The 288,358-nt window shown below is 39.7% G+C and overlaps 11 protein-coding genes, 1 long non-coding RNA gene and 2 pseudogenes across 25 annotated transcripts in view; 8 read left to right on the forward strand and 6 right to left on the reverse strand.

The window, feature by feature from the left end:
* Window positions 1-1,000, forward strand: part of onecut1 (one cut homeobox 1) — a 13,042-nt gene extending 12,042 nt beyond the window's left edge. For both annotated transcript variants that reach the window (XM_005810524.2, XM_005810525.2), the window contains exon 2: window positions 1-1,000. This exon is cut by the window's left edge and continues 3,354 nt beyond it. The gene's annotated coding sequence lies outside the window, so the exon portion shown is untranslated.
* A 7,892-nt stretch (window positions 1,001-8,892) lies between these two features.
* Window positions 8,893-56,103, forward strand: fam214a (family with sequence similarity 214 member A). The gene is made up of 12 exons (XM_023332699.1): window positions 8,893-10,156; window positions 40,558-40,742; window positions 42,169-42,365; window positions 43,918-44,043; window positions 44,683-46,483; window positions 47,433-47,558; window positions 49,338-49,426; window positions 51,633-51,729; window positions 52,819-52,977; window positions 53,177-53,245; window positions 54,272-54,471; window positions 54,875-56,103. The coding sequence occupies exons 1-12, from the start codon at window positions 10,126-10,128 to the stop codon at window positions 55,026-55,028; spliced, it is 3,234 nt and encodes a 1,077-aa protein (XP_023188467.1). The 5' UTR covers window positions 8,893-10,125; the 3' UTR covers window positions 55,029-56,103.
* A 1,586-nt stretch (window positions 56,104-57,689) lies between these two features.
* arpp19 (cAMP regulated phosphoprotein 19) lies at window positions 57,690-63,019 on the forward strand. Its single transcript, XM_023332703.1, has 3 exons — window positions 57,690-57,940; window positions 60,996-61,118; window positions 62,205-63,019. The coding sequence occupies exons 1-3, from the start codon at window positions 57,881-57,883 to the stop codon at window positions 62,373-62,375; spliced, it is 354 nt and encodes a 117-aa protein (XP_023188471.1). The 5' UTR covers window positions 57,690-57,880; the 3' UTR covers window positions 62,376-63,019.
* A 3,016-nt stretch (window positions 63,020-66,035) lies between these two features.
* myo5a (myosin VA) lies at window positions 66,036-134,962 on the forward strand. 7 transcript variants are annotated; one of them, XM_023332692.1, is made up of 42 exons: window positions 66,036-66,318; window positions 81,323-81,433; window positions 83,636-83,807; window positions 84,125-84,269; window positions 86,616-86,772; window positions 89,603-89,746; window positions 91,219-91,300; window positions 92,898-93,005; window positions 93,132-93,238; window positions 93,751-94,016; window positions 95,148-95,229; window positions 95,345-95,485; window positions 96,536-96,661; window positions 97,199-97,282; window positions 99,869-99,871; window positions 100,651-100,806; window positions 101,266-101,363; window positions 101,532-101,618; window positions 102,517-102,625; window positions 108,329-108,540; window positions 110,017-110,173; window positions 110,948-111,187; window positions 111,284-111,532; window positions 112,282-112,375; window positions 113,235-113,383; window positions 114,239-114,352; window positions 114,478-114,612; window positions 118,239-118,295; window positions 118,393-118,620; window positions 119,644-119,652; window positions 120,193-120,293; window positions 124,809-125,007; window positions 126,373-126,438; window positions 126,748-126,841; window positions 127,120-127,269; window positions 127,461-127,615; window positions 127,728-127,817; window positions 128,843-128,993; window positions 130,030-130,312; window positions 130,399-130,573; window positions 130,663-130,743; window positions 131,468-134,962. In XM_023332692.1, exons 1-42 carry the CDS (start codon window positions 66,292-66,294, stop codon window positions 131,618-131,620), a joined length of 5,547 nt encoding a protein of 1,848 aa, XP_023188460.1. In that variant the 5' UTR covers window positions 66,036-66,291; the 3' UTR covers window positions 131,621-134,962. The 7 variants fall into 7 exon arrangements, with proteins under 7 accessions (XP_023188460.1, XP_023188464.1, XP_023188458.1 ...); XM_023332696.1 differs by lacking the exons at window positions 66,036-66,318; window positions 99,869-99,871; window positions 126,373-126,438 and adding exons at window positions 71,114-71,333; window positions 120,934-120,990; window positions 123,369-123,449; XM_023332690.1 differs by lacking the exon at window positions 66,036-66,318 and adding an exon at window positions 71,115-71,333.
* Window positions 134,963-136,059: 1,097 nt separating this feature from the next.
* Window positions 136,060-150,046, forward strand: LOC102225297 (guanine nucleotide-binding protein subunit beta-5b-like). Of its 2 annotated transcripts, none has more exons than XM_023331786.1 (13): window positions 136,060-136,251; window positions 136,865-137,017; window positions 138,779-138,890; window positions 139,806-139,942; window positions 140,812-140,853; window positions 141,730-141,806; window positions 141,916-142,048; window positions 146,142-146,285; window positions 146,396-146,487; window positions 147,592-147,640; window positions 147,890-147,986; window positions 148,191-148,357; window positions 148,993-150,046. In XM_023331786.1, the coding sequence occupies exons 2-13, from the start codon at window positions 136,892-136,894 to the stop codon at window positions 149,002-149,004; spliced, it is 1,188 nt and encodes a 395-aa protein (XP_023187554.1). In that variant the 5' UTR covers window positions 136,060-136,251; window positions 136,865-136,891; the 3' UTR covers window positions 149,005-150,046. The 2 variants fall into 2 exon arrangements, with proteins under 2 accessions (XP_023187554.1, XP_005808595.1); XM_005808538.2 differs by having other exon boundaries at window positions 136,061-136,251; window positions 136,868-137,017.
* A 4,033-nt stretch (window positions 150,047-154,079) lies between these two features.
* Window positions 154,080-158,057, forward strand: LOC102223228 (anti-apoptotic protein NR13-like). Its single transcript, XM_005808531.3, has 3 exons — window positions 154,080-154,187; window positions 155,668-156,132; window positions 157,227-158,057. Exons 1-3 carry the CDS (start codon window positions 154,125-154,127, stop codon window positions 157,347-157,349), a joined length of 651 nt encoding a protein of 216 aa, XP_005808588.2. The 5' UTR covers window positions 154,080-154,124; the 3' UTR covers window positions 157,350-158,057.
* Window positions 158,058-166,002: 7,945 nt separating this feature from the next.
* LOC111608434 lies at window positions 166,003-168,036 on the reverse strand. Its single transcript, XR_002752657.1, has 5 exons — window positions 168,022-168,036; window positions 166,868-167,110; window positions 166,550-166,644; window positions 166,347-166,423; window positions 166,003-166,118 (listed from the first exon to the last, which is right to left on the reverse strand). It is a non-coding gene; the product is annotated as an uncharacterized LOC111608434 (long non-coding RNA).
* Window positions 168,037-169,957: 1,921 nt separating this feature from the next.
* trpm7 (transient receptor potential cation channel subfamily M member 7) lies at window positions 169,958-213,932 on the reverse strand. The gene is made up of 40 exons (XM_023332561.1): window positions 213,745-213,932; window positions 204,114-204,193; window positions 201,552-201,590; window positions 200,253-200,454; window positions 199,809-200,022; window positions 198,305-198,429; window positions 198,019-198,190; window positions 196,678-196,852; window positions 194,739-194,862; window positions 193,299-193,371; window positions 190,943-191,043; window positions 190,444-190,578; window positions 190,297-190,350; window positions 190,073-190,213; window positions 188,595-188,729; window positions 188,195-188,472; window positions 187,892-188,120; window positions 186,564-186,719; window positions 186,282-186,425; window positions 184,264-184,392; window positions 183,842-184,093; window positions 183,445-183,619; window positions 183,201-183,333; window positions 181,735-181,913; window positions 181,507-181,639; window positions 179,755-180,533; window positions 178,902-178,990; window positions 177,337-177,427; window positions 177,167-177,228; window positions 177,035-177,072; window positions 176,847-176,875; window positions 176,161-176,214; window positions 175,703-175,747; window positions 175,512-175,577; window positions 173,415-173,698; window positions 173,134-173,216; window positions 172,025-172,230; window positions 171,894-171,945; window positions 171,691-171,797; window positions 169,958-171,014 (listed from the first exon to the last, which is right to left on the reverse strand). Exons 1-40 carry the CDS (start codon window positions 213,745-213,747, stop codon window positions 170,902-170,904), a joined length of 5,679 nt encoding a protein of 1,892 aa, XP_023188329.1. The 5' UTR covers window positions 213,748-213,932; the 3' UTR covers window positions 169,958-170,901.
* Window positions 213,933-215,028: 1,096 nt separating this feature from the next.
* Window positions 215,029-230,205, reverse strand: LOC102222796 (signal peptide peptidase-like 2A). 4 transcript variants are annotated; one of them, XM_005808530.3, is made up of 17 exons: window positions 229,925-230,205; window positions 227,712-227,822; window positions 227,428-227,610; window positions 226,250-226,339; window positions 225,523-225,656; window positions 224,731-224,885; window positions 224,524-224,620; window positions 223,573-223,674; window positions 222,297-222,378; window positions 221,929-222,003; window positions 221,544-221,600; window positions 220,093-220,146; window positions 219,077-219,176; window positions 218,904-218,984; window positions 218,654-218,814; window positions 216,176-216,209; window positions 215,029-215,515 (listed from the first exon to the last, which is right to left on the reverse strand). In XM_005808530.3, exons 1-17 carry the CDS (start codon window positions 229,982-229,984, stop codon window positions 215,478-215,480), a joined length of 1,614 nt encoding a protein of 537 aa, XP_005808587.1. In that variant the 5' UTR covers window positions 229,985-230,205; the 3' UTR covers window positions 215,029-215,477. The 4 variants fall into 4 exon arrangements, with proteins under 4 accessions (XP_005808587.1, XP_023188330.1, XP_023188332.1 ...); XM_023332562.1 differs by having other exon boundaries at window positions 216,176-216,212; XM_023332564.1 differs by lacking the exon at window positions 220,093-220,146 and having other exon boundaries at window positions 216,176-216,212.
* Window positions 230,206-235,552: 5,347 nt separating this feature from the next.
* Window positions 235,553-257,828, forward strand: LOC102222539 (gonadotropin-releasing hormone II receptor-like). 3 transcript variants are annotated; one of them, XM_023332558.1, is made up of 5 exons: window positions 235,553-235,727; window positions 235,840-236,832; window positions 237,063-237,633; window positions 255,727-255,931; window positions 257,248-257,828. In XM_023332558.1, exons 3-5 carry the CDS (start codon window positions 237,103-237,105, stop codon window positions 257,760-257,762), a joined length of 1,251 nt encoding a protein of 416 aa, XP_023188326.1. In that variant the 5' UTR covers window positions 235,553-235,727; window positions 235,840-236,832; window positions 237,063-237,102; the 3' UTR covers window positions 257,763-257,828. The 3 variants fall into 3 exon arrangements, with proteins under 3 accessions (XP_023188326.1, XP_023188327.1, XP_023188325.1); XM_023332559.1 differs by having other exon boundaries at window positions 235,840-235,935; XM_023332557.1 differs by lacking the exon at window positions 235,840-236,832.
* Window positions 244,786-245,831, reverse strand: LOC111608344 (annotated as a pseudogene).
* Window positions 245,886-246,936, forward strand: LOC111608385 (annotated as a pseudogene).
* Window positions 257,829-257,966: 138 nt separating the features above from the next.
* wdr93 (WD repeat domain 93) lies at window positions 257,967-266,056 on the reverse strand. Its single transcript, XM_023332556.1, has 15 exons — window positions 266,000-266,056; window positions 265,700-265,789; window positions 265,277-265,478; window positions 264,677-264,741; window positions 264,478-264,556; window positions 264,314-264,399; window positions 263,531-263,615; window positions 263,261-263,387; window positions 263,003-263,064; window positions 261,840-262,160; window positions 260,728-260,935; window positions 260,577-260,637; window positions 260,313-260,469; window positions 260,074-260,242; window positions 257,967-258,896 (listed from the first exon to the last, which is right to left on the reverse strand). Exons 1-15 carry the CDS (start codon window positions 266,015-266,017, stop codon window positions 258,773-258,775), a joined length of 1,854 nt encoding a protein of 617 aa, XP_023188324.1. The 5' UTR covers window positions 266,018-266,056; the 3' UTR covers window positions 257,967-258,772.
* An 849-nt stretch (window positions 266,057-266,905) lies between these two features.
* Window positions 266,906-288,358, reverse strand: part of LOC102224258 (RNA polymerase II elongation factor ELL2-like) — a 31,549-nt gene continuing 10,096 nt past the window's right edge. The window contains exons 3-12 of the mRNA XM_005808535.3: window positions 283,005-283,132; window positions 280,767-280,930; window positions 276,664-276,908; window positions 274,410-274,534; window positions 273,930-274,032; window positions 272,599-273,073; window positions 271,222-271,273; window positions 270,094-270,265; window positions 269,911-269,955; window positions 266,906-269,326 (exon numbers count right to left, since the gene is read on the reverse strand). Of these exons, the coding sequence (XP_005808592.2) occupies window positions 269,216-269,326; window positions 269,911-269,955; window positions 270,094-270,265; window positions 271,222-271,273; window positions 272,599-273,073; window positions 273,930-274,032; window positions 274,410-274,534; window positions 276,664-276,908; window positions 280,767-280,930; window positions 283,005-283,132 (1,620 nt within the window). The 3' untranslated portion in view covers window positions 266,906-269,215. The remainder of the gene's footprint in view (window positions 269,327-269,910; window positions 269,956-270,093; window positions 270,266-271,221; window positions 271,274-272,598; window positions 273,074-273,929; window positions 274,033-274,409; window positions 274,535-276,663; window positions 276,909-280,766; window positions 280,931-283,004; window positions 283,133-288,358) is intronic.

The following is a 288,358-nucleotide window of genomic DNA, read 5'->3' on the forward strand; positions in this document are numbered from 1 at the left end:
TTTTCAAAAGTTAGAACGCTATCCACAGTGACCTGGCCCTTTGTGGAGATAGACTGCATCTTAACCGTAGTAACTGATTATTCTGAACGCGTAAATAGAAGAAAAATCTTCACCTTCTCTTGTTTCCCCTGTGAGAACTTGGGATTTCCATGTACTGGACGTCTTGTGGTTACGGGCAACGAGTGTTTTGCGTCGTCACAGAGGACATTCGACCCACTTTTCCTTGCAGAATTTCTAAAACCTCCATGGAGGACTTTATATCACAAACCGCTTGTTTTTGTCAGCATTGCAACGGGATGTGAGTCCAAACTTTGACTAGTCCACTCCAAAAAAATTAAATTCTTTTGGAGCCATTCAGAAGTTCACTCGCTGATGTATTTCAGACCATGTTTCTGCTGCATAACCAATGCATGATTGGCTCATCTGTTGGGTTTTTGTTTTTTTTTTGTTTTTTGTGAATTAGTCTTACACCAGCTGTCGCAGGACACGCACTTCCAAAACGTTTCAGTCTCGTCTCGTCCGTTCACCGAATACCCAGAAGTCTCGAGGATCATAAAGATGTTCTCATCTGAAATGTGTGCACTGGAGTCCCAAACCACCAGGAATGACTCTGGATCCCTTTCCATACCTATAGATGTCAGTGATTTTTTTCTTTCTTGTGGCTCAGATTGGGGCATTACGCATCTTTTTACACATTCTATTGATCCTATAGATCTGGTAGCCTGGACTGAAGTTAATGGAATTGAACCATATTTTGTTTGGTTTGGAAAGCTTTTGTTTCTCACTGAATAAAATCATCCTTTCGTCACTTTCCTAAAATAATAGCCCAAGTCATTTTTTGCCAAAATTTTATTTTATTTTATTTTTTGCCTTTTGGTAAGAAAGAGGTTCTGTTTTGTTTTGTGTCAAAAAAAAAATAACCTTAGGCTATTACTTTAGGAAGGTGACTATTTGTAAACTCCATTTTATGTAAAAAAAAAAAAAAAAAAAAACTTTGATTGATAGGACAATTTCTTTGATTATCTGAAACATATAAGTGTGATAAAAAGAAAATCAAAAAACAGCAGTAAGACGGTGAATAATTGATCACAGCACTATTCGTAACCCTGCTGTGTATATATATATATATATATATATATATATATATATATATATATATATATATATATATATATATATATATATATATATTTTTTTTTTTTTTTTTTTTTTTCCTGCTGGCCCTGCCCCTTTGTGTTGCATATTATTGATCCAACGAACAAGTCAGAGACATCTTCACATGACAGCAGGCAGACAGCCTGACATAGCCATGGGCAGAATCATTGATTCAACTATAGGCAGACATGTTCCTGAAAGTAGAAGCAGATGTGTTGCAATCTTTCTTTTTAAAAATAAAAAATACAAAAAAAAAAATACAAAAACTGGAAGAGAAAAAAATAATAATAATAATAACACAACCTCCCAGGACGAGTGCCTTGCTTGAACCAAAGTGTTAAACCGCTGTTGACCTCTCACTTTTAACTCTGTGAATACCTCAGCCTGTAGAAAGGCCACAACTGAAGAGACAAGGATTTTTTTTTATTATTATTTTAGTTTTCCTTTTTCTTCCTTTGTACCTTTCGTTTTGTGAATCACACCGTGGTGCTTTTGCCAGCGCAACCATGCAATGAAGACATACCAAAGGATTTTCTGTTGTCCACTTCTACAGATCAAACCAAAGGTCTATGTTTCTCGTCCTCTATCCCCCCCTCCAGACACACACACACACACACACACTCCCTCCCCTCTTCCCTTCCTTCTCTCTCTGCTGTGTGTAGGAGGGTCCAGCACTCTGGCCGTGCATGTCTTTTATCAGTGTCTCTGAATACCTCATAGTAATAATTCCTTTGAGTTCTGCATCGAGATGTCTTATCTGTGACTAATGGAGAACTCCACCTGTGTGGTATTTGATATTGTTACGTCAAAAAAGCTGTACGATTATCTATTTTGGAGCTGTTGTTTGTTGTTTATTTTACTTCTTCTGTTTTTGTTTTTTGTTTTTTTACTTCTTTTTTGGGGGGGCGGGGGGGCAGAAGTGCTCTGTTTCAAGACATGGAGGACAAAGTTTCAGGGTTGACGCGAAACCTGAGGAGGAGAAGATTATTTTTTATCAGACGATGGGGGTTATGCCAATGTTATGACGTAGACGATTACTTTTACAGGGTAAAACCAACTGCTGTGATGTTGTGCTCCTACTTTCTCTTCTACCTACTACTGTGTTGTGATTTTAATTTAATTGCCTTTTCTTTTTTTGTATAGGTTCTTTAATTTATGCATTTGTAGAAGCTCTAGATTTGTACATAGTATAGGGGATTTTTTTGTAGAAGGGGGGGGGAAATTAAACAAAAAAATACATTTTATGCTTTACGTTACAGCCTTATTTTTGATGTTTAGATCTAACAGAAGAGTAGTCGTTTTTTTTATTTGTAGTTTTTTGGTTTTTTTTTTTTTTTAACTGCATCCTACCCGACATTTCAACGTGTGTGTTTTGAACACTGCCAAAAATCCAGACGGTCCTTTTTTTTTTATTATTTTTTAGCCAGTGCCTACAAAGTTAAACAGGCTTACTTTATTGGCTACCTGGCAAATAACAAGCAGTGTGTATGCGTGTGTGTGTGTGCGTGTGTGGATTTTTTTTGTTTGTTTGTTTTTTCTTTAAGTTTCCTTTGAATTTTTGGAAGAAGAAAAAAAAACTGTTACTCTATGGGTAATACTGCACATCCAAAGATTTTTAAAACAAACCAAAAAAAAAAAATAAAAAATAAAAATAAAAAATTGGAGAAAAAATATGTATATTGAAGAGGGGTGGGGGGTGGAGGGACAGAGGGGGGGAAAGCACTGGCATTTGTGTGGTAGATTTGTTGAGTTTTTCTTCGCCATTCGCACGGGTATAGAATGTAGAAGGCGTAGGGCTATGTAGGCAAGCTTACTCCTACCGGGGGAATCTCCTGTTCAACGTACAATCCGAAAGCATTTTGAAAGCGGGGGTGGGGGGCTGGAAGCCTCTGCTCACTTTGCTGTCTTGTGCACGGGGTGGTGAGGTGGAGCGCGGGCTGGGGGGCAGCCGGTCTGCCAGGGGCCATGCCACGGAGCTGGGTCTGTTTTTATTTGCCGTGGCTCGCCGCCTCGCTCCACCAAGTATCTGTTCTTTTTGGTACGTACTCGTGTAACGACTATGTGCAAAGTCTAATAAAACTGCAAAGAAAACCTTACCAGAGGGATTTCTGTGTGAGTGTGTGTGACGGCTGATGCCTACCTATAGCTGCGTTTCCATGACAAATGTACAAGAGGAAGAAAAAAACAAAAAAAACTCTGCCGACGTCGGAAGAAATTCGCGATTTCGCAAATGTGGCATTTTCTTTCAATCGGAATTAAAATGTGAATATGTTTGTTCATGTGATGACTCGTTAAAGAAAAAACATGCTGCGTCATGATCCTCCAACTACTTCCTGTCTTCTTAGTCGTTTCCGCCCGGTTATTGGTCGCTCACACTATTCGATAACGTCACCCGTGTGTCCATTCGAAATGTGCGCACATTTTTGTCAATGTTCCGCTAATGTTGGAAAGAAGAAGAAAAACAAACACACAATTTCACAATTGTGGTACGTCCATCGCACAGGAAACACAATTAAATTCACGAAATGAGTTATTTAAAAACACCCCGCGCCATCCGCCTCCTACCACTTCCTGCCGTCTTCTTCGTCTTCTCTGCCAGCAGAGGCATCCAGTTGTCGCTGCATTTCCATTACAAATGTGTGCAAAACTTTGTTGATGTTCCGCCGATGTTGGAATGAGCACAATTTTGGCATTGTGGCGTTTAAATTAAATAAGAAACGCAATTAAAATGGCAAATGCATATGGTTGTTCACCGACAAGTCATTGTTCCTTGTCATGATCCTCCAGCTACTTCCCTTCATCTTCTTCTTCGTGGTTCACGCCATTGGCGATCATGTGACTTGTGTTATGTATGCGAAATAGCTCATTCTAACACTTCATTGAAACCATAAGGGCATTTTTTGGAGTTGCCATTTTTCCATTGAGCAAATGCATTTTTTTTTCGTTATCCCAATTCGCGCAACTACACGGTCAATGGAAACGCAGCTAGTAGGCAACTGACATTACTGCAGAGGTGTGCATCTCAGAGCAGAGGACCCACTCCTAGGGATGTTTCCTCTCTTCACACCCAGACAGTCTACAGAGTCTAATAAAAGCGCTGACTGTCAGAACAGGTGGAATCAGCATGCGCTGCAGTCCTTACATCACAGGATGGGAGACGTTGCATCAGCAGAGCGCACGTGGTTAGATTATACCCTTAAAGGAGTGTATTTGTAGTGAAACCATTTGTTACAATGTGGACCTACCCCCCACTTCCTTTATACTTGTATTCATTTTTGTCACCAAAGGAGTTCCCATATGATGGGGTAGCTTGACTACAAGACTCATAACAATACTGCAGCGCCTAAGACAATCATCTGGATCTCTTTACGCTGGGGAACTAGTTTCTCACCCGCAGCGCGGTGCCCTCGAGCTATTCATACGCAAAGATGCTTGACGGGTTTTGATAAAAAATAAATAAATAAATAAATAAAAACAAGCATATTTGTTCTTACATCCTATTACTGTCACAGTTCATTTCTGCACTTCCATTTCAAAGTGAAATCCCAACAAACTGCTCGACCCCGTTTCTCTTTTTGGTTCGAACCCACCCCACGCCCCCGAGGCCTCTTGACACACAGCGGTAACTTTTATTTTATTTTATTTTATTTTATTTATTTTTTCTTCCGTCGCTGAATGGTTGCGCGTGAGTGTGCGCGCGCGCGTGCCAGAGAGGCAATACCGTCGGTGTTGCCTCTCAGATGTACAACAACTCCGTGTCTCGTCACTTGATTTGTCATTGCCGTTTTCTCCCTCCGAGCTTTGCTACTGCTTTCTCAGTGCCGTGCAATATCATCTGTTGTGATTGCTAAGCAAAAAAAAAAAAAAAATCATTTAAAACAAACAAAAAAAAGAAAGAAAGAAAAATGAGAAGCAAGCGATGATGTCATCCAGCTTTTTTCAGTGTTCAAATGTTTCAGCATTTCTTGTAGTCACGAAAAAAAGGTAGAAAATAAACTGTTGGTATTTCCAACGTATGAGGTCTCGGCTCTTTTATTACTTTTTCTTCCTTATTTGATTTCTGGGAAGAGTGTGTTTTGGTCCTTTTTTTTATTTTTTAGTACCCAGACAGATAAATTGAATCCATAAACCTCCAAATCGGATAAGAAAAAAAAAAACAGAAGATAAGGCATGCAAGCATATGAGTCTGTCTTGGATCTGAATCAGATAACTTTTTTTTTCCATCCAGTGCCTTGCAAAAGTTTTAATATCCATTGGGGGGGAAAAATGTTTCACATTTTGTCAAATGTGAAGTGGAAGGGAAATGACCACATGGCTTTCAATACGTGGCAAGAAGAAGTGAAGAGCTGGACAAAAGATGCAGAGGTTCGCCTTCCAGAGGGACAGTGACCCCAAGCACAGGACCGCAACGCAGATTAGAACGGCCCAGTCAAAGTTCTGGTCTAAAAATGAGACAGAATCCCTGGCAAGACTTTAAAACCAATGTTCACAGATGTCCTCCAGAGCCACTTTCCAAAGATGAATTGTCAAAAGTTGATGCTTTTGTGTCCCTTTCCACTGTAACTGCAGGTGAAGGTGAATTTTTATTTGCAGAAAATGAAATACATGTATCGTATTTCTCTCATGTCAGAGTTATGCACTGCATTGAGTTGCTCCTCATATCCCACTACAAATACAATAATGTTTGCAGTTATGACGTGACAAAAAATCAGCCGTTGGCGCATCTTGCTAACCTGCGTCCATTCAGGTAATTCAAACTAAAATCTACTATGCTCTTTGGTGCATTCACATTTCTGCAACTGTTTCATGTAAGAACTTGAAAATCCTTGTCTTCCTGAACTCTATTTGCCTCCTTACTTACTGCTGAGTCATTACAGTGACCAACTTTAAGCCTCAAAGTGCAATGAAAGCATCCACCAGCCTATAAAATATGGAAAGCGTCCAGGGGCGTGCAACCACAAATTTATTACCTTAGAGTAGTTAATGTTCCAGCAAAAGGCGGTCCAGCCAGAACATGACAAAAATCAAAAATTCAGCCAAAGTTCTTGGATCAGCTATTTAGCCTTGGCACGTGTGCCGTTCAGCTAATTGAACTGTCTTGCTTATAAGAGTATCATACACGAAGTAGTGTAAAGAGGCAAATTGCAAAAGTAAACCTTTGAAGCTATGCTATGCCAAGATATGAAAAATAGATTCTGCGAGGGAAAAAAAAATTGCCCAAGAAATAACTTCAATTCAGACATATAATTTAACTCGTGCATGCTTATAGTTAGTATATTTTTAAGATCAGCCCAGTGCAATGACCTTTATTCTGCTACTACTCCTTAGTTGTACCAATGCTTCTATCCTGCCACTAGATGGGGCTGTGACATTTCGTTTCCCAACCTAAATTCTTATGTGGCATTTGCTGAAGGAATGTTTTTCCTCTCCCGGTGCGTTTAGATGAGCTGAATGGATCATGTAATAAAACTGATTTGTAATTCATTTATGTGCGGTTATTAAATGTAATCACAAATTAGAAATAACCATTTTTGAGTAGGTGAATCACGTTTCGTTTTTAATAGAAATATGAGGAGCGACCTGGAATATATTTCAAAACTGGGATTTTTCACCAATCCTCAGGAGAGCCTTTTTTAATATCTTAAGACAAACAACGTTCTCATTTTAACACCTAATTTAATAAGCACGCATGACATTTTTGAAGTGTTGGCTTTCAAACGCAGTCTGGCTCAAGCAGCTACTGATCACTAAATACAGCAGCAAGTCTTTTGGAAGTGTCTCTACCAGCTTTGCACGTCTTGCAACTAGAATGCTTCCGTATTGCTTGCAAAATATCCCGAGGTCTGTCAGACTGCATGGCCAGCATCTGTGAAGAAGCAATTTCCAAAGTCTTGCCACAGACGTTCTGTTGAATTTAGGTCCGGACTTTGACGAGGCTATTGCAAAACGCGATTATTGTTTGATTTAAACCCTTCCATCGTAGGTGAGGTTGTTTTCCTGCGGCGAGGTGAACCTTGACCCCAGTCTTTTTAAAGCCTCTAACAAGTTTTCCCTCAGCATTGCTATATAATTACAGTAGTGATTTTATTTTTAAAAAATAAATTTAAAAAAACTCACCAGTTTTCCAGTTGCTACTTCAGGAAAGCATTTCCATAGCATAATGCTGCCACCACCATGCTTCATTTTGGAGAGGGTGATTTAGTCTCCTAATTTTGTGGTAGAAATTGCACTGTTTACACATCTAGCCAAGTAATAATAAAGTGTTAGACAATGGATATTAACAGTATTGCACTGTGAGAGGGTCTAGCATTTAGGCAATGTGTTTTCTGTGAATCAGCTGAGGTTGTTGTTTAGAGCTGGCATGAGTTGTAGATGAGTGAACCTTTGCTGAACCTGTTTCAATCAATATTCAGTTTTACCTGTACACGTCTTCCTTAAACTTCGCCCTTCGGTCAGACACACAGTTTGCATTGTTGTGGACTTTATGACCCAAATTTACAGGTCTTTGTTTTTGTTTTGTTTTTTGCTGGAACAGTAATGCACATGTGAGTCAATTTGCAAAATCAATACACTGACTTGCTCAATAAAAGTTAACGCATCTCAAAACACGATGCAACAGTCCATGCAGTTTGTGCTTTTTATGTGAGCAGCTGGTATTTGTGTCCTCGGCCTTTGTTCTGAGAAATTTAATCAGAAAAGAGATTAAATCAAATTTTATCTGGTTTTTTCCCCCCCCCCAAGTTCTATTAAAATTGTCACTGCGTGTTCAGGGAAAGAACAAGGCATTGTTTCTAATACAAACTTATGTCAAGGTGAGTTTGAAATAAAGATGCACCATTTTCGTCTTAGTCAATACTGATTTTTGTTTAGGCCTTCAAATTTTAACCAGCTTTATTATCAGTATTTTATGAGCTAAAAGTGATCCTCTGATAAATTAAGCTGTTTTAAGTTCAACAGAAGATGAAAGAATGACCAGAATATAAATGAAACATGACAGAAGTTTAATTCATACTTTAAAATTTGTTCTTAGAAGCCACTCTTAATATTTTAAGACTAATGTTGCTTTAAGATGGTAAAAGACTCCTTTATATTTACCGTGACTTTGTTTACTCTATCTATTCTGTTCAGATAGGAAATAAAATCACCAAGTGCAATCTGCCACAGGTAAGATATCAACAGCTTGTTACTTTTCAACAGAACTCAGTTTCAAAAATTCAACTATGATTTTAAAGAATCAACCACTGGTTTACAGGTAGGTCTAAAACAAGTTGTGATAAAAGCAAAATCCACAAAAAAAAAAAAGATCAAGCTAAAACAACATAAAATAGGCACCAAATTTAACTTGAATTGGGGCCCTGAAGAGAAATTCTACCCGGGGCCCTGGAAAACGTTTGATCGTCTCTGAAATATTCAGCCCTCAACGTAATTTCAATGGATTTCAAAGTCTCGCGGCCCAATGAGACACGTTTACTGTTTAATAGTTTGACCTTAGACATATGCGCCTGTTGGACACCTCAGCCTAAGAATCCAGAACAAAATGTTCACAATGGAAAAAGATGAACCTTCACGTGAGTACGTGAACGCGCACCGAATTGGACTGACCAATCAGCTTACAGAGAGTAGCCCATCTGTTTTTATGAGTTGCAGCAAGGAGACTCCAACTGTCACTGATGTCACGGACGTTTAAAAAAAAACCCACTCGCTTCGCGGCATTTATTCGTGAATATCTGCTCACATCAAACGCCGTGGGTCTTCCCGGAGAAGTTTCGGTACCAGCACTAAGTTGGCGGTTGCCATGACTGCAAGTTCAGGCTGGGCCCCGGAGGGAAGTGACGAGCGGGGCTGTTGTTGGGACACGTGACTGGAGCTGCGCTGATCTGTTTTGACAAGCAGCAGGGAGGGAAGTGAGGCGGCGGAGGCAGACAGTAGCATCACGACTAGCAGGACTGACTGTTCCTTTAATCCGCATTTCGCCTGAACATTATCAGATAGTTGTCTCGCGCAGGAGCCTGGTGACCCAGCTCGCTCGCGCTGAAGTACGGAGAGCTGCTCGGTGCGGGCTCGCGGCAGACGTTGCCGTCGTCAGTGAAGCGTTCGGTCGGAGTCGGTGTTGTTTGTTGTTGTCGGTTTGCAAAAGTTTTAATGAAGACCACAAAGGAAGTCAGCGCAGGCGGCGTTTCCAGCGAGAAGTAAATGGCGAAGGGTCGACCTCGAAAGCGGACCAAATTCGTTTGACAACATTTAGTCATTTTGTGACTATAATGATAGGCTAAAATTTGTATTGCTGTAGCTCCCCCTCCGAATGGAAATAAAAAACCCATACAGAGACCGTTTGTAGCTGGGCTGAGCTACGTTACAGGAGCTGAGATGTTTGGACGGTGAACCAACATTAACGAAAGGGTTAGTTGGTCGAGTTTTTTTTTTCTTCTGTGTTGCTAGCTGCACTGCTGAGTTAGCAAGCCTCCGAAGCGGTGGTATCAACATTACACAAGCTGTGGGGGGCACTGCGAAATGAATCTCGACTTAACTATGATTCAGGTGGCGGAATCCGAGACGAGCTGAGGAAGGAGCCAGCTTGCTAGTTGGATTACTAGTTCACAGATTGGTTACTCGCTAGCAAGCAGCTTGACAACTCGTTTGTCCGACGCTCCGAGTATCAGCTGTCTTTGTGTGAGTTGGAGAACACAGTGCGACTCGATGGAAGCGTACCGGAGCATGCTAACAAAGCAAGGCTTTGTTGTTGGATAGGGGTTGGGGGGGCAGTTGGCACTGACACGCAGGCTTTACAGCTGATATCGTCGCTTAGCTAATACAGCAGGTCGCTGGGGCCAGAGGGGCTCTTTTTTTTCCTTTTTCTTTTTTTTTTTTTTTTTTATTTAAGGGGAGCCGTTTGGGGGGTTCCAGGCACCGTCGTGTTGCTGTCAAAGCAAGCTGCGCGTGACACAGAAAGACGACCCTGAAGTCAACCAGATGACACTGGACAACATGAAGCCCGAGCGAGGTATGTGAGCAAGCTGAAACACACACACACACACACCCCTACATACACATCTCTCTGGGGGCAAACTGTGTGTAGAACCAGCTTTACATGACTGACTGTACCCCCCCCCCCCCCCCCAAAGAGAGAGGACAAAAATTATGTAACAGCTGGTCTGGCTGGTTAAATGAATTTACAAAACCTGACCTGAGTAGATGAGGATGAGCATACACTCCAGTGTCAGCTGTTTCCCTTTCCCTATTTTTTTTATTTTTTTTTACTTCATCCACATATAACCTTCTCTGCTGCTCTCCTGCCACATAATACACTGTGCCTTCCAGTAGCTCGTGGTTGACAGTATGCCTGCTGCAAAATGTTCCTGACACCCACCCTGTTGTGGAAATAAGGCTCCTGCCTTATGCTCTGCAACCTGTTTATAGCTTTGCTGTGTCTGCACCAAGACTTAAACAGGAACAGAGGAGACAGCCTTGTTTGTTTCAGTGTAATTGCACTAATTATGTCAGGGCATGAATATGCAAAGGGATCCCGGTGCCAAAATCTTTGCTCTGACACAATTACTGATATTTAATTTTATTTTTTTGTGGAACTTGTTGGGGTTTAACGACCTAAGCTATTTATTAACTGTTGGTGCTGTTTGGTTGTGTGTCGTCACATGTTCTGGCGACTTGGGTTAGTCCACAACAGAGTTGCACCATATTCGAAAGCCAGTGAAGGACCAGTGTTGTGTGGTCATGATCAGATTAACTGCAGTCAATAAACAATCGACAGTGTGTTTACGTGTGTTATGAAACTGCTGCTAGGCTGCTCTTCCTTTGCTGATAATGAGACTCCAAAACACACAGTAATATTATCCCCCGTCACCCTCCGCTCACCCTCAGGTGGGCTCTGGATTTTTTAACCCTTGGCTTTTTCTTTGGCCAGCTTTATGGTATCCTTTATATGGAAACACTGACTCAGACAGGTGGCGGTGGGATGAGACAGCCCAAGGTTGGTGGCTCAGGGAGAGCCATGATATAGTTTAATTATAGCCTAGCAATGCAGCAAAGCAATACTCCCATCAAAAACAACCTTGCTGTTAATTCACAGGTCATGTGAACATTCCTACCTTGCACTAAAGAGGAGATCGAACTGGGGATCTGAGACTGGAGAGCACAGACGAATCGTCACCAAAGGTTTTCAGCTTGACTGGTTGGAAACTACATACAATAAAGCAACTCTTATTTATTTTTTTTTTTTCCATAAGTGAATACAATATGCTGCCCAGTCTAGTTTTAGCTGCAGGGAAAACTCACAAACTCACTCGCTAAATTCAGTATCAGTGAGGTGTTTAAAATAAAATCAGAGTTATTTTTTAAAATTCAGTCCCCAGAATTAAAAAAAATAAATAAATTCTGGGGACATGTTTGCTGTGCTTACAACAGAATGAGATTTTTTTTTTTGCTTAATTAGTCATGGAACATTCTGGATTTGGATTTTATGGCAGCAGGCCGGTCATAATAATAAATGTTATTAGACGATAAATTGTCAATATAATTATCGCGATAAATGGTTATAGTGTAGTTTTTAAGCCATTTTCAAACGACATATTGATAATGGCATAATGATACAAGTTCGCCCTCTTGAAGACCAATACATTTTTATTTTTTAATGAGCTATATGCGTGGAACTGGAACATTTTTCAAATTATCCGAAATAAAACATGACAACCAGACACAATAAATAAAACAGAAATTGAAAAAAAAACAAACACACACACACACACACAACCAAAACCATAAATAAAATAGATTATGATGCCTTTCAAAAATATTAATCATCAGAATAGAAATGATCTGGAGCTCATTTTGATTTATCATGCCTGCCTGCCGCAATTGCATATTGCGGCAGGCTTCAAATTTTGAGTTAAAGTAAGTAACCCTGTTCCTCAGAAAGCACACCCTGTTTGCAATACATTTAATAATGCTAACCACATTATCATTGCTAATGTAAGATGCTACCCCTCTTTAAGATGCCAATTTTCTTTTCTTTTTTTGAATGAGTAAAACACAGTTTTCCAGTGGCTGCCAAGACTCATTACCTGCCTTTTATCTTTTCGTCGCCCTTCAAGGTTTATTAACTAGCTGGCTCTCGCTGCCATTCGCAAATCTTCTAAACCTGTTTCTGCAGATTCTGCTTCACACGTATGAGTCCTTGTTGGACAGGGAGTCACTGTTGTCCTATTGTTCCTTTGAACGTGCTGTACTATTTCTCTGGTGCTGATAAGCACATTGCCTATTGCCCAGATATTTAACGTCTTCTGTTTTCCCTGCATCCTGAGAGAGGGACTACAGGGGTCTTTGTTCAGTAGCCTGGAAGGTCGAGCTGAACACCCAGCAGCCAGGTTAGCAGGCCTGAGCTGGGTAAACTCTGACGGAGAAAGCTGGACAAGTCCAGACATGCAAACCCAGCATGTAAATGTGAGAAAGGGGCTGAACACTTGATGAACTAGGTGTGAAAAGCCATGAGGAGGATGACAAGGTCATCAATAAAGTAGTATGTCAACTTTTGCGTTTCAGTTCTCCTTTACTCAGTAAAATACTGGAAGGCACCAGAGTCTAATATAAAGAAGTAAATTTTTTTTTGCTGATTTGCTCTTTTTCACTACTATTGCTGTACTGTGGGAAGAATAAATATGTGCTATTTTGGTGGTGACCTAAATAAGCTAGCCCCATGACAGCTTGGTAAAGCCACTCTGAATTTCTGCTTGTTTGTGATTTTTTTTTCTCTAATAAGAAAATAAAAAAAAAACACACATTTTCAAAAGTTTAATTATTGTTTTAGAAGACATCAGCAACATAAACCAAATTGTTTACTGTAACATTAAAAAGGGTACTAATCATAATTTGGACCTCAAAGTCTTAATAATGACAGCTTTTGCTACAGGAAGTTGTATAGGGGAGTTTATATAGCGTCACTTCAGAGCATCTGGTGAACCATTCTTTTGTTGTAAAGGGAGTAAAAACGGCACTTATGTTCTGCTCAGGGGCCTAACCAGAGTCATCTGATCCCCTTGTTTTTCTGTGAGTTTAGTTATGAGTCAGGACGGTGTGTGTGTGTGTGTGTGTGTGGAGAAAGTGAGTCTGGCACAGAGTAAGTGTGCAACAGATCGCTGCTGTACTGCTGAACCATCCACTGGCAGCTTTTACAAGTCTCATAAAGAGCAGCTATAGAAGACTTCTGGTACTGTTTTCCACCAGTTGGAGAAAACATGCCTCGTGGTATTTTGTTTTGACACATTTTATTTGTTCGTTTTAGCTAAAGTGAGTCTAAATTGGGCTTTACTTGCATCCACAAAAAGATATTTTCGGTGCGCTGTTTCCACTCGTAGGACGATTCAAAACCACTCCGGAACAGTTTACAACATAAAACAGGCTGTTTGTACTTGGCTGTGGCCCTTCACCAACACAGACATTCATGGCTGGGAAATGTGCCGGTAACAACTGATGTTTTATCATCTACATTAAACGTGACTTGTTTCTGTTGTGTTATTATGTCATGCTTTAAACCTATACACAGAGGAGATCTCATCATGAGTCACGTTGGAGAATCAGTCAGCTGGCATGCTTCAGTGTTCTGTTTCTGCTCTCTGTAACTTTATTTGTATAGCAGTGCTTCCTGTTGTAAAGTCCTCAAATCCACCCGCCTTCCCTAACCGAGATGCATACGTCTCAACTGCTCATGTGTAAAATTGTTATACTTTGATGAGAAGTACACACAGTGACTAACAAAAGTATTCCCACCTTTTGAACTTGTCCACATTTTGTCACATTACCTCAAATTCTCCCTGTTGTATTTTTGTGATGGATGACCATAAATAATTTTCATAATTGTGGGTGGGACTTGTAGTTGAGCTTAGGATTCAGGAGGATCAGTGTTGCTTTGTCCTGTCTGTGGAAAAAAGTGGCCCAGATCTGGATCATGACCAGAAGAACAGGGCCCTGGATACAAGCGGTTGAAATGATCTTCGTCTGCTGCACTGAAAGGAGTTAGCTTAGGTGGTTCCAGTATCTAATGAGGATGTCTCCTGTGGGATTAAATAGGAACGCTCCACACACTTTTCAAAGTATCCCATCGTTTCCCCTTACTATTACACACTGCTTTATTTTGATCTTCCGCGTAAAAATCCAAATAAAAATATCTTGACGAGTGCCGAAATGCTGACATGATTGAAGGGTATGAATACTTTGAAAGGTGCTGTATAACACAGAGCAGATGGCCGATTTTATTTTAGCTCTTTTCCACCTGACCAGTCTCCTTCCATTGTGTTTGCCTCTTCTCGGCCACAACAGGTGTTCCCCTCTGCTCCACTCCGATCACAGTTGGATCCCATCTGCATGTTATAACCGTCATCGACCCCTCTGTTCACGCTGTCCCTTTTAGTTCTAATCACAGCAATTACACGGGCAGAATCAGACCTGCCTCTCGCGATGAAAAGAACAGCCGACTAAGCAATCCTGCGAGGCTTGACTTTAAGTAGGTCCCTTTTCCAGCTGGATGTGGTTTGGCACCCAGTCGTCCTGGTACAGCGATGCCAGAGCGGTTTCTTAAAGGTCACTGAAATTATGATGGGAGCACTGCAGCTATTTATTATTACCGCTCACTGTTATGGATGCGGAAATAGTACGGCCCAGACTTGGTCCCGGACTGTTGGGTCGTATTTCTTCTGCCAAAAGTGCACCGAGTGATGTAATCGCCTTTTTACATCCTCCCCAACCCCCCGTGGCTCCTCCCAACCAACCAGCAGCGAGCCCCGCAGGAACAGGAAGAGCCATCTGTGCATGGGGATTTTTATTGGTGGGGATCATGTCTGCTTTTCAGTTTTTTTGTGTGTCTTTATTTTTGACCAGGTTTGGCATCTTTTGATAGCCACCTGTTTTTGTTGTTTTTTTCATTGAGCATAAAAAAAATTTAAATAGATGAGGTAAAATGTAGCTTTTCTTGAAGCTTTAAGAGTTAGCAAGCTATGCATTTCGTATGTAGGTTCTACATCTCCATGAATGATCAGGTGCAGGTATCCTCTGAGCTCGATCCATCCTCCCACTCGTACTTTTAATCCCTGATGTGACATAACAAGATTGCCGTTAAGCTGTAAATTCTGGAGGCCTGGTACAGTTTGATCTGAAAGCACACTGTAGATAGGAATACAGGCGCTCAAGCTTGTAAATTGTTTGGACATTTGGACTGTTTTTTCTTAGTTATGTTCAGGGATATAGATGCATATTTAGCAAATAAGACAGTTTGCTCCACAAACTATTGATGATTTCCTGGTTTTACCGTTTCCACCTCAGTCCCCTCCCCTTTCGTTTTGCATCTCCTCTGTGTCACATCAAAGAGGCCTCAGCTGCTGTTACAGCTCAGCACTTCACACCTCCACCACAGATAATATCTATACAACAGCTGTAAGAACCACAGCTCAGCTGGATTAACTTTCCGTATCCAAAACAAGAGGATCAAAATTGCTACGTGACAAATTTGTCCAGCATCGATTTCTCTAGGCCGACTTTTCATTAAGGCCGCACCCACATACGTGATTTGGTGCACACCCCCAAAAAAAGTGATTTATAGCAATGGAGAAGACTGGAGGAGCTTTGCTGGGATTGATTTGTAGTTGCATATATTGAGACCTAAGGGTGAATTCCCACTTTGTGTAAGAGAGGAGTTGGTTATTGACAACTCTGCAGTTAAACTAGGATTCAGGATTATTTTTAGAAGAAACAAAAATGAGTAGCTGCTATACTTTCATAGAAAACTGTCTTTTTTTCTGTCTTCTTTTTTTTACATGGCTCATGCCAGTGTTTGTTCTTCCCTTTGACTGTATTTCTAAACATCTCATTAATCCTGAAGATGGATTTCTTTACTTAATAGAATTAGATTTCACTCAGGAACAATTTCCACCTAGGCCTGTCACAATAACAAATATGCTGGACATAAATTGTCCCAGAAGTCATTGCCATTTTGAGACCATTTTCTAGTATGATGGTGATGTCATATTTATACAGGAACACATTCTCAAACCTCAATAAACTTTAAATTCTAATGAACAGTTAATACTGGAACTGTGAGACATTTTAAATATCCAAAATATATCAACAAAACAACAGAAACAACAAATAAAATCAATTATGAAGTCTATAAACAAAATTGTTAAAAAGGAGCTAGTTGAGACCAAATTACCAGACTGAATTAATTTTTGGCAAAAAGAGAAATTATAAATTATTGAGCTTGTTTTAATTTATCATGCAACTAATTGACTTATTGCTTATTGTGACATGCCTAATATCAACCCTGTTTGACAAGTGTGTTTTACATCTTTTAATTATTTGGACTTTGAGTTCAGGTCAACTTACAAAAGGAATTATTGAAGTAAAAGCCTGTTTTTGAAAACATTTTCAGTAATTTGTAATGTCTTTTAAAGAAAAGAAAGCAAGAAGAAAATAGATTAAAATCAGAAATCAAATTTGGTGTGAATAAAGTTGTAATTTTACTTTTAAGCCATATTGCCCAACCCTACACAGCAATGACATTGCCTCTCTACTGCAGTTAAACATCCCTAAATGCTGCGTTGCATCACTGTTACGGTCACATGATCAAACTGATACCAACCCCATTCCAAAACACAAACAGCAATAGCATGGAATTAAATAATGGCTATTAATACAAGCACATTTTTATATTTTATCTTTTTCTTTTACAGGCTTTCAACAGTGTTTTGCATGAATAATAATTTTAAAACATCCATTGCAGGTATTTCACTACAAGCTATTAATCTTAAAATAGACACGACAGAAGATCAACTATGAAAACGGTTTAATTCTTTCAGGTTTGAAGGTCTTCTACCAGACACGCCACACATCTTTCAGCATACAGGCTGTTACACAAGCGGCTTTTTAATCAGGCTCACACAAATCTCTCATCTGTGCCTATGCTCCATATTGGTAGAGGGACATAGAGGTTTTGTGCTAACTCATTCTTCAAATGTGAAAATAAAATTCAAATGTTCCTGTAAAGGAAATTGTGGTGGAAGGAAAAATCAATTGACTAAAGCAGTTCATCTGTGGTGCAAACTATTGTTGGTGGTGATTAACCACAAACGCACACACACACACACACTCTGAGTTAACAGGGAGCTCCTTCGGGGCACATTGTAGAAACGTTAAGCACATTGCTTATTAACAGCAATGTGGGGTTAAGTTAATTTCACACTCATCACATCTATCCCTTTCCTTCTCTCCATTGTCTCGTTTTATCCCGTTTGTTCCAACAGCTAGTCCTAATAGTGAATCGGGTAGTTTAATAACCTCACCTCTAGAATGTGTCAATGTTTGATCCGATGAATTGATTTAGAATAATTAATTACTGAAATAATCATTAGTTGCAGCCCTAGTGTAGATTAGCTTTTGTTCGGTTTAGACAAGCATGGATTGAGTGTTTTGATTATGTGGCCAAAGTCCAGTCTGTAATTATTGCAAAGCTCTGGCCTGCTCATAGTGTACATAACATAAACGTCTTTTGGATAAATAACTGAAAACCACAACATCTTTTTAGTAAAACAAAATGACTATTTCCTTAAAAGACAACCTAAAGTATTAGTTGTTTTCATCTGTAGCTCTGAAAATCTACAGATGCAGTCGAACCCACTAGCATATGGAAAAGGAGACTTTTTAAATACCACATTTCAGACATAGACCTTGTACAACTTTATGCGAAGACAGGTTGAGTGACAGAAAGAATTGACTAATTTAAGGGGATGAAATAGAGCAATGTTGACGCAATATGTTCAGCTTCCTGTTATCTGCTGATGCCTGACTCCCTGTGATAGCAGCCTGAATGAACAGATGACACGAAGATGGTTTCCTTTCTAGGAGATTCTGGTGCCTTTGGTACTTCCTGTGACCACACTGATGCTGAAAATCCCTTAGTTTTCTTTCCTTGGCAACAACTAATGCAGTTATCTATGCAACTTATTGGTCCTTATGCATTGTCAGAGTTTTAATTTCGGGATAAAATTGTAAGATTGAGTTATTGATTTTGTATGTCATAGCAAACTAACATTTGGATACAGTTGCTTATTTTAAAAGGAACAAGTAAGCCGTAAAGGCTAGGTTTCATCTGTAGTCCCTACAGACAAGTTGACAAGCTTCTTACATCAAAAAAGAGAATAATGATAATAAATTATAGCATTTTTCGCTTAAAACATATTGGGTTACATTTCTGTTTGTTTTTTTAAGTTCTATAAAAGCACCCAAAAAGACTAAAAAGGGGATTTTAAGTATAGAAACCAGTGCTCTGATTCTCAACGTCTTGCTGCATTAAATCCATCTTGAATCTGACACAGCTGACACTTTTTCACGCAGCGTTTGGAGCCGGTGCTGCTCAGGTTGCTCAAGTCCGACTCCCCTTGCAAGAAATTGGCAGCTGTGGATGGGTCAAAGGCACTCGCATGAGAGGGTGGCTCTGATTACAGAGAGGGGTTGTCCTACTGCCCCACTGTCCTGCAGTCACCAGCACTCAGCTGCTTTTAATATAGCCTCTCCGCTTCCTATTGACAAATGTGTGCTGGTTTACATGTTTCAATACTAATATTTACCTTTTTTTGTTTTCTTTTTTTAATAATCTGGGGCTCAACGATTCCCATGTGACCCATCTTGTGGAGTTCTCCCTTCCTTACTCCACTCTCAGGTGTGGTTTCTGTTATATAACTTGCATTAGTCTGACTTTGCAAAGGACTGCTCTCAGTTGAATAACAAGGGGTTTTTTTATGGATGGGGGGGTTGAAATGTATATGAAAAGAGAGAAAAGGAAGCAAAGTGGAAGGCATACCAATGCTTTGAAGATAATGTTACCAGTATTTCAGGATAGATGAGAGGGGAGGACAGGCGAACCTCGCTAGTCAGTGTTGTACGTTGTAGCCCCCACTCCCACCCCTCTTATCATACCGGCCCTTGCTCCAGGGCTAGGCCTGTCTCTCGTTTTGGGAACATTTTTATCAAACATAGTCCTTATCTTCTGAACATTCCTTTGCTTTATGTTGCACCTGGAAGCCGATCACCGAAACCAGTCTGGAGTGTTTAGCCTCGGAGCGACTCATTTGAATAATCAGGGATTTAAGTACCCTACTCAAGGACTACAGTTGCTATGGTTGTTGAAGATGAAGAGAGGAAACCGAATCTCACTCCTTAAGCCAGAGTTGTACAGCAGGACCGGGGGGGTTTCAGTAGCTAGTCGACACGTTGTCGCTTGCCATTGGATCAGAAAGTCCGTTTCAGCCGAGTTTATCGGACTTTGTGTTCACCTGCCTGCTAATGCCTGAAATCTGCTGTTGTGTTGAGAGGGGTGGGGGGGAAATCCTGCAGTCTGGTATGACGCTGTTGCCTAACCCTGACAAACTGCCATTGTTACTGTTGCTTTCATCATGTGGAGCTTGAATAATACGGTGAGAAAGCATTGTGAATTTTATGCAATGAGTGCAAGTTTCAAATTGAGTACGTTTGAAATGTAAACCCTGAGCGACGTTGTGAAATGTTAGATAAAGCAAAGGCTGTAGATGGTGTGAATAATTTCTGTATTTAAATGAAAACTTTAGCAGCAGTTTTAGTGTAAAGCATTACTGTGAGAGAGATCTGCTGACATTTTACCACAACTGCATCATGATTGAAAGTTCACATCCTGGTTATTATATAAAATATTTCAGCTAATCGCAGCAGAGACAAGCCAAGAACATCAAATTGTGAGATTTGATGTTCAGAGCATGTTTTATGGCTTATTGTGAAAGTTTGAATGACATTGTCTTATGGGGGAAAACAAACTGAGGATTGTTTGCTAAACTCCAACATCAGTTCGCTTTATTCCCGAATGCACCATCTATAGACGGTGTCTTTGGTATCTGTAGAAAAAGCTGGTATTAGCAGTTTTGCTGTCTAAGCAAATAAATCAATAAATTGATATAGTATTGGAATAGAACAGAAGCTTAAGAAATTACAACAAAATTTATTTATCATAACATAACTACAGTATGTTACGACTTTACAACTTTTCATTGTAATGAAGAGTTTCATTACAATGATTTCTGTTGATTTAGGGATTTGTAATCTGGCAAAATAGCGGGAGTGGCCTTATTTAAAAACTTGAAAAACAAATGGATTCATTGCTCAGGATTTGACCTGTGGATCATCGACCACAGTAGTTTAGGGAATAATTGTCTGATTCCAGTATTTGATTAATTCAGCTGTGACTCTATAAGAACAATACTTCTGTCTTTGAGCAAAAAAGACATGCAAACTGCTAGCTGCACTAGTGCAACTGAGCAAAAGAAGAAAATAAAACTGTCGCACTTCACAGATTTTTGATCACAAATTAGTCACACTCTGCAGCCCTGAATTGTATTCACAAACAGTTGTAATGGGATGCATAGACATGGGGTCAGGAAACATGACTCAACTAAGAGGCTCTACTTCATAAATAGGTTTTGAGAATGTGTTGTGAAATCCAAAATTCAAGCTCCCCTAGGATTCCTTTTTTTTTTTTTTAACAATTCTCTTAAAAGCTTTAGAGCTTTTTTGACTTCAGTAAATGTGAGCTTCTCAGCTGGTAAACTACTGTTCAGTTTTTCACTTAAGATAATAGGAGTGCAAGAAGGGTCAGGGTGGTGTTACAGTATGGGTCGAGTGTTTTTCTGCTTCTACCGGGAGTTTAATGAAAGCTGAAACAGAAGAGGGGTTCTCCTCAGCTGGAAATGTATCACCCCCTCATCCAATCAGGGCTTGTTGCTATGTGTGCTGTGAATCTGCTCCCTTTGTATTTTAAAAATGGGGGTGTGGGACACACGCACACCCCCACACACGCGTGTCACAGAGTTCAGAGTTTTGACATAGCATTTCACTACCCATGAGAAGGGAAATAAAAATTTTATGTGGATGTTTTAAACACTTGTTGAGTCGTTGTTGACGCACTAAGTTTATTGGCAATCTATTGCTCATTACCAACCCTTACGGTCTCTGGCAGAAACTGTTTTCCTGGCAAACTTTACCATCATTTCCAGTAGAAGTCCCATAACAACAAGGCAGACAATAACAGGAAAGGTGACCGAAAACCCCAGCCGGCCTTCTCCTCATGTTTTAAAGTTACAAGCAAACTTCTCCCCTGCTCTACCCGAGACTGAGAACAAAAGCAGTGTTGTAACAAAGAGTGCCATGAACACACAGATGCCACTCAAGACACACACGACGGGCATGGTTGCGTAAACAGATGAACAGACCAGTAATTGTGCACAGAGTGAAGACATGGTATGGAACAGACTGGTGTAGCGACGGCGTACACATTACTGCCCACTCGCATCCACAAGCAGGAGCTTCAATTGTCTTGGAAGAACATCAAGTTGAAACTCTTGTCACATCCACAAGCAAATTCTAGAAAGGAGAGCTCGTTCCCACACGCAGACACACTTCAATCATCTTGACGGGAATGTTTGAACACATCGTCCCTGTTGCCGTGGTAACATTCGTTCTTCCGCCCCTTCTTCCCTGGTCAGCCGTCCGTCGTTGATCCATCAGAAGGAGAGAGTGAATAGTGATGTCATGTATCTGTTTCACCATTCCTAGCAACTTTTTAAGAACTGGAAGGGAATATGCTGCTGTTTGTTGATATTGCATTGCTCAAGATTAATTGTAATTGGGCATGGACCACAATAGTAGCATGATTATATAATAAATATACTGTAACTCAACATATACCAGTTCCAACATGATCTTATTACCTCTGATCAAAACAGACAATATCATTACAGTTATAATAACGGCTATGAATGGTACTTGTGCTGCACAATATATTGCAAATACTGTATATCCTCAATGCATTATCGTTCCGATCAATTTTAATAGAGCAAAGAACTGTTCGGAGTGCAGGGTTTTCAATAGGATTTTTTTAAACCTGGGGAGGCCAGTGGTGACGATGCTAATTAAATACTATAATCAGCCTTCAGAACGTGTTTGAAAAACTACGCTTGAAGGCCAAACTATATTAACTGCTGTTCAAATGCAACACACGTTAACAATTTATTCAACCTAACCTGCCTTTAGTACTTTTCTTTGGCTTTTTCTCTCCCTCTATTTTGGACTGTCGTCTCTAGTTGTTCTTCACTCCTGAGGCCAGCGCAGCGCACGGTAGCCTGTTTTGCAGCTAGACAGGCAGGAGCCGGCAGTGTTGGTTTTTCAAAATAAAGTACACTGCTCAAAAAAATAAAGGGAACACTTAAACAGGTGTTTAACACTTAAAGTGTTCCCTTTATTTTTTTGAGCAGTATACATTTGAACATTTTATGATATTTAAATTAATTTCAAACTCTGATTATGGTTAGTATAAGTGCACAAATATAAATTCTGAAGGTGTGGCGGCTTTTATTTTGCTGTGGCAGTGTGCCACTATCAATTAAAGAAAACCTTAGAGTGCAATAATCGTTGGCTGATATCTTCTAAATGACATAAACATTTTGTATGTCAATAACATACTCTGTGTCACTGACAATAATTTTCCACATCTGAGTTGTCCAAAATGCTATGGATGGACTCGAGAAAAACCCTTCATGACAACTGCAATTTCTTTTGTAATATTGTTTAGCCCCAACACATATTCATAAGTAAATGTAAGAAATAAAGCCTGTTAAAGTTTAAAGACATTTTCAAATCCTAACTCTAATTCCAAACAGGCAAATTTGTGTTGTTTAACAAAGGAAAAAATGTAGCATGTGTTGTTAAGCCAGCTGATGGGCAGTGTGTAGCAATATATCATGGAATGTGCTTCATACAACTGAAGAAAACTCACTCTAGCATTTTTTTCTGGCATCTTCTTGAACTGTAGGAACATCATGCCTTTGTACCAGTAACTAGCTCAAGTCTTATTCGCTGATGACCATCTGCTTAATGTATAAAAAGGATCAGATCTACCTAATTAACATAAATCCAGTTATCCAATCTAGAGGGGATTGCTTGCCTGTCTGAACACATTTTCCAACACATTAAGTTCAGAACACAGAGGTCTCGTAGTCGTAGGACTGTAGCTGATAACAAAAGCTAAAGCTTTCTAAAGGACATGTTTGTGGTCTTGTCAGATTCTTGACAGATTAGATCTGTCAGCTTCTCATCATCAGATGGGGAACAAGCTAATCTTTGACATCTAAAATCATTAAACTCTAAAAGTTGTTAACAATCAGGTCAGACTTGGATCATATGTAATGGAGACAAATACTAAACAGAAAATAATAATTTTGCCCCTTTTTATTAAATTCACCAAAACTAGGAACAACTGCCTATTTTGGTCTATAAACATATCAACCAGCACATTATTTTTGAGTTTTACGGTTAAAAAGAAACTTAGACAATTGTTAGTGACAAAAGAGTTTGCCATATAAATTACATAATAATAGCAATTCCTTCATTTTTTTTTTTGTTTGATTCAAAACTACTAACTTTATCAAATAACCTGTCACACATTGACTTACTTACGTGGGGGAAAAAGTTAATCAGTTAAAATTGAAATTGGCAGGTCAAGGCTAAAAAGGAATCTCAAGTATTAGTCATTGGTGCATTTCTTAATATTCCACACAGAATAACTTACTGTGGAAAAAAAATTGCGAATTCTATTTTCGAGAGTTAGTCTGTAGTTGATAAACATCCTCGAGACTGGTGTTGCCTAACCATTGCAAGTTTGGAATGCTGGCGTTATGATTGTGGATCGTTGATTTCAGAGCAACATATGTTGCAGGAGTGAGCATGTTGGTGTGCTGAGTACCTGCATTTGTACAAAGAATGGACATTTGTCTCTGTACTTGTTTTTTTTGTTGTTTTTTTTGTCCATATGGAGTTGTTATGCATTCTGAGATGACATCATTTGAGTCCAGTTGGCCCTGAAAACCATCTGGGGTCTGAAAATCCTCTTGTCTTGCTGCAGAGCTGACCACAGAGCAAAAAAGACATGGTGGCAGAAACGCTTACTCATCATGCTTACACCTGCTTGACCGTTAAGTGCATTTGAATACCTTTAAAGGTGCTTTCATGGTCTTATGAGGGAAAGTTTAGTTTAATATTTCATAAATAACCAAATATGACTAATAGATGATATAAAAATTTGTCACAGCTATAATAAAATAAGAACTGAACAAAAATAATCACAATACAAAGTAAAAAGACAAGGATTAGTAGGCCTGTCGCGATAAATGGTAAATCAATTAATCGTACGATAAATTAAAACTATCCACGTCATTTTAATTATCGGCATTATCGTCTCTTCCGGCCTTTTCCTCTTTCTGTTGATGACACCGAATGAAAAAAGGCTCAACTCCGGTGCTCTCCACTGACTCCTCCCTTCCTCGTTTCCTTAGTGTAAAGCCCAGCGCACAGGACACGATCTTAGAGCTGTCGGCCGATTGTTGGCCCATTTTCAAAACCTGACAGACCACACATTAGCCGACAGAAATCCTAGGTATAACGGTTCGATCGGGTTCGTTCCTGCGGTGTGGTGTCCAACAATGGGCACAAAATAATGGCTACAAGTCCAGTGAACTAATTTTAAAACCAGGCATTAATCAATGCTTTACTAAAATCTACCTGCAGTGCATGTGGCTAGTGTCAGCGTAAAGTCCTGACTGAATGAAAATCATCAGAACCTATTTACGTCACGTTAATGAAGAACAGCTGAAAAGTTACCGGGTTTATCATCTGCGGTAGCAGATCCCAGTCGGAGAAAACCCCTGATTTAGATCAGAGCGGCAACGATGATCTACCGTAACACACCACACAATCTTAGGAAGACCAACGTGCTAAGATTGTTGTAAGGGGAAAAATAGGAGCAAAAAATCATGTAGTGTGAATTATTGCATCAGGAAGTCGATGTGCCCATCTTCTCTATTTAAATCTAATTATTACTGAAGGGCAACATAATATACAGACTTCATAATCTGCACTCTTTTGGTTGAATGCAGTATTTATTTACATTTTGGCTTTATGTTGTTTAGTTTTTATTCCAGTTAATTTTTTATTAATGAGACTGAGAATCCATTTTATTTTTGTTTTTGGTTGTTTTGTTTATTTTGTTTACCAGTTCCAGTGTTTAGTGTTCTTTTGAAAATAAAGTGTATCTAACTTTGGCAAGAAATCACATACATTATTACATCATTTTCAGTGTAAAAAGGTCTTCAAACAATATTATCGTTTATCGCAATAATTTTTGAGACAATTAATCGTTCAGCAAAATTTGCTATCGTGACAGGCCTACTTATTATTAACACTGGATTCATATTGCAGGCTTTTGTATAGTTTTGAGATCATGCCTTTTGTTGATTCACCTTTTGCTATTGATAATAAAATTTCTTCAGTCTTGGTCATATCTGTTGAGATTTTTTGCCATTCACTATGATTCTGGAGATAATGTCTAAGTTGCAAGTATCTGTAAAAATCAGTTTTTTGTGGATTAAATTCCCTTTGGATTTGTTCAAAAGATTTCATTATTGATCCATTAAAAAGCTGTGCTATAAATACCAGTCCCCCTTTTGTCCATCTCTCAAACCCTGTATCCATAGTAGCTGGGGTAAAATCTGGAATCTTCACTATTTTTACAATTTTTGATATAGAGTCAGGGAAATTAAATTTCTTTTTTATTCTTGACCAAATGTTAATCGTTTCCTTAATCCAGCAATTTTGAATTTTGAGATTTCTTTGAACCCTCCTTGTTGTAAAGGGCAGTGACTCTAGGGACAGATTTGGGCAGGCTCTTTGCTCCATATCTACCCATATTGTCTCTTGATCCTTTGCTAACCATAGAGCTATGGCTCTCAGTTGAGCAGCTAAATAATAATTCTTTAATTCCGGTAAACCTAACCCTCCATTACTCTTTGAGGACTGAAGTATTTTAAATTTGATTCTTGCCTTTTTATTTGCCATACAAACCTTGATATTCTTTTATCCATCTCTTTAAGAAAGGAGTTAGGAATGGAAACTGGGAGTGATTGGAATACAAACAGTAGTCTTGGTAATATATTCATTCTGACTGTTTCTACCCTCCCCCCGAGGGTCAGTGGTAGGATCTCCCATCTTTCTAGGTCTTTTATAATTTCCTTCTTCAGTTTCTCATAATTTGCTTTGAATAATTGTGAAGTTCGAGGTGTGATAATTATGCCCAAGTATCTAAATCCTTTATCGGTCCATTTGAACTTTACTTTATCTTTTAGCTGTGCTGAGCATTCCCCTGATACCATCATTGCTACTGATTTACTTTCGTTACTCGCATACCCAGAGATACTCCCATATTCTTTAAGGCTTTCTAGTAGAGCTGGTACTGACCGGAGTGGTTCTGTTAGGGGTACTAATAGATCGTCGGCAAACAGTGATATTTTATGTTCCACCCCTCCCTCGTCTCTTATTCCCTGGATTTGTTTATTCTGTCTTATTTCTTCTGCCATCGGTTCAATATTAACCGCGAATAGTAGAGGGCTTAGACAGTCCCCCTGTCTAACTCCTCTCTTGAGATCAAAAAATTCTGAACAGTACCCATTAATTCGAATTCGGGATTTTGGATTTTTATAGATTACTTTCACCCATTCAACAAATTGCTGTGAAAATCCAAATCTCAATAATGTCTGGTATAGAAAACTCCATTTTACCCTGTCAAAAGCCTTTTGGGCATCTAAACTAATTAAAAGGGAGGATAATGATTTAAATTTTGTATATGACATTATATTTAATATTCTTCTAATATTGTTTGCTCCCTGCCTCCCCAGAATAAATCGCATTTGGTCTGGTTTAATCAATTTAGCTATATATTTTTGCATTCTTTTTGCCATTATACTTGTTAGTATTTTTAAATCGTTGCATAATAAGCTCACGGGTCTGTAGCCTTCACACATAGTTGGGTCTTTACCTTCTTTATAGATTACCGATATAATGGCTTCAGACCGTGATTTAGGGGGGTCCCCCTCTGTTAGTGCATAGTTGAATACCTTACATATTGCTGGCGTTAGTTCTTGGCTAAATGTTTTGTAGAATTGCCCTGGCAGTCCATCTGTCCCCGGAGGTTTGTTGTTTTTGAGGTTTTTAATAACATTCATAATTTCCTGTGAAGTTATAGGTCGGGTCATTTCCAGCGGCTCTTCTTCTGACAAAGTTGGGAGATTAATCTTTTTGAAAAAAGAGGATGTTACATCTTCCTGAGTGTTTTTGTCCATATTATCATATAGTTTTTTATAGTATTCTGCGAATGCTTCAGCTATTTCTTTGGGTTGTGTTTTAGTCTGCATTGTTGAGGGGGGTTTTATTTTGGGGACATGTCTATTTATTTGGGCTTTCCTAACTTGAAATGCAAAAAGGCGACTCGCCCTATTGCCCGACTCAGAGGTCAGTCCTGACTCGGAGGCCGGTCCCAACTCGGCCCCGAGTCAGAGGCCGGCCCCGAGTCAGAGGCCGGCCCCGAGTTAGAGGCCGGCCCCGAGTCAGAGGCCGGTCCCGACTCAGAGGCCGGTCCCGACTCAGGGGCCGGTCCCGACTCAGAGGCCGGACCCGAGTCAGAGGCCGGATCCGAGTCAGGGGCCGGACCGGACTCAGAGGCAGGTCCTGAGCCAGGAGCCGGTCCCGACTCAGAGGCCGGCCCCGAGTCAGAGGCCGGTCCCGAGTCAGGGGCCGGACCCGAGTCAGGGGCCGGTCCCGAGTCAGACGCAGGTCCCGACTCCGAGGCCGGCCCCAAGTCAGAGGCCGGTCCCGAGTCAGGAGCCGGACCCGAGTCAGGGGCCGGACCGGACTCAGAGGCCAACCCCAAGTCAGAGGCCGGTCCCGACTCAGAGGCCGGCCCCGTGTCAGAGGCCGGCCCCGAGTCAGAGGCCGGTCCCGAGTCAGGGGCCGGTCCCGAGTCAGGGGCCGGTCCCGACTCAGAGGCCGGACCCGAGTCAGAGGCCGGATCCGAGTCAGAGGCCGGATCCGAGTCAGGGGCCGGACCGGACTCAGAGGCAGGTCCTGAGCCAGGAGCCGGTCCCGACTCAGAGGCCGGCCCCGAGTCAGAGGCCGGACCCGAGTCAGAGGCCGGTCCCGAGTCAGGGGCCGGACCCGAGTAAGGGGCCGGTCCCGAGTCAGGGGCCGGACCCGAGTCAGGGGCCGGTCCCGAGTCAGACGCAGGTCCCGACTCCGAGGCCGGCCCCGAGTCAGAGGCCGGTCCCGAATCAGGAGCCGGACCCGAGTCAGGGGCCGGACCGGACTCAGAGGCCGGTCCCGACTCAGAGGCCGGCCCCGAGTCAGAGGCCGGTCCCGAGTCAGAGGCCGGTCCCGAGTCAGAGGCCGGTCCCGACTCAGGGGCCGGACCCGACTCAGAGGCCGGACCCGAGTCAGAGGCCGGATCCGAGTCAGGGGCCGGACCGGACTCAGAGGCAGGTCCTGAGCCAGGAGCCGGTCCCGACTCAGAGGCCGGCCCCGAGTCAGAGGCCGGACCCGAGTCAGGGGCCGGACCCGACTCAGGGGCCGGTCCCGATTCAGGGGCCGGTCCCGAGTCAGGGGCCGGACCCGAGTCAGGGGCCGGACCCGAGTCAGGGGCCGGACCCGAGTCAGAGGCCGGACCCGAGTCAGAGGCCGGACCCGAGTCAGAGGCCGGTCCCGACTCAGAGGCCGGTCCCAAGTCAGAGGCTGGACCGGACTCAGAGGCCGGTCCCGAGTCAGAAGCCGATACCGAGTCAGAGGCAGGGCGACGCTCAACAGTTGGTCCATTGTTAAAAATGTCTTGACTTTCTTCTAAATCTTCTCCACAGCAGATTGCCTGTTCAAACCACTTCCACAACTTTCTAATATAATTTTTCTTCAAATGAATTTTTCTTGGACGTGCCAGGGTTCTTCGGAAGCATTCGGTTAGTTTATAAATGACCAGCGGGTTTTCACTTTTTATCATTTTAAACAATAACTCTTGTACTACGTCATCATTTCCGCTCAGAAGTTGAAAGATATCCTGGCCGAGTTTAGTCTCCATGTCCTCAAAAAATATAAAATCTATGTCTTTTACCGCTTCCCACAGTTTTGGACCAAGCTTCTTGTGGACGGGGTCGGTGTCCTTCATTTTATAAGCTCCATAGCTGGATCTGTAACTTGAGATATAAATTAGTCTCCAAAATATTCTTTCCACCATATTTTTTCTTTGAGCTTCGGTTCCCCGTTTAAATCCCATTTCATTAGCGTCCTTTAAAAACTGATCTGGATCCATTTCTGCCTGAGTGTAAGACTCACTCAGGCAATTTTCATCACTGTACAAATCTTCATTGGGAAACAATGTCCTCCTGATCTTCATTTTTGTAGTCATAAACATTTTCTTTTTAGGAACCGGATCCTCCAAGTGACGTTTGAATTTTCTCACGATAAATGCATGTCCTTCTGGGTAGTCTAGTAGGGCAATCAAATTAAGTGCTGAAGCATAGTGGAACGCGTCCCTCGCAATACTTTGAAAAATTCGTTCGCTCAGTTCCTCTGCTACATCTGAAAGTACGTCCACGTTTATTTCACCTGTTTTCCTCACCAGTAAGGCCAAAAGTTTTTTGTGCTGTTCTACAAAGATTTCTCTGACGAGATGGATGGTGGGGCCGTCTGCCACTTTCTCTATTATTTTCCAAAGAAGCTCGCTGAGAAATTTCTTCTTCCTATAGTCTGGGGTGGTTTGCCCAGGATGAACTCTGTTAGAACACGTCTTTCTGACTTTGCTCCAAAAGGAGACCTTGGGTCTCACATAAACGTCGCTTTCGTTGCTCATCTTTATTCCGTCAGCTAAAGTGTCCAAATGAATTTTGTGTTGACTGACCGGAGACTCAACTGATCAGTTGGTGATGTCATGGACTATGACATCACAGAGGCATCCTTAGAAGGGCCTCCTGGCACTGACATCATTTGAAATCAGGCTGATGACATCATTGTCAGCAGCATGGCAACTGTTGCTGGGGTACTAATAGGTCACAGTGAGCATGCGCTATGAAAATAAATAATCTGTGGGCACTAAATACATTATTCCCACAAGTCTGAACTGGAAGTGACCTGCGCAGCTTCGCCAGAACAGGTTGGGCCAGGGAACCATTGGTCCCTCCACTTTACCCCCCTACACATTTTTATTAGTGTGAATGCTGTAGGCATTCATTCACACTATTGAGTTCCACTTTCCTGGTTGCTCCGTAAATTTCGCCACGCTTCTTCTCCTGCATACTTTGTGCTATTTTCACCATTCAACTTTTATACTACTCAGCTTGCTCTCCTAATGCCGGCTGTATCTCTTGACTCCTCCCTTCCTCATTTCCTTAGTGTGAAGCCCAGCGCACACGACACGATCTTAGAGTTGTCGGCCGATTGTCGGCCCATTTTCAAAACCTGACAGATCACACATTAGCCGACAGAAATCCTAGGTATAACGGTTCGATCGGGTTCGGTCCTGCCGTGTGGTGTCCAACAATGGGCACAAAATAATGGCTGCAAGTCCAGTGAACTAATTTTAAAACCAGGCATTAATCAATGCTTTACTACAATCTACCTGCAGTGCATGTGGCTAGTGTCAGCGTAAAGTCCTGACTGAATGAAAATCATCAGAACCTATTTACGTCACGTTAACCAAGAACAGCTGAAAAGTTACCGGTTTCGCTCCAACTCCTCCCCTTGTCATTTCTATATTCGTTGCATGTTGAATAAACATTAATGTTGTTCGTGTTGCGTCGTGTCAGCTGTTTGGGATTCCCCTCCGTAATTTCCCCTCAGAAGGCTCGGAGGAGAATCTGCGCTTTCTGATTGGCTGCCTGTCACATTCAACAGGCTGCGTTAAGATCCCAGTCGGGGAAAATCCCCGATTTAGATCGGAGCGGCAACGAGGATCTACCGTAACACACCACACAATCTTAGAAAGCTGGTCTTTAACGGGTTGTAAGGGGAAAAATAGGAGCAAAAAATAGTGTAGTGTGAACTTTTGCATCAGGTAGTCGATGTGCCCATCTTCTCTATTTAAATCTAATTATTACTGAAGGGCAACATAAAATACAGACTTCATAATCTTTACTCTTTTGGTTGAATGCAGTATGTATTTCCACTTTGGCTTTATGTTGTTTAGTTTTTTTTTTCAAGTGAGTTTTTTGTTAATGAAGACTGAGAATCCATTTTATTTTTGTTTATTTTGTTTATCAGTTCAAGTGTTAAGTGTTCTTTTGAAAATAAAGTGCATCTATCTTTGGCAAGAAATCGCATGCATTATTACGTAATTTCCATTAAATCAGTGTAAAAAGGGCTTCAAACAATATTATTGTTTATCGCTATAATTTTTGAGACAATTAATCGTTGAGCAAAATTTGCTATCGTGACAGGCCTAAGGATTAGGTATGGAAAAGAGACCACAACGACTACAGAAAACTCTTGGTAGCAAAGTGCTTAAGATGCTGAAGACAGAGTGGAGAACATGTACTTTTTTAGAAGCTGTAATGTTTCAGTGGATGGGAGACATTTAATTGATAGCAGAAGGCTGGATCAGGCTCCGGAGGCACCATTTCCCTTACAGACTAACTCAATTGAGGAACAGTCCAACGCCCTGCCTTGGGGTGAATTTTAGCATCTCTGTGGAATAGTAAATTAGTTGTCTGGGCTGTGCTAAAGAAAAAACTTTGATCCTGCATATGAAAGAGTTAGATTTTAATAACAGCAATCATGAAGAAAGCCTCTTCAGGGTCAGCACATTAGGAAATAACTTGTGTTTTCAACAATTTTTTATAGTTTTACACTGATAACATTTGCTGCATTATAGGAACAGTACTCAGCCTTGTCTTGCTGGAAGGTATTGAAATTTATTAAACATTTAATTATAACAACATATACTTTGAAATCAGGGGAACGGTACACTGCAGAAAATGGGAACCACAAACTTGTTAACGTACTTATTTCACTGGGGGCTGTAGAATGGACATTTAGCATTACCACTGAGTAGCCACAATGAGTCAATCCATGGAGGTCCCCTCTAAAAACACTTATAACGGTCTATTTGAATTGGTCAAATGCCAGATTAATATGCATTAATGTGCTCAGTGGAAACGGTCTTGGCACAACAGCAGAACCTAAAACATCCACAGTTTTTCCTATATTTGCTCTTGGTGGTAAAGCCAATCAGAGAAAATCAATGGCACTCTTGGATTGGCTGCTTTTTAGGTGCCAACCAATAGCATGTCAAGTAACATTGCACCTTAGCATTTCAACTTACTAAGCACATTTTCTTTTGACTATTTTAGATATGCTCTGTGTAAAAGTAGGTGAATTTTTTGTGAATATTTTCGAGTGAAGTTCCACAGAAGAATGTGCTAATTGGTAAATCCTGTGTACTGTAAATGATGAAATTGTGATTTTCCTATAGAGGCATGAATTGAAATCTGCCCAAAAAAGGCCACCTTTTATTTAGAGTTACATTAAGATCATCTGTCACCAGGTTTGGTCATAATGCCAGATTTGCAGCAACCTTCACAAATTTTGGTTCTGTTCAAAGACAGCCGATGTCATTGTGTGGGTATGTGTGTGTCAGGTTGACACACCTCATCGAGCCCAGCAGACTGCTGCCTGGAGATTGCTTTAATACGCAGCCTTTCAGCTCACTGGTTATCTAAAGCCTGCAGGCCACCCCAAGAAATCAAATGTACTATTCATATCAGCTTAGGACCTCAAAAAATCTTCAATACAAAGTAGACATTTTAAGTCTGTAAAGCTCTCTTTCCTAAGAAAATAAGTTGCAGCTATTTGTTCTCAGTTTAATTATTTATTCATCTCGAAAAAATTGACTAAGCCTCACCAGAGTAGTTAAAGTATTAATGTATTGCTCAAGTGGAGCTCATCTATTGATGTGGTGAGTTATTCATTATCTTGTTTCTCAGCTGGTTTGGGTACAGTACACCAAAGCACATGATTGTGTAACGCCTAAAATACTTAATATTGCTTCCCTTTTGCTGTTAAAATTGATTATACCGGTGGTGGCATAGCGGTTAGCGCGACCCACATTTGGAGGCCTTCAGTCCTCGACGCGGCCGTCGCGGGTTCGGCTCCTGGACCCGACGACATTTGCCGCATGTCTTCCCCTCTCTCCTTCTGCGTTTCCTGTCAGCCTACTATCATATAAGGGACACTAGATCCCACAAAAGACACCCTGGAGGGGTAAAAAATAAAAAAAAAAATTTATTATACCGTTAAAAATAAGTGCTTTAGGTAAAGACAGGTCGAGCTATGGTAGTAGTTCTCAAATTGATTTAAACTTATACAGGAATAAGTAGTAATAAATAGCTAAGTGGAAACATCAGATTTCCTGTCTTCCTTTTAGTAAACCCACTGGGTCTACTTCCTGTTTGCTTTTAAGGAACAAATCTGCTTATGCAACAAAGTGACAACAACAGGAAACATTAAGTTTGAACATTGACTAAGAAGAAATATAAAGAGTATGTAGTGCTAATGAGAAGTTGACATACACTTTAATTTTGAATTTTCTTAATCCCATACAGGTTCCAAATTATGCATACATGCTCAAAACAGACAAGATGCTGCCACCACCAAACTTGACAGTTGATGCAGTGGACAACCTCGCATTTGTCTCGTTTCCACCAAGCAGTGCAGCAGGGGTTGACGTGGTATGCTATTTTATAGCATTTAGCAGTGCGTTTCCATCGCCAGGTGGAATCTCATTTGGTGGGCGGGTTTAAACCTAATCACCTCACATTGTGTCATACTAGTAAGATGACAAACGTGACGCACTAGTATGTCTCGTTCTTGTCGGAAGCAGTGAATTTTTTCTGTCTGTGTCGACTGACGCCTGTAGCTCCAACCTAATTGTACCGTACTATTGTTCAGTGGATAATGGCCCGATATACACCATTCCTGATATGCTCAGGAATGGTGCGGTACGGATTGGTTGTATAGCCTACTTCTACATTGGAAACCTACAAAACAGTGTAGCGACCTATACCGTACCACTCGGTGGAAATGAATCATTTGACTTCTCTGAGCTTATTTAGTCATTGTGATCAACAGTTCACTTCTTCTTGTTTGACCAGAAACCATTTCTTCAGTAACATTAGACCATTGTAGTCCACAGTAGTATTAAAACCCATGTTCCTGGTGTTCCTGCATGTCCCAGTTCATGATGGATTTAAGCCTTGGTGGTTTCTAGATCATGAACATCCTGAACAATTTGTTCTTTCGTCAGAGGGAAGTGTTTGGGTTAGATGGTTGAAATTTGAACACAGTTGTGTTCTAAAGGGACGATTATCTCAAACATATTAAAGTTAGTCTTGTTAGATGATTTCTAACAGTTTGTAAATTCATCTGTTGTCTGGCCTCATCAAAAATGTGATGTTTGACCTATTTGCTTCTGATCTGAGGGCTTAATATTTTTAGGCCAGTCATAGGGATGAAACAAACCATTTGTAGGTCTATGTAGTCTTTGTCATTTTGACAGTTATTATCAAAGCTGATTAATACAGATTTTTCATTAAAGCAAGGATCCATTGTTGAATTTTGATAGCAAATCATTATTAAAACATAATGCTGTTCAAATAACTAAGAGCACTTGGTGCTGGCTGAACATAGGACAAAGGGAGATGGGAGTGGTAGCCATATGGATACTTATACTGCATTCAAATTAGCTGCCAGGGTGTGTATGAGTACATTTGTATGTGTGGAGAATACAGCAAGCTTTTGCCATAGAAAGAGGAGATACAGGCAGTGATTGTGTGGCCACAGTGTGGGGATTAATGGGTCATCATATCTGAATGTGTGTGACTCGATCACCTCCTTCTGTCTTTCCATCTGTCTCTCTGTTAAAGCAACAGCACTCCCTGATATTAAGTGTACAAACATATCCCAGCTACATGCATTCAGTGAAACGTAATCACTGGCGTGTTCAAGGATCTTGTCACAAGTATGTGTACAGCACACAGTTTAGTTCACTTGACTTTATTCCTACAATACCAGATCACAACAGATGTCACCACTGTGCATTTTAAATGAAAACAGACTTAGACTTAGACTGACTTTATTGTCATTTTGCATGCACAGGGTGTATACAGAACGAAATTTCGTTGCATACGGCTCAGGACAGTGTTTTGAGCTTCCAATGTTGTAAGGTTACTCCAGAATAAAATAAAATACAGTATAAAATATGAATATAAATATAAAATATAAAGTGCAGGACTGACAGTAAAATAGAAGTTATTTAGCTCTGTATATGTGCAAGGTATAAAGTGGAGACCAGTTTTTGAGTGCAGTCCAGTTAAGAGTTCAGCAGTCTGATGGCAAGTGGGAAAAAGCTGTTTCAGAACCTGGTGAACCTGCACCGGATGCTACGGAACCTCTTTCCAGAGGGCAGCAGGGAGAACAGTCCATGGTGGGGGTGTGAGGGGTCACTGATGATGTTTTGGCCTCGGGACACGCAGCGCTGGGATGAAATGTCCTGAATGGAGGGAAGGGGGGCCCCGATGATCCTCTCTGGTGTCCGCACCACTCTCCTCACGTTCTTCCAGTCGGAGGCGCTGCAGCCTCCACACCACACAGAGAGGCAGCTGGTCAGAATGCTCTCTATGGTGCTTCTGTAGAACGTCTTGAGGATGAGCGGGGGCAGGTGTGCTCTGCTCATCCTCCGCAGGAAATACAAACATTTCTGTGCCCTCTTGACACAGAAACGGCCTTAACTCAAACTCAATCAAAACTATGTTCAGACAAGTCAAATTCAGGCCAGTAAATAAAATGTTGTCTATAGAGGGAAACCAGGAAATTGGATCTAGAGGAGTTTGAGAGAACAGGAAATAACACAAACACTGATGGTGTTGGAAATGAGTACTTACCAAAAGAAAATGAAAGGCATGGTACTTAACTGTAACTTCAAGAATGAAACGAGAATCTGAAGAAAAGGCGCTTTGAACAGGCAGCCCTCCAACAGTGTTGGCTATTGACAGCGTTCCTAAAGGTATACGTTACACTTGATAAACTCTCGAAAGCTGCTGTTTCTAAGCTTTTTGTTAGTGGCATATTAGTTTGTCAAAACAAGATGGCGCTTGGTCATTTGGAACTTCAAAACTTACAAGAACATGATTAGTACATGATGTTCCTAATTTTGGAAATATTGTATTAATGACAGAAAACAATCTTTGAAAATTCTTTGTAAGATTTCAAAGATGTCCTGAAACTATTCAGAAATTACTCACAAGGTTTTTCCCCTCTGACCAATTGAATAGATGGTGTTCAGAACCAAAGACAGTAGTTCCTGTCTTGTATAATTCAGGAGTAGGAAAACTTTTATATGTTTTAAGATCTGCTTATATAGTATTTTATTGATGTAGCCTGTCATCACTCATAATAACACTGGAAATATGAAAACAGAAGTGATCCAAGCATCGTAATCTGTGGAACTCCATAACCAACTCCAGTTTTTGAGGAAGATTCATTATTAACATGAATAAACTAGAATCTGTCCATCTGTCTGATTTACAAAAGCCTATAGCTATTCTTTCCTCTGAAAAATGTTCTGTATAACCACATTATGACCCACTGTATCAAATGTGGCACTGCAATCTTACCGTACATCAACACAAGTGCATTATGTAAGACTGAGAGTATCATTAACAGCCTAAACACTAACATGTCAGACTTTTTTTATTTGCCATCTAATAGTTCTTAGAGGGGAAGAATTATGTAAACATGAATGTCGGCATGTTTACTTTGAAGAAAGAGCTTGTTTAGCTATCAAGGCTGACCTCTCTGCTCCAGCCCTGGAGGCCTTTTTTCATCCCACATGACTCTGTGCTGATCTTATAGCTCAAGGATGCAGAGGGAGGCGCATGGACGACCGTGCACATGTGTGCTCAGCTGACTGATCTTCAGAACCCTCAGATGTACTAAGTAGCAGATCAAAACTGGTCCAATAATGAGATGCCAGAGTATTAACCTGACCTGTTACCCAATGTATGACACACATTAATACCAGAGTTGTGTACCTGTGATTAGCTGGTTAATTACTTGGACTAAATCAGCAAGTCTGCTGTCAAGCCTGAGATAAATTACAAGCGTTAATCTTTATTCAACAATGCAACAGTGCAGAGAAATTACACTTCTTGGTAGTGGGTAAAGCAGAAATGCAGATGTCCTCCATCTTGGCTTTGTTGTGCTGCTCTGCATCATGATCTCCTTTAAATCTTATTGAGACAGTCCTTTTGTGTTGGGAGTATGTAGGCCATATAGGAATGCTCTGCACAGGCACAATGCCTTAATGAATGACAGCTCTGATCTGAGCGACCCGGGCCCCTTAAGTAAAACCAGCATCAGTAGGCCTTTGTCCACCACTGCATGTGTGCGTTTCATTGTATGTTTCTTTTCCTTTGATGGTATTATTTGTCACTGATGTGCTGGTAGTTGATGGGAGTACATGTGTGTGTTGTTGCCATGTGACCTATAGCAGATGTATATATTGCTTGCTAAGCAATCTGACACCCGGGGTGGACATGTGAATTGAGGCTCTGTGTATGTTTTCATCAGAGGATATGGTTTGCATGCCACCAGCCCTCAGAGGCTGTCTGTTGGTGGCAGACCTTAGCTTCCTCCAGTCTTCTTAGAGTTCATTCACACCAGTCCTGTTTAGTCCGCTTTAATCAAACTCTAGTTTGTTTGCCTAGAAAGTCTGGTTTGTTTTTGGAGGTGTAAATACACAATTGAACTCTGGCACATCTAAAAACCTAGGTTTCTTTTTGATTAAAATGAACTTTGGCGCAGTTTGTATTCATATGTGAATGCGAAACGGACCAGAGAACTCTCCAAAAGCAAGAAACGGACTATAGCGCAAAGCATGCTGGGCAAATACAACCAAAACAAAGGCAAGAACCTAAATGGCTCTGGTCTTTTCCCAAAGACAAAAGAGAAATCCTACATCTTTGTTTACATTTTAAGAAGGAGGTTGTGCTTATTTCTTCTTCTGACATTTTTGTGTTGTTTCCTTCAGTGGTTCTTGGTTCAGCGCCACCACAGGCGAGGAGGTTAAGAGGTTTTTCAGTTAGTTTGTTGCAATTTTGGTCCCCAATCAAACCCAGTCTACCTGACTATCTGGTGTCAAAACACCCTCAGACTAACTTGCTCCACCAACTTCCTGTTCCTTTTACCCAGCCTCCATCAGAATGTTGCCTTTAAACTGAATCTGTAGAGCAGGAGCTTTTTCTCTAACATGAGGGCATGAAACTGTAGTTGTTTATAGCAATGTTAGAGCACACTATATCCAGTGTGTGCGTGTAAATACGATGTATATTGTGACCTTGAATGTTGACCGTTGTCATATATCCTGCACTCCTGCTGCTGTTTTCTAGCTTCTTTTGTTCAGACCTTTATGATTTCAGAAAAAGGGTATTTTCTCAGGATATAGCCCCTCTCTCTCTCTCTTTCTTTCTTTATCCTCCTGTGTTTATTTTGCCTGCAGCTGGCTAACAGACCCCTTCACCGCCCTCTTCCTCCCCCCATCCCCTCTTTCCTTCACATTTTGTATCGGACCGTCTCTCTCCACATGCAGCAGCAGCCCAGAGCTGTGTAGGAGGAGTTCCCTTGGAGGGATGTGCGTGACTGGCTGGCTGAGAGCGATACTCACATACACTTCTGCAGAGCCAGCTGAGGGAGATTCTGGTTTAGCAAGCCCAGCTCTTATGAAGTGTGTGTATGTGTGTGTCGTCTTCACCTCTGTCCTTGTGCAGACATGGGATATTAATCACAAAAAAAAGAGTTTCCATCTGCATTTTACTTCAGGTTGACACTGAATCAAATATTTAGAAGCTTCAAGGTTACGAGCAGGAAACCTCTGCACATCAGTGTGCTGTCAAGAGAGAGAAAGCTGTGATTTTCTTCTTTTTTTTTTCTTCTGTGCTGCTGCCAATCACCTGACCTCTTCTGGGATTCAGGGAGTTTCCTCTGGAGAAGTGAAGGAAGTGACATGCAAAAACAGTCCCTATAATTGTCGAAAATACTTACCCAGGATCTATACGTCATTTATAATAGACATAACAGGGTTTTATTATATGTATACAGATAAACTGATCAGATGTTAGCGCTGACAGTTGACCTTTGGTTTAATAAGTGTTTCGCCTAGGAACACCCAATTTTAAGAAGGAATAACATGCAGGGCAGAAACAATTCATCGGATTAGTCACAATGAATCGATTAATGAAATAATCATTTAATTTCTTAATCGATCAATTGTTTTCTACAGGCTAAAAGAAAAGGCCATTTTCTGAGAGAACAAACCGAGCAATAACTAAGCCAAAATTATGCAAAAAATATACATTTTGAATTTAAGATGATACTTTTTCTTTGTCTGTAAATATGTTCTGCCCAGAACTCCATAGATTACATAGTTTTAGCTATGTCATTTGAACATAACGAGTAACTCAACATAAATAACTCAAGTTTTTTAGCTGAGCTCCGTTACAGTAGCTCAGTAATATCTGTGAGCTACTGCAGCGCCATTTTGAAACACCTTACTCGTGCTGAAAATGGCTAACTCCGAGTAATCTTCATTTGCATCTACACTGAAGAGTGTTTTTAGCCTGGTGGTGCTGAGGGTATGCTTCTTCAACTCATTAGGGAAATAATCTTTTTTTTTTTTTTTTTTTTTTGTTTATTTCTCCAACCAAACTGTCTCTGTCAGAAACAGTCATGGTACGAACTATTCCAGCCGGCATTTGATTTCTCTTTGTTTCTTTTAATGCGCACAGTTACGGCTGCAAAACGTTGCTCTAGCTGCAGTCTGTGAAAGCAAACATTTACTGACCAACAAAGTTGCGGAGGAATGGAACCTTCTTTACCACAGAAAGCTTCATTCTGTCCCACCCACGTTACAGCAGCAGGGAGGTGTAGCACACCCTACTTTATTCTGTCCTGTTGTCTCCGCTTATATGTGGTTTTGTGAATGTCATCCGATGAGCATGAATGAAGTCATTATCCGTTCTGCTTGTTCTTGTACCTTTTGTTCCCTCTCTGTGTAAGAGAAGAGCTGAAGTGTGTCTTCTCCCCACGGCTCAGCTGACACAAAGCCTCTAAATATGTTCCCTTTACGGCAGACAAACTGGAAAAGTTGTGTCATGCTCTGCCTTCCCCCACGCCCCTTCCCCAAACAGGATTCGTTCAGTCAAATGACCCCATCCATCTGAGCAAAAACAAAATACGGGTGAATGTCTGTCGTTGCTAAGGGATTTCTTTTTTTTTTTTTTGTAATGCCCCTGAATCATGCACTGAATAGGCTAACAGTTATCTGCTTTCCTCCAGCTGTTTCCCTGTTCAGTGTTTGCTTCTTTTGTGATTGTGCTTACCTTCTACCTCTTTTTTGTTCTTCTGTCTTAGATGCGACAGAGGAGTTTTTCGAGTACGATGCCGAGGAGTTCCTGGTGTTCCTGACCTTGCTGATCACAGAGGGAAGGACACCGGAGTATTCGGTGAAAGGCAGGACTGAGGGGCTGCACTGCCCCCCGGCTCAGTCAGGCATGCCTCCTCTCCACAAGCATGAATGCAGCGACAAACTGCCTCAGGTGCCAATACAACACACACGCACGCCCACGCCACACACCAGTCACACATTTGGTTGGTTATTTTACCTTTGAAAAGCCTTCCTGTTTGTTTATATATTAAGGTTTCCCACACTACTGTTTTTCAGTATTTTCTGGATCTGGATAGTATGGAGAAACGGTATTCTTTCCAAAATGTGTTCTCTATTCCATGAATACCAATCTCTTCTACTTCCATACTTCCTTATTTCTTTTATTTTTGTTTTTCTCGTGCACTTCCTTATTTCGGCCTTCCTATGTCACTACCTCCTTTCTTTGTTCCATGTGTCATGTACTTCTTTTTTTTTCTTGTATCTGCACTTTGTTTCATCTTTGCATCTTTCCTTCTGTCCACACTTTTATTTCTCCTTTTCTTCTTGTCTCCTTCCTTCTTTTGTTGTTGTGCCACAATTTTGTTTCTTTTCCCTCATTTTTTCTTTCTTTCTGTATTTCTTTTTATCTGTTTTTCTCTTTCCGTCTTTGACTTCCCTTCATTCTTTCTTTCCTTTTTTCTCTCCATCTTTTCTTTCTTAATCACTTTCTTTTGCTCTTTCTTAAACTAAAAAATCTTGCACTGTTTATTTTGTTGCAAGATGTTTTTTTTTAAAAAACATTAGTCTCCAGTGATTTTTATATTTGGTGCAGGCTAGACAAAAAAGAAGCTACTAAGTGAAAATTGTTAAATGTTTTGATGGGACAAGCAAAAATTTCTTTTATACAAGTAGAAGAAATAAGCTAAACAATGTTGCAGAGGGAAAAGTTGACAGTGTTAACTTTGATGGTTAAAAATAGAATGAAAGAGTTTCTGGGTTTTTTTTTAATGTTTTCTTTTCAATGATGAATAGCCTGACTGGATTTTTCTCTGCATTGTTTTAACAATGTTGTGTTGTCTGTGGCCAGAGGTAAGTGTTTAACTCTGTTCATGTGAATGTTTCTTAGGGTTTAAAACTCTGGTGTTGTGATGCGTAATCATTGAAAAATGTTGCTAAAATCAATCATTTTTTTTTCTGTTTTAATTTTTTTGATATATGATAAATGATATATGTTTATGGGGAATTGTACATTTTCAATATTTTTAAAATGAGCATCAACGACTGAGAACTCTGGTATGATAAGTCTGTAACATATAATATTTATGTGTAACAAAACTGTAAATGTGAACTATGGTTTTAGTAAATCTAGATAAAAGTTATCCTACATGGAACGTATAAAAAATAAAATCCAGTATCGCCACCAAACCATCATAGCCCTTATGTTGCATTACTGAGTGGAAAACTGGAAACTTTTTTTAAACTTAATGCTTTCTTTCAGATATCAGTGAATTTCCCAGAAGCCTCATCTGCTCCCCCTCCCCAAGCTTGACAAATACTAATGAGCGCTAACCTTCCTCCTCTGCCTGTGTGTCCCCCAGTGCCGACAAGCCAGGCGAACCCGTTCGGAGGTGATTCTGCTTTGGAGAAACAACATCCCTATCATGATCGAGGTCATGCTGTTGCCAGACTGTTGCTATGGTGATGAGTGTCCCCCAAGTGACCCAATCAGTGACCCAGTCATCAAACAAGATGCTTTGCTGTTGGAGAGGTGGACCCTACAGGCTGTTCCAAGACAGTAAGCCACGCAGAAGCGCGCACACACACACACACACACACACACAAAGTTGAATGGGTTAATGAACTATGCAAGAAAAGTCCCATATACTGTGCATCTGCTAACTGCATCAACACCTTGTTTTTTTCCCTGTTTCTTCAACTTTTAACCTTTTAACCACTCAGTATAACTTTAATTACAAGGTATTATTTTATAATGGTGGCAAATCTAATATATATATATGTACTGTATATATTAGGTATAGTACACAATGCCTTTTCAAAATGGGACCACCAGAGTTCTTTAGGAGAAAAAAAACAAACAAAAAGTAACTGTGATCGTTTAACCAACATCTCCAAGCCTTTAGCCTATTTATTCTTTCACCCACCAGGGGAACTGTGATAAAAATGCTGGTCTTTAGACCAGTCTGCTTTTTACATCCCTAAACTCCATAAAAACTTGATATGGAGTTACCAAATTCAGCAGAGTTGCTGGGGCTTCAGGTTGTTTGGCTCGTTTTTGTTGAGGTTTAATTTTACAGGTGGGATCTGTTTTTAGGTCCTGCTTAGTCGATTATGCCTCTTTGTTATTCGCGGAACAAAGCTCCATAGTGGAGTTTAGTTATTTTTGCTAAATTTGTGTAGAAAACTAAAAACTAAAATCCTGAAATAGAACTACTGATTCTTTTTTAGCTGATCTTTTAAGGGTCCTCAGCAATTTGTCTGAAGTGTCATTGACCCTTTTATTTATATTTATGGCTTTTTTTGACATCTTTTGAAATGCTAATCCTTGTGGTATTATTAGGCATTTTCTTTCTAGATGTAACACTTCATACTTTGTTTCTATCACACAAACTCTCAGTGGAATACATTGAGTTATTGTTATAATGTAGCAAACTGTGAAAAGGTCTCTGGGATATGAAAACTTTTGCAAGGCACTATAAATAATCGAAGCCAGCTCTGAATCTGTATTCCTTTAAAGCAGGACATAGCGGTGGGATTTGGTTTGCCGCCGCCGGGGAATCGGCAGCTCATCCTTTGGGTCATTCGTGCCGCATGGATGGGACTTATTCCTGCGCATCCCACGGATATTTGATTGGATTGGGAGCTGGGGAGTTCGGAGGCAGCGCGACAACCTTTATGTTGTGTTCAAGAGCAGATTTTGTGGCATGGCAGGGCACTTATTACTGCTGCTAGAGGTTGTTGCTGTCAAGTTGTGTTATTGGTCTGGAGTTGGAGATAACGGCCCCTAAAAATAAAAAATGATCACTTCAGCATTTTTGACTAAAAACCGAACAATCTTTTCTTTTTTTGAGTTTTTTTAGATATTAATTCTTCAGCATAAAAATCTTCAAAAGAACGATTTTTTTTTTGTTGGCACGGGTGGGAGTTGCAAAGTGGGATAATTGGCCTTTACAGATTGGCCCAGTTTCCTACTAACATACAAACGGTGGGACATTCTTGTTAAAGGGGGAAAAAAAATTATAAGACACACATCCCATGACCATTTTCTCATTAACCTGACACACTGGCACACTTCCAACCCCCCTTTTTAACTCTGTTTTTCCTAATAGAAGCGGCGATCGTTTCATTGAAGAGAAAACTCTGCTGTTGGCTGTACGATCTTACGTCTTCTTCTCCCAGCTCAGCGCCTGGCTCAGCGCCTCCCATGGCATCGTCCCCAGGAACATCCTGTACAGGTCGGACATGACTCTCTGACACTGGTGGGACCGGGCTTTTCAGTCCCACTGTCAAACCACGCTGCCAAGGCTAAAGCAAATGAGCTAGAGCTACGTTTGAAATCTGAAGTCTACGAATCAGTTTTAAATTTAGAAATTCACAACATAAGGTCCTTCTCAGTGAAGGAGAATATTATAATTTATTGAACTAATATAGCTCAAAGAGTGAATACATACATCACTTAGTGATATTTTTTTTTTAAGTATTAAATGTTCATTTTGATTTATTACAGCTGATAAAGACCCATCATTAAGTTTCTCAAAAAAATTGAGTGACGCTTAAGATAAGAAAAAAGCTGTTTTTTTCTTATCTTAAGAAAAAACAAAGGTGTTTTGTTTTATTTCAGCATTGTGTGTATTTTTGACTTGGGTATGGATATGGAAAATTACTTAAATAAATAAAGTATTGGCACATCTATTATTTTTAAGAGTTTGGGTTCTCGTGAGCTTCTTGAAAAAATCATCACAATGAACTGCAATAAATGCGTGTAACTCTGTTCTGAACCTGTACGACAAGAAGTTGAATTCCTGAGATGAATGAACGTTTCTATGATCTTCTAATTCTCTGTAGTATTAACTCTCATCCTCTCTGTTCAACAGGATCAGTGCTGCTGACGAAGATCTGGTGTGGCAGTTTTCCCAGCCACCGTCCGAGCACATATTCCCCGTCCCCAACGTCTCCCAGAGCGTCGCCCTGCAGGTCCGCGTCCAGTCGCTCCCCCGCCAGCCCACCTACCCCACCCTGGCCTGTAGCATCCACACCGGCCTGCCTCCCATCTACAGCAAGACCCCCAGCCTCAGCCCCAACCTTGGCAGCCACGGTGGCCTGCCCACTCTGAAGAAGAGACAGGAGCCTGGCAAAGACAGCCTCCATTCTAACTCCAACATGTACGGCAAGAGCTCCAACTCCACGTCTAGCCTTCTACTCAACGGACTACCCATCCCTAATCTGCCCATCAACAACATCCCGATCAACAGCCTTCCTCACGCCACCGTGTCACATCCGTACAGCAAGAAGAGCCAGGAGCCTGGAGAGAACCACACGTTTCACAACGGCGAGCTCCCGCAGGTCAACATCCCCCAGCGCCAGGGCTCGCCACTCTTCTACCGACCCGCCCGCTCCCCCACGCCTTCACGCTCCAACTCCCCCTCCCCGCTTCCCTCGGGTAAAGCAGGGAAGTGGTTGTACACGGCGCTCAACGGTTCATCCGACCCCACCCCGGTGGACGACTACACCTGTGGCACCAGCAACACCGACCAGTCCAAGGCTCCTATCCCAGAGCCTCTGAGAAGTTTCAAGAACTTGTCCCTGGCTGAGTCGTCCCGGTGCCCCTCCCCGAGGCCTTCCGGAAGCGAAACCAATCCCCTCATTGGCTCCCTGCTGCAGGAGCGACAGGAAGTCATAGCTCGAATCGCACAAAGGCTCAACTTCTGCGACCCGACGGCACCGCCACTTCCCCCAGGCCTGTTCGCCACCGACAGCCCTCACAAAGCCATGTGGGGCGGCAACCACGACGACAAAGCCGCCGGTAAGACCAAAGAACTTGAGACGCGCCCTTACGAGTCGGTGGGACACGCTAAGCCTGTGCCGTTTAGCACCCCTGTGACAGAGACATCGCGCTTTATCAAGCGGGAGAGCTCCTCCCCGAAACCCGCCGCCTGCAGGAAACTGAGGATGGCAGAGGAGTGGAACGGAGAAGTGACGGACAGAGATAAGGAGAACAATCGGGACAGCTCGCTCATTGCCCAGGCGGTGCAAGACATCACCAGGCTCATCCAGGAGAGGCTGGCCGTCCCGCCTTTGTCCCCCCGGCACAGCCGCAGCACTAGCCCACTGCACCACCACGTGCACACGACCACAATCACACACACCGTGCGCACGTATTCTCATCCCCCACCAGCCAGCAATGGCTGCGCCAACGGCCATGTACCCAGCCACGAACCTCAAAGAGACGGCATGCACAACGCCGCCTCGCACTCGCCTGTTTGCACAGAGAAGCCCCGAGGCGGACCGCGGGCCGAACGCCGCTCTGCGCGGGCCCAAAACGGTGCTCAGTTTACACTTGAAGAGACCTCACTCAACGGCCAGGCCGACACCCGGGTCCCCTGCCGTTTACATGCTTCCCCGCAGGAGAAGCTCCCAGTCAGGACACCCAGCAGCCATGACACCCCGCCTCCCTCCCCTGTCCTGGAGAACAAACCAAGAAATGCCCAGATGTTCAGCTGGAACAACCACAGCGCCACAAACTGTTACAGAATCCATGACGACGGCAAGCCTCAGACTCTGCACCAGAACGACATGCAAGCTCAGGCGTCCGCTCTGCGGGATGAGAACCAGGCGCCCTCAGAGTGCGACTCCTTCGCATCCAGTCCAGAAATGACTCCATCACCCTCAATCCTCGTAAGATCATTTTGGCTCAGCTCCTTTTTAGATATGCAAAATATTCAATGTCTAGAGATTCAATTCCAATTTTTAGGGTGGAGATTTGATTTAGAAACCATTTTCGATTCAGAAACCAATTTTTCTGTAGATTGTGTTTAAATGATGTGACTTACAAGAGGAGAAGACTTCAAACAAAAAAAACAGCATGGCTAACCTAATATTGGTATTATAACCCAATACATTAGTATTTGTGATTCTCTATAGAATCCTTTTATGAAATAATCCTGTAGCCATCCCAAACTGATCCAGATTGGTCACCTTATTGTAGGTGGATCATTCTAGAACTGTAGATATCTAGAATGATTCACTCAGTAATAGATGTAAATAGTTCATGTAAAGACTAAAAGAAGTCATGCATGAAAAGGGGCAGTAAGAAGTGAAAACATTTTTTCTGAAAATTTGCCCCTATTCACAAAATGAAAATTGACTATTCAACTCAGAAGACTATTGCAGACATATTTGAAATACATAAAACAATACATATGTACATCAATTTTAAAATATTTACTCTTGTCAATTCATAAAGTCTCAATATGTTTAACTGTAAATATTGGGTTTGTGTGATCTGTGTCCACTTCCAATAATTACCGTACTCCAATAACTGTCTTCTGTAATGGACAAATCAAATCTATATGTTTTATGAGTACTGCCCAACACATCAGTCACTGAGTTTTACTAAATATACAATTTGTGTAGTAATTCCATCACCTTATTAAAAACTGTAATAGTTTTGGATATTTAAACTTTTCCATGACAAATGTTCATCAATGAGAACACTAAAATAACATAGTTTCTTTAGTTTTTTTGTATCTCGTAATTGTGCATCAGCACTGTTTTTTCTCTACTGCTACAAAATATAACATATCACTTTCTACATCACTCTCCTCTCTTCATTGCCGTCTTGCAGCGTCCTCACAGCCCCTCCCCCTTGCGTCCCTACAACAGCTGGAAGAAACAGAATCGCCACTCTCTGGACGCCACGGCAACGAAGGCCTTCCACCCCTGCACCGGCCTGCCTCTGCTCTCCAGCCCCGTAAGAAAACACGCGGCTGCCCACTCATGTCCAGTGAACGTCGGACCATTAACACACAGCCGTGCAGAGCAGCTAGCGTGGGAGTCTATGCGGTTGCTTTTTGTTAGAACAGCACAATCGCCACTCTTTGTCATCAGCCACAGAAACCGTGACTCCCTGCACAGCCACCCATGAAAATACAATGAATGTTTGTCTTTAAGAGACTAAAGTGTTAGCAACCTCTCTCTCTTTTTCTTTTTTTTTTTGCTGCTGGGCTACCAAGTTATGAGTTAATGCACAGGCTAAGCATGGGTTAGTTATTAATTGCAAGGCAGACAAAGCGATTAAAAATTATAATTTTTGAAACTGCTAAATCTTTCCATCACACATTTTATTCAGTTTTAATGAGCAGCTTGTCTTTGTAAGCAGCCAAGAGTGGGCTGACTACCAGAGCTGATAGCCGCAAGTGGCTCTGTTGACCTTTCACACTAACTCTTAGCAACACCGGGGGGAAAAAATAAAGAACCAGCTAATATTTTTATATATAGATATAACAACAAATTCAGTTTTTTTTCATGGAATAGTTGTGTTAAATTTTCATAACAGAATGACACTAAAAAAACAGCAATATGTTTTTAGATCAAATTTTTATTATTTGGTTATAAACTGTGTTTTTATTAACATTTTTCTTAATTTGTCCCTTTGGAGAAAATATTTTAGTAAAAGCTTTATGATTTCCTTCATGCTAACACCCAACAATTTGAATGAAATGGCTATTCTTTAAGAATGTCATCACATTTCCTGTAGTAGATGTTGATCAAAATTATAAGATCTCTTTCTTTTCCAACAAATCATGTATCGTTATTAGCTCTAAACAAGTTAAAGTTTAACTGGACTGTAGGCAAGAATGGCTCTTTGGATTGTAAATGTTGCAGATGACTGGCCTACGTAATCAGGCAGGGCAAATGTATTTGTAGAGCACATTTCATGTACAAAGCAATTCAAAGTGCTTTACAGAAAAATGTAGCGAGTTTAGACATAGATTAAAAAACACATAAATAAGTGGATCAATATGAGACAAATGAAAAATCATAACCAGCTAATATCAGATTATCTCCCCATGAAGAGCAGAATAGCAAAATTATCAAATTATTAGTTTAATTTGAAACTACTCTTAAATATTTGTGCAATTATATTATTTATTTATAGCTATTTTTGAAAAAGAAAAATGAAAAAAACACAGTTGTGACAAGAATTGTAAATCCAGCGATACGATGAGATCGAAGTGTCGTGTGGTAAATGTATTTTTTATTTCAGTAACCAAATTTTATTCTGGGAACTTAGTTTTTGTTTAGACATCCAAAGACACATTTTAAATCTGTAGTTTCCATCTCTGGGTTTTTCCCTTAATGTTCGCCTATATCTCAGTATGAAAAAATAACAAATAAATGTTCTGGATATCATTATTATAACTTCACTAGTAATTGTTTTAGCAGTCGTAGGAATTATTGTTGTTTTTCTTTTGTATTTTTATTTTGTAGTTGTTGTTTTTTTTAGTTTCTCTCCAATCCAGTCACACTTCTGTGAACTCAGGGACGCACATTCACACATCCCAATTCACACTTAGTCATGTGTTAATATTATTCAAGTAGTTTAATTTTAACTGCTTTTGCTTCTTTTCAGCACACCTCCACTGTAGATCACATTCGCTTTCTTCTTGTAATGAAAATGCGATATTTAACTATCAAGAAGGAACCGTGGGCTGTTCTGGTTTAATCATGTTCTGTGTGTCTGCTGCAGGTTCCTCAGAGGAAAAATCAAACAGGTTACTTTGACCTGGACATCTCTCTGACTGGTTGTAAGGGTTTGCCTTGGGCCTCTGGGAAAAGGTACACATTTTCTCACCTGGGATCTCTCTTAATGTAGTTGCAAACATCAGTGTGTCCACCAGGCCAAGGTCGAATGAGGCTCAAGTCACTGATCCGGGGCGGGTGTAATAACAGCTGATACCTTCCTCATCTGTCAGCTTCCTGCCGGCTACAGTTACTTAGTCTTTGCATGTCGAATTTGAAACCGACTGTATTTTGATTTTTTTTCCCCAACGACAGCTCGGTTTTATGGGGGGGTTTTCCCCTGGTTTGTGCTTGAAAAATTGCTCTCAGAGCTGGACGTTGGATGTGAAATTTGCTGCCAAATGGAACAACATAGTGACATTTTCTATCAGGCCGTGTTGGGGGATCTACAGGAGAGTGGGTGGAAGAACTGAATTGTATTAATTAAGATAACAGACTTTATTATTATTAAATTATGCATTTTAGTTGAACCAGCAGTCTTCTTTTGATAACTATAAGCTTCTCCAGGGATGCAGTATAAATGCAGAGTAGAAAATATTGGAACTTGGTAAAAGGAAGTCTGGCTTACTCTTTATTTCTCTCTTTTATTTTTTAAAGGACAGTGCTTGAAGTATATCGTTATTTGTTTGTTTTTTTCCTGATGCATTTCAGGAAAAAAATGCATCAGGTGTTATGGATAGTTTTAGTTAGACTAATAATGTTTGACTAATAATATGTTTGGAAGGTGTTCAAAGTCTGAGAACATTGTACTGTAAAGCATGGTAGTGGCTGCATCATGCTGATGCTCTATTTTGCTGCATCTGGTACTAATTCCAACCTAATTCTTAATTTCATCTCAAATTGGGGCTTGACAATAAATCGCGACTGACATGTGATCAGTATCAGTAGAAAATACCTTTGCTAGATTGTTCAATAATTGTATTGAACCACGTAGTATAGTGGGAGATTTAGGCAGAAGAAAGGCTTTAACCACTTAACCTCTCACGGCCAGTTAAGTAGGTTGGGTGGCATCAACTAACTTGCTCATTATTTGGTTACCTAGCAACAACCTGAGTAACTTGCGCAGCAGCAATTTCAGGTTTCACCACTGTGCCTCATAACTGCTTAAAAATTACAAACAACCTGGAGTGAAAGGACAACATGAGTACAACACCTCGAGAGGAAACTATACAACAGAAGAGGTCACCAGTGTGGCAGCATTTTAGATATCTAAAGCAAAAAACTAATCAATATTTTATCAATAATGACTGATATGATACACTTGTATTGTGATACGCTTTGCAGCCATTTCGCTGAGTCCTTTCTCAGCAAAATACCATGTGGTCGAAACTTGGGACACTACTTGGTGTTTCAACAGTGATCCCAAACAAACTCGCATTCAAGCTGGTTTTAGAAACTATAAAACCAGATGATGAGCTCCTGGAATGATTTGGTCTGAGCTAGAAACCTCATCAAACCAGTTCTGCTATTTCTGATGGGAAAGGTTGCCAAATATCACATGTGTTTTCTCTGGAACTTTATATGGAACCATCAAGCAAATATTAGTTTGGTTGTATGATGCTTTGGAGTGTGGCCACAAATCATTCAAACTTTGCAGCCAATCCTTGTTTATAAATATTAATCTGCCACACCAGAGCAAAAAAAAGTTTGAAGTCCCAGATTAATTCATTCTTGCCGCTTCAGTGTATACTTGAAATAAGAATCTTATCTGTCCGTAACCAGCCAAAGCGCCAACACTTTCATTGGTCGGACATTGTTGTGTTTTGATGTTTTTCTGTGTCTATGGATGGAAGGGAAAGCTAATTTTTCTCTGGTGCACTGTGGCTCAAGCTACAATAGCACACATTCATCTGTAAATGGCAGTCAGAACTAAGTTGGCTTTATATACACAGGGATTCATGCCTCAGCCTACACACAGAAGCTGTGGGTGGGAGCTCAGCGGTGTTCTTTTGAAAGCAGATGTTTGAAGAGTTCAGAAATCCAGGCTGACGGTTCACTCCAACCATCACGCTTGCGTCTGATGACCTGCTTAGAAATTCATCGCTATTTAAAGATCCGAGTGGGACAAGTCTTCCTTGTTGTTCAGGTGGCTAACGCTGCTGTTTGCAAACATATAGGTGAGCCTCAGGTGGTGTTTAACGCACATACCAGGAGGCTTTTGTCACTTGGAGCACAATGAGATTGTGTTGCATCAGTGCTTCAAGAACAAGTTGATCGAGCATGTGTGGTTTTAACCCTTTAGGGTGTGTCCAAAGAGAGATGAGAACACCGATGAGTCACATCAGCTGTTCAGCGCCAGCGCTCCTCCTGCCAGTCTAAGCCTGCTAGGAAACTTTGAGGTAGGACACATCATCAGTCATCTTCTGTCAAAAATGGGGATGCAAGCTATCGGTTAATGAGTTCATCTAAATTTCATCGTTCTTATCAATCGGCTAACGATTAATTAACGATTAATTGGCCACTTTTTTAAAGACCTGCGTTTTGTCTTTCCAAAACATACATTTTATTTTCTTATTGTGAATTTGAAAAAAGAAGCGCATTATATTTGAGCTTTTTTTGTGTGTCATCTGTGTTAAATATTGACTGAATAAACTGATAATTGTGGTTTTCTCAAATATTAAGACATAGGCAACCCTCAAAATCAACAGTACTTATTGGCATCATGCCTTTTTGTATCATGTTACAATTTGCCCTCTGCTTTTCTGTCATCATCACATTTACATGGTGTGTCAACGGCATGTATGTAAAAAAGAAAAGAGAATTTCTGCCAAAAAAACTCAGCAATTTTCTAGAAAAAAAGGTGGACATTTCTGAGTTTGAAATGTCAAAAAGCTTGCTAGAAAAAACTGAGAATTTTTTTTATATTAATCTCAGAAAATTTCTACAGAAAAGCTTTAAAAAATTTTGAGTTTGAAAAGTCAAAAATTTTCCACTTCTGGAAATGTTCTGAGTTTGGAAAGTCCAACATTTTTGGAACTCATGAACCGGAACTTGAAACTCAGAAATTTCCATGTTTTTTCAAGAATATCTATGAGATTATTTTCTAGCAAAGCTCAGACATATCCTCAGAAATATATTCATTTTTTTCTTGTTTTTTGGAGTAAATTTCCTCCTTTTTTCCTTTTTCTATGAACAGTGGCCCTAACACCCTATGGTACATTCTCGCTTTCAAAGCAAAACAGTAATTTTGTTTAAGAAGTTGTCGCTGCGTATAGTTAATTGATTAGAACTAATTTTAATTTAATAAGCCATTAATCGACAATTAATTGTAAGTCGATTAATTGTTTGTGTCCCTAATCCAAACATTTTCCATACTGAACAATCTCTAGACTCTAATGTTGATTTATTTATTTTTCCCCCCTTCGGGGGGAATTCAATAATAAAAATATCTCATAATCTTTATTGTTTGATATCTAACTGTTCTCTAGGAGTGTGTGTTGAACTATCGACTTGAGCCTTTAGGGACAGTAGAAGGTTTCACAGCAGAGGTGGGAGCCAGCGGCTCTTTCTGCCCAAGTCACCTGACCCTGCCAGTAGACGTGTCATTCTACAGCGTCTCCGATGACAACGCTCCCTCCCCATACATGGTGAGCTAGATTTCCTCCTGAACCAAATTCCTTTATTTTAATTTCTTTTTCTTATTAAACCCTGCATGGCTGAGCCTGAAGATGAAACTGTCCTTTGTGTGTGTGTGTGTGTGCGGGGGTGCGTGCGCGTGCGTGCGTGTGTGAGCTCCTTTGGGATGGCTGCTGGTGACACCGTGATTGTCGTTATGTTCTCTCACAGGGTGTGATTAACCTGGAGTCCCTGGGAAAAAGGGGCTACCGTGTACCTGCATCAGGAACCATTCAAGTGGTTAGGAATTTCTTTTTCACAGTTTTAGAAATGTATATTTAAGAATATTTATGTCCATGCAGTATTTCCATTGCAGCATGAACAAAGAGCAGATTAAGCCAAGCCACTAAGCAGAAGTTGGAGTCACCTAGTGGCCAGATGGGAAACTTCATCTTATAAGATCCTGGTTCGAAAGCACTGCAAAGGCCTTGGATTTTAATTCCCATTTGGCTCCTAGATTTCTATATTTAAAATATCTGATGTACACTCAACTTACAGAAGAAAAATGAACACATTGCGTCGTCCACTGACACAGGAAAGTGTAAGCCAGGTTAGCTTCAATGCACAGTAAATCCAATGCATCCACACATACAGCCAACATGTCGCAAGTGGCAAAATCATCTTATACAACAGAAGTATGTCTTTGAACTTCAAATTTCAAAACAAAGAAATATGGAAGTTTGTAGCATTCATTTTAATAAATCATTTTTGTATTCAGCAGTGTTTATTGCAGTATTAGAAACAATCATCACTGAGAAAATCAACAAAATCTGCAAGTCAAAGTGAAACAAAACAGCCAGAAGGAAACGAATGTAAATTTACCCTAATTTACTACTAACTCAAAATATGCTGAACTACTTTAATTCTGTGTGATATAATAAAAACACTATTTTGTTTTGTCAAGAGATTATTAAAGGGTGAATAATTCAGTTTTTTATTATGTAAGGTTGTATTTTTTTTTAAAAAGGTATAAAATGCTTATTTTTTGGATAATATATTTTTATTTAATTTAAGTTTCTCAGTATCGGTATCTGATCACAGGGCTTCAACAAACACCCTCAACAAAAGCTAATTTTGTTGAGCTTTTTCGCAAATGTCTCAACAAAATGTCAGTCAATGTGACAGCAACATTTGATGTTCGATGTGGATTCAGCATCTATTCTACCTTTATGGTGTCGCCTGCTATTGTTTACATTAACATTTAATTTCATCAGATATTGGAAGGTCTGTTTAAACCGTCCTGTTGTGTCTGGTTCCGTCCCTCAGACCTTATTCAACCCTAACAAGACAGTGGTGAAGATGTTTGTTGTGATGTACGACCTAAGAGCCATGCCAGCTGGACATCAGACCTTTCTACGCCAGAGAACCTTTTCTGTTCCCGTTCGCCGCGACGCCAACAATCAGACCAACAGGAAGCCCCTCATTCCGGGCCAAGGCCGCACGCTGCGCTACCTCATCCATCTGAGGTAACATGGCTGCTTCTGTCTGGGACTGATTACATAGCTTTCTTGTTTTGTTTAGTTTTTTTCAGGGTGTCCACACATCCTTGAAAAGTCTTAAATTCATGTGTTAATTAAGAAAAATCTAGCTAGCTCAAAAAAGTATCATAGTTTAAGTGCACATTTTTTCACCAGTTTGCTGGGCGACTTTTCACCATCGGATCACTTCTGTTGCTAACCCACACGATGCTACATTCATTCAGTGCAAAAAGCTTGGCACTTTGGGAGTTATAGCTGTTTCTTTTGTACATTTCTGTCATGATACAGGTCTTAAAATTAATTTATAAAGGTCTTTAAAAGTCTTAAATTTGAGTTTGTGAAACCCTGGTTTTCCTCCTATGCTCATCTTCTCCCTTCTCATCACTACCAGGTTCCAGAGCTCAAAGTCTGGAAAGCTGTACCTTCATAGAGACATCCGTCTGTTGTTCTCCAGGAAGTCCATGGAGGTGGACAGCGGTGCTGCCTACGAGCTCCAGTCCTTCACAGAATCGCCCATAGATCCTCCATTTTCTCCTCGTTGCTGAAGCCCAACACTTCATCTCTTCATCTGACAGTCCATTACTGAAACTTCAGCCACACCTCGAAGCCAGCACTAGACTCCAACTCACTCCATCAGTCTGTTGTGTGACTTTTTTTTGTGAGAGAGAGAGATGAGGTTGACCTGTATCCGAAGACTTCACTTCCATCCTGTTCATCGCCCAATAAAATGAAAATGGGGTCGACAAGGAGCCTGAGAGACTCGTCATAGATACACCTTGTTCTCTGTGAATTGCACATCCTTGGAACAGACGGATTTAGACAGAAAATTAGCTATTGGAGGAGTTCATGATACTGTTCAAAATGTGTTTTTTTTTTTTTTTTGCCATATTAGAATCATATTGTTTCTTCTTTTCCTGGAATTTAATGCATCCCCTCTAGTATCTGGCTTTAATTTAATCAGAGAAGTTCAGGTCTTTTTTTTCTCTGCTGGCACAAATCAAAATGTTGTTTTTCCTCTCAGAATAAGTTTCATTTCTGTTTACGTTGTCTCCAATTTCCTTCTAATTCAACACAAAGCCCATTATTGCTAAGATTCTCCTTATTTTTCATATACGATTGGGTCTAAGAACATGATCTCTAATGTGTGACCCTATGATTCCTGAGCTGTTTAGGAGGAAGCAGGCGGAACCAGGCTGTGGCGCAACACTAATCTTGGACCATCAAGGAACATGCAATCACGATAATGTACCTGAAAACATCGCAGCAGAACATCATACTGTGCACTGTGGATTTTATTTTTTTTTTTTTCCCCCATTTGGTTCTTCGTTATAACTGGAAACGGAACAGAAAATAGTCATATTCTAATACTTTTGTACTGTTACAAAAACCACTTTATTGGAACTGTTGCAATAGAATGAGTAACATTAGTTTAGTGTTTACACGTTCACTTTTCAATTTACTTACCATCAGTTTATTTAATATTTAAATTAATATTTCAGTTACTATTTGTGACGTCTGTCATGCTAAGATGATGTAGTGCAAACTGTATATCATAGTGTGTATTTTTGACATTACTATTCAAATCTGAAAAAATATATATATCTATATCTTCTAAATCAATCTTGGTATTCTGTGGTCTCCTTGTTTTCAATTTTCACAGTGATTCTTCATCTTTAAATGCACCTAGGGATGGGCTAATATGAGCTTCCCAGAGGCTTTTATTTGACCTTTAGTGAAAATGCACACAACTCAACATTAGGTTGCTTTTACATTAAGCATACATTTTTTGTGTGAGGAAAAATGCACTTTCAGCCAGCTGACTGATGGTGTTCAGTAAGAGTGGGCGTTGGACTCCTTAAGATAAGCAAATACGTTGCTAATGAGCAAAATGTTTCATGCTAACGTGTTCCAAAAAAAGCAGTGTGGGAGTGTGGTGAGGTTATTTTTTTGGTTTTTTTATTTCTCCCTTTAGCAGATGGTATTTGTTTTGAACGCAGCCCAACAGTCACGCTTGGTAGAGTTGAATACAAATACTTACATTTTTCATCCACCACTAATGGATTTCAAACGATAAGTAAGTGTAAAATGTGTTATTAACTTTTTGTTCTACGGCTTTATATATTAAGACAAAAGATTTTGTTTGTTTGGTCTTAAAATTGAGTACATGTATGAACATAAGCACATAATACACTGCCTTCATTTACTAAAAAAATCGATGGAAAACGAGGGGCTTCCTCCATTATGGGGGAAAGCAATTTCTTCTGGTTAGAGGTTAACGACAATGATTCTTTAAGTCTTTATAAATGCATGTAGGGTCTATCCCTATTTATTCCAGTAGTTGGCAATTACAACTTCTATAAATAATTGTTTATTTTATACTTCAAAATCATATAAATCATAAAGAAGTTACTAAACAGATTTTAAACGTCTGGTAAAGGATTAATACAGGAGAAAATTGGGTTTGCCAAACACTTTCAAAATCTGTGATGCTTATTTGATGATGGCTGAGTCGATTAATGAGGAATAAAAATATAGAAATTATTTAGTATGCTGTAGAGCATGACCGTTAAATAACTGCTAAACTCTAAAATATATCATTTTAACAAATAAAATATTTGTAATAGTGATATCTATTGAATTGTTTCTATTTGAAATTGCATTCCAGCGGCCATTTCATCCTTCATTCGTCTATTAAATTGTGGCACTTACGGATTTCCATATCGAAGAGACCCACGCGACACCTTATGTCGTGTGTCTGTTCAGCACAGAGGTGGAAAAATGATGATTTGAGCCACAGATGCTGGACATTTTGCTAAAGTTCAGTTTTCCCATCAACTCCTCTGCATGGCGAAGTATGCTAGAGTTCAGAGCTTGCACTGCAGTTAAGGTCCGGTCGATCTGCAGTGGTAATGTCTTCAGAGCGCGAGTGTAATGATACTGAATCGTGGGAGGATGACTCATGGTGACCATAAGGAAATATCATTTACGCCACGCAGAGTCAATGCACAATATTCCTTTTTAGAAGCGAAGAAAACAAGCTGCACTGGTTAATCAGTACCGCATCCTCCGTGTCCGAGGATTAGCGACGGGCTTTAGTGACGGCACATGGCCCCAGCAGCTGATCGGGTTCACATTACGCAATGTCAATCTGGAGCCGACAGAGGCGCGCGCGAGCGTCATATGAGCAACCCGAGCGGAACGGGAGCGCGCGTGGTGTCTCCGCCGCATGTGACGTAGAATATTTTGTACGGGAGCGAGCCTTTTAGCAGCCCTGTGTTGGTGTTGGAGAGAGAGGGGGGTTAAAAAAAAATTAAAAAAAAGTCAGCGCAGCTAATTTCACGATCGTTTGTGAACCAAGTGGGCAGTTGCCTTGGTCGAGCTGAAGGCTGATTTAGACATGTCGGAGGACAACGACGAAACCCAGACCGCAGAAGAGACACCGGTGGAGGAGGAGACGGTAAGCATCGATCGGTGTTAGCAGAAAGATTTAGCCGTTGACTTTTTTTACAGCCAAAGCTGCCTTCTGACGTTTAGCTGCTTTCTACCCGCGCTTGTCATTGTTGACACTTCCTTCAAAGCTAACAGCTAACCCTCCAGGGATTCATTCACAACACCCCGCTCGCTTCCAGCTATGTTACTGCATAAGTGCTCCGTCTTTAGCAGATCTCTGGAAATGAATGTTCCCGTCTGAGTGGTGGTTGTCACGAATGTCAAGAGCATAAGCTAGCGCTGGCTGCTAGCCGTCAGAACATTCTCATACACTCAAACCAGCCGCTACCGTTAGCTTAGCTTAAACCCAGCCTAGCACCCATTTCTCTCGTAGTTACCTGTTCCGGTGTTACACACCTGTTCTACAGAACCTTGACCAGAACTGTCTCTACAGTCCGCGCGAGCAGTTTAATGGGTGGTTTATTTGTCACGAGGAAAGCGCCAGAAATTTCTGATACATCGATGTTGATTCGGTTAATCTGATTCGGTCTACATCGTGTTTTTGAACAAATAGCATCACGGGATTAATCGTTGTTTTAGCAGAGGAATCACTGCTTAAATTAATTTGTTGTTACTAAGTTATATGTCAGTAAAAAATTTAAGACTTGTCAAAACTGTCGAAAAGCCGTAAATGACCTATCAATCAAGTGATACAGAGCTAATGTATGTAGATTGAAATTTAACTTAGTATTGCAAAATCCAGAACTTTTTGATTTTAAATATCTCATTTTACACCAAAACATTTGAAATGTTCACTAAAAGCAAAACATTATTTACTAAATTTTCCCATTTTAGTTTAGACATTGCCCCGAAACTTTGGACTTTATATTAATTGTTATTCGACCGAAATGTCAAGTTTGTTACTGTCTTGTACAAGAGCAGAGTTCTTCGTGCAGCTGTATGTTTTTGCATTTTTTTATTGTTTTGGTCTTCAAGGTATCACAATAAAGTGAAAGTTTATTTCAACACTTGTAGGGTTTTACCATATATAAATTGTAATAATTGAAATGACTATTTTTGAAGATTGAATTTTTGGAAAATCTTTTTTTTCCCCCCACCAATACACTCCTTGGGTTTCTGTAGTTCAGAATAATGTCAGCTCGCCCAACGCCCAGCATCTTGTTTGACAAGCCTGTTTTGTTGAATTCAGGTCATCTCTATAACAAAATATTAGGGTCTGACTAAGATTATTGCTATTATATATTTTTTTTTAACGAAGATAAAGTTAGAATGTTCCAAGAATGCAGTTGTAATACGAAAATAAAATCATAATATTATCAGAATAGTGTTGTAATTTTATGAACTCTCCAACACAAAAATTAACAAAAGATAATTTTTTTTAATTAAAACAACATTTTCTCTTAATCTCAAGACGTTCTTCTCATAACACTTTTCTTCATTTTGCTAATATTATGACTATATTGTTGTAATTATCCAAAATTCTTGTAGACAAGCCCTAATACTTCGTCGTTCAACTCACAGAATGGATGATTGAAATAAGCACAACTTTTTGAAAATATTTTCTTATTTGTAATTTCTTTCTTTCTTTCTCTTTTTTTTTTACAAAACAAAGCAAGAAAAAACCTATTAAAATCAAATTTGATATAAAAAAAAAAAAAATCTGAGATTTTATTTTAAACCATATCACCCAGAGCGAAAACACAAACAATTTGTGTTGTGGAGGAGAAAAACCTGCTGAAATAATGTTTTTCTTCTGTCCACTGTATGTTTTTTGTTGATATTGTTTTGAAAAAAGCAAAAAATATCTTTGAAAACACATCAAAATCAATCAAAAATTGAAGTTACAGCCATTAAAAATGTGAATTTTTGGGGGGTTTAAAGTAAAATGTGAAAGTTGTGACACAAATCTGAACAGTATATTCATAATGAAAACTGGCTTCATTTCTGCTGCTGTTTTAGGTATTGGCATGAAATATTTCTTTCAATTGTTGTCTTATGATTAATTGTTGACTAATACTGAGAAATCACTAATTGACTTTTGATGTGCTGCTTTCAGCGAATAGGTCATAATACACTCTCACAATAATCATAATAATAAATAGAAAACATTGTGGCATAAAATGAACAGTCTGCTTGAATTCATTTCCAAGGCACACATAACGACTACATTCTAAAATAAACATTTAAAACATGTAAAAGTAACTTATTACTAAGGTTGCTCAATATTTTTTTAACTGGTATGTTAAAAAATACAAATATAAGTAAAACTGGACCGATATTAATAAGCTTATGTTGTATTCTGTCCTGTTGCTGTTATTTATGCGCAGCAGTTAAAATGAAAAATCCTATTCATCTTCAGATACATTAAGCCAAAGTTGTGACTTTGTGCCCTAAATATTGCTAACAGGAAGTAACTAATTTATTAAGAACTGAATACTACTGAGACAAAAACAAGAGTCTTTTTGTCTTTGACCACCTTCTCTCACTCTTTACTAGGTACGCTCTTTATTTCATAAAGTTGATTAAAAACAAGACGTAGCTCTGCATCGAGGAGCCACAACCTCTTGAATGTCTATTATGGACAATAAACAGCACCCTCTCCACCACATAGTGGACAGACAGCAGAGCACCTTCTCACATAGGCTGCTCCAGCTCCACTGTCGTAGGGACAGATACAGGAAATCCTTCCTGCCACATGCCATCTCACTGTACAATAAAAGCTAAATCATTGTTCTGCACTAATCAGTCCAATTTTGCACAACTGCACTGTGGCACACTTGCTGTACATATATTTACATATACATTTTTTTTTTATCTTTGCAAGGACTGCTCTTAAGTTGCTTTTTATATTAACAGCATTTCATATTTTTACAATTTATAGACAACTAATACCCAGTGGTAGTTGTTATTGTGTCTTGTCTCTATGCTGTAACTGCGAAGTAATTTCCCTGCTGGGATGAATGAAGTACTTCTATTCTATTCTATTCTATTCTATTCTATTCTATTCTATGAGTACCATTAATAACTTTAAAGAATTAGCTTGTGTTTCTGCTGGTTTTCAGGAGTCACAAGACAAGGTGATTAGTCCAGAGAAGGCAGAAGAAGCTAAGCTGAAGGCCAGGTACCCAAACCTGGGGCACAAACCCGGAGGTTCTGACTTGCTTCGCAAACGCTTGCAGAAGGGGGTGAGTCAGTTTTTTGGGGTTTTTTTTTTAGATATTACTTTGAAACGTCCAGGATTCACTCTGTGATGGTTCTTAATTCTCACTTTTTAAATTTGAGATTCTCAGATCAGAATTATGTGGTCGGTCGTTGATGTCAGGTTTTTGTAAAACTTTGACCAAAGATATACAATGGATTTGGAAATGATGGATCTGATTATAGTGCTTGTTGCTGCTGAAAAGAATGCTTGTTAGGAAAGATGAACTATGAGCAGTGAAATTAAAAGCTTCCTGTCAGCATGATGATGGAGGTGAAAAAGTTCATAATATCTTCCGCGTGGACTCCATTTACTAATAAGGTCTGGGTTTTATTTAGGGATGTCAATATAAATGCATGCCAAACTTTTAAGATTATTTGTGGGGGAAAAAAATATATAATATTATTTATAAATTTTTCCTTCTTCTCCTTCTTCTCCTGCTTTGGTTTGTCACATAAAATTCCAGGTAGACAGTGAGCCATTCAATAAATTACAACATTATTGAAATGTAAGTTTTATTCCAGGAACTTTATCATTAATTGAGGCACATTATATGAATTACTTACACACAGACTGGTGTTTTCCATGCTTTATCTCTGTTAATCTTGACAATTTTTCCCTTGCAGTTAATAAAAACATGGTGTTAAAAATTTGGATATTACATCAGAACAATATTTTTAAAAAAATAAGGGTTTCCCTCAACCTGGTGGTCCACCAGGCTTTACCTATGACTCCACCAGGCTAATCAGTGCTTATTTTTTAACTCTTTCTCTTAAAACATGTTTGCATTTTTTAAGGCATTATAGTTAGTGTTCAAGGACTGATCTCAAAATTTTTCAATGACACATAATTATTAAGACCAACGGGTTTTGCGAGTTTTCTGGGGTAAATGTTGAAAATTATAATTCAGGAGTGAAACGAAAAGTATGCTTAAATTTCCAAAGGTACATATAATCTTACAATGAGCAGAAAGCACGTTGTAATTTATTGGTCCCATAGGTCCTGTGGTTCTAAAATGTTTTCCATTGTTTCTTCAAAGTATTATCCACTCTTGAATTTTCTTTCTCTGCAGCAAAAATACTTTGACTCTGGCGATTACAACATGGCTAAAGCGAAGATCAAGAACAAGCAGCTGCCAACAGCTGCGCCGGAGAAGACGGAGATCACAGGGGACCACATCCCCACCCCCCAGGACCTGCCCCAAAGGAAACCCTCCCTTGTGGCCAGCAAGCTGGCCGGCTGATCCGCATGCGTCCTTACGACTCCCCACCCCCTCATTCTCCATGACCCTGCTCCACCCGAGCCTCAGAGCTGTAACATTACCCACTCATGCACCCCGACCCTCTTTCCACTCCACACCAGCCTGGACAAACCCAAACAGAACCAAACGGTCAGCAAAGTGGCCGGCTGATGGCTTCTTATCGTTTTTCATTTCAGCCTTTTCTGGTCGAGTCCCTTCTGTTTTCCCCACTTGCCCTTTTTCTTTCCCCCTTCTTATATTTTCAGTCTACTTCATGTAAGATACAGAGAGAGCGTGTTGGTTGGTCTGTGGCGTCCCTTTGGACAGTAGGACTACTGAGTTAGGACGGGCGAGCCGCAGAAGCTGCAACACGCAGCTCTAGCGTAAAGTTCAGGGTTCCTCAGATGAAGATGATTTATGCCTGTAGCTGTACGCCTGTATATATTTGTCCATGTTTGGCACAGGGACGAGACGAAATCAGCCCGTTCAGAACATTTGACATCCGATCGGCGAATCTTTCCGTCTGTATGTTTGCGGGACGAAACCCTCCGACCCGGAGGGAAATCTTTTGTTTAGACCAGGGGTCTCAAACTCTCGAGGGCCGGTGTCCTGCAACTTTTAGATGTGCCTCTGCTGCACCACACCTGAATAGAATAATTAGGTCATTAAGGCTCTGGAGAACTGATCTACACAAGGAGGAGGTCATTAATCCATTTCATTCCAGTGTTTTGTACCTGTGGCACGTCTAAAAACTGCAGGACAGCGTCCCTCGAGGACTGGAGTTTGAGACCCCTGGTTTAGACGTTTTGCTTCCTTATTCGAGAACGTGTTTGGACGAGAATCTTAACGCAAGCTTCATCGCTTTACCCACTTGATTTGATTCTAAGAACGGGCAGGTGTCGAGGCAGACGATGCGGTGGACAGACGCGCTCGGCGATTCATTCGGGACGATACAACGAGATGTGTTCGCTTCAAGACTGAAGGAAGAACTTGTTGGGGTTTGGCCCGTATTTGTCAGGTGCAGCTGTGTTCCTGCTGGAGGTTACCGTTGTCATGAATGAATCATCGTGCTTAAAAAAGGGGAGGTGGATGGGCGTGTGATGGGGAAGATGAAACCCTGTAGCTATGTGGACGACCAGTCTGTCTATAGATATATGTATAATATATAAAAAAGTGTACTGGGAATACATAATGTAATAAGTTAGGAGGAGTAACTATAGGTTGCAGTTTTATCTTCTAAATGTTCTGAGCTCTATGTTTAGCTTTATGAAGCGTGACCACTGACCAGGGATGCTAGCGTGACATCGGTTTGAGCTCTGCATGTATAATATGGCTGCCCTGCTGTCACAATGTGCCATTTTGTTTTTGTAAATAAAATAGTTTTGCACAAATGTTTCTTTGTGTTCTGTATTTTTGTATGTTGCTTGCAAAAAAAAAAAAAAGTTGCAAAGGGATGAATAGAATAAGGTGAAGGCTTAAAATTGCGACCAACTTTTTTTTTTTTTTTTCTCGTAAAGTGCAGCTAAAGCAAAGAGTTTGAAATTTTCTTTCTTGTCAAGCTTGAGTTTAGGGATGCGTCGCAGAAAAGTTATGTTTCAGCAATGCTGTTCAAAAAGTGAAATGCATTGATCAATTAGCGATATATTTCAGACTTGTTTATTTTTAATTATAATAGCTTAAAGCTAATGATAAGCCACTATTTATTTTCTCCGAAAGGTTTTGCTTTGTTTTAAAAAAAAAATTAAAAATTAATAAATATTGTTCGATGACCCATATTATCATGGGAAAGTCTGATGACGGCTGTCCAGCAGACACAAAGAGGGATAAAACAAAGAGGTATTTCCTAAATTGCCGGGTTTTCAGAGAGCTGTTTCCAAGAATATTAAAAGGAAAGTTAAAGGGTCGGTATTGTGTGTTTTCCATTAGTGCCATTTTGTACCTTAATCAAGTAACTGCTTAATCAACTTGCCTTTGCAGGTCAGGGAGGCCCCTTCACTGTCCACTTTTAAAGCTCGTCTTAAAACCCATCTATTTTATTTGGCTTTCAACTCTAGCGGGATCTAGTTTTAAATTGTATGTTTTTGTTTTTAAACTGTAAGTTTTTATTTTATGTTTTTTTTATTGTTATGTTGTGTTTTGATGTACAGCACTTTGTATCAGCTGTGGTTGTTTTAAGGTGCTTTATAAATAAAGTTGGTATGGTATGGTATGGTTATGCTGAGTTGCTATAAAAATGCTATATCAAAATTGTCTTAAAAGCAGCATTCAGCTTCTATGCACCACAAATCTGGAACAAACTTCCAGAAAATTGCAAAATAGCTGAAACAGAGTTTCTTTATTTTAAATCTAGTCTAAAGTTCAGCTGTTTCGAGCTGCTTTTGAACCAGTAAATGAAACACTGACCAACATACTGTATCTGATGTGTAGGATTTTGGTGATGGCACTCATCAAAATGGAATGTTTATTCAATTGTTGACAAAATGCAAATAACTTTATATTTTTGTGTTTTTATCATGTGAAGCACTTTGAACTGCCTTGCTGCTGAAATGTGCTGTACAAATAGACTTGATTGAAAATAAATTTTACTTCATGATATAACACCTTGGAGACATGAGGGAGGGTTACTCTGTGAGGCCGAAGCTTGGAAGCTGCAGCTGGGAGGAGGAGCTACATCTGGAAGGCGGGGCTAGGGCCAACCAGGTGCTTTTGACAGCTGAATGGTTGTCATGGAGATTAAATGATTTCTCAAACATTCATGAAAGAATCAAGGAAACACTCTAGGTATGTTTTTGATGAGGGAATAACAACATGATGTAAAGCTAAATATATATATATATTTTCATAATATTGCCCCTTTAAGTAGAAGAGGTGCAGGGAAAAAACCAACCAGCCTTAAACAACTTCAAACCCATCTGGAGAAAGATTTACCGGGGTCTCAAACTCCAGTCCTGGAGGGCCGCAGTCCTGCAACTTTTAGATGAGCCTCTGCTGCACCTGAATAGAATAATTAGGTCATTAAGGCTCTGGAGAACTGATCTACACAAGGAGGAGGTAATTAATCCATTTTATTCCAGTGTTTTGTACCTGTGGCACATCTAAAAACTGCAGGACAGCGGCCCTCGAGGCCTGGAGTTTGAGACCCATGATAGTACTTCAAGAGCCCCACCAGAACCAGGGACACTGTTGGGCTGAGAAGGACTTTATTTCAGTATGAAGTAAATTTTACGTTTAATTTTGAAAAAAATAAAAAAATCAGAGCCTAGAGGAGTGGTCTCAAACTCCCAATTCTGCAAATTCCTACGGAGCCTGGCTCCAATATTAGCTCCTTAGCGGAGCTTTAAGAACAGTGGAGCATCACAATAACAGAACATTTTAAGTTCTGCGACTTCTTTTGGGTTTGGAAACCCACCTCTCTTTAAAAAAAAATAAAAATAAAAATTAGAATGCGACCATGAAACCTACGGAAGAGGATTAGGGTCCTCTTCCGTAAAAAAAAAAAAAAAAAGAAAAGAATGCGACCATGAAACCTGCCCTTCGACATAATTAAAACTTTCGCATCTCAATTCTAAAATTAACCCTGTTTTTGTTTGTGTACTTCTAAATCTTGACCAGGGGGAGGCGCTGTTTTCTCACTCGTCAGCAGCTGCCTGCGTTTGGCTGAGTCGCTTCACCCATCATCATTCCCAGAATGCACAGTGAGACGCCGAAACACGACCAGCCTCTGGACGCGCTGCTTATCATGGCGATATAACATCTTTTCTTCCCCCTCGCCCCGAGACCTTCCCGGCAGCAACTCGAGGGTTTCTGCCTCCGCTTCATGAAAACACACGCTGCGCCCGGTGCAGAGCGGAGAGCCGCCGCCGCCGCCGCCGGAGATTCATTCCAGATTGGAGGAAGGACATAGCGACCAGCCAGCGTCATGGCAGCGTCGGAGCTGTACACAAAGGTAAAACAAGTGGATATTTCTATCCGCTGTTCCGCGTTAGCTTGTGGGTTAATACTGTTTTAATGGGCCTCCTCTCGTTTGGAGGCATTTTCACTGCAAACAAGCTGACAATACTGAGCGTCATTGTAAACATAGAGTGTCTTTGAAAATGAATGAAAACGCTCCTCAGAAGACATTTTTTTGTGTGCGTGTGTGTTTGAAGGTTGCTGACAGGGGACACTGGTAATACACAAACGCTAGTTAGTGAGTCAGTCCACACAGAAAAAGGGCACCTTTAATTCACCAACAAATCTTCGTATTTGACATTTATCTTAGTTGTTCTCATTGATTAGCTTCTAGGTATTTTCTGGCCGCTCCTAACTGGAGCTGCAATGATGCAAAGGCGGTGCCAGCCGTCATGGAGGCCCTTCACTCTTATGTCCCCCCGCTGTTAACAGATTCATATATATCACTAACTAGGGGAGAAAAAAAAGACTATTTGCTCAACCGCTGCAGTGCCAGTATTTTGTGTTGGGGTGTGAGGTGAGCCTTGGAGGGAGCTGGGTACCGCCGAGATGCTGCGTTGCCAAACCCTGCATCCATCCGGACGGTGTAGCATCCTTAGCATCCAGGATGTTTAGACCAGATGAGGCCTCGGTAGAGCCATATGCTCACTAAGACTGCTGCTGATGCTGACCAGGCCTGTTTCAGATACAAGCAAGCAAGGTCATGTGCTGCTGCTGCTGCTGATGGGGATGATGATGAGGATGAGGATTGCAAATGTAGTAGCAGAGATAAAGAAAGTGGTGTGTTTGTGAGAAGGAGGGGGGAAGATGAGTCACCCCATCCCCCTCCTCTCTTTCTTTCTCTCTCTCTCTGCTTTGACAGCTGGTGTTTCCAGCTTGGATGTTGGTTATTTGGTGAAGAGAAATCGTGACAGCGACTGCTGAGATTTCTGCCAGACATTGTCGAGTGTTGTATTTTTTGAAATGCGCTCCGGGAGTAAAACTACATGGTGATGAGAGAGTACTTATTTCTACTACTGCAGGAGTTCCCTAAAATACAAAAATATGGAAGACGAGGAACTTTTGAAATATTTTACATTATTTCAAAAATGTTGAAGTTGAGATCAGATTGTTTGTTTTCCTGAATTTTTCTTTTGTGATTGGTTTGCGTGCTTATTTTTCTGTCATATAATCGGAAAGCTTCTTTGACAGTGAAGTCTGTCCATTTGAGTCTCGCAAACCGTTTCTCTGGTTTATGTTGCCAGGTTTTCCTGAAATCCCAGCCGTATTTTCACATGGTTCTCCACGTTTTTCCTACAGCTGTACAGAACACATCCAAGCCCATTGCGATTGATTGAAAACATTCAAATAAAGAGGGGCAAATCCCCCCAAAACATGGAGCTACGTTTTCTGTATGCCCTATGTGACGCCGCCACAACTTCGTCACGTGGTCGAAGCATTCGCAGCACCTCATGGATCGAACACGATAAGGTAACACCGGATCTTTTCAGGTGTTTGGCTCCGTCTGAACTGGGGTAATCAAATACTGCAACAACAGCGAACACAGAATGGAGACCCCCGAACGCATCAAGTGATAAATTGGTCAAAGTCTGTCACAGCACATACTCAGTTTCACAGCAATAAATTCATGCCAGCAAGTGAGGATTTCATACTATGAAGGATTACATTCTTAAAGTGCAATAGAAAGCTGCTGCTAAAGATGAGCAAATCAGACGAGGAACAATAAAGATTGTTAATGTGAGAAAAGTTAGGTCTTACGCCAACACAGAAGATCTTTGGCAACAAAAAAATCTAGATGAGACCTTTTGTGATTTCTACAATTTATAGATAATTTGACTTCCTCCAGTTATTCCTGAGCAGAGACTGGATTTAAATGAGTCTGCTGTCTGGACTGATTGACCTTTATTGCAGGAAAAGGTTTAGGGGTTTTCTGGTTATGCTGCTGGTGGGAAGCCTAAACTTAGCCTCTGCCTTAAACAGCACATTGCCATTAACAAGTCCGCCACTAACCGTGACTTACCATTTCAGCTGTGGAAAACACTCTCCTCTTTGTGCTTTCTGAGGCAGGCCTGTGCAGGAGCTGATTGAGGACGATTAAAGAGCCCTTTGAAAACGCTCGCACCCACAAACGCTCATCATTAGACCCAGATCCAGTCTCGGGTTCAGGGTCTGTCTGATCTGTTAAAGGAAGGTGAGTCGAACCTGAAGGTCTTTAAACTCGACTCGGTTTCTTTTCCTGTGGAGAACGAGTCAGGATCAAAAATAGAACCAGGCGCTGAGAGTAAATGAAGCTGAGCTCTAAAATAAAAAGTAGAGATGCCCAAAGAGGGAGGATGTTTTCATGGAAGTGCCCGAGAGATGACTCGAAGAGGAAGCCGTTTTTATTTTTTTATTATTTTTATGGATTCCTAGAGCTCTGCATTGATTTATGAGCTTTAACTGTGGGAAGACGATTGCTTCAGCAGATTATTGTTTTGCTTTCTTACAAACTCAGCAGTGGAGGAGGGTTGTGAAAAAGATGCTGCGATTGTAAAACCTCCTAATTGGTTTATAGTACATTTGTCCAGTGACTCAGCATGGAGGGCTTAGATGGCTAAGTAAAGTTTTCATAAACTTTAATATTAGTTTCAGCAATTGTTAAAAAAAAAAGTATGAAAGTCTTCTTGTGCCAGTCACCAGATTTTTTGGAGATGTGGAGTATAAAGTCTGGAAGCACAAATGGTTTTTCAATTCCCTATTTTGTTTGTTTTTTTCAGACCTGGAAAACGCTTAATGCTAACTGCATGCTTTTCCAGAACTTCATTAATTGAAATAACCCTGGAATAAACATGCCTGATGAGCTCTGGGTGCTTCAGTAATTCTCATTAAAACCAGGATCAGCTGATAGACGAGAAAACACCTGCTGTTACATCACTCGTTTGGGATGATGCCAGACTCTCAGGATGTTTGACCGTTTTTGCTTACCGGTAGTTTTTTTTTCTTCTTTTAACCCATATACAGCGGTGATACTAAAACCCGCTTCGTTATTGCTCTGCACCGGAACATAAAAAGGTCATTGAGAGGTCCGGCGAGCGAATAGCACCCCTGATTCTGCGGTTTGAAGCAGCGATTGATGGATGTAATGTCGACCGAATAGCGGCGGCAGTTAAAGTAGAGGAGGGTTTGATCCTTGTGATTTACAGCCGACTTGATTTTGCGTTTTCTCTTCAGAAGTGGTGCCAGAACGGCAGCGTGTTTGACATTTTTGTTAGTTTCTTTGTTATTTTTTTTAATCGCCTAGAGAGAGGCGATTAATCTGGGCATAGTGTAAATATGACCATATACAGGATTATATAACCAAAGTGGCGTATCATTCAAAATTAATTGTATTTCAGTGACTATTTAGAAAGGGAAACTCAAACACAGATGATATTAGGACTGAGTAGATTAATCGTGATTAATCGATTATTGAAATACCCGTTAGCTAGTTTAGTAGTTGATTAATCATTGAACATAATTAAATATATCTATATTTAAGATACAAAGAAAATTTTTGTTTATAAATATGTTTTACTCAGAACTCTTAAAGTCTCATAGTTTTTAGTTGATCCAGTTTAATTCTGTTAAATTCTGTATATATATAAAATAATCTGAGATTAAGCACCTTTTGCTATGTTAGCCAAAAAAAAAATAGTCAACAGATTATCCCTACACTGTATTGAGGTTGGGTCAGGCAGAACGGACTGAGCTTTTCAGATGTTGATGTTGAAAGTATTTTATATTTTTAGCTGTGGATGTATCCTTTGCTACAAATGATCTAGTGTACACTAGTGTACACTTCCTTTAGTGTACACTTAGTGTACACTTAGTGTACACTTAGTGTACACTAAAGGAACATCATGTCATTGCATTTTAGGCAAAAAACAAACAAACAAAATGGCTATTTTCTTATTTAAAAAATTAATTGAATTATTTCTTTTGTACCTTCTAATATTATTGTATTAGGATTAAGTAGTAGGTGAAAAATCTGCAGATGTGCCATTTTTAAAAAATCCGATTAATTGTTTGAATGATCGATTAATCAATTATTATAATAATCTCAGATGCAGCCCCAGATGACATCCAGACAGGGATACACTTCAGATGTTTTTTCCTCATTTAGAGAATATTACCTACAGCTAATGAGAAACTAAATTTCACTTTGTTAGCAAATTTAGAATATTACATAACATCTGTGAAAAGTTTCCACTTAAAAAGATGACCATGTACATTATATGAGATTAGTTAGAGCTGCTTTTGCATGAATTACTGCATCAATGCAGCATGACCCGGTTGCTTTGACAACTACATTGTTTTAAATCTTGTGTAATACTGTACACATAATTACAACACTGTAAAATTACAAGAAATAAAGCTTGAAATATTTCACGCTTTGCGTGTAATTAATCAATTTAATATTTCAATGTCACTTTCTGAATTAAGCGACGAGAACAACAGAACTTTTTACAATATTGTAATTTTTCAAGATGTACCTGTGCACTTTAAAACAGCATCATAAGACTGATAAAAATCATAATTTTGTTCCACTAAAAGTTCGTAAAGTAGCTTCAGAAGAAGAAAAACACATCTAAGCCTTACGTTGGACTTCTATTTTTTATTTTGTAACGTTTTGATTCTGCAGCCATGTTCATCACATCTCTGTGAGCGCTGCTGTTGTCTCATTCGGCTCCCGGCTCATGTGATCGACGAAGGAAGCCGGGATGTTTGTTGACAGGCAGACGGGACGGCCAGTCATGTGTTGCGGGAACCGTAGGGAACGTCCGTGAACCGCTGCTTGTGTCTGCAGACACAATGGGACGCTTATGCTCCAGAGCTCAGCGCTCCATCGCTTAGAGTCTGGACTTCTTTTTTTTTCTTACCCTCCACACGTGTGGCCGAGAGCAGAAGGAAAACTAACCGGATGCAAAAGATGAGTTAGAAGTTGGCTCTGCTCACAAGATGAACCGGGAGCTGGAGTATATGTTCGTTCAAGTAAGTTTTGGCTTGTTTTTTTTTTTTTGTTTGTTTTCTTTTAATGTGTCGAGTTATGAAAATTCTCAGACTTCAGTCAGAAAAACTTTCATGCTTTGTTTTGGATGCGGTTCGATTTCACACGTAGCTATTTGTCGAGCGTTTTGGGCACGGTTCTGTTCTGGTGGTGAATTTGGTACCACCTCTGTAATGGAGTGCATGTAGTCACTTTAATTACTCCAGTCAGGAGGACCAGATTCCAGGTTTCAGCTTCGGAAAACTGAATCAATTGGTGAAATGAAATCGCTTTTTTGCGTTTCGTTTGTGCATCCTTAGGTTTAGCGGCAGGTAAACTGTACAAAATCTCTGACTTTATGCTTCCATCTCTTTCCCCTGGCCTTCCATCAGTCCATCAAAACGGACAGCGCAGCTCTGAGAGTCGAGCCAGGCCAACCTAATGTGATTAGTGGCCGGGCAGCATCACAGTTTCTCAGTGAAAGAGACCTGGCAGGTTCTGGATCTCGGCGTCCTCCTTAGGAAACTCGGGTCTCAAGACCCGTTCGTTTCATAACCGTCCACGCAATGCGAAGCCTCTGAACCCTGGCGTCATGCAGTGTCAGCCCAGCTGAGCAGAAAAACAGCAGATCCTCACATGAGGGGCATCATGTGACGAGGCCTTTGCCGTCTGGGACTCTGTTGACGGCTTTGCAGAGAGAATCCGGGCCGAACCACGGTTCATGCAGCTCCGCTTCTGTCTGGACGGCTCCCTCCGGCCCTCCTCTTTGTAACCCGTCTTAAGGTTTTAATCTTCTTCCACTTGATCCACTTTTGTCCAAATTCCTCTCATTCCGATCTGCAGAGTTGTCAGAACAACATCGCTTCAGGCTCTGAGCAGTTTTGAGCTTTAGTTTGATGAAGCATGGCCAAACTTATTGTTCTCGTGAGATTTCAGTGGTGGTTTGGATGAAGGAGCCTGTTATAGTCAAACTGGTAATCAATCGATCAATCAAATTTATTTATATAGCACATTTCAGCAGCATGGAAGTTCAAAGTGCTTCACGTCGTGAAAAGAAAAACATCAAACACATCCTATAGTCAATAGTTGTGAAAACCAAGAGCAGACATTACATTTTGTCAATTGCAATCGTTAAAATTATCAATACATTATCAAATATGTTGGTGAATGTTCCACTTATTATGGTTCAAAAGCAACTCTAAACAGGTTAGCTTTTAGTCTTGATTTAATGGAAATCAATGTTTCAGCTGTTTCGCAGTTTTCTGCAAGTTTGTTCCAGATTTGAGTTGCGTAGAAGTTGAATGCTTCTTGCCTGTCAGTTTTATTTATTTATTTATTTACATCTTTTTAAAGAGACCACCATGGCCCTTATGTTTGACATTTCCTACGCAAATGGAGGAATATTCTCATGAAATATTTTCCCTAGAAATGTTGCAAATTTTACGACGCATAAACAGAATTTAAACTGAAAACAATTTCCATGTTCAGAGTTTGTGGTCTTCATATTTTAGTGTTGGGGTTGGTGGGGGGGGGGATACAAAAATCAGTTTTCATTGATTTTTAGAAACTTAACATAATACTCCCTGTTGTGAAATCATAAATAAACTGCAATTAATCACATCATCTACGGAAAGCTGAGCTCTGTTTTACTCGGGACCGACCAAGGCCAGACTTGTGCGCGAGACACCACTTGAATAGAACCTGTCTGACAACATGAAGTAGGGTAAGAGATCTCAAAAAGTGACACTCTGTGTCCCTATCTGACCAAATCCACCTACAGATGAGAAACAATTCCATTTATCACCGTGGGAAGAGTTACGAAGCAAATCCTTTGGATCTAGGTCATTCCAACATGGAGAGAAAATCTGCAAGTCAAGGACAATGGCCGACTTCCCCCTAAGTGGCTAGGTGGCGCTCTACTGGAGATGCCGGATGAAACTCTGGAAGCTCTACAACACCACTGTTCCTCCCCTACATGTTGCTGCTTACAGTCAGGTGGCTAAATTACAAACTGTCAGAGGAAGAAAGAGGTAATATTATATCAGATAAGCACTTAAAAACATTATACGTAGCATTATTATAGCTTTAACAAGCAGTATCTTGGATTATTTTAGAAGAATGATGATGATGGTACCGATGCCGTGGAAGTGACGTGTTTGGCTCGAAGTTATTACACCGTGAGGTGACGGCGCTGCCAGAGGAGCTTCAGATCAAGAGTCAAAGCTCCAGGCTAAGTCTTTCTAATCTGCTCTTGACTCTGAGCAGATCTGCTAACGCTCCTCTGGGAAGCTCCGCCCCTTTTGGTCCCAGCAGTACACTGCCAGTACATGAAGCCACACACACACACAGAAACACACACGCACGCCCACGCACGTTTGGGTTCAGCATAGCTAATAGTGCTAACGTATACACCTGGGATCTGAATTTACACACTGTTTTATAATCCTAGATTGACATTGTGAAAGTATAATATAAACTGAAAAGTGAATTTCAAAAATGAATGATTTTACAGAGACATTTATAAAACTTAAGAAACACTGGGGATGGTATGTTTGTGTAGATTAGGATAATTTGGCATTAAGCTCTTCATAAGCCCATCCACCTGTTTGCCTTTTGTCTTTAATTGTAATTCTTCAGACGTTTGAGTTCAAGCTACTCAAAAATAAAGCTCATGTTGCTGTAAAGGAAGTACTGATCGTCTGTTTCTGCGGTTAAACTGTGCTGTAGTTGCCCGTTATGCGATTAGCTGGTGTTAAACCCTAAATTAGCTTAATCACTCTCTAGTCCTTTATCTCAGCTAAACCAGGATTAGCCATGTATCTCCGAGGGCTACCTTTAAATGCTTCATACTGACCTTTTGACCTCTACTCTACGCTGACAGCACAGACCAACTCTTTCTAAGTAACTTTAATTTGTCCAATATGGTCATTTGTGTATAAATATATTTTTAAAAAATAATCCAGTCCTATAAATAAAAAGCTGATTACAAAACAGCATTAGGAGAGTGGCAGACAGAAACTACAAGACAGTTGCTGCTACAAACTTATGAGAGGTTGTAGTGTTTTTGAGATGCAGGAATCAGGATTTTCTTGGCCAAAGCAGATTTCTGTTTCACTTTGTGTGCTGATCCATTGATTTACATTTTTATTCAAGCCATAATATTATTTTTGTTTCTTTTCCAAGGACTGTAACAGAAAAAAAGAGAAAAATGTGCTGCAGGTTCTTTGATAAAGCGTGTAGTCTTGAATCAAACACAAAACGAAGGCATGGAAGCTAAATAAGGTTCACCGTCACCTAAAGAAAGGACAGAGAAATGTCCTTTCATTAGAATAAAAAAAGCACTGTTGCTGGTGGAAGAGTTTATTGACAGTTGGAGCTCTTGGTTTTGACTTTGTGACTTTTGGAGAATCAGTCAATTCTAGTTTCTGGGTCATAGCTTCCTGTTCTAGTATACCCCAAATATTTTATATCAGCAACGTTGAATTAAGTTGTGAAACTGCAGTTCACCATCTGAAATATTCGAATGATCAAACCTGAACTCTCAATAGGAATTTTTTAAAAACCGTTTGAGAAATCTTTAGGGTTAGAGAGCCAACCATGATTAGTTAAATTCAGCACATACTTGAGAAGGCCTCTGAAAACACTGAAAAACCAAATCTACCTTACTGTACATTAATACGCAACCAGCTTAGCGCTACCGTAGAGGCCAACATCCACCGTCTTCCTGTTTTCCACTCTTTGGAGTTTAGCCAATCGGTGGCAAGGAAAACAAATAATGCTTCTGGGCTCGCTGCTTTGCAAACGACAGCCAATAGCTAGTCGAGTAGCGTATTTTGAATGTTTTAGGTACGCTCTATAAAAAAATCTGAATAGGCAAGTTTTCCATAAGTACTGAACTACGACTCGATGAGTTTCCACCATATTTCTGTCGCAGAAGCTACATTTGTTTTCATCTTTAAATACGTTTTAGTCCTTAGAGAAGAAAAATGAATCAAGGGTCAAAGGTGGAACGCGCAGATTAAACCTCAAAGACTCCTGGAAAACAGTATCGGCCAAGAAGAGGCCAATCAGTGCAAAGTTGACGGAGTTGTAAACAAACGTGTTGGAGTTATGTTTCCGGGCAGAAAATGTGTTTGAACCATTTCCTGATTACTCCACCAACAGTTTCTTTGCCACCAGTATGAAACGTTTGTGAGAACAAGTCCAAACAGCGTGCTGCGTTATGTCTCCTTAAACGTTCAAAACTTTGTTAAATCCGGTGGCAAAGACAGCAGAGGATCGCAGCTGGTTTTGAATATCATATCCAATAGCGCTGGCTCCATTCGTTTCCCATCAGAACATCTGTGACGCAAACGCAGATGGAAGTTTGTGTCGCACCGATTTCATGCCTCTTGTCCTTATTGTCATGCTGAAATTGTGCAGATCCCCCTCCTCATCCCTCCTCATAAGTGCCGCATGCAGCATAGGTGGAGAGAGGCTTTTTCGGTCACGTGATTTCTGATGTCACACATGCTCTGACGTCTTTGCTTCTTTATCGTCTGCCACCAGCGACACGCCAGCCTGAGCTTCGTTCACTCTCATCCCGCCGTCTATCAGAGTTTCTGTTCCCTCATTCGTCTCGTTTTTGTTTTCGTTCACTCTGTTTTTCCCACCTCACGTTTCCCTAAATGCGCCGCGGTGGTGCCGCTCAGGCTGACGCCCCTGAAACATAAAAACCTTTAGTTTTCGTGCTTGTGTGTGTTTGGGTGTGCAGACTCAACCTTCAGCTCTCCTTCCCTTTGAACCCAAGGGGTTTAGTTGGTGTACAAATATGATTCGCTGCCCCCTGCAGTTAAACCGTGGCACTTTGTCTTTCTTTTGTCTCCCACTCAGCTCCTGTCTGCGGATCACACAAAAAGCAGCGAAGTGAGCAACTTTTTGACATATTTCGGCGTTAACCGAAGCGACGTGTGAAGTGAGAGTGTGCGGGTGTTTTTCTGTCAGAAGGTGATTATCGGGATCAGGAAGTGTGTTCATGTAGCGCAGAGATGCCTCTGCGAGGTGCGATGCTGCTCAAAACTGCCTGCTTCTATTTTTAGCCTCCATCCTCCTCCTCTCCTTTTCTTTTGCCGTTGCTAGGAGGCTGGTTGCTGGGACAGTGTCCTGCAGGGACCAAAGAAAAGGTGAATGAATTAAAATGGTGGAAAAAGCAGCATCTATATCAGCAGCGCTAACGTCGCACATCCAGTTTTCCATTTTAATGTCTCATTAATTTGTTAAAAGGTAGTTAAAACTGATATTTTCTATCTATAGTACATCTAAAACAAACTTTGTCTAGATTTCGAAAACTTCTTAAAATATCTTTTTTTTCCTGCCAGTATGTTTGTAATTGTTGCACAATCCGTAATAACTTCAAATAGAAGTCCACTGCTAAGACCTAAATCTCTGAGTCAATCCAAGATTTCAAATACATTAGCATAAAAAACCCTCAAATTTTCAATATATAAACAGGTTTTAAGTTGAATAACTTTTCTTTATATATAGAATGATTTGGGACATAGGCTTTGCAGCAAAAAAAGGACATAATCTTATATTTCTATATTTTTGTAATTCTTTTATCAGCTGCACATGTTTCTTCTACATTTTACTATATGGTTTCTATAGGACTGTGTTACAGTCCTTATATTAAAAAACATGGCTCAGGAGTTGTGGAAAACTGGAAATTGGATTTTCCAGTTTTATTCTTAATACTGTAAAGAAGTAGATATATACATTGTGTACTTCAGGGTCATATAAAATCTTATTTCCTTCCTTTTTTAATTTAAACTTTGATAAATTCAATGTTTTACCAAGTTTTATCTCAGTTTTTATCATCGTGTTAAGAAATATAATGTCAGTCATGTCTTCCAATCTTTTGGGATTATTGTAAGTATTATACAGCACTATTAATAATAATCTTATATACTATTTATATGTATTATTTATGGACATTTTACCTGCAACAAACAGATGACAAAAAGTGTATTTGTGTGTTGAATATCTTTAAATAGAGAAGAGGAAAGTTATTCCTCTTGATTTTGATATGACTCATTGATAATTCAACTCGTAAATTAAATTCCAAGAAGTACTTGGAAGTGGTTTCTGTGAAATGTCTTAAACATTGTGTATTTTTATAGCTGCGTTCTCAACCACGTGGCTGTCGACATGAAAGAGCTCTGGCCCCTGTGAACAGGTCATATGGGCTCCCAGGCAGAGACCAACACAGCAGCTCTTTCACTGTGAACACCATGGTAAAGGCTGCACAGAGGACCTGCTTGAAAAACACGGATTTGTTCGATTACATTTACCAGACTTGAAAAAATTTTATATTTAACAATGGATTCCTTTGTGTTTGCACAGTTCTGTGTTTCTGTCCGCATTTCTACATTGTGGAAATCTTGGATACCTACACTGATGCTGGCAGGATTTCCGACCGACACTAGGAGCAACAGATTGGTTGCTCTCATTTAAAGCTCGCTTGTCATGTTACTTGCCGTTCTTGGTCCATTTCTACTTCAGGGTGTCCGTGCATCCTTAAAAAGTTTTCAATTTATCTATCTCAGACAAGGGCTTAAAATTTCCTAAACTCAGAGGAAAATGTATGTTGGCCTTAAATACGTTCAAATCACAGCTCATAAATTCTGCTGTGGCAGGACTTTCAAGTGTAGATTCTTTTTCTCAGGCAACTTTTCTGTCAGGCAAACGTTTGAGTCGCACCAAACATCTTCATTGCTTTCAGTGACTTGACGCGGTTGAGGCTACAAGTAACCAGCTGCTAATTTACCATTGCTAGCTAGCTAGCTTTTTTTGCCTCTATCAGGGGTAAGAGCAGATTTATCGGCAGTTGGCTGGATGACATTTATTTTGGCAAATGTCTGACTTCTGCTGCCAACCTATATGAGGCTGGATGCAAAAAAACGTTTAAGCTTGACGGGGCTTAACCCTGGAGAGAGCCGCTGTCCTTACAACTAACTTGTAATGCAGATAGTTCCCCCAACCATCCTTTATATCTGCAGTTTTTTCTGTCTTAAATGGCATTCAAGGTGGCATTAAAAAAAAATTCAAGTGTTAAATTAATGTAGTACCACATTCCTTTTTAAAAGAAATGTTAAACTGATGGTAGTATTTGCAGTATCCTAAGATACGGCGATCAAACTTTTTCTGGCCGATACCAATTTATGGATATTTGCTTCAGGTTTGATAGAGGTAAACACAATTGTGGGGAGATTTAGATGGTATTAAAAAAAAAAACATTTTCATGACACAGGAAAATTGGCTGTTTTTGATTTTCTTCTGATTGGTGCCTCTTTCGCCTAAAGGCAGCTGTTTCTACAGGTTGGTTGTAAAAATTCAAGGCTGTTCCCTTTTTCAAATGGCAAGCACACCAGTGGTGTTCCTGGGCGGATAAAACTGACCTTCCTCTTCATGAATTTAAATGTATTTGGCTGGTGAAGGACCCCAATTCCACCCTCTGTTTCCTGCCAGTTTTCCTGCCCGTATCAGAAGCAAGCAGCCCGGGTCGTATGACGGCGGACCGACGAGGGTTTTGTGTGACCATGAAGTCATGATTCAGATGATCGGTCGTGGAGCAGCAGACGTAATAAACCCAGTTTGTGTTCTTCTACAATGAGGCCTCTTTCTTTGGCTTCTGTGAAATTGTCATCAGCAGTTTATGCAACGAGGGCAAAGGAAGCAGTGAAATCGTTATCAGACTCGCGGCAGAAATTCTCCAAGCGCTCATCATCATGTGCCTCAGCTGCCCCGTCTCTATCCATCAAGGGTAATTTAATATTTCGGTGGTGGGAACTGTTTTTATTTAGGAGCATGTTGGATAAACAGCAAAGTGGAGAGAAGCATTTGAGATCAGACCTTGTTGTAAATGTTACAGTCACTGAAATTTGACTTCCATTCATTTAACTGTAACTGTCTTTTTTTCCTCTTACCATCTATCTGCCTGTTGAAGCAAATATTGTACCTAACAAAGAGGCAGAGCTGGACCTTCCACCTCGAATCGCCAAAATTGGCCCCATTTTGATTGCATTTATCAATGAATATGAATAAAGATTCACTCATTGGCTTATTTATGACCTGTATTGACGTCTACTTCTCTTTTTCTTTAACAATTTCTTTTTAAGGATAAGAATACATTATACAAATAGAGGTCTGCCCAATGTTGAGTATGGTGGAGGACCTGTAATGCTGTGGGTGTGTTGCCCTTCCATGCGTGGTAGCAGACTGAACTAAAATTGAGTCTTTCAGCAGAATAGTGATCAATAAGATGTGGTCAAATTGACACTGAATAATTGTAGGGTGTTATAGGACTATGTAGTGTCTTGTTGATAAAAAAAAAAAAAGTATTAAATCCCAGTGATTATGATGAGCAGATTGAACTTTAACCCTAAATATTCTAAAGCTTGGGTTTTTAAAACTTGTTCAGTGTGAGATTACACCACTGTAACCACATGAATTAATTTTATGACTTTTATTGCCTCTCCTGGTAAAGATGCATTGATGGTGACGGGGACTGTAAATGGAATAGAAGATAAATATTCTTTAATGTCTCATAGTGGGAAATGCAGATGTAACGACAAGTGATGTAGGTTCACATAAAAAAACCAAAAAGTATATATATACAGTACAGACCAAAAGTTTGGACACACCTTCTAATTGAATGGGTTTTCTTTATTTTCATGACTATTTATAAGGCAAGAAATCCCACTTATTAACCTGACAGGGCAGGTTGACCTATGAAGTGAAAACCATTTCAGGTGACGACCTCTTGAAGCTCATCAAGAAAATGCAGAGTGTGTGCAAAGCAGCAATCACAGCAAAAGGTTGCTACTTTGAAGAAACTAGAATATAAGGGCTATTTTCAGTTGTTTTACACTTTTTTGTTTAGTGCATATTTCCACATGTGTTATTCATAGTTTTGATGCCTTCAGTGTGAATCTACAATGTCAATAGTCATGAAAATAAAGGAAACTCATTGAATTAAAAGGTGTGTCCAAACTTTTGGTCTGTACTGTATATATATGTATGTATATACAGTATATATATATATATATATATATATATATATATATATATATATATATATATATATACAGTATATAAGACAGCAGTCTATTAACAATATATGACAAACAAAAAGACAAAAAAACAGATGTGCAATACCAGTAAAAATTTCATTTAAAATGAATAAAACTGTCCAAATGCCAGCAGGGATGTAAACTCTTATTGAACAGCTGATGGGAGGAAGGATCTCCGACAACGCTCCTTTGTGCACTTAGGATGCAGCAGTCTCTCACTGAATGAGCTTTCCAGTTCAGCAACAACTTTATGCATGTTAACTATGACAACCTTGGTCCTGATGCAACTTTTTCACTTCTGACACTGATATTGCAGCTTTGTCTATTGGTCAATACCGATATTGATCTGATGCGATGTGAAGATTAGTCATACACACTTTTATTACTTGTTTTGTAATGTGGAAAAAGCTCCATCAAGTCGTATCACTAAAACAAAGAACAATAGTCAACAACAAAAGGTATGAGGACGACCCATTGCTTACTGCTGGGTAGAAATGCTGGAGTGAAAGGAAGCGTATGCCGGCGTTTTCCCACACGTCTTGACGTGATCAGCTGCTCGCATTGCGTCACGCCTCTGTAAGGTCGGAACCAGTTTTATAGTAACATCTGTCTGTGTGACATTTCCACAACTGCATTCTCGGCCCATCAGGAGCCGATCCATTGACGGTTCCCACCACTTTACGTGCCGCTATGAGCCGGGCGCTCATGACTCCGGACACACAGAGCCCTCTGTTTACTCTTAAGTCACGCTGTTGGCAGAAGAAAACTCTTCCCCCCTCATCTTTCACTTATTTCCTGTTTGGATGAAACATCAGGAAGTCTGTATTTAACTAATGTGTTTTTCATCATACTTAACTTTTTTTTTGTTTTTTGCTTGTTTCTTCCAGTCTGCTCGGGTTTGGATCCCCGACGCGGAGGAGGTGTGGAAGTCTGCCGAGCTCACCAAGGACTACAAAAATGACGACGCCTCGCTTCAGCTCATGCTGGAGGATGGAACGGTGAGATCATCGACTGGAAGAGTGGTGGTCTCTCTATTTTTGTAACTCCTGCACCCCGTCTATTTCTGCTGCGTCTCATTAGTGCTTACTGGTCGAACCATTAGCACACAAATGGGACTTTCAAGCTAAGATGCCTCCAACGACCATTTTAAATGGATTAGCACATTTAATTCGTTCAGATAAAATACAGACCGCTGTGAACTATCGTTCCCTCTAGCAGTCACAAATAAGCACTTCTTTTACTGCACACGCTAGCCAAACTATTTACCGTATTGCTTCTTGCGATTTTAAATGTTAAATGTAACCACAAGCCCCACCAGCATGTGAAAGAGGTCTTGTGTTTGGCTCCGATTGCGTCGCCGTCCGTTTAATGTTTCCTGAACTTCGCCAGCAGCTCTCTGGGAAGAAAATAATCAGCTAAACGAGGATTAGATACCTTTTTCCAGATAATCTAGTTCAGATGTGGAGCCAGTTTGTCTCAGATGTTGCTGCTTTTACCTCTGCCTTTAATAAAATGCACCTACAAAGTTTTTTCAACTCTTATCTTTGTGCCTAATATATAGAATATTTTAGAGAATTATTAGCAAAATGAAACATTTTGCAGAAGAATTTGTATCCTTTAAAGTTTTCTCACATTTTGTCACCTTGCAGCCACACTCATCCATACAATCTAGCAACTTCAACATCCATCACATGACAATTCTAAATAAAAAGCAAATGGACAATTTGTGCAAAAATTACTGCTGTCAATCGATTAAAAAAATGTAATCAGATTAATCACACTCTTGCGCTGTGAAAAATGTCACCATTCCTGCTCTTGCAGGAATGGTGACATGGGAAAGCCCCTCCTTCTGCTGCAATCCAACCAATTAAAATTCAAATAATTATCAAATTTTTTTTTCAGCAGCAGAAAGCAGGTAATGTTGTCTCCCAGTGCTCAGCTGGGAACTAAGGGAAACTTACTCCACATTCATTCAAGTAGTAGCAAACTTGTTCAGAGGACAGCTTACAGATGAGACATATTTTATTTTCTAGATCTTCGGTGCCTCACCCTGTTCTGGTGCCGCCCTGGGCAACTGCCCATGTAGCACAAATCAAAAACCACCAGTGTCTGCCCATTTTCAAAACATGTTTAAGAAAATATTTGCCAACTTAGTGACTTTGTCACTATACATCGACCTTTTAGACAAAAAAAAAAAAAAATCAGTATTGACCCAAATCGGAATCGGCAGGTCAGGGTTTTAAACATCAGAAAACGGTAATCGGTGCACCCCCGGTCACATGTGAGTGACTTAACCGTCTATCTGCTTATTTTTGCTTCATCAAAAATGTTCAGCGCAGTTCAAAAAGTAAAACTCATTAATTTATCTTTCACATAAAGACACGTGTATATTTCAAAAACCTCTGTGAATTTGATTACAGCCAATGAAAACTAAAAGTTCAGGATTTTTTTTTTTTTTTAACTGCATAATATCAGTAAAACGTTTTAATCCGAACATATTTTGGTCTATAAAATCACTGGCAAAACTTCTGACTCGTCAGATGTTCAGCAGACCGTCACTGACTGGCTGCACAAGGATGATGATTCGTTCAATTCAGAGCTCCATTTTCAAACATGTTAAGGAAAAATTTAATGAAAATTGTTCAAAATAAACAGAGATTAACTCAGCCTTGACAGGATTGTCAAACAAAGTTTGGAGGGGATTCACAAAATTTTAGGGGGATTTGGGTTGATGTTCTGTATATGTGGGCATTGATTGTATTGTTCGTCATTTATCACTAAAAATTTCTTATGATACAGATTTTGGATGCCGTGGTCACAACAAAGTTAAATTAATGATAAAAATAAACCTACTAGTCTGTCTGAAATGTAACTTTTTCTTGATATATAGCAGTTAATTAAAAAAATATTATTAAATGCAGAAGATGCCTTTTTCAAATAGAAATATTTTTCAAGAATAATATCTGTGGTGCTACCAGTTCTGTGCCATTCAGTCACAACCATAAAGTTACCTAAAAGAAGAAGTGAAGTTTCTTTTTAAATCGTGATTTCCTCACTATCACAACAGTGCTGCAAAATTTCACAATAAAATTCTAAATCCGTATCTCCCACCATCTACATCTAGATGTACCTGACCTGTACTTGGTGTAGAGGCTCTGTATGTTCATTTTTAAAATCGTTTTGTCGTCTCTGATCCTCAGACCATTGATCACAAGCTGGACCCCAAGACGAAGAACCTGCCTTACCTGCGGAACCCGGACATCCTGGTGGGCGAGAACGACCTCACTGCCCTCAGCTACCTCCACGAGCCCGCCGTGCTCCACAACCTTAAAGTCCGCTTCATCGACTCAAAGCTCATCTACACCTACTGCGGTAGGTCGTCCATTTCCTGTCGCCTAACCAATGAAAACGCTGTTGATCAAAGCAGGACCAGTCATCTTTAACAAGCGGCTAACGTTTCAAAGTGTGCGATTTCACAGTTAGCCGGCCGAACATTCGGATCTTCCGCGGTTTCGGTCTTTTGTTTATTGTCTCGATGAAACTTGCTTCATACTATACGTTGCGCTTCTAAGCTGAGGAAACCGTTTATGAACGGCTGTCGCTCACTGCTGGAACGTGTTCGCTGTGTCACCATGCTGGCTGTGTGTCGTTGGCGTAAAACCAGATGAGCATTTCTCTCTCTCCCGCAGGAATCGTTCTCGTGGCCATCAACCCGTACGAGACATTGCCGATCTATGGAACAGACATAATCAACGCCTACAGCGGGCAGAACATGGGAGACATGGACCCACATATCTTTGCCGTGGCAGAGGAGGCTTACAAGCAGATGGCAAGGTGTGTGTGTGTGCGTGTGTGCGTGTGTGTGCGTGTGTTACCTGAGGAGCCTTGGTTGCAGTCTCCCTGTAGCTTAGCCCTCCCTCTTTCTCCAGGGTTTGTAGGTCAAAGCCGGACCCAAAATAACCACATGGTGGTCACACTGTCTGCCACTCACTTCTTGTTCATGTGATCTCAAAGGAGACGCCCACACATAAAGGAAGACACCAAACTCTGTTCTGCAGTCAAAACAGACGATTACTGTAGTAATTGTTGATTCTGACGATTAATTGATTAATCTTTTTTGATTTTTAAAAAAAAGCACGTCCCACTGATTTTTTATTTAACCACTTAAGCCTTTCCACAATATTAGAAATACATCAAAGAGGCAAATATACAAATAATTCATTTCCTTCTTTAAGTAAGAAAATAAACATTTTATTGCCTAAAAATGCAATAACATGGCACTCCTTTAGTAAATCTGAACCAGGTGAAGCTGAAATTGAAAAGTTTTGACTATGACCTATTTACACCGTGTTCCAAATTATTATGCAAATTAGATTTAAGTGTCATAAAGATGAAAGTTTTTGTTGTGTTATTAAATTTATAGATGGTATTGTGTGTCAGGGCTCTTTGAATCACTATAATTAATTTCAGGGAGCTGGTTGATTAGTTTGTCTGCTGAGTTCAATAAAGGAAATCTACTTAAGAAGGATGTTCCACATTATTAAGCAGGCCACAGGTTTCAAGCAATATAGGAAAGAGAAAGGATTTCTCTGCTGACGAAAATCATCAGATAGTGTAGTGCCGTATGACAAGGTATGAAAACATTAGATATTTAATGAAAACTGAAGCGTTATTGTACTGTGAAGAGATTTGTGGCTGATTCAGAACAAAGATGGGTTTGTACAGATAAAGGCAGAATGAGGAAGGTTTCTGTTAGACACATTCATCGGATTAAGAGAGCAGCTGTTAAAATGTCCTTACAAAGCAGCAAACAGTTATTTGAAGCTGCTGGAGCCTCTGGAACCTCAAGGTGGAGGATCCTCCAGAGGCTTGTGGTGCATCAACCTGCTATTGGGCCCCTAACCAGAGCTCACAAGCAGAAACGGTCTCAGTGGGCCCAGCCGTACATGAAGATTAATTTTCAAACAGATTTGTTCACTGATGACTGCTGTGCAACCCTGGATGGTCCAGATGGACGCAGTAGTGGATTGGTGGTGGATGACCACCACGTCCCAAGACGGCTGTGACGTCAGCAAGGAGGTGGTGGAGTCATGCTTTGGGCCGAAATCATGGGGAGAGAATCATTGGTCGGCCCCTTCAGAGTCCATGAAGGTGTGAAAATAACCTCAGCAAAGTATATGGACTTTCTGACTGGTCACTTTCTTTCATGGTTCAAAAAGAAGAGATGCACCTTCCGTAGCAAAATCATCTTCATCATGACAATGCAGCATCTCATGCTGCAAGGAATACCACTGTGTCATTGGCTGCTATGGGTATAAAAGGGGAGAAACTCATGGTGTGGTTACCATCCTCCTCTGACCTCTGACCTCAACTCTATTGAGAACCTTTGGAGTTTCCTCAAGCAGAAGATCTGAGGGTTTAATGCAGTTCATATCCAACCAGCAGCTCTGGGAAGGTTTTCTGACATCCTGCAAAGATTCAAGCAGAAACTTTCCACAAACTCACAAGTTCAATGGATCAAGAATTATACAGGTGATATCAAAGTAGGTCCTATGTTAACATGTAACTCGGTCTGTTGAGATGTTTTTGATTGAAATAGCTTTTGATTTTAGTTCATGTGACCATTTTAATGCTGCACATTCAAAGAATGACCGTTTGCAGTTCTTTATAATCTATAAAATGTTTAGAAAATCTGCTGTGCATAATAATTTGGAACAGTGCATTTAGAGTTTCTTATTTTTGAAAAAAATACTGTTCTCATGGGGAGCTTTGTTCAGTAAAATTTGATTTATACTGTAATAGTTCATGACTTGAAAACTATACTGACCACCATTTGCATTTAAGAAAACCTGAGAAAATATCACTTGCATAATAATTTGGAACACGGTGTATTGTACAGTCAAATGTCTTTTTATCTGAAGTGCAAAATGTATTTCTTTCTTGTACAGTTTTGGCTTAATTACTGTTTTTGTTGAGATTTGTGTGATTTACTTCTAAGTATTAATTATTCACATTTGACCATAAACACTCTAAAAGAGAAGATGATGGGATAAACTAAAACCAATAATAGATACCAACAAACATGATCCACTTTCCACATGACCTCAACTTTTATCATGTATTTGACTTTGAACTTCAGTTTTCATCTTATAATGTAACTTTATTATTATTATTTGCCAGAGATGAGAGAAACCAGTCTATTATCGTGAGTGGAGAGTCGGGAGCAGGAAAGACTGTCTCAGCCAAATATGCCATGCGGTACTTTGCTACAGTCAGTGGTTCTGCCAGCGAGGCCAACGTAGAAGAGAAGGTTTTGGCTTCCAACCCCATCATGGAGGTAAGAAAATTAGTTTTATCTCTAGAAAATTACTCGAGATGCACCGATCAATCAACCAGAGACTGGAATAGACCAATTTTTCTTTGCATCAAATTATAAAGAAAAAAAAGAAAGCAAGGACACAAAATAAGTCAGAGAAATGCCAGGATATCAGGTCCCCTGTCAGTCATCCTGAATGGATTAAATAGAAAGTTTGACATTTAGAGATTCCAGTCTTTTTGCGATAAATCAGAATTGGCCAATTTTTCCCTATTTGGCTTTAATTGGTCATCGGCTTGTCAAAAACCTAAAAATCTAAATAAATGTTTCCACTGCCTATTAAATGCATCACATTAAATAACTTCCACTGCTTTCAGTTTATAAACACATCATTCAGCAGCATGAACTGTGATGCCCTTGTTTTGACCTTGACTGAAATCTGTTTGACTCAAGTTTATTTGAATTGCACAAAGCAGTTCAACGTGCTTTATGTAATAAAAACAGAACACAATATACAAAAACATACATTACCGTGGCAAATTATGGAGAGGTAATCAAAAGTTGCAAACCAAGGAGAGGTCTGGGGGGAGGAGTTCTCAGACCGTCAGTTCCCGAAACCACACAAAGGAAAACCTTGTAAAAGCACAGACCGTGTACAGGGTGAAAACCTCAGCAGTTAATACTGCAGGAGGGTTAGAAAACAAACACTTTAGAAAACAAACACGAAAAAATAATTGGTTAAAATCAGAGTCTGCAGAAAATCAGAAATCTGTGTTGGCCAGGAAAAGAACCTGATCTCTAGAATGTGCTTTGCGACTGTCATATTGAACTCCCTGACACAGTTTTAAAAACTTTTTTAAGTCTGAATGTCTTTGCGTTCCTGTATTCATAAACGTTCTTTATTTCAATAAAGGATCCCGTCCTCTCTCCTTCATTTACATCCACTGACTCCTCCCTTCTTCCTCTCCACCTCTCTCTATGATCTCCTCACCTCGGCTCCTCTCAGCTGTGCCAGCAGAGGTCTTCCTCTCCAGTCTTTCTATTTTTCTTTAGCGTTTTTCTCTTCTCTTAGTCTCGCCATCCCTGCGCCCTGTTGGTCCCTTTTTAGCCATCGTGCTCACATCAGTCGTTAGCCACTCAAGGATGGGCTCACCGAATGAATAAACGTCTTTCTCCTCGTGTCGCAGCGGTGATGTCACCTCCGCCTGTAAACCTGGGGTTAGAGCAGATGGTTGCATCAGCCTTGCTCGCCGATTTCACAGAACCTGCCTGTGTGAATGCCCGCTTGACGGCGAGAGAGGGAGAGAGGGGTGTGTGTGCTGTTTGCTCATGCTTGGCTGATGCTGACAGAGATTGGAATACCTGCTCTGCTGAATGCTTCCTTGTCTGCAGTGAAAGACTGTGTGTGTTTGGCCTTAACTCAGCAGGAACCCGCTGCGCTCGTGTTTAATCTAATTTTGTTTAGGCTAGCTGGTATTCAGCTTTGATGTGTGTGTGTGTGTGTGTGTGTTTATGCGGCTCCACCCGTCTGCCGACGATTCCTCCAGGGCTCATTGATCAATGATCCTCAAAGGATGGGCGTCTGGCTGCTGTTGAGTCATTTGAATTCATCCAGTAGCTCAGAAGGCAGTGTTACCCTTCAAAAAGCCCGGTGTGTAGAAGAACTGGTTCCTTAAAGGAGAATATGTCTCTGTTCTCATCTGTTAAACACGCATGTTTTATAGTTTAAACTTCTAAATTGACTGAAATCTTACTTCAAATAAATTTATCAATATTTCTGCAGAAATTTGCACGAGCAGGCATCACAATTTGAAAATAATAGCTTGTGAGGCCAAACCCTAATTGCAAGAGGAGGGTGGTGCGCATCCCTTCATGACCACTTCAACGCATCAACCGTAAACCTAGTTTAATCTGTCTTTACTGTCACTGTTACTGGTGCATAAGAAACACTATTTAAAATAAACAAATGTCTGGTTGGGGAGGACAAATTCAGCCTGGTGGCCCGCCAGGTTTATAATGCACTGTAGGAAAACCCTGGTTTGACTTCACAAAGTGTCATGGTGGAAAGATGTTAGCATTTAGCTTAGAGAAGCCATTGCTACCCATCACTCTGGAAAGGGTTATAACGGCATTTCCAAACAATACGGGAGTGGACTCTCCAGCTAATTCACTCCACAGGACTTCGGCACGTCCAGAGAAACTGCAAAAAAAACACCAACAGCTACTTCTCAGACAGCTGCAATCCTTAGTTATCATGCTACATGTTAGAGTTCATGACTGGAGAGTTATAAAAAGATCAAATGAAGGTGATTTTTTAATCGGGCAGAATTGGCACTGCTACAAAAGTTTGCAAATGGGAGAATAAGGAGGGAAATAAACGTTTTAGACCTGATCTGATGCACTCTTACACTATAACCTACAAGGGCAGTGCAGAATCCCCTTTAATCCGATTTTCAAACCCCAGAGTGCGGAGGAGGTGGAGTGTGCCATCAGCCCTCCTAATGTGGCAGTTTGTAACTTTTATTTGTTTCACCACAACTATGTCTACCAAAAATAAAACCTGTTCAACACTCACATTGATTTCTGCCTCATGAAATTGTGTTTCTTTGCTCTTTTTCCATGGTTGCCATTGGTGACCATGAATGAAGTGACATGGATTAGCTGGCTCATTTAAATACACCTCAACAATCATGAGGTGCTTTGCATTGACCATTTATGACCAATACTTCGAATAGGCTTCAAATATGCTGATTTTGTTCTATTTCTTTAGGTACCTTTCTGAGCAATTTTACTGACAAATAAATTAAATTATCATAAAGTATTTGTTAGCTTAATGTGACTCCTTTTCCAGGCCATCGGAAACGCAAAGACCACCCGGAATGACAACAGCAGCCGCTTTGGCAAATACATCGAGATCGGCTTCGACAATCGATATCGCATCATCGGGGCCAACATGAGAACATATCTGCTGGAGAAATCCAGAGTGGTGTTCCAGGTGAGGGCACAAATGGACACGTGTGTGAAGCTGCACATGTGATTTATGATGCAACCTCGCCACTTCCTCTGTCTCTTTAAAAACGCCTGCTCTTTCTGAAACTCCAACTTCAGGAAGTCATAACAGCATCGCTCCTCTCTTCACCCTTTAACAACAGTTTTACCAGTGATGCACTGAGACGTAGCTGCAATAATGAGCTCAACAGAGTCACAGTCCCACCAGGTGTTTGCTAATTGTTGCTGGCCATTCTGAAGGAGTTGCCAAACCTCTCTAATTTTTATTTGTAAAAAAGGCCTTTATTTCACGGTAATGGACCACTTTGTCTATCTATCTCAAATACATTAAGGTTTGTTTTCTGAAATTAGATGTAATGTGAAAACGTTGGAGTGAGCGATTTCTGCAAGCCACTTTATAGTCTAGGAAATTAGAATGGATATTTCAGATGAAGAAATGAACCTGTCACACCTAGTGCCGACTGTACTGTGTCGCCAAACAAACCAGCTGGCCTACCTGACGGAGCCGTTTCCTTTGCTCTATGATCACATTGGAGATATTCCAAGATGGCAATCCTTGGCTTTATCTAGGTCAGATGTTTAATAGAAGAGGTTTTTTTACTCCTTCGATGAATGTCCAGAATTAAATGTGATATTACATTGTGAGAGTTTATAAGTGTCAGTGATGCCCTGGCAAATGTAAGTTTTAATCTGACGTTTTTTTATTTGCCCAGGCAGTAGCTGTCGGGCTAGCTCTGGTGTGTTTTGTGCAGACCAGGTATTCGGGAGTTTCTTCCTTGTTTATAAAGTCTACTTTCCTTTTCTTTCTGAGTGTCTGGTTTGTTCAGTGCTATTGTCCAACTACCATTTAAAAACTCACTTCCATTTGCTTTTATGTAACTTGGTTTTTATTGCATCAAGTCTTCCTGACTTATTCGTAGATCTAGGAAGGCAGCTTCTAAATTAAGAACAGATATTTGTTTTGGTGTCATAGACGGCGCTGTTGAGGAATGAGGATGTTGCAGAGTGTAAGGCCTTTACTTTTTCTTCTCACGTGTCTTCATGCCCAGCACCAGAAACTCATATATAGGTGTGTGTTTACATTCTGTGCTTGGGGGTTTTCCGTTCCGATGTGGGTCACAGATGCCAAACTGCATATTTTGAGGTTTTGATTTTAATATGCAGCACTGATTTTCAGTTAATACTGATGTACTCTGTTAGGAGTTTAATACAGGGAGGCCATGTTTTGTTTCTATTTCCTGTAAGTGTGTTTGTGTGCCCTGGAGCAAAGTGCTAATTCCAGATCTTCCAGTTTTAAAAGTGTCAAGTCATGACACTTGTAAATCAAAGTACTCCTATAATGATTTAATAAATATGGATATATATGATTTAAATTGTTCCATTTTAGGTCCATGTAGTTGTAGTTCTTGTAGCTTGTGTGTTGTCAGGTTTATGTTATTTGTTCTTCCTGCTCTTCAGGCGGACGAGGAGAGGAATTACCATATCTTCTATCAACTCTGTGCATCAGCTAATCAGCCTGAGTTCAAGAATCTGAGGCTAAGTAAGTTACATGAACCTCCTCACTTACCGTTCATTTACACAAGGAAAAAACCCATAAAACACGAATTGGACAACTGTTTTCTGGTTAAAATATCTTTGTTCGTTGACATCTTTAGTTAAAATTCCTTTTTTTTATTTTAGATTAGGGACCCATAAGTAAACAATTTACCAAAAGTTAGAAATTGAAAAGAAATGTTTTTATTGCACTGGTAGGAGTTCACCGACTGCACTTTTCTTTAAAAAGCCTGAACTGCTGATTCTAGTATTGGATGATACCATTTTTCTTTTATTTATCAGTGCACTCCTAAATACTAAACCTTTTTACCATTTTGCTCTTAATAAAGTAACAGCACAAGTATAACAATCTGATATTAACTTATTAATAAGCGGAGGTGTCTTACCAACTTTACTTTTAAAATTTACCTCAACTAGAGTGTCTGTAAGATTTCAGTCTTTTTTTGTGCTACTAAATATTTCTGGATATTTGTTGCTGTCTTTTGGCCAGGACTCCCTTGCAGAAGAGTTTTTTAATCTCAATGGGTTTTTTTAGACTGATAATAAAAGGTTAAATACAAATCAATGAAAAAATCCAAATTTGTCCTTTTTGTAAGCAGGAGTTCAGTTGTCTTATCGGTGCCAACAACATGTGGGGAACGGGGAGTGATTAAAATCTGTTTAGAAATGTATTTTGCCTTAATTCTCTCAAATATATCTCTAAGAGCTTTTACTTTCAGAGAAGTATTTAGAATATGTATAACATTGTGATTGTATTGTCTAAAAAATAGTTGGAGTATTTTCCCCCTGCTCCATGCTTAAATTGAACACTTCCTGTCTTAAAACATCACTACAATGAATCATGTTTCATGTCAACTCACATGGATCCCGTCATGTTGGACCTACTTACTCACTGAGTCAGTAGTTGATCAGGCTCCCACAGCGGACCTGCACCTGCTCATCCTGATTTTAGATGCGCGCGCACACACACACACACACACGCATACACACACGCGCACACACACAGTGACAGCTGCTGTCTTTTCCTCTCCTGCTGACTTCCTGGATCTGTTAATGGAGTGGTTGTCGCAGTCATGTTACTGCCTCTTGTTGCCAGGCAACAGGCCATACTCTAATTAAGTGTTAAATGTGTATAAAGAACGTGATTGTGTGAAAGTTTGGGTTTCATCACTCTCACACAGAAGTGCTTTTGATTTCACTTGTCTTGCAGAAACTCAGCCAATCACATGGCGGCTGATCGGAGAGGGAATGTTCTCAGGGCAACATTTAAAATAAATGTTGTCTGATTCCTAATTTCTAGATTTGTGTGTCATCTTCTTTCTGAGAAAGAAATGGTCAGTGTTGACAATTAATAGCAAAGCTCTGTGTCCGTTTTTCTTTTAGATATCACGCGTGCAGTTAAAATTTTGTGTTGTGTTGACAACATGACCGCTAAAACCAATGCTGGTCATCGTCAGGGAGCAGCAGGGAACTTGTACGTGTCTGTAGTCAGGAGAATCATTAAAGTTTGCATTTAACACATTTACCCATGTTGCACAATATAAAATCAAATACCTAGAAATAATCCACCTTCCTCCTCTCAGGCACCGCAAACGACTTCCTCTACACCAGGCAGGGCCGCAGTCCCGTCATCGAAGGTGTAGACGACGCCAAAGAGCTTCGCACCACTCGCCACGCCTTCACACTCCTGGGTAAAACACACACTTGTGTGTTTTATGTTTCTGCACGTTCTCTATTAGCACCTCCAACTGCTGAATTTATCCTGCTCCTAAAATGCAGCAGTTCAATGAATCTGTTTCTGTCTTTGTGTTTTGCAGGTATAAACGAGTCGTATCAGATCGGCCTGTTCCAGGTCTTGGCTGCTATTCTTCACCTTGGAAACGTGGAGATAAAAGACAGAGACTCAGACAGCAGCCTTATTGCTGTGAGGAGGCTGTTTTTTTGGGGGGGGTTTTATCCGCATTAGAAATGGGGTTCCTAGAACTTGTTCTGGAGATATATTTACATAGATGCATAAAACAATATTAATCAGCTACATTACATGATAAATTAAAATGGGCTTGATGATTTCCATTATGATGATTCATATTTTTTGAAGGGCGATTTTGTTTACAGAGACTTTATAATCCACTTTTATGTATGGTTTCTGCTGTGAGTGTTTTTCATTTCCTTTCTTTTTATTGTTTTTGGTTGTCATGTTTTATTTTTGATATTTAAAATGTCTTTCCAGTTGCAGCGATTGAGATTTCTCCACAAATGAAAGTTGCATTTGCACTTTCATTTTTAGGGTCCTGGGGCAATTTATAATCCAGCAAAATCTGTTTGTTGTGACAATGTTCTAGATAAACAGAAAGTAATAGTTTTATGAGGATTTTTAAAAAAAGTATTTTTTCCTGGTGTATTTAGAAGATGAACATTTTCGACTTTCTGCTTTAGCCCAACAATCGTCACCTGACGGCGTTCTGTGAGCTGGTGGGCGTGACCTATCAGGACATGTCCCAGTGGCTGTGCCACAGGAAGCTGAAGACGGCCACAGAGACCTACATCAAGCCCCTCCCCCGGCTTCAGGCCACCAACGCTCGCGACGCTCTGTCCAAACATATCTATGCCAAGCTGTTCAACTGGATCGTAGAGCATGTGAACAAGGCTCTGGTCACCAACATCAAGCAACACTCCTTCATTGGAGTCCTGGACATCTATGGGTACGTAGGAGCAGCAGCTGAGCTGTGGTTGGTGGATCGGGAGACTGAGGGCCAATGAAGAGACAGGAAGATGTAAATAATAGAAATGAGGTGCAGTCAGTGTAGCTTCGCTTTGATTTACCGTGGATTACTTCACCTACATAAGGTGTCCGCACATCCTTATAAAGACTTAAATTCATATATCTCAAATTAAGACCTTAAAATATCTTAAATTTATGTTTGAAAAATAAATCGGCCTTAAAACAGGTCTTAAATTTGTGGCAGGACAACTTAATCTTATATGTTTTTTTCTTGCGGACTTTTCTGTCCGGCAAAAGTTTGAGTCACTTGAGGCTAATGGTAGCTAACATATGCCCTAGCTAGCTGTTTTGCTTCTGTCACTGGTGAGTTCAAATTTATTGCCAGTTTGAATTGGAAGATATTCCTGCATTTCTGAGATCCCGGTCTGACATTTTATTTATAATGGTCTTAAAAAGTCTTCAGTTTCCATTGGTGAAGCCTGCAGAGACTCTGCTACAGTGCTTTCTAGCAGCATTAATACATTTTACGGGTTTTATGTCTCTTTACAATTTTGTGCATCTAAGGACAAAAATCCTTACCCATTCTAACAATTTCACTCAGATTTGATGGGGAGCTCCCATTAACATCTATTGAGACTTCCCATAGATTATAAGTTGGATTTAGCTCTGGACTTTGACTATGCCATTCCAAATTGCTGCAAGGTGGATCTTTGCACCTGTCTTGTGTCTCATGTTTAGCCTGATGCCACACATAGCATTTGCATGTTTGCAGGAAAACTTTTCGGTCCCATCTGACGAGGGCCAACATATCCTACATGGTGTGTGGGAAACTGGACTTTTTATAGCTTAGTTTTTATCAATATTTATCTTTTAATATTTGTTCCATTATGGGGGGTTTGGTGGAGGGCATGACTTACAGTTGTCCCAGTGCACCAACTTGCGTTTAGACATTCAGTGTAATGTCTCATCAAGCTATGGTAAAAATCTGACTGTACCAGAGTGATTGAAAAAGTACATAAGTGTAATTTACTGTTTTTTTACATCAGTATGTAGATGTTGTAGGTTTATAGTGCAAGACCAGTGATTTATCTGTTATCTTTTAACTGTTTAGGTTTGAAACGTTTGAAATCAACAGCTTTGAGCAGTTCTGCATCAACTACGCAAATGAAAAACTGCAGCAACAGTTCAACATGGTGAGCTGCGTCGATTTATACACTAAACTTTCCATTACACATACCACCAAACATTTTCCTGACTTTTAAACTGTCTTTTTATTGCTGTTTGTTTGCATATTTTGTATGACTACAGCACGTGTTCAAGCTAGAGCAGGAGGAGTACATGAAGGAGCAAATCCCCTGGACTTTGATCGACTTCTATGACAATCAGCCCTGCATCAACCTCATAGAAGCTAAAATGGGCATCCTGGACCTGCTGGACGAGGAGTGCAAGGTACAGAGTCAGAAGAGCAAACATGCAGCATCTTCTCATATGACGTCAGGAAAAAGTTTTCAAGGTTTTATGCATAAGCTGTAGGGGACTGGTGCTCATAAAACTCAATGTTTCCCCCAGGAAACCTGCTAAGCCCGGTAGTAGGGCGCTAACGCAATCCACAGGCAGCCCAATATATTTTTGTGTTAAAAAATGTGCAATTGATGCCTATTTAAAATAAATAAGACTGGTGGGGGGCAAGTAAAGCCTGGTGGCCCGCCAGGTTTATGGTATATTGGTGGAAACGCTGAAACAAATGTTTGCAACACAAACATAAAGCGTACAATAGGGGTGCACTGATAAATCTGCCCTGATGTCATTAATTTTGGGAGTTCGCAATTAGCTGATAATTACAGGAGAATCCGATCTTATATGTATGTGGTAAACAGTAGCCACCCCACTGCTGCCAACTTAGCAAGTTTGTCGCTGCCTTTAGCAACATTTTAGACAAAAACATTGGCATCGGCCAAAATCAGAGTTGCCAGGTACGGCTTTTTAAGGATCATGATTGGCCAGAAAACTGCAATCGGTGAACGACTAGACTACATGTCACGATTTCTGTTTATTTTTTATCTTAAATCTCTACAAAACTCTGCTTTGTTGCACCTTCTGAAATATGAAAAACCTTTTTATGCTACAGGTGGAATCAAAGTTAATGATTAATGTAAAGAAGTTGCAAAAGTAAAATTTGCTATTCAGTAGCTTTTGGACTTCAGATTCATATTTGTCTTTGGACATGTCATTACCCCTCAATCAGTTTTTTCAAATGTTCCCCTCCCACACATGTGAGAAACTGAGTTTTGTCACTGTGCTGCTCAATTTTACACCATTACCTCAAATGTTTCATCTTATGAGACTCTCAATCTTTTCAAGGTCATTTTCTAGACTGTTGAATTTTGAAGTTGGTCACATTGCTTTGTGATCCAAGCAGAAACATTTTTCTAAATCACCAGCGACATCTGCATGCTGCTTCGCTGCTTTTATCGATCGTTTTCTTTCTGGTTTCTTCAGATGCCGAAAGGTTCGGATGACTCCTGGGCTCAGAAGCTGTACAACACCCACCTGAAGACTTGTTCCCTGTTCGAGAAGCCGCGCATGTCCAACCGCGCCTTCATCATCCAACATTTTGCTGATAAGGTGAATTTCTCAATGCCCCCCCCCCCCCCCCCCCCCCCTCAATTCACAGTTTTATTAATTAAGGTAAACAAATAGTTTAAATTCAGGTTGCGTTGTCTTTACGTCACACCATAACATGTATTGGTTTAAAGTATTAGACATTAGTGAAACTTATTAGTTTATATTTTATAAAGTAGCGACAGGAAGGACGTATTACTGATCAGCATGGAAGGAAAAAAAGTTAGGGTAGTATAATTTTTTGTTTGATTTATCCAACCTTTATTATGAGCTTATTTATTAAATAATTGTTTCTAAAAATAAAAAAATTGGCGAATTAGTTCCTAGACAAAACAAATATTTTGTTATATTTATTGTAAAGTTGTTTGTATCGATAATTGTGCTGCACTGATTTTAGTACAGACCAGATCAGTCTCCTCTTATCATCTGTGGTGCCTTAATCTGTGCCTCTTGCAAACCTTAATCGGTCCTATTCTTGATGTTATATATCTAAAAACAAAATGTACGTTAGGATCTTGAGTCGCTGTTGTTGTCGAGCAGGTTGAGTATCAGTGTGAGGGTTTCCTGGAGAAGAACAAGGACACAGTGAACGAAGAGCAGATCCATGTGCTGAAGGCCAGCAAGGTGAGACGCACCGCACCGCCATCACAGTTTGTCCAGCCAGAAACGGATCAAACTAACTGTCTAGTTAAAGGATGATAAGCTTAAAAAATGTATTAAAATAAATGAAATTCGGGGGTGTGCTGTGGTGGCGCAGGGGTTAAGCATAACCCATACATAGAGGCCTTAGTCCTTGACGCGGCTGTTGCAGGTTCGATTCCCGGCCTGGCGACCTTGGCCGCATGTCTTCCCCCTTTTCTCATTGCCCTCTTTCCTGTCAATTCACTGTCAAATAAAGGCAGCTAGAGCCAATAAAATCTTTAAAAAAAATAAAATAAAATAAATGAAATTCAGGGAAATAAATAAAGGAAGGCAGCTGCTTCTTCAGGATAAACTGTGAGACGTTCTCCAACTATTGATGTCACTTGAAGGATAGGGGAAACGGCGCCCTCCACTGGCCACATCAGATTGTTCAACAACAATAGAATCAACTCAGGATTTTTTTTTACGCACATTTAGATTTTATTTGAATCTTAAACACACTCAGAGTTTAACTGGTTTGTGCAAACTGTCCAAGACAAATAAGAACAAAACGAAATGAAAGCCAACATTTGAGCAGCTTGTTACAACTATTGTCTGAATAATTTATTATCAAGCTATTTAGGATGTGTTGTCGTGTTTTTGTATTGGCATATCAAACTAAACCCCACACATACTCACATAGCGATCTTAATTAGCTTAAATGAAGCCAGTATCTCTTTTTGTTATTTGTGCCTTTTACAAAATAACTCACTGGTTGCTTTGCACACGCTAATCAACACACATGTAAACTACGACTGTTTCTCTCACACTGACCTTCAGCTGTTCTTTTATAGACCTGAACAGGAGCAGAGCTGGGTAAGAGGATGAGAAATATCAGACTTTAACAGCCCTAACAAGACCTCCTAATGTTCTCCTACACACACTGGGTACAATCAAGATCAGGGGATAATTAACTTCTAATGAGATTTAGTTTAATTTCCGTTTAAGTATTCCGCACAACTAATCTAATCATTTAGTGTGCGAGTCGACACTTTGGTCAAACAGTTTCACAGCAGAGTGAAGATTCTGTTTTTAAAATAATCATAAATGATAAACGATCAGGTATGGTTCTCAATGTGATTCGCTTCATTTCTTACACTGGAACCTCAATGATGCTCCCGATTTCTGGAGGTAAAATTCCTAATGAGCCACTAACTACTAATTCCATCATCCTTCAAAACGTTGTGAGAAAAAATACTGAATTCTCTGTTTTTAATTAAGTAGCTCTCTGCTACTTAATTAAAAACAGAAAGTTGTCTGCAATGGCTCGATAAGTGTTCATACGCTTTCATCTTTTTCACATTTTGTCACAATACAAACTCCGTGTATTTTATTGAGACTGGATGTGACCAACATAAAGTAGTGCATAGTTGTGAAGTGGAAGCAGGATTAAATAATCCATATATACAATAGTATTGCTGGATTTCACCAATTTCCCGCGATTCCTAAATACAGGAATTTCACTAAAACGGATTCTTTTATTCAACTTTTTTCAGTCCTTCCAGGATGTTGTGATATCTTTTTGTGATTGTTGCAGCATAAGACTACTAATTTTGCAGAACCTTTTTCAATATGTTGCCGTCAAAGTTGCAATTTTATTATTATTATTATTATTATTATTATTATTATTATTATTATTATTATTATTAACTTTATTTTTGGCATGTTGTTTTACAAAATGTTGAAATTGCAGCACATAAACTTCCCAAAAAAAATAGGATTTCAACTTGGTTAATATTTGAAGTGCACATAAAATATATACAAATAAAATCATGACCTGATGAGGGGTCAAAGTGCAAAAGAAGAATTTCACATTGGTCATTCAAGTTAACATAAATGGTATTCATAGTAGGAACATTATAAAATGTTTTCTGCAAAAAACAAACAAACTAAATTACAAAAGAAATTTTAGAAACATGGGTTTGGTCATGATCCAGGAAGTTAATCTAGATTAGGATAAAAGGGATTGGTCAAAATTCACCTGTGTTGCAGCGAATGGTCAGAAAAGATGGAAATACAGAAAACGTTAAACTGTTTGGTCAGATTTGCAGAAAAGTTGTGATGACTGGTGAAAATTGCAAGTCCGCACAAAATTTGCAAATGAGGGAATTTGCATTAAGAGTTGCAATCTGAACTTCCTATAGAGACTGATTGTTGTGTTTAGAAAAACACACAAACACACAGCCTGACTCTCCACAGAGCAAAGAACAACTCAACAAATAAGAGCTGACATGTTTATACATGGATGATTTTATTGACCAACTTTACATGAGCATGGTTCATTGGAAACTCTTAACGTTTTATTTTTAAAGTAATTTTTCCATCCATTTATTCTCTTTCAGTTTTATTTTCATTTTTAAGTTCTTTTTTATTTAGAGCAGAATGATAATCATATTTGAACTTCCTTTAAACTTTTTCCTTTAATGCCATGTGTTTCTTTGTAACTGTGTGTCCATCTGTTGTCTGTCTGTCCGTGTGTGTGTGGGGGTGCGTGTGTGTCCTCGTCATGACAACCTTCCCCGCCAACAGAAGGTAAACAGAAGCGTTCTGAGAGCGCCGGTGCGCCTGTAGCTCTTCATTTAGCTTTTTTTGCCTTTCTTCCTTTCTCGTCTCTCTCGTTCTCTCTTTGTGGCACCGAGTTATTTCACTCTGAGAGCACCGAGGAGTTTGACATCGTGCCTGTGTGTGTGTCTGTGTGTGCTGCATGGGGTGGGAGCAACAGTGGCACTGCAGGGGGGAGAAATCAGGACTCGTCTCTACAGTCAGGAACAAAGGAAGGAGAGTGTTTTTATTTTCCAGAGTGAAGCTGAGAGCTGAAGGCATTGTGGCGGTTAGAGAAGCAGCATGGCGCCGTGAAGCTGCTCACATAACTCCGCATCTTCATCATGTAACCTCAGCGTTATGTGGGACTGACTGACAGTGTTTACGTCCTAACTCTATGGCCGGGTTACGCCATGCGGTCATGTATGACCTTCGTTTTGTCATACATGACCAAACTTTTAACGTTTTCACCATGTTTGTTTTTTCTAATCTTTTTTTTAACTTTCAAACTAATTGATTGATCGTGTGACCTCTACTCATGTATTTGAGTCTGATTAACTATCTCGTCTAAAAGTAACAAACACTTATGTTTCGCTTCATGAAATGTAAAAACTTCTGTCAGTAGTTATAAGGTACAAAAGCACATTTGCTGTCATTGCTTTGGGCAAAGCTTAAGAAGAGCCTCATAGCATGGCTGGGAGACTCTAGCCGGCGTCTCCCTTTGTGCTTTTTTGTTTTTTTGCTAACGGTAACCGGGCTGCCGTTTCCAGTTCAACCTGCTGGTGGAGCTGTTCCAAGATGAGGAGAAGGCGACCACCCCCACCGGTCAGGTGCCCGGTACCGGGGGCCGGACCCGCCTCAGCATCAAACCGGACAAGGGCCGGGACACGAGCAGCAAGGAGCACAAGAAGACAGTGGGCTGTCAGGTGGGTGTTACTGCCCCCTACAGGCTCACATACAGACACACACCTGATAACAAATAGAAAAAAACGTTACTGTTCTTTATTGGGCTGACATGATTAATCGGCTTAATCGTGATTAATCGATTATTGAAGTAATTATCAATGATTCATTGATAAAAGGCCATTACCTGAAAAAAAAAACATATTTTAGAGCAGTGTTAGCTGCACCCAGTTCAAATTCACTAAAGTAAAGCTACATTATTGCCTTTCAGGTCATGGAATGTTTATTTTCTTATCATTTAATGTATTTCTAATATTATATTATATAATATTATATTTAAAAAATGCTGAGTGATTGAGTGAAAAATTTGCATATGTGACAATATTTTTGATCCGATTAATCGGTTAATTGTTTGAATAATCAATTACTAAAACAGTCGTTAGTTGCAGCCCTGGCTGAAGGACGCTGGTTCTCTCTTGTAGTTTCGTAACTCCCTCCAAATGTTGATGGAGACTCTGAATGCCACCACTCCACACTACGTCCGCTGCATTAAACCCAACGACTTCAAGCTGGCCTTCTCGTGAGTCTAATCTCTACTTTCTTCTCCCTGCATTGTTTTTTTTTTTCCTGCTTTGCTAAATTTCTAAATTTAAATTTACTCCCTCGTCTATAATGTAGCCCAGTCATTCGTTTTGCTCCAGTGTGCCTGCAGACCAACATGCTGACTGTGGTTACGTGTTGTTGGCAGGTTTGATCCAAAGCGAGCAGTGCAGCAGCTCAGAGCTTGTGGCGTTCTGGAAACCATCCGCATATCTGCGGCCGGCTTCCCGTCCAGGTACCCAAACATCCTTACAATAAAAAAGAAAAAAACAAAAATAGCTGCTGCTTTCTGATGGGATTTTTTAAAGATATGATCTGTCTGATCTCTTTAGAAGTGCTATAAGTAACAAAGTCCCATGTATTTATGGATAAATTGGTAATTATTACAAAATAAAACTTTATATTTACATCTGGGAATCTCATGCAGTAAAATCAAATAATGTATTTGTCTAAAAATAGCATCATTTTTACAAGCTTCAAGATGCACGAGTGCACCACAGTAGACGATGTTGCTTTTATTTCTACATTGTTCATAAGTTCATAATAAATAGCAGCTCTCAGACTTAATATTTGAGTTGAAAACTAAGATTTAACTGTCAGAAAAACTCATTTGTTGACATGTTCCAACTGCAGGAAGCTTCTTTTGATTAAATATAACTATTAGTCGATGACAAACATCTAAAAATGGAAGAGTCGTCAGTCACAGCGTCCTCACCAAAGAGGGTGGTTGTTGTCGTTTTTGACGTTTTTGTTTGTTGGTCGCGGCAATGACCAACAAACAGTTTCATTTGTTGGTTTATTACCGTTTTAGATGCTCTCTATCTCTATGCTTCGTAACAGTTTATTTTACACAGATCATTTATTCTGTCTTAAACATACTTTGTACAATTTAGAGTTTTAATATATAGATTATCTGATTATCACCGGTTTTTAAATTACTTTAATTCAAGCTAATGTGTGCTGAATCACACCATCATTATGTATGAAACAAAAGTGATGAAAAGTTGGTGAAAAGGTTCTAATAACTTCCTGAAAGTGCAGAGCTTAAAGGTGGCATACTTTCCTTTCACCATAGCTGTATATTCCATGATGATAAGAAGGAAGCGCTCAGTTTTCTGTGTGTGTTTTGCCAGATGGACGTACCAGGAGTTCTTCAGTCGCTACAGAGTGCTGATGAAGCAGAAAGATGTACTCCCTGACAAGAAGCTGACCTGCAAGAATGTTCTGGAGAAATTAGTACAGGTCAGACTGACTTTAATGTTCCACCGTACTGTTCACAATGTGCTTCTTCTTTTTTTTTTTAAACAATCCCTAGGCCTGTCACGATAGCAAATTTTGCTGAACGTTTAATTGTCTCAAAAATTATTGCGATAAACGATAATATTGTTTGAAAACCTTTTCACACTGAAAATGATGTAATAACGCATGTGATTTCTTGCCAAAGTTAGATACACTTTATTTTCAAAAGAACACTAAACACTGGAACTGGTAAACAAAATAAACAAAAACAAAAATAAAATGGATTCTCAGTCTCCATTAACAAAAAATTTACTTGAATAAAAACTAAACAACATAAAGCCAAAGTGTAAATAAATACTGCATTCAACCAAAAGAGGGCAGATTATGAAGTCTGTATATTGTGTTGCCCTTCAGTAATAATTAGATTTAAATAGAGAAGATGGGCACATCGACTACCTGATGCAATAATTCACACTACACGATTTTTTGCTCCTATTTTTCCCCTTACAACAATCTTAAAACGTTGGTCTTTCTAAGATTGTGTGGTGTGTTATGGTAGATCATCGTTGCCGCTCCGATCTAAATCAGGGTTTTTTCTCCACTGGGATCTTAATGCAGCCTGTTGAATGTGACAGGCAGCCAATCAGAAAGCGCGGATTCTCCTCCGTGTTTTCTGAGGGGAAATTACGGAGGGGAATCCCAAACAGCTGACACGGCGCAACCCGAAGTCCAGGACATTGGAGATGATATGTGGAAACAACATTAATGTTTATTCAACATGCAAAGAATATAGAAATGACAAGGGGAGGAGTTGGAGCGAAACCGGTAACTTTTCAGCTGTTCTTGGTTAACGTGACGTAAACAGGTTCTAATGATTTTCATTCAGTCAGGACTTTACGCTGACACTAGCCACATGCATTGCAGGTAGATTGTAGTAAAGCATTGATTAATGCCTGGTTTTAAAATTAGTTCACTGGACTTGTAGCCATTATTTTGTGCCCATTGTTGGACACCACACGGCAGGACCGAACCCGATCGAACCGTTATACCTAGGATTTCTGTCGGCTAATGTGTGATCTGTCAGGTTTTGAAAATGGGCCGACAATCGGCCGACAGCTCTAAGATCGTGTCGTGTGCGCTGGGCTTTACACTTAGGAAATCAGGAAGGGAGGAGTCAAGAGATACAGCCGGCATTAGGAGAGCAAGCTGAGTAGTATAAAAGTTGAATGGTGAAAATAGCACAAAGTATGCAGGAGAAGAAGCGTGGCGAAATTTACGGAGCAACCAGGAAAGTGGAACTCAATAGTGTGAATGAATGCCTGCAGCATTCACACTAATAAAAATGTGTAGGGGGGTAAAGTGGAGGGACCAATGGTTCCCTGGCCCAACCTGTTCTGGCGAAGCTGCGCAGGTCACTTCCAGTTCAGACTTGTGGGAATAATGTATTTAGTGCCCACAGATTATTTATTTTCATAGCGCATGCTCACTGTGAGCTATTAGTACCCCAGCAACAGTTGCCATGCTGCTGACAATGATGTCATCAGCCTGATTTCAAATGATGTCAGTGGCCCTTCTAAGGATGCCTCTGTGATGTCATAGTCCATGACATCACCAACTGATCAGTTGAGTCTCCGGTCAGTCAACACAAAATTCATTTGGACCCTTTAGCTGACGGAATAAAGATGAGCAACGAAAGCGACGTTTATGTGAGACCCAAGGTCTCCTTTTGGAGCAAAGTCAGAAAGACGTGTTCTAATAGAGTTCATCCTGGGCAAACCACCCCAGATTATAGGAAGAAGAAATTTCTCAGCGAGCTTCTTTGGAAAATAATAGAGAAAGTGGCAGACGGCCCCACCATCCATCTCGTCAGGGAAATCTTTGTAGAACAGCACAAAAAACTTTTGGCCTTACTGGTGAGGAAAACGGGGGAAATAAACGTGGACGTACTTTCAGATGTAGCAGAGGAACTGAGCGAACGAATTTTTCAAAGCATTGCGAGGGACGCCTTCCACTGTGCTTCAGGTCTTAATTTAATTGCACTACTAGACTACCCAGAAGGACATGCATTTATCGTGAGAAAATTCAAACGCCACTTGGAGGATCCGGTTCCCAAAAAGAAAATGTTTACATCTACGAAAATGAAGATCAGGAGGACATTGTTTCCCAATGAAGATTTGTACAGTGATGAAAATTGCCTGAGTGAGTCTTACACTCAGGCAGAAATGGATCCAGAACAGTTTTTAAAGGACGCTAATGAAATGGGATTTAAACGGGGAACCGAAGCTCAAAGAAAAAATATGGTGGAAAGAATATTTTGGAGACTAATTTATATCTCAAGTTACAGATCCAGCTATGGAGCTTATAAAATGAAGGACACCGACCCCGTCCACAAGAAGCTTGGTCCAAAACTGTGGGAAGCGGTAAAAGATATAGATTTTATATTTTTTGAGGACATGGAGACTAAACTCGGCCAGGACATCTTTCAACTTCTGAGCGGAAATGATGATGTAGTACAAGAGTTATTGTTTAAAATGATAAAAAGTGAAAACCCGCTGGTCATTTATAAACTAAGCGAATGCTTCAGAAGAACCCTGGCACGTCCAAGAAAAATTCATTTTAAGAAAAGTTATATTAGAAAGGCGTGGAAATGGTTTGAACAGGCAATGTGCTGTGGAGAAGATTTAGAAGAAAGTCAAGATGATTTTAACAATGGACCACATGTCGAGCCTCGCCCTGCCGCTGACTCGGTACCGGCCTCTGACTCGGGACCGGCCCCTGACTCGGGACCGGCCTTTGAGTCGGGACCGGCCCCTGACTCGGGACCGGCCCCTGACTCGGGTCCGGCCCCTGACTCGGGACCGGCCTCTGACTCGGGGCCGGCTTCTGAGTTGGGACCGGCCCCTGACTCGGGACCGGCCTCTGAGTCCGGTCCGGCCTCTGACTCGGGTCCGGCTTCTGAGTCGGGACCGGCCCCTGACTCGGGTCCGGCCTCTGACTCGGGTCCGGCCTCTGAGTCGGGTCCGGCCTCTGACTCGGGACCGGCCTCTGACTCGGGGCCGGCCTCTGAGTCGGGACCGGCCTCTGACTTGGGGTTGGCCTCTGAGTCCGGTCCGGCCCCTGACTCGGGTCCGGCCCCTGACTCGGGACCGGCCTCTGACTCGGGGCCGGCCTCTGAGTCGGGACCGGCTCTTGGCTCGGGACCGGCCTCTGACTCGGGTCCGGCCTCTGAGTCGGGACCGGCCTCTGACTCGGGTCCGGCCTCTGAGTCGGGTCCGGCCTCTGAGTCGGGACCGGCCTCTGAGTCGGGACCGGCCTCTGACTCGGGGCCGGCCTCTGACTCGGGGCCGGCCTCTGACTCGGGGCCGGCCTCTGACTCGGGACCGGCCTCTGAGTTGGGGCCGAGTTGGGACCGGCCTCCGAGTCAGGACTGACCTCTGAGTCGGGCAATAGGGCGAGTCGCCTTTTGGCATTTCAAGTTAGGAAAGCCCAAATAAATAGACATGTCCCCAAAATAAAACCCCCCTCAACAATGCAGACTAAAACACAACCCAAAGAAATAGCTGAAGCATTCGCAGAATACTATAAAAAACTATATGATAATACGGGCAAAAACACTCAGGAAGATGTAACATCCTCTTTTTTCAAAAAGATTAATCTCCCAACTTTGTCAGAAGAAGAGTCGCTGGAAATGACCCGACCTATAACTTCACAGGAAATTATGAATGTTATTAAAAACCTCAAAAACAACAAACCTCCGGGGACAGATGGACTGCCAGGGCAATTCTACAAAACATTTAGCCAAGAACCAACGCCAGCAATATGTAAGGTATTCAACTATGCACTAACAGAGGGGGACCCCCCTAAATCACGGTCTGAAGCCATTATATCGGTAATCTATAAAGAAGGTAAAGACCCAACTATGTGTGAAGGCTACAGACCCGTGAGCTTATTATGCAACGATTTAAAAATACTAACAAGTATAATGGCAAAAAGAATGCAAAAATATATAGCTAAATTGATTAGACCAGACCAAATGCGATTTATTCTGGGGAGGCAGGGAGCAAACAATATTAGAAGAATATTAAATATAATGTCATATACAAAATTTAAATCATTATCCTCCCTTTTAATTAGTTTAGATGCCCAAAAGGCTTTTGACAGGGTAAAATGGAGTTTTTTATACCAGATATTATTGAGATTTGGATTTTCACAGCAACTTAGACATTATCTCCAGAATCATAGTGAATGGCAAAAAATCTCAACAGATATGACCAAGACTGAAGAAATTTTATTATCAATAGCAAAAGGTGAATCAACAACAGGCATGATCTCAAAACTATACAAAAACCTGCAATATGAATCCAGTGTTAATAATAAGTAGGCCTGTCACGATAGCAAATTTTGCTGAATGATTAATTGTCTCAAAAATTATTGCGATAAACGATAATATTGTTTGAAGACCTTTTTACACTGAAAATGATGTAATAACGCATGTGATTTCTTGCCAAAGTTAGATACACTTTATTTTCAAAAGAACACTAAACACTGGAACTGGTAAACAAAATAAACAAAACAACCAAAAACAAAAATAAAATGGATTCTCAGTCTCATTAATAAAAAATGTACTTGAATAAAAACTAAACAACATAAAGCCAAAGTGTAAATAAATACTGCATTCAACCAAAAGAGTGCAGATTATGAAGTCTGTATATTATGTTGCCCTTCAGTAATAATTAGATTTAAATAGAGAAGATGGGCACATCGACTACCTGATGCAATAGTTCACACTACATGATTTTTTGCTCCTATTTTTCCCCATACAACAATCTTAAAACGTTGGTCTTTCTAAGATTGTGTGGTGTGTTATGGTAGATCATCGTTGCCGCTCCGATCTAAATCAGGGATTTTTCTCCACTGGGATCTTAACGCAGCCTGTTGAATGTGACAGGCAGCCAATCAGAAAGCGTGGATTCTCCTGTTTTCTGAGGGGAAATTACGGAGGGGAATCCCAAACAGCTGACACAGCGCAACCCGAAGTCCAGCGGACATTGGAGATGATATGTGGAAACAACATTAATGTTTATTCAACATGCAAAGAATATAGAAATGACAAGGGGAGGAGTTGGAGCGAAACCGGTAACTTTTCAGCTGTTCTTGGTTAACGTGACGTAAACAGGTTCTAATGATTTTCATTCAGTCAGGACTTTACGCTGACACTAGCCACATGCACTGCAGGTAGATTGTAGTAAAGCATTGATTAATGCCTGGTTTTAAAATTAGTTCACTGGACTTGTAGCCATTATTTTGTGCCCATTGTTGGACACCACATGGCAGGACCGAACCTGATTGAACCTTTATACCTAGGATTTCTGTCGGCTAATGTGTGATCTGTCAGGTTTTAAAAATGGGCCGACAATCGGCCGACAGCTCTAAGATCGTGATGTGCGCTGGGCTTTACACTAAGGAAATGAGGAAGGGAGGAGTCAGTGGAGAGCATCGGAGTTGAGCCTTTTTTCATTCAGTGTTATTAACAGAAAGAGGAAAAGGCCGGAAGAGACGATAATGCCGATAATTAAAATGACGTCGGTAGTTTTAATTTATCGTACGATTAATTGATTTATTGTTTATCGCAACAGGCCTAACAATCCCACAAACAGTGACTCTCCTCTTTTCTGCGCTCTCCGTTCTTCACTTCTGTCTCCTCAGGACCAGGATAAGTATCAGTTCGGTAAGACTAAGATCTTCTTCAGGGCCGGCCAGGTGGCGTACCTGGAAAAGCTGAGAGCCGACAAGCTGCGTGCCGCCTGCATCCGCATCCAGAAGACCATCCGCTGCTGGCTGGCACGCAAGAAGTACCTGCGCCAGCGCAGCGCCGCCATCACCATTCAGAGGTTCACCAGGGGATACCAGGCCCGCTGGTAGGTGGCCCGTCATGACGCTTTGCTTTCTGGCTCAGCAACAGCTCAGGTTTACGCTACAAAATGTGGAAATTGAGTTACTGCACAATGAAGTTTATTAACTCAGTTAATAAAGTCAAGCAACATATTGGCATGATGATTATTAAAAGAGGAAAATAGTGGGCGGAGTCAGAAAAATCAGAACAATGGCAAAGGGCTGTGGGTCAATTGGCCTCTCAAACAATTTTTACCCCTAATTTGTTCCTTCTATTTGTTTCCATACAAATAATACAAATAATTTCCTAGCCTTAGGATTTACAGATCAGTTTATATTTCTTTTATTTTAACTCTATTTCATGAATTATATAGAGGAATAATACTAAAATCACTCACATCTCAAATTTACTTGTACATTATTCTTTGGAAATCCTCTTTCTTTATTTCCGTTCCTGTAACCATTTGTGGAAGTTGACTCATGATGAAACATGGATTTACCTCTGATTGAGCCACAATCATTTTAAACAACCTCCTGCTTTATTTCTATGATGTATTTATTGAATGAATGCAGAGGAATTTGCTTATGGCTCTCTAGAAATATAGAAAATGACGTTAGGACCGAAATGATTAATCGTGATGAATCGATTATTGAAATAATCGTCAACTAATTTAGTAATCGATTAATCATTAACTGGAGTGTACAAACTAAAAAAAGGCCATTTTCTTAGTGAACAACATATTCAGAGCAGTAATTAGGGCAAAACTGTACAAAAAATACACATTTTGCATTTAAGATGAAAAGAAACTGTCTGTAAATATTTTCTACCCAGAACGTCTCAAATGGTATCGTTTTAGCTTCACTTGATTCAAATTGTGTAAATAAAAAAATAATCTCCTATTATCACCTTTTGCTATCCAGGTACTAATCTGGTTTTCCATAAATAATCAACAAATTAGCTATGTACTGTTTTAATAAGTCAAGCACTGAGCTTTTTACATGTTGATTATAGTTTAAGTTTTTTTTTTGCAACAAATAATCAAGAGTTAACTAAAGAAAAGCCATGTTGTTGCATTTCAAACAATAAAAATTACTTTCTTCTTTAAAAAAGGAATTAAATTTGTTTATATTCTTTTATACGATTAATCGGCTAGTCAGTTCATCCTCAACATAATGAGTGATTACTAAAATAATTATCTACAACCCTAAATGATTTTAAATTGTAAGTTCTCAATTGCAAGGGAAAAATATTGTTCTAGTTAGTCTGAAATGATGCATGATGTGAAATGGCCACTGTAAACTGCAAAACAACCCGTAGAAAAACTAAAACAAAACGATTTTATCAAAGGTCATTTAAAGAAAAAAGGACAAACTGTTTATTTTGTGCAACAGGCACACCAGTGGCAAATGTTTTCCCTATACTGGAACTAAAGAATCTAAAGAAAGAGTTGAAGTTATGTGTAGAAAGAGAAAAAAAAAACCCTCTTTGTGTTTCCGGACAGTTTGGCGAAGTTCATGCGGCGCACTCAGGCGGCCACCATCATCCAGAAGTACCAGAGGATGTGTGTGGAGCGGAAACGCTTCAGGCAGAAGCAGGCTGCTGCGCTGGCCATGCAGACCATCCTCAGAGCCTACATGGCCCGGCAGAAGTACCAGGCGGTGAGACCCGGCACATGATGACACATTAGTTCATGTTTTTACTTCATCAGGACAATCGTTCAGATGGGCCTGTTACCATAACAACATTTTGTTGGACGATAAATTGTCCCAGAAGGTATTGGGATAAATTATACTATTGTCGTTTTGAGGCGATTTTCTAGTAATATAATAGTAATGAAACAACAACACATTCGCAAAGATCAATACACTTTAAATTCAAATGCAGCGTTTCCCAATTAAAGTCCTCAGGCCCCCCTACTCTGCATGTTTTAGATGTGCCTCTATTCCAGAACAGCTGATTCAAATGATTGCATGACCATCAAGTGCTGCAGAAACCTGTTGATCACCAAAATATTCAATCCAGGTGTGTAGCAGGAGGGAAACACCTAAAACATGCAGGGCAGGGAGGCCTGAGGACCGGAATTGGGAAACGCTGGTCTAATGAATATTTAATACTTGGACTAGAAGACATTTTAAATATTTAAAGTAAACGAACAAAACAACAAATGCAATTAATTATGAAGTGTCTGTAAATATCACAAAGCACCAGATTGAAGACTTTTGTCATCCAGTTTTTGGTGTAGAGAGAGAAAAGAGAAAAACGATAAATGATGAAAATTGAATTTATTGAGCTCATTTCAGTTCGTCATGCGATTTATTGATTTATTGATTTATTGCGACAGGCCTACGTTCAAATCTGCGTAGTTCTCCACAAACTTCTTTCGGTTCTGTAATTCAAAGTCTCTCTCCCCCGCCGTCTCGGTGCGAGTGCAGCTGCTGCGGGAGCACAAGGCGGTCATCATTCAGAAGCACGTCCGCGGCTGGTTGGCCCGCTGCTGGTACAAGCACTGCCTCGAGGCCATCGTCTACCTGCAGTGCTGCATCCGCAGGATGAGAGCCAAGCGGGAGCTGAAGAAGCTGAAAATCGAGGCTCGCTCGGTGGAGCACTTCAAGAAGCTCAACAAAGGCATGGAAAACAAAATCATGCAGCTGCAGAGGAAGATCGACGAGCAGGTGACGAGCGTCCGGTCTCCGTTTTGGTTGATCCTCGTCTTTATTAGACACCCCCAACAGTTTGTCCAACGGGATTTGTCCGCCTCGTGCTTACAGAACAAGGACAACCGGGTGATCAGCGAGAGACTGGTCTCTCTGGAGAGTTCGTACGCCTCCGAGAGCGAGCGCATGCGCGGCGAGCTGGGCCGGCTGCGAGGGGTGGAGGAGGACGCCAAGAACAAAGCCAACCAGGTGTCGTCTCTGCTGGAGGAGCTGGAGAAGCTGAGGAAGGAGCTGAGCGTCACGCAGCAGGAGAAGAAGACCATCGAGGACTGGGCGCAAAAGTACAGGGACGAAATGGAAAAGGTACGGCACCTTTCCCAGATTGTTCCTCTTTGTTTTTTTGTGTGTGTGTTTTCAGTTTCACAACCGAGTGTTTATTTTTAACTTTTACGTCTCACGTCTGCCTCCTGAGACTGTTTGATAAAAATGCTTTAAATAGAAACGATAGCTGGTGTGTGACTTAGTTTCAAAGTATTATTTTCATCTGATGCTTTATGTGGGCAACAGAGGAGGAGGATTTTTTTAATCTTATTTAGGCGTCAGAAGAAATTGCACTTGGACATCAAGACGGAGCAGAATAAATGTCCAAAGCCTTCAGATTTTCCCAAAGTAGTTGAGTTTCATTTTAAGGGTGACAGATTTTAAAAAAAAAGATTACCTGGCAATTTTGATTTTTAAAATCGATTTATTTATTGTATTTGACACCATCGGATGTTTTAGTGATTTATTCAAGGCTCGGTGATTTCACGTGTCTCTAGTAACACAGAAAAATAGTTGTTTTTTTAAAAAAGTTACTAGAGAAGTCTGAAAACTCACTAAGTCGTCAACAGAAGGTCCACAGTTGTAGGACAACCGGACCTCGAGGAATGCAGGTAAAAGACCACGGCGCTGAAACATTCATCAGATTTGTATTTAATCTTTTTAGTTACATTTTTAGTGGATGTGTTTTCATGGTTTGATTGGCGCATCTTCCACTTCATCTAGAATCGCGTGACAGAGAGACACAGACTTCCTTCCTCCCAACATTTCACGAATCGTTTCTTTCTGTTCAGATGGTTTCCGAGCTGAAGGACCAGAACGGCCTGCTGAAGAAAGAGAAAGACGACCTGAACCGGATGATCCAGGAACAGAGTCAGCAGATGACAGGTGTGTTTCACCTCCTACTGATAACTTTGTCACTGCAGGAAAAATAAGGAAAGCTTCATCTGCCATTCGTCAGTCCGATTGTTTAGTTTAAAAGTTGAAAAGAAGTGAATATGAAAATACCTGTGCAAAATTAAATGAAAAATATGTCAGATACAGCAAATGTATACTGGATCAACATTTATGGTGAGAATTTGGATGGAAGAACGCAGTGCAATTTATTTTATTTTTGGTTTTGTGACACCAGCACAAAAACGACATCTGACTTGCCAGTTAAAGTTCAAATTAATTCATAACAATTAATTGGAGCATCTTTGCTTGTTTGCTGCTCTTGTAAGGTTAAAATCAGCAGCAATATGTCATACCAACATACCATCTGGTGCTGACATGTTGATATGATGGAGGGGCCCCAAATTAAAATCTGCTTAGGGCCCCAAAAAGGCTTGGCCCGGCTCTGCTCTGTTCAGCAAAAGCTAATCGCTACCATGTTTTTTTTAGTCATCAAGTTATTTAAGATTAGTGGATTAAACGTTATAAACATATCAACACTATATGTGGCTCAAATATTCCCTTTAAGAGGGCGACCATATATCTAGGTGACCTGACTCTGGATCATTGGGATGCATGTGCATATAATAAAAAAATACTTTATTGTTTTGTATGTGGCCAGTTTAAAAAAAACAAAAACAATGACCAAAAAGTGGTTAAAAACCAAAGCGCAGCATTTTATTTAATTCCTTTTGTAAAGTAAAATAAATAAAAAACTGGCAAAACGAATGATGTCATGAATGTTTTTCACTGTTTGTGTATTTTTCCAAATAAAGAGAAAAAAAAAAAGTTGTCCTCTGTGTCATCCCGCCAGAGAAAATGACTCGCGCGATCGCGCAGGAGACCCAGCAGCTGGAGACGGATCTGAACGAGGAGCGCTCCCGCTACCAGAACCTGCTGACCGAACACCTGCGCCTGGAGGAGAAATACGACGACCTGAAGGAAGAGCTGGCTCAATCCAAGGTGAGGAGCGCGCACACGCCAGCTGAGGCCGGGTCACACGGAACAGACGTTTCTGCTACGGTTCAACAGCATGCGTTAGAAAAGAAACGATTAATCGGATTGCCCGCGATTAATCGATTACTGAAACGATTGACTCATTTAGTAATCGATTAAGTGTAAACTAGACTCCAGTTTGCTAAAGGAACAACATATTCAGAGCGGTAATTGTCACAACTGTACAAATATATCTATACATTTTGCATTTAAGGTAAAAGTGTCATGGTTTTAGCTTCACCTGGTTCAGATTCTGTGAAAAAAAATCATATTAAGCAGTTCAATTATTAATCAATTAATGCAAAATATAGGCAACAGATTGATACGTCAAGCAGACAGGGCTGAGCTTTTCACATGTTGATGTTAGAAATATATGAATAATTTGCTACAAATATCAAGCTTTCACTAAATAAATGTCACATTACTGCATTTTAGCCAATAAAATATTTTCCTACCTTAATGAAGGAATTGAATTATTTGCATTTTTCATGCAGTAACAATATTTGTACAAAATAAGCTTTGATCAATTCATCTGATTAATCAATTAATCGTCACAGTAATTGATTACTAAAATAATCCTTAGTTGCTGCTTTATGTCTCATCATGTTCTTTATTTTACATTTCATTTAAACTTGCTATTAATGGGAAAAGCTTTTGAAACCTTGTTGAATGTAGGAACAAAAAAATATACTGTTACAGCCAAGAAAAGCACAAAAGAAACCTGAAGGATAAATGTTTTGTAATGTATGAGACATAAAAGGATTGTTGTTTTGTTTAGATTTTTTTTTTAAATTAAAGAATCATTTGTTCTTGTGTGGGCAGAACGTCTCCAAACCGGGCCACAGGAGAACAGACTCCACCCACAGCAGCAACGAGTCGGAGTACACGTACAACTCGGAGTACGCCGAATTAGAAGACGGTTCCCGCGTTGGCGAAGTAAGGCGCCTGACGGCAACTCGTGTTAAAAAAAAACGAGCATATGACATCTGCTTATGCTCCAAAATGTGTGGCAAACGGGGTTTTGCTGGTAAACTTGTAATTATTGTTGCTGTGTCACTCAGGACGTTACACGGGGAATGGACACCTCGCTGACCCTGAAGCTGCAGAAACGCGTTACGGAGCTGGAGCAGGAGAAGCAGTCGCTGCGCAACGAACTGGAGAACAAAGAGGAGCAGTTCCAGCGGGCTAGAGCCAGGGTAAGAAGGCCCTCACTTCACCCTGATGTTACCTGCAATTTGTTTTCTAGTGCTTCTGATGAGTTAAAAAAAAATCATTTCAAAAAGTGAAACTCGTGTAGAAATCCATTATAGACAGACTGACATCTTTTAAGTGTTTGTGATCATTTTGATGGTATTTGATATTCCCAAACTCTGTGAAAATGTTCAACATTTGAACTTTGGTGAACGAAGTTTTTATAGGAATCCATTATTAGTCGTAACAATAGACTTTATTTGGGAAATCTTTGTTCGTCCATCCATCCATCCATCCATCCATCCATCCATCTTCTTCCGCTTATCCGGGGTCGGGTCGCGGGGGTAGCAGCTTCAGAAGGGAGGCCCAGACTTCCCTCTCCCTGGCCACTTCTTCTAGCTCTTCCAGGGGAATCCCAAGGCGTTCCCAGGCCAGCCGAGAGACATAGTCCCTCCAGCGTGTCCTGGGTCTTCCCCGGGGCCTCCTCCCGGTAGGACGTGCCTGGAACATCTCACCAGGGAGGTCCTCCGACCAGGAGGCATCCTGACCAGATGCCCGAGCCACCTCAACTGGCTCCTCTCGATGGGAAGGAGCAGCGGCTCTACTCTGAGTCCCTGAGCTTCTCGCCCTATCTCTAAGGGAGAGCCCAGCCACCCTACGGAGAAAACCCATTTCGGCCGCTTGTATCCTCGATCTCGTTCTTTCGGTCATGACCCAAAGCTCATGACCATAGATGAGGGTGGGAACGTAGATCGACCGGTAAATCGAGAGCTTCGTTTTTGGCTCAGCTCTCTCTTCACCACGACGGACCGGTACAGCGCCTGCTTGATGGCAGACGCTGCGCCAATCCGCCTGTCGATCTCCCGCTCCCTTCTTCCCTCATTCATGGACAAGATCCTGAGATACTTGAACTCCTCCACTTGGGGCAGGACACCCCCCCGACCCGGAGAACGTACTCTACCCTTTTCCGGCTCAAGACCATAGCCTCGGATTTGGAGGCACTGATCCCCATCCCAGCCGCTTCACACTCGGCTGCGAACCTCTCCAGCGAGAGCTGCAGATCACGACCCGATGAAGCCAACAGAACCACATCATCTGCAAAAAGCAGAGATGAGATCCTAAGGCCACCAAAATGGATCCCCTCAACACCTTGGCTGCGCCTAGAAATTCTGTCCATGAAAGTGATGAACAGAATCGGTGACAAAGGGCAGCCCTGGCAGAGTCCAACTCTCACTGGAAACGAGCCCGACTTACTGCCGGCAATGCGGACCAGACTCTGACACCGGTCATACAGGGACCCGACAACCCGTATCAAAGGGCTCGGTACCCCATACTCCCGGAGAACCCCCCACAGGGCTCCCCGAGGGATACGGTCGAACGCCTTCTCCAAGTCCACAAAACACATGTAGACCGGTTGGGCAAACTCCCAGAACCCTCCAGGACCCTGCCGAGGGTGTAGAGCTGGTCCAGAGTTCCACGACCAGGATGAAAACCACACTGCTCTGAATCCGAGGTTCGACTATCCGACGGACTCTCCTCTCCAGGACCCCTGAATAGACCTTGCCAGAGAGGCTTAAGAGTGTGACCCCCCTATAATTGGAGCACACCCTCTGGTCCTCCTTCTTGAACAGGGGGACCACCACCCCAGTCTGCCAATCCAGGGTGTCCATGCGATATTGCGGAGTCACGTCAGCCAACATAACCCTACAACATCCAGAGCTTTAAGGAACTCCGGGTGGATCTCATCCACCCCTGGGGCCTTGCCACCGAGGAGCTTTTTAACCACCTCAGCGACCTCGCCCCCAGAGATTGGAGAGCCCAACCCAGAGTCCCCAGGCTCCGCTTCCTCAATGGAAGGCATGTTGGTGGGATTGAGGAAGTCTTCAAAGTACTCTGCCCACCGGCCCACAACGTCCCGAGTAGAGGTCAGCAGCACACCATCCCCACTATAAACAGTGTTGGTGCTGCACTGCTTCCCCCTCCTGAGACGCCGGATGGTGGACCAGAATTGCCTCGAAGCCATGTGGAAGTCTTTCTCCATGGCCTCTCCAAACTCCTCCCACACCCGAGTTTTTGCCTCAGCGATCACCTGAGCCGCATGCCGCTTCGCCCGCCGGTACCCATCAGCTGCTTCCGGAGTCCCACAGGCCAAAAAGGCCCGATAGGACTCCTTCTTCAACCCGACACCATCCCTCACCGAAGGTGTCCACCAACGAGTTTGAGGGTTGCCGCCATGACAGGCACCGACAACCTTGCGGCCACAGCTCCGATAAGCCGCCTCGACAATGGAGGGACGGAACATGGTCTACTCAGACTCCATGTCCCCCACCTCCCCCAGAACGTGTTCAAAGTTCTACTGGAGATGGGAGTTAAAGCTCCGTCTCGCAGGGGATTCCGCCTGTCTGACCGTCATCCTCCCCCACCACCGGAGCCAACTCACCACCAGGTAGTGGTCAGTGGACAGCTCCGTACCTCTCTTCATCCGAGTGTCCAAGACATACGGCCTCAGATCCGATGAAACGATGACAAAGTCGATCATCGAACTGCGGCCTAGGGTGTCCTGGTGCCAAGTGCACGTATGGACACTCTTATGCCTAAACATGGTGTTCGTTATGGACAATCTGTGATGAGCACAGAAGTCCAACAACAGAACACCGCTAGAGTTCAGATCGGGGGGCCTGTTCCTCCCAACCACGCCCCTTCAGCTCTCACTGTCATTGCCCACGTGAGCGTTGAAGTCCCCAAGAAGGGCACTCTCCAGTACCCCCTCTAAAGACTCCAAAAAGGGTGGGTAATCTGAACTGTCGTTCGGCCCGTAAGCACAAACGACAGTCAGAACCCGTCCCCCCACCCATAGGCGGAGGGAGGCTACCCTCTCGTTCACCGGGGTAAACCCCAACGTACAGGCGCCGAGATGGGGAGCAACAAGTATGCCCACTCCTGCCTGACGCCTCTCACCGTGGGCAACTCCAGAGTGGAAGTATGTCCAGCCCTTCTCAAGGAGACTGGTTCCAGAACCAGAGCCATGTGTCTAACTATTTCTAGCCGGAACCTCTCGACCTCACACACTAGCTCCGGCTCCTTCCCCACCAGAGAGGTGACATTCCACGTCCCAAGAGCCAGTTTCTGCAACCGAGGATTGGACCGCCAGGGCCCCCTCCCTCGGCCACCACCCATCACACAATGCACCCGACCCCTTTGGCCCCTCTCATAGGTGGTGGGCTCATGGGAGAGGGGGCCATGTCTCCTCTTCGGGCTGAGCCCGGCCGGGCTCCATGGGTAAAAGCCCGGCCACCAGGCGCTCAACATCGTGCCTGGCTCCAGAGTGGAGCCCCGGTGACCTGCATCCGGGCGAGGGAACACCAAGGCCAATGTTATTTCTCATCATAGGGGTCTTCGGGCTGCGCTTTGTCTGGTCCTTCACCTAGGACCTGTCTGCCTTGGGTGACCCTACCAGGGGCATGAAGCCCCAGACAGCATAGTTCCTAAGATCATTGGGGCTCTCAAACCCCTCCAACACAATAAGATTTATGCTACCTCATGTGTCTGTGTATTTATATATGTATATATAATCATGTATCTGAGTCCATTATGTCTATTTATCTCAGGTTTCTTTTGATGTGTGTTTCAGGATGATGCACAGTTCAGGAAGGCTCGCGGTGCAGAGCTGGAGTACGAGTCCCTGAAGGTAAGCAGAGGATCGGGACCATTCCTCACACACACACACACACTGGCTTGCTGCGATGTGACTCTAACCGCGGCGCTGCGATCCGCTCGCCTCTCAGCGTCAGGAGCTGGAGTCGGAGAACAAGAAGCTGAGGCACGACCTGGCCGAGATGAGGCAGAGCCTGCTGGGCGGCACGGCCGCAAGCGCCGGCGCGCCGGGCTCGCCCGCCTACAAGGTACTCCTGGATCAGCTCAACGCTTCCTGTGAGGAGCTGGAGGTCCGCAAGGAAGAGGTGCTGATCCTGCGGTCCCAGCTGGTCAGCCAGAAGGAGGCCATGCACCACAAGGTGAGGACGGAAAAATGTTTCTTCTTTTTTTTTAAATGCGGAAATTAAGCCAAGTGGCGTCCCTACTGTGATCACCTGAAAGAGAAACGGTGCCGTTGTGAAGCTGAATGTAGGTGGATGCTGCCGGGTCTGTTTTTCATCCACCAGCTATTCACCTCATCATGTTCTCTGTTCGTAGTGAGACGCACCAAAACATGTTTCTTCTTCGTTGATCTGGTGTCATTTCCATGTTTCTGTGTCAAACGGAAAGAGCACGTCTGAGCAGTTGCTGTTTGTCTTTTAGCGTGGGTTCCCAAACGTAGCGCCCCCTGGTGGCCAACACTTTGAAAAAACACCGTTTTAAAAGCCAAACGGTGGCCTGAATGTCTGCTACTGTACGGCCTGTGGCTGCGTTTTCATTACAAACGTGCGCAAAACTTTCTCAATATTCTGCTAATGCAAAAAAAACAACATAATTAATTTTTTTAAAAATGCGATCGAAGACACACCTGAATAAGTCGTTAAAATTGCTGTTGATGGATGTAAACACTTAGTGCTCGTCATCAGAAGAAGTGTTTATGGTGTTTATGAACAACACATCCCTTATACTTTGGAGCAGTTGCCTTTAAATGCTGCGTTTCAGGGAGTCTGTAGTTGGCGATTTTGCAGAACCGCTACGGATTTCACACTTTAGGATGACAAACTCAATTTTTGATGAACTTTGCGATGCTGTGACAAATGATCGCTTTGCTACTGCTGGATACAAAGTGGCGTGATGTGAAAACAAGTGTTTTCCATTAGCCAATAACCAACCTTTGAAAAAAACTAAAACTTACCTCATCAAGTTTTAGTTGAAAAACATCAGGTTTTTTTTTTCTTCAAAATTCTAGTATTTCCATTAAGCAAATTTATTTTGATGATTCCAATTTGAGCAATTTTACGGTCAATGGAAACGCAGCTTGTGTTGCTGAGATCCTCTCTGTCCCAGCCGTGTGTCTAATTCTCTGTCTCCACCTTCTCTCCTCCATTCATGCTTTTCCACAGGATGAGAAGGTACAGTTGATACATTCAGTCATCCATGACTTACTTTTGTGATTGGATTTTATTTTTCATGGTTCTACCTGATTTGTTCGTTGTGCTACGAGCCTTTAGGAGCAAACAGCCTAAACTAGAACTGCTGCAGCTGTGAACACTGGAGCCATGCGTTTGGGTCTGGTGGATTTATTTCTAAAGTGTAGCTCAGGGCTGGACGATAAATTGATTTTTTAAATTAATTGATTACTCAAATTTTTGGCTTTTGAAGACTTAATTTCTCGTAAGATCTGGACCTTTTTTTAAAGTATTTTTTTTTTACATAACTCAGAGGGATGTTAACACATCCCGGGCGGCCATCTTGTTTAACAAGAGTTAAGCTTCTCTTAACTCTTGTTTTGTTTGTTTCTTCTTCTCACCGTTGCATCGTGGATTTATCAGTGATCATTTCACAGCAGTCTCTTTTTGCGATCGGGACGTCTGAGTGTTTTCACGTGTTGTGAACACTTTAGCGTTCTTTCTCGTTTTGACGACTCCTCCTCCGTTTCGCCTCTCTACCAGGAAACCATGACGGAGCCTTCGGTGTTTGCTCAGGATGTGAACAAACTGAAAGACGCCGATGAGTTGAAGCAAGCCTACGTTGGCCTCAAAGACACCAACAGGTAAAGCAGCTAAGCTGAGCTCTGCTTCCGTTAAATCTCTCCTCTCGGTTATTAAAGGGGCAGTATTATGTAAAATCAAATTTTTTTAGCTTTTCGTCGTGTTATTATGTGCCCTCATTAAAACACACCTGGAGTGTTGCCTTGATTCTTTCATGCATGTTTTAGAAATCCTAGAATCTCCCAAGGCAACCATGCAGCTGTGCAAAACACCTGGGTGGACCAAGCCCCGCCTTCAAGACGCAGTTTCCAAACTTTCACATTATAGAGCAGCCCTCCCCCGCCCAGCTCCTTCAGACTAGCCAGCAGTAATCGTTATAGGAGCTACTTCTCAGTGCAACACTGGTAAAAACATTAATAAAGGGTTATAGAGGAGCCATGTTGTGATGACTTCCTGAAAGTTTCAGAACAAGCAGGCGCTTTTAAAGAGACACAGCCCCAATTTCAAGGCTTTACATTTCTTTTAAGTCATATTTGATGTATTTTTATAATAATTAAAGTCAACACAGTTAGGTGATTGTGCTCTAAAACTATACTATGTGCCTGGGAAATGCATGACACTGCCCCTTTAAGACGTACCTCTGTTACAAATCATTGAAAGTTGTGTGTGAGAAACCAGTGTGCGGCTGTGTGTCCTGCCCAGATCCCCCAGATCAGTGCGTCCAGCGCTGGAAGTCAGTAACCTCCTGAGTAGGCTGAGGTAACTGAGCAGAGGCGGCTCATGCATCGTGGATCTGAGCGTGCATGGCTGCTCTGTCGGGGGGGGAAGTGACAAAGTTCCCAACGACCGAGGCCGAAAGCGGCTGATTTCAGACGGCTGCCTTTTAGAGAGTCACATGGCATTTTCTGGTCCTCCGGCATGTGATCTAACACCTTGAATGAATGAATGAATGAATGAGAGCAGGAGGCTCTGACTCAGATTTTCAGTGGAGCTTTCTTGAAGATCTCCCATCACCTTTAATGCAGAGTGGACCGAAGCATGCAGGTGGTTGGGACAATGTGGAGACGACCTTTAGTTCTGACTAACACACCGACTGCAGTGTGTCTTCAACACAGAGCATGAAATTCATTATTTCCTCTCATTTTCTCTCTTTCTTATTGATTCTGCTCTGTAAAATGTTACGGAAGTTTTCAAAACAGCATATTTTGGTCTCCATCAGCTTGATTGGTTTCCTTTAAGCTGCAAAACATACAACCTGTCATTAGTTTTAAAAGAGAGTAAATATAATTATGCAGGGTAAAATTTAAAAAGTTGTAGTTCTACATATGCTAAATAATAATTTATTGACATAACAAAATCCATTGCTTTCTGTGTGAGCACCATTTCATTCTTAAATTGGAGCAAAGTTTTGCTGTGCATAGCTGCTTTGTATTAGCAGCAGCTGGACGGATGAATAGAAGCATAAAATAAAATAATTAGACTTCCAATAAGGATATTATTATATCAGAAATGTCCTTTATTGTCCCACAGGAGGGAACAATGATGGTGCATCAGTGGCCAGAAAAAAAGACTGAGGCAAAGTGACCACATAAGAAAATAAAGCTGCACTTATTACCAGTGTTTAACATTAAATAAGAGTCATCATGTCTACTGTATTGCGAAACAGGGAACTGAGTTTTTAGATTATGTTTTTTTTTAATAAGTGAGGATTGATTTCTGCAATACTCATTTATTTTTCCCTAATTAAGGAGGAAAAAATATTACCATAAAATTAATCATATTTCTTGCCCTTAACTAGAAATAAACCTATGCATTCTAATAAATGGTGTAGCGTAAATATCTTAGTCTCTGTATCAGCTAAAAAAAATTTGTTTCATAATGACCCAATATTATGATATATGGAAACTGTCTCATTTGCAGTGGAGAAAAGAGATTGTGAAAACCTCTATTTCACAAGCTTTCTTTGAACGCCTCAGTATGACATTTTATTAACTACTATTGGTATAAGAAACATCCAATATACATCCAGCTATTGTTTAAAATGACTTAAAAATGCTTTTCACATTTTTTTTCCAGTCTAGAAAAATGTCTGCATCTACACTGATTTTCTAAATGTGGTTGAAATATTTTTGCTTTTGTTGCGGATTTTCCAAGAGATGTTGAGCAGAAGACATCCAGTGATGTCTTTATGATCCAAAGATTTCATTAGAAATGATTTTGCTTTAGGTGAAACGAAGAAAATCAGCCTTTTAGCTGAAACGTTTCCAGGAAAAGTAGAGCAGAAATGCAGCGTAAAACCTCCAAAGCTTCCTCTACATTTCACTGTGCACCACTGCCTTTACCGTTCTGCTTCTCTCTTTTGTTCCTCATGGTTTTTCTCTGATCACTCTCTGTAGCTATGAAAATGTCTACAGAACAGACATGGATTTAAAGCTTTATCACGATATTTTGAGGTATTATTGTGAATATGATGATGAAAATGATGAGAACTAGTTACTACTTTCCGAGGTAACAGTGTGACGGTGTGTGTCGCAGCATTCATAGACCCACACAAACAAATAATGCTTGAGAAACATTCCCATTTGTAATTCTTTAAACGCCAGTCACACAAACAAGTGTGATTTATATCAGTAAAACTGCACACAGCAACTACATTTATTCAGATTTATTGGTATTTATTGATACGTTCATTGAGCTAAGAGTGGAGAAAATAGTAAAGCTAACACTCCCAAAAATACAGTTTTTTAAATTATCTTGAGAACAATAAATTATAATCCTCTGTCATGAGGAGAAATGTATCACGATAAAGGATAAACACTATGATAAATGCCATTCCTCACTGCAGAATGTAGAAGTTCAGATAAAAGTAGCAGACTATATATCGAAAACATTCAGGACTAATTCTGAGCAAAGTATAAATTAATTTACCTTTTAAATGCTTCATTTTTCTGTAGTCCACTCATACCAAATATTAATCTGGAACAATATTAATCCGATGCAGAAGTATTTTGGGCCCACATCTCAGGCTGGATGTCGATGTGTAATCATCCATCGCATGATGTCATCCATCGCATGATGTCATCCATGTTGTTTTGCTGTCCCTCACTGGGTTCTTCGTGTCTCTGTGTGTGGGTCAGATCTGCAGCTCCAGACCTCCACAGGCTGAATGAGGACGGGGAGCTGTGGCTGGTTAATCAGGGCTTAAAGGAGACCACCAGGTGGCGCTGAGGCTCCAACACATGGCCACTTCAGAGCGCCATGTGTTTGGCTGTAGTCCCAGAAGGAGATGTCTTCTTCTGGGTCTCTTCATCGTTTCTTCTCTGTGTTTCCTTTCATATTAAACTTAAATGCTTCACTCATCGCTGCTTCTTGGACTTCAGATGATATCTCCAATCAAAGATGTGGTGCCATGATTATTTATTAAAGACTTTGGTTGGATTTCTTTGTCTTTCTTTGCTGCTGGTTTCCAAGATCGTCCCGTTACTAATCCTTGCTGTCGTGTGTAAGCTGTAGGTCTTTAACAGGAAGTTTGAGCTTTTACACTGCAGGTGCATTTTCAAAAAATTCAATCATGGAAAATGTTATTGGGTTCATTTCAGAAACTGAAACTCATATCATGTAGATTCATTATGCAGAGTGAAATATTTCAAGCCTTTTTTTTTCTTGTAATTTTGATGATTATGATAAAAAGGCTAAAAGAAAGTGACATTTGCAGCCTGTGTGTCAGATTCATCCGTTCACAGTGCGTTACAATCCTCTCCAGGCTGCGGTTCTCTCTGTTTCTGTTGCATCTTTTCCTACCACATTTTTTCCTTCCACTCAACTTTCCATTAATGTGCTCTGATCCAGCACTTTGTGAACAACCAGCTTCTTTAGTAACAAAGACTAAGAGACCGTTTAAAGGCTCAGGAAACCTTTGTAGTTCATCAGCTGATATTGAACTTTTTCACTTTTCACAATATTTTGCTTTTCCGAGACAGCTTCAAAAGAATTTATCTGTAAGCCATAATCAATAAATTGTAAGAAATAAAGTCTCAAAATATTTCACTCTGTGTGTAATGAATTTATATAATGTGAGTTCCTGAAATAAGTGACGAGAAATGTAGAATTTTGTCGCCATATTCTAATGTTTGGAGACGTACCTGCATAACAACTTCTGGTGCAGATGCTGGACTGTGTGGAGAAGATGATATTCGAAAGAAAGTTTTTGGTTTCTAAGCTTTTCTTTTCATCTTTTCGCTGCATAAATACCGCTTTGCTGAAGAGTTGCGGTAAACAATAAGTCAGGCCTTCAGTTTAGGTTGAGATGTGCTGCTGTTTGATCCGTCCTGCTCATGCATGTTCTTTTGCACAGCAGACCTTTCAGCCTTGCAAAAAAATTTTCTCTTATCCTCCAGATCAGCTGCTTAGGAGTGTGTTCTTCAGATTACCTCTGCTGGTCTCTATAGTTCTTGAGTAAAAGTCTGAATCTCTGCACAGCATGCTGCTGCTGCCGGCCTGCATCGGCACGCTCTGATGAAACGCCCCTCGTTTGTTTTGTGTTTTTTTTTTCCTAACATGGTTTCGTTTCTCCCCAGGTTGCTGGAGCAGCAGCTGCAGACCCAGCGGAGGACGCACGACAGCGAGGTGGAGTCGCTGCGCGGCGAGCTGCAGAACGTGAAGGAGGAGAACAACCGGCAGCAGCAGCTGCTGGCCCAGAACCTGCAGCTGCCTCCCGAGGCCCGGATCGAAGCCAGCCTGCAGCACGAGATCACCCGGCTCACCAACGAGAACCTGGTACGCTCCAACACACTCCGTCACGCGCAGAGGAGTAACAGACACACATCCAGCTGAAAAGACGCTGGGAGAAAAACATGCCGAGTAAAAGACCAGTCTGCTGAGAATTAGAGTCCAGCTATCAGACGAGGCGTCGCCTTGAAACTTTACCAAACGGGCGGTTCAAGGAGGGAAGTGATCTCATCTGGAACGATTAATCAGATTGATTGTGATTAATTGATTATTGAAATAATAGTCAAATGATTTAGCCATCGATTAATAGTTAACTAGAGTACACATTCATAACTAAGTGTTATCTCAGTAAATGGGATATTGATTATTGTAATTACTTTATTAATTACAATAAAGTAATTAATCCAAAAATTTACCAACAATCGATATTTTGTACTTAATATTACAAACAATCGAACCTTTGTTAAATGTGTTCTACCCAGAACTCAAGTGGCGTAACTTTAGCTTCACCTGGTTCAAATTCGATAAAGAAAAAAACAAAACAACCCTATTAGGCACCTTTTGCTGTCCAATTATTAATCAGTTAATCCAAAAGATAATCAATAAATCAGCCCTGCACAGTATTGATAAATCAAGCAGAAAGGGCTGAGCTTTTCACATGATGGATGATGTTGATATTTATTCAGGGCGTCCCGATACATTTTCACTTCCGATACGATGCTGATATCAAAGCTTTGAGTATTGACCGATACCGATATCGGCACGAAACTTACCTGCTTTTATTACTTATTCTCTTGTGTTAAATATTAGAAAATGCTTGATCTAGTGATATTATCCAAACGGAGAACAATAGTCAACAGCAGTGGCTGTGAGAACAACTGAGCCATGTATTATTAACCAATGGGTTTGCTTACATGCGCTTCTGGATAGAAAGGCTGCGGCGACACTTGTTCTTTTGAACGATATTGAACCAATTTCTAATATCGATATCGGGACATTTTCCATTTGCAACAAATAATCAGGCGTACCCCAGGGATGTTATGTTGTTGCATTTTAGGCAATAAAATAGTTGATTTTCTTGTATTAAATCTTTTCTTAATTGCTTGCATCTATTACTGTATTTCTAATATTGTATTTAAAAAGATTAAAAGAAAAATCTATAAAATTACCTTCTTTTTTTTTTTGTCCGATTCTCAAAAAAATGAACGGATAACCAAAATAACGGTTAGTTGCAGTCTTTGTCTCATTTAGCAAATAATCTTGGAAGTGCAGATCTTGCTCTTATTTTCTTGCAGTTCCAACAACACTTTGACTTGCATTCACCGTCTGTCCCTGCAATCATGACTTTTTTCATTTTGAGCCACACATTAATGAAAGCGAAACAACGGCTGTGTGGATGTTGTCACCTGACAGGAACTCCTGGCCGACGACCCCACAGCGTCCAGAGAGGCTCGAGTCATCATATTACGGCGGATGGTTGTATGTAGAGTCTGTGTGTGTGTGTGTGTGTGTGTGTGTGTGTGTGTGTGTGCTCGCATTAACTGAGATTGGTGTGTTCTGAGCGATCACTCTACTTTAGCGCACTTCTTCTCCTCTAACGACTAGAAAGTCCCACAGCCTTTTCTTCCTCTGAAGCAATAATCAGCACCGCTGCTCTAATTCCAATCTGAAATGGCCTGCTGCACCATCTTCTGTTTGGTTTTTGTGTCTTTCTTTCTTACCCACCACTAGAGGGCAACATTTGTAGGCCTGATCATGCTCTGCTCTCATCCCCTGCGTCTGTTCTAGGATCTGATGGAGCAGCTGGAGAAGCAGGACAGAACCATCCGGAAGCTGAAGAAGCAGCTGAAGGTTTACTCCAAGAGGATCGGAGAGATGGGGGGTACGGCACGTTCATTACGCTCTCTGAAAACCGGGATAGTTTTCTGGAAATTTGTTATGCTGATGCTTAACTCCTACTGCAAAAAAAAAAAGAAGACAAACTATAACTCAAAATAATAAAAACTAATATAGAAAACTGAGCCCCCCCCCCAAAAAAAAAAACCCTAACAAGTAAAACAAATCTGAAGTCAAAACTAAATAAAATGTAAAAAGATATGGAGGTAAAAACGAAGGTGCTGTAGATATGAAGCTAAGTGTGTCCTGAACCCTGTTTCCCAGCGGGTCACACCGAGGGACAGACGTCTCCGGGACAGATGGTGGAGGAGCCCATCCACCCGGTCAACATCCCCCGCAGGGAGAAAGACTTCCAGGGAATGCTGGAGTACAAGAAGGAGGATGAGATGAAGCTGGTTAAGAATCTCATTCTGGGTAAAAACGGCCATCTTATATAAAGAAGTTCAGGTTTTTTAATGACCTTTAAGGAACAAAGTTATTCACAGGCTCTTCTTTTATGTAGCCATTTCTCAAATAAATAAATAAATAAAATAAAGCTGAGATGACCAATAATACTGGGATCTTTATGAAGTGAGAAATCTGAAGGTGTTCCTTCGACCTTCCAGAGCTGAAGCCTCGCGGCGTAGCCGTGAATCTGATCCCAGGTCTGCCGGCCTACATCCTGTTCATGTGTCTGAGACACTCGGACTACGTCAACGACGACCAGAAAGTTCGGACTCTGCTCACGTCGACCATCAACAGCATCAAGAAGATCCTCAAGGTGCGTTTACGTAATGGAAGTCCTGCAGAGAAGAATCGGGCTGAGTGACGGTGGCTGGTGAGAAAAGATCTGTTGATGCCGATACCTTTTCTTCTTCTTCTGCTCCTCTTAGAAACGAGGCGATGACTTTGAGACCGTCTCGTTCTGGTTGGCCAACACCTGCCGCTTCCTGCACTGTCTGAAACAATACAGCGGAGATGAGGTGACACCAACACACCTGCACACCAAAATAAAAAAAAAGAAAATACAATTTGCTAAATATTAGCCTCTTCATCCTTTTTCCCTGCACACATAAGGCAGAAGTGAAAAATAATTGAATGTCTGATCATTATCAGAGCTGTATAAGAGGCTAGCACTAATGCTAGCAGAACTACAGTTCAACGTTATTGAAAGTTATTCATACACCTGGCAGATTTAGATTTAACATGTGTCTAAAATTAAGGCCTTAAATTCATTGAAAAACAACAGGTTGGCCTTAAATTTGTTAATTACAAGTCTTAAATTTTGTTGGGGCAGAACTATTTAATCTCACATATTCCATGTTTCCTTTTTTCTGGCTGGACTTTTCTGCTGTGTAAAACATCTTGGTTGTGTTGTGCGACTATTTATAACCAGCTGCTAATATATCCTTGCTAGCCTTTATTATGTGTTTCCTCCAACATGAAGGGTGCTTTATAGCTCAAATTTATTGCTTGATTGACATAAAACAAAGTTTGACGTAACAAGTGGCATGTCAAAAATTATTTTTCATCAGTAATTAATGACAATTTTTTTTACTGCGGTCAAACTCTTCGCATAATAAATGCTTTTTTTCTCCACTGAATATTTATATAAAACAATTTGTGCTCCATTTTGTCTGGTTTCTCCTTCCACACTTTGGCCCGGTGCAGGTAGAAATGTTTATGGGATCATTTCTGTGGCTCATTATTTGGTTTAGATGAAAAAACAGCAAGCAGAGATATGGAGTGAAGAAAATCAATACAGCGAGACGCAAATAGCCGCCATGCTACTGTTACCCCATCGCTCATGTTAGTTGATAATTCAGACTCAGCTTTAGCGTCGTGTTTGCATACTAGAACCAAAGTTGCAAATGTTTATCAAAAGTGACTTTTCATGTTTGCAGATCTGCTGTAATTTTGCCCTCACTGCCCTGATATGGAAAAGTTGCAGCATTTGTTCTATTTTAAGGCAGATATTTCAGGGGGTTTTGTTTTGTTTTTGCCCCAGGTCTTTATGAAGCACAATACATCCAGGCAGAATGAGCACTGCCTGTCCAACTTTGACCTGGCAGAGTACAGACAGGTGATCAGTGACCTGGCCATCCAGATCTACCAGCAGCTGGTCAAATGCATGGAGAACATCCTGCAGCCAATGATAGGTGGGTGGAGGCACAACGCTTCAAAACACTGCAGTAGTTTGAGCAGCTCCACCGAACAGCAGCACAAGGCTAACTTATATTTTTCCTACACATCAAATTGAACTGATCTACTCCTCATGATTATTGCAATATGTGAAAACAAACCCAGAACATTTACACTTGTTTGTCGAAATCACAAAGCACAAACATAAAAAAAATAAAAACAATACGAAACCAAACAGATGCAGTAATAATTTAAAGTTATTTACACCTGTGATCCAGAAATAAGTGAAATATTTAAAAACAGAAAGAGTACAAGTTCCACTTGCAGATTGTTTCAATTATAATGAGACATTTTTCCAATGCAATAAGAAAAATAATCTGCCAGTAGAACCAGTCCTTTTATCAATGTTCATGAATTGATTTAAAACAAGCTCCTGATTCTTGTTGAAATGTGATGTGTGAGTTAGTTTTGTCTTATTTCAAAGGTACTAAGACATTTGCACTAGAAAATAAATTCATAAATTTTAAGTTTTTGCAATTGGAAGATTATTTCACTCATAACAAAGACATTTTTCCAACATTATAAGTGAAATAATGTGCAAGTGGAACTAATACTTTTTCTTTAAAAAAAATCCTATGTATAAAGTTACAAAGCTACATCAGATTGAAACAAAACATTAAGATACTGCCAGACAGAAAAAGAGAGAGACAAACAAAGACCACATGGACTTTGGTGTCATATTATTAAGAGACATAATAAAGCTATACATGAGCTTATGTTGTCACAATAAAGTGGATTGTATGATGATTTAACACTTGTTCAACTGGTAGATTATTTCACTCACTGGGATCAGTATGAGGAATTATTGACTTAAACTATTTCATATTTCTTGTTGAAAAGTTACTTGTAAGTTAGTTTTGTCTTATTTCAAGTGCACTAAGGTATTTGCACTAGAAACTAGACCAAAAATCCTTGATTGAGTGTTTTTGCAGAAGCTTACGTGTGTTTGGGTGCTTCAGCACGGCGCCATATCACTGTGTTTTCTCCTTGCAGTGTCTGGGATGCTGGAGCATGAGACCATCCAGGGCGTGTCCGGAGTGAAGCCCACGGGTCTCCGCAAGCGGACGTCCAGCATCGCCGACGAGGGGACCTACACCCTGGACTCCATCCTGCGGCAGCTCAGCGCCTTCCACTCCACCATGTGCCAGCACGGCACCGACCCCGAGCTCATCAAGCAGGTGGTGAAGCAGCTCTTCTACATCATTGGAGCCGTCACGCTCAACAACCTGCTGCTGCGCAAGGACATGTGCTCCTGGAGCAAAGGCATGCAGATCAGGTAGGAGGCGCCAGCTGCTGAGTTTGAGACGTTTTTTGTTTTTGTTTTCACTGTGAGAGCCTGTAGTTAACGCCGGACGTGTGCAGGTACAATGTGAGCCAGCTGGAGGAGTGGCTAAGAGACAAAGGGCTGATGAACTGTGGAGCCAAAGAGACCCTGGAGCCTCTGATCCAGGCCGCCCAGCTGCTGCAAGTGAAGAAGAAGACGGACGAAGACGCCGAGGCCATCTGCTCCATGTGCCACGCTCTCACCACCGCTCAGGTGCGAACCTCAGCAACATCTGAAAGAAAGCTCAGGCCATCATCCATCCGGTCCTTTAAACGATTTCTGGTCCGGTTCGTCTCTTTCAGATCGTAAAGGTCCTGAACCTCTACACTCCAGTCAACGAGTTCGAGGAGAGAGTTTCCGTTTCTTTCATACGAACCATACAGGTAGACGTTTAATGAAACACCAATGAAATCACTGGTAACAAAAAAGGATTTAGTTGTACGGATTTAAAGCACATTAAGGCAAAAGTAGTGGAGCTTTTGTGAAGTAGCTTGTAGAGGGTTTGTACCACCTGTATATCACCAACACACATAAAAAACAGCAACAGTCTCTTTTTAAAGCAGTAAAACTGTTTGAAAGTGTTAAATAATAAAATACGGTGATTAAAGAGTCACTGTAAGGCCACATTTAACTAAAAACAAAAACTGCATCTCTGCTGTGGAAGTTGAGATTTTGTCTTGTACTTATTATTCAAGTTTATTCCATCCATCCATCGGGGCTGGCAGGGGTTCTGGTAAAACAAGAAATAAAATTTAAGTGTGATAAAAAATTATTTTAAACAACAATAATAAAATTGGTAGCAAAATACCAATAAAATAATAAAACAAATAAAAACCAAGACATACTTAATTGCAGTTGTAACAATTTCCCAAAACCTTGAATCTGTTTCTGAAGGTCAGAGGAAATAAATGTTTTCAGACTGGACTTTTTTTTTTCTAAACTTTTTAAGACACAATCTTTCTTAATATTTTGTGTCAGTGATGCTCGTTTTCTGTTACCTGATGGGTCATCTGGTCACAGTGTCCTTCCTTGTTTTGGCTTTGATCCCAAGACTTCCTGTCTGTTCAGTGTATTCACCGTTTCTGACCCTCTCTTCTTCTTCTTCAGACCCGCTTGCGAGACCGCTGCGAGAGTCCCCAGCTGTTAATGGACACCAAAATGATCTACCCGGTCACCTTCCCGTTCAACCCGTCCTCCCTCGCCCTGGAAACGATCCAGATTCCCACCTCCCTGAACCTGAGCTTCCTCACCAGGGTCTGAGCTGAAAAATCCCCGGCCGCGACCGCCGCTGCCACCTACTGGGCCGAGACAGATTCTAAATAATAATTATAGCAAAAAGCACTTCAATAAAATGTGGATGAACACAATCTGAAGAAACATTTTCTGTCTAAACGCTGACATGCACACACATCGGTGTCACTTTCTAGCTTGTGTCGCGCGGAAACACGCGCTACTCTCCCCGTGCTCCCCATTAAACGCCTGTATATACGCCTTGACCCGTAGAGAAGCCATTGGATAAAATCAGTCATCAGCAAGAGGGTCAGTGTTACCGATCCTCCCTGGGTGTTTCCCGTCATCGTTAAGCTAGGGGCTGTTCACGTCTGAGTCACGAGGGCAAAGCAGGCAGAGATCTCATCACACAGAGCTAATTAGCAAACTATCGCAAAAACAGCCGAGCGATTAGGTTTTCTCCCCCTCTGAGCACAGTTACAACAAAACTCATTGTCTGTACTACATTATTTATACACAAAGATATCTATATAGAAATAAATAATATATATCTTGTATTTTATTTATTGAAATTATGTTGCCAGCCTGTTTAAAGAGTACTGAACAGCTTTGCTTTAGCTGCACTGACGTACAATATTTATGTCCTAATAGATCAATTACATCATAGTTAGGAGGTCTGGCGCAGATTTTGATTGGCTGTGTCTTTAACTCAGATGTTTAATGTTTATTTCAGGCAGAAGTGAGGAGAGTCTATATGAAGGGTTAAACTCTGCTGAGGGCTTTAACCTACGATGAGGTCCACTGTTTACAGCTCTGACCAGAACCGAGAAGACAAACCAGGAACATTTAAACTACGGAAGCCCCAATGTGCCACAAATTCATAAATCAAAACCTATTTACTTATGTCATTATTAGAGTTGCTGCATTTTATAAATAAGTAAATTCCCAATTATGCATCTCAATTGTGAATATATGATTCATCAAATGTGAAATTCTGTAATTAGTCATATTTGATAATATTTTAGAGTTACGTTTGTGAATGTCAGTAATCAGTTAGCACTGTGTTGCGTAAACGCTGCTCCAGTTTCCTGCGCAGTGTTGGCTCCGCCCAATAGCAAACGAGAAATTACTAACAGTGAAATAATCATTTATGCTTTTCATATAAAATGCTTATGTTTGCCATATATTTCTGAAGACATTACTTAGATTTACTTCTAATTTTGATGAATTGGAACACATTGAACTAATCGAGTGATTTATTTATTGAATTGTGTCACTTTTGGACTTCCATATTCACCATACCACCAACACTGCAGTAAAAGCACAGATCTGTACGTACAACATTACACTCAGCTTCTGTTTCTCCTTACATTCTTCTGGTCAAGGCCTTGGAAAATGTTCCCGTTTATCTTTGTGTGCGTATTTATTTCAGTATTGCCATTTGTTTAGGGTTGTTTGTGTTGTAAAGCCATATATTACTGAGCAGAATGAAGAGACATTTGTTGTTTTTGTAAGTATGTTTTGCAGAAATTGCCTGATATCTGTTCTATGTTACTTTCTCTGCTTTACACCCACTTTTGCCTTCCTGTTTTTGTGACACAACATGGGCATTTGTTACAAATAACCAACAGATTATTTTTGATCATCGCTGTCATTTTAACTGCTGGCTCAGTGCTTATCTGTTAGTCTTTTTTTTTTTATTCACTGTACAAATTGTTGATCTTCAGATATCTTTACATACTTGGTACATTAGCAAAGCATAAGGCATGAAGTGCTGCTGCTTTGTTCGTGTAACCTGCATGGTTTAGGCTTTCCAGACGTCACCAGCTTGAGAACAGGAGCCTGCATGTTAGGAAAACTAGAGACTGGAGTCAAGTTCACCAGGAAATGGGCCCATGTTGTGACAAAGACTCTTCCGTCTTCCTCTGCTCCGTCTTTTCTGCACTTTCAGCCTACTTCCTGTTGTGCCGTTAGTACTTAAAGTGAGCCGTCTTCTGCCTCTTTCCTCTTTTGATCATTATTTCACCAAAAACACTACGCTTAGTAAAATACCGTTTCTGTTTGGATAGTCCAGTTGCAAAGTTTCTGTTGGAACTGGACTTTTGAGGCAAATGAGATGGAAAAAAAGAGAGCAGAGACACAAAAAGAGGCAGAGAAATCTCAGTAACCCAGAGGAGTGACATCTTTCTGATTGGATTTAAGAGAAAGTGCTACATTTAGAGACGCACCAATCAAATTGCTTGAGATCGGAATCTGCCTACTTTTTTTTTCTTTTTTGGCAGGTTTAATACTGAAAAAAAGTTATCGAATGCATCAAACACTGTTTTCCATCATCAGCGTTTACTTTAATTTGCTTTATCTTGAAGAAAAATCAAAGACTTTTATGCTTTCATTTTTATGATATGTAGCCCTTAGAAGAAAAAACCTAAATTGGTAAAAATATATCAACCTGAAACGGCCTGACCGGACTATCGGCAGTGACGTTTTTACGTTAAAAACATCCGCCTGCTCTCACTGGGACCACATTTAATAATTCAGCCTTTTCTTTGTCTGGGTTTGTTTGTTGTGCAACATTTCTGGCTTGTGCCAAGAGGTCATATCTGCTGGTTGTGTTTTTGAAGGACAGCAACAAAGGAGTCGATCTAGCATTTGAATGTTCATGTTCTATCAAGTGTATCATGATTTTTAGCTGCACATTGTAGAAGAAGCCTTATCTGACTTTACTGGTTATGTGAATGACTTACACACACACACACACACACACACACACACACACATTGTGTTCTCCCAGTACAGGTTTTTTTTGTTCTCTCGCTGTTAAATGAGTAGAAGTTGTATAAAATGTGATCATGCCGTTCTGATGACGCCTCTTCTAGTCCTGCAGCTGGTGTTACACAGATGGTTTCAACTGTTTATTGATGAGTTTGGACTGGAAAAACTGATTTAGCAAAATAAAAAACTCCCGCACTCAGTGGGAGCCGCGACGCTCACCCATCGGTTGGTTTATTTGAGAAGAAAAACGCCGTCATCGCTTCGGTCCCCGTTTCCACACCAAGCAGAAAGCTGCTTCTAAGTTACGACCCGGACGTTATAAATGACCTTTGTTCTCATCAGCACTAGAGTTACTTGTGCCGATTAAATAAACGACAACAAAAAAATAAAAATACAAATAGTTCGGAGCCCAGCTGTGGCGGTACTGGTGCAAACATGCTGAAGCCGGTACCGGGTGTTTCCCTCTTTAAATCAGTGTGTACATTTGACGAACTGGACTGTTTGTAGTCTCTGGTAGCTGTGCTTCGTGAATGTGTTCACCGTTAGCAAACTTGGAATAAAATTTCAACTCTGTAAGTAAAATAAAAGGATTCAGCACTGCTGGATGGTCCTGGAGTTTTATTATAACTTTAAATGTTCAGTATTTGATGCTACGGCTAAGGACGTGTGATTTTTGGGGGGGGAGTTAAGTCGACCCAAAGATATGGTTCAGGGAATACCACCAGGACTTTGAACTATGGAAGCAATAACCACTTTATTTTGAAAGGTCCTGGTAAACTGTGTGCGCAGAAATACAACCGAGTTTCAGGTTCCAGCAACAGCCTGAAAAAGAAAGAGGCAACTAGAACGACTAGTATCTGAATAGCCGATGAACTGGTAGCCCATGAAAGCCAATTTATATAACTATACCAAAATGAAATACAAACAAATCTAGACTAAGATAACCTGGAACATTTTAAACATCCAACACTGAACCTGCAAGGCCCTAGTTACGTTTTGAATATACAAAGATTTCCAGATTCCTTTTCTATAGGAAAAGGGACCATTTTGTTTGTATTTTTGTTTTTTTATAGTGTTTTTTATTGTTGGGCAGGTAAAACTGCCTAAACAAATCATATTGTTTATGTAATTCTAAGATTACAAGAAAATATATCAACATTTTGTGCAAGGACTGGCTTAGTGTCAAAATATTGAACTGGAGAAACATCTGACTGGACATTTCTCAGATTACATTTATATATTAGCTAGCTGTTAAACTAAGTTGTATTTTAAGTTAAAGAATAATTTTGACTGGTTCACTAAAACCAATAAAACACTATATTGATTATTCAGAAAGGGACAAAGTAATCAAAAATGTATTTAAATAAAAAGTTATTTTTAATTACTTTTCAGCAGTTTTCTTATCTTTTGAAAGACAATTGCCTAATTTTCTCTCAAACTTATTAGTCGTCTGATAATTCTGAATCTCCCTGGCACACTAATCATTTTGAGCTGAACGCCTTATAGTGCGGAAAATACGGTAAATATTTTTCATCTTTTCAGACATTTTTAACCTCTTATTTCCTGTTTTTACTGTTTTGTCTGTTAGATTTGGAGATGGGGAGAGTTTGGGTGACGTGGAATCTGTAGCTAAATGATTTGCCATGTAGCCTAATGTGATCAAACAGAGAATAATTCATGTGAAACGTTTTTGGTCCCACCTTTAAATGGATCCTCCAGGCTCTGCAGGTGAAGCAGGCCAGTCAAAACAGAGCAGAGTCACTGCAAGACACTTTCCTAAGAGGCTTACTGCATCCTCTCTGTCCCTCGCTGATCCGTCACTGGAACGACTCCGCTCACTTCTACCGGGACAGGCACCTGCTGGGTGACGGGAAACAGTCTCTTCTGTGGTAAGATGCCTTTTATTCAGCTAGAAATATGGACAATAAACACGTGCAATATCATTGGGGAGACGATTCAGAGGGGGTTTAATTTAATCCTAAAAAGTGTTTCACTAAACGGTAACAAAAATGTAATGAAATTGCTGTTGGCAAATTTGCACTTCAAGGTGAAAATCTACAACAACATGCAGTCAGGTGGGTTTAGAATAACTTGGGAGCAAATTGTTGCTGTTTGATCAGTCTTTACACCCATTTGGTATGTAGCATAAAATGATATTAAGAGTGAAAATATAAGCAAAATTTAATTTTACTAACTGAAAAATTATTACAATAAAAGCCTTAGATCATTTATAATGAGAACCCTTATATAAAGTAAGAGTTGTTTAACTGTGTGAGGAATCGAGATGTGAGCGTTTACCAGAATAGCTGCTCTCCTCTGAGAAGGATCAGACTGCAGTAGATTACCAGCTGCTTATCTCCTGTACAGCACACACACGCACACACACACACACACACACACACACACACACACACACACACATGCACACACAGAGAGGCTTGATTAAATAAAAACCTAATCAGTGCGTGGTCTGCTTGATGGAGTGCATCGCCCTGTGTCCAGCAGGCGTGTCGCTGATCCTCTGCAGCCATGTGTGACCAGACGTTCATGGCGGCCACCTTCGGCCCATGTGACAGCTGCAGCAAGGCCAGTCCGCTGATGAACATCTATGTCAAGAGCGAGGCCATCAACTACTGCTCCTTCTGCGTGGAAATGGTAAAGCAGCATCTCTGAGCTTCTCTGTAAAACCTCACAACGTTGTGTACATCCAGACTCCATAAAACTGTTTTGGCTGCAAGTTTTCCCTCCCCTTGAAGCCTTTTCACAGTCAAACTCCAAACGTACTGTTTAAATCAGATATTTATATACAGAATAAAAAGGTTTTTTTCCCCCCACAATTTGTTTCAGCTTAGTTATAATTACCCAAATTATTTGTATTTACTAAAGGCCAGAAAACTTTGTGAGAACAATTTTTTAGACATTTTTTTCTAACTATCTTCAAATTGTTTGCAGTTAACTTCTCAGAGGTTTCCGAAGTCACAACATCGTCATCTGGGCTTCCCTCTCTTTGCTTAAAGAGATAGTAATCATTCTTCATGTAAACTTCTGATTTTGAAGACGTTGATAAATTAATCTGATGTTTTTTTTTCTCTCATTAATGGAGAAAAGACTTAATTGACTCAAGGGAACAGAATACAAATGCTCAAAATTGAATTTTAGTTGATTAAAAAAAACGACAGTGGGCAAAAACAATACATTTATTATAGCGGCACGTGCTATTTTTGTATAGGACTCTGCGTATATTTAGCTATGAGCATAGGGACTGTGATTGTGCTGAAGTAGAAGGTGGGAACATCTGATCAGTTTTCTGGGTTTCCTCCAGAAAAGTTGCTAAGCTAAGGTTTCTGAGTTAAAAATGTCTAAAACTGACAGGAAATTTGAAATATCACTAGGTATTAAAATGCATTATTAACAATACTTAAACTATAACATCTTAAAAAAGGCTAGCATAAAACAAGTTTTTGCTCTTCAGTTGCTTCATGTTTTGGTCTGAAGTGACCAAAATGTTTTGATAATTTATCTGTGACTTGTAACTATTTGCTGAAGTTGTTAGCGGGTAGACCACTAGAGACAGGCAGTGGTTATGAAGTTCTGGTTTATAAAAATACCCTATAATAATAAAAATAGCAACACTTTACTTGAAGGGTTGTGCATAAGACTGACATGACACTGTCACAAACACGATGTATGAACTATCAGGAAAATGAATCATGAATGTTTAATGACTTCAAGTGTCATTCGGTAAATAATGACACTTTTAGTGCAACGTTGACTTTTATAATGGACTTTGAATGCAAGTTTACATTAAAAGTGTCATTATTTCCCAATTGTGAGTCTTATGCACCCATTCAAATAAGGTGTTACCAAATAAATAAGCAATGCTTAGCCTGGTGGGGGGACAGGTAAAGTCTGGTGGCCCGCCAGGCTTATAATACACTGAGTGTATGCAAGAGCTAAATGCTTACATATTTATTAGCCTGACAAATCAGACATTTTTGAGTGCAGCTTAACTTTTTTTCTACTCCTCTTTTCATCAACTTTATAATAAATGTTTATTTCTCAATAGGTTCATGCGAGCAGACTGGGACTGACAGTCCATGACGGATTTCTGCGACAGTCGAGTTTAAAAACAAGAACCAGAGGAGAGTGAAGCTGCGTTTGCAATGCGGGGCTGGCTTTTAAAAGCCTTCAGTGTCTTTGAATAGCAGGACAGATAGAGGATGGGGGGAGGCAGAGCAGAGAGCGACTGCTTCGCCGCTGCTCTCCAGGGTTATTTTAATGGACCTCTAACCACCAGCCAAACTGCGCTGCTTCTCCACATTTTCCCTTCTGCTCTCTTCCCTCCTCTTTTCTAATCCTCTCTCTTTCTCTCTCTGTGTGTCTAACTTTGTTTCGGTGGTGTCTTTCTCGATGAAGATGGCGTGCCAGGGGCTCCAGAAAGGGGAGACCCTGTCATCACTGAAGAAGGAGAGCGAGAACCTGAAGAAGAAGCTGGAGGAGGAGCGCGGCAAGCTGAACGATGTGGAGCGTGAGTGGCTGTGGAAGCTAAAGCTGCTGGAAACCGGCTCTTGAATGCTTATTGTTGGTGCAGAGCACTGATATCAGGCCGTTTACAGTTTGCTTCTGTTTTTTTAGTCTTGTTCATACCAGCAATGGTGTGGATTTTATGCACAACTTTGTGTTCATCTAATTGTGAAAAATACAGATTTCTTTTAGGTTGCAGATGTTTAGTTTCTCTATTTTACAGTTTCCTATTTGAGTGAATTAACATTTTTGATCTGTTCTGCAATCTAGGAAATTACAAATTCTGTGTTTGTAGATTTGAAATAAATAAAAAATAATAAAGCATCCATCTTAATTTTAGCCAGTGTAATTCTGTTGTCTTAGATCAAGAACAGAGCCAGACATTAAAAAGAGTCTTAAAGGGACAGTATCCCAATTTTTGGGCAGCCCCTTAAATATTTATGAAACTTAAAGGCCCAACTTAAAGGTGAATTGGATTACTATTTTGAGATTTTTATAAGTACTTGAGTATTTGAAAATTATGAAGTTATAGTAATTTTTCTTTTTGGGGAGGGACCAACATGGAGCTACTCAGGTACTACAATGTTCATCTTGTCATTTATGTTGCTACTGGGTTCAGATGATGACCCAATCAGAACCACACCAATCAGCATAATATGCAAATGTTGGAACCCAAACGCCTGCTATACATGTGTACATGCTGATTCAGAAAGATTTTAGAGTGTTTCCCTTTTTCTTCTTCTTCTTCTTCTTCCACTTTAGATCATGATTTTAATAAAACATGCAAATTAAATATGAAAGTACGTCAAAATTTGACTCCTTTTTGGAAGCAAAATCCAAGAAAACAGTTTTAAACTAAAAAGTAGAACCTTTACAAAATATACTGTAATTATGTGAGTGTTTATGCATTTCACCTCAGTGCATCAGGTGGCTGAGAAGGTGGAGGCGGTGGCCGCGCTCTCCCTGAAGACCAGGCGTGTCCTGAAAGGCCACGGCAACAAGGTCCTGTGTGTGGACTGGTGTAAGGACAAACGTCGCCTGGTCAGCTCCTCACAGGTACACACACACATTCACGGCACTGTGGTATCCCTACTCGGTTCCGGCTGGGTTTGGGGGACAACTTCATTTTATGACGCCATTAAAGCTCTCTCATTGACGTTTAAGACCTGCGTTAATTATTTTTAAAAAGCTTAATAACGCATTAAGTTTAGTATACGTTTGTCAAGTGAACCAGCTGTTTACACCTTACTTCAGTACACTCCTATGTGATAAGTTACAGAATTATTTATTTTATTGGTACTGGATATTTGCTGCCTCTTGAAGTAAATGTATACTTACCTAGTCTCGGGGCGGTACCTAGTCTCGGGGCGGTACCTAGTCTCGGGGCGGTACCTAGTCTCGGGGCGGTACCTAGTCTCGGGGCGGTAGGCTTGTAGAGCGCGCGCTTCACTCGCAGAGGTTACGCGGTTGAGTTCAACTTCCGGTCAAGAAGAAGACGCCATTTACCGCATGTCTTTCCTTCTCTCTCCTCCTTATTTTCTATCTATTCACTGATCAATACAGGTGATTAGAGCCTAAAAAGTCTTTTTTTTTTTTTTTTTTTAAAACGTGTCAGGAGCGGGAACTCTTTCTAAGGCTGAATGCGTTAAGGCATAAATTCCTACACTTTCTGCTTTGCATCCTGGGATTTGTAGTTTAGTCGCACATAATTCCCAATTTCATCTGCAAGAGCTACAAACCACATGAAGAATGAAATGAATGCTGAAATATTACACACAACTAAATATAGATATTTTTGAAGGCCTAAAATTTGGATTTAATACTTTATGCATTTTTTTAAAACTTGGCAAGAATCTTGTAGACATGCTGATATTTTTATTTGTTGCATAACTATGGGACAAATGCAGTATGTTTCTCTCATCTAGGATGGAAAAGTGATTGTCTGGGATGCGTTTACTCTTAATAAGGTAGGTGGATGATGGATTAAAAAAGGCTTCTTTATTTTTACTGATGAGTTACGTTTTAAATGTAGATTGCTTTGTCAGAAAATGCATTTAAAAATCTATATAACATTAAACTTATTAATGATTCAATTTCATAAGCTGATCAATTTGATTTGATCCAACTGTAAATTTGTATTTTAAGTGCAACTTTGCGTCCTTAATAGTTTATGGTTGATGTAATCTGATAGGTTACCTCAATGAATGATCTTCAAAGAGCAAAAATTGTGTTCAAATATTTAAAATAGCATTCCCTGCAAAAGAAAATAAAACCTAGTGAAATCTAAACTAATCAGTAAGTGAGATGCTTACTGATTATCACTGCTCTGGAGGAAGGGTGACCCCAGTTTGACCTTTGCTACTCATCAGGCAGCCAAATGGTTTTTCTTCATCCGTGTTCCTCCATATGCTGGTGCTGCTGGGTTTATGCGCCTCCGCTCTCCTAACAGCTGGGAAATAAAGCGATTAGACAGAAATATGCCTTTAAAGATTATCTGTCCATCAGTCGACTTTGACAGCTGCCAGTGTGTTGATATGTATGTAGGTCTGACTGTGGCTGAATAACATTTATCCTGCTTTAAAGATTTATTTTATGCATCCCTCATTCCCAGACCTGAAACTTTAAATTTGACTCGGAGCCAGGCTTACCGAAGCTACAGTGTCTAGTAAAAATATTCATGCTTTCTTAGATTTTATTAAGCAGCAAGTAAACATTTCTGTGTCATTTATCGGGATTTTATTTGATTAAACAGAATCTGCTGCCTAATGAGGAATTAATCTTTTTCATCCTGGTCCGTAGATGTGTGTGTGTGTTTATGTGTGTGTGTTGTTTGTGTCCTGAAGGAGCATGGGATAACCCTGCCATGTACATGGGTGATGGCATGTGCATACGCTCCCTCCGGTTGTGCTGTGGCATGTGGGTGAGTATGCTGCTTTTTTAACATTTCTATAACATACGATTGGCATCCTTTATTCAAAACTCACAGAAAGGCTGACGTAAAACTAAAACTGTGTGATCTCATCCGACAGGGGCTTGGATAACAAATGCTCAGTGGTCCCGCTGTCGCTGGACAGAAACGAGAACCTGGCAGCAAAGAAGAAGTCGGTCGCCATGCACACCAACTATGTATCAGGATGCTCCTTCACCAACTCGGACATGCAGGTGCGATATTAGAAATATCAATAATTATAGCAAAACTTATCAGAAATCCATATGCAGAGTAGCTGCATGAAACTAATATATGATGAGTAACTGCTGATAAATGTCTAATCACATTCATGGGGTAAATTGATTATTAAAATTAGATTTCTGGAAGAAACACGATGATATAAAATACGTAAATACAGGCTTGGACGTAAGACGAGCAGAAATAGACAAGTGGAAAAATGTCAAACAAGAGCTACAACAATGGCTGCTGCTAAAGAACCAGAGCAAAGGGCCTAGAAAATACCCAGCATACCTCGGCTGTGAAAATAAACACATTTTGTTAGAGACTCGTAGTGCAAATCAGATAAAATAACAATCAATAATAAACTTTGTGAAGACAAAACTGCTTTAAAAACCATGAAATCCTATTTTTTTTTAATTAAACACTCGCTTCATTGAGAGATCCTAGCTAATCAGTACCTTACCTGCTGCACATAACTCTATGAGCTTCTTTACTGTGACGACTTAAAGTTTAGTTTTTCAGCTGACGTCAAGTTTATGTTATTAGATATTCATCCATTTCAGGGGCACATAAACCTGAGTATCATCTGCATGCCAATGACAGGCCGATTGCTTTCTAAGAGTAAAAATAAATAAATATAAAATAATTAGCAGAGGGTCAAATACTAAGCCCTGTGGAACTCTACAGTACAACGGAGCAGAAGATAATCTGAAATCATCTCAACCACCACAAAACAAATGATAAAACGAGGCTGTTTTTAATGTCGATCAGTTCAGTACTGATTGTTATGAACACAAATGTCTTTAATCAAAGTGAAAACAAGACGCTACTGCAGGTATGATTTTGAAAACTCCTATCCTTTCAACTTAACCCGAGCACAAACAAGTCTTAGCAGTTCATTTTTATCTAATCCAATGTTCATAGTTCTGGAAAAATGCTTAGAAAAAAAAAAACTAACTGGTGGAATTTTTCCGCCCTGAACGACCAAAAGAGCAGAGAGCGTGGTCAGAAACACGTGTTGGAGTCTGCAGCGATAAAGACAAAACACTGTAGCAGATTACCTAACATTTAAAATTAAACAAGGCAGATTAATGTTTCGTTATGCAACATCAGGTGGGAGCAACAGCCTACATGCCACAGTCTGACACAAAGTTTCTTACTGTCTGGCTTAGTTAAAATTTAAACCGGAAAAAAAATCAGTTCCAGCCGCATTCTTATCTTTATTTTTGACATTTTGTAACCTCAAGATTGATATCTGGTTGCGTCCAGTGCACACCACCCCCGCCCAGCCGGGTGGATGAGCGGGTGGGAGGGAGAACACGAAGAAAATGGTCTGAGGTGTTTGCTTTAATAATTTACTCCTTTGTGACACTTCACAAAGCAGAGGAGCACCGAGGGGAGGGAGGGAAGAGCGGATGAGAGAGAGAGAGAGAGAGAGAGAGAGAGAGAGAGAGAGAGAGAGAGAGAGAGAGAGAGAGAGAGAGAGAGAGAGAGAGAGAGAGAGAGAGAGAGAGAGAGAGAGAGCTGTGATCTTCTGTCCTGGGAGTATTAATAGACTCTGAGTGGCTTTTATCTGGGACCCTGAGGGCCGAACATTTACCACCCAAATAAAAGCAAGTGGACAGTGACTTGCAAAAGTATTCAGACCAGTCCACCGGTTCCACCTTCAGTCACAAACTTTGATGTGTTATAATACACATAATTTAAGCACTTTGTATTGCAGTGTTGCTGAAAATGTGCTATATAAATAAAATGACCTTACAGCAGTGCTTTTCGATTCCGGTCCTCAGGCCCCCCTGCCCTGCGTGTTTTAGGTGTTTCCCTGCTGCCACACACCTGGATTGAATCTATGGGTGATTAACAGGCTTCTTCAGTACTTGATGGCTGCAGAACAGGTCATGCAATCATTTGGATCAGCTGTTGTGAAAAAGAGGCACATCTAAAACATGCAGAGCAGGGGGGCCTGAGGATTGGGATTGAGAAGCACTGCCTTACAGGGCGGGCCATAAGTTTCCATACATAGAAAAAAATAAACATTTTATATTGGACAACCCTTTTTATTTTTGTGGGACTCTGTGTAATCGCTGCACGTCTTGGACCACTTCATGGTTGATCTGCAACATTTCCAGTTTCCTGAAACTTGCAAATAAGTTTTGCCACAGTGTTATGTGTGCGACGCTCGTTCCATGTTTTTTGTTACAGTTTTGTGCGGCCGCTTCCCGATCCAGCCATCAGTACAATTAAAATTCTTTGCTCTTTTGTCAAACGCATCTTCTTGGGTATCTGAAATATAAAAGAAATCTACATTTTACATTCTTCAAAGTATGGAAACTTATGGCCCACCCTGTAGAATAGAAACAGTGTTTATTGTCAAGTGTCAATCTTACAACACTAGTATTGATCTGATGCTGATATTTTGATATCGGTATAAACGATATTTTGTATCAATCCACCCACCTCTAATGAATTAGGCTCAATACTGTAGAAAACCTGTTGGAGGCTTCAAAATACTCGAGACTGAGCAGAAAGTGCTTCTCCAAACTGTCGACTCAATTAGGCAGAATTCAAATGCACACCGCACCTTTCAGATTTTCATTTCTAAACTAAAGAATAAAATCAAAATAAACACCATGCACAGGCTTCCCTCCGCTAACTACGCACTGCTTTGTGTTGCTCTGTCAAACCGAATCCCAGTAAAAGCACATCAGAGGTAATGGCTGTAGTATGAAAACGTTTGAGCCAAATGAAGAATTTTGCAAGGCGCCATAAATGCAAAGTCCTAAAAACGTCCCTTTGTGTATCTGTGTGAAACCTTTCACGCGTGATTCTGATGAGCTCCATTTTTAGACACCATGCAGAAAGAAAGGCTGAAAGTAAAAGTTTGTGTCGCTGCAGCAGGATGTGGTGTGTTTCAGGTCTGAGGTCACGCAGCATCCTCTCTAATCAGGCAGACACCAGGGACGCCTCGTGTTTGTGTAAATCTCTGAGTCCCCATGATTTGTTTTCATCAGACGATTTCGGTGACATGTTTCCATTTTTGCGAGACCGTTTGTATACAGATAGCTGATTGCTCAGTGAGAGTTTTCAGAGTAAGCGAGGAGCCGCCTTTCTATACTCTGTTTTGCTGTATTTGTTGTTTAGATTCTCGTGTTCCTGGTTCTGATCTTCGGAATAATCACTTCTTTTCCTCTCACTATTAGACAATACTTCCTTTATGTGTAAAGAAACCGCTTTGTTCTTTCAACCGAGGCCCCCTGAGAACTGGTATTAGTCGCAGACAGTAAATATAGCAACAGCGATACTACTGGTTTATTTTCGTCTCTTTCATTTCCCAGTAAATTAGAGAATTGAGAGCAAAACCAGCAGGTAGGGCAATTCACAAGAAAGGGTAGCGATCTCTTTTACAAATAGGGTTGGTTACTGCTTTTCAAGGTGGACCAAGATTTGAAAAAAAAAAACTGTTACTAACTAACTACTCAAAATCAGATTCGTTTGAAGGTTAATTCTATTTTTATGGGTTGTTTAAATAATGGTGATTAAGTGAGCCCTTTCTGACCTTTGAAAAAATCTGGGTGTGGTGATGGAGTCAGACCCGAACCTTCAGAGCCACATAAAGACGGCTACAAAGTTGGCCTTCTGTCACCTGAAGAACATTTCCAGGTTCAGAGGACTGATGTCCCAGCGAGATCTAGAGAAACTCATCCATACTGTTAGTTTATAAATCACTGAACGCCTCGGCACCAAAATATATTTAAGATCTGCTGCTGTTGTTTCAACCTTCCGGACCTTCTGCCAGAACCAGAACCAAACATGGAAAATCAGCATTCAGCTTCTATGCACCACAAATCTGGAACAAACTTCCAGAAATCTCCAGCTGTTTTTGAACTATAATAAATGGAAAATCAACCAACATATCTGATGTGTATTTATGATTTTGATGATGGCACTCTTGTTGGTTTTCTCAGTTGTTGACTGTCTTTTATGACTTTGTGTTTTTTACGATATAAAGCACTTTGAACTGCCTTATTGCTGAAATGTGCTACGCAGATAAACTTGATTGTTGGTTTGTGTGTTTGCCTGTGCCAGCTGCTGACCTCCAGCGGGGATGGAACATGTGCATTGTGGGACGTGGAGAGTGGGCAGCTGCTGCAGAGTTTCCACGGTCACACGGCGGACGTCTTGTCGCTGGACCTCGCTCCGTCCGAGACCGGAAACACGTTTGTGTCCGGGGTGAGGAGCCTGACTTTAACTTGAAGAACAGTTTTTTTTCTTTGTTTTGTTTTAGAGATGTAATGAGTGGTTTTCTTCCACTAACTTTTCTTCTGATGCGTCATTCTCAGGGCTGCGATATGAAGGCCAACGTGTGGGACATGCGCTCGGGACAGAACATTCAGTCTTTTGAAAGCCACGAGTCGGATATCAACTGTGTGAAGTGAGTTCAGTTCTTTAAAAGACGCACAGATCTGACTTTAACCCAAACAGACCAGCTGTCATCATTTTACAGGCATTTTGTGTATTTTTAGACTTTAATGACATGAATAAATAGCTGAGTTTAATGGTTTAAACTCTTTGCATGTGTAATCTGTGATTTAAAAGCTGGATCTCTTGGATTTACAGCTGATCGCTGGTTGCTGAAACTCGTTGCGTAAATATTCCGGATTGAACTCAATTTATACGTCTCACATGAAATTTAAATGTTCTAAAAAAAATGACTCCTTATGGGGTTTTTTTTTGTCTTTATAGGACAAATTTTGCAATTTCTAAGGTCACAACACATCAGAAGTATGTCCTAGATTATACTTAACGTAACGTTCTTAACGTAAACAACATTTCAATAGATTTGAATACTAAAAATCTTTAACCAAAACAGACCTGCTTTAAGTTTAAATGAATCCGATGCATGTCAGATCTGTTAAAAACAAAAAAACATCTTCTGATTGTGTGCTGCTTCTGTTTTAATAAAATGTCATTTTTTTGTTGCTATAAATACCAAAAATTAAAACGGTTAGGATGTATTAGAAATCCTCACTGGTCAGGGCCGGATCATGGTTATTCGGGACCCTGGGCCGAATGTGACCCACTTCCAGGTAACACCCTCCTAACCCACCAGCAACACAAACTTATCTATACTATTACTGTTTTAGTCACTTATCACTTCACTCACTTTTAGTCAGTAGCACTAAGAGTGAGTGGTACTAACTCTTTTAATATTTTTTCAGAAAAAAAATTCTTACATTTAAGAATAACAATAACTTTAGGATATTTAGTCTCCAGAGTAAACCCGTTGGATCTACAGTTCAGCTGAAGATCTTACACACAATTGTGAGGATGAAAGAAGTTTCATAAGTATTTTCCATTGCTGCTCTGTAAAACAGATAATTGACAAAAGTTTGTTCAATATCTGATTCACTCATTTGACCTTGCAGTCAAAACTGGCTTTATTACGCCTCTCAACCCGCAAATTGAAACGGCTACTGAACAAATACGACCAGAAATTGGAGATAAATAGTTGATCATGTCTGAATGTAATCTCCAGGTACTACCCCAGTGGAGACGCGTTTGCAACTGCGTCAGACGACGCCACGGTAAGTTCTGCTTCTCCACTTGTTGTTGTGCGTTTCTGTCCCCATGAACTACATCAGTGATTCTGAGGAAGTAATGTTAACTTGATGACCTCATGGCACGCTGCTTTTAATAAAAGTTATTTGTGACACCACTAACACCTTCTAACTCCTGAGCTAAAATGAGCTGAAGTCGTGACAGTGTGTGTGTGTGTAGTGGTAGTCCAGCTGTGTGTGTTGATTCAGTCTGAGATGTTTCTTGGTTCTCCTCAGTGCCGTTTCTATGACCTGCGGGCTGACCGTGAAGTCGCCGTCTACCAGAAGGACAGCATCATATTTGGTGCCTCCTCTGTGGACTTCTCTCTCAGTGGTGAGAAGCATTTTTAATTCAAGCTGGACTGCAAAACATTAAGCTGTTTAATATTAAGTTGTTTAATATGCATGATACCAAATCAGAAGTATTTCATAACCAAAACAAAGTTTCATCTAATCCAATTGTTAGTCTTTGCTTCCCCGAAATTCCCCACTTCCTTTTTCTTATATCATCATTTTCATCATCTGCCCACGCATCCAGGCCGCTTGTTGTTCTCTGGGTACAACGACTACACCATAAACATCTGGGACGTTCTGAAGGGGACTCGCGTCTCCATCCTGTTTGGCCATGAAAACCGCATCAGCAGAGTCCGAGTGTCGCCTGATGGCACGGCGCTCTGCTCAGCCTCCTGGGACAACAGTCTACGGGTGAGCAGGAGTTTCCCCACAAAGCAGGAAGTGGGAAGTTAGAGGCTTCAACAAAAAAAAACAAAAAACAAAGGCATTGGCATGATTTATCCCTTAGATGATAAGCACTACTGAAATAATAATTTATACTTCCTGGTGTTGATACATCACGCAGGTGTGAATGTTTTCATAAATCATTTCCATGTCGAATAAAATTTATGGTGTAAAGTCTGAAAATGGGTTCAGGTATTTTTCCTCTCCTAAATTAGCTTTTTTTTTATGCCCCTTTAAAAACAACAACAACAACAACAACAAGGTAATGCAGGAAATAGTCCCATCCGTCCATCAACGTCCACTCAGGTTGGGGCAACAGGTCCAAGCCAGTATCATACCAGCAACATCCTCCTGCTCATTTTTGGGGTTTCCAAGATGTTCCAATGCCTGATGGGATATGGAGTCTTACAGTCTTCTAAACCGACGCATCACAATGGCAACTGTGTAGCAAAATATGAATGTAAACATATTAAGAAAATTAAATGTTTTGTTTAAATTGAAGCAGTTATTAAAATAAATATTCAGTTTGTATCACAACACTGCGGCCCTTGTTTCTACAAGTTAGTCATGGTGTGACACGATGATTTCCCTCTGTCTTGCAGATATGGGCCTAGCGTCGTCCCAGCGGTTCAGTCCAAGTAAACAACACGAAGATTAGCACTCCTGGCGGATATCAATCCCTCATGCTTGAGCGTGTCGATCCAAAACTTCAGCTTCACACTGAAGTTCCACCGCTTCCAAATGTGATGATGCATCAGTTCCTTGTTAGCACACAAAGCTAAGCAGCTTGTTAGCATCACGTCTGAACGCTGCGCCTCGTAAATGTACTCGGACCCCTTGAATATTTTCAGATTTCGTCAAGTTACAATCACGGCTTTTCCATGAATTATATTGGACTCTTAGGTGACAGACCAGTTTTTCTGATTGAAAAAAAAAAAAAGACCTCAGCATGCTGCTTCCACCACCATGTTTCAATGTGGTCGTGGTGTTTTTGGGCTTATCTGCAGTGTCGCACAATGTTTCACATGTAGAGGGAAAAGTTCATCAGGGCACCCAGCAGGTGGACTCGCTGTGAAATAAGTGAGCTCTGATGCTAAAGGATTTTATATAGAGGTGTCGTATTACTGGGGGCACATTTTTCAGACTTTTCACCAAACCATGTCTCCCTTTTCTTTCTATGCTTATTTCAATTAAATACATTCAGGTTCGTGATTGTAATGTGACAAAATGTGGAAAAATTGACATTTTTACAAGGCGCCGTCTCCAACAGCATTCCTTCTGAAGGATTTCATCACATATAGAGATATTTACTAACTGATCTGTTGGCCTACTGGAAATAAAATTGACCATAGAAATCAGATTGAACAACAAAAAAGACAATGGAAAAAACATATTTCTGCAATGAACAGACAAAAACAGTACTAATAACTAGGTAAGAACAATATATTGATTATTATTGTTGTCATTTAACCTTCTTTATTTGACGTATGAACTGCAGTCAGGTTCATTTTAGTGGGTTTGTAAGCGCTGCTCTAATAACAGCACCTTACGGCATAAAGTTAGCTATCAGTATTATTATGTTTTTATTTAAAGGTGTATTAACTATTTTGATCACTGATTTTCCCATGAGGAAATAAAAACAGTTGTGGAGTCTTCCTTGTTTTTGTGCTCAATCTGCAAGGCTTATTAAAAGTTTGCTTTGTTTTTTTTTTATCATGCAACATAACCAAACAACGACAGAATTTCACCAGTGATAAAAAAAACTATACACAAAATACAATCCCTCCTACTAAAAATGACGGGTGGTTCTAATTATCCAAAGATATGGTGAGTCGCATTAAAATCTAGACCTGCACTGTCAGGTCAATCTGAGAGCGCAGAGACATTAATGTCCAAACCAGGGCACACATCTGTTCCCTCGGCAAAGTTTCACCTGAAAACATAGGACAGGAATTCGTCACGTCAACACAAATTCCTTGTGGCAGCCATAGGAAGGGACTTCAGGTCATCCTGGAAGACTGGCAAACAGATAATAGCAGAGGATTTACTCTCTATATGTCACGCTGTGTTGTTTTCTCACCAGCAAATCTGGTCACCATGACAGGTTTTGGTTTCTTTTTTTTTCCAGTTCTGTCTGCACAAAACTGAGGATAATGATTCAGTTTGGGCTTTTTTTTTTTTTTTTTAAGGTTTTTTGTGGCATTGGAGGCTTTTATTCATGAGTTGCTGGCAGACAGAGATGGAAGACATGCGGTCATTGGCTCATGTTTGGAGACTGAACCTGGGACAGCTGCGTTCTGGAGGAGGAGGATGATTTAAATGCAGAAAATGTATTAACCACAGCTAAAAAGTAACTCTATTTGTGCAAATTTTGTTTCTCTGTTATTTTGTGACCGTGGCTCGTTTTCCATGTCAAAAATTAAAAAATATTTAAACAAAAAAAAAAAAAAATTGAGAAATGGCTTCCAAATGGCAACCAAGAACACAACGTTATGAGATCAGTGAACAACACAATTTCCACCCAATGTAAAGCTAGTGACAGTACTACGGAAGAGGATTAGGGCCACCGAAAAAATTTAAAAAAATAATTCTGACTTTAATCTCAGAATTCTGACTTTAATCTCAGAATTCTGACTTTAATCTCAGAATTCTGACTGACTTTCTGACTTTAATCTCAGAATTCTGACTTTAAAGTCAGAATTTTTTTTTTTTCGGTGGCCCTAATCCTCTTCCGTACAGTACAGTCTCCAGCTTAAATAGGAGTTTATAAAGTGGATATTTAAATGAAACTCTATCCAGTGAGGCTGTAGAAGTCAGGAGAAATGTTGTCTTGGATACTTATCAAACTGGCACCTAATAGGTAGATTTAAAGATACATATTGATAACGAATCCTTTTTTTTTTTTTTTTTACTGTTAACACAAATAATTCTGGTATTATTCTGTTCAAAATTCTTGAGTGTTTATCTCTGTTGGCTGAACTCTGACATCATGGGGAATGAGAGGTTGGTAGTTCAGTTTCATGGTGTTCAGTGAGTGAGTGCTCCTCAGGTTTTTACCTGTTGTGTTTAGTGATCTGATCAGCCACTAACTAAGTATCCTGTTTGTCTCTCTGTACCAGCTGATTAGAGGTTATTTTGAAACTTCTTCTATCACAACTTCATCATGTGATCTATTTTCCTTGAATATTTAGTTTGTTACAGCTACTGGCCCACATTGTTTCTCTAATGCATGCAGGCATGCCGTTCATTAATCTGAGTAGCTTACATTATTCTAGCGAGCCAAGCAAGTTATCTTTAGATAACCATTCTATGTTAGTCATGGAGTTTTAACTATTTTTAAATCCCCCCAAAAATTACAACGTGTGTTGTTCCTGTAGCTCAGATGTGGAGAAATTGTCACTACTGAAGATAAGTTACCAGGATTAAGCAAGCAAAAGGATCATTTGAAAAGATGAATTGAGTTCATCTGCATATATTTTAAACTGACAGAAGCTGTATATTGTAAAATTTAAATAAAACACATAAATAAAACATTTTCTTACCTGACAAACTTTATGCTCACAAACGACACCCGCAGTCACCTCATGGTCTAGTGGCTGACTCCCTACAGCAGCTGGTTGTTGTAGCCAATTTATACAAAGCCGTTCAATGCATTAGAATCTGCATTGAATGGAGGAATAAAGGAACTTTTCATTGAACTGAAAACTTCCTTTATTTCAAAAATTCAGTTCACTTAATGGAACTGAATATATAGATTATTTATACACAGTCAGTGTTTTCACAGACTGATGTTTTCAAGCTTTTCTTTCTGTTAGTTATGATCATTTTCTCCTCAGATTTAATGACATTATAGATTAGAATAATTTAATACAGATTTGCAGGCTTTACAAAAAGTATGTTTACCTACCTAGTAAAAGATTTTTTAGAAGGTACAGAGTCGTTTTAAAAATATGTATGCTGAAGAGGTAATTTCCCCCTCTTCCCTTCCGTTAAATATAAAAATCAAACACTTTATAATACCACCCCATCATAATTGATGAAGAAAAGTGTCTTCATTGTTTTGATGTTGTTTTTGTTGAGTGAAAGAAAACAAATCTGTTTAACCAAAATATATGTCAAATACAGGGCACCCTTCCACTGAAATTATCTGGACACGTTCATATTTTATATATATATATATATATATATATATATATATATATATATATATATATATATATATATATATATATATATATATATAGAGAGAGAGAGAGAGAGAGAGAGAGAGAGAGAGAGAGAGAGAGAGAGAGAGAGTGTTCAGACCAAAAGTTTGGACACAACTGTGTTCTCATTGAATTCAATGAGAAGGTGTGTCCAAACTTTTGGTCTGAACTGTATATATACACTGTATATACTGTATGTATATATATATATATATATATATATATATATATATATATATATATATATATATATATGCTTAGCAATTGACTTATATATATATCCTTAATTAGGAACTACTATTAAGGATCACTGAAACCTTGTGTATTAGATTATTGGACAGTCCCTCACAACAAACAAAACATTAATAAGAATCTCTTACTGGCACCATTTTGCTTTGCATATTCAGTTTGCCAAAAAGCCCATGAAATTCCCTGAGGAAAACACTGTGATTAATTGAATAGGGGAAAGTGGAAAAGAGGAAGGACAAATAAAAATAACCGATGAAGGAAATTCCCCTATAGTGAAAGTACTTAAGATTTTTAACTGATCATAGATCTGGTCACAACCTCTGTTTGTTTCGCTTTCTAAAGCTGGTCAATGATCTCCAGGATTTAATTGTGTTATTAGCTTACAGCGCAGTGACAATGTGTGAAAACCTGAATTCTATTATTTTTGGATTAAACCTATTATTCTGCCAGTACATGGATTTTCTTTCCCTTAAATTTCTGACAGCCAATGTAGTTTTATTATGCTCTCAGACCAATCCCAAATTTAGGACAGTGCTTAGCAATTGACTTATGTGCCTTAAAACTGCAGACAAAGGTTATTTTTGATCAATGGCTTGAAGAACACTTGTATTTCCTTTGCAGAAGAAATACACATTTGGAAATGACTACTCAAGGATAAAACACAAATAGTTAATATCAGGTTTACTTAGCTCCTAGTGTTGCTCTAAAAAAAGCTAAATGGTATACTTTGGGGAATGTTTACTTGAAACTACTATTCAAATTGGATTATTCTAAATATTTGTTCAATCCACATTAATGTTTTCCAGTTGTTGATGCTGTGAAACAACTTCACTCAGTCATTACAGTATCACACCATTGAACCCCATGCTGTCGTGCCTGAGCTGAATAGTATCAATGCCATATTAAAACTAACTAATTTACTTAACCCATAACATTAATTAGTTTTAGAAAACTGATCTTGTTGGCAGTCAATTTTAGAAACACGTTGTAATTTAAACAATTTAAGTGCCGTTTAGCAGTTTTAAAATGGAGATGAAACGTGCAAATGTTATACTGTGCAAATTTAGTCTATTTACGTATTTGAGTTGATTTTTCAATTTGACTGTTTAAGACCGGGGTTGTTTTTTTTTTTTTTCTATACCAAGTAAATTTCCGTGCAAAGTTAAAATCAATAACGTAATGGACGTGTTTCCAGGGTTGTTTCGGAAAGCGTCATTCGTGTCTCGGGCGGAAATAGTGGGCGGAGTAATAAATGCACAACCGGCTCGGGGAAGCGGTGAATGCGCCGAGGTTCTCCTTCCGCCGTCTGGATGTGCAGAGAGCCGTCACATATCGCTGGGAGGGTAAGCATTTGTGATAACGAAAATAGTATACTTTACTTGTATGTTTTCGCGTCGCTTTATAGATGGGAGGAAAGCTCACACAGAGGTGTTTTTGCGGTGGTTAGCTGTGGCGTAAAGTGGGTGTTTTAGCTGAATTAGTTCCCCGTGTGAGCTGTTCTTTGTGTCCTCCATTGCTGCGGTGACTGACAGGCGGAGGAGGAAAAAAAAAAAGCAGCAGCAGCTTCAACAACTTCAAGTTCGCCGGTTAAACCCTCCGAATAACGGGCGCTGAATGTTGCCCTGTACTCCAAAATGAAATGTTCTACGTATTTTAAATTTTTAAAACGGTCGGCGACGCTTTTAGTGAGGCTTGAGAAGACTAGCCGGCTTGGTTCACTGGGAGCTAACAAAAGCCGTCTGACCTCACCGACACGAAGCCAACCGACGCGCTGTGATACGGCTTTCTCTCCGGAACTATTTAAAAATGAAAACTCTCAAACGCCATACTTATAATTTTCTTCTTTCATTTTTCTATCAACAGTAGTTGTTTAGTCATAATATAAATAGAATAAATTAGACTAAGGTTGTCTTATCAGGTGAAAAACATCTGGTTTCGCTTTGAGTCATGTTTTATTTTTCATTTACAAAAGACGGGGGGAAATCTGGCAAAAAAACCCCATTTTTTTCTCTTTTAAAGAGCTTCAGTCATGTGATCTTGATGACGGTAAGGCTAACTTTATGGCTACTGGACTTGTCAGCTGACGGGAAACACGATGGACAACGATAATGGAAATGATTAGTCCAGCAAATGTCCTCTGCAACGCTATAATTATTATTATTATTATTGATAGAAACTCTAGTGGGGGAGATGTGAAGATGCCAGTAGGGGCTTTAAAAGTCATTTTGGGTTTTCTGTTAGTCACAGTTGCTTACCAATTTAGAAAACCCAATTGAATCCCTTGAAAATTGGGAATAACCCTTTACTCAAAATTTTTCTAGACAGTGTACATCACCTTTTTTTATTTTTATGTTGACATTGATGCATTTATAGATTTAAAACAGTAGAAGGTATTAGTTGGGATGCATTTAATGAACAGCTAAAAATGACATTTTTTTTTATTTGAAACTTTGTTTAAAGTTTTTTTTGTTTTTTTTTTGGATCTGGTGGGCTTCATTTGAGAGCAGTTAGACAAGAAAGTAGGTAATAAAAGACATGAGGCAAGGGTCATCGGACCAGGACTCGAACCTGTGACGTCTGCATTTAGGACTAAGGCCTCCATACGTTGGGCTGTCCTTTACCCTGCGCTACCACAGGACACACCATTTTCTAATTTGACCAATCAGAGAAGAGAAACTATATCTGACCATTTTGATTGGTTCTTCCCAGTTTTGTTGCTCTTATAAAGCGAACAAATATCCTCAGGTTCAGACCTAGATTAAACATTCTGAGTGGTTTTACTTACTTTATTCTCACTCTCCATATGTTTTTCATTCTCTATAGAAAATGTCCTGTGGGCTGTGGAAAGAGACCGTGGTTGTTGCAGAGGATTACATCCGCCTGCGCTGCTCAAGCCCACACCCAGCCCCTCCACCTCCCAGCGAGCCGGCCGCCGCCATGAGGCGCCTGGCCCAGGACGTGGAGGCCAAGCACCAGGCTCGCTTTCACTCCCTGGCCCAGGGCTTCCTGAAGCACTGCGGGTCGGACCTCTGCTCCAACCTCAGAAAGGTGATGGATGAGATGGTGGGGGACGGACACTTTAACTGGGGGAGGGTGGTGTCCCTCTTCGCCTTCGCCGGCGTGCTGGCCAGACAGCTGCGGGAACAGACGGGCAAGAACCCGGTGCCGGACTCCGGGAAGCAGCAGGAACTGCAACAAGAGCCCGTAAGCTGCCGGGCGCTGGCGGAGACCATTGCTGATTACCTGGAGAAGCACAAAAAGGACTGGCTACAGGAAAATAATGGATGGGTAGGTTGTGTGTGTGTGTGGAAGGGGGAATGATTATTTGATGTAAAGATTTTAGATAAGAGACAGATTTTTTTGATTTTTTTTTTGTCTATCTAAAAACAAGAGCCAACCACATTTGGAAACCACCTGGCTTGACACGATTTTGTTTTTCCTGCTGGAGTGAATCTCAAGATTTTACTTCTTGATTAAGCTGCCATTATTGACGCTGCAAAAGAACACAAAACCTTACCAATTATTTCAGGCGCAAATATCTTAGAACACTTGAAATAAGACCAAACTAAATTACAATAGGATATTGTTCTAAGTCAATTAATGACTTAATGAAAAAGTACCAGAAAGTTATTTACAAGTTAGTTTTGTTTCATTTCAAGTGTGCTAACAATTTCTGCTCTAGAAACTAGACCAAAAACACTGAAGCTCTTGTGTTTTTGCTGTGAGGCCAACAAATGGATTGAACTAAAAATATCCTTAGGATTTTATGCTGCAATAAAAATCTTCTTCTAATGAATACAACTGGAATAGAAGATGTTTTGGTTCCTGGGAATAAAGAGCAAATTCCAGGTTTAATTTGTAAAAATGAATTTCATTCAAAGATGGCCCCACTATGAAGTTCTGAACGCTTATGGAAACTACATACAATACATACAATGAATGGCTCCTTTTATGAATGGACTTGGGTAACACATTCACACGCATGCACACACACATGCTTGCCCCTCCTCCCTGGAGCAAAGCTGGCAGCTGGTTCCAACAGACGCGTAACCAGCTCAGCCAGATGGACTTTGTGGTAACAGTCAAAGCTGCACTGAATGTCAGTCCACATTGAAGAGCAACGTTGTATGACCAGACAAACATGCAGCTGTAGATCGGAGGGGGGAAAACACCTGGAAGTGGCAGCAGGTGCATTCATGTCGCCTACAAACGTGTTGCCTCAGTCTCGCTGTGACTAACACGATGTGTGTTTTGAAACCCAATTTGGGTCCAGTTTGTTTTTAATGTTCAGGACTGAGCAGCTGCTCTTGCTTTCAAGCCTTTTTATTTTGTTTTCTTGCTTGTAAACAGAAGATTTTATACTTTTTCTTTTCTTCTTTCAGGAAGGGTTTTGTAGCTATGCCCGCAACGCCAGAGAAGCAAGTCAGGACTCCTCCATGAAGACGGCGCTGGTTGCTGTCGCCGGGGTCGGCATCGCTGGACTCACCTTCCTCCTGGTGCGCTAGCTGGGCCGTCCGGCGTCCATTAGAAGTTCTCAGCTTGTCTGAAAATTAAGGAAATATTAGAATTGTAACGTCAATGCTGCAACACAAAGTGAACCTGTAGTGAATTCAGGGTTGTGATGTCATGTCATCGAACCGTCCGCACAAACTCGTGACTCTCTACAAGCATCGATACTGACACTCTCCTCTTGCTTGTTCCTGAAGATTGTAAACCAATTAGAATGCCTTTTGTTAAAATGTCGAGTGACTGACGTCAGTTTGCATATCTTTGGTTAATAACTGAAGCACAAACATCCTTTTCTTTTCCATCTGTGCAGCTAAAGTACTTTTCAGTTTTTCAGACCTGGGTTTAGATTTCAAAATGATCTGCCTTTTTGTAAGACCTTACTTTAGTCGTGTTTGTGATAAATACATTATAGTTTATAATGTGTAAATTAATATATTTATATAAAAAATGAAACCTAAATCTGCCCTCTGCAGATTGATCCATACCTGCAGATTGATCCATACCTGATTCAGTTTTTGCTTTTCATGTACATTTTTTCTTTTGTTTTTGTGAACTGATCTTACAAGGCCAGCAGAGCTGCAAAATGAAGATGACCTCACAGTGGTGCTATGACTTAGTGAAATATTTCATATCCATCTACCAAACCAGCGACCAATCGGGCACATTTTTATTAATCGCATCTTACATTCCCCCGCCAAAAAAAATAAAACAAATGTAAACATATTTTCTAATATTTATTTGACTTTTTTTTTTTTTTTTTAATAAAATGAATTGTGAAATTTGATTCTCTGGCTTGTGTGTGATGTTTTCTTCTAAAAGCCTGCATCTTGTTTTTATAGTTGGTGTCCCGCAGGCCGTCCCCTTCACCTGCAGACACTTCAGCATTAATAAGATATGTTGTTCTGTCGTCTCATCCCAGCAGCACAGGGCTCAGCTTACAGCGAAGAGATGTGGTCATAAAACGGATCCATCTGAGGCTAATTGAATCGATAAGGTCCCTGTGATAAATACATGAAACCACAAACAGCCAAATTAGCTTTGAAAGTTGCATTTAAGCTCACATGTAAAATTCCTGAGGACAGTTTTGATTGTGTCTCTGTTGTGTTCGTAAAGAGCTGCTTTCAGTGCATAAGTCCATTTTAGCCTTAACAGACATAAACATGCAGGAAAAAATAAATCGATTTTCAATCAGTGTTTTGCACCAAACAATTAATAATAAACAAGTTTCCACTGAGGCTCTGTAAGAGCCATGTGAATGAAATAAGTGATTATTGATATGACAGGAGCAGGCGGCTTTGACACCTGGGTGGTGGGCGTGTCGATGTGGGCGTGGCTGTCATCAGGTATGAATGAGAAGGATACTGGCCTGCTGGTTTAGTGTGAATGAGGAAGCGGTGAGCGGGGCGGTCAGTCCTTGTAAAGTTTGGAGCATGATGATCAAAATGGAATAAATCGATAATTGTTGCAGAACAAAGAAAGAAAAGGTTTGGAGTTGATTGATACGCGGACAGATGAGATTCCCCGAGTTAACCCAATGCGGCCCTTTACCATCATTAGTTTGCGGTGTTTTATAATAATAAAACGTGTTTATTATTATTAAGGCTTTGGTGCAAAACACTGATTGAAAATCGATTTATTCACTGCATGTTTATGAATGTTAAGGTTTAGATGGAACTGAACATGAAAACGGCCCTTTAAACCCGGCAGGGGAGGGCAACTCCAGGCCTCGAGGGCCGGTCTCCTGCAACTTTTAGATGTATCTCTACTTCAACACACCTGAGTCAAATAATGAGGTCATTAGCAGGACTCTGGAGAACCTGACTGCACTTAGGAGGTGATTCAACTATTGGATTCAAGCGTGTTGGATCAGGGAGACATCTAAGAGTTGCAGGACACCGGCCCTCGAGGACCAGGATTGCCCACCCCTGATTCAGACAACAACAGAGACACAATCAAAACTGTCAGCTGACTTATTACCCCACGATAATAACTCAGAAATAGTCCAGATTAGGATGTATTTTTATTTCTTTACGGAAAGTTTCTGTTTACATCGTAAGTTTGTGGTGAAAAAGATATAAAACTAATGCTATTTCACAAAGACATATTAACATTCATGGAAAAACCTCACATGACCTCATATTAAAGCAGAAAGTACGGAGACTGGCAACCAACGAGGCCTCGCGTTGCACGGGTCACGTGACTGCTTCACTGTTGCGTGTCGGTTTTCAAAATAAAAGCGTGACGAGCCGCGCCGCTTCATGGGTTGTTGCGTTTGATCGCGCATCAGAGGAGTATTTGTTTTCAGCAGTGGCTGAAATAAAAGGAACTTTGACCAACATAGTTCATGTGTACTCATGATTTTGATGACGACACTCATCAGAACGTAATGTTTGTTACTGGTTTTCTCAATTGTTGATTACGGTATATTTTATGACTTTATATTTGTGTGCTTTTTATTATGTAAAACACTTTGAAACCTTTGCATTGTTGCTGAAATGTGCTACACAAATAAACTTGATTGAAATGGAGACAGCAAGAGGAAGAAAAAAAAAAATCTGACATCTGGAAATACTTTGACATGATTGCTCACAATAAAATTCTTCTTAAATAAAAATAATTAGCCCCTCCCCGAACCCCAATTCCTCACCTTCTGGAAATTTCCACTATCATTTGTAGTCTGATCAGCAAGATCACTCTTGCACAGCAGAAATGGACTTAATGCTGTTGCAAGACTAAAATTCTGCATGTAGCTAAATATAAGGGATCAGAGCCAATTAGAAATCCAAGAAAGAGCGAATGAACAACAAGCACTAAAAACTAAAACATCAAATGTCTTTATTGTCAAATCAGTCTATGACATAAAAGAAAACCCAACTCAACCAGTGACCTTCAACATAATACCAGGATTAGATTGGCTACAAATCATTTTAATCATTAAAACATATGACAAGTAAATACGATTTCATTGATTCTCCTGTTGCTAAACATGAGTTTGATGAAAACTTTGTGACAATATTGCGTTTACTAATCTCTGGAAGTGTGATCCAGCCGAGTGACGAGGCTCTTACAGTTTCCCCAGCAGAAGTCACCAGTGAGCGACGAATGAAGCATCGAGTAACGAACCTGTTTGCAAAGCAAAGGGTTGGAAAGCTTCATTGCTTCACGAGGCTTCATTTGCCCGTCACTACTAAACAGAACAAACATGTAATAACCTCTTTTAAAACCAAATACAGAATGAAACGCAAAAAATCCCCCCCATGAAGCGGCGGCTCGTATGCTGCACGTAGGAAACTGGTACCTTATCCATCCAGATGTTTTTCTTTCTGTCAAGATGTTTTGCAAGGCGAACATCTTAGTTGCATCTGCACAGATGTGATTGGAGAAAGCTTCACTTATCTGAAATGTGGCAAAGACTATGGCCAGTCTTTGCCACTGGGGGGCCATAAAGCAAAGGCCAACTCGTTCCTCCTTCCCTGTTTACACCTTTATTTAAATGCAAGGACGACTGAAAAGAATAGGAAGGAACTTAACAGCACACAAACCAACTTAGCTTAAGATGCGTTACCCATTTTGAGAAAATGGAGCTGAGAAACGTAAAGCAGCCAATAAACGAGAAAGGAAACCAGGTTGTATTTTTAGCAGCTTTCAAACGCACAGCGCTGTTATCTGCACACCCAGTTTTGAAGCGCTGGCCTCTCATACTTCCTCCTGTTTAAACTTCCTGCTGGTTACCCAGCTGGTAAAGCTTGTGTAGCTCACAAAAGTCGACTAAAAATGGACAAACAAAAGTTGGCAACACTATTCAACATTGCAGTTGAAATAACCATCTGAAAAGTGTGGTGTGTTAGTTGAATGTCATTTTTCTTACAGTCCAAAAGTGCAAGGGAAACTTCTGGATATTGAAGTTGTAACTGACGGCCCAGATGAACCATCTAAAAACGTAAACTCCCGAGTCTCTAAGCGAATCCGGAACAGTCCAAAAGTAACTTTACCTTCATATGCAGCTGCACACGTCTCAGGAGAAACAGCTGGAGCGTAAAAAGAAGGAGAAAAATAAAATAAAATAAAATAAAAAATAAAAAAAGAAGCAAACATAGTAAAAGTAAAACAACAAAAGAATAAAGGTTTAAAAGAACATCATTTCTCTTTTGGCAACGTAGTCCTTCGTAGTTCACGTCAACCTTCGACAACGGGGCGACCTCTCTGCACCCTGACCCGCAGAACCAAGAAACTGTACCGGATCGATGCAATACGTCTGATCCGTTTTTTTTTTTTATTTTATCACCACATTATTTAACTTCCAGCAGGATTGATTTTTTTATTATTATTATTTATATGAAATAGGTGGGTTCTTTAATCTGTAGCGACGGGTAACAGTCTTCAAGCCTTAAAGTGACGATGAGGCCGTTTTTTGGAAATTTAGAAAAAAAAAAACCTAATTATGCAGCTAGATTTAGTTTTTAGACCAAAAAAAAAGAATTTGATCAAATGAAATATTCAACCAGCCGAAGCTCGTTCATTCTCAATTCCGTTTTAATTAATTTCACAGTGTGATTATTGATGTTGTTCATTCTTGTACGGTTTAAAATACAGTTTTAAGTGCATTCATCAAAAAAAGGCAGGCATATAACATGAAAATATGTATATGTGCTTTTATAATCATAATAACACTTCCATTGTAAAGAATTCGAGGCTAATAAAAATGAACAGGCTTATTTAATTAGACTGATAACGAGGACCTGTATAAATAAATAATTAAGGCTACAATTAATGATTAACAACCACTTTACCACATACTATTATTACACATGGACAGTGTGTAAACATTAACTGTATGCTAACCGTTATTCTTTCATAACAAATCTTTTTCTTTTGACTTCAGAAGTAAAAGCAAAGCCCCAAATCAAGGGAAAAGTCATAAAACACGCCAATGCAAATGGATGAATCAGCCTTTACCCTCCGTTCCATTAAGTTTAATTTAACGACACTGTCCAGATATCAAACTAATCTCTTTGATGCAAAAGCTTTAGGTTTCTGTACTGACAGGTTGTACAAACAACGATCTCATAGATAAGAATTACATTACGTGGCCAGAAAGCTAAGTGAAAGAACACAAGCTATGAATTTGGATAATCTGTGAGAAAAAATAGAAATAATAATCAGCAAAACACTTCCCCCCCCCCCCCCCCCCCACCTAGTATAAAAGTGAAAACAATGGTATAATTTCTGTAGCTGGTTTTAGTGAAACTGCTGTACAGCCGGAAGTGGGAAGGAGCCTTTGAGTCGGATAAAATATGTTTGAGAGAAACTTTCAGAGGTGAGTAAAGTACGTATGCCGTACATTTTTACAAAGAGCTCTGGAAAACATTAGGAGACCACTTAAAATGATCAGTTTCTCTGATCTTACTTTTTATAGGTGTATGTTTGAGTAGAATGAACATTGTTTTATTATTCTATGAACTACTGACAACATGTCTCCGAAACTCCAAGCAAAAATTTAGCATTTATTTGCAGGAAATGAGAAATGGTCAAAATAACGTAAAAGACGCAGCGCTCTCAGACCTCAAAAATCGCAAAGAAAACAAGTTCATATTCATTTAGAAACAACATCAATGAGTTCAGAAATCAATATTTGGTGGAATAACCGAGAGGTTTCCAATGGGGTTCAGTGCAGTGGTCTATTTTTATTTATTTTTTTTCCAGAGCTGTATGTGTGTGACGCATGACAGGTTTCATGCATGTATGGAGCTCAGAATGAGGGCAACCCGAGGTGAAACCATTGCTGGGACCTGCAGCACAGTAACAGATCATTTCCTTTCGTACACAATCCAGTTTCACTTCTTGCTCTCACTGTAGCGTTTCTCCATTCTGTCAAGCCTTAGCTAAAGCTGGCGGTGATGTGGCTTCCTGTTTCCTGTTTGTTGTGTTTTGGTAAGCAAGTGAACCTGCAGCACTGTATGACAGATTGCGTTGGTATAAATCATATGAGGCATTAAGCAGTGCTGAGATCATGCAGAACGACCTCCGTCAGATATGAAAGAGGTACTGAAAGCGATGGACGCCGTCTGATGTTTAAACTAATGAAATTTGATTCATTTTCAATTTTTTTTTTTATGGAGAAAAGTTCTATTTTTAAAACCACTTTATCGGGCATACGTGTTCAATCGCTTGCTAACATAAAGCCGAAGTCAACCCAATGACCTCAATTCAATTCAAAAATATTTTATTTAACCCCAACGGAAAATAAAATGTCACCATAGATGGTGACGCTGTGGTAGCAGTCAGTCCTGCAACGAGTCTGGAGAAGCCTCTGACTGAAGACCGTTGCTGTGTGACAGTCTCATGATTGCTATGACGTGCTAACAATTTGATATCAGCAGAAGACATTATATTTCTTCCAGACAACACCAACAGCAGTTGGCAAGTACTGCTAATCCACCTCATTTGCTTTTGCAGCTCATCTTTAAGTCTGAGTCTGGTCAGAAAGCCGAGCAGAGAGACGCAAAGAGGAAAGAAGGGGACTTTTCTGGTTCTGCTTTGCTTCTCTTTCAACTGCTCCGGAGTTTGAGATTGTGGTTCAGATACTATTTGACCTTTTTGAAAAGACAAACGCGTAACCCGATGCGTCCAGCTGTCTAGACTTGATAAGGACGACTCAATTAAGTTCTAACGGAGCTCCAGAACGGAGAATAAAAGGGGGTTTAATTGACTTTCTACATGCTATCTGGAGCGAAACCTCTGTGGCGCTGACTCAACCGAAGTGTTTGATTCATTCAGTGAAAAAGAGAAAGAACGGTTTTCAAGGCAACAAAGGTGGTGCTGGCAAGGTCTCCCTACTAAAGTATCTGGTGAGTGAACAAAGGTTGCAGCTAGGAGTTTCTATTTTAATCTCTGGTTTTCAGATGTTAACTGATGCAAAAAGGGGAACTAAAGACCTGAAAGGTTCTGTTTTCTATTGTCGGTCTAGATGGCTGGTCTTATCCTACACATGCCTCGTCTTGCCACTAACCTGCCCATCCAGCCATCAATTTCTGGTTGGTGTGCGAGTGAAAATGTCAACACAGGCGATGGCAATGAGTTACATTTTATTGAACGGGGACAACATGTGTTACAGGAGCAGTGCTTCAAGGGTCCAAATACGGGCCATGTAGCACTTTGCTTTACAATGTTATTGTACAGTTGTTCCTGTTGTGAGGTTTGTCATAAATATCCAAAGTAAACATTTCTGATGTTTCTTCACCCGACTACTCCCATCGTTAAACACGACCCTAAAGAAAATCTCCCACGCTAGCAGCAAGTTAGCGCAACTTAGCATAAAGTCTGCAAATGGCGGAAATCGTGGCATTTATGTCCAGATTCAAGATAGGAAAAAAATGTCCTGTCTTACTTAATGTCCAAAAAAATTAACCAAAAAGAAAAGAAAAAAAACAAAGAAAAGTTCAACATATTCAATAACAATGTTGTTATATATATATATATATATTTTTTTTTTACAGTAACTGAAAGTAAAATTAAAAAAAAAAAACTACGAACAGAAAGTTAACAGCATAAAATAACATGAAATGAACATTCAGGGGAAATTATAGCTATGTCTACTTAAAAAAAAACAACTTTTATATCTGACAAGAATTAATTTATTTTGTTTAATGTTATGCAGTTGGTTGGATGAAAAAATATTTAATATAATAGCAAAGCTAAGCTAACATAAACCAACATTTGCTTCACCCAAATTAATGGTTTTAATCAAATATTATCTGCCTTGGGGTATATATATATATATATATATATATATATATATATATATATATATATATATATATATATACATATATATATATATATATATATATATATATATATATATATATATACATATATATATATATATATATATATATATATATATATATATATATATATATATATATATATATATATATATATATATATATATATATATATACATATATATATATAAACACACGTGTTGAATATCATGTGCTATTAAAATGTTTATTAAGTACAGCCGTTTTTGGTCTTACGTTCCCAGGCTTCCCTGTTCCCATGTGGGTTACAACACACAATCTGAAAAACATGTTTCTCAGCTCTGCAGCTTATTTTTGGTCAGCAGGATATTGTGGGAAGAGAAGTGGGTCAGAGATTAGGTTAAATATAAAATAGAATTATGAGCCCAGATTTTATGGCTTTATTGCTCCTCTGTAATTATCTTTTGATAGAGGAAAACGGATATTAATGAGATATTTTAGATCATAAAGACATCAAATACGTCAAAAATTAAGTGAATGTTCCTGAGAGTCGTAGACTCTAAGGAGCATCTCTTCCCTCCCCCTCCATTTCTCATGACTTTGATGGGACTGAAGCAGACCGTCGGGCTCCAGGCGGCCGAGAAGCTTCTCGGCTTGCATCGTGCACACACCACTTGAGTTTTAGGTGTGTGCATTCATAAAAAGAGGCGTCGATCGCCGCCTGGACCCAGAGAGCCGCTCTCACAAACGTCTCGTTTACATTCACAGCCGTGTCGGCTCTTTTCATTTTGCATCCACTTATTAAAATCCTTTCCCTAATTTTCATACTCCGGACGCGCATAACAGGTTTACAGCTTTTTTTGTTGTTTGTATTTTTTTTTTGCCGGTGTGAATATAACTGTTTGCTTCTCCACCTTTTTACTGGACAGAGCATATCCGTCTCTTGGATTTCTTCTTGGCGTTTTCGTCAGGAACCTTCTCCATCACCTTGTCCGCCATCTAAACATGAGACGCAAAGGCATGCAAGCAAATGTGACTCTCCTGTCGTTGACTTCGAACAAACGCGTTGTGAATTACAGGTCAGCTTTTTTTTTTTTATATGTATATCCGAAACAAAAGCAAACAAACAAACAACAAAAAGTGAAATGACTGGTCAGAAAAAAGGCAGATCCTATTCAGCTTGTAAAGAAGTGCTTTGGAATAGAAAGTTTGAGTTAAGCCACAAACCTGCTCAGGATCTGGAAACGACTTCGTCTCTAGCTTTGAGTAGAGAAGTTCATCCTCCAGGGATACCTCAAAGCTATCTATGGAGGTGGAAAAAAAGATGAAAAACCAAACATTAACTTCAAATATATATATATGTATATATACAGATTGTTTATTAACTGTATATATATATAAAGAAAAATAAAACCAAAAGTTGAGAATACCTGTCCTCCCGGTGACTCCTTTTACCTTCACTCCAGGAATCTGCCGGAGAACGCCGGCTAGTTCCTGGTAGCGGTACGCATAACTTCAGTCTTTACTGCAACAGTAAACAGACAAGGCAACCAAATGAGAGCTATAGATAGATAGATAACCAGCCTCTCACTCTTGAGTTTCATAATGCTGCAAAAAGCTATACTGCCCAAAGTGCACAGCATAAAAACAAAAATTTGACATTTACAAATGAAAATGGAGCAGTACATGTGTTGAAAGAAGAGGAAGTGGAGGTAAAAAACAAACAAACAACAACAACAAAAACTTACCAATACTCAATAGTGACCGTCTTCATGGTTCTGCAGAAGAAGTTGTGATGAGGGCAGAGTTCTTGTGAACTCTCAGTGCTCAGCTCACAGGAATGAGATGTTCAGAGAAAAAAACAAAACTTCTCTCTATCAAAAGGCGAAGCCACGCCTTGTGGGAGGCTGGAAAGCTGCGGCGCAACCTCACTCAGCGTTCACAAGCCGCCCAGACTCACTTTGCTACACACTGATTTGTGTGTCTTTATCCTATGAAGACAGAAATCAAGATTCTTTAGTAGTGGCTTCGCTGCGAGGCTGTTCAGCCGCTTCTTCTGAGTGAAAACAATGCAGAGGAAGGACTTGATAATTACACAGTCGTTTGTACAGTCTGTTGCTTATTATGTGCAAAATACAAACATGTTAATCGGAATAGATTCAACATACATTATGTTACTAACAGAAGTATGTCTCCACTTTTACACATATAATAGACCAATGCTGGAGTAAATATATGGTTCATGGCCAAAGTGGAAATAAATACTGCATTCAACCAACAGAGGGCAGATTATAAAGTCTGTATATTGTGTTGCCCTTCAGTAATAATTAGATTTAAATAGAGAAAATGGGCACATCAGACTACCTGATGCAATAGTTCACACTACATGATTTTTGCTATTTTTCCCCTTACAACAATCGTAGGTCGTTGGTCTTTCTAAGACTGTAGCTTCCGATTTCATAACCGGTCATCCCGTAGTGTTTGGTGTGTTACGGTAGATAGTCGTTGCCGCTCCGATCCAAATCAGGGGTTTTCCCTCCCTAGCGTTAACTCCTTAATTAAATGAGCTCGATAGTTTTCATTTATTGTGCAATTAACTGATTTATTGTTTATCGCGACAGGCCCAACTAGAGTCGATAAAGCCTACGAAAATAGAAAAAGAAAAAAGTTGATAACATTTAGGCTAACGGCAGGTAAAAGTTACAGTCTAACTTCTTCTGCAAAGATGCTAACGGCTGATGACGTTTCAGACCGTCGGTGGCTAATGGTAGCTAGCATCTAGGTTAGTTGCGGCTAACTGTTATTACTATTATAAGTAACTTATTTAGCGGTTACTTATAATAAATACACATAAATAACTCAAAATAGAATATATGTTAATAAGGTACTGTACTTAACTTACCAAAAAAACTTCTCCGTCCTCGAGGCTCGCTTTGATCGGGCAGGCGGTGATGTTTGAAGCCTCTAAGGCTCGGACGTCAATCTCTCGCTCATGCACCACTACTGCCATCTTTTGGCGTAAAATGGCATTGCACCAGAAATTGCACCTGTTGCGTCTGAATAAACGCATCGCTGCTCCCGGTCAAAAAACAACAACAAAAACAATCAGTCAAGAGGAGGGCCTTAGTGCTGGAACTTACCCCAGGAAAACCATACATCCGCCATCATCGGTGGTCAAGCTAACTAGCCTCAGCATTGGTGGCAGGGTATGTTGTGATGAACCAGCTGTATCACAGAATGAAAGTGAAAAAGAAAAAGGGTTACAAACTGCAGTTTTCAAAGGGTTAACAGGAGTTCTATAAATGATATATATATCTATATATATATATAGATATATATATTAAATGTAAGTGTGACTTACATTTAATATACTTACATTTAACTTTGTAATTTAACATGTTGAAATTGGGCCTCTTGTCTGTTTAGAAACTCCTGCTCTCAAACTCCCCTATCATGAAGTCCTCTACTAAACTTCAACAATGTTTTTACCAGCGTTGCACTGAGAAGTAGCTGGTACAATGAGCTCAGCAGGTACGCAGCTCCACCAGGTGTCTGCTAGTTGCTGCTGGCTAGTCTGAAGGAGCTGATTGGGGGAGGGCTGCCCTGAGAGGTGGATGCTCAGAAACAGGCAGAACTCGGTCCACCGAGGCGTTTTGTACAGCTGAATGGTTGCCACGGGAGATTGAATAATTTCTCAAACATGCGTGAAAGAATCAAGGCGACACTCCAGGTATGTTCTTGTTGAGGGAATAAAATTATTACAAGATGTAAAAAAAGATAGTCAATTTTACATAATAGCGCCGCTACACAACATAAACAAAACACAAGTAGTAAAATGGAAAAAAAATATTTTAAAAAATCAAAGAGGTGTCTTTTAATAGTTAGTCATGGGTGCCACAACTTGGCATGTCTTCACGCAGGCTGGCTCTCTACTCTATTTGACTGAGGTAAAGAAGCATCTTTTCTGACTTCAGAAATGCAAGTCTCACACCACATCGCTGACCTTACAGAGGAGCACCTGCACATCTCAGCCCTTTCAGCAGCGAGTTATCACACAGGTGCGCTGGTGAGCAATCCTGTCGGTGTGATCAGAGGCTGCGCAACAGAAGGTATTGTGTGTGTGGATTCCAATACCGACAGGTAATGTCAAAAGATAGTGTGCAGAACAGCAGCAGATCCATTTTCTTTCTCCAGCAAGTAATAAGGCTAAGAATTTCAAAAGCCCATTCATTCTCCCAGACTTTCCAAGTCTGCTTCTGACAAGGTAGGTTACTTGACCAACCTTGACCAATCAAATTTGCATGGCTGCAAAACGGGTCATTAAGACACCAAAATTCAATAGAAGCAGAAATTCCTTGAGGACAAACGTTTACGATTGTTTTGAGAGCAAAATTTGACAGCTCTTACCAGTGACAAGCAGATGAAATACTCTAAATTCCCCAATCATGTATTTTCATGCTTGAGCTCAGTGAAAGTGTGACATCATAATTCATTGATTCCTAAACGGGCATAATCTTGTAATTCTTTCAATTTTCTGTCGCCATCAAAATTCTTAGTTCAATCAAAGAAGCTTCTGCGCAACATTTTCTGCGTCGTAAATCTGCGATTAACAGGTCAGATCTAAAAACAAGGAAATAAAAAGAACAAAAAAAATAGAAAAATCGGTATTGGCCAGAAAAAAAAAAAAGAAACAAACGTGATCGGTGCATCTATTCAAGCTTTTCGACTGCACTTGTTGAAACATAAATCCAAACACTGGCAGTCTGTTTCAGCAGTGTTTTAATGTTTTTTTGTTGTTGTTTAAAGCAGGACAAGTATCAATAAAGACAAAGAAATCATTTTTGAGCTTTAGAAACAATGATGTTTGACATTTTATTTGTTTAAAATGATATTCAGTACAAAATGTATACAGTAATACCCTTGTGTTTTGTCAGTTCCCCTGAATAAAATATTTCAATCTGTTGAGTTCATGCCACATATCTGTATCTATAAGATACACTGGATTGTAGTTTTTGCTCATACAATAGCTGATGACAAAGATATAGCAATAGTACCTCTGTAACAATAAAACTAAAAAGGAAAATTCTGATGGACACACTTTCAACACAATAAAATTACATACATTTTTTTTTCTGTAAAAGTTGCATTGCAATCTGCCCATAGTATTTTTTTTAATCATTATTTTTTTTACAAGAGTTTTAAATTCATGTATTTCTTATCATTAGCTAAAAAGACAAAAAAAAAAAAAGAAAAAGAAAAAAAGGATACAAGTTTTTACACATTAAAAAAAAAAAATCCGTGATCCGGTGGCAATCTGCAAAGTTGCAGCAACTCTGTTAGCAGGTTGTCCTGTCTGAAGCTGCTGTAACAGATCTACAATGCACTTGATTTTGTTCTTTAAAACGCTTTTTTTTGTTGGTGAAACAAGGCAACTTCTCAAACGTCAAAAATAAATAAAGCCCCCGCAATCATACTGTACCTGTTGATATGTCCAGCTTACATATATGTACGTATATGTGCATATATATATATATAAGTACATATACGTTCAGAAACTTGTACAAAATGCTTTTAAAAATCCTCCCCTGGTGTCTAAAAACAGAACGATTACAACAGCTGATGTCTGCATGCACAAGAAACACAGCGGCGATTCTTCCAGTTCGTTGGCTTCTCCTTCCTGCTCCTTGGCTTTGATTGGAATACATGGAGAAAATAAAAATAAACACACACAACTCTCTCGCCCCTCAAAAACACACACCAACACACAAAACTGTCTCACTGATCACAGCATCAGTCTCATTGATTGGTGGGAATCTTTGACTCCGCCCCCCGGGTTGGGCGGGTCATCCTGTGGGAAGGTAACCTTATCTGGTGTGTAGTCGTTCCTCTTTAGGTCTGATAAGGAAGAAAGAAAAACAGATATGATAAATGGCAGGTTAAAAGTCAAACAATACATCAACTTTGGCTGGTTCACTGCGAAACGTTTTCCGTCATGTTTGTGCAGCCGTTACACATTTTCCAACTTTTTTTTCCGTCTCTGTAGCTTTTATTTATAGCAGTTAAAATAAGGTCAAATTTTAACTTGGGGGGGGGAGACTTTTTAAAAAAACAACAAAAGAAACAGCTTTTTAGTGCAGAGTAATTTGATATCTGACATAAGAAACATTTGATGGAAAACTAAACGATTTGGTAACACTGAAGAATTGCATAAGACTGGCATGACGGTGTCCTAAACATAACATAACATCTGCTATGAACATGAAGGAGTGTTTGTGAATGTCTGACTGTTGACAGGAAGTGTGATTCGGTAAATAATGACACTTTTAGTGCAAAGTTGACATTTTTAATGGAAGCTTTAGTACAACTTTGCATTTAAAGTGTCATCATTTACAGAATGACACTTCATGACAAGTCATAAATATTCATAAAGACTCCTTTATGTTCATAATAGATGCCATGTCATGTTTATAACAGTGTCGTGTCAGTCTTATGCACCCCTTCAAATAAAGTGTTGCCAACAATTCCAATATGAAATTAAGCAACCTGTCAGCAGCTGGAAAACTCGTCTCACCAGGAAGTTTGAGTTTCCGGCAGCAGGAGTTGCAGTGGTGTTTTGTCCGGAAGTTTCTGATGGCATCGTCTCCGAGGTTGGCAGGTCCGAATATCATGTCGTACGATCTGCAGCAGGGATAGAGGGATAAGTCGGCTCCTGAACTCTCGACTTGATTGGAATTAAAAGAGAAAATGGCGACTCGATGTTGCGAGAAGGCTCACCCTTTCTCCCCGCTCTTAATGACAGACGGATCCGTCAGGATCTCCCCGACGCCTGCAAATGAAAGTGGCGTTATTAGACACAAGAAACGGCTAATTTTTAAAAGAAATAAATGCGCATACACGCGTCTTACCCTGCAGGTCGAGCACCAGCAGCTCTCCCCGGGTGTACTCGTATGTCCAGTGGCTGAAGGCCAGCATGGTCTCCTCCAGGAGGTTGGTGGGAACGATCTCGTCCCCGTTGTTGTTGTTGAACTTCCTGAACTCGCCGGTGATGCACTCTTCTATGGCAAACCACTGACCAGCTGAGTGGCAGTACAGCAGGAACACCTCCAGAAACCTGAACACACAGAATGATGAGCGCGGCTCAAGACCACTGATCAATTTTAAAGGACAGGAACGGCAGCACCACCAGAACGGAAAACGTGCGATTACAACAGGATTGTCAGATGTTTTGATAATGACAACTGATGTGTTTAACAACTTCTTTCTTTCCTAAAATCTTAATGAGATAAGACTTGTTATAAATTTTAGCATCTCATCTACAATCATCTAAAGAAAACGTTCGACTGAAAAGTCAAACTTATGAAAACTACCAGCCTGATGTTGATTACAGTCCTTTGTGGTATCGTTAGTTTTTTTAAAAAAGATGGGTAATCTACCAGAAACTGGAGAACCTCTACCAAAAAAAATGTTTTTTCTCTGTCCAGATTATGTTGAAATGTTTTGACAATACATTGTCAGAGTAGTAAAATAAAATGATTTTGCTTCCTACACATTTTCTGCTTTCTGTAACTGATCGTCAACTTTGTTTCTTCTCTCAAGAAAGAACTTCCGCACTGAACAGTGTTTCTGTCCATACATTGGCTTATCGATATGGCGATCAATGATACAGTAGTTAAAAAAAAAAAGTTTCTTGCTTCTGACCGCATTTCTCTGTACAAGTATGAAAATAAAATGGCACTATTGTTAGCAAGTTTTACTACCACAGAAAAATCGGAAAGCATTCTATTAACACGATTTGAGTGTAGAAACCATTGGTACAGATGAGGTCCGGTAAAAGGCTTCAGAAATGACATCATGCTAGCGCAATGTACTATTTTGTTGAAGAACTGCAGGCACTGACATGGGGTTCAGTGTCAGAGGTTAGACAAGCTGCAAGAGGAGCGCTCTATACACTAGATAAATATAATCAGAAATGAATGAATAATCCGGTTTCTGTGAACAGGATGTGATTGCTTACCTCGGTGAGTAGGGAATCGTCTTTGGCCTGATTTGGTTGAAGGCAACAGTCAGCTTCTGAGCAGCCCGTTGCTGTTGAATTTCCTTGAGTGATAAAAGAAAAAGAAAAGTTACCAAAAGTCATAGGCTGGCACAATTGATTCGGGAAATGTAGTGAAACAGAAAACACTGAACGCAGAAAAGCTGTTGCGAAGGTTTGGCATTTCTTGGATCTCTCCTCTTTGAGGAAACACCCAGACCTTTTATTGTAGTGTAGCACAAAGTACATCTAAATATTCTCACCCTGAGACAAAGATGCAACACGGTCTCCTCCTTGTAGATGCTCTGCCACGTCTGGACCACCTCAGGCAGGAAGGACTTGACTATATAGAGGTGTCCAGGCTTCAGGATGTCGTACTCTGACCAAGTGCAAAGGACCTTCAGAGCCCGTCGGAGTCCTCCACCCATCTCCTCTTTGCTGAGAAACTCTATTTTGGCACAGAGGCCCCGGTGGGCCCAGGAGGACATGCTGTTGTTGATGGTGTTTGGGGAGCTCTCCTCCAGACGGTACACCGTCACCGGCTCCCCTGCGGCAACACAAAGCAGGATGTCAGAGCCACCGGTTTGTGTGCAAATTATTTCTAGCCGCAATTTTTAGATCATTCTCTCCAAGCGCTCATCTCATTAACTGCCAACCAAATGTCGTTATCTTTTAGGATGGGTTAAAATTTCACATGACATTTGCCGTTTCTTCCACTGAGAGCAATTTTTGCCAACGTAACAGATACTAGGCTCAAAAAAAAAAAAGCTGTCGGAACAAGATGATTTCAAAAGCAGTTCTCTGTTCATTAGCAGCTGTTTTGTCAGCATCTCGCAAACATGGAGAAGTCCGATTTGCTTTTTATTTTAACATGAATTACAATCCAATTCTTCAGTAACTTGAGATTAGGCATGGAGTAACTTTTAGTAATTTGTAATTTGGCTGCTCCTACCAAAATAATAGCCTACGCTCTAACGCTGCATGATGAGTTCTGCTTTGAAAATGTTTTAAAACTTAATTGAGGGGCGTGCTGTGGTGCCGCAGGGGGTTAGGCACGCCCCACGTTTGGAGGCCTTAGTCCTCGACGCGGACGTCGCGGGTTCGACTCCCGGTCCCGACGACCTTTACCGCATGTCTTCCTCCCTCTCCTCAACCTCCTTCCTGTCTGCCTACTGTCGAAAAAATACGAGCCACTAGCGCCGCAAAAACTCTTCGGAGAGAGAGAGAGAAAAAAAAACTTAATAAAAAGGCATTAATAATCAACGTAGAACGTAATAAACTCCTTGAACGCATTTTGTAATCTTGTTTGTATCTTGTTCCCAAAAAGTAAACAAGTAGTTGCTACACGTTTTTGTTCCCTCCCATGTCACAGGGTCCGTAGTTAAAAAGTTACAGTAAAATGGAAAATGGAATGAGAAGTGGAAAAGAAAAAGTGTCAAAATGATCCATAACTGAGAACCTTTGCTCGAGTTCTTCTGGTTTTTAACTCGGCTACATTTAGACTAGAGGTGAGAGTCTCTCAGCCGAGGTCAGCCGAGTTATGCTGCTTTGAATCAGAGATGGAAAATAGCTGCGCGTTTGCTTGCGACACAATAATAAGCTCATTTTACAATCTTGTGGAGCAATAAAGTGCACAGTTAAGATTATGCTGTGTTCAAATACTAAAGAGGAACAGATAAAGTGACAAGTGAAACTTGTCATGGTGAGACTGAACTGTTAAACCGCCTACATGTGTGTGATGCTTTTTGTACCTTGATAAAGAACCTAAAAAGGCCAAACGCATAAAACCTTCTTTACGTAAAAAAGAAACATTCAAGGCAGCACCAACACTTTGCTCATTCACTGCGATAACATGCTGAATAATTTTAGTTTTCCAATTCCTAAAACCTTTCCCAGGATTCCAGATATTTTCCTAATGAAAATATTAAGCTTTTCCAGATTAACTTTTATGAAATTATATAATTTTTTACCTATCCTTTAAATGATCTGCATACTAAATGGTTTTAAGAGGGTAACACCATGACAACCACCGTTTGACTTAAGTTATTTTACTAATAAAAAAAACAAACAAACAAAAAAAATCAGCCTTAGCCATCAAGACCTCACATCCTCATAGTCAAAACCAGCACTTCCACTTTAAAAAGAAGAAGCAATCTAATTTTAAAGTCATAATAACTGTAAAAACACAGATGAAACATTCAAGGCAGCACCAACACTTTGCTCATTCACTGCGAAGCAAACGGCAGCGGGACTAGAAGAGATCTCTTATCTGCCTTCATGTTTCCTCATTTTCAGACAGTTGGCTGGTTATTAATGAAGCGGTCAGAAACGTCAGGACTGGTGCATTACAGCGTTTTCACCTCTAGGGGGCACAGGAGTGAAGGGGATGCTCTGAGACAGCCTCATCAAGTTGTTGCGCTCCACAGCTGGAGGAAGAAGAGTGAAAAGCAAAGACTTGCTCATTATTTACACAAGTTACTAAAGTGAATGGATAACAAGTACTTATTATTAACTGAGTGGAAACGTTTGAACACCAGTGCAGTAACCTCACCTGAGTACTGATAGCTTTCCATAGGCCTGAACGGTGAGCCGATAGCTGAAGAAACAGAAATTAATGTCTCTTTAACTAGATTTAGACTTCATTTAGCCAGATTTTAGTAATCCTGAGCAGTTCCGGCGTCAACCACTAGATGGCCATACATAATTGAAAACAATCTAAAATGGCTTGATGCAACAGGTAGTACTAGCAGTTGTTACAAATTTACATAGCATTCAAAATTTGTCATGTTGCAAACACAAACGTCAAAGAATTTTGGAGGGATTTTATGCGACAGACCAACACAACATTTTTGCATGATTGTAAAGTGAATGAAAAAAAACAAACAAACGTGGTTGACAGAACGTTTTAAAAAAGTAAAAGTGTAATGTAAAAATAAGACCCGCTAATAAATATCTTTGGTCTAAATGAGGTCAACTAGTTTATCTTGTAGTGTCAACAGTGAGACTCACAGTCCTTCCTGGCTCCGAGGTGGCTGTGGCGTGCCGTGTACAAGGAAACAGCAACTGTAACCACACAAGAGGAGCAGCTAAGTAAAGGTCTCATTCAGAAAAAAAAACTATGGTCACCATAAAGTGAAGGTTGGCATTAAATTTAAGATGTTTCTGGTATAGAATAATTTTTTTATTTTTAATTAAATAATTTTTCATTGTGAAATGCCTTAAATCCAGCCTGAACTGTACAAACACCACAGATTCCAGCCTGTCTTTTATTTCACCAAGACTGAAGTTTAGAGAGCTTCACACTCAAAAGACCCTGAGAAAGGTAAACGTCCAAATCAGAGATCTGATATTAATATCTGTATCGGTCCAGAGATTGAAACAAATGTACATGTTTGACCAAGGTAGTCAACCTGTTGTTTTTGTCAGATTCTTTATTATTTACTTTACTTTGGCTGTTATACCCCCTAATTGCATTGATCGAACAAATTAAAGTTGTTTTGTTTTACATGTTTGACCAAGCTTGTGAAACTACTTGGTGTAGTTAAGTGTGCTGTACTGGTGCAGAGTTGATAAATTTCTGATTCAGTATATTTATGTTTAAAAAAAAGAAGAAGAAAGGTTTTAAGTCGATACCAATCCTCAGATATCTGTATCGGTAATCTAAGATATGCTAACAGAGCAACTACAGTTCTTACCATTTAATGTTTCTTCCTCAGGAGGTCTCCTGATCGACAGAGAGAGAGAACTGATCAGTGAACCAGTCATCAGAACCCTGATTTAATCTGTCACCACTTTCACTTTACTGTGTCGAAGCATTTGTAAAGCTATATTTGTGAAAAGATTATATTTATACATCAATAAGGAGCAGTGGAAGGACACTTACAGGGTGCTGGCTTGGGCTGATTTCACCTGAACCCTTTCCTGGTAGAGAAGCAACACGTTAATCAAACACAAGTCCACATGTCAACCTTTACACACACACACGCCCACCCCCACACACACAACAAGCTCTTACTAGTACTGCCGCTCTAGGGATGTCTTCAGCTGAAACTCTACTCCTGTCCTTCTTTGTCAGAGCTACACAAACACAATAAACCATCAGAAATCATTGCTACACCATTGTTACCACTGAAGGGAGGACACTGAACTAGAAGATCTAATTTGTAGTTTTATTTTCAAACTTACTCGAGTCTGGATGAAGAAAAGCTGGGGTTCTGTCAAACTCCGTGAAGCCAGCGTAGGAGTTGACCGCTCGGATGAGACCGTGACCTTCAACCTGCGGCCGCAAGAGAACAAGTGGAGACGCAGACAGAAAAAAAAAACAAACTGAGAATGAGAAGATGACGAAGATCTGATTTTCATGTTATCTCTGAGCAAAAAGCTGCATATGCAGGGATTGTTGGTCATGTACAACACAACCAACAGGATACATGTTGGTTCCAAAAGTGACACATTTACAAAAGTTTGTAAACGTGTCATCTTTTATCTCCCATGGTTGCCATTTCTAATTTTGTACAATAAATCCAAAACACTGACTTTAATCGGAGCAAACGAGGAGCAATTTGTGTTTTCTTTCTCATCTGTTCTTTAATTTCTCTAGAGAGGGGCATGATATATGTTGCTTTTTTGAGATCTTTTAATCTGCCTCATGCTATACAGATGGCACTTTATTATCACATAAGGCCATCCCGGTTTGGACAGCTTTTTAATTTAATACAATTTAATTTACGTCAGTCATCTTTATATTAAAATTTGACAACTTTAATAGTATAACAATAAAACAAAAACCAGAAGAAATATGAGAGACAACACTATTTAGATGCTCCATTATGAAGTCATTTACAAATGCTACTCAAAGGCTAAAGCAACTTCATTATTTAACCTCATGCTACGCTATGCAGAAGCTCTGTCTGCATTGAAGAAGATAGTGATCTCTATATAATGAACCTACTTTCTGATGAATTAAGCTTTCTAATCATTTGACCACTTGGGGGCACTCAAGGAGCATTGAACAAGTTAATGAATAAGTTAATGAACATTAACTTATTCATTAGGTTAATGTTTAAAATAAACAGTGTCCACATTTTGGACAGCAGCACCACTGCTGCATTCTTTGTGCCTTATATGATCATGGATGCCTTCTGGTATGCAACCACAAAAACATCCTGCAACATGGAGATTCACAACAATGTGAATTAATCAACTTTATTCTTCTTTTACCGTTAGGGCTGCCACTAACAATTATTTTAGAAACCAATTAATTGATTATTCAGATGATTAATCGATTAATTGGATAAAAAGTGGCACATTTTGCACTTTATTAAACTACTTAAGACTTTTCTATAAATATTAGAAATATATTAAAAGGTGGAAATAAATAATTAAATTCCTTTTTAAAATAAGAAAATAAACATTTATTGCCTACAATACCATGACAGCATTCCTTTAGTGAATTTGAACCGATAATCGGATTGTATATGTATTTTGTACAACTTTGGCTTCATTACTTCTCTGAATATATTTTTCATTTACAGCAAATGGCCTTTTTTGAGTCTGAACACTCCAATTAGCGAATAATCGATTACTAAATTAGTTGATTATTTCAATAATCGATTCATCACAATTAATTGTTTCAGCCGTAATTACTATCGCACCTTGCCATATAGCATGACCAATCATATCCAAATATTAGTAAAAATTAAATCCCTGATCAATGTTTCTTAAAAATGTGAAGATTCCAATATACACACCTGTGATCTAGTTGGTGTGGCCGGGCTTTGCCGTCTGCTGGAGGTCTCTTTGGGCGTAGAGTGCTGCGTATCCACGTTGTCTTTATGTCCTGAGTCCAAATAGAAGATTAGACCAACTTGAAAAACTACCAACAGTTCTCCGATAACGGTGAAGTAACCTCAGCTTCAATATCATATTTCAGATTTCTTCCTCTAACCTCCAAGAGACAAATGCACACCACAAAATATAACATGATTACATAAATCACTCCTCAAAAACAAACTTGATCAAAACAAACTGATGTTGAGTGAAATTTGGCCACACCCAGGAACATAAATACTAGTCACTCATAGTAGACAGAGGAAAGGAAAAAGCAGATGAAGAAGCCCCAGCACCCAGCAGATGCATCCCATAAGCTCAGACTGAAACTCAAACCTCTCATGTTTAGCTTTCTTGTGGTTTTCTTCTCATCTCGTTGACCTTCTGACCCGTTTCGAGTGTTGCGGACAGAAGATGGCCGTCCTGGAGGATCACATTCCCTCCTCCTCCGTCTGTGGGGTCGTTTGGGGACCGCAGCAGGAGGCTGGACGCCATTTTCAAGGCCGTGATCCAACGGCGGCGATGCCTCTAGAGCTTTGGTTTGTGGAGACTTTCTAGCAGATCGTCCCTCTTCGTCGCTGAATGCTTCATTTACGTAACCCCCACTAACACCCCCCCGCATTAACCCCTTTGGGTTCTCAGGCGTTACAGCGCTAGCAAGCAGGCAGGCAGGCTGAGTGAAGTTTGACTCAGAGAGAACAACTACAGACGGATACAAACATACACACTTCTCTTCCTCCTCTACAGCAGACGGAGCTTCGTTTCGGTACTCACCAATAAACGCCCCGAACTCTACAGAGGTGCCGCCTGACTGGTAAAACCCGTCCTGGGCGTGGTCGGGGTGGCTGGCGCCACTGGGCTGAGAGGGGGTGCTGCTGATGCGGAACTGGGCGCTGAGTGCGGGCGCGTTGGGCAGGCTGGATGGCGAGTCAGAAAGGCGCAGCTCTTGCGGACGGGTTAGTTTGCTTTGGGTGAGAGAGTGGCCTTGGTGACGGCGCTCCGGAGGGGAGGTGGGCGAGGCGCTTGGCACGAGGGCAATGGCGCCCGTGCTGCTGGAGGAACCAGCCTCTGCGGCAAAGTGTCCCTGCCCGAATAAGCTCCTCTTCTCCGGACTTGGCGCCGTGCTCGCTCCGGGGTCCTGCCCCGGCTCAGTTCCGGGACCGTGCCCGAATCTCTGACGGATTTGCATCCCGCCGTCTCCTCCTGCGTTGACTCCAAAAAGGGAATCCGCGATGTTGGTGCCTGCTTGGGGAAACGAAGAGCCAAAGTAGGCCCTGACGCTGCGCTTGCCTATCGCCGACGATTTGGAGTCCGTTGGCATGTGCGCGATGCTCGGGACCACGTTCTTGGACAAACTGAGCTCCCTGGTGATCTGCGTGTGGACCTTGCTGGCCTCGGACGCCCTCTGAGCCGTCAGCGTCTTTAGAGTGTCCACGGTCAGAGCAGACAGGTCCTGGAGGTGGCCGATCTGTGAGTCCAGCGTGTGCAAGGAGCGTTTTATAAAGTTCACCTTGTTCCCGACCTCCTTCAGTTGCAAACACATTGTCTCAACTCTGGAAACAAGACGGGAGAGCCGCCGTTAGTAACAAAACTAACTTGGCCAACGAGGTAAAAACACAAAATATTAGCAGCACAAAAAAGTATAGAGAATTTGTTAGAGTTTACTGTAGCATGGCATTACGATTTAAACTTAATATTTTAGTCATCAGAAGTAGAGACTCAAAATGACCTATTTTCAATTCAATTCAACATCAGGGGGTGACTGTGGCTCAGTGGGTAGAGTTGTCTTGCAATCGGATTGTTACAGGTTTGAATCCAGTCTCCTCTTGTCACATGTCGACCTGGTTGGTCAAAATGACTGGAAAAGTGCTCCATTAGTTCAGTCTGTTATTTTATTTATTCCAAAAAAGGAAACTAAAGGTCGCAACTCGCATCAAAGTATCTTCAAAAAGTTGTTTTGGATTAAGATGCTTTCTCTTCTTTTAGTGTATTTCTCATGATAAAAAAGGCTCAAGTACTTAAATGAAAAATCTCTAGAATTAACCAATTTAATCCAATTCATCAGAATAATTAATACAAGTTGTTTACTAAAATAATCGTCAAATGCAGCCCCAGTTTGTAAGCAATTCCACGTAATTTGCTTTTCTGCTTCTTTTTAAATCTCCGTCTGGCTACTTGGTTATAATGTTGGAACAGATGGAAGATACTTCTTCCTCCTCCTCTCTCTGCTCTTTAGTTCTGCTTTGCAACCATGAATCTTCCTTTTGAGCTTTCTGGGGATTTAGGGCTCATAGTTCAGGTTATTTTTTGACCTACTGAGATGCTGATCAGCTACTTGCAGTTGTAAAAACAATTTCTTATTGCCACGGTTACACACAATAACCAACTAACTAACAATTGCTAGCATGAGATCAGAAATCCACCACGTATTTCAGTGCGTCTCTAAAAACATTATGTGAACTTTTACGCATCATATATTGTGAACACATGTAATATTAATCCTCTGATTGCCTAAATCAGCCTCACCTTTCAGAGGTAAGACGGATGCGCTCTTCGCTGCCCGAGTGAAACTGATCATCCCTTTCGTGAAAGTACGTCTCCACACACTGCTCCTCAAAGTCGTGAAGCTTCTTCTGGTCGTCCTCAGTGAGAAACAGCTCTGCAAAAAATAAAAACCAAAGATTTTAATAAGTGAAATTATATATATTGGTTTATTTTGAAAAAACCCCAAACAAACAGAAAAAGGATCATTACTTGGTCCGTAGGTGCTCTCCTTCTTCCTCTTTCTGCACAGGCAGAAGAGGGAGTATATATGGCACAGGAGGATGAAGGGGGGCGGGAGGACAGGCTTCTCGTGGTAGGCCATAATGAAGTGATAGCGCTGGTACTTCCACACCAGATTGGAAATGGACTTTACTTGAATATATACATTGCTGCAAAGCAAAAAGCACATTACAATTAGAGGTCGTGCTAACGGAATATTTTCTGTTTATGACCGCCCCCACGCTCCCCCCCTTTTTTTTTTAAACGACGAGAAAATTTGAAGACTGTTGGTCATTTTAACAGGTTATAATTGACTGGTGTACATGGGCAGACATTATATACTTTACGCAAAGATTTCATCGCGAAGGCAACTAAAACCAATCAATAAAAAAATCCTATCTGAATATCGTCTCATGGACTCTGAACTAAATGTGTCTGTCTGACTGGGAGCTGACAGCGTGTTGAAGAGTTATGGACCGGACGCTTTGGGGCGTCTGGTTACGAAGCGCATTGCAAACCTTTGGTAGAAATGGAGCGTTTAATTCCAGTCTCCAGTACCGGAACAGAGAAAACTAAAGAGAATGCAACGTTAATCCATTTATAGTCTAAACAGAGGAGCCGGGAGTTTATCTTGAGGAAATAAATAAATAAATAAAGGTGCAGAAGTTAATCAGACCGTAACACGCTCAGTGTGCTGCACAACCAATGCGGACACGGCTTTACTCACACTGCGGTTTTAACAAATGGAGCTGGAAGGCGTTACCCTCCTGCACCTAGAAGGAGAGCTGGCAGATGTAACGTCTGTCCGTTTCGGGGAAGCGAAACAACGCAAAAAAATAAAATAAATAAAAAATCCCTGTAAAGGCGCACGTCTGGACAGTGGACAGGGTAAAAAACTCGCAGAGTTCAATTGATCGGTTTGGATCAGACAGATCCAACTGACTGATGAACCAGCGTAATTTCTCTGCAGATGCGACCAGGAGGAATTTGTGAGGCTGTGCGTTCAGGACCCAGCGGGTGAAGTGTTGGTAATTAAAGTGGAGTCATTTAATTAAATTTATTATAAGTTGTTGCGGCCACAGTCAGTGTTTTTTCACTGTGGAGAACAAGTTAGATGCGATCATCTGCTTTATGTGTGATGGGATCTGAATTCAGGTTCAACTAAGTAAATATTAACTAGAGCGCATAAAAATGCGGCCAAATAGCCTAATGTTTATCATTTGACGGGTAAAAATGTTACATGACCTTTTTTTTTTTTTTTTTCCGCTGTCGGTCAAAATGACAGATAACCAAAAAGTCTAGCGCGACCTCTGGTTACAATAAGCTTGAATCTAAGAGCATTTGAACACCTCAGACTGCCCCTGTTGCCAATAATAAAAACAATCAAAATAAAACATCAAGGAGTTCACTACAAAAAGTCAACTACTTTATTCATTTGTGAAAACACTTGCACTCACTTAAAGAAGGCAATAAGGAGGTTGACCATCAATATGTACTGTACAAAGAGGTAGACTGCTTGCAGGAAAGGCGTGAGCCACACTATGTCTGAGCACAGCTTACTGGCTGAGGGTTCGCTGTTATTGGCACACGCTGTGAAGAGGAGAAGCCAGTTACAATGACAAGTCATGTGCTGAATAATCTGACAAGAACTTAAGAGAAGTTACGTAATTGTTAATTATTTTCAACATAATCAATTCTTACGATCAATTTCATAGGCATAGACTTCTCCGTACATCATCCAGTACGGCTGGAAAACCACATCTCTGGCCAGAGTCCAGCTGGGCTCCTCGTTGGGGTACAGAATGGCTTTTCTCGGGACGCCGTAGCTCAGCAAGACAATGGCCATTATTACCACAATATAAAACATGTTGGCAACCTGAAAGACATGCCAAAGTGGTAAATGCAACATGAAACCAACGTTGTCTGAAATATAATTCTTAGTTTAAAGTTTTTTTCCTCATGCTTGGGTAGAAAAGCCAAAAATGTTAAAGAATACCTGGTCTATACAAATGAAAGCTTATTATTGCAATAACACTTTTTAGTTTCTCTGATTGGTCAGAGAAACTAAAATCTCAAATGTCCAAATGAATGTGCTCACCATTTTAGCGATCATCATGACATACGGCCCAGCCTGCTGGTTCACGGCCAGGATGTCCAGGAGTCGGACATACCAGAAGATGATGTTGAGGCAATACACTGTCCGCCCGGGGATGAAGGTGGACTCTCCACCCAGTCTCAGTCCAAAACCGATAAAAAACGTAGAGATGGCCAGGAAGTCAGACACATTGAAATAGTCGCTGAACCACACCTTTATTTTTTGGCTTATTTTGCCCGCTTCAGACATAAACATCTGAAAAACACAAAAGGGAAACAACTTAAGATGAAATAAAGTCAGAAAACAATGTCAGAACTGGTGTAGAACTTCACAACAAAAGCTCCTAAACATTCAGACTGGTGTGTTGCTGAAATAGGAACTTTTTGAATGATGACTTCAACGGTGCACGTCTTTGTTCCACAAACCTCGCGGATTTTCTCAATAGCAGAGGTGAAGATGTAGAGGATGACCACCCATTCTAGAGGAGAAGGAAGGTCGGCCATTTTCACCAGGACCACATACGTGTACATCATCAAGTAGCCCAGGTAGAAAAGCTGAAACGAAGGAAGCAAAGGGACGCAAATAAAATAGAAGAACGTTGAAACAGGAAATAAGGTAACAAAAAGGAGATAAAACTTGTGACAGGAAATTAGTTGCTCTTTTACATATGATTTGATGATTGTTTCAACAAAAACTGCATCCAAAGAACTATATCAAAGACATAGGATAATGGCTCTTTAATGTCGAGGAACGATATTTTACCTTTTGGAGAGTAAACCTTCGTTTTCTCATTGAAATGTCTTTTATAGATTCTCTAACAGGAAATAAATATGGGCCAAAAGCCCAATGAAAGCAGCAAATTTTCTAGTTTTACTGATAATTGTGGTCTCAAAACTCAGCATAGGGACTATTTTATTTAACTGCAAAGGGACACTTGTCAGTTTTTTACCCCTTTAGTGGAGTTTAGTAGAGTTTTCAGCACAGCTTTTGTCAAAACTACAAACACAGCACATTAAGCAAAATAAAACTGTTGAATAGATTGTTGATCTTCATCTTAAACTGGCAAAAAAAAAAAGAAAAATCAGCTTTAAAGCAGGAGAGTTAAGGTTACTCAAATATTAATTCCAAATGTTAACAATAGTCAACTTCATTAAAACAAAAATATTTAAGTTATATTCATCATGGTGCTTAACTTCACACTATAGTTGTGAACCTTCTTTGACCCGTTAGTGTTAAATTAGTGTTAAAATAAAAAGCTTCTTGACCTGCCTTCTAGTGGTCAAATCACTGTAATTGCAGATTTTTAAAAACATTTGGAATTTAACTGATCAGAAGAACAAAAATGTAAAAAGTACATTTGCTAAAAAAAAAAAAAAAAGAAGAAAATTTGTTCATCTTTAGCCAAAGTGTCACTAAATGACTGTGTATATTAGTGGATTTTAGGTTGAATCAATTTTATGACATCCAGAATCAAACTGAATCTTTTTAACTGGATATTATTGGATTCTTTTAATATACTTCTGCAAAACTGAATATGAAGTGGACCCGTTTGTGTTGTAAAATGCCTTCAGATGACATTTGTTGGGAATTGATGCAACAAGAATAAATTGAACTGAATTGAATCTTAAGAGGGGAATTCAAAGGATCAAGACGGTGAATTTTATTTGAACGCAATTCCGGGTCTTAAAAAAAAAAATCATTGTTCATTTTGCTCATTTCCTTTGCTATAATTTGAAGTTCTGGCTCAGCAGATCACAATTTTGGGGATTTAAATCAGAATAATTTGAAGATATTTTTTGTGTTTGAAAATTTATTTTTCTTTTGAAAAGAAACAAGTAAGTCACTCAAAGTGCAGCCTGTGGGAAAAAAATGTATCCATCAGCCTCCTCTTGCAACTTTGACCAGGTCTACGGTTTTTAAAGCAGCTGAACCTTGACGTGTGAGGCTTGAAGTGATGGAAAAATCAGTCACTCTCCCACCGGTGACGCATAAGTCAATGGTGCAGAGTCAGACTGGGGTGCTGGAATCGGGATGGAAACAGGTACAGCTGATTTAGATAAGCGTAGGCTGAGGCTGTATTATGTTGGCCAGTGTCCAGTGATCTTATCGACGCCCCTCGGACTTGAACAACATGAAAAACAGCCCGGTGTTTGCAGATAAAACCAGCCGCATTGGATCCCAGGCTCCAGGGAAACGGCTCTGGGCTATAAATAGTCCCAGGTGGGAAAAGACTAGCTGAATGTGCAGAATCCTAGTTATAGAGGATTGTGTTTAAACGCAATGAGCCGACTGATTGTTCTTTTGTTTTTGCAACATGACAAAAAACAGTTGCAGTCAACAAGTGAGTGAAACGTGCCAAAATTCTGACATTTGATGTGTTACGGATTAAAAGATCACAAAAAAAAAAAAAAAAGCGGTCAATGTTTTTGCATTAATTTCATACCGTATTGGACCAAAACTTGACAATGGGAGCATGGTAGAAGGCATAGATCTTCCTCGTTAAAGGAAGCTTTCGGGAGCGGACTTGTTTCTCCATGTCGTTTTTCACCTCCGGATGTTCGTGGGTTCTGGCTTCCTTGAAGACGTCCTGTGCAAAAGGTTAGAGAGGCCGTGTTGGACGAGCAATCAAGTGACAGAACAGCATTTCATTCAAATCTGCAAAACTCTGGATTATTTTTGCCGTTGAGGAACCCGCAGCAGACAAATCACGAGGAGTGAATCCTACCATCTGGATGTCTTCGGTCATGTTCTGAAAGTTGTGCTCGCTGTCCTCCATGGTCATCTGGTGGTCGTCCTGACTCTGAGGGATGTGAGCCATCTCCGCTTTAGATTTGTACTCCAGAAGCAGGATGGCAGGAGGCACCAAGATGCTCAGAATCACCTGAAGGAGCGCAGGATACACACTCATGTGGGTGGCTGCTGCTAGATTTGTCAACGTCAACTATATACACATGTATCTGGATAAAGAGCATCATTGAAAAAGTGTTGTTTTTTTTTTAAAGGAAACTTCATCCATTATAAATATTACAGATTTAATAATTTTGGTGTTGAGCTAATGAGTCCAACATGCTGTTTTCCAGAAAAGTGTAATAATATATCTAGCCAACATCCTTGTTTTGAGTGTGTGAATATACTTTGAGAACATTTCTGTATTTTCTTTTTAAAAACATTGTTTAATGGTCTTAAGTAATTTTTAAAAATGTCTAATTCTGAATTTTTGGGTTTTCTTTAGCTGTAATGATCAGTTGAATTTACAGAAATAAAAACTTAATATTGTGAGCACAATAAATGTAGATTTGAGCTTCCTATGTCTAACTCAATTACTGAAATGAACTGATAAAAATCCTAATTTAGGCTGCAACCAATGATTACTTTAGTAAATCAATTATTTAAATCGAATAAAACTACTGGCACATTTTTCATTTAACCAACTTACACTATTAGAAATAGATTATAAAATAAGATAAATTAATTCAGTTCCATTTTGTAAATGCAGGATATACATATTTTTGTACACTTTTGATGCAATTACTGCTCTGTGGGAGTATTCTTCCAGAAACTGTCATTTATTTTAAAAGTCTGTATACTCCAGTTCACGATTGATCAATTACTAAATTAGTTATCAATTATTTTGACAATTGATTAATCCGATTTATCGATTCAGCACTGACTTATTGAGATTTGTACATTTCTTTACTGAAAATTCAAAGGCAACCAGATCTGCTTTTGCGCATAAATTTGACTAATTTGATTGACCATCAGTATTCAATTAGTTTTTGAAATAGACATTACATTGATCAGTTCTAACATGGATTTAGGAATTATTTGTGTATAAACTCTCATTCAAATTACTATAAAAAGTTTACTCCAAAAGGAACCATCATAAATGATGCTTTTCATCATTAACTATAATACCAACTAGACTTCAACAACAACAACATTAATGAGCAATAACAATAATAAGAGCTTAATGCAAGGTCCAGATTCTCCCACTAAAAGTCCACCCAGCCTACTGCTTGCAACCAAAAATAAAGATCTAGATGGAGCATGAACCTTGTACCAGGAGTTCTTGCGCATGTTCAGCCGTCCCATCCACATGTCTGACAGCAGCATCTGGGTGCAGGTGTGAGCGACAAACGGCCGCAGGTGGGAGGAGACGGCCAGCTTCAAACACGTGGAGTTGCTCCAGTTCTTCAGCTCGTATGTCAGCAGCTTCATGGCCATGGTCTCGTCCTGCCTGAACGACTGCTCCAGCAGGTCCACCGCCAGCGTCCCGAACTCACTGAAACGCGTCACGGACGTTTGTTAATATGGGAATATTGTTTGGCGAAAAAAGTGAGTGTTATGCGACCTCACTTGGAGTACTCTTTGAGTTCCTCCGAGGTGTCGTCCACCACGTCGCTCTTCTTTGCCTCGTAGCTCATAGAGCGGCAGAGTTTACAAGCCACCAGCGCCTTGGCCATGTTCTCCTCGCCGTGCTGCCAGAAGAAGAGAGACATCTTCTGCCTCTTCATGAGCACTGCCCAAACTAAGAGCTCGTTGAAAGGGTAGGGGAAGCGGCGGGTCTCTGGGTCGTCGATGTCCACGATCTCCTCCTTGCTTCTTTTCTTGTTCTGCTCAGCGGTACTCTCCAGCTGAGGAGAGAGGCAAGGCTTTAGCGGCGATTTCATCGAAGCAGAAAGACTGAAAACCTTTTTATTTTCAGGAAAGTGTTTGGAAGAAGCCTCGTCTTCTGTACTGAACAGCAGGTGTTTACCTTGGGCTTGTACGGCTGCGCCGTCTTGATGAAGTGATTGTGTCTCGTCTTCTCCTTCTTGTCGGCCTGCATGCTGAAAGTCTCATGATTCTTTCTCAGATGAGAGCCAGGACCCGCAGGGTGGCGTCCAGATCTCTGTGCAAAACACAAATATTACCAGTCACTTTCCTCCACTTTGTCTCAACCTCAAAGACAGGTTTCAAAAGATGCATTATTAAAATTAGGTCTTAAAAATCAATCACTGATCTCCCTGCTAAGTATTATTGCACATAAAAGATTAAAAAAAAGGTGATGCACGTATTTGACCAAAGTAGCGCTTTTTGAATCCAAAAGAAAATGAAGGGATTACTAGGACACAAACCCACGAGATGAGACGAAACAATGAGTTCATGAGAACAAGAAAGGATTTTAATAATTTAAAGAGAACTTCAGACCAAAGTTAGGCTGCAAAATTCCTTTACTCTGTATTTTTACAGATTTTTGCCACAAATTAATGCAATTTTTTGATTTCTTAAATCTCTTTAAATCTTAAGGGAATGCTTCAGCTTTGCTTGGCCTCCAGTACATCATGTACCATATCCAGTAACTATGGATAGTGTGATACTGTGATGGTAATGTCCAGCCATTGGTTGTTATTGCGATGTTTTCTGCCTCCTTCAGTCAAACAAGTTGCAGAGCTTATATATTGTTGATGTCTGTAACTCTGTTGCCATTTGTACTGATTTAGGAGGAGTTGGAGCATCTTCTATCACAACTTCATCAGGTGAAGCCATGATGACCGCAAATGGCTAGTGGTCACAAGATATCAATAAATATAATGATGTTCTATTATTGCGACGAGATCTTGTCAGACCCCAACTAGATTATCAACCTGATATACATGAGAGCATTGAAACTTTAACTGAGGCTAGCTTACTTTTTGTATTACTATTCTTAAGTCATTTTAAGGCCTTAATTTTAGAAGCATGAATTTAAGGATTTTTTTAAGGATGCATGCACTTTGTAGTTTTTAAGGAAAAATATGGTGAGAATTGCTGGTTTTGATTTTAAAAATATATATATTTGCCATATTGATTTCCTAATAAGAGCCAATTAAGGGGAAGCAGGTTAGTTTCGATCAATAAACAATGATTAACTCTAATTAATGGTTTTTGCAAAACTTAATAAATAACCTTGGATATGGTTGATAGAATAATTTGTGGTCTCTTCTCCACAATTTATTCCAGGACAGCATAAATAAAAAGCAGTATTTTTGATGACTAAATTCCAGGAGATTTTAGCAGTACAACTGAATGCTAATTAGCTAATGTAATAAAGTAGCCCATCTGATGAGTCAGATATAATCACACAGTCTTACACTGGATTCTCCACGTTAGTATTACTGCAATAAATGACAACATTGTAATAAAAGACCATACTTCTCTTGAAAAGTTACATTTAGTAGGTCAGAACCAGAATTAGCTTCTTTTTCCACCCACCCTATTGCTGCCGTGGAGATTGTTGTAAATGATTCGGAAGCGCTTCCTGGTGTAGTTGCACCTGTAAGTCCCGCCCATCAGGAACTCGATGACCAGGCCCACGTCGATCAAACTGATTTTATAGTTTGGGGGAAGATTACTCTGCGATACAGAAACCACAAAATGTTAGCAAGGTCCCGCTTCACATCGACCGATCGACGCCATAAAGAGCCTTGATCCACTACCTGTTTAACGTCTCTAACCAGGTGGAGGAGAGTTGGGTTGTTGGGAGGTTGTTTCTGGGGAAAAAAAAAAAAGATTAGATTTAAACAAAGCTCACCACTTACGGGTTCTTATTTATTGATGAAGTAGGGAGTGTTTCACAAGGCTACCGTGTTGTAGAGCTCCTCCAGCCGACTGATGGTGAGAAAACGGTGCATGCTGACGCCATTTTCTATGAGCAGCTTCACAAAGTCCACCCTGTCCATGACAAGAGCGTCCAGCATAGCTTGCTCCAAAGAGCTCACCTACCAACAAACAAAAACCGGTTATGAAGTGCATTTTTGTAGCAAAACAGTGTTTAGAAAACAAAACATATTGGGAGAAAAGGACAAAAAAAAAAGCAAAAATAAATATCCATCTTCTCATTTACGCAAGAGTCCAATTTTAAAATAAACACAGGCCTGCAGAGTCGCTTATGAAGACAAATGTAACGGGGTTCATGTTACAGTCAAGACAAGCAGTTCCTGGCAGCCTGCCCTACAAACCGAGGTCGTTCTGGGTGAGTCCGAAGGCTTTTAGCTGAGCAAACGTCCCTGGGAGCCGTGGCTCCCTCTCTCACACACTCACGCACTCACCCCCACACAAAAACAAATCGTTTTCAAAACATACCAGAAGCTGCTGTCCGTACACAAACACGTGATTCTTGGCAATGTCTACGCGATCCCAGGCCAAAGTCAGGACCAGCTGATCGAAGGCAGATGCGTTTGTGCCTGAAACACACAGGTCCACTCGTTAAGCAGCTCATGTAAATGCATTTGCTTGAAAATAGGCGATGAAATATTAACTGTGTTTTTAGTTAGGCAGCTGGAAAGGTATAATACAGTCACTTACACACAAAGAGCAACAGATTAGATGAGCTAAATCCAAGAGAGCTGATCCCTTTCATATGATCGGCTTTGTAAGCCGTCCCATTGAAATCATCATTAGGGCAAGTCATCACAATCATTGACATCGATTTTTATAGCCAACTGAGGGATTTGTTGTTTTTGCTTTTGTAAAAACTGTAAAACCTTTTTCATTTAAATTGGCGTATGCAGGGAGAAGCTCAGGATATTTTTTCTTTTAATTTACAAAGCTAAGGACACTGGAGTTTGAACCTATAGATAAGTTGGGCCTGAAAGGAGCAAACTTTAACGTTTCACAGTGAATCATCACCTGAACCGCTCTTCATAAGCACCTAAAGACACAACAATGGGCCATCAATAAACGGGCTGAAAAGAGTTGAAGTTTTCCCTGAATAAATGCTTCACACAATCACTTAAATAAGCATAAAGTTACTAAAATAGGGCTGAAACGGCTAATCGGGTTAAACGTAATTAATCATTTATTGAAATAATCGTCAACTAAATTAGTCATCGAATAATCATTATCTGAAGTACATGAACTCAAAAAGTCCATTTGATAAAAGAATGCCCTCAGAGCAGTCAATAAGCCAAAAATACATTTTGTATGGTCTGTAAATATGATCTATCCAGAAAGACTCTAGTGACGTTTTAAACCTCATCTTGATTCAAATTCTGTATAATAAAAATAATAAAAGCAGTGAACTCCTTTAAGGCTACTTTTGCTATCCAACTATTAATAAGTTAATCCAAAAAATAGTCAACAACATATTGATGTTAAGTCGAGCAGAAAGCCTTTCACATGTTCGCGTTACATGTACTTTGTTTACTGTAAAATGATCGAGCTTTATTATTGTATTTTAGGCAATAAAATTGGGTTTTTTTTATCCTTTCAAATTTTTATTTAGAAACAACATGGAGAAAATGCATCTCATCTGTTCACAAAGAGCGATATGATCTTTTACAATCCTCTTTTCAGTTCGCTATATAATTCTAGACAGCACACCCTTCATGTGGTTATGGTACTTTTATTCTTAAAAGAATTTGGATTATTTTTATTTTCTTATGCATTTCTACTATTGTATAAAATAATCTTAAGTAGTCAAGTGAAAAAATCTACAGAATGTGCCTTTTTTTTTTATTTGATTAATCGTCAGAATAACTGATCACTTAAATAATCGTTAACTACATCTCTAAGATAAAATCAGACCATTTCTTAAACTGTTTATTAGAAACATTTATACTTTTGCCTAAATAACACTATTTAAGGTGACTTATTTTATTTTTAAAAGTTTCTCTTTTTTGTATTTTGTGTTGGCAGGTTTACTGAAAAACATTTTTTGTAAAATAAAACAGCATAAATGTCTGATTTGATCATAAAATAACATGATTAGCAGCTCCGGTAAACATAATTCACTATCTGGATGCCAAATTACAATTTCAATAGAAATGTAACATTTTTTGGCAAACTTTGCATCTTGTACGTGTGTTGTTGCTTCTCCCTTTTCTAATTTTAATGAGCAATCTATTGCATAAGCTGCATCTTGTAGTGGTAAACAGAAAAGCTTTGTGTATTACCTAATGACTTTAAAAGCTTTGAGGTCCTTTTAAAAACAGATTTTTATCAAAGAAAGGCAACTGCACCTTAGAGCAAGACATTTTGTGCTTGACTGGATGTCTTGAATGCCTAAACTGGTTTCTCTGAACCGTTAAGTAGTTAAAGGCAAATATTCCGGTCTTAGCAGGGATGACCTGGAATGAGGGTGAACGAGCCGCAAAAATGTGCTCCGAGGAATTCGCTCCTCCTTTGTTGGAGTAAAGTAGAATCCCTGCACCTCCAACGCAAAGACTGAAAGACACGAGACTCAGAAACGGTTGGAACGGGGAGTTCATGTGAATGTGAGCAACCTGATCTCATCGAGAGCACAAAGAGAAGGGCACAGAGGGGGAACTGTGTTCTCAAAGCATATCCATATCAGAATGAAAACAGTGAAAAAAGGCTATATTAAACTCCAAATACCACCCCCAAAAAAGACATAGGACTTCATCTAATCTATTTCTCCTATTTTATTAGACGAGCTGAAGAATATAATGATGGTTTAGTAAGCAGCCGTTTCACAAACCTTGGAGCAAGGCCCTCAGAATAGCTACGTCGATGTCTTGGTGTTCCTCAGAGCTGATGTGAAACACGGTGATCTGTTGACCAAGAAACAAGATCGGATCGTTACCAGGTTCCCACACGCCGTGCCCAGATGTTTCTCGTTATTTCACCCAGGCATCCGTTTGTACTGCTAACACCGGGGTCCTCGGCTGCCATCAGAGACGCTGTGAGCGTTACTATGACTTACACTGCTAAAACACTAAATTAACCAAGAATTGGTCTAGTCTAGTGCAAATGTCTGAGTACACTTGAAATAGGTAAGAAATAGAAGCTTGGTTTGAGTCAATAACTCCTTAATATTGATGAAAAAGTGCTTGTTATAAATGAAATATTCTGCCTGGGGGACAAAACATTTTCCTCATGTTATAAGTTCAAACGTCTTGTTCCACTTGCAGATCATTTCACTTATAACCTGCACTTTGACGTCAATATTAAGTAGTTATTAACTTAAAACAAGCTCCTATATCGAGTTGAAAAGTTGTTATAAGTTAGTACACTTGAACTGGAACAACACTAAGATATTTTGAGCATGTTAAGATTACTGTGGTACAAAACATATGTGTCTTTGCATTCCTTGTTCATGTAATTTTATACTGCCATCATGTTTGAAATAAAATAAATAAAAATTTGCACTAGAATCTAAACCAATATTTGGTTAGATTTCGTATTTTTGCTGTGTGATGACCTTTTGAGTTGGAGGATAAATTAGCTCAGCTCATTCGAAATTCATTTTAAAAACATGGAGTAAAAACAATTACCGGTACCATCATGAAATTTCGTCACCTGCTTGTTTCTGTTTCTCATCAAAAATCTGCAGTTTCATGGTGTAAATTTGCCAAAATGTACATAAATAGACTAAGCAAACACAGGGTCAAAGTTCACTGCAAAAAGACTTGACTCAGTGAAAACATTATTCTCTGTTTATTTCCTAAAGCCCCCATGGGAAAGTGGAGGGTGGAGGCTGGGGGTGCAGTCACTCACAGTATATGACTGAGATGCCCAACTCCTCTGGTCTGCAGCGTTTACTTTTAATTAGATTCAGTTTATTGAACCATTTTCAGTCTGCTGCTATACCTGGCTGAGTGTGCATGACACATCCAAGTAGATCCTGTGTAGTAATAATGATAATAATAGTAATAATAATAATAATAATCAGGGTTTCCCCAGTGTATTATAAGCCTGGCGGACCACCAGGCTAAACATTATTTACTTTAAATGGGTTTTTTAAAATATACACCAGTTACAATGATGGCAAAGATGGGTAGAGTTAGGTTTATATATAATAAAACAATCTTTAGCAGGCAGACAATTATCCATTTAAAAAGATAATGTTATTTGATTATACATACACACGATTTATATATATATATATATATATATATATATATATGCAACATTTTACCAGTTCTTTGCTCTTCATGCACTCCATGAGCTTCTGAAAGAGATGGATGGCTTCGTTCTGACTGAAGTTGAACGTTTTCTTGATGGTTGCGACGATGTCCGTCTCCACCCCGTCGGGAAGGCCGCTGCGGAGCGACGATTAGAGTCATACACGACGCCATAAAAGTTGGATTTTGAATCCTTCAGCAGATAATATGAACTCTAGATTACAGGAGGCTTTTATCTGATGTTCTACTACTGTAATGATTGCATATCGGAAGTGTTTTACAAGCTGCACTAAACTGAGCAAATAGTCAAAGAAATTTACTCAGTTTTGTCCATTATGAGCCTCTTAACACCCATATGGGTCGGATTTCAAGTCAAAACATTTGCTGTGAGGCAGGTGTGTTGTTGGTTCCTGCAGGATACGTCAAACACCAACCTGTTGCCACAAGATTGAAGAATGTGTAGAACGAAGGATATTTTGCCAAGTGCTAAGAGCTACAACTTTCCTTTCGAAGAAACTAGACAGGCTGCAACAAGAGGAGTGAGATAACCCACATACCAAACGAATGCTTATAAAGTCTCCATGAGCTATGGTTAACTAAATTACATCCCTGTTGGATGTTTGGGGTTTTGATCTAAAAAAGGGTAAGAATGAAATCATGATTTTATAGAAATAAACAACAACAAAAAACTCCTCAGTTCAGTTTCAAGTCTATTGGGGATAACTAGAGATGCAAATCTGTTGTTGACCAGAATTAGCAAGTTGTTTTTTTTAAAGGCTAGCCCGTACTCGTGATTCGTCAGTCAAACCCAAAAATACAACCCTTTTCAGATCAGTGAACGCACCAGGTCACGGGGACATTTTCTTTTATGTAAGCGTGAAAGGTTGCCTAAATCCACCATTTGAAAATCATTTGCAAAAACACTCTGTGTCAAACAATAAACTATTTAATTATTCAAGTAGGCGCCAACAATTCACCTGACTTAGTTTGGCATTAATATTTTTGGCTGACCTAACAGAGTGACATATTGGAGTAGAGTAGTGACCTTCTTTCGGTTTGCTGCCTGTCAGTGAGCAGCAAAAGGTGGAGGAGGGGCAGCCCTGCATTGCTGCTCTCAGGCCAGCAAAATAAAACTTGCTTAGACTAGCGGCAAATATCACAAGGCTAATTGAAAAAAGACAACTTATATTTGTAGATAAATATCTACTCTCAGAAATTTATTTTTTAAAGAACCATTAAATTTCTATTTTTTGTGATTTAAAATAAAGAAACACAAAAAAAGCGAAAAAACAGAATAGATTTTTTCTCTCTGATGGAAAAAAGGGACAGATTCCACATAATTTCCAACAAACAGATGTAAAAACATATGATAAGTACTTTTATTGTCATTCACTGTAGAAATTAAACTCAAGTATTAAAGGACTTTCACTCCACTCGGGCTGGCTCGTTGTTATGGGCCAATCTTTTTGTACACAGACATGTGTGTCTGTGTAGACACATGTCTGTGGACACATGCTAATCTTGTGTCCTAAATTCTGACTTCTGTGAGTCAGACTGCGACTTGGAGGAAAAATGAAATCGAGTAAACATCGCTGGCGGACTACTGTGGTTTAAGCTCAAGCAGCAGCTACAGATTTGATAACAAAAAATTCAAAATGTGAATTAAAACTCAACAGGTTTTAATTTTTTTGCTTTAATTTTGCTCTTAAAGAAAAACAAAACATACTATTTAATATATAAAACATGATGCCATGCTTTTAACTAAACAGCCGTTTAACTTTTTAAAAATATCTACAGATCTCACCATGCAAACTGATCATTATTATTCATTCTTTATTCTGACTTTGCCTTTTTCTCAACTATTAATTATTTCATTCGGGCTTTGACCGGGTAAGCCGACACCGAAACAGCCTACTTTTTATTTTTCATTTGTCCTCTGTGTGTTTAACCTACCCCCCCTCCTCTGTCTGCTTGTGGACGTAGGCCAATATGTCAGCAGCACGGCCCGTCCCCTCACACACCACCACAGGAACAGGAGGGCTCTCCTGGAGGTACTCCAGCACAGTCAGGATCACGTTTGGACCGCCCTCAAAAATCAGCGCCACGACAGGAACACACTGCCCAATTCCTAAAAACAAAACAAACAAACAAACAAACAAACAAAAAAAACCCCACAAAAACAATCAAAAGAAGGGCAAAAGAGTGAATTTACACTTGACTCTTTTGGTGCGCTTTTTACTAAAACCCACATTTGCAAACACAGAGCCTACAAGTGATGCAGAAAACCTGCTGAAATCCCTCGTTTTTTGTTTTTTAAAGTAGCTGTGCTCTGCAGGCACTATGTGAGAGGTTGAGGTGATGATACCAATCTCGCTGCTATCACACAGTTTCCAACAGGCAGACGCAAACTGCCACTGAAGCGAGTAGTAATTAAAAGTCCTTGTGGGAAATGCAACCCTCTCTGGTACAGGTCTACTTTCAACACCTCAAAGAATTAAAGTCAGTGTTTTCACACCTGATAGTCCATAGACTCAGTTCAATTAGGGTCGAAAATTGTAACATTTGTTACATTTTCAGCTGATGCGATTAGCTGACATATGGAACTGTATCCAACGACCCAAGATAATTGAATATCTGATTCCCCTCCTTGCCTATGGTGGCGCTGTACCAAGAACCACTGAGGGAAACGACAAAAACTTCCAAAGACGACATGAGTACAACTTCTTTCTTCACAAAATTTAAACAAAATGGAGTAGTGTCAGATTTTAGCGGTTGTAGGATTAGTACTGTAGGGCTATTGCTAGACTCACATTTGTTTTGGTTGTATTTACCCAGAATTCCCTGAACTATAGTCCATTTCCTGCTTTTTTAGCGGTGTCCAGGCTGCTTGCATTCACACATGCATTCAAACTGTATCGGGTTCATTCAACCGAATTGAGGCCGATGTTTTTAGACGGACCAGCGTTAGCTTTTTAACTCCGGTTGAACCCAAATGCATGCCAAGTTTTCAGATTTTTGTTTGCACAAAATTCTGAAAACTGGGCATTATTCACCTTCCATCTCATATTTATCTAGAACCTGGTTCTGATCTATTTTATCAGAGAAAATCCCAAAACGTCTGTGGTTGTGATGTGACAATGTGGCAATAAATTTAACAGGCTTATGAACACTTTTTCAAGACATTCTTTTAATTTGAAATAAAATAATTTACAAAACTCTTTCCTTACACTTTTTCTAATTAAAAAAAGCTAAAGCTTTTTCTCACGTTTTAAACAGATGGAAACTTTTCCTTACTTGCGTGTATTCTTTGCAGGTTAACGTGTTTCTCCAGGTCCCGCCTGAGTGTGACCTCAGCCCCGTATCGGCCCACTGTCCCATCATCCACCAGGAGGAAGTGGGAATGCAGATTGTTGAGAACGTTTAATTTGCTGAGAGGATTCAGCAGGGTCTGATATGGGACAATAATCTGCATTTGGGGTTTGGTGGTGGGGGGGGGGAGAAATAAGCAGAGGTATAAGCAGAGTTCTTGAAATAACCCGAGATCAAGACGGATCACTTTGAATTAAGAGGCGTGTCTTACGTCTCTGCCAATAAGATCGCTCCTGTTTTCAATGACTCCCCACGGTGCAACTCCAATTGTGTAAATTTTCTTTGATGACCTTGAGCAGTGTTCTTTAAGCGCGTCCCCCACATGCTTCGCAACACCTTTGGAAATATAAAAAACACTTTCATTTAACAATATCAAAGAAAAAGTCAAATTAAAAATCAATAAAAGTCCACCAAGCAGGGCAGACACCAACGAAAGCCACACCAGAGAACTTCATGACCAGAATTACGAGAGTGGTGGACTTCCTGATGAACCTCAGGGCTCTGCTATCGGACCTCTTTGATTCAACAATAATTTGCAAAGTAGACAACCTTCCCAGGTGGCCAGGGTGCCACTGAGGCATTAAAAGTAATCACTGGTGTGGGTAATTGACCTCGTGAGTAATGACTTAAACACTATGATCAGACCACAGCATCTTAGCATCTTGCTGCGGCTGCAGACAGACCTCAGCCACGATTCACAGCCTAATAACATGCTCTGAGGCCGCCATTAGAACTTCTGCTGCATCAGCGCATCGTCTTCACGGCGGCGAAACGTAGATGTTTACAATGTACATCTACCGTCGCTTTTAGTAGAGCCGAGTGACGCAGCCCTCGCATAAACTGATTTAAGAACCTGATCTTGTATTTTCTCATCTGACTTCATTCAGCTACATGGAGGCAAAAAGTTAGCTTTGGCTCCAAGTGAAGCACAGCAGCCTTTGTGCAACCACCACCATAGCAGCAATAGAGGCCATGTTGGAATCAGGGATGTAGCAATTGATCAGATTAATAGTGGTTAATCGATTACTGAAATAATCGGCAACTCATTCAGTAACTGATTAATCGTCAGACTGAAAAAAGGCCAATTCCTGAAAGAACACATTCAGAGAGTTAAGCAAAAACTGTATAAAAAAATATTTGCATTTAAGATATATATAAAAACTTTCTGAATCTGTTCCATCAAAAACTTATAACTTTGCAGAGTTTTAGCAATACCTAAAACTCTGCAACGTTTTAGAATTTATTTATTTTTTGCTATCCAATTATTAAATCTGTTAATGCTAAAGTTACTAAATCTACAAATGATCAAACTTCGTCGTTGCATTTCAGGCAATAAAAAGTTGATTTTCTTCACAAAAGGACAATTATTTTTTATTTGCATCTTTCAATGTACTTCTAATATTACATAAAAGTGGTTAAATGAAAAATCTGCAGACTGTTTCCAATTTTGTATTTGATCGATTAATTGTGGGAATAATCATTTACTAAAACAATCGTCAGTTGAAATCAGCCAACGAGTCGATATTTTGTGGAAATTGTCTTGAAAGATTGACAGCGTGATTTGCATTGCAAAAACCCCCCAAAACAAACAAACAAAAAAAAACAATGGACAACTGCTGAAATTATGCAGATTTAAAAATAATACAAGTCCTGCAGTCAGAGTTTTCAGCAGCTTTGCAGAAGATAATACCCCCGCTCCGTTTCACTCTACATGCCTGTGTTGACGCCTCCGGTGAGGATCCAGGCGCCGGTGGTGACTGCAGCTTTGATGAGGCCCTTGCCCACCACCTGCTTGATGCGAGGGTGAAGCTCAAAGTTTTGAACTCCTCCATGGACAGAGATGAGGATCTTGGGAAGCTCCATGTGCCACTCCTTCAGCATTAGCCGAAGGATGCTCTCTGGTCGAGTGTCGTGGGACAAACGCACATACTGTCCAAGTTTGTAGAGACAAAAGAAAGAGGAACGCGACAACAAGATGAGACCTGCGCTGCTCTGAGTGCATCTTTTTATTCGCTTTGAAACTGATTATGCAAGAAAACATTTTAATCAAGAGCTTAAATCAATCAGAAATAAAAAAAAAAAGCCTCACTTGCAACTTAACGATAACTTCACGGAAAAGGAAGCGACGTGTTCCAGCAGAGGAAGCCGGGCCCACCTACCTTGGCTCTGTATGAGTGAGACCCTCCCTGGAAGTTGATGACACCATAGGCATCAGTTGGACTCGCTTCTGTGTGTTTTTCCACAGACCACTCCTCTGGATCGGGCAGGCTGGAATTTTCACCCAACTTCACATCCGAGTACTTTGTGGCCAAGCTGGCTGTGAAGCCGGCATGCTGCCGAACCAGCCGTCCACAGCAGCACCTGGAGGGGCAAATGGAGGGAGTGTAGGCTCACAACACAAGCATTTTCAAATGGAAAAATAGCAACACAAAGAAAAACCTATATCAATTCAGAAATAAAAGCAGAAAACTAAAAATTGATGCTTCTCAAATTAAATAGACCCATCTGCTCTAAAACTACAAAGGCATTATAATAGACTATCTGAAGTCATTTCAGCAGCTTATGAGCTTCTCTTAAGATTTTGTACTAAAAATGAGGGAAAGAGGAAAAAGTGCCACTTCATGGCAGGCAACATAAGCACCATGTTCCAGTCAGCCATGTACATACAGTACCCTGCAAACTTTTTACTTCCTGGAATTTCACTTTTTATGAGCTCGCCATGCCAATGTGGATTAAGTGACAATATGGAGGCAATACAAATAAAAACAATAAAAAAGATAAGATAAGATTTATTTGTCATTGTCATCAACAGATTACAATGAGATTGAAATTTGCTCGACTCGAGTTAAGATGCAGGTTATGTGTATATACATAATATACAAAGATAAAGAAATAAATAGTACAAAATAAGAAATAAATAGACATCAGAAGATGGTTACAGCGCCTGGAGGTGTCGCGACAGAATTTACATTTTTAACAAAGTGGTGTCAAGAGCAGAAGTTCTTATGCCTTTGAATTTAGTACCATGATTGCCATCAGGTAAAAATTGATTTTTAGGCGATTTGTCCTGGTTTTTATTGCTCTGTATCTCTTGCCTGATGGCAGCAGCTGGAAGAGACCATGGCCAGGGTGTGAAAGAAACTTTTAAGAAACTTTAATCTCCTTTGGGTTCAATGAAGATTTTGAAATGTGCGACAACCTGACTGATTGTAAAATGTAACAACAGAGGACAAAACTTCAGACTAGACTACTTTTTATCTCTCTGCAAGAGCAAAAGCTGCAAATTAACAGGATCCTAAAGGAGGTTTTGTTGCTTTATGGGATTAACAGTTCAATGATTTGTTTTTTATGGTGTAAGCAAAAGGCTGAGAGAAAAGGAATCTCCCAGACAGGTTTATCATCCTGTTGAGTAAAAGGACTGTTACATAATGTTCAAAAGAAAAAAAAAAAACACTTACCGGACCAACTGCTGGCAAATCTGGCATCCTGGCAGGCATCTAGGGAGCAAAATTACACAAACATGATTATCATAAATTTTAACGCAATACACCGGAGCTATGGAAAGTTTATTGGGTAGCAACAGAGTCAAACGTTTGCAGTTGCTTTTTTGTGTGGGGGGGATATAGTGAGGTAGGCCATAAGTTAGATGCGCACAGAGCCCAGTTTTACTGGGTTTTGATTTGAGATGGAAAGCCACCAGTTTTGCACCTGATCTGACACACTCTTCAGAGTGGAAGTTCATTCTGAATGAACAGGAGCTGGTGAGCCATTTCAGTTATGTTATACTCCCAACTGAACTGACTTGACAAACTAAAGTTTTGTTGTTTTTACACGTTTGACCAAGCACGTAAAGCTGTTGGTATATTTAAGTGTACTGCACTGGTGCAGAGTTGTCAACTGACTTTGTATTTCAGTACAGATGGACAGTCTGTGTTTAATAAAAAAAATAAAGGTTTTAAGTCAATTCAGGACTTTTTTTCTGTATCGTACTAAACCTCAGCCATCTGCATCGGACGCAGTTGGGTTGGCGCATCACGACACAAAAGATATCTTTTAGAGAGGAAACGGAGGCATGTTCAAACAGACAAACAAGGGAGGAGATGTCTTCAAATAGACATGTGGTTATTTGGTTTGTCTTTCTGAAAAGTCAAACTCTTCTGAAACATGCTGGACTAGGAAACGTTGGCCGTCTTTAAATCTCAGAGCACGGGGAAGGGTCAACCAACGCTACAGGAGGTTATCGCTAATCCAAGAGGCTCAACTATTATTTTCAGAAATACTAGTAACAAATGTTTTAACTGCGGAGCTGTGTAACGTGGGCTGCTCTCTGCTACTTCTAGATTAACATAAATGATTGAACAGCTATTTTAGGCTCCTGTGTAGTTACTATAAATCAATAATTGAACAGCCCGGTACAACAGCAAATCAGAGCTTTTTACTGTTAAATAAATTAAATTCGCAATCTTAGCTGTGTCTGTCGTATTGCTGTTGCGAAATTGTTATTATTTTTTTAACTTGCTATATTGTCGAGATTGTGATTTTTTTTTTTTCACCTCAACTCCTGGTTCTTCAAGAGAATAAGTAATCAATACATTCGAAATGATGATTAAATGCAGTTACTGAGTATAGTTTAGTAATTAAAAAAGCAACCTTTGTGCAACTGGTACTCTGATGGAGTCTAATTTTAATGAATGTCGTAGAGTTTTTGAGGCCATGATTGTTGTGATTTGCAGTCACAGCAATTACCTTAAAAAAAAAAGAGACTGTAAAGAATTTGTAGATAGTCTTATTAAAATATTACCACAAAATGTTGTTCAAAATATTCAAGTCAGTATTTCCCACCCCTAGACAAATTTCTATTACAAAAAAACCCCCATCTTGTGATGAGGTGCATTTGCTGGTTTGAAACAAAGGAGAAGAAGAGATAACCTGTCTTAGAATAAAGCTGATAAGCTGACATTCTTTTTAGTTAGGTTTTATTTACAGATACATTTTGAATAATAGCTTGGAAAATTGTTACTCAATTTCAAGATTTCTGAATAAGCAGAGACCACTCTGCAACTTTGAGCCCCCCTCCCTACCTTCCCTTTTTTGTTTTGCTTGTTTCATTTTGAGGAAAACTTTTATTGAACTTATTTTAAACTAACCCAGAAAATGGATATAAATTGAAAAAACGATAAAAAAATCTCTATTTCCCAGGTTTACAAAAATTAGAGTTTGGAAATTGACCACAAAATCTTAGATTGGTGCATTTCATTGTTTTTTTTTAATCAAGAGTTATAAAACCTCAAAAAAAACAAACAACTTCCTCTCACAAGGGTTCTGGTCATGTGAACGGATTGGGCTTAATGTCAAGCAAGGTTATGTTCCCAAACATGTCAAATTTTATCTAAGAGCAGCAGCACGTACTGCGGTTTGTGGAGAAAAGTCAGTGGAAAATAATTAATATGAAAGAAAACAAAGAAAAGAGTGATCCACTGCGAGAATGTGTTAAGAAGGGGAAAGAGAGGCATCGAGCTTCTTGGAAAGGTAACAGCAATGGCTTACAGTCAAAGGAAGCTGTTAAACAGTAAATCTGTGGAGCAGTGGGAATCTTCTACTCATTAAGTGAGTCTCGTGTTGACAGAAACTTTTGTAAATTTCTGAATTTTTACAGCCAGTTTACCTGTTAGTATTAATATGTAGGAGTTTCTAAAGGAGCGCATGAACGCCATCTATAACAAGTCAACAGAAGAAGTCATGAAAAGGCCAGCGTACAAAGATAAATGTCACAAAGCACAAAATACCTTGCTAAAGAAAAAGAAAAAAAGAAAAGAAAAAAAGAAAACTGTTCGTGACCACTGCTACATTTCAAACATATAATTACTGACACTGACAGACATAAACATTGAAACAGACTCATTTACCCTTTGGAGAGCAGTGGTTAGCGTTCGGGCATACTTTTGACTCACGCCTTGCAATTACACAGTTTCCATGGAGACCAAACAAAAGACACAGCAGTCTGTGGTAGGCCCATTTACCTGTGGGGGTCCTTTGACACTGGAAGTATGTACACACATTCCCTCTTGGTGAAAGTGCTTTCTATCCAGGGTTTCTGGGACTGTGGGAAGCAAAAAGAGAAATCGTTGGTGAGACAAACGGCAGTAAAACAGGCCACATGTTTAATTAAGTTCGTATTTAATCCGTTCTAGACAAAGTTCAGTTCAAGAGCCCTGAAGATTTGTAACCAACAAGACATTTAGAGCAGCTCTGCTTTGAATATCTTCATATTTAATTAAAATTTGTGTTTAAGACTCTATAACTTGAGTCTTAAGTTCAAATGTAAAACTTTTAAGATCTTTTAAAGACCATTATGAAAGGAATTTAAGACTTGTATCAAGACAGAAAAGTACAAACTACATCCAGCCAACTGGCGATGAATTCGCTCTCATTTATGATGGATGCAAAAAAGTTAGTTAGCTAGGGTATGTTAGCAGCAAGTTAGCGGTAGCCTCAAAAGTCAGAGTGCAGTGAAGGTGTTTGAGTGTGACTCAAACTTTTGCCTGACAGAAAAGTCCCATGAGATAAAAAAAAAAAATACTTAGAATACAAGTGATTAAATAGTGCTGCCAAGACTAAATTTAAGACCTGTAATTAACTTACTTAAGGCCAAAAAATTTTTTATTGAATTTTGGACATTTTAAGACCTTAATTCTAGCTACGTGAATTTAAGACATTTTAGGGATGTGTGGACATTCTGTAAAGGTTTGAAGTAAAAAAGGGATTGCAGAGTTTCAACAGTGTTCCCTGAATGTAATAAACCACAAATGAAATAAAAGGCCAGGGGGTAACTGTGTGCCTCTAATCCAGGATTTAGACCAGAGTTTGAGGTTTTTAAAGGGCTGATTGATTCTTCAAAGCCCAACATACCACAAAATCCAAGGCTTGAATTCAGAACCCTAGCTATTTCATGGCAATAAACCAAAGCACAACATTCTGTGCTACAAGTTTTCGTATGGCTTGAAGCTAAAAGACGTTTTGATTGAATGCCAGCATGCTTTCATGTTCCACTATGGTGCAGCTCAGAGAAACCCAGCAGCGATTAGCCCCATTAATCCTTCCCAGCACAAGAGGGAAAGTCCCCAAACGCTGTCACCTGCTTTACAACGAAGCACTTTTAACAATTCCTAAAACCTATTAAAAAAAATTATATAACAGTCTGAACATTAAGTTACGACCGTCGGCACGCCGTGCAATAAAAAGAGGAGACAAAGACATGTGCCTAGAACGTGACGTGTCAAGTTGAAGGCACGATTGCAAGAATCTGGCAGAAACTTCAGATACACAGGTGATTTCACCGGTTGACCAATGGACGGCAGAGTGTGTACCTGGATGTCCTCCTCTTCATCTCTGTGTTTAAGAGCTTTGTACAGGAACATACCAAGGCTCCTTCAGGCATCTCCTGGACAAACCGCTGTCACCGCAACCTCCCCCCCGATTGCTCGATCATCAGCAACGCCTCAAACTCTTCCTCTCAGAACACTGAGCGCATTTTTCCATTCTGGTCTCAAAGTCTGCAGGACCACGGTTAGCGTACAGATCCGGCCCTGGTTAAAAGTGAGTGATCAGCGCGAGGCTACTGCCTCCAAACTCCATCCACTGTTAATCTGTAAGACGCCACTCAGGGGGCAGATGAATGTGTCTGAGACAAACTAGATATTATGCTAAAGCTGGGGAGAAAGAAGTGAGAGAGGAGGGGTCGGGGTGTGGGAGAGGATTAGTGGATGGGCAGAGGCCTCAGTGATATATACCTTGTTGTCTACTGATGACACCGCCTACGGGTGATTCATTCAGCAGACACAAAACCTCTCCCAATAAACCAGGGCCTGGCCAAGAGTCCTTGTGTTCTAATTACCCAGAGAACACCTGCATTGCTTTTAATTAAGACACAATGAAGACACAGAATAAAGATCTGGGAGTTTGTCTTGTTGAAGACTGTCGTATTAGACCGGAAATGGACAAAGAGGGGAATTGGCAACTTGTAGGGAGCTGACCAGTGACTGGATGATCGAAAACTCAAAAACAAGGTGTGGACCTATAAATCGGCTTCAATTTCCTTAACTTTTGGGAGGTCTGTGATTAGTCAACACTTGATTGAGAAACCAATCTCATCTACCTCCGCAAGAGTCTGAAGAAAAAAAAAAACATCAACCATTGTCCTCTTTTGTTCTGCTTTGAGAAAAACTGACAGACACGCCTACCGGGTCACATCTGCATGTGGACCCGTCACGATAAATTTTGTGGGTGATAAATTGTCATAACAGTTATTGCGATAAACAATTTATCATTGTTTTGAGACCATTTTCAAGTATTGATAATGTCATAACAATGCAAGTTTGCTCTCTCAAAGAACAATAAACTTTAATTTTATAAAAACACTTAACATTGGAACTGGTTGACACTTTAAATATCCAAATTACAAAAAATAATACAAAAAAACACGAGAAATAAAAACCACACAACCAAAATCCTAAATAAAATGCTCCATTAAGCGTAAATAAAGTTCCTCTTCAATATCATAAAGGAAATAATCAAGTTCATTTTAATTTATCATGTCATTAAGTGATTGCGACAAGCTTATCTGCATGTACACCATTAACAGTAGTCACCCCACCATTGCTAGTTTACCAACTTTGTCGCTATAAAAACCCAAAAGAATAAGAAATCGGAATTGGCCAAAATTGGATTTGGCAAATCAGACTTTTTAAAGAACAGTGTTCGGCCAAAAAACAACAATAGCTGCACCTCTATCAAAAAGGCGACATATTTCCACTTGGTGAGCACTCCAAGTTTATACAAACTCTCTTTGGTGCAGATGTTGTTCCTGAATGAAGAGTTCAAATTTCAGTATCACAAAAACATAAAAGGAAACAAGTTTTCATCTGTGGTTCATTCAGGTTGCAGATTTTCTTTTACATACTATTAAGGATAGAACATTTTATATCAAATACATAAATTAAAGTGAATCATGCTAATCACTAATACAGTATAAGGCTCTAATCATTTAGTTGATTTAACACCTCAAGCTATTTAGCACAGACTACAAAATAACTACAACAAAGATACAGACCTAACATTCTGAATGATGAGTATAGGCGGATCAATAAGTAGTGATGAAAACCTTAAAATTGAACATCCAATGCCTCCAAAAAGGCTTTAAACCTAGAAATGAACTTTATTTGGCCCTCGGTAAAACACCTGGAGGTAACGAACAAGTCAATGTGGGAATTAATTCAATGTGACGAATGTAACATCCTGCTCAACTAGAAGCCAATATAAAACACATTCAATGATCTGAGAGAAATGTTTTTAGTAAAACAATCCTGATTCCCCCCCCACCTCTCAACACAGACTAGCAAAGAGTTAAAATGAGGAATAAAGCAGAACTGTGTGCTGCTAACCTGTAACTATGGTACCTGAGAATGTCGGGCAACAAAAGAATTAAGCTTTAGAGGCCGTGCCAAAAACACTGACCGTCTCTTACTTCCTCGCTCCCTCCCGCTTCCTCTCTGCAACCCAGTGCATTTCTTCCCGTCAGACACAAAATACATTTTAGTGGTCACATCATGTATATAACAGGAGCAGAATATTGAATATGTATTTCTTTTCCCTCTTCTTCTTTATCTCCTGCCTGTCATCAGCAGTCACCTCAAAACAACAATCTAAAACCTTCACAGCTGAGATCCTCTTTGTACCTCCTCCTCGTTTTTACCCATAAAAAGTATACCATCAAGACTGAGGTAGCCATTATCCTATGAGCTGGCTGCCAAAACACATAGCAAGACGACATCTGGCCTGCCAATTAAAATAAGTATAAGAACGAGTGGAAGTGTTGGGGTCAGCGGTTTCATGCGGGTAGAAGTAGAGTTTTCAAAGCGAACGCTGATATAAAACCTAAGTGAAGTGATTTTTGTAGATCTTTTAGATATTTTACATAAAGATATTTGAGCGCGCTGCTTATGCATGGCTGGAAGCATGGACTCAGTACTGGAGCAGCATCGTTCACGGTACACTGAGCCAAGGCTCTTTTCATGACTCCTTTCCAATGTACAGCACTTAATTCCTTTTATATTAGTTCCTTTTAAATTTAGACAACTGTAGTTCAAATAATCTGAATAATATTTTTTTAAATTCAGATTTTAAAGATTTCTGTCTATAAAGCAGAGTTTCCCCCAATGTATTATAAGCCTGACAGGCCACCAGGCTTTACTTGTGCCCCAACCAGGCTAAGCATTACCGTATTTTCCGCACTATAAGGCGCACCACATTATAAGGCGCACCTTCAATGAATGGCCAATTTTAAAACTTTTTTCATATATAAGGCGCACCGCATTATAAGGCGCATAGAATAGACGCTACAGTAGAGGCTGGGGTTACGTTATGCATCCATTAGATGGAGCTGCGCTAAAGGGAATGTCAACAAAATAGTCAGATAGGTCAGTCAAACTTTATTAATAGATTACAAACCAGCGTTCTGAAAACTCCGTTCATTTCCAAAATGAATAAACAGCTGTTGTATTATTTTTCCTGAGGTAAAGTCAGTGACGTGGTATTTTCGTGACACAGTTTATCTTTTAACAACAGCAAGGTATAACATATAGTGGAGGGAACTTTTCCTCGATTCAATGAACATGTAAAAAACAGTCTGATACTGTTACGGTAAATCAAACGTTAGTGCAATCACAATATAGATCCACTTCCGCTATAACCATTGATTGGTTCATGTTAAATTCTCTCGCTGCTGCTCTATTCCCGTCTTCTACTGCGTGACTGATCGCCCTGAGCTTAAACTTGAACAATTAAGTGTCTTTTTTTTCCTAATTAATTTGGAAGGAGGAATAATTCTTGTGCACTGTGCAGCTTCTATAACACTACAGCAGGAGCTAAAGGCAGATCTGAAGTGCATAAAATGAAAAGCTGTAACCTGGTATGAGACATTAGAACCAGGGAAGCGTTTCTTCAACGAACAATATTGTAGATTTATGAATAACGGTATTTATGATCAAATTACTCAATGTCTGAAGTTTGCAAGCGAGAGATCAATTATTCATGCAGTCATCTTTTCTAAACGGCCTCCTCTCTTTCAACAAGCCATCTGAGGCCTCTACTGTAAGGCAGGATTAATTGCTGGTTGAGCCGGGTTCAGTTCGGATTGCCGGCATCACTAATCCAATTCACTTTGTCTCTTGGTTGATAGCAACAATGACATACGGTGCAGGAACTGCACATTAACCAATGGGATCTGATAATCACCTTGGTAACACTTTGAAAAATGTGAACTTCAATGCTAGAGCTCGTTAAGCCAGAAAACAATGTATGTTGAGACTAATTTAAATTAGCGATTATTTTAGTAATCGATTAACCAGATAAAAAAAAACATTCTACAGATTTTCCATTTAACCGTCTGTGCCTTTTTAATACAATAGCAGGCAGATATTAAAAACTCAAGTAAAATAAATCAATTCCTTTTTTAAATACAAAAATATAAATTTTAGTGCCTAAAATGTAATAAGATGGGATTCATTTAGTAAATCTGAACCAGGTGAAGCCCCTTGAGGAGTTTTGGCTAAAACATATTTACAGACAAAGATGTTTTTATCTTAAATGCAAAACTGTTCATATTTTTTGGACAGTTTTGGCTTAATTGCTGCTCTAACCATGTTGTTTTGTTTTTTAAAAATAGTCTTTATTTGTGTCTGAATACGACAGTTAACGATCAATTATAAAATTAGTTGACGATTATTTCAATAATCAATTAATTACAATTAATTTGATTAACCGTATTAAACATGATTAATCATATTAATCAGGATTAATTGGATCGATCAAGATGAATGGTTTCAGTCCTAATTCATTGTACTGGCCTCTGGTGTTCCTGATTAGCATTTAGCTGCAACAGTATCAAATCTACAATCACAATAAATTTTGAGATAGTGCCGGGTATAAACGGCATCTCTGCTGATATGTAAATGTTTGAATGTGACTTGTATCAAAGTCTGGAATATAGAGTGCATTCACCTCAAGAGCAGATAAAGACCCAACACCTAAAGGCTTTCTGATTTTGCCTAAATAGGACGCATAAATATGCTATATTAACATATATATAAATAGACTTCTGAGTATTTGTTTCATTAAAAGAAAATGAATCACGCAATAATCCTCGCCACCTCTTAGTTGTTCCAAGATCTAGTGATATGAAGGAATGTTAAATGGGGGGGAACGAGTTCATTATAGCCTTCAGATAAGATTCCAGGAAGGCCGTGCACACAACTCCGAGCAGTCATGAGACCAAAGTGTGACAGTCCTCTAGCTTTCACACTTGTGCCCCCTGGGCAAAGCTCTGCAGAGCTGCATCCATATTTCTCTGTCGAACCACCTGCAAATGTTAATAATTCTGATCTCATGGTGACCTTTACACATCACTTCTTGAAAATCAAACAAATACCTTGAAGGATTGGTCAAAAGAATAAAGAGATTCAAAATAGAGCCTGCGGTAGACATAACAGGGTCAGGGTATGACAACCTTGAGTGAGAACACGACAAAATAATAGTAAAAAACAACAATATATATAGTAATTAATATAAAGTGATGCTTAATTTGATTAAACTGGAAGTAGTTTTAACAGCTTGGTGCAATAAATACATTTTATTTTTGCTGTTTTGCCATTTCAAGAGAAATAACTGCATCTAGCTGATATTAGCTGGATAATTAAGTTACGTTCACAGAGAGGGTCTTGATGCTCATTAGCCTTTTTTTTTTTTTGCTGAAATTTGATTTTTGATTTATTTTTTGTCCCCACAGCAACCCGCATGCGCAGAAGACGTCACATAGCAACGCATTGTTTACAGAAGTAACAATGGATGCCACCGTATACGGACCGGTTTTAAAGTTTATCCAGCAATGGGACTCAACAGAATTGTCAAAAAATCCTAACAAGATGAAGAAGCTGATAAAAAAAAAAAAGGCAAAACAAATAGAAATGACATTTTGTGGAGTGTTACCTGGAACTTCGGTCAAAAAGTCTGCTTGGATGTGTAGTGGTGATAAGTGGAGATAAGAGATATCTTATCCCTGATAAGATATCTCCATCTTAGTGGAGATAAGAGTGGTGGTGGGACCGTGACGGGCTTCAGTGGAACACACCTCGTTCATTAAAATTATCATTATTTTTTCCCTGCCATTGCTTACGTCCAGTCTAGCTTTTTCTGGTGCAGAATTATGATGCATGTCTCTCGTCAATGACGTAAAAGTCAGATTAATCGTTCAGAATGCAGATGCTTCGAAAACAATCGGATGCGAATCCGATTTAGTACCACATATGGATCAAGTCGGATCTTTTTTGGGGGTGAAAAGATCGGAACTGGGCCACTGAGACAGCAGTGAAAAAGCACATGGGCAAAAATATCTATTTTGGGTCGCATTCACCTGTTGTGTGAACGTAGACTTAGTTGGCACGTTTGGTCCAAATCCATCCTAGAGGATGGTGTCATAGTTTTCACACCTCGACTGCCATGCACAACTGGAAATTATCTTCCAACAGCTGAATTTTTCCTTTCTTGTAAGCAACTTAAGAAGCGTAGCAGCTTTATTTCAGCCAGCCGACTAGCAGTGCACAGCACGATACTACTTTATGCTCCATACAGACGGCGAGAAAACCAGTGACTCCAGCACTTTCTCTAGCATCGGTAAGTGACATCGAAATAATATTCTGGATTTTTTTTTTGTTGTTGTTGACATCTCACATTTGTAAAAACAAGTAACTACAATATACAATGCAACAACACAGGCATTTGGCCATTTTTTAATTCAATAAATATTACTTATGCCTGTCCTATACAAAGCAGCTATTCTCTCAAGACTTTTGAAGACACCACGCAAGAAAATGAAATCTGAGAAGAAGCTTTTACGGTGCAGAGTGAAGGGAAGCAGACTGGTGCAGATAACAAGTGAGCATTTTATTCATCAAATCAACAAATATCTACAACCATCCTTGAAACCCAATCTATTACCAGAGGAAACGCTCGCCAATCTTCTTCTGGGGGAATCCCTTACTGTTGAGTGCTTTTCAGTTGGGTAATTAGAAAACAAACCCAAAAGACCCAAACCACAGTCACTACTTAGCATAACAAAAAAACTAATAGAAGTGCCGCTAAAACAAGGTTTTGCAAGACCGTTGCACACTAAAGCTCAGACTACTTAAGACTTACACCATCCATATGGGATTGCACTTGACAAAGAAAAAAAAAAAAAAACAGTGTGATGATACAATTACAAATCACAATGACTTATTTGATGAGGCAGGATTACATCTAATCGTACTGTCATAGCGCTCAGACCGCCGGTGGTAATCTGAGGCATATGACCACCACGAAGCGGGTACAGCCAAGGAATCTCAATATGTAAAAATAGGCGCAATAGAGGGCTAAAACTTTAACACATTTAACTGTGTGAATCGGGAGTTTTTATTGGCTGACAGCATCTTTTTAAGGTTTCATCAGTGTATCTTAATTAAAATGTGCCACAGGTTGTTTTAAAAGGGTACTAGTTTAGAAAATGTAGGATTTAGAGGCTTGTCATCATTAATAAATCAAAACTTTGGTCCTGAAGTGTAGCAGTGTTTTATCAATTTTGTGAAATAATGTGTACGTTTGCATGTTTTAAGAGAAAAAAAACTGCGCATTTTGGGCAATCCCACTTCTTAGTCAGGTTTAGGTCAAAGTGGTGGTAATTTGACATAGTTTCTCCTCATTCCTCGGGGGGGGGGGGAGAAATTGGTATAAACAGGAAGTTGACAGGGAAAGAGGAGGCTGTGTTTGTCACAGAGACAAAAAGGAAAACTGCTACAACCCAAACGGATATGTTGAAACAGGTCTTCAGCAGAGACCGCAGCAGGCCCTCCACGGTTCGCTCCATAAAACGCGACAGTAAACGAGCAGGAATGTGTGTATAAAGGCTTTAATTAAAAGTTGGAGATATTGAACGTATCACTGTTTCAGCAGCACTTAAATGTTCCCGACGGCGGCTGAATAAAAAGCACTCAGTTCGGAGAGACTTGGCATCGGCTCAAGCTGGCATCGACTCGTTTACTGGCAATGACAGCGTGTCTTGTCCGACATCCGAGACCGCTGGAAGAAATGCTGCTCTAACGAGGGCCGGCTGCTCTGGACTATGCGGCTTCATACGAGTCGTGTCCGTCGGCCCATGTGGAGAACAAAAGCCGCGTCTGTTGCCTCGTAGAGGACAGCTAGCCCCACAAAGCTACCTGGGCGGCTGAAGCTAGTTAGCTAGCGAGCTAGCTACTTAGCCAGCTAACATTTGCGGCGAGTGAGATTTTGGGGATTTCCTCGTGAGACATTGGGAGACCTGGGTTTGTTACGTTTATCTTACGATGTTTTAACACAAAACCAAGACTGTCACCAAATAAACTGCGCCGGGAGCTCCTCCGGTTGTGTCCCTGACAGACGGCATGCATAAGGGGGTAGATGGTGGAGGAGGTGGTGGGGGGTCCAACTTAAAAGCCCCTATGAGTCACGACAATCTCCTCGCGCCAATTTGCCACCGCCGCAAAACCGAACCGAGACGGCGGACCAACTCGGACGGGCTTCACGTACCATTCTCTTCACCGTTGAGACTCAGGAAGAGCTGTGTCGTGGCTTTTATCCATCTATCGGCGTTGCTCTCGGTTAGCCTCGGAATAAAAGCCCGCTGGACGCTGGAGGGATCCGCTTCGGCTGCAGCTCCAACGGAAGGTTGCTTTTTCATAATTGAGCGACTCCAGACTGACGCAGCGTAACGAGCCGGCTGAGTCAGCCAGCCCAGGGCGTCACGTGACCGGGCGGAGCCGGCCGCCACATGTGCGCTTTGTTTTAGTTCCTGCTCGACGCAGACGAGCAGGCAGATCCATTGTTTCCATCTCTGGTCGTAAAATGCGGTGTTTATTATAACTGTGCCCAACTATAAACGATAGTAGCATTTCAGACTTCTTTATTTTTTTTTTTTTTTGATGGATAAAAACACAATATCTTATTTAGATCCACCAATCATATAGAGAGCTTCAATAACCAAATATCCGGTTATGACACGAATATATTATTGCCTTTTTTGTAAGTGTCTTGGGGCGCTTTCGTAAATGACAACGACAAAAGATATCTCTATATTTAAGGTAAGTAAATCATTAATTGCTGCATGGACAAGTTATCATTGTAGATTCGTCTGAGGTAATTAATTATACAACCTTCAACTAATCTGAAACCACACTGACTCAACTCTTTAATCAGTAACAATCTGATTGTTACAGAAAGCAGTGATATGCTTTATATAATCAAAACACTGATGACATAACGCAGGACAGAAAGTATACCTTTGCATATGTGAAAATATATAGTCTTTAGTTTTTTAAAAAAAAATTTCACCCTTTGTACAATTTCACAACTGTTACATATTTGGGAGTTTCACAACTTTTTACATCAAGGCAGAAGGTTTTATTTTATTTTTTTTTCTACATAGCTCAAGCTCAGAGTAAATTTGTAACACCTGTGAACCTCAAGTCCTTCCACAAATTCTTTATTTAGGGAGATCCAAGTAAAGGGTGGTGAAACACATGACCACCACACTTTTCAGATTTATCTGCTACTTTTTGCTGGTCTATTGTATAAATGTCTAACGAAATGCAAACAAATGTGTGGGTGTGACATGACAAAATGCAAAAAGCTTTAGGGCTGTGAATGCTTCATTCGTATATATCCACATTACGATACTATAAAATCCATGTTTATTCTGTGGCTCTGCAAAAACTTTCAAAAATCCTTCCCTCTTTATTGTGCCCAGCACACAAGAAATGTTTCAAAGATAATCAAATCTGAATGTTTAGAATAAAAACTACACGCACACAGAAGAATATTAAGTAGTTTCTTTATTATAAGGCAAAGAAAAAAAAAGTCATATCTTACAAAAAAGATTATACAGAAAACCCAGTTATCAAACTTATATTATTCTGCAGGTAGACGTTATTTAAACCCCTCTCTTCCCGTCAAGTCAGATTCTATAAAGTGCTTTCTAATTTCGTTTACCGCCGAGGCAGAGTCATCGCTGATTTCTGCTAGTGAACATAACAGACCTCTCAGGCACTACAAGACGTTTCAATTACTCCAACATCTCCTCTGCCTCGATCCAGTAGTTCCCAAGCTCCCGATCAAGTCAGTGAAAGTGATTCTAAGTTGTCAGAAAAGTCAGAATAGGCATGATGTGTTCCCTTGCAATGCAAATGTGAAACAACAAAATAAAAACAACCATTGTAAAAAAAAAAAAAAAGAAAGACAAAAAAATTTAATCCAGGAGTCGGAGCTCAGCAGCTTTCCCCTACGGCCCGGTCAGTTCTTCCCTCTAAAATAAAAGGTCAAAACAAAACAAAAAAAATGGACAAAGGGTGTTAATAATTTATTTAACGTGTTCAATGGTCTCATACTGATCAGTGCGAAAAATGTAGATCCAAAAGCAGGCAATCAGAAAATCTTAGCATTCCCTCCTAACCCATCCAAACTCCATGCAAAAGCTCTCCACCGCTAACCAGAAGCAACAGCATGCAGAAAGGCCGAGCGAATATCAACTCATTCTTATCCCTGTTGATTGGAAAAGACGAATGAATGAAGGGAGATGAGGAAGACGAGTAGCTACACAAAATAATGCAGAAACAAAGAGATGAAGTTAAAAAGCTGTTCCAGGGCCACAATTTTTATTTAGTCTGCATCAAAGTGTTGGCTTTTCATCTGAATTGGGGTTTTTTTTTTTGTTTTTTTTGTCATGTGGAGACACCTGCTGGTCAGTTTGTGGAAAACACTTTGATGTCCCACATGGCAGTTTTCATTTGTTGGGATTTGCGTCTTAGCGAGACGCTGACCCTGGAAATCAGGAGATTGAAAAGAGGAGGCGGAAGGGGGGAATAAAAAAATAAAGGAAAGCTTGTGAGAGGTGATGAGTGATAAGAAACAACAGTAATGAGAGAAAATACACCAAAGAAGGGATCTGGGTCGGAGAGAAGCACACCTGGTAGCAAAGGTTCCCTGGGTGAATCCAAAACCTGCTGAAAATTAATCAAAGACAGAATCACATCTTGCTTCTGCTCCCCTCTCGCTCTCAAAGGCACAAACACACAACCAAATGTCACTTTACCAGCTAATCTAGAAACCTAAACATGACTAAGCCTGTCACCATGAGCAATTAATCAATTAATAAAAATCAGCTTAATAATTTCAATTCTAATGACTAACATTTTTTGCAGGGCAATTTTGTTTGCGGAGATTTCATAAGCGGTTTTATTTATGGTTTTGCTTGTCTGTGGTTTTCATTTACATTTTACCGGTTTTGGTTGTCGAGTTTTATTTTGGATATTTCTTCGAGAAGGCGGGCTTTAGACTTTACGCTATGATCAAAATAGCGCTTGAAAATGTTCGCAAAACAGCAACAACAATGTTTATCGCAATTAGGCCTGCCCAGTCCAATAACACTTTTTGCCTGACGACAAATTGTCCCAGAAGTCATTGCGATAAACGATAATATTGCTGTTTTGAGACCATTTTCAAGAAATATAATAGTAATGGTCTAATAACGCAAAAACACATTCTCAGTCATCAATAAACTTTAATTTCTAATGAACATTTGACACTGGTACTGGAAGACATTTTAAATATCTAAAATAAATAAACAAAACAACAGAGACGACAAATAAAATGAACTATGAAGTGTCTGTAAGGAAAACTGTTCTTCAAAAAGAAACAAAAAAGACGAGTTGAGACTAAGGCCTCAGACTGAAAACTTTTATCGTCCAGTTTTGGGTAGAAAGAGAAAAGAGAAAAATGATTTTAATTGATCATGCGATTAACTGATTAATTGCTTATTGCGACAGGCCTAATCGCAATAATTACTGGTACAATTTATGTTCCGGCATAATTTGTTATCATGACAGGCCTAATCATGAGCCACGCTGGAATTATAATGGGATTAACATTTATAACAATGGATTTTTTTTATGTAGATGCCTGAAACTGAGCTTTGAGGAAAAGTTTATGGAAATCTCATTTTTATACCAAAACAGGCAAGGCCTATCACCTGAGCCGAGGAGAATAAACGGGAAAACTTCAGCAGTGGTGATGGAAAAAGCTCAAACAGACTCAAATGATTATTTTTGCTATCATCCTAATAATGCTACAGCAGTTAGCCAGTTGTTGTAGCTTCAGGGAGCGGATTGGAACACAAGTTTCCAACCCACAATGGCCTCCTGTAAAATATCTGAAATACTTTTGCTAACAGAACTGTGTGAGGAGAAATTCTACTGTTTAAAAGCAAACAGGGGTCGATAACAACGCAGTCTGCGAAGAGCTTGCAAGAGAACACGTTGTTTTCGCAGGTATGCCGCACCTTTGTAAAGGCAAATAGTAAAGCGAAGCCGACCTGCAAATAGAAAGCTGCTTGCTTCAGGGGAATGTTTATGCAAAAGCTGCTTTGAAACTGAAGCACAGCACCGCTGTCCATTTATGTTAGGCAATGCCGTCCTGTTTTGCAGCTATGAGCACATAGTACTTTACAAAAGCATACTTCTGAACCAACTTTCCTCATGACAAGGAGAAACTTTAAGGGGATTTAGTGGGACTTTATGATAAGGACACAAAGCACTGGGTCATTTGTAAAGTGGAAGGAAAAACAAGACATTGCTCTGTTTTTATTTGGAAAACAAATATTTGAAATTTAAAGGTGCACAGATCGCGTCTTCTTCTATTTTTAGGCTAATCATCGATTTTAATTTTGACCACTTAAAAAAAATTTAAGAAAAAATGGATTTTGATGTTGTATATAGTCCGTAAAAAGAAATCGGATCAGGCTAAAATTGGCGTAGTAAAAGAATCGGAAATAAAATCTTTGATCGGTGCAAGTCTGAAGGTAGAGAAGACCTAAAAAATACAAAATAAAAATCAGAGGCGTGCCGATTGCAGTTTCCTGGCTGATCTTTAAAAAAGCCTGCCCTGCCGATTCCGATTTTGGCCAATACCGATTTTTTGTTTTTCCGTCTGAAAAGTTGCTAACTATGGTGACAAAGTTGCCAAGTGGACAATTGTTAACCGCACACGTGCGGCAGGGTCTGTCTCACGCCAGAGTAAAAGCGGAGGTAGGCGAGATCGGTTTCACATGGAAATATCAGCCAATCTCCCAAAATTAAGGAAATCGGTGCACCTCTTGTCAAACATTTGGCGTGCATTCATGTTCAGTCCGCTAGTGTCAACATACTGAAGAATAACATTTTGCTTAGGTGACTTATGTACGTTTTATTCAGGGTAGCAGAATAGAAGAGAGCAAATACAGATATATTCCAGGCGTTTCAACTTTTAATTTTTAAATTAATTGGTAAGGCATGTATTATTCTCTTTCCACCCTATTCAACTATGCACCACTACTGGTGTGCTGGTTGTTGTGGGACAAACTTGGAACCGAGCAATTCTGACTCTGCTCTTCATACGCCGCTCTTCTCACCTCGTATGTTGTTCCCGTCCAGAACTGCCTCATCTCCCCCCTGCAGCCCGCAACCACGGCGGAGGTTATCAAGGTGAAAGGCACCAGGTAGAGCAGGGCGGGCTGGCCCATCCCCGACAGCAGCATCACTGCAAAGGTCAGCACCAGTCCCAGGAGATAGGCTGCAAGGAGCGAGCGGGATGGACATCAAAATACGAGCAAAAAAAAAAATATATATACGTATACAAAAATAGAGAATAAGGAAAATTACCAAAACCGCAGCTGATGAAGTAGACTTTCTTCCTGCTGTTGATCCAAACGTCAAACCTGCTGCAATAGGCCACCAGGAGGCCTGTTGGGTAAAGGACAATCCAAGAGAAAAGTGATGAGCAGTCGCTGCTCTGTACGTTTAAAATGTCAACCTCAACAGGCTTTGAATCTCACCTGGGACAATGATATCTCCATAACCCAGGATGGAGAACTGCAGCCCACACAGGTTCTGAGCCCAAGCTGAGAACCGCGGGACACGCATCACCACAGGTATCTGCACATGTGGAGATTCTTTTTTTTAATGGCAGAGGAGTCGCTGGAGTGGGGCTAACCACAGCGGCTAATGCTTTATGACCACAACGTCTGTAATACTGCTGTATTTGAAATCAAAGTCTGCAAAAGCAGTCGCACCCCAATGGTGAGGAAACATCGGGTGGCCATTTATTGTATCGTTGATCATTTATTGTGATAAATTTATCATGATAGTAATTTTGATTTATCGCACTAGTGATAAATTTTACGATTGAAAAAAAAAAAAGCCAACTGTCTGTATTGTCAGCTTTACTATTTTCTTCACTGTTTGTTCAATGAAACCCTTAAAACATATCAATAAATTCAAAAATAGGATTAAATGCAGTTACAACTTGCAGTGTAATGATATGAATCGCGCTACTTAATGTGAATGTGTGTCCTAAAGAGACGCATTCCAAATGGGAATGTTTTCAAAAAGTAGTATTTGTGTTGGTGGGGCTATAACTGCTGTCCAAACATAAATGTAAAACCCAATAAACATGTTATATATATTGACATGTTGCAACTTGGCGACATTTGCATATATCTATATCTGGGGCTGGAAGGAGGCACCCTAAACGTTTTAATGGCCTGGTCCCCCCCACATGACAATTTTCTTGGGGTGCCACTGCTTTAACTATACAACACAGTAACTTTGTGTGAATTTAGTGTTGTGCTGATAGAAAAAACACTACAATTCATTTGGACTGCCCTAGAACAACAGAGAGAAAAACAATAATGCACAAAGTAAAGGTCCGTTAGCAAACCAATCCCATATTTTTATGTTGGCAAACATTCTAGAGACATAGAAAGGTTCCTTCCTCCACCTTTCCCCCAGGTTGCAGCATGACAAACTAAACAAACAAAAGGTAGTGGATGGGTAACAAGTCAAGTCTTACTTTCTCAGAAGGAGGCTGGGGTTCGGCGGGGATCTCCACCATGTTACCTTGTGTCTAAGACAGAGCCCACCCAACCCCAGCGCACAGTTAGTAGATCAGTCTAAAGTTCCCCTCAGGGCATTCACAGCAGCCTGAATGCTAATAAAGCTGCTAGCAGTTTGACAGAGAGTATCAACAAGCTTAGCTTAGCTTGTAGCTTATCGCTCGGGAGCAGCCGCCCTGCCCCAAACCTCCCCAGACGAAAACACCTGCACATGCGTTAATAAAGTTTTGCACCGACAGGACGGACGGTTTGCCTTATTAGGCAACAGACAAAAACAGAAAAAAAAGCATTAAAAAAATACATGTGCATCTCAATCAGTCAGAATATCAATTCAAACTTTTATCCAAAAAGTGAAATATAAGGAATTTAAATTAATGACACAGCTTCACAATCCACTCAAGGCAGCAGTTTTCCCCTTGTACTTGTCCACCTTTCTCCTTCCACTCAACTTTCCATGTACAAAGCACTCTTTGTACAGAGGCCTGTTTCGGCTTCTGGAGAATGGTAATGACACAAGCCAGTAGGCCATGACTGCATAGAGCAGACCATAACATGACCAAAAAGGTAAAATAAACATTAACGATGCAATAGATGCCATTGTTAGTAAAGAAGGTATATAGCAGGATTTTCCCGTTTTTAATTGAATGTAAAAAAATTCATTCATGTTTTGATGACATTCTGGTTTACCGAGATGCACATGTACTTTTGCACACTGCAAAACCAGATCGCATTTTCCAATAAGTCTTAATAAATTACAGAGCCAAAACTGGTCAAATTTTTCGCCGTGTCCTGTTCCTACGGTTAAATATGATTTTAAAGATGCCACAGAAATAGCTAGAGTGACTGGAGTTTTGACCTGATAAATGGATTAAAAATGGAGCAACATACTCTCTGCCCCCTCTTACTGTAGATACCATGAATTATTACAGTAATTATATAGTCATTTTCCCCCATTTAAAAAAATCCTACAGAAGTTTAAGTGAAGTTTGTAAACAGAAAATATATTTTTCACAATATTGATCATTTCTTGATAAAGTAATGCCATTTCCACGTTTGTGAAGTTTTTTTGTGCCTGTCCTTTGGTTTGCAGCGGTTTTTTCTTGAAATTTAACAGATTTCTGAAGAATTAACATTCGGTTTCCTGTTTCCTAAATTGTAGTACAATAGTTACTTGGTTCAAAACGTAACAAAACTGCATGATAAGATTCAGGAAACGGTTTCGCCTTCAACGACCTTTTCCAACACCACATAATAGGAAGTTTCTGACCGAAACTCTTTGTCTAGCGCTCACTTGCTTCTCTACATTCAGAAGAATTTGACTTGGATCACCATATTTGGGATGATTTTAGAAATTTACTTTCACAGTTTCTATTATAAATTATAAATATAAAACTTTTGGAGAAATTACCTTCTCCCCAGACGCGTCGGGGCCGAGCGCTACCTGCACCATGATGCTGACTCCATTCTGTTGAAGGGCAAAAAAAAAAAAGGAAGTTATAGCATTTCTCATCACTTTATGAAATAATAACAACTACCAGTGATGCAAACAAGCACCAACAATCTACGATTAGGTGTCTGGCTTGATTATTTCTTCAAACTCATATGCATACATATGAGTTCAAAGACAGTGTCAAAACTCTTGAAACATTATCATAAGAATATTGAATATTAATCAAAGAAATACTAAAATAACAAAAAATAAAATGATACGTCAAAAAAAAAGACATTTTTTTTGTTGTGTCAAAAAAAATGGCACAACAAAAAATATAGAAAAACAGCCTATTTACACAAACCTTTGTGAAGAAAGGAGTTATGAACACAAAGAAGACATCATAGAGCAGGAGGAGAGTCAGCAGGATCACACAGATCTGTCAGAAATAAGACAAGTTAATATAAAAAAGCCGATTCTAGATCAGAGAAATCTAGAATTTCTCAATCCTAAACTGCTATGTTATTATTTAAAATAAAGCAAATCAAAAATTATATCCTGGCCAATACTACAAATTTAAAATGGAAAACATATACAGCCTAAAAAAAATACAAGGTGAATTCTCCCCCAGAGCAAACAATAAAATTAAACACAATATACACCAATAAAATGCTGAGGCTACAGCTGTGGGCGTGTGTATGCGTGTGTGTGTGTGTGTGTGTGTGTGTAGACCTTGAAATTGGACAGTGTGATGGTCTTCATGAAGTTGAGGCAAAAAGCAATACCAAGCACGTTCTGCAGGGTCCAGATCCACCTAAGAGGACAAAACAGCTTTTTAATCAGATATGAGAAATCATCCACTGACCGGAACCGGACGGTTTTATAATTAGAGATCGGCTGGTCGGAAACTAAAAATCTGATGGTTTTTTTGTTGTTGCTGGGGGATTTTTTCCAACCAGTTTACCCAACACACTCAATGGATCTTCAACAGTTGACAGAAAGCTGAATGTATTACAACATTGCTCTGTTTTAGAGCCAAACTGATGACACCTCCACTCCTTATCTAAACATTTAATGAATTCACCAATGTAGCTTAAAAAAACCCTGACTGATTTAGTAACCTAACACCAAGGAGTAAATTCGAGCTTTTTTATTTCAAATATTAAAATAATCCATTTACTAAAACAGCTCTACAATTGCACGCAATTTTGTTAACAAATTATAGGTTTTTTTTAATGGTTTTATTGTTGAGAAAATAACATGTCACATGTATGCAGTGAGTCGGGGGGGAAAAAAAGGTATTATGCTATTTTTAGTCTTTAAGAAGAAATCGGTATTGAAAAATCATCAATAGAATCTGATGAGTGAATCTGTAGTTTTCATCCAACCATGTTTCATAAATTCAAATACAGCAATGTGTGTCTGCACTGGGGCAATCCTGACACGCATGTACTGTGACGTGAAGGTAGTGAAATTAATGATGGAGCGATTGCAGTTATCTGGCCGATATTTAAAAAGCCTGAGCTAACGATTTTCATTTTTTCTGATATGAATTTTTTTTTTCAATGAAAAGTTGCTAAATATAGCAGCATAGTTGATAAGTTGTGCAGAAGTGAGCCTGTCAGTCTGTCCTCCCTAATAATCGGTTCACAAGTAAAAATCGGTCGACTGCCAACCTCCCAAAATTCAGAAAATCGGGGCCGATTTATTGGTGCACGCCAAATAAAAGCGATACTTTCTACAGTCACTTATTATCAGTGAATATGGTGTTTGCGTTTTGCAAACAGCAGGTGAACCAAGTTACCCAGTTTTTCTAAAAATATAAACCAGGTCTTCAAATTCACATGAACTAATGAGGATGTTGAAGTGTGTGTTGTTTTGTGAGAAGCACATCCCCAACGGTTTGGGCGTTTCCAACTTAATTCTGCTTCACTTCAAATCGGACGCCTGCATTAATAGCAGAGAGAAATGAAACAGAAGTAGAAAAGAGTGTGTGTCATGACAGTACCCGTCTTCATTTCTGTACACTCCCCAGATCACAGCGACGCTAATGCACACAGAAGCCAGCAGGATGGACCTCACTGAGAAGCTCTTGTTACGCACAGAAAAGCTGAGAAAAAACACACACACCAATGATTCGGGGGGCATTTAACAGCTGAAGCTGCTGGAAACACAGAAATAACACACACACACACACACACTGCTCACAGGGCTCTGCGCGACACACTCCTGGTGTGAACACAAGGTCTGGGTTGTTTATTTTGAGTAATGGTGACCGAATAACTGCATAAATGAGGAAACGGGGGAATATTTCCTTATGGTAACTCATCTACGAAATGTTCGATTTCAAAATATTATTTCTAAGGTTGAAACTAAAGATTATTTTAGGAATCAATTATTCAGACGATTAGTCTGATTTTAAAAATTGCCACATTCTTCCGATTTTTCAATAAACCACTTTTTTATTTTCTAGAAAAAAATCAAAATACATTGAAAGGTGCAAATAAAGAATGAGAAATGCAATAACGTAGCCTTCGTTTAGTATACATTTGTAGATTAACTGATTAATTTTTGCAGCAAAAGGTCTTCAAACCAACATTTTGTTCTTTACAGAATTTGAACCAGGTAATGTGAAAACTGTGTCACTTGACAGTTTTTTTTTATCTATTTAAAGAAAAACATGTAAAATGTACGTGTATTTTGTACAGTTTTGGCCTAATTCCTGCTCTGACTGTGTTGTTCTTTCAACAAATGATCTTCTTTTGAGTCTGTATCCTCCAGTTAGTGATGAATCGATTCCTAGATTATCTGATGATTATTCCAATAAGCGATTAATCCGATTAATCGTTTCAACCCCAATATTTCCAGCTTTTTTACATTTTTGTAAAGAAAAAAAATAATCCGCTTTGCACATCTTTCAAACTGCATCTTGTAATACCAGAAGAAGCGAGGCCCATACCTTAAAGTGCCGCAACGGATTAAGTCCAGCACCGCATCCAGGCAGCTGAACAGTGCCGAGGCGGTGGCGAAGCAGAAGATGACAATAATGATGTAAACTGTGAACGGAAAAAGAAAACGGATTGCGCCGGTAAAAAAATAAATAAATAAATTCCTCGCATGACTGCTCCAATCCCAACAAGTGATTGGCTCATTCTGTTCCGCTCACCGAGAATGTTGTAGAAGAAGTACATGAGCACCAGCATCCCGCACATCACGATGACGAAGATGATGATGCTGAGGGGGGAGTAGAGGACTCTGCTGCTGTCCGTTTTGTGTTCTTCTTCTGCTCCTCCTCCGGCAGCGTAGCTCTTCAGTCGCTCGCTGGTGTGAAAAGGGGAAACGTGTTTTGAGCAAAAATCTAAAATGCACAAGCAATTTAACAGCAGTTTTCATGTAATTATTACACACAATAGCTGTTGTGTTCCTAATAGATTAACACCAGCAGTATATCAAGCTGGTTAGTTAGTCAGGCTGTCTGCTCCTGTAGCCAGACTCCGTTTGAAACTTTCAAACTGTTATTTTAAAACAGAAACCCCAACAAGAGTTGATACTAGTTTCCTACTTCCGTTTTTATCGCTACGTAACCTAACCATTCATGCAATATGGTCCTACAACTAACGATATTCATCGTATCGTTTGTAATTTATCGTGAACATTTTCTTAGAAGAATTTTGATTTATCATTTTTTGGTAAGTCACAATCAACGATGTTAAACAAAACTGACTTTTTTTTTATTAGAAATGTTAATTTATCCATTTTTTCCGATGTTTGATCCACGAGAGAATTAATAAATGTCAGTAAATTCGACAATTTGAATAAATGTCGTTGCTGCGTGGAGTTCAGTGATATAATAATAGTGATATGACAAAAGTAAAATGTTAAGCTGCACAGTGATATAAAGCTTTTGCTCACACCGACCCTTACGAAACTCCAAGCTCTGAAAGGTACCAACTCTCACCGTTCACACGCTCCACTCCATAAGCCGCCCAAAGCCACCGTTGCTATAGCGATCAGCAGCAGGACGGCGATGTTCGGATCAATCTTGGAGTACTGCGGCGCGTACAGCTTCACTTCCATTCCTTCGCCAAACACCTGGAGGACAAACAAGAGGTCAACAGTTCTGATGGCTGAAACCAGGTAAGATTAGGGCTGCAGCTAAAGATTAATCTATCAATTATTCTGACAATTATTAATCCAATTAAAACATTGGCAGATTTTTCATTTAAACCTTTTTTTTTTTTTTACATTATATTCAATTAGATTACATTAAAAGATGCTAATTAATCCCTTTTACAAATAAGAAGATAAACATTTTACAGTCTAAAATGCAATAACATATCAGCGGTTTTGAGTAGAACATATTTATGGACAAAGGTATATTCATCTTAAATGGAAAATGTTTATGTTGTTTGTACAGTTTTGGCTTTCTTTCAGCAAATGGCCTTCGGTACAGTCGCCACGCTCCCGTTCACAATTAATCGAGTACTAAATGAGCCGACAATTATTTCAATAATCAATTAATCGTTTCAGACCCAGATAAGATTGAAGTCTTTTTGGTACAACTAGTACCCATTTCTATACGCAATACTGTAACTTACATAATATGACTACATTTCAAATTTGCTCTTGGAGGAGATAAAATCTGGTCCAATAAAAAGCAGAAACAGAAAGCAAACCCCACTTACACGCTCGGCGGTCAGGAAGTCCATGTACCTCATGAGAGCCAGAGGAATGTGGACCTTTGGATACTCAGACTCGTTGGCTGATGGAGTGATCTGAGGAGCAGAGTTGGCAACCACACCAAATGAACTTGTGTTTACTGGACAGTCTATAGGGATCAGTATAGATCATCTGTTTAACTAAGAAACAAGAGTGCAATCATAGAAACAGTCATTCACACGCCACTTCCTTATTGCTGTGTGGATATCACCAGTTTCCTATTCCAGTCTACAACGATCTATAAATGTTAAACAAAATGGTTCTGGAGCGATGTGTTTGTTTGTTTGCTTTCCCAAAAACTATTTGACTGACAACTACAGTTCTGGTTACGCCTCCTACGGAAAAAAAGTTTCTAACAAGTTTCCATAACTTTGCCTGTGGTTTAACTGGTCCATTTTGATTAGGCGACAGAAAGACTGAGATTTTAGGCAGCAAATGGTTTTCTAGGTGTGCATAGAAACCCACATCATGCACACTTTGAAGTACAGTGGAGGATCAGTGATGCTCTGGGCCTGCCAAACCAATTAACAGAATCTTTGTGAAACAGTCAGAAAATTAATATCTCTGCCCAGAGAGAAAAAAACAACAACAACGAATGCTGAATATAGAATATTGTACATGAGAGCATTTCACTTCCTGTGGTTTTCTTTTAGTCGTTTTAATACAAAAGGAGAAACAAGATTCTGATTTAGCCGAAGTTGGAAGTGAAACTTGTAAAACTGGTTTAGTCTTGGTGGGTTCTCAGCTGGTGGCTATATTTTTTCAAAAAATTGAGATTTTAAAAAAAATTTTTTACCCCTCCAGGGGGTCTTTTTGTGGGCGCTAGTGTCCCTTATGTAAAAGTAGGCTGACAGAAAAGGGGGATGGAGAAGGGGGAAGACATGCGGCAAATGTCGCCGGGTCCGGGAATCGAACCCGCGACGGCCGAGTCGAGAACTCAAGGCCTCCAAACGTGGGCCGCGCTAACCCCTACGCCACAACAGCATGCCCCAAACTGAGATTTTTATCTCATAGGGAAAAAAACAACAACAAAAAAACAAAACAATATTGAATATTTAACAACTAAAGTTAAACAGTAAAAAAGGGCACGTATATTATTTTATTTTTTTTCAACCAAAAAGGCAATTTCATCTAAACGTCTTACCAGTGTTGTGTTGCTCGCAATAAGCAGCGCCTTAGCGCCAAGTCTTTGGGCGACAATAGCCTTCTTGCTGAAATTGCATTGCCCCCTCATCACCACCAGAGCTTTGCCCTTTACCGCCTCTGGTTGGACTGCTGAGGCGTCACACAGCATAGTGGACGTCAGATTCACCAGCTTGTACGTCGGCTGATAAAAAAAATAAAAAAAATGAACAGATAGTGTAAGGAGACAAGCAAGGCCAGAGTTTCCTGAAGAGAAGATAACTGCTGAGAGGAGTCGAAGCTTACAGCTTTAACGAGTGTGTCTTCAAGAGGAGTCCAGGAGTGATTGTAGACGAGGCAGTAATCCCGATACAAAATTCCATTTGAGATGTGCAAAACAGCCTCTTGGCAATTTACCTGCAGATGAAGACATACAATGAATACTTTAACCTAATTCCACTTTTTAAAATGAATTTTAAAAATTATTTGCACCAACATGACTAAATGGAGACCCCGGATAACGATACTTCAACATCCTACAAGTTTATCTTTATTTTGGTCAGTGGTTAGAGTGGAGAAAGCAAGTTCTTCACATGGTTGAAGCGATTAATCGGATTAATCAATTATTGAAATAATCGCCAACTAATTTAGCAATCAACTAATTGTTCACTGGAGTATAGAGTCAAAAAAAAAGAAGAGATAATTTTCTGAAAAAAAAACCCAAATTCAGAACCATAAATAAGCCACATAAAATATGTACATTTTACATTCAAGATAAAAACAACCTTTGTCAGTAAATATGTTTTAGCCAAAACTCCACAAGTGGCATACTTTTAGCTTCATCCGTATCAAATTCGCTAAAGGAATGCCATGTTATTGCATGTTAGGCAATAAAATGCCTATTTTCTTATTTTTTTTAAAAAAGGAATTAAATTATTTCTTTATTTGCATATTTTAATGTATTTCTAATATAAGAAAAGGCTAGTGTGGTTAAATGAAAAATCTGGAAAATGTGACCATTTTTTTTATCCAATTAGTCACCAGAATAATCGATAAAATATTTATCGATTAATTTTTTTTTCAATTATTGAACCGTTATTTAGCCAGATAAATCCCACTGACACCAAGACCTCTTTCACAAGGGTGACCCGGCCAAGAAAGGCAGCAGCACACGTCATGATAGGTGAGACAAGTAAACACAAAGAACAAAAATAGATATTAGAAATATCTAAACAACCCTTTGACACTGAAGGACACTAGTTGTGATGATACTAATTTATAAAACAGTGGTAATTTAAGAAAACACAGGCATTATTGACAGGGTATTCACTCTTGGATAGCTACAAACCCAGTCAGGATTTTTTTCAAACCAGCATTTTATTTTCATAGTAAGACATTTTCAGACCAATTAATAAGTCCTTGCACAATTAGTATTTTATGATTTTTGGATTCTGGGTTCTTAAATAATGCGATTTAAAGAGGGTTAAACGTGCTGCAATAAAAAAAAAAATAAATTATGTTTTCATATTTACACACATAAATAGCTTTTAAGAGTGATTGTGGTTGCTTGTCCATTGTGCACCCTGCATTTTACCTGTTCACCACTGGGTAGATGAAATATTCCTGTATGATTTTATCTTAAACTTGCAGTTCACTAGACGTATTATATAAATTCACACGCAGTTTTTTTTCCCATGACAAATACAGATTTATAATAGTTATATTTTGACATCATTATACATTACCTTAACATATAAAAGTGCTAGAGTATGAATTACACATTTTATTAGTTTAGAATTAATTTTAATATTTATTGGAATGCTTTATTAACTATGCACAAATGTATGTTTTTTTCATATTTCCAATATTCCAAATGATTCTATATATATATATATTTTTTTTTTCAATGTTATTAAATTATCATAGGTAAATATTTTTGTAATGACTTATTTATTTGGAATGTAGCACCATCAGTTGTCGATGAAGCCGTTGTCGTTTCATTGTTTGTTTTCTTCTTTTTTTTTTTTATTTACCTTTGATTGGGACCAATGCCGTAAATAAAAACTTTGTTGCCATGGGGAAGTGGAGATCCCCTCTCTACCTTAAACACAACTTTAACTAATGTTTAGACTGGCTAAACTGATTCAAAATGCCGTAAAACGCATTTCACTTATTTGTATATTTTTATATACAAATATATATGTATATATATATATAAGACGTATTAACACGTTTCTGTGAAAAAGGAACATGTTCAGCAGAAATACAGTTTTCGGCGTTGCTTCAATGATCCTGACTCATGAACCAGAAAGCTAACACCAGTTAGCATTGTTAGCTTCCACTCAGCCGACTCTCCGCATTCCGTCCGTTTTAAAACCACAGCGGAAACACACACCTCGGCGCCTCGCAGCGACCCAACACCCACTCTGCTGGCTCCCGGCGCTTGCTGTGTGTCACCGTGTCTTCGACAACCACATAGCTGTTCAAGCTCGACAGAAGCTAGTCCCTTTCAAACCTACCTGCGTTATTAGGGAAATGACACACAGAAGAGCGACGCCGAGCGCGCCGTTCACCCCCATCGTCGACTTTCCACGGAGTTTGTTTTAATCTTGAACGTCAATGCCTTCCTGTGCGGCACAAGATCATTTTTGTTCGGCTGGATGAGTTCGTATGGTGACGGTTGTTGTTTTCCGCCGCTGATAGCTGCCCCGGGCGCTTCCTGTATTGGCTTGTGTCATGTGAGACGCGGAGCCTCTTTAGTTTCTGTTCCTCTCACAGACGAGGCGCGTTGGGCCTTCTGAGAAATAAAAGTCTCTTCAGGTCGAGGGGGGAATTCCTTTCTCCTTCCGGTTTACGTGAACGTATTCACACCCTTTAAACTTTTTACATGTTTTTGTTCTGCTACGTCGAGCATTTTGGCGGTCAAGTTTATACAATGTGTAAAGTAGCCTAATTATTATTATTATTATTATTATTATTATTTTTTTTTTTTTGCTTAAAATCTGACAAGTGTGGCATGGATTTGTGTTAAAGAAAACCCAATGCAACCAAATGCCCTCACCATAAGACTCAGGATTAATCCAGGTGTTGAATAACCTCTTTCTTTTACCACTGCAGGCCATCCAATTACTGATAGACAAAAGGAATATAATCCAATAATAGAATGGGAATTAAATCAGATTAATGATCGAACTGTGACTAACTGAAACTGCAGAGCTGAACATTTCACTTCAAAACTAGTTACCTAATTAAGAAAACAAAGGAAATATTCGATTTTCAGAACCACAAATGCATCACGCAGTGTCGTAAAATAGATTAACCCCGCGCTGTGGCGAGGGAGGATCAAGACCTCGGCTAAAGGTGGAGGTCGGGTCACGGTCCAGACTCAGAGCTGCCCACCACTTTTTAACAGTAGGTCGTAAAACTCAGCGTAAGAGTGAAAACGGGTTAGCCTTCAAGTCAGACCAAGAAAATTTGGCTTTGGGCGTTGTGTCACCGCAAAATAGATACGACTAGGGGAAGAGGGAAAAGCGATTGCCGGAAAATGAAAACCAGCTGCTCTGAATTGTTCTGGAACCAGAGAATCTCTAATACGTGGCAGACTTAAACCAATAGGGCTGTTATGAACAAGCATGGGGTCATTAGGTCCTTCTCAGAAATTAAAATAACAGAAAATAGTCAGAGATTTGATTTTCCTTAAGTGGTGGAAGCTGGAAAGCCCAGAAATCACTGGTTCAAATAAACGCTTCCTCGCGTGTGCAATTGGCCCAGTCAAAGTCCAAACCTAGATCCAACAAAAAAAATTAATATTTTCATTTTGGGTGGACACAGCCATGTGTTTGCAGTTGTGTTCTGCTCTTTTTCATTTGATGGACTGACCAGAACTACAAGATGTTGAAGTATTGGGCTCCGCTCTGTGCTTTCGCCCTGACCTGTCTGCTGTGCTCCTCCATGATGCCGTTTTCTCACGGATGCTCTCTAACAAACCTCGGAGGCCTTCGCAGAACATCGGGATTTATAATCAGATTCCATTACACCCGGGTGGATCCTATTTACTAATCAGCAAACATCTAAAGACAGTTTTGGGGGATTTCAGAGTAAAGGAGGGCCGAATACAAATACACGCCACACTTATCAGATTTTTTTTTTTTTTTTTTTTTGCTTGTAAGTGAAATGTTGTAATTTCTCTTACATTTAAAAACTTAAAACGTCTTTGTTTTTGTCAGCAGATGCTGTATTTGAATCTCTCTAACCGTCTTTTCCGGGTTTTTGCACCACTAATTTGATTTCACGTTGATTTTGTGAAATCTCCCTGGTTCAACAAAAGTACAGATAAAATCCATGGTGGGATGGTGTTTTTCTTTCTTTTTTTAAAATCTTTTCTCATTAATTATATATTTATTTTCTTAATTTTTTACCAAGGAATTTGTGTTACGTTTTTACTGATCCAAATGGTCCTGTAACCGGACGGAGAACAGAGGGAAGTGCTCCTGCTCTGAACGGTGACCCGTTAAAACGCTCCTCTCTAATTAGTTAAAAGCCAGCCTGCTCGCCCGTCTCCAACGGGAACAGGTGCTGGTAAACCCGATATGTCGGACTCACCGGCTTCACCTGACTGCATTTCCGTGGAAAGCTCAGAATGCGGAGAAAATAACAAACACAAGTTGGTGCTCATGCAGGCAAAAACCGTCTTCAGTGCAGATCAGCAGGAGCGTCGCTGTGGAAACCAAACTATTTTTATGCCCACAGCTCGAACTCACACAAGCGCAGGTCGGAAATCTGAGTATCAAATAAAAAAAACGTTCAGTAGTTTTTAAATAGGTTTTAAATAGAGGGAAATACTTCAACCCGTTGCTTCTTGTGATGTTGATTATGACTTACAAATAACAAGAAATAATAAAAAAAAGAAAGGAAGTTTAGTGTTCGGAAGTTAGAATGTTTCATACAATCAGTAAACAAGATGTTTTAAGCAGAAATAAATGTCCGCCTTCTGAGAACTATGTTCATGTCTATGAATACTCGACATGGTGGGTCGACACCCCAAACCATCACTGGCTGGAAACCTCTGACTTTACTTCAAGCAACAAGGATTCAACAAATGAAATGCAAACTTTACCTTCATCTAATAACTTTGGACCACTAGGCAACAGTCCAGGTTCTTTTTCTCCTTAGCCAAGGAGAAAAAGAACCAGATGGAACCGCTTCTGACTTTATCCGTGGTTCAGCGGTTGCTCGACACAAGGAACGTGACTTTTGCAGCCCATGTGTCGGACCCGTCTGGCTTTAGTGGCTTTAGTGGCTCTTGACGCTCCGACTCCGGCCTCAGTCCATTTCCGGAGAAGTTCCCCCAAAATCTCCAAGGGATTTTTTTGCTCTACAATCTCCTCTCAAGGCTGCTGTTTTCCTTCCACTCAACTTTCCATGAATAACTTTTTCAGGATGTTCTAATTTTCTGAGACGTATCATTTTAACATTTTTTAATATATGTAGCGAAGATGCAGATAATACAGGTTTGCTATAATCAAAATAACAAGTATTGAAAGCTTAAAATGGTTCACTCCCTGTGTAATGAATCTCTATAAAACTTCAAAACCATTACATTTTTTCACAATCTTCCATTTTCTAATTTTATTCTATTCTTTTTCACTTTCCATGATGTATACCCTATGGTGGTTGGTAATTTGCAAATAAATATATATTTTTTTAAATTACGCTCCATGAACTTATCGAATGTCATAGCAGAAAACTAAGTTCTGTCCTGTTGGTAAAGAGGGCAACAAATTGTTAAGGTACTAAAGTTTGTTTGCTTTTTAAAAGCCTGATTGTGATGTAGAGTATTGTGTTTCATTCATGGTTTACTGGATGAGTGAAGCCGGAAGAAAATGGCAAACAAAATATCCTGTTTGGGTCAGCGTGTTCTTTTCCTTCCTGGCTGAGATTTGGCCATCATTTAATCAAAAACAAATCCATCTCTCAACAGATCCTGCCGGAAAGGATGGGAGAGGAAAAACGAGACCGAATATTGTTCCCACAGCTCTTTCAAAGAGACTAATAATCTGCAAATGATTTAACGATGCTGTTTAAAAAAATTTAAAAAATCATGTGATTTATTGTTCCTTTTCTTAAATTAACAGTCTAGAATTTGATTGTACTGCGCCGTCATAGTCAGTGTTTTTATGTACTGAGCATAATTAAATGAAACGCATTAATTTAGCCAATGTCAGCAAGTTCATTACGAAAGAAACGAGTAAACCAAATATAAAACCGCAATCTAAAGGGAAAAGATCTCCACTCCGGCGATTAACATTGGCAGGTTTACAAGTGTATTTATTTTAAAGGCGTTTTAATGTGAACGATGAATATAAAAGTACAAAAATAAAACGAGTTGGTGTAAAATGTTGAGAACGTTTTATCCGTGATTTATCTAAAATAAAACCAACCTCTTAAATAGTAACTTTGGTAGCTACAATTGCCAGTGTGTCGCCGCAAGCACTGCCACCTGGCGGGCGCCAGGTGTAAGTTCGTCAAATAATTCTTCATCGCTGGTCAGCCCCTTGGACAAATCTTCCCTCCGATAGCATGAAACCGGTACAAGAAAAGATGGCTGGATCAAATAACAACAATAGATGATTATTTTTGTGAAAATTCTGAACTACTGACAGCATACAGACGATGAGCTAAGACGAGTAGATAGAAGGACAGGAGCAAGCTGACAGAAGATACTGAGAAGCAAGGAAAAAAACTTTAATTTTTCATTACACTGAATAATGTCAAAAATGGGTCTACATGTTGCTTTCTTATATAGCCTACAATGTAAAGTTACATGCAACTGGAAAACTGCATGCAATAAATGGCTGAAGTGTAGCAAATTATTTAAATAAACATTACTTCTATTTGCTAAATGCTTGAGTAAATATAGTTTCACACGACTTTACTCAAAGTCAAAAAATGATGTCCAGATATTAATATTATAGCTTTTTAAGCTTTTGAAGGTAATCCACAGAGTTTATTTTAGTCATGCGTTTTTCGGACCACACTGCTTTCTTGTAAAATAATAATGGCAATAAGAAAAAAAAAAAATCAACTAAGATATCAGGAAAAGAATTATGGACTTGGTTCACCTTTGGGTCCAATTTGCAGATGCAAAGATGAGAAATGTTTATGTCTGCTTGCTAGAGTCCAGTTTGTGTCAGGTGAAGAAGAGTTGTACTTACTGAAACAGAAATAAAACAAGGCACTTTTAACATGACATTGGTCGTTTTTGTTGATTTATCAAACCAAAGCATGAAGGAATGAAAATGTGTGACATTAGAAAAACAACAAGAGCACAACCCTGAATAACAGCATCCTCTGAATAAAGTGCTAACAGACGCCGCCGTGGCCCTCAGACGGCTGACGTTCCTCAGACTCAACAGATTGCAGACAAGGAATGTGTTTGGGGTAAAAAGGAACGTGGATTTAATTCATCTCTGTCACATCTCCTTGAACTAAACGAGGATGTCACCATGGAAACAGACCGCAGTAATTAAGCTTTGCTCAGACATGTTTATGAGATATCATTGAACACTTGGTTGAATGGAAGTGTGTTTCCTGCCACAGATTGGGAACAAAAAGCAAAAAAATAAAACTTGACAAGATATTCATGCTGGTGCGATGTTTTTGAAAATGAAGTCGCCTCGCTTAAATTTCCAGAGGGATGAAAAACGTGTAACAACCACTCCGATTTCCTTTTTTCTGAAAGAAGTGCATCATAAAAACCTGTATTTATGTTTGAGGGGGAAAAAAAAACTTTTAAGGTGGAATATGCAAAAAAGCAAGATCAGTTTTGGAAGTCAGCCATCACTTAAATATGTGATATACAATCTCTGGAGGGGGTCCAACATATTTTCTGTGATATTTTCGAAAGGAAAGTTAGGAGGAAGTAATATTATTCACTTAAAAGTCCTAATGGCTGCAAAAGAATATATATTTAAAGCTGCTGTAATGATTAACAGTGAAACCCACAGTGGGGGAAAAATGACAAGTTAAGACCATAACCTCTATTGCTTTCCTTTTAAACCAGCTACATTTGTTGCTCCCCATTCGGTATAAAAGGATTTATCCACCAGTACAAGAGAGAGAGAGCAAGAGAGAGAGAGTTAATGTGAGGAGCTGGCGTTAAGACCACTCCTCCGTAGGTGAAGCAGCTCTGATGATGGATGGATGTTCAGATAAAGGTGCAGCAGAAGCTGCAGAGGAGCTCACAGTGACCCGCTGCGGTCGTTAGCATGTCCTTCCTCACAGATTTCCAAACATTCCCGTTCCTCACAGCCTCCGTCCACGGTAAGCTTAAGTTTTATTTCCCCTTTCTGATATTTTATTTCTGTTTAGGATAGATTACAAAATTGCATTCTGTGCCATAAGCATTTTTGTCTCTCTTCTCATTTGCTTCAAGATTAGAAATGCTGAAAATGATCGACAGAAGTGTTTCCTCTGTCAGGAATTTCCTGGCGGATGAGCAATAAAATGCCATCTGTGGAGAGAGTCAGCGGTCGGTAATTGGGTGTGGGAGTACAGAAGTGGAAAGAAAATATCTGCAGGACATTAAATGTTACACATGTAGTCTGAACTGTATGTCTGCATCCATGTAGATATTAGAGTCTGGCTGCAGTGATATGTTTGCACGTCTACATGTAGTAATGTAGAGTGGGATAATGTTACTGTTCAAAATAAAGCAGCCCAGTTGTTTAAAAATCACCAGAGGCAAAAATGAGTTAGCATTAGCCCGGCTCTGAAATATCTGATGTATTTTTTTTCTTTTCTTTTTTTGTATGTTTCTGGAATTTTTAAAAATGATTTCATGATACAAGTTCTCGATTTTATGCAGGAAAATACGCAGATGCTGAATGTCACCTGTTCTCTAAGAGCCATTAAGCTCACAGTATTATTTAGAACAAATTTATGCAACTCGTCAACACAAAAGTAATATGTGATTTTGGAGCTGAAGGAAAACGAAACATCGTTCTCAGAACGCCTGATGAAAAACTAAAATCTAGACAGTGTGGCATGCATGTGTACTCAGATCAATAAAGCAATTACATAAAACCTCTTGGAGTGCGTGTTCCCACCTGATTAGGTTTTTCTCCATGTTACACATTTCAGTTTCATAAACACGTCTGTGTGGAAAATTATTATTTTTTATCTCGCTTATTTTTCCAATTAATAAAGTTATTGAAATAATTTTTGATCCATTCCAATCGGCTTTTTTAAATTTCACATGCTCAACAAAACTGGCGTGACGCGTATCTAAGCTGTTCACTCATGTAAGAGCAGGTTTGTGATTAAAGCACAAACGTCCATCTGTTCCAACAAAGCGGCGCGTCAGCCGTTCCCCTGACAACCACGGCTAAGCTGCTGGCAACAACCGTCACACGGTGAAGAGGCTGCGGTCAGTCAATGACTACATTAGTTGCCGATTATTTTGATAATCTGTTAATCACAATTAATCACGATTAATTATTAATTTCAGTAATAATTCTATTTAGAAGCTAAGCTCTGTTTCCATGGTGATATCCTCATGGCATGTTTGTAGCTTTGTGTGGACAAGCGGTGGCCACTTCCTGCTCCTCTGTTGCCACCTGTGCTGAATCCCTCTTTTTTTTATCCTTCTCGTTGCAGACAACGGGCAAAATGCTTCCTCCTTCCAAACGTGCAGGAAATGAACGCCATTCCGTGTGAGTCCGCAGTGACCATGCGTGACCCGGTGGTGGACCCCCACGTCAACGTCACCTCCAACTGCTCTTTGGACGCGGAGGACGTCCCGCAGCTCCCCACCTTCACCACAGCGGCCAAAGTAAGAGTCATCATCACGTTCGTCCTGTGCGGCGCGTCGGCCTTCTGCAACCTGGCCGTGCTGTGGGCGGCGCACAGGGACGGGAAGCGGAAATCCCACGTCAGGGTGCTGATCGTCAACCTGACCGTGGCCGATCTGCTGGTGACCTTCGTGGTGATGCCCGTGGACGCGGCGTGGAACATCACCGTCCAGTGGCTCGCGGGGGACTTTGCGTGCAGGCTGCTGATGTTTCTGAAGCTGCTGGCCATGTACTCCTGCGCTTTCGTCACCGTGGTGATCAGCCTGGACAGGCAGGCCGCCATCCTCAACCCTCTGGCGATCAACAAGGCCCGGATGAGGAACAGGATCATGCTGGCGGTGGCGTGGGGTGTGAGTGTGGCGCTTTCGATCCCTCAGGTAAGGTCAGTCGTGCTTGGAAGGCAACATGACCGAAAGGTCAGGTCTGATGTCGGCGCTCGTATATTTCTAGACGTACCGTTTAGTTACTTCGCTCTCAGAAAGCCAAATGTGCCTATGCTGCATGCAGGGCAGGAACTATTGATTATTTTAGTAACCGATTATTCAGTTGATTAACTGATTAATTGAATGAAGGAAAAATTGGCCCGTTCTGCAGATTTTTCTTTCAACCACTTAAGGCTTTTTTTAAATGTAAAATATTAGAAATACATTACAAGAACCAACCGTCTCAGAGACAGTTTCTACCCGATAGCAATAACAAAACTAAATGCAATCAAAAACAACCATTAATCATCATAAATGATGTATGTGAGAATGTGGCTGTTCTTATTTATTAGTTTTTTTTGTTTGTTTTTTGTTTTTTTTTGTTTTTTTACCAGTTATTTGTTAATTCTTACATTGTGTGTGAATTGTGAGACAGTTACTTTTTGTTTTTAAGCATATGCACTGACTGATGGCACCTTTTAAATTTCGTTGTCCTTGTGACAATGACAATAAAGATTTATCCATCTACCTATTATCTATCTATCTAAAGATGCAAATAAACAAATAGTCCAGCATCTTTAAAAAAATGCAATAACATAGCATTTCTTTAGTGTATGCTTCTGATCATTAGCAGATTAATTGATTCATTTTTGCATTTTGCAATTAATAATTGGAGAGCAAAATGTGCTTTACAGGAGATTTTGTATTTTATAGAATCTGAACAAGATAACAACACAACAGGTCTACTTGAGGAGGTCTGGGTAAAAAATATTTACAGACAACAGAGAGACTCTATAGGCACCCTTCTGTCAAAATTTAATCGGAGTTTGATGGATGAGTAATTAAAGACCCTAATTAATTGATTGCTATTAATCCCCCCCCCCCCCCCACCCCCCCCCCCCACCCCACCCCCCCCCCCCCCCCCCCCCCCCCCCCCCCACCCACCCATCCCCCACTCCATCTGTTACGCCATCTGTTATTCCCGCTATGTGTTTTAAAAATAGTACAAGTATGAAAAAACATTGAGTTTTAAGAATAATACAATTAAAGTATGAAAAAACAATAAGTGTTAGATAATCTAGAATAATATAACATTATAGTATATTTAAATAGATTTGGGGTGTTGTAGTTACCTTTGGTTTTAAACAGAATATCTTCCTGATATGTGAAGCGGGAGATACGGTCCTACCATCTGTGTGAGGTGGGTTAAAAGCCCCTCAGGATGGTTCCCATGACCTCTGGTCACCACACGTGGCAAGCGTGATACTCTGTCTCCGGACAACTAATATCCAGTCAGGATATAGATCCGGTAGGTACAATTTAAAACATCACAGATTCGTTCTCTAGTTACCATGCTTATTGATTATCAGCTATCAGCGCCCAGATTCTACGCCCGAGAGGGGATCTTACCATCTGTGTGAGACGTTGTTGTAGTTACCTCTGGTTTTAAACAGAAGTGTGAGGTGGGTTAAAAGCCCCTCAGGATGATGACCTCTGATCACCATACTGGTTGACTATCAGCTATCAGCTCTCAGGATCTGCAGCACTCCATCTGTGTGCCAGTGGCACATGTGACCACTTGTGAGCAAATTAAAAACACAGTACAATTAGAGCACAAAAAACAATAAGTGATCATCAGTATCAAGATTAATACATAGATTTTCACCTTTCCTAGATAAGTTTAGATTTATCCATGCCATCTGTGTATGTGTGTATGCGTGCGAGGTGTGTGTCGGCGTGTGGGGGTGTGTGCGTCCAGGCGCAATAATAAACACATACCTCTAAAGAAAACCTACAGTTTAACTGTTTTACTATATTATTTAGGGTAGCACGACTAGTCGGTGCTGACTATGAGTTTGTGATTTCCTTCATCGCTTAAATTTTAAACTCTTATAGATTGTCTTTTTCTGTAACACTTGCTTTTTTCTTTTGGGGTTTGTTGCACAAATTCAAATATATGCCGGCTATCAGCCAAAAATTCAATCAGTGAATTTGTGTTTTTTCTTAAATACTCCCTCTCACCGAGGCTTACTTACATCTTCTGACAACTAGCCCCACTTATAATAACATTGACTAAGTTTGCTATTGGTACACTTTACCTAAAATTAAAAATTAAACATACTCACTACACAACCACGCTCCAAGAGTTGCTCATAACATGGTGAATTGTTTTGTTACCTTAAAAATGATCTGCAGCTTTTGTTCCTTGATGCTGTCTGTTCACTAACAGACAGTAAACCTCTTGTGATCGATAAGCTTATAAATGATCAATGTGAAGCATCAGTATGCGCTAAAGAAGATCATATCAGTCAGATTAAGTAAAATATCATTATACTCAAAGCAATCAAAATTATATTTCTCTGAAAGGTCTTTTTTTTTCTCAGGGAACTTAGACTGTATGAAAGGAATCAGTGAAATATACTATGAAATATTTAATCTGCTGCATTCCGATAATAAAACTTCAATTGTGAATTGAATGATTACGTTGCATCTAGATACAAAAGAATCAACCGTTAATTAGTAATCATACTGACTAACAAGATCTGAACAAACAAGAAACTTGACAACCTCAAGGGATTCTCACATTGGAGAATAAACCGTCTGACTTTCTTTAGCCACTAAATTTAACCTTACCAAAGTTTTGCCTCGGAGTAAACAGGTACTGAGTTTGAAGCGGATCAGACGCCTTCAGCCATCTGCTAAAGCTGGACTCCGGCCTTCCTCACTGTAAAATAAAACATTAGACTTAAAAAATAAGTTCAAGCGAACATCACTTAATTATCATCGACTTGTTGTTTGTACTCATCTTAAGCAAGTGGCAGGAACATTCGGATAAAAAAAAAAAGCTTTATAAGTTAATCTATTTAAGTTGAGTCCATGCAACAAGTAAAATAAAATAAAAAGTGAACTATTTGAAAGTAATGAGGATTTAGGGTGGTAAAAGTTGAACATTTTAACATGTCCAGACACTACACCATTTCTGCTCAAGCAAACCAAAAGGTTTTGAACAGAACAACCCTGTCAAATAATGAGACCGTGAATCTTTAATCTATGTAGCAAATATATTGCTGCTGCTGCTGTAGGCAGAAAATAAAATAAGTTTTACGGAGAATAATATTTTGGATGAGTTTAAGAATATTGTTTGCCAAAATCACACGGTGTAACTACACTTGTCTTTTATATGTAGCAGTAATTGAATCTTTTGAGGCAATTGGTTTGTATAAATTAAAGTAAATACGGTCTATTTTCCTGCTCCACATACTTAGCTAACAATGTGCCAGTTAGCTTCCCAGTCTGAACTTCTGGGCAATGTCTTGATTCAGTCAAATTTTCTATCTTGTATCTCCTGAACTCTGATATTTTGCTCGCTGGTCTTCAGCGTGCTTTGAATGCAGTATCTGGTTTCTCTTACTTTAACCCGCCCAACTTGCACCTGATTGGCATGTTAGCCTTTTGATTCCCTCCCAGCGAGGCGGTGCTTCACAAAGCAAACTGTTTGTCAAACTGTTGATCTGCCTCATGGCTGTTTTAGAAGATATGGTGACTGAGTTTAGACAGTACTAGCCAGCTCATGCAGCTTGTTTTTACTAGATGGCTGTCCTAAAAGTACATATCTTAAAAATATGAATAAATACGTACAATTCCATAATTATTCGATCCAACGGTTATAGAAGTTTTGTAATAATGCAATTCAGGTATTTTATATTTTCTGGACTAAAGGAGGATTTCAGTTCAACACCTGTGGTTTCTTAATGTAAGTGTTTCTGCTACTGGACAAGAAACAGGGTTAAAAGAGGATTTAGAAAGCAAAATACAAAGATGATAGTTGTTTTTACCGAGAGCAAGGCTGTGACTAGTTATCAGGATGGAATGAGACCTGTAATGAGACCTGTAAAATATTTTTGGACACAGCCATCCGCAGGAGCAAGATGAAGCAAGAACATCGCAACATCAGATGTATTTTTTCATCCTTCTATCCGTGATTTAAAACAATTTTTAATTTTGTGTCATCTTAAAGATGGAAAGAGTCAATTATTTTTTCACCCATGGAAAAGTGTAAAGTGTTTATTATGAGTAGGATTAACCAAGCTGAAGGAAAACGAAGAAAAAGGATAAATAAATATTCATCGATACAGAACCGAATCAGCAAATATGAACTTATGAAACTATTGAAACCTTGAAGAATTTTACATTGTGTAAGATATTTAAGAAAATAATATTGAATCTGCGTTCATGAATTTCTTTATTCGGTCGTTATCTGTAAAATACGTTTACCTTTTGTTTTGTTGAACACCAGACATCTCATCTCTTTTCCACAGTTTTTTCCCACTTAGTTCCACTACTGCTGTGGATTTTATAGTCAATGTTTAAAGCCAACAGAGTCTGAAGCGATGGAGGAAATTTACGTCAATATGGAACCTGTTGGAAAAACTGCATCTAATCACACAGGTAAGAACAAAGTTACAGAGAAATCTAGCATGTATTGAATTCAATTTTGCTAAGGTTGAGGTTTTTGTTAAGGTTGGAGCAGCTCCAAAGAGAGGCTCTGCCTCCGTGCGGCTGTCTGTTTGGGAATCCTGAATGTTTTACTTTTGGCTGAACTCATCGCCCTCAGTGTACACAGTGAGTCTTGTTTTAGTCATCTTACAGATGTAAAAAGACTAGATTTTGTGTTTCTGTTATATAAAAAAAAAAAGTCATTGTTCCCCTTCTAAAATCAAACTGACCAAATAGCAAAGGTTTAAAAAGAATAAAGCTTAGTGACTCAAAGTGCTGCAGAGAGGTGAAACATTACACATGAGTTTGATTCATTTCCAGCAATGGTTGCATTTGCAGCCATTTAGGTTAGCGTGTCTTTAATATCTTCTCTTTTTCAAACTATTTACCCAACGATTCATTGTTCAGTGTTACCTCAGTTTAAATTCTACAGGCATAACCAAAATCATGAAACAATTTTGTAAGTCTTAAGTGAAAACACGGTCTTGCCACTTCTTTTTGCAAACATGTTTGTTAATTTTTTTCTGCAGCTCATGACATGACAGCAGATTTTTCTGACATCAGCAACATTCTGACCGAGCAGAACAGCAGCAGCAAGTTTCCCTCCATGATCGCTAACTTCACTGAAACGACTCCACGAGCTGAAGACACTTTAAGGTTGGTCAAAAACTTTAAAAAATTTGGATCTCGTTAAAAATTGAATTCTACTCTGAATTGTAGAGTATAACTAATAACTTTCCTTTTTGGTCTAAATGAATATAATGTAAATGAACAACTTTTATTTTAATTTATTAAGCGCTCTATCATTTGCGTGTGCTGAAAAACAACGATGTAAAACAAACTAAACTTTGATTTTTTTCTCCTTAAAGGGAAATTGTGTCCTACAGAACGAACAAACATCAGTTGTTCCTGTTCATCCAAGGGCTGCGGAAGAAGAGAAGAGCAGATCCACTAGTGATGGACGATTAGGATCTGTGTTCACTGTGATATTATTCACCAACAATAATGTAGCTTACGGTGTTACATAAAACCCTAAAGATAAAATGTACACTTTCAACTGCTGTGACCTGCATCTAATAACACAACAATTTTACCGGTTGTACTCTGTGTTTTTCTTTCTTGTTAAAATTCTGACGTGATAAACAAACGTTTTTTTTGTTTGTTTGTTTTTTTTTTTTGTATTTTTGCGGAGAATCGGTTGTTGTGTTCTGATTGTGTATTAATGTGACTTTTACTACGAAACTTTATGGAGTTCCAGTTGTGTCCGGTAATATCGGATTAAGTTATATCTTGGTAAAATTATATTTCCAATTATTTACTATCATTTGTAATAAAGTGATGCCAACACCATGGATTCAACAGTGAGGAGTTTGTTCTAGTCATCTTAAAGATGGAAAGAGTCAATGTTGTGCTGATTCTGAGAAGCTGAATGAGTAACTGAATGACTTTTTATTCATGTCAGAGTTCAATCAGCGAGATTATTCATTTTGTGGTGATCCTAGTCTAAGAAAGAAAGAAACAAAGAAAGAAAGCAGCAAATGTACATGTTGGTTCCCCTGAAAATATGGATAAATTCAGTCATTGTAGGGTTAAAGTAATTTGAAGAGGGAGAAGCGTATAAACAAGTCAATGACGAGTCAGTGACATGATGCATTCTGCATTTTTAACTCGGTTAACTTAACGTTTTGGTTTTTTTTTACTGACTTTAATACATTTAAATCGCTACGTTGTTTGATAAGTAGAATGGAAATGACTTTTTTTGTAAACGGTCTTGTAAATTAGCGTTTTATAAATCAACTGAATTGAATTAAGAAATTTGACCATCGGATTGGACTGAAGAGAAATGATGAGCAATGTTTTATGGGTGGATGAAAGCAAAGATTGGTATTTTTGTAACATCAAAAGTTCATTTTTCAGGCAAAACTAAGAAATTTATAAAAATTTCAAATGGCATTTTCCTACATACCGTTGCCTGGTGTTTTAACAGGTAAAGGTAGTCAAAAACCATGATCTTAAATTTTATTTACAAAGCAATTTTCAAAGATATAAGTCTTAATATTCTGTACAACATCATTCACAGGTTACAAATACTAAAAAAGTCAAGCATCAGAATCACTAAAAACTCATGACAAAAAAAAAAACTTGTGACAGCAATCTTGCTCCTGAATTTGGGTCAGGAAAATAAAGCTAGAGAAGCAAACTCTTTCACAATTTAGATTTACAGATTCACAGGAAAAGCTACGTTTTCAACAACTATATAGATTTAGAAAAACAAAAAAACAAATTTTAGGCATAACTATTGTATTTTACCTGCCTCAGGGGCTTTGTTGGATCACTTTATGTAGCATGATTTAGTAGTAGCATCATGTAGTACGATAGTGACAGTGCAACATCAGTGTTTGGAATAAGTTTCGTATCTTTAATGGCAGGAAACATCATTTTTTACATCAGTGGGATGTTAAAAGTCTTGTATCTAAACATCTTATGGGTAGGTTTTTATTGTTTCCTTATTTATTGTTTCCTTAAAACTGTTTAAGGAGTGTTGATTTCATCCAAAATTTTAAGAGATTATAAAGGATTTAAAGCTAAAAAACCCACAATGAAAATGTGCTACACGGCATGCATTTGAAGCTTTGACCCAACACAGGGCAGGCTGTACACTGTGATGGAGATATTTGTCTCTTTAAAGATCTGTTCCAGGATCTTTGACACCTTTGACCACTGCAGCTGGTCCAGGCCACAGCCAATTCTGAGGGAGGAGATACGAGACAAACAAATTGATTAATTATTCCCAATAAAGAAGAAGATTTAAGGGTATTTATTATAGTCATTTATTCACAGTAGTTCCTACAAACCGAGGTATTGATATTCTATTGACACCATTTTCTAAGCAGTGAGATTTCATGTCTTCCAGACTCTGTCTTAGGTTGACATACGTGGGTTTCTGGCTGGCTTTTTTCTTTGTGATCTGAGACACATAATAGGAAAGATACAGTTACCAGATTAAATAATGAAACAGGTTTTGGTCCTATGCAGTATAATTGTGGTATGTTTACCAGCTAGTAGATGAAACGTTGATCATGTGTCAGGACAGCACACTGCCCCGGCAGCTTCTCTATTAGGACATAAAAAAAATACAAAACAGGATATGATTTAGCACTTGCTGTTGAAATCAGACATTTGAATGAACTGCAAAAACATAAAACATTTTTTCCAAAACAAAGATTTTAGTAACTAGTCTGACTCACTCTGCTCCTTTAACTCTGAGACTCGACCAAACTTCTTCTTGAACATCACCGCTATGCCTGCTCCCATGCGACAGTCTTCACTGATGCAGTGGGCCAAGGATTCATCGCGTGGACAGGAGAACAAATCTCCGGTGACATACTTCAATGTCCAGTTGGTTGATTGATAGAGTTTCTCAGTTTTGCCCATGTTCATACTTTCTTAAGCGCAACTTGGAGAAAACTATAACCACAAAGTACCAAATCGGTAACGGCGCTTACTACAGCCCTGCTTATCCCCTCTACATTTGGCCCCACACTAGGCTGTGTCTGTTTATGCCTTAAAGCACCACCCACTTTAGCTGAATTTTTTTCCAAATTTGTCCGGGGGTTGTTAGTCCCAGTAAACTACAAAAAGCTGGATTTTCTGTTTGCCTGAAAAATGAACTTTTGATGTATTTTTGTAACATCAAAAGTTCATTTTTCAGGCAAACAGAAAATCCAGCTTTTTGTAGTTTACTGGGACTAACAACCCCCGGACAAATTTGGAAAAAAATTCAGCTAAAGTGGGTGGTGCTTTAAGGCATAAACAGACACAGCCTAGTGTGGGGCCAAATGTAGAGGGGATAAGCAGGGCTGTAGTAAGCGCCGTTACCGATTTGGTACTTTGTGGTTATAGTTTTCTCCAAGTTGCGCTTAAGAAAGTATGAACATGGGCAAAACTGAGAAACTCTATCAATCAACCAACTGGACATTGAAGTATGTCACCGGAGATTTGTTCTCCTGTCCACGCGATGAATCCTTGGCCCACTGCATCAGTGAAGACTGTCGCATGGGAGCAGGCATAGCGGTGATGTTCAAGAAGAAGTTTGGTCGAGTCTCAGAGTTAAAGGAGCAGAGTGAGTCAGACTAGTTACTAAAATCTTTGTTTTGGAAAAAATGTTTTATGTTTTTGCAGTTCATTCAAATGTCTGATTTCAACAGCAAGTGCTAAATCATATCCTGTTTTGTATTTTTTTTATGTCCTAATAGAGAAGCTGCCGGGGCAGTGTGCTGTCCTGACACATGATCAACGTTTCATCTACTAGCTGGTAAACATACCACAATTATACTGCATAGGACCAAAACCTGTTTCATTATTTAATCTGGTAACTGTATCTTTCCTATTATGTGTCTCAGATCACAAAGAAAAAAGCCAGCCAGAAACCCACGTATGTCAACCTAAGACAGAGTCTGGAAGACATGAAATCTCACTGCTTAGAAAATGGTGTCAATAGAATATCAATACCTCGGTTTGTAGGAACTACTGTGAATAAATGACTATAATAAATACCCTTAAATCTTCTTCTTTATTGGGAATAATTAATCAATTTGTTTGTCTCGTATCTCCTCCCTCAGAATTGGCTGTGGCCTGGACCAGCTGCAGTGGTCAAAGGTGTCAAAGATCCTGGAACAGATCTTTAAAGAGACAAATATCTCCATCACAGTGTACAGCCTGCCCTGTGTTGGGTCAAAGCTTCAAATGCATGCCGTGTAGCACATTTTCATTGTGGGTTTTTTAGCTTTAAATCCTTTATAATCTCTTAAAATTTTGGATGAAATCAACACTCCTTAAACAGTTTTAAGGAAACAATAAATAAGGAAACAATAAAAACCTACCCATAAGATGTTTAGATACAAGACTTTTAACATCCCACTGATGTAAAAAATGATGTTTCCTGCCATTAAAGATACGAAACTTATTCCAAACACTGATGTTGCACTGTCACTATCGTACTACATGATGCTACTACTAAATCATGCTACATAAAGTGATCCAACAAAGCCCCTGAGGCAGGTAAAATACAATAGTTATGCCTAAAATTTGTTTTTTTGTTTTTCTAAATCTATATAGTTGTTGAAAACGTAGCTTTTCCTGTGAATCTGTAAATCTAAATTGTGAAAGAGTTTGCTTCTCTAGCTTTATTTTCCTGACCCAAATTCAGGAGCAAGATTGCTGTCACAAGTTTTTTTTTTTGTCATGAGTTTTTAGTGATTCTGATGCTTGACTTTTTTAGTATTTGTAACCTGTGAATGATGTTGTACAGAATATTAAGACTTATATCTTTGAAAATTGCTTTGTAAATAAAATTTAAGATCATGGTTTTTGACTACCTTTACCTGTTAAAACACCAGGCAACGGTATGTAGGAAAATGCCATTTGAAATTTTTATAAATTTCTTAGTTTTGCCTGAAAAATGAACTTTTGATGTTACAAAAATACCAATCTTTGCTTTCATCCACCCATAAAACATTGCTCATCATTTCTCTTCAGTCCAATCCGATGGTCAAATTTCTTAATTCAATTCAGTTGATTTATAAAACGCTAATTTACAAGACCGTTTACAAAAAAAGTCATTTCCATTCTACTTATCAAACAACGTAGCGATTTAAATGTATTAAAGTCAGTAAAAAAAAACCAAAACGTTAAGTTAACCGAGTTAAAAATGCAGAATGCATCATGTCACTGACTCGTCATTGACTTGTTTATACGCTTCTCCCTCTTCAAATTACTTTAACCCTACAATGACTGAATTTATCCATATTTTCAGGGGAACCAACATGTACATTTGCTGCTTTCTTTCTTTGTTTCTTTCTTTCTTAGACTAGGATCACCACAAAATGAATAATCTCGCTGATTGAACTCTGACATGAATAAAAAGTCATTCAGTTACTCATTCAGCTTCTCAGAATCAGCACAACATTGACTCTTTCCATCTTTAAGATGACTAGAACAAACTCCTCACTGTTGAATCCATGGTGTTGGCATCACTTTATTACAAATGATAGTAAATAATTGGAAATATAATTTTACCAAGATATAACTTAATCCGATATTACCGGACACAACTGGAACTCCATAAAGTTTCGTAGTAAAAGTCACATTAATACACAATCAGAACACAACAACCGATTCTCCGCAAAAATACAAAAAAAAAAACAAACAAACAAAAAAAACGTTTGTTTATCACGTCAGAATTTTAACAAGAAAGAAAAACACAGAGTACAACCGGTAAAATTGTTGTGTTATTAGATGCAGGTCACAGCAGTTGAAAGTGTACATTTTATCTTTAGGGTTTTATGTAACACCGTAAGCTACATTATTGTTGGTGAATAATATCACAGTGAACACAGATCCTAATCGTCCATCACTAGTGGATCTGCTCTTCTCTTCTTCCGCAGCCCTTGGATGAACAGGAACAACTGATGTTTGTTCGTTCTGTAGGACACAATTTCCCTTTAAGGAGAAAAAAATCAAAGTTTAGTTTGTTTTACATCGTTGTTTTTCAGCACACGCAAATGATAGAGCGCTTAATAAATTAAAATAAAAGTTGTTCATTTACATTATATTCATTTAGACCAAAAAGGAAAGTTATTAGTTATACTCTACAATTCAGAGTAGAATTCAATTTTTAACGAGATCCAAATTTTTTAAAGTTTTTGACCAACCTTAAAGTGTCTTCAGCTCGTGGAGTCGTTTCAGTGAAGTTAGCGATCATGGAGGGAAACTTGCTGCTGCTGTTCTGCTCGGTCAGAATGTTGCTGATGTCAGAAAAATCTGCTGTCATGTCATGAGCTGCAGAAAAAAATTAACAAACATGTTTGCAAAAAGAAGTGGCAAGACCGTGTTTTCACTTAAGACTTACAAAATTGTTTCATGATTTTGGTTATGCCTGTAGAATTTAAACTGAGGTAACACTGAACAATGAATCGTTGGGTAAATAGTTTGAAAAAGAGAAGATATTAAAGACACGCTAACCTAAATGGCTGCAAATGCAACCATTGCTGGAAATGAATCAAACTCATGTGTAATGTTTCACCTCTCTGCAGCACTTTGAGTCACTAAGCTTTATTCTTTTTAAACCTTTGCTATTTGGTCAGTTTGATTTTAGAAGGGGAACAATGACTTTTTTTTTTTTATATAACAGAAACACAAAATCTAGTCTTTTTACATCTGTAAGATGACTAAAACAAGACTCACTGTGTACACTGAGGGCGATGAGTTCAGCCAAAAGTAAAACATTCAGGATTCCCAAACAGACAGCCGCACGGAGGCAGAGCCTCTCTTTGGAGCTGCTCCAACCTTAACAAAAACCTCAACCTTAGCAAAATTGAATTCAATACATGCTAGATTTCTCTGTAACTTTGTTCTTACCTGTGTGATTAGATGCAGTTTTTCCAACAGGTTCCATATTGACGTAAATTTCCTCCATCGCTTCAGACTCTGTTGGCTTTAAACATTGACTATAAAATCCACAGCAGTAGTGGAACTAAGTGGGAAAAAACTGTGGAAAAGAGATGAGATGTCTGGTGTTCAACAAAACAAAAGGTAAACGTATTTTACAGATAACGACCGAATAAAGAAATTCATGAACGCAGATTCAATATTATTTTCTTAAATATCTTACACAATGTAAAATTCTTCAAGGTTTCAATAGTTTCATAAGTTCATATTTGCTGATTCGGTTCTGTATCGATGAATATTTATTTATCCTTTTTCTTCGTTTTCCTTCAGCTTGGTTAATCCTACTCATAATAAACACTTTACACTTTTCCATGGGTGAAAAAATAATTGACTCTTTCCATCTTTAAGATGACACAAAATTAAAAATTGTTTTAAATCACGGATAGAAGGATGAAAAAATACATCTGATGTTGCGATGTTCTTGCTTCATCTTGCTCCTGCGGATGGCTGTGTCCAAAAATATTTTACAGGTCTCATTACAGGTCTCATTCCATCCTGATAACTAGTCACAGCCTTGCTCTCGGTAAAAACAACTATCATCTTTGTATTTTGCTTTCTAAATCCTCTTTTAACCCTGTTTCTTGTCCAGTAGCAGAAACACTTACATTAAGAAACCACAGGTGTTGAACTGAAATCCTCCTTTAGTCCAGAAAATATAAAATACCTGAATTGCATTATTACAAAACTTCTATAACCGTTGGATCGAATAATTATGGAATTGTACGTATTTATTCATATTTTTAAGATATGTACTTTTAGGACAGCCATCTAGTAAAAACAAGCTGCATGAGCTGGCTAGTACTGTCTAAACTCAGTCACCATATCTTCTAAAACAGCCATGAGGCAGATCAACAGTTTGACAAACAGTTTGCTTTGTGAAGCACCGCCTCGCTGGGAGGGAATCAAAAGGCTAACATGCCAATCAGGTGCAAGTTGGGCGGGTTAAAGTAAGAGAAACCAGATACTGCATTCAAAGCACGCTGAAGACCAGCGAGCAAAATATCAGAGTTCAGGAGATACAAGATAGAAAATTTGACTGAATCAAGACATTGCCCAGAAGTTCAGACTGGGAAGCTAACTGGCACATTGTTAGCTAAGTATGTGGAGCAGGAAAATAGACCGTATTTACTTTAATTTATACAAACCAATTGCCTCAAAAGATTCAATTACTGCTACATATAAAAGACAAGTGTAGTTACACCGTGTGATTTTGGCAAACAATATTCTTAAACTCATCCAAAATATTATTCTCCGTAAAACTTATTTTATTTTCTGCCTACAGCAGCAGCAGCAATATATTTGCTACATAGATTAAAGATTCACGGTCTCATTATTTGACAGGGTTGTTCTGTTCAAAACCTTTTGGTTTGCTTGAGCAGAAATGGTGTAGTGTCTGGACATGTTAAAATGTTCAACTTTTACCACCCTAAATCCTCATTACTTTCAAATAGTTCACTTTTTATTTTATTTTACTTGTTGCATGGACTCAACTTAAATAGATTAACTTATAAAGCTTTTTTTTTTTATCCGAATGTTCCTGCCACTTGCTTAAGATGAGTACAAACAACAAGTCGATGATAATTAAGTGATGTTCGCTTGAACTTATTTTTTAAGTCTAATGTTTTATTTTACAGTGAGGAAGGCCGGAGTCCAGCTTTAGCAGATGGCTGAAGGCGTCTGATCCGCTTCAAACTCAGTACCTGTTTACTCCGAGGCAAAACTTTGGTAAGGTTAAATTTAGTGGCTAAAGAAAGTCAGACGGTTTATTCTCCAATGTGAGAATCCCTTGAGGTTGTCAAGTTTCTTGTTTGTTCAGATCTTGTTAGTCAGTATGATTACTAATTAACGGTTGATTCTTTTGTATCTAGATGCAACGTAATCATTCAATTCACAATTGAAGTTTTATTATCGGAATGCAGCAGATTAAATATTTCATAGTATATTTCACTGATTCCTTTCATACAGTCTAAGTTCCCTGAGAAAAAAAAAGACCTTTCAGAGAAATATAATTTTGATTGCTTTGAGTATAATGATATTTTACTTAATCTGACTGATATGATCTTCTTTAGCGCATACTGATGCTTCACATTGATCATTTATAAGCTTATCGATCACAAGAGGTTTACTGTCTGTTAGTGAACAGACAGCATCAAGGAACAAAAGCTGCAGATCATTTTTAAGGTAACAAAACAATTCACCATGTTATGAGCAACTCTTGGAGCGTGGTTGTGTAGTGAGTATGTTTAATTTTTAATTTTAGGTAAAGTGTACCAATAGCAAACTTAGTCAATGTTATTATAAGTGGGGCTAGTTGTCAGAAGATGTAAGTAAGCCTCGGTGAGAGGGAGTATTTAAGAAAAAACACAAATTCACTGATTGAATTTTTGGCTGATAGCCGGCATATATTTGAATTTGTGCAACAAACCCCAAAAGAAAAAAGCAAGTGTTACAGAAAAAGACAATCTATAAGAGTTTAAAATTTAAGCGATGAAGGAAATCACAAACTCATAGTCAGCACCGACTAGTCGTGCTACCCTAAATAATATAGTAAAACAGTTAAACTGTAGGTTTTCTTTAGAGGTATGTGTTTATTATTGCGCCTGGACGCACACACCCCCACACGCCGACACACACCTCGCACGCATACACACATACACAGATGGCATGGATAAATCTAAACTTATCTAGGAAAGGTGAAAATCTATGTATTAATCTTGATACTGATGATCACTTATTGTTTTTTGTGCTCTAATTGTACTGTGTTTTTAATTTGCTCACAAGTGGTCACATGTGCCACTGGCACACAGATGGAGTGCTGCAGATCCTGAGAGCTGATAGCTGATAGTCAACCAGTATGGTGATCAGAGGTCATCATCCTGAGGGGCTTTTAACCCACCTCACACTTCTGTTTAAAACCAGAGGTAACTACAACAACGTCTCACACAGATGGTAAGATCCCCTCTCGGGCGTAGAATCTGGGCGCTGATAGCTGATAATCAATAAGCATGGTAACTAGAGAACGAATCTGTGATGTTTTAAATTGTACCTACCGGATCTATATCCTGACTGGATATTAGTTGTCCGGAGACAGAGTATCACGCTTGCCACGTGTGGTGACCAGAGGTCATGGGAACCATCCTGAGGGGCTTTTAACCCACCTCACACAGATGGTAGGACCGTATCTCCCGCTTCACATATCAGGAAGATATTCTGTTTAAAACCAAAGGTAACTACAACACCCCAAATCTATTTAAATATACTATAATGTTATATTATTCTAGATTATCTAACACTTATTGTTTTTTCATACTTTAATTGTATTATTCTTAAAACTCAATGTTTTTTCATACTTGTACTATTTTTAAAACACATAGCGGGAATAACAGATGGCGTAACAGATGGAGTGGGGGATGGGTGGGTGGGGGGGGGGGGGGGGGGGGGGGGGGGGGGGGGGGGGGGGGGGGGGGGGGGGGGGGGGGGGGGGGGGGGGGGGGGGGGGGGGGGGGGGATTAATAGCAATCAATTAATTAGGGTCTTTAATTACTCATCCATCAAACTCCGATTAAATTTTGACAGAAGGGTGCCTATAGAGTCTCTCTGACAACATTTTAAATATTAAATGCAAACGTACATATGTTTTATACAGTTTTGGCTTAATGACTGATTTGAGTGTGTTGTTCTTTCAGCAAACGTCTTTCTTTGAATCTTCATAGTGTAGCTAACGATTAATCTAAATTAGTTGATAATTATTTCAATAATTAATCATTTCAGGCCTATGTGCATGTGATTTAATGATTTCCATTTGAGCTAATCTTTAACCACCTTCTAACTACCAAACCAACTGTTGAAAAAGCTTCTTTTTTTCTTTTTTTTTTTTTTGCGCAAACCTCAATCCATTTTACAGAACTTCAACAGAGATTTTATATAACAGAACAACACAAAGTAGCATGCAGCAAAAGGGAACCAGTTTTCAAAGGTTGCAACTAAAATGGGAAAGTTTGTAAACGAGATGGGCACATCCAGAAACGTCCTTTCTTTTCGACGCTCTTCCACAAAGGCCATAGCCGTATGGGACATGACTTAAACCCGTCACGTAGTTTGGTATCAGGCTCCATATTTAAATGAGCTGAATACAAATGCATGCCACACCTTTCAGATCGTTATTTGAAAAAAATGCTCCAAAAACACGTCACCATTTCACCACGCTGAAGTTGTGCGCAACTTTGTGTTGTTCTGGCGCATAAAATCTAAATGAAAAAAACCTGCTCTTTTCAAGGCAACACAAATCAGTTTCAGTTCTATTATTTTAGGCATCAAGAAAGTGAAAGCACTAGAGAAGGCATTAAAGATATAGAGGATAATATATTTTAGAGTTTTATAATAAACTAATGGGAGAATAAATACAAAAACTGCCGATTAGCTCACAATACAAATACTAGAGTGTAGAGCAGGAATGAGAAGGATTGTTCTGGAGTACAATAACAGATATGGAAGTTGTCGAGTCTTAGCGAAGTTGGATTCCTTACGATGTTCACTCTTGAGGTCAAATGATGTCACTCTGAACAGAAGATCCCAAAAGTCACAGAAACATCATATCATGCTCCAGTTAGCATGTGAAATATCAAAGCTCATGACTGCCAAAAAAGGAAAAAAAGACAAAAAAAAAAAACCCCTGAAGATATTTGGCTTTTTGAAAGTTGAGAATCTTTTATTTTTGAAATGACATGTCAGCACAACCAACCTGGACCGACAAATCTCAATCTGAATAAACTACAAGATCTTGGAACAGTTTCCTTTGAGCAGACGTCACAGAAGCCGAAATCTTTAGCCAGCAAATCAACACAAACTTCTCATTTAAAATCAAGCGTTGTGTTTGATTTTGTGGTGATATTCTCTGAAGATATCTTCAGAGTTATACATAAACAATGTTCCAACTCTCATTGCTTAGAAGCAATAAAGTACAAAAATAAGTAAATAAATAAATAATTGACCAAAAATCCCCCCAAACTGTTCTAGTCAACTTGTTGACTAGTTCTGTTTAGAAAAGTATATTCCTGTGTTAGAATGTCCCAGTCAAAGCCCAGACCAAAATCCGGCAAGACTTAAAAATAGTTTTTCAAAGACTCACCAGGAAATCTGTCTGAGTTTAAACTATTTGGGCAAAAAATGTCAGTCTCTGGATGTATAAATCGGACAGAAACAGACATCAAAACACAGCGAAAGGTGGATTCAGTATTAAGTCATGGGAGGCTGAAATCACCCTGAGCTGTTCAGTGTTTGCTTGTCAAAACAAACACACACAAAAAGACCTCTCACATTTAATCCCAATAAGATATATCAACTTATGTTGTCAAAAAAAAAGATGAAAGGCATGAATAAATCTACGGGATACTGTAAAATGTTCATTCTTGAGTTTTTATGAGGTAAATAAACCAAACCACGGCCTCTCCCAATTTTATGGCTGGTATGATTCAGAGGGAGGAACAAAGGGGTGTTAGACTGCCGTCAGGTTATGCTATGAGACAGAGAGGAAAGTTGCACCCTGCTACTTTTCCCACACAGATTCACCCTGGCAGTGGAGATTTCACAGCAGTGACTGTTAGCATAAATCCTTGGGTTGCACCACGTTTCCATTTAGCCTTGCGAAAAGAAGACAAAAAGTGAAGCGAAGTGTGTCACGGGTGATGGATTAGGAAAACGATCCGTCACAGAGAAACAAATCATTTAAGAAGACAATGACCCGTGTTGGACTTGGCAGCAGATTTCAGTACGAGCTGCAACTATTTTACACACCAGTTATGGGAGTTCCTGTCAATCCACGCCACCTTTGAGCTTCTTGGTGAGACAGATCACGCTCCTGTTTGCCCAGGCGAAGCATGTGAACATAAGATAAGATAAATCTTTATTGTCATTGTCACAAGAACAACGAAATTCATAACTCACATACCAGTGAGTTATGAAGTTATGAAGTTATAAAACAGTTTTTAAAAATATAATGCCAGACTGGTCATTTCAACGGACTAAAATGGCTTTCCTCCTCAGATCTTCCTGTTTCACAACGTGACCATCGTCCATCCTGAGAAGTTCACCCAGTGCACCACGCGGGGAAGCTTCGCCACGCGTTGGCACGAGACGGCCTACAACATGTTCACCTTTTCCTGCCTGTTCCTGCTGCCGCTGGTCATCATGATCACCTGCTACGCCAGGATCTTCCATGAGATCTCCAAACGACTGGAAAAGGACAACCGTAAGTCTGAACTTGCGTGAATCGGTTCGCCTCGCTACGTTCCAAAAAAAAAAGGTAGCACCAGCGACTCTTTGTGCAAGGGAGCTGACACGGGTCTAGCATGAAACAGATGAGTTCATCTGAGGAGATGTGGAGCAGCCGAGGAAGAACGTAAGCATGAAAACTGAGGGAGGGAGACTGTTAACACAGACGGAGCTGAACTTAGGCCACGATCCACTTCCCATTCGGAAAGGTCAACTGGAACGCCCTCCCAAGTCAGGGAGCAACTCCGACTAATCCCAATTACGACTTGTAAGGCACAGTTGGCCGCTCCTCGCATAAACAGTCGTAGCGAAACGTGGCGGAGACTTGTTTATTTTACGGAATATATGAGAGCGAAACGACTGGAAGCAAAGCTTAGAATTATCTCCGTGAGCGGTACTGCAAGTAACGATTATGGGCGTCGCCGTGCTGAAATTCTGACTTATCGACTAGAATGCCGTGACCTCGGGTCTGACATCAAACCCAGCTCCGAGTTATGACATGCCAGCCAACTGGAATGCAGCATAAAACTCAAAAGGAGCTACAAACAGAGGGGAAATGACTAACGCAGCTTTAGGAAAATCTATTTAATTGCACTAAAAACAGAGCACCGAAAGAAATGAACTAAAATGGCAACATCTTTCTAACAATAATGAACAGAAAAATGAACTGAATATGACATATAGAACATAAATGAACAAGGAAAATGATCCAAACCCAAACAACCACAATCCTAATAAACAGGGACTGGATACAAATGACCTGTTTTTATTCTCTAACTTACTTGATGGGTAAGATGAACAGTTTCACGAGGTTTTGTTCATATAGAGCAGCAGAGAGCAAGGAGGGGTGTACATGAGCCTGATTAACAACACTAATGCCCTCCTCCTGGCTCTGATTGGTTGCTTCTAGCTGGCACTGGGAGCACCGGGAGAAGGAAGAGGAGCTCGAATTTTTCTTTTTTTTGCAGATTATCTGTTTTATGACTTGGCGATTATTGTGTACGGACAGTTATAACAAATATGGGGGAAAAAAAACATTGTTTATAAAAGTTACACATTCCCTTTGCAGCTTTGAGGCCTCAACTTTGAACTGGTTTGTTGCTGAAAATGTGCTGCATAAATAAAATTACCTTAGTTTACATCTACAAAGTGTGGCCTGCTTCCTGTAGCTCTCATTTCATCACTCCACCAATCTTGAAATAACCTTATGTCCTGCTCATAGAACAAACAATCATACTTTTATTTGTTCAACAAATCTTAAACCACAGTAAACCTAGTCTCGTCTCTCCCCAGTGCCCACCAGCGGAGTACGTCTGAGGTGCTCCAAAAACAACATCCCTAAGGCCCGGATGAGAACGTTAAAAATGAGCGTCGTGATCGTCTCGTCTTTCATCGTCTGCTGGACTCCGTACTACCTGCTGGGCCTCTGGTACTGGTTCTTTCCCGACCACCTGGAGGACAAGGTGTCCCACTCGCTGACCCACATCCTGTTCATCTTCGGGCTGGTAAACGCCTGCCTGGACCCGCTAATCTACGGCCTGTTCACCATCCACTTCAGGAAGGGGCTCCGGAGGTACTACCCCAACGCCGCCTCCGCCGGCGACGCGGAAAACACCACCGTCTTAACGGGATCGTTCACGTCTCCGGCCCTCTCGCTGTCCCTGAGGAGAGAGTTGAGGCGCCTCAGTCAGGAAAAGCTGGTGCTTTGCGGCGACGGCCACAGGAAAGCAGGGCCTCCCTCGCTAAGCAGCAGCTTTCTGGCAGAGGACAGAGATGTTCAGCAGTCCAGTCCCGAGAGCATCTTGTGAGAAACATGATGAAAAGCTGGGCGATAAATCGATTTGATCAATTAAATCACATTTTTGCTTTTTGAAGACTGGACTTTTTTTTTTGTTTTTTTCCACCAATGCACTCGTTGGGTTTCTATAGTTCAAAGTGATGTCGGCGCCATCTTGTTTTGGCAGCTTCTATTTATTTGGACTTTGAATTCAGGTCATCTCTACGACAAAATACAAAGGTCAAGCGAAAATGTATTTTTTTTAACGAGAATAAAGTGTTAAGTTTACAGGAATATAGTCGTAGTTATAAGAAAATAAAGGCGAAATCATACAAGAATAAAGTCTTAAAATTATCAGAACAAAGTTACAATATTAGGATAACAAAGCCGTCATTTTGCGAGTACTCCACCACAAAAATCAACAAAAAAATGTATTGAGACTGTTTCTTACTAAGGGACTTTTTTCTCGTAATTTTAAGATGTTTTTCTAGTAAAATTGCATCTTTATTCTGGCAATATTATTCTGCTATCTCCTCTTAAATTAGACAAGCAGTCTCGTAGCCTGGCCATAGCACTCCGTCATTCAACTCGCAGAAAGGATGACTGAAATAAAAGCCACTTTTTGACAATATTTCCTGTCATTTGTGATTTCCTTTTGTAGAAAAGAGAGCACAGAAGAAACATCTAACAAAATCAGAAATTGAATCTTGCATGAATAAAAAAAAAATAAATCAGTTTTTATTTTTAAGCCGCATCGCCCAGCCCTGATACTAAACGTGAAGCAAAGCTTCAGGAATGCAATCCTTTTTTTTTTTTTTCCAGCCGTATTATTCTTAAAAGAGACGCTTTATGAAAGCGAGCAGCGTTTTGTAAATTCTAATCTGTCAGCAGCTACAAATGAAACGCATCCACTGTGTCTGATTCAGACTAGCTGCTGGCTCCTGTCCTGCTACTGAGTTGAAACAAGTGCTGAGAACAGAGAAACAAAAGTAGGTGGCTTTGAAGGAACAAAAATATCATATTTCATATCCGATCAGTGACTCATTTGTTGAGATTCTTCTGATGTTTGTGGCTCCGATGTGTGCGCTGCAACGCCGACGCGGTTTTCTGCATCTTTCCCCATGTTTGCTCAAGAGCTTTGTTCCTGTCATCCACAGATTGCGCTCTGCGAGGAAAAACAGGAGAAAGCAGTTACAGCGTAAATATGTGATACTATTTGTTCCGATTCATTCTGGGAATAAAATCTGTAAACATTTGTATATATGTGTATGTACAGAGTTGTGACGCAATGTTTGCCCCTTTACGGAGTCCTTCTGGGGGTTTTTTTGTCACACTTTAATGTTTCAGACCATCAAATGATTGTAAAATCAGACAAAGATAAACTAGACCAATACTTTGTCTTTCTTCGCTAAAATGTATTCAAACCATTTTGACTCGATGTGAAGAAATCAGCTCCTTGTTAAATTGACCTGTTCAAAGTGACTTAAATAGCCCCTGTCAACATGAAGTAGGCTAAAAGATCTAAAGACAATCGACACATCTTTCCCCACTATGAAAATAAATCAAGAGCAGACGAGAAACAAAGTCTACACACGACTTTGTTGAGGGTTATAAAGTCATTTTTAAGGCCTTGGGATTCCGTCAAATCACACGGAAAGTCATGATCCACAAAGAACCAGAGAGCAGGGGTGAACCTTCAGACCAAAACGACTCTGTAAGTACATCGACGTCTAACTCGTAAGGACAGACAGCATGCAAGCCTCACTTTCCGCACTAAAGTCAGTGTTTATGAGGATTCTGTAATAAGAAAGAGAGACTGGGCAGAAATGGCACGCATAGGAGAGTCCTAAAGTTAAAACCACCAAAAAAAGAAAGAACCCAAAGGTCCCTCTCATGTTTGCCAAGAACATCTTGATGACTTTTGAGAAAACATTCTGTGGAGACAAACAAACTTTTTTGTTTTTTGAAGGTGTTCATTCCATTACATCTGCCATAAATTTATGGAAGCAGGAGTTCTGCTTTCAGCCAGAAAATTCTGAATGGAAACGTCCAGCCGTCAAGTGAAGCTCAAACCCACTTTGGTTGTGCAGCAGGACAAATATTCAAACCACACCAGCAAACATGAAGGTTCAGGAGTGGCCTAGTCAAAAAACAAGGACTTCAATCTTAAGAAGACACTCCAAAGTGTTTAAATATAAACAGAGTGGACCACAATTACCAAGCAGCAACGATGTGAAATGTGGTAAAGTCACAAACGTCGGTCTTGTGAAAAACAGCAGAAAATGATTCCGTTTAGATCAACGGTGGCAATCGACAAATCGGCTACTGTCTGGAGTCCTAACCTTTGCTCAAGATAGACGTTGCAGATTTCCTCCAGGGTACCATGGTGACGTGCTGTTGGCTGTCTGGGACAATCAATGTGAGGCTTAATGATGTCAGACTGACTGAAATAGAAGACAAAGAGCTGACTCTGGTTTCGCCTCTCCAACAAATTACTGGTTTCCTGGTCACCTGGGAGACAAATGAAAGCCTTTAGCTACAGGAATGACTTTTAGGCAATTCGCAGGATCGTAATAATCACCTCGTATGAACAGCGCTCGCTGTTCGGCATTTAGCGTGTAAACAGGATTGTAGAGTGAAGCGGTTTGGTGGGATGTCGGAAGAGTCAGGTAGCACACGGTTTCTCTGCTGATGGCTTCTGTCAGGAACATGTTTCCACTTCTTTGCATGATAAGTGACTAGTTTGAGGAAGAAAAATAGAAGCAGTACATCGATACAGCAGTCCGGAATAATATTGGTTGAAAAATGATGCATTTTTGTCATCCAACAGATTATATGTTCCTACCACAGCCTGCAGGAAAGGCACAGGTATAGCAACAGTCGGGAGATCCCTGCTGTCTTTTGGTCTGTGATATTAAATAGAAAGTAAAGGTGTCAACACAGCACATTTATTTTGTTTCTGTAGGAAAATGTTAAATATGTAACATTTAGGTAACCTTTGGAAGAGCTGGATGGAGCTGGACCGCATGCCTAGTCCTGCAGTCACCATGTAAATTGCTCCGTTTTTACACGACGTCAGCATTCTGACCGGTTCTGTGCCCACAGTGACACAGTCCTGAGCAGGAACAGACCAGTTGTCAACAAACTGTATCCTGGAGAAGGCACTGGTTTCTCCTGGCACCAGAACAATTGAGACCGGGGCTCCTAATGGGAAGAAAAGACAAAGTAAGAATGAAATATTTTACTAACTACAGTCCCCAATCTTTACTTAAGACATAAACATAAACATGTCTAGTCTATAACAAAATGTGAATTATCAGACCAAGAAACAAAACCTCTTGAGTCATTCAGAAAATATTAACCAGGGTAGGGTTAGGGTTATAGGATTAGGTTGTTTTTTTTAACTGTTAAGGCAATCAAGTAAGTCAGTCAGTTAAAACTTATGGTGGAATACTAGGGCTAAACTACAAAATAAAAAATAACTAAAATTAAGAGAATATAGCCATAATATTATGAGAATATAGTGATAACATTATGAGAATAAACTCGAATGATAATAAAGTTTAAATAATACGAGAATAAAGTCATAGCATATTGAGAATAAAGTCATAATATTACAAGAATAAACATTATGACTTTATTCTCAAAATACTATGACTTTATTCTCTTAATATTATAGCTTTGTGCTCATATGATTTATACTCCAAACATTATGTCTTGCAATTTTATGACTTAATTCTCTTTATTTTCTTATTTTAATTTTTTCTTAGCATGGCTCTAATTTTCCGTCGTAAAAACTAAACAACCTCGAACCAAAAATTCGATGACTGACAGCATCAAACGCTTTTCTGAAATTCAACAATAAGGCTTAAATCATGGCACATTTAACTAACAGAAATTTGTCACGTGTCAACAAAATGGCAGACGTCTGAGTTTAGCTCTAAAGCTAAAGATGGCTGGATGTCCATGAATGTGCCATTGTGGCAACTTCACTTCCAATAAAACAGCTACTCCTGAAAATGAGTACCTAAAAAATAAGCCATAATTTTCTCCAGCATATCAGGTGAATAAATCATATTCTTAGAGATTCTCTGTAAGCTGTGCTCACCAGATTGCCTGTTCCAGATGCACACCATAGCATCCTTGAGCCCGAGAGCGATCAAGTAAGTACATCTGCTGACAGCAGAGCAGAGGATTTCCTTCGCATTTGGCCACAGCATTTCTGGCATGGGTGTCACATCTGCTTCAAAAATAAACAAACGAAAAAGAAAGTGTTTTATTACAACAAGGCGTACCGATTCTGAATATTTAAAAATACATAAATAATTAGATGTTCTTCCTGATTTGTTCTTTGGGGTTTTTTGCAGCAAATACTGAAGGAGACTAGTGGATCCGCTCCACCACACGGCGACAGCCACAGGGAGTCCCGCTGAGAAAAAGGATATGTTCGCTTCAATTTGATGTTTTAATAACAGGTGCATTCATGATCTTTTTGGGGGTTAGCTTTTGTAAATAGATGTGGATTTGTTTTTTTTTTTTTCAGGATAGAATAACAATAAAAAGGTCTAAAATCATACATGCATGCACTTCAACTAAATTGAAGGTAAATTTTCCTTAGCATGTTGCAGGGAACTGTCACGAGAACTGAGTGCTAACTAGCATCGATGAAATAGGTTATCGTCTGAAGTTGCTTCACCGTCAACCCTATCCAAAAATGTTGGCACTTTTCTTAAAAGCTTGGTTCACATTAATAAACCAACTAATTTAAATAAACTTAGAGAGAGCAGTCAAATATTCTAAAAATAATATCAGGTTGATTTAACAACAACAACAACAACAAAAATGGAGGATGTTCAAATACAGGCCCTGTACATATTTTTCTTGGCTACTTTGCAACTTGCAATGAAAGATTTAGTGAGATTTTATTCCAGGTGGTTTTGTAGATATTTGACCTTGCATGTGTTTATTCATTCTTTGCTATTTAGTTTCGAAAAAATCCGTTGCAAATGAAAACTTGTGCATTCTTAAATCGATTATTAATATTAGCCCAATTTTACTTATCGGAACAATAACAATGTGTTCAAAATTCACTAACAACGGCCAACACCGATGTTAGTGACTAATAATTGACAGAGACGCAAAAAGAATAGAACAGATAGGACATGACATGCACAAAATGATGAATGCGTGTGAATGTCTCTCTTTTGTTTTGCATAAATCACAGTGTTCAGCTATTACAGAATGCAACAAAGTACCCTTTGAATTCCAAACCTGGGTTTTCTGTACTGTCCCCAGTTGGCCCACGGCAAGGCAGGAGAAAGTGCTGAGTGCAACTGGTGGAAGAGACAATGCAGAAAGGGACGATCGTTAGAGTCTCAAGACTTGCAGCCCGATAAAAATGACACAAAAGCATAAAAAAGCTGCTTTTTCCCAGCAGCCTTTAAAATGTGTTTGTTTTAAATTTAAACCAGCTTTACAAAAGAGAGTAGCAGTCTGATTCTAATCGCATTAGCTTCGATCTATATGCACCTCGGGCTTTCGTGTGTCTTCTTTGTTGTTGCAGCATCTGAACTGGAGGAGGGTTGTTCCTTGTGAAGGCGGCTGCTTCTGATTATATCGACAGTCAAACAGTGTGTCAAAAAGTCCAATGGCTTTCCTGCAAATCAGCAAAGAACTTGTAAGATGTGCTTACATGTACTAATTAGGCTTTAATTAGTGTTTAAATCGCGGAAGTCCAAAAGAACAGATGTGGATCCAAGTTCTAATGAGTAAAAACATTTAAAAGATTTTTTTTTTTACCCGTTGGAGGTGTAGGTGGAGAGATTTTCATCATCAGTGTAAATGGAGACCATTTTATGTCCAATCCTTCGGTTACATTTTCATCCTGAGGATTTGATAAAGTGTCTGAAAAGTGTGACTTCTTTTACCGATAAGTCATGTGGAGCCCATTCTACCAATGTCTCTAAAACAGTAGAAGGCTGATTTAGTAACAAAAAAACGGAGGATGTTCAAATACAGGCCCTATACCTATGTTTCTTGGATGCTTCATAGACCTTAGGCTATTCTAGAGTGACTTTTGCCTTTTCTGCATTAACCTGGAGTAAATTCTGACCCACACACTCATTAAGGGACAGAAATATTAAGTTGTGCGTCATCTGCATAGAAATGGTGAGAGATTTCGCAATGCTGCTCAGTTTAGGCCAGGAGGAGAACATTGGATGAAAACATCTCGACAACAGAGCTCTGTGGAACCTCGTACAGGATCTCATCCACTAAAACCAACGCAGATGTTTTTGCTGCCTCGCTGTTAAGACATATTGTTTAAACTTTAAACATTTCACCAATGCTGTCTCAGTGATCAATAAGAACTGAAGAACTTCTTCCGTCTCTTGTACATACGGAGTAAATTTATTGATAAAGTGTCAGAAGAGCATTGGTTAGATCTAGGTGTCCAGATCAGACTTTTTAAGAAGTTTAATAGTTGCTTTTCTCGTGACAAAGGAGAATTACATACGTACTACGTATAAAGAGTTTGCAATATACCTAACATAGCCAAGGTCCCAACAGATCATTGGTCTTTACCTTTTTTTGTGATGACACCATCTCTAGCTCTCTCAGCCATTGCTCTACAGGAAACTGATAGACCTCTAGCCACACTACACCATTGCCTACAAAGATGTATGAAATCAGCAGTTTAATGTAAAGATCTAATCATATGTGTTCGTGCTATGAAAGAAGTTACTTACAGCTTACTGATGCAGCTCCATAATGCCCACCTTCATGTAGGTCAAATGTCAAAAAAATGCTTCTTACAGTGACATCTTCCTGTTTGACAAATGATTTATTCTTATTAACTCGGTTTTGCTTACGTAGTATAAGGGAACTATGTCCTAAAAGAAGCTAGCAAACAACAAAGTGATATCTAGTTGGAAGTAATATACCCACCATTATGTTGATAATACTGAGAAGATGAATGTCGTCTGAGTGAAATCCAAACACTCTGGCAACACCTGGGGAATAAAACGCATAGATATTGACTGGTTTTTTTAAGAGCTGTCTGTTTTCTATAGAAGAAAACATTTTAAGATTCTTTTTTAAATCAGTAAAGAGTTATATTTCTCAGTACATGTTAATCCTTGAGAAATATATTAATTTGACGAAAATGCTCTGCTACAGTGTCTTACAAAATTATAGTTGTTTTTTCATATTTTGTCAAACTATAACACAAACTTCAATGCGATTTACAAACAGACCCAGATAAGGCATTGTAAAGGATTTTATTTCTAGGAACTAAACACAGATAGAAACTCTCTTATCTGTAAAAAAAACAAACATTGAAAACCCAGGTTCTGTTTACTTTCCGCTTTTGGAATTTGAACTTTCTGCTTGTTTATCGCATTGCATTGAAATATGTGTCAGTAATGCCAGAAAATAGAAAAAATACTAAGAAGAGTGGATACTTTGTTTTTGTTGCAAGGTACAATAACTGATAAGGAGGAATGGAGATTTTAGCATTAGATTAGTTGCAGGTCTGAGGCATTCTACCCATGTCATCCACGGTCCCAAGCAGATAGGTCATCTCAGCCATTCTGGTCATCTGGATGAAGATCAATTCCAGCTGTGACTGAAGCCATTCCGCAACCCGGGTGAAAGAGGAAGCGCACCACACAGAGAGGCCCTGAGTGTGAGCCAAGCCTAGAAATCTGCCGTCTGCTGTGCACGTCAGACAGTTGGTGTTCTCTGGAAGCTGGCGCAAAGGCACAATTGGAAAGTATTGAAAGGCTTGCTTAACTATGTCTAACAGAATAGAAAGCATGTCCTATTTGTGAGCTTTAAATGCCGCTTTAATACAGATATTAGAACAAAAGTAAAAAAAAACTACATCTTTACGTGATTTGCTGTGTAATACAGGTTATAGGGACGGTTTCAATCTTAATCAATAATATTGATTGCTGATTCATACTGTACCTGCGCCACACCGGTCAGTTCTAGAAAAGGGACCAGTACAGGCTCTGGTCTGGCGTCCTCTTTGCCAGCTCCTAGCATTTCCGCTGTATCCTAAGCATTCAGTACATAATAAAAATAATTATTCTTGCATTGTAGGTTTACACACACCGCATATTAAGCTAATTTACTTTTGACGCTAAAAAAAAAAAAATCAAACTGGACAACTTGACAGGCTTCGAACATCATAGCAATGGTTAAAGGCCGGAGATAATTAAGCTGTCTGTCATTATATAAATAATATAATGTCTTTATGAGTTTTACCTTTGTTTTTGGAAGCATTTTAAAACGAGTTCCCTGAATAGCGCCGTTAGGAAGTTGTCATGACAACCCGGGACAAGCAGAAGTCACGTGCCGGTTTATGACCGAGGCTGAGCACCCGGATGATAATGTTTACTATTTGGAGCAAAGACGTAACGTATTTCTCGAGCTGAATTTAGAGATGGGAATTTCGGCTCGTTTCTAAGATTCGGATCATTTGGCCGAAAGGGTCACCTAAAAAATTATTTTATTTGATAAACACAGTAAAAAAAAATTTAAAAAATAAAAATACGTATTTACTTTTTTCAATTCTTTCCTACCAACAAAATTTCACTTATTCAATAATGTTTAATCATTTAGACACGTAATGCGCATTTACCAAGTGGAATAATAGTAATACGTGGTTTTAAAAACAGTCTTACATGTAAAAATCTAGTTTTATTCAAGCCTTATGTCAATACTAGAACCACTTTTTTTTTTTTGGTCATTTGAGGTATGTCTACCAAGGTCTGCACAAGCAGAAACAGAAATGTAGCTCAACCTCAGTGAATGGAAATGTGAGCAGTAGTTTTTAAGTCATTCAACATCTTATTATTTTTTTAAATATATAACTTTACAATTACAACTGGTGAAACTGCCTGACAAAGTTTCTTGCAAAATGTATTGAAAATGCAATAAATTCCCACTTCAAATGGTTCAAATCACACACAGATGTACATACAACCTCCAGACATTCAGACATGTTTGGTTAATTGGTCTCTCTAAAATTTAGTAAGTGTGTGTGAGTGTGCACCCTGTGATGAAGTTCCAACTTCAGCAATAGAAACCCCGACATTATTCAAGATGGATAGAAGACGAACACATTTATCAAACTTAAAGGGCGAGTAAAAGACTTACGGCAATTAGGACTTTAAATTTTCAAACATTTTATTTTTGAAATTTTCATACCAGAACAAGAGAAGGTAAACATTGGTAAATGCACAAAGTCTCTCCTCTGATTCCTCAAGACAGGCTCTTCTTTCAGCACCTGTGCAGCACACACTGGTCCCCTGAAAATGATCAACACTTATCCAGAATGGGGGGAGGGGAAATCATTATGGAGGTTTTACATTAATGCTTCAGAAAAACAAATATATATATATCATAAAAACAGATTTATGAAACATAACATTGATCCTGATGATAAATACTTAAATATCTACTTTATTTATGAGGACCCCTGAGTACCAGAGGGGATATAAATGAAACAGATGAGGACGGTAGTTTCTCATGTCTAAATGAACTACTGACTATTACTATTTTGTTAGTACCTAATGAACCCTAATAAAGTGTTGATAGTAAAATAAGGCAGATTGATACGTGTGTGTATAATGACCTCTTCTTCTTCGTCATATTGGCAGTCTGAAAACCTCGACGTCCAAACGTTTCACATTAAGGCTTCTTTGTCTCTGACATGATGACACTCAGTTAAAAAAAGGTGCAAGAATAGTGAGCGACTGCTGCCAAAACGGATTCCGTCTTGGGGAAAGAAAAAACCAAGGCCATATGAATCTGCTGTGCAGGGATCATTCTGGAATCAATACGCAATCTGTAAAAGGCAATAGAAGCAAGAAAACCTGAGGACAGGAGTAAATGAGATGATGCTCTTCAATCTTTCCCTGGCTGCATGCCTATCAACACGTTGATTTCAAAGCTCATATGACTAATGTCACAGGACGGAGATAAATAGGTTAAAAAATAAATATGTCAGTAGTTCAATGCAAAAGGAAAAAAAAAGAAAAAAAATTGAAGGTTTTTTTCTTCTCTAGATTGAAATACTTCAGCAGATGTGCTAGTTTAGGCATTTTGGTCCATTTACCATCAGCTGCTCCAGAGACAGGGGAATGCGGTTAATAAATACTTTAAACATAAGTGCATTTTGGAGACAACACGGATGTTGGTTACAGTGAATCGACCAAGCCCTTTCTGTTCTCTTCAAAGGGAATCTAAATAAAATAGAAAGTGACATGTCGTCATTTTAATCTCGTCAAAAAGATAAATCCAGTTCGGCTACAAGTCTGGCTTTACAAACGTGAAGCCATTTTCCATTTCGTGACACTGCAACCACAAACCTCAATGCATTTCATTGGGATTTAAACAGAAGCAACGCAACATAACGTAACGCAATGCAACATAACGTAACATATAATTTTATAGTCTTTAAGGAAATAAAATCTGATCAAACGTGGTCTGCCCTCCCTAAATAAACTCCAGTGCAAACAAACATCTCTAGAAGTCACTTTTCTAGTAAACAAAATCTCCTCTAGCTGTTCAGTGAAGGCCTCAAAGGTTTGTCAGAGAAAGGTAGTGACCAAACAGCGTCATGAAGACCAGGTCATGGAGAATGTCATAGGGAAGTTTAAAGCAGGACGAAGTGGAATAGTAATAAAACGAGTGTTCAACAATATAAAATAGCCTTAATAGGCAGAAAAAAAGCCTTTGTTGAAATTTCTGAGTATTAGTCTGAACAACCTTAAGACATGACAGTGGCAGGATCATGCTGCGGGAATGTTTTTCTTCAGATTAAGAGTTTTCACTGCATTTGTTAAAAAAATACACTATGTATCTTTTTTCCTTCCGTTTCACAATTATGCATGGCTTTGTGGCATGTCATCCCAATACAATATGTCAAAGTTCACTGTTGTGACAAAGTGTGAAAAAGTCCGGCACACCGTGACTCACCGTTTTGACAAAAGCTAAAAAAAAAAAAAAAAACGCATTAAAAACTGTGAGCAACGAATGAAGTTGATTCGTTTACGCTCACATGTGGGCTGCTTCTCCCATTTACTCCAGACAAGGTTATTTCTCAAACCATGACTTCCGCTACAATTAGTTATGTTTAGGGGAATGAAAAGTACAACTCCACCCCCGCCCCCCAAAAAACAAAAACAAAACAGAAGCAGTACAAGAAAATATAAAGGGAATGATTTCAGCAAAGTAAATAAGTTAAGGTCAAAAACTACATTGAAAAAATTCCAACCAAATACCTTCCAGTGGTTTTTCGCTCAGTTTTATTACGAGAACTCTGGAGAATCGTCTGAGGCTTTAGCAAAAGTGTGTGGAGGAAGCTGAAGTCTCCTTTCAAAGCCGTTTATGTCACTGGCATAAATGTTTTGACACTCATGTTGGGTATGCAAAGTTGACGGTTTAAAAGAAACAAAAAACAAAAGCAAACGAATGCTATGAAGAGGGCTTGGAGAGGTCATAGTCGATGATGAGCTGTTTGATGTACGACAGTTTTTCATGAAGATACTCGCAGTGCTTCTTTTCCTCCCGGTAGCCTGGAAACTTCTGTGGAGGAAGGAGACAGCGAGTCAGGACAGTTCGGTAAATCTATACAGAAAACACACATTTGTATTTAAAGTACATCAATCGGTCCCCTTCATGGTTTTGCAATTCCACAGTTGTGGAAATTTGTGCAAAATCAACATATTGCCGCACAATTTCACTCTACTGTGTAATTGTGAAGTTTATTGCAAATTTTCAGCAAAAACTGTCAAAAGCATTGATTTTAAGTGAGCGCTAACTCCCACCTGCAGGTGGCAGTATTTCCTACTTCTACTACACTGCTGCCTCAACTTTACTCCATGTCAAGTTATGGTCTATGATCGCTTTGGTGAGAAACCAAAAGTCACATTAACCGTCATACATAAGGGCAAATATTGCAAATAATTCGTCTTGGTCTGTCATCTTGTAGCCTTCCTTCTTACTGATGCTTATGGGTGAAATGTGACGAAATTTGATAGAAGTTGTACATTTTCAAAGCTTATTAAGATGTAACATTTAGAAATTTGCTAGAAACAAAGATCTTACAAAAGTAGAGCAACAAGAAATGTACAAATCCAACATAAACCTAAGCACTTAAGAGCCGTTACCTTCCGAAACTTGCTGTACTTTTCCAGTATTTGGTCTTCCATAGTCTAAACAAACAAACAAACAAACAAACAAAAAGAATTGCCAATTTATTGCAGTTGATTTAGATTGTACAAAACATCACATCTGTTTCTATAGATAGATGTGATGTTTGGCCTTGTTTCTGATAAGCTGTAGATATGCACCTTATACTCCCGTGTGCCAGGAGACAGAGTCTTGATCTTGGAGCCCAGCTGAACAAACATGTGAGTTATGGCAGCAATCCGGGAGTGAAGGTCTTTGTACTCGTCGTACTCTGTGCAGAAATCCTCCTGATATCGCTGCCGCTGCTCCAAACTTGAGATGGGGCTGTACGCCCTGCAACGACATCACAAAACCCGACACACACTTGGTGAGGAAGTGAAGCTGTGAGGTGAAAATGACAGCATGGATGTGGAAGTTCTAAGGAATAAATGAGCTTCAAATGTTAATTTGTTTGTATTTTAATCTTAGGCCTAGTCCACAAGCAGCAAGGTATTTTGGGAAAACTGATAAATTGTTTTGCCTTTTGGCCTAAAATTCACACAAAATATCAGTTTTATACCGCTAAAAACAATTATCTATAAAACCTTGGAGATCTCAGAAAACTCTGTAATTGTGTTTGCGTGTGTATGAACATGGGAAAACAGAGAGAGTTGCGACAAATAATGCGCCATTATGCTTCGACACAATTCCCAATGAACATTGTCTTGAGTTTTATTAACTTCTTATTCTAATAAGTCATTTAAAAGTACCTTCTTATATCTCCACACAAATGAATTTTCTGGCACCATGTTTAATTTCTAACAGGAAGTTGTGGCTGTTGTGAAGCAATCTGATTGGCTGATAGGTTATAGTTTTGCACTACACTGCCCCCTATGTGTTTGGCATGTTTATAACAAGCTTCAGAGGGATATTTGTGTGAGTTTATGTGGATGAAAACTTTTCTGAAATTGATCGCGGGTGTGTGATATTACTTTTGTTAACAATATGATGCAGATTTTTCTTTTATAAACACCTGGCTACGTTTGTACAAAGCCTTAGCTGTCAATTTTTTTTTCTGTTTTCTAAAGTTGTTCCTCAGATCTGCTTTTCTTCTCCTGCAGTGCATTAGTTTGCCACAAGGTGGCAGCAAGACAGTCCTGAAAATTCCACAATAAGCTTATGACTCATCACAAAAAACACACCTTCTATTAATAATATCTGTTTTTTGTCCAGTTAACGTCAGCGGAAAACAACATTTACCAGCAGAGACGGCACACAGATCAGTTACTTTACATCCTTTTTACACTCACAGCATATAATCCGGCTTCTCCTCGGAGGCCGCAGCACTTGTGTTGTCAGGATCTGCAGCAAACACACGAGATTAAGAAAATTCAATCAACTGCAGTTGAGTCAGTGCAATCATCGACACGAGGCTCGGCTATCGTCCGAACGCTAAGCTCTGCGTTTTGGTTTCCCTGAGAACCGCGGAGCGCCAGGGTGCTTGTGCCGCACGTCTCGGTCGGCGCAGACGGGATAAAAGCTCCTGGGTGTCGGGGGACCTCCCGCTCCGCTGGAGCCGTTTCTGAGTCACTCGGCCACAGAAGACAGCGAGGGGCTGGCTCAGGGGAGCAAACACTGCCACGCTCAAGAGATAATACAGCAGAAACACACCGCCCATGCTGCTGTCAGATAACCTCAGAGCCCTCTCTCTGGTCATCCGTTTTCAGGCGTTTGTGGTTAAACTCATATGTTAAGTGCAGCAACAACAGCTCTGACCAGGGCCGGATTTAGAAGATTAAGGGCCTCTGGATTGGAGCCAGTTTCGGTGCCCTATCCCAGAATAATAAAAAAATAAATAAAAATCATGTAAATTACAGAACATAATAGGTAGTAGGCTTGTCACGATAACACATTTTGCTGGACGATAAATTGTCCCAGAAGTTGTCGCGATAAACAATGTTATTGTTTTGAGACCATTTTTAAGTAATGTAATGATAATGGCATAAACATGTAAGAACACATTCTCAAATCTCAATAAGCTTTAAATTCTAAAGAACAATTAACCCTGCAACTGGGCTACATTTATAAATGTTGAAAATAAATTACTAAGTCTCTAGACAAAGTTGTCCTTCATATAAAATGGCTGGTTGAGACCAATCCACCAGACTGAAGACGTTAGCCATTCAGTCTTTGGTAGAAATGGAGAGAAAAGAGAAAAACACAAAATCATGCAAATGAGAATTATTAATTTGTCATGCAATTAATTTAATTATCACTTATTGCAACATACCTAATAAGTAGGCCTACGCATTTGCAGGTGCAAATTCAAGGGGGGTTGTTTTAAAAAAAAATCTGGTAGATGGCTCCATTGTGCTTCCAAAAAGAGAATAATTTTCAAGTATTTGAGTGTAGTTTAAATTAATACAAATCGGCCAATATGTTAATAATTCAGCACATGCTCGACTTTAGTATGCAGTGAAAGGCTTGTAAAACATGCACAGTATGCACAAAAAATTCATCTTTTTGGGGTTCCCTCCAAAAGTCAGACTGTGACAATGTGGCAACAGGTACAATGCTCAGTCAAAATTACAAGAATACTGCTTGCAAGCAAAATACAAACAATGCAAATGAGCTAAAGAAAAACATATGGAGAAAAAAAAAACAAGAAGAAGAGAAAGAGGACTTACTGTCAAGTTTTTCTGGGTTCTGCTTGAGATCGGGACTCGACTGCAGCCATTCGGCTCCTTTGTCACTTTTTAACCTCTCCCGCTCCTTTTCTTTGTGCTTTTTAGATTTCTTCTTTCTGTGCTGGCTGTTGTGGAGTTGCTGCTGAGTGCAGCCAGAGTCGCCCTGCGGCGTTTTCAGCTTGTTAACGTTGGCGTCCTGCTCTTTTTTCTCAGAAATATGTCCGTCAGACAGGCCGTGGTCGAAAGGAAAGCCACCGTGGGCCACAGTTAGGCCACAGGGGTCACCAGGAATGCCACCGATCAGCTGAGGTTCAGCAACGGAGATGAGACTGGGGTCAAAGGTCACAGCTGCATTATCATGTGCTCCTTTAGTGTTTGCGAGTCCTTTTGCCGCAGACTGGTATAGCCTTTGGTCTGTAAGTTTTTGCCTCTTCGCAGCCAGTTTTTCCTGTGAGTCCAGGGGTAAAGAACGTTTCTAGGGGAAGAAAAGGGCAGCAAATGGAAAAACAAAACAGAGAAAATAATTGCATCTGAAACATTCTCAGAAAAATCCTTCAATCCTACATACAAAATGTCGCTACAACCTCTCCAATGCTCTGAATTACACTGCCAAAAAAAGAAACGAGTGTTTATCAAGTCAGGTTTGTTTAGTGATAAAGTATTAAAGGGAACCCGTCTACCCAAACATGACTGCAGCATTTCAGTGAAAACCGTCATTGAAACTTTTAAATTTGATGCGTCATAACAACACAAATGGTGCGTTTCCTGTTAACTCTTGTTCTGTTGATGTTAATGCTATGTCGTAATAAGATCCTTTTTCCCCAACTGAGACTTGTTTTAGTTTAATGATGAGTTACATTTGTACTTGGAAAATAATTACAAACAAAGAGTCGGAATACCGACTGGAAAAGTCGAAGGTCTTCGAGCCAACCCAGGTTTACAATTCAGCATCCAATATGGCTGCTGCTCATGTAAAACGACATTAAGATTTCAGGTAGCACCGTGCAACAAATCAAATTTACCGTTTTATTTAGTTGCAAATTAAATATTTAGTTTGAAAAGTAAGTATTTAGCTCCAAATTAAATATTTAGCCGCAAACTAAATATTTAGTTAGTAAGCTACATTTTTTGTCAGCAAAGTAAATATATGGTGGGCAAAATAAACTAAACTAAGGTCTGAGCTGAATACTTGGCAAGCAAATGCAACGCAGCAGTACTCCAACAGGCCACTATAACGGTTGGCTGATTTTTTACATCAACATTTTTAAATTAAACTTCCACTGTCGAATCCTGCTAACATAAAGATTAGTGACAAGAAAACATCCATTTACCACAGCTGGGTTTTTCGCTGCGCTTGGGTCCTCAGGGGTCGCAGGCATTGACAAGTGTGCTTGAACGTTGCGTGATTTATTGCTGATGTGGGGCTGAAGTTTCCTGTTAAGCACACAAAGAGAACAGAACATATAAAGCCATAAAAACACGCCGTCTGTGGAATTCGGAAAATGTCGAACCAAACTCGCAAATTTATCACCCTCCATAAAGAAATGATCGAGACCGACAGTAGGAGGGGGGCTAGCACCTGTCTGAAGCTCAAAGCACGCGGAAAAGTCTCCATGTCTGAGCTGTAAATAAAGTCAGTCCCTGGCAGTAACAAAGATAGCATCTGTTTAGCAAGATATATGTGCTCTCACAGCAGAATGATTAGCAGATACTGAAGATATTTCCAACATATGCATTTGTTTTGTTATAGTTTTAGTGACTCCATTCATTTTGGGTTTTGTCGTGTCGTTGGAGCCGGGCCTCTAACTCACCTGGACAGCAGCCTGCTGATGAGCTGCTTCTCCTCCTCGCTGTAGCCCGGCCAGTCCCTCTGCACGTGCTTGTAGAAGTCGTCCTTCAGCAGGTAGCTGCTGTCTTTGGGATTCACTCTGGCCACCTAAAACACGGGGGGAAAACTCTGGCCGTCAGCGGAGCAACGTGGAAGATGACCCGACGTCTTGCGTCAGGATTGGAGAATATTGGAGCGCGCTCAAGCACACGGACGACGCGAGGGAACGTCGTCGAAAAATAAACAAAATCTGTGCCAAGTTATGCGAGATAAGAACAATTTATGAGGGAAATTCTTTAGCCTCGTGAATCTTTTATTCAGAAAATGAAAAAACAGGCCACCCTAGGGTGTTGTTATGCGTTTTGCTTCTGGCTACAAATGGAAAAATCTAAATTTGGTTTGGGGTTGACAAACGTTTACTTGTTGACTATTTATAAAACACTCAATACATTATGAAGGCTGCCATTAGGCTGATTATTTTAGTTATTGATTATTCTGACAATCAATTGGCACATTCAACTCATTTTTCATTTAATCACATAAGACCATTTCATATTACAGTACATTATAAGATTCAAATAATAATATAACTCCCTTCTTTACATAAGAAAATGAACATTAACAAAGCATTTCTTTAGTGAATTTGATTCAGGTGAAGATAAAACTATACAACCTGAGGTGTTTTGGCTAAAATGCATCGACAGTCGACAAATTTTTTTCATCTTAAATTCAAAATGTATATATAATCTGTGCAGTTTGGGCTTAATAACTTAATAGTTCTGATTTTTTTTTTTTTTTCAGCAAATAGGCCGTTTTGGGTCCGTGTACACCAATTAGTGATAAATTGATTTCTGAATTAGTGGACAATTATTTTGATAATTGATTCGTCACGATTAAACGTTTCAGCGCTATCCATCATCAATAAAAATCATGAATTTTTGATCATTTTTTCCTCATTAAAATGATCCACAGTCAGAACCAGATGGAAAACTGCCATGTTGAGAAGCTAAACTGTCCCCCTGCTGCTGTTGCCGCCCTGAGACACCAACAGTTTCTTTGTCAGCGATAGCCTCCTATTTGACTGCCTTTCTCTGAGGACATCCGTCTTTGTGATGCCTGCTGACACGGCGGCCCGCCCAACAGCAGGCAGGATCTCTGAAGAGGCAATTATAGCACTGCTCTGATTAGAAACAACCACCTACACAACTCGCCTAAGCACACGCATCGACAGGCTGAGGGACGACAGAAGACGGACACCAATGTGATCAGTAAAAAACAAAAAACAACAACAAAAAAGAAAATAACACACGCATGAATCAAAAACAGCTGGATGAACCCTAAAAAAAAATCCAAACTGGTCTGCTAGACTTGATGCTTGTTTATAGTTTTTAGTTGTTATACATATTTTAGTCCCCATAAAGGTTTTTGGTTTGGTGTTTTGAATGGAAAGCGTGGACTGGGTCACTAATGGCTTGAAATGAATGCTGCTAAGAGGTGGCGCAGGGAAAAAGTACATAAAACTCAAGAGCGACTGTACTAATATTTAAAACCACTATGGAAGGAGCAGGTAAAACCGAAGTGTAATTTTACTTTTACAACTCAGCCTTCTGGATTACATGCAGGCTGGAGGGCTGCAACTAATAAATCAGCTGTTTACACACACATACATTATTCCCCCACAAACATACAAAACACCACCAACATGAAGCAGCTCACACATTTAGAGTATTTATAGAAAATACAGGATCCTTGATATAAATCCTCCTGCAGTGTTTCGTGTTTTAAAGTCCACTTAGAAAAAACATTGGAGCCCAAATAAACAACTAGAGGTTAAACTAGACCTACCATGGGATGCCTTAGATTAAAGCATGTGTGTGTGTGTGTGTGTTGAATGGTCCAGTCAAAGTTCACATGAAAATTGGTGAGAAAACTTGAAAGGTGACTGTGTGAAAAAAACAGTTAGTAGATGACGGAATCTGGAAGAGGCAGACTTTATTTGCAGATTTATTTGCTGTTGAGCGTATCGTTAACTCAGAATACAAATGTACAAGCACTGCTATGCGCCACTTTGTGTTGGTGTATCACAAGAAAAACAGTGAAATAAATTGATTTTTTTAGTTTACAACGTGACAAAATGTGAGCACAAACTGCAAGGGGTATCGATATGCTGTAAAGCTGTCGACTACAAACTGTGTGAACCGTTTACGTTTGCAGTGGTGGGAGTTTGCGGTTCTCACCTCGTCGAGCACGGCTCCCAGCTCGGCCTTGTCCTTTGTTGAGGCTCGCTCTCTCTCCAGCCACAGGAGAAGCTCTGGTTTCCTGTAAGGTTTGAGGGCCAGCAGGTGGATGATGCGTTCCCTCAGGGGCTTCGGGGTGGGGGTCGGCATGCCGCAGCTCCTCCGGTTGGTGGACGGCTGCTTGAAGACGCTACTTTCAGGAGCAGACAGGGGAGCGGATCTCTTTTGGTATTTGACGCTTTTATCTGGGAATGAGCCGAAATTGCAGGAAGAAGTTTGGTCAATTTGAGGCCGTTCAGATTTCGCCACATTGGATTCTTGGAGAACTGTTGTTTTCATTGTTTTTAATTGTGCATTAGAAGATAATTAAATGAGTACAGCAAACACTTTCCCTCTGCAGGTTTCGGCAAGTCAAATTTAAGACTTTTAAAGACCCTTTTCAATTAATTAAGTTTAATACCAAAAAAACCCCCCAAACCATAAATCTTGGGAATGTTTTGGGAACGATGCTGCATTACAATCAAGCGTAGCAAAAACGATGACATTTCTGGGGTCTGTTTGCGCTCTCGGCAGCAGCTTTGTGTTTCTCACAAACTTGGCACTGCAGAGGTTAAGACTGTAGAGAGTCACATTGTCACCTTCCTAAATTAATGGCCTAAATCTTTTTTTTTTTTTTGGCCAAAAGTGATTTTTTTATTTTGTTTGTATAATCATTTGGCAAAAAGAGGTGGTAATTTATTCATTTATTTTTTTGACAGTCACTTTTGACATCAAATAAGTTAGGCCATTATTTTAGGAAGGTGAAAATATGACTCTACAGTGTTTACCTCCGTAGTGCCAAGCGTTTTCGCACAAAATGAATGTAGCATCTTATGGGTTGGCAGTAGGAGTGAGCCAATGGGAAAGACGAACGTCGTCCGGGCAACGGGCGACAACTTTGCATCACGATAGATGCAAAAAAAGCGAGCTAGCTGTTAGCAGCTAATTACTCATAGCCTCTATTGCCTTGAGTGAGGCGCAAGGAAAACATCTGTGTGCTGCTCAAGTTTTTGCCTGGCAGAATCCCATCTATATGAGAATATGCAAGATTAAATAGTCCCGCCACACCAAAGACCTGCATTTAAGTCAATTTACCCTTTAAAATAATTTTAAGACATTTTATGTGCTAAATTTTAGATCCATCAACTAAGACATTTTAAGGATGCATGGAGACTCTGTATATAATTGATTTGTGCGTACTTTTTTTTTTTCCAGGCAGACCGGGCACGTTTGAGCCATGAAAGCCGTCTTCTCTCTGTGCTAATCCTGCTGCAGGTTAATCTGAGCTTTAAAGGTCGGAGCGGGGAGGAAAGTTCAGGAAAAGAGAGGTTTCTGTTCAACCACTGAAGTGTGTCCGCCTAAGGCTATATTACCATGTTATCATCCTGAACCTTTCTGCTTTATGCGTCATCTGCTGGTATGGGTTTCATGTAAATATGAGCAGCTAACGATGAGGTGAAGGTTAATACATGATTTGACCTGTATAAGTAACAGCACTAGGACTTGTAGCCACCGCACGGACGGAATCTGATCAAACAGAAACGTTTTACATCTAAACTTCCTACCTTTATATTCACTTTATAGAACTTTTTTTCAGTGTCTCCCCTATTAACGGCAGATTTTCTAGGCCGTGGATCTCTGCAGCTCCTCCATAGCTGCTGCTCTGAGTAACGCTCTCCTTGCCAAGCTAGTGAGTCAGTTTGGGATATTATTGAGTAGGGCTGCAACTAACAATTTTAGTAATCGATTATTCTATCGATTATTCTGACGAATGGTCGACTAATTGGATAAAAATATTGCCACATTCTACAGAATTTTAGATTTAACCATGTAAGTTTTTGCATTGGAAATGCAAAATATGTATATTTTTGTACAGTTCTGGTTTAATCGTTGCTCTGACTGTGTTGTTTCAGTAGACTGCCTTTTATTTGAGTCTGTATGTTCCAGTTAATCAATGACTAAATTAGTTGAAAGTTATTTCTATAATCGAGTCATCATGATTAATCGCTTCAGCCCTATTGAAAACCTAACCCCGCTTTGAGCTTCTCCACAACGTTCTACCTGACCTGTTGTCCGGTAAACCTCCAAAACCTTCAGAAAACAACTGCATTTCCACTGAGGCGCAAACTTCTGGTCACTCACCGATATTTAAAACTCTTGACCTGCCAATTCCGATTTTAGGTGATACTGATTTGATTTTTTTATCTGGAAAGTCACATAGCGGTAAAGCACCCGATTTATTGGTGCACTCCTACTTTGTATACAAAAGAACCAAAGGCAATCGGCTGCACTGCGTTGCATTTAGGTGTATCAGGGTAAAGAGGGGTGCATTTTTCTTCTTTTTATTCTATCCTCAAAGCAATTTTCCTTCCACCTCTGCTTTGTGTCGTTCAGTCAGACTAAATTTGTGGTTGTGTCATGACCAAATGTGCGGACATTGAAGGGGTACTGAAGTATTGCAAATTAACTCTGTGACTAAATGCGAGTCAGATGTAGATTTGGAATGTTTGATGCGTTTCTGCAGGTGGAAAATGCTTTGAGAGTCAGAGCAGTGTTCAGAGAGCGACTTAAATTGGCCATACACTCCAACTTGCTTTCCCATCTCGAGCTGAAGAGCTCACGTTACACAATTTACGGAGTCTGAAATTGGTCCACATCAGCTGGAGCTCCGGCCTGGACGTCGGGGTCCAGAAATGGGCAGAGGAAAATGATTGCATAACTCCAGCAAGGGCTGGAGCAGAGACAAACAATGAAGTACAGACTGTAGCTGTCCAGTTTATTTTCTCTGAAGATTAAAGCGGTGCAAGGTGACTTTGGCTTCCACGATTGAAAAAAGAAAAAACAAAGTGCACAAAAATTGGATTCTGATCATGCGGCATAGAAAATACTTCACTTGCCTTATATTTAAAGAGAACCGATGATGCAAAGTTCACATTTTGGATGTTTTATAGTTCCGTTTGGTCCTCAACTGGTACTAAAAATATTCCAAGCTCTTTAAAAAAAACTAATAATAAAAAACACCCAGCAGTTTTTTGGCAATAAGTTCATGTTTTCAGTGTCTGGAAAATGAGCCGTTTCAAAAACCTCTCGATTGTTGAATCACACCGCACCGTCACCTAGCAACCCAAGATGAGCTCCAGCACATTTGGCCAGCTTGTTTCACCACTGTATGCTCTGTACAATGGCTGCTGGAAAAGACAAGTGTTTTCTTGTTAACTTTCTATCCAAAAATCTTGTTGGTTGTTAAGGAGGCCCTACTTCTGCTTTTCAAAGAAGTGTGGTTGTGTAGTTGCAGTCATTTTTACGTTCGAGTGTAAACGTTGAGTTGCCAGCAGCAGCTTATTTGGATTTAAAGTGACAGAGGCCCTAAAGCAGCTCGTTCTGAAAGGAGCTCAACAAAGGCAGAACCGAGCAGAGTAAAATCTCATTGTTTATTAAAAAAAATTTATGAACATGTTTGCATAGCCCATAGACTTAACCTAACCTCTCCAAAGAAGCATAACAGGTCACCTTTCACGTCCATAAGTCCCTTTCAGGTAATCATGATACTGCATTACTTCCTTTTTAACTGTTTAACAAAGAATTTGCTGCAAAGATTTATTGAAAATCAGTAAAAAGACAGCAGAGACAGAGTATGCGTTTGTTGTTTTTTTTACTATGTACGTTTGAGTCACAAACATTAACATAATATCCTGCTCTCAATGACAATAACTGGTTCTGAACCACTGGACCGAAAAGCCGAATCCAACAAGAATATTGCAGACGCGACTTTTATAAGCAACGGGCCAGCCTGCACATCTGGTTTCATTACTCATCGCAAGAGGAAAAACGCCTGTTTTTCAGCTTCGAGCAATGATCTAAGCAGTGCTGTTGTTCAATTTACAGAAATATTCCAACAGACTTTTTTATTATTTTTATTGGCGCTACTTAGTTTGCTATTTCTGATTTTATAACAGACCATTGTACACAAAGCCAATGTGTTTGAGGTTTCTGCCCACTCCACAGAGAAATGCTTTCATGTACAACATTTTCCCGTCACATGCGACCCTTCGGTCTAATCTTACTAGGCTGCGTGGCTCCGGGTTTGATCTCGATGGCCGAGCGGCTCCAGCTGTCCTTCTCCATCTGAGACATCCTCTCGCGGGTCATCTGGTAGGAGTCGTCGGTGGCGCACACGGTGATCTTGTCCTGGATGCTGCCTTGGCCCTCCAGCTGCTCGCGGCCGTCGCTGTGGAGCGGGGAGAAAAATAAAAAATGAGCAGGATTTCTCCTCCTGTTCGTGTAGCCTGATACGAGAGTTTTTCCCAGACAGATCTGTAAGGCTGTACGTTATGTCAGAGGCTGGATTTAGACCTGCTCATGGCAGTGCAGAGCCGACGGAAAACCGCAGGGATTACTTTGGCTCCGACTTGCACAACAGAGATCGACTTAGAGGCAAAGAGTTTGTTCAGCGAACCTGTTCAAGTGAGCACCGAATGGAAGATCTGTGGAACTGACAAAGTTTATTTTCATCTTAAAAAGAACCATGATGTTCTCTCAATGGAAACCTAGATTCTCTCTGGGTACTCTGGCTTCCTCTATCTGAAAAACATGCTAGTTAGCTTAACTGACAGTTCCAAATTGCCCTTTGGTGAGAGTGTGTCCACGCATGATTGTCTGTGTCCTGTGTGTGTGTGTTGATGTTGACTTTAACTAACTCAACTCCGAGCTACTGAAGCGCTGGCGTTGGAACTGTTCCCACAAGGCATGGATCATGTAACAAGGTTTCATAAAGTCACAGTTTCAAAACCACCATGCTACCCGTCATACCGACTCCCAAAGGATAAAATCCTTTCAATTGATAAGCCAGAGAAAGTACCGGAGTACGACCAGCGGTCATTGCAATTAAAAGAAAAAAAGAAAAGCATTGGATATGGAGGAGTATGTTTCTGCCAATATGCTGCAGATTGATTTCACATTTTGAAAAGAAAGACACTTTGTTATTCTCTGATGTCAAAACATTGGACATTTTCGAGGACAAAATAAAAAATGTTCGTGGCTAAAGGCATAAGTTTGCGACATTAAACAAAGATGCTTTCTGACATAAAGTCAAACATTTGCAGGAATTTTTTCTTTAGAAGTTTACTGAGATTATAAAGTCAGACATTTGTGACAAAAAAAAAAAGTCCTTCAACATGGAGGTGGTAAATTTAGGGAACAGGCATCTAGATACTTTGAGGTGCATTCTGGTTCTTTTTCTGTGCAACAGCTAAATCTTCCAGGTCAGGTTTAACTGATAAATTTAAGAGGTTTTTTTCTTACAAAATCCGACTTTGCGAAGTCAGAGAACATCCAGGTTTTAGTATCAGAAATGTATGTGTTTATTAGGGGTAACCGTAATTTTTTTTTTCTTGCATTTGTACGGTTTTTCGCCAGAGAACATCCCAGCTTCTCATTGAAAACATGTGAATGTGATCTTAAATTTTTTCCACCAAAACATTTTTTGGAGGAAAGCATCACTTTCATTAACATGACTCTCAGAGCTACTTTAAAATGAGCAGAACAGGAAAACTGACAATATACCAAACAATTAAAATATTGTTTCTTTGAAGCAGTAGGGAAAAGTTGTTGCTTTTTAACTAAAAGCAAAAAGAGCAGGTTGTAGTTTTTGTTTCAGTTTTTTTCCTGTAGTTTCACATGAGATATAAGCTGCCTCGTCTCCACAAAAAAACAAACAAACAAAAAAAAAAAGTCTCAGGTTTGAGTAATGAGAGGCTCTCTCCAGAACAAATACAGAGAATTTGGCATCCCTTGTGATGGGGCGGGTGGGGAGTAGCTTATGCTGGTTTGCATTTTACAAAAATGAAAATCAGAGCTGCGTCAATCAAATAGCCAGATATCAGAAGTGGACATCTTTGATTTGGTTAGCTCTGATCTGTGATTTGGCTGGTAAGGTACAGAAAAATCCCATTTTATTTCTGTCCGTTAAAGGAATCAAAACTATGAACACACACTGGATTTGGTGCATAAACACATCGACCAACTTTTAAAAAAACTCCAAACTTTTCAGGAGTTTATTGAAAGTTGGATTATATGAGGGGAAAATACTTTGATGCATGAATTTCCTCCACTTTTTGTTGGATGCAAAATTACAACATATTCTAAAATAATCTTTTGCTTTTTTTTGTTGTTGTTTTTGTTTGTGGAAAAAACAAACCACTCTCAAAATCTGAATCAATATCCTGAAACGTTTCAAATTAAACCAGAAATCAATATCAAACTGGTTTCTGGTGAAAGTAGCCTGGAGCTGATTCCCTCCGTACCTCGAGATGTACTGATGGATGCAGTCAAAGCTGGCTTGAGGCTGGTCTTTGCTGTCACTGGACAGGTAGAAGGAGAAGATGCGCAGAGCAGAAGGTGACTCTGGTGTTGGAGTTGGGATCTTGAAGTACTATGAGGAAAACAGGGAGGGGGGAGGAAAAAATTAAAGACTCCTCTAAAAGTGCAAGCATCGGAACCAGCCAATACCTTGAACTCATCAACTCGATGAAGAATTAATGCGACTTTTACTGCCTTTCAAAACTGTTGACATATTGCACAAGAAAAAGCAATTATCTCCACAGTCTCTGCAGCCAAGTACGGCGTAGCCAAGAAACACAGGGCTGAACAAGTCAAGGTTTTTGCAATCAACATAAATCTCTTCCTATTTTCGCTTTTGGACGACCTGAGGCAAAAATACTCTCTTGGAATAGTCCAAGAAGAGAAAAGTTAATGTAAAAAAAAAAAAGAAAAAGAAACAGAGGCTTATTCTGGTCTTCTCTGTTCAGTTTGTTTAATAAATCCAAAAGCAGTGAAGCGCTGAACAGGTCATAGGGATACAGAGGCTTACTTTGTCTCAGTTGGGTAAACAGTATTCATAAGATGTTGATTTAAAGTTCAAATATTAGGGATCTTTCCCAGGCGTCAAAGGTACTGCAGTTGAGATTTCGGGCACACCCTGGAGACGTACTAGAACATCACAGTGTCAGCAGAAAGACTAACATGAAAACCGAAGCATCTGGGGGGGAAAGCTGTGTTTTCTGTCTACAACAGGAATTGAACGGCACGAGATTTTTTTTTTTATAGTGCGATAACCTCGAGCAAAAAGGATCCCCAATATCTACACAAATATTTCAAACAGAAACGGCTAACATGATCCATCCAGCATGCTCTGCTGAAGCATCCTTCAGGTTTCCTGCCAAACTCCGTCCAGGCTGGAGCAACCAGAACATGCACCACGCAGCATGCAAATCTGCAGCCACTGACCAGACGAACGCTTATATATGCTGGTTTGGTATTTGCAAAAATAAATTAAAATAAAAGGAAATTTCAGAAAAGCTATGCTAAAGAATCTCATAACATCCGGGAGACAAACTATAGCAAGGGCTACAATAAACAGGAATCACTGTCAGCTAATGTCAGAGCCAAGAGTCTCTTTTGACGTTTTCACTATCAAATGTTCCTCTGGACACAATATGAATATGCAAGATGCTCAGCTGGTTATGTGCCACATAACAGAAAATCATAATATCAAAAAAAATTTTTTTTTTTTTGGCTTTCTAGAGAACAGATTTACCATTTAGATAAATCTGTTTTACCTAAATGGTATTTTATTGCACCATCTTAGTTTTTCATTTATTTATTTATTTTTATCATTTACTTAAAATTATTCTCATGCATATCTTCAGTTATTTATTGAAAATGTTGTGAAATGTTCTTTACACACAGCTGCTGAATAAAGAGGCTCATAACTTGAACTTGGTGATCACACGCACAATTTTATTTGTTTACCACTGTTGGTCTGCTTTCTCCATTTTAAAACTCATTTTGGGGAGTTTTGGGGATCACTGTCCTGCTTGAACACCAAAGTGTGTCCAAGCTTCAACCGTCTGACACAAGCCGTCACCTCCACACGTGAAAGATAATTGGTGAAAATGTTCAAGAGCAATGGAGGCAGAATCGATCCAGAACGAAGCCGGTTTTACACCAACAGGTTCAGACTTAAAAATAAGCCCCCGTTTCTAAAGTCAACACTTTGTAGTTCGACTAAAATCCTCAGCTTCGCATTAAAGAAAACTTCTAGCAACATGAAACCAATATTAGACTAAAAACCCTGCGCCATCTGTCAAGCATGGTGGTGGAAGCGTCATGCTGAGGATCTGTTTAGATGCCGTTGGTATTGGCGTATTGCGGAAAGCAGGTAAAACGCTGAAAACAGAAAATTATTCCATCTTACCTCTAATAGTGACAAATAAAATTGAATGTTGGACACAATACATTTTCCAGCAGGGCAGTCAGAATCTTGCTGATGGCAGAATAGTTTCTGTGCAGGTTTTGGGGGCCGATTCTTTTTGTTTTCTCGTCATGTCATAAATGGCGACATTTGAAAATAAAAATGATTCTCTGCGTGAACTTGTTAATGCTGGACATTTGAAAACAGAGCCTGCTGCCTCTGCGCTCTGTCTTAAAGCATGCAAATATCCATTCCTCTGAATGTAAACGCAGCGCATAAGCTCTGGAGTTATGCCAACAAACAACACCGTCTGGAAAAGGACAATAAAGCAAAGCCGTAAAGAAAAAGAAAAAAAAAAAAGAAGTTGAAACCCATGTTTTAGCTCCACACACGCAGAAGTTGCCTGCATGTGTGGATCACCTTTGACATTTTGTCACAAGTTTGCAGCGAAGCAACAGGGACGTTGCCTCCTATTTTCTTATCAGCTCGCTGCACGTGTCTTTACAAGCAGGGTGTCACCACAGGAATTCATCCAAACTGAGCTCCAGCGCTACAGGCAGCTCAGGTTGCTCTCAGTTTCTTAAAAAAAAAAAAGTGTCCGTGTGATCATGTAGTGGCTTCGCCTCTGGACAGCCTCCAAGTGACGTGTGCATTTAAAGTCTAAAAGGTTACCAGCTCGGTTCGGTATCGGTGTTTATCTGCAGAAGATGTGTTAATCAGGCCGATTCCCACAAGAGTTTAAAACTTTATGGTGTCAGGTGTGTCTTATGTTGGAGTGGACCGGTTAGACTTCAGATGCAGGGAGAGCTCATCACGTTTGAATGTGGTCGGTGTACGGCGTGCAGCTGGGTAAGCAGCAAAAACCAAAAGCCATTTGCATACGAAAGCCTGTATAAGACGTTGACTTTCAAAATGGCTCCGTGTGATTATGAAGGTTTTCCACTAGCAATGTCTACGTGGCCCCATGCAGCCCCTTTTCTAGGACCTACTTTGCTCGGGTTTCAAGCGTGTGGACGTCAGAAGCGTAGATGCATATTAATATGTGTATTGGTCCTGATATTAAAAAAAAAAAATCTAGATCGGGTATCGTAACAATATGGGTGACCCTTAAGGGCAGATCTATTCAGTCTAATTCTACGCTTTATGCTCTGAGCGACATCGTGCTTTATTATTTATTTTATAAACTACTTTTCACAATTTTGCAGTTTTGAACTTCGTTGTGTTGGTATACCACACCAAAACAAGTTAAAGTCATAATGTGACAAAAGATATCAGGATGTAATTCCATCTAAAAGGTACAATAACTCAAAAACTGAGCTTTCCAAGCAGGTTATTTGACTTCACTGAATTCTGCTGGTTAGCAGCGTAAGGTGCTGTCCATTGCGTTGCCTGTGGACAGAAACCTGCTGCTAGGTAAATAACCTGAATCTTATAAGATGTTCCTGCAGCAACATTCAGTAATTCATGTTCTGCGTTCACTGGATTGTTGTGTGCGCCGTCCCAGGATCCCTGCAGCTCCAAGCGTCCTGCCGTGAACCGCACAAAGAAGCACTGGCTGGCATTTATCTTCTGGCGACTGCTCATACGGCCTCCGCTGCCATATTTCTTCACTCCTGCTGTGGAAACTACAACAAGCACTCTCAGTTCCCAGCAACCGGGGCCCACACCAGAGTGGAGCATGCTCCCCGAGAAGGCGCACACACACACGCACACACACACACACACACACACACACACACACACACACACACACACACACACACACACACACACCCACACACACACCAATCCCTATAACCCAAAGAGGAGGTCTGAAAAAGAAGAACCTGGCAGTTTCTGCACTTAACTCACCATGAACGATGAAACATTTACGGAATTCCTTTCGAGTTAAAAATATTCAGAGAATCTGCGGGTTACTTCTAATCTTTAAATGAGCAGCGCACTGAGAAAATGAAATGGTGAAATCCATAGCTGGGATTTATTTAAGGAACTTAATGAAGGACCGGGAGGCCAAAGGGAACATTTCCAAAGCAAGAGAAGGGAGAATCTGACAAGCGTTATGTTTCAAATGCTAAACCAAACTTCTGCTAGTGAGCCTTTTTCTTTTTGAAAGTAAAATTCCACAAGTTTTTGTCCATAGTGTAATATGCATCTGCTCTGCTATTCATTCATCAATGTGGTTTTCACACTTTTAAACTGATACAGTGTGAGTTATTACTCAGGTAATAAAAGTCTCAAGCCCAACATGAAGAACCTTAACATGTCTGAGAAACAGAAACCTTATAAAAATCGTTCACCAAACTCTGCCGTTTTCCATAAAAACTGCAAAAAAAAAGAAGAATGTAACCCTTTAATCGTCTAACCTTTACCCATGTTGTAATCTGATTTGACGGTTTGGTCAATTTAATTCTAGGCTACAAATTCACATCGTCTGAAATTTTCGATGCAACATCCGGAGGTTTCCTGGTTGCAGGTCAAATTGGCTTCAAGACTTTGCCAAAGTGCAACGTTATTGCAAAGAGGAACCAGTTGTAAGTGGACGAGAGGCAGATTAAACATCAGGCAATCTGCTTCCAGGTCAAGTTAAGAGGCCAACGTCCTGAGTGACGGTTTGTGATCGGATAACAGTTACCAGCTCCGGATGCAAATTAGCCGACATCACAGCCGGCGTTTGGCGTCGAGGCATGGCAAGATTTCAAAAAGCGTTTCAAAACAAAAAAAAGCCTCCCTTTGATCTTCAACCTTTACTACCGATATAATAATTAGATACAAGATAAAGTGCAGCAGAAAGTGGAGTTTCTATAAATACCAGAGGCCCACTGGATTTATTAGAGGTGTCCTGATACAACTCTCTCACTTCCAATATGTTATCGATATTAAAGCTCTGAGTACTGGTCAACATGGCACTGGCCCGGTACAATACCAGCACAAATCATACATATTTTTATTACTTATTTAGTAGTGTGGAATGTTAGAAAAGTCGATCAAGTGAAATTTCCAAAACCAAAGAACAATAATCAACAATAAATTTGCCAGAGGGTCTGTATGCGGGATGCAAGCACTGCTGGATAGAAATACTGGGGTGGACTAAATGCTGGAACAGACTAAATGCTGGAACAGACTAAATGTTGGAACATCTATAGATGTTCTTTCATTGGAGATTTGAGATGCGGGCCGATATAATCTCTTTTGGCTGATATCAGACTGATTTCCGATATCAATATCGGATTGGGACACCCCTACTTTTTATAATAGCATACAATTATATAATTTACTTTACTTACTTGTATCTAATACTACAACTAATCTATTTTCATTATTACAACTATCATGATTACTATTATTGTTATTATTGTTACTATTACACAACAGTTTTCCATCCATTCATCCATCTGCCTATCTCCA

The sequence above is a fragment of the Xiphophorus maculatus genome, chromosome 4 (assembly GCF_002775205.1).
Source record: "Xiphophorus maculatus strain JP 163 A chromosome 4, X_maculatus-5.0-male, whole genome shotgun sequence".
Taxonomy (NCBI): Eukaryota; Metazoa; Chordata; class Actinopteri; order Cyprinodontiformes; family Poeciliidae; genus Xiphophorus; species Xiphophorus maculatus.

Coding starts and splice junctions, on each gene's coding strand:
- fam214a (XM_023332699.1), top strand. CDS start 10,126: ATGACACTGGACAACATGAAGCCCGAGCGAG. Junction 42,366..43,917: donor CTACAGGCTGTTCCAAGACA/GTAAGCCACGCA, acceptor TTTTCCTAATAG/AAGCGGCGATCGTTTCATTG. Junction 51,730..52,818: donor GCCTGCTAGGAAACTTTGAG/GTAGGACACATC, acceptor ACTGTTCTCTAG/GAGTGTGTGTTGAACTATCG.
- LOC102222796 (XM_023332562.1), bottom strand. CDS start 229,984: ATGGGGGTGAACGGCGCGCTCGGCGTCGCTCTTCTGTGTGTCATTTCC. Junction 222,379..223,572: donor GTGTACAGAAATGAAGACGG/GTACTGTCATGA, acceptor TTGTCCTCTTAG/GTGGATCTGGACCCTGCAGA. Junction 218,985..219,076: donor TGGAGATATCATTGTCCCAG/GTGAGATTCAAA, acceptor TTTACCCAACAG/GCCTCCTGGTGGCCTATTGC.
- arpp19 (XM_023332703.1), top strand. CDS start 57,881: ATGTCGGAGGACAACGACGAAACCCAGACCGCAGAAGAGACACCGGTG. Junction 57,941..60,995: donor CACCGGTGGAGGAGGAGACG/GTAAGCATCGAT, acceptor GCTGGTTTTCAG/GAGTCACAAGACAAGGTGAT. Junction 61,119..62,204: donor GCAAACGCTTGCAGAAGGGG/GTGAGTCAGTTT, acceptor CTTTCTCTGCAG/CAAAAATACTTTGACTCTGG.
- LOC102225297 (XM_023331786.1), top strand. CDS start 136,892: ATGTGTGACCAGACGTTCATGGCGGCCACCTTCGGCCCATGTGACAGC. Junction 146,488..147,591: donor TCGGATATCAACTGTGTGAA/GTGAGTTCAGTT, acceptor TGTAATCTCCAG/GTACTACCCCAGTGGAGACG. Junction 147,641..147,889: donor CTGCGTCAGACGACGCCACG/GTAAGTTCTGCT, acceptor GGTTCTCCTCAG/TGCCGTTTCTATGACCTGCG.
- LOC102223228 (XM_005808531.3), top strand. CDS start 154,125: ATGCGCCGAGGTTCTCCTTCCGCCGTCTGGATGTGCAGAGAGCCGTCA. Junction 154,188..155,667: donor CGTCACATATCGCTGGGAGG/GTAAGCATTTGT, acceptor CATTCTCTATAG/AAAATGTCCTGTGGGCTGTG. Junction 156,133..157,226: donor TACAGGAAAATAATGGATGG/GTAGGTTGTGTG, acceptor TTCTTCTTTCAG/GAAGGGTTTTGTAGCTATGC.
- trpm7 (XM_023332561.1), bottom strand. Junction 201,591..204,113: donor GTGTCAAAGGACCCCCACAG/GTAAATGGGCCT, acceptor TTTGCTCCCTAG/ATGCCTGCCAGGATGCCAGA. Junction 186,720..187,891: donor GCAAGAACTCCTGGTACAAG/GTTCATGCTCCA, acceptor GCGCTCCTTCAG/GTGATTCTGAGCATCTTGGT.
- LOC102222539 (XM_023332558.1), top strand. CDS start 237,103: ATGAACGCCATTCCGTGTGAGTCCGCAGTGACCATGCGTGACCCGGTG. Junction 237,634..255,726: donor TGGCGCTTTCGATCCCTCAG/GTAAGGTCAGTC, acceptor TTTCCTCCTCAG/ATCTTCCTGTTTCACAACGT. Junction 255,932..257,247: donor ACGACTGGAAAAGGACAACC/GTAAGTCTGAAC, acceptor GTCTCTCCCCAG/TGCCCACCAGCGGAGTACGT.
- wdr93 (XM_023332556.1), bottom strand. Junction 264,400..264,477: donor TGGAGCTGCATCAGTAAGCT/GTAAGTAACTTC, acceptor ACATCTTTGTAG/GCAATGGTGTAGTGTGGCTA. Junction 258,897..260,073: donor AACGTCTATCTTGAGCAAAG/GTTAGGACTCCA, acceptor TTTTCCTCGCAG/AGCGCAATCTGTGGATGACA.
- myo5a (XM_023332696.1), top strand. CDS start 71,301: ATGAACCGGGAGCTGGAGTATATGTTCGTTCAA. Junction 95,486..96,535: donor TGCTGGACGAGGAGTGCAAG/GTACAGAGTCAG, acceptor TGGTTTCTTCAG/ATGCCGAAAGGTTCGGATGA. Junction 114,613..118,238: donor TCCAGCGGGCTAGAGCCAGG/GTAAGAAGGCCC, acceptor TGTGTGTTTCAG/GATGATGCACAGTTCAGGAA.